This window comes from Gossypium hirsutum, chromosome D12 (assembly GCF_007990345.1).
Source record: "Gossypium hirsutum isolate 1008001.06 chromosome D12, Gossypium_hirsutum_v2.1, whole genome shotgun sequence".
NCBI classification, from domain to species: domain Eukaryota; kingdom Viridiplantae; phylum Streptophyta; class Magnoliopsida; order Malvales; family Malvaceae; genus Gossypium; species Gossypium hirsutum.
In genome coordinates this window covers 53340823-53587023 of record NC_053448.1, presented here as the reverse complement: position 1 = coordinate 53587023, position 246201 = coordinate 53340823, and the positions used below count along the sequence as shown (strand labels likewise).

The following is a 246201-nucleotide window of genomic DNA, read 5'->3' as shown; positions in this document are numbered from 1 at the left end:
CATTCGATTCCTTCTTGGGGTGGGGTGGATTCGCCATGCATTTTTGGAATTATCTCTTGGCACATTTGGAAGAATCGCAAGTTGTTCACTTTTCAAGGTATTTCTTGGAGTTCTTATGAAGTCCTTAAAGTCTCTTATAGCTGGGTGAGACAATACACTCCAGCTTTGACATCATCAACTCATAAGATGCAAAGCTCTTTCGCTAGCTCGTCTATAGCTAGCAGTTGGGTGTGTTTGAGCATGGATGGTTCGGTTAGGATTGAAGAGGGCTTCACTGCTGCTGAAGGATTAGTGCGGGATCATAATGGTGGGTGGATCATTGGGTTCTGCAGATACTTAGGAAATTGCACGGTGACGAAAGTTGAGCTTTGGGGCATCTTGGATGGGTTGAAGCTTATTTTGGATAGGCGATTCAAAGAGGTTTAATTCAATCGAACAGTCTTGATGTTGAAGGATTAGTGCGAGATCATAATGGTGGGTGGATCATTGGGTTCTGCAAATACTTAGTAAATTGCACGGTGATGAAAGTTGAGCTTTGGGGCATATAGGTTGAAGCTTATTTTGGATAGGCGATTCAAAGAGGTTTAATTCAATCGAACAGTCTTGAGGTTGTTAATGTCATTCAAGATGGTTCTTTTGGAAACTCTAATTCTACTCTCGCAAGAAGGATTCATCAAATCCTGAAAATAGTAAAGCAATGAAAGATTCTACATATCTCCCAAGAAGATAACACAATCACATATAGTCTTGTCAAGATGGTTCGTAGCAGAAGATTAGGTTTAAGATTATTTGAGTATCCCCTTTTGAGGATCTAGTTTAATTTATTTGTATTCTTTATCTTTTCACCAAAAAGAATGAATTTCTAATTTTTTTAATAAAAAATCTATAATCATCCATTTAAAAATAAAATAAACAATCAAGTTAAGAGAAATATATATATATATATAAACCTTGCTTAAGTGGCATAGTTGGATATTTGCCATTTGTTTTACATTACGTTACTATTTAACTAAAAATTATCGACTTCACTCATGCGTTACATTGTCAATTGTTTATCTGTGTTAAAATTTAGGGTCAAAATGTCATTAAATGTATAGAGAAAAAATGGGTATAAATTTGGAAAGTAGTTGAAAAAAGGGTGGGACCTATAAATTTAATTCTTCAATGGAAACGTGTAGTAAATTAGGGTAAATTATTAAAATAACCACTTTTGTTTACTTTCGGTTATATTTTAGTTATTTATATTTGAAATGTTACATTTTAGTCACTTATGTTATCATGTTGTAACATTTTAGTCATTGAGTCGTTAATTGACATTAACGGTGTAAAGGTAAGCTGACGTGGCACATTAAATCATTATTTCAAATAAAAATTTTAGGTTAAATTCTACAATTAATCCCTATATTTTTTTCATTTTGAGCAATTTATTTTTTTCTTTTATGTTCTTTTAACTTTTTTTCTCTTTTGCTTCTCCTTCTGTTTTCCTCCCTTCTTCATTTCTTTTAACATAATTTTTCTATACTTTCCATTTGTTAAAACTAATCCACAAGTTTGCCTCACTCGAAAAAATTAAATTGTTCAAAAAAATAAAAGTATAGAGACTAGTTTTAATAAATGTAAAACATAGAAAAACTATGTTAAAAGGAATGGAAAAAGGAGGAAGACAGAGGGAGAAGCAAAAGAGAATGAAAAATAAAGAAAAAAATTCAATTGTCCCAAACGAAAAAATGTGGGGACCGATTGTATAAATTAACCTAAAATTATTCTTTGAAATGATGATTTAACGTGCCACGTCAACTTACCATTATACCGTTAATGACAATTAACGGCTTAATGACTAAAATGTTATAACGCGATAACATAAGTGACTAAAATGTAACCAGAGGTAACCAAAGGTGACTATTTTAGTAGTTTACCCATTAAATTAATTTGTATTGAAAACATTTAATTTTTTTCTGGTTAAAATAATGCAATTTTATAAAAATAAATAATAATGCAAACTTTTTTGGCAAATTATTTATCAATTAATTCCTTATTTTACGCTTTCTTAGGTCCAAAAATTTGTACATATCTATGATTTTTTAATTACAACATTATGGTACCATCAATCAATTAATTGTATAGAAATGTAATATTATATGATTATAATTTTTTAAATATAAATCATACAAATATTTTTTGAGAGAAGAAAAATTAATTTATTGACAAGATTAATCTTTGTTAATTGAGAAGCATAATATTATTATTAAAGGATCAATGTAAGTACTTTTTAATTTAATTATGGTGAAAAATGTTTTATTGAGTCGGTATCATGGGTAAACACAACATCAACTGAGTTATAAAATTATTAAAACATTTTCTCATATACAAAATAAATCAATTTTATTTGAACCCAATTTAAAAACCATACATGGTAAACAATTAATTTTACCATTTTACGCAGAGTATCTAAGTATATTATAATCTATGTATAAAAACCGGGATTTTATTTGTTAGACTGACATGAACGAATTCCAAGGACTTATATATGGTTGTCATAAACGTAAGGTTTTTCGAAAGAAAAATATGGAAACAATATTTTATGTTGAAATAATTGAAAATGTGTCTTGCGATCAAGTTCAATTGACAGTTCGATAGTCCGAATGTGACAACCTGATTTGGAAACCCCAACAGCTTGCCATCTCTTGTCTGCCTGATGGTTACGACTCGTTTCGCAGCTCACCACTCTTTCACAACTTGTCAGTTCGTCATTTCCATATTCGTCGATTAATTAATAGATAGAATCTTGGGGATGAGAATGCAAATAAAAAAAAATCCAACATTCTCAAATTATATAAAATTTATCAGACAACAAATTATTCCTTAAATATTAAACATACACGCATTAACTAATTTGTATTTTTTATAAACATACTTATTACAACTTCACACATTAAAAGTTATTATAATAATAAAATATTTTATTAAATAGACACGTAGGGGTAAAAACACTAATTTAAAAATATATAATCACCCATTTACAATAATGATTAAAATTTCTATATTTTTAATTCCAAGAACCTATGAATCCCCTAATCCTTGCCTTCCCTTTGGAAAGGGCTAAGTCTAGCCCACTTCTAAAGCCCATAAAATCGACTCTCGTCTTTTTTCCTTTACTTTAGATTCATTTTTAATTCACAAAATATTAGACAATTTCCTCCGTAATAATTTATTTAATTTAATCTCCATCCCAAACTACAAATCATATAACTATAAATTAGATTATTGGGAAAAGAACATTTTATGTGTTGTTTGTCAAAAGCACTAGGTCATGGCATATTCAATTTATCAAGATTTGACATCAAAAAAAATTCCTCATGAAGAGTATATATTTGGTGTATTGTGTACAAACCCCATCGTAAACACTATGGATTTTATATAAAAAGATATTCATTGCCTTTTAAAATAAGAGGCTTTTTAGTAATTTAATAATTAAGTTGGGACTCGATTATGAGTGACACCAACTCAATTAAAATATTTATATACGGTATAGATAATATTACCCCGTTTGATCTTTATATATGATATAGATAATATTAATTATCATTTAAAACAAAAGGTATATTAATCTTTTTCCTAATTGAGTTAATTAAGGTAAATTAATAAATAATTTTACAATTTATTAATATAGTAAATCCTAGTTTATTTTCTTTAGCTTTATATAATGAATTTTTTATTAAGATAGTATTCTTAAATAAAAAATTATTTGATATATTGCTGGTAGAGTATTTTAGAGGTTAATGGTTTGACAAATGTACTATACAGTGTAATAAAAAATAAAAAATTAAATATATAAATAAATGTGACATTTGTATCAAATAACTACCCTTCTTAAATAATACATCTTAAATTTTTTTCACTTTTATTTATTAAATTATTTAAAAGAAACATTTTAAATCTTTTAATTTTAAAGTTATAGAAAAAATCTCCAAATTTTATTTAAAATTATAATTTTTATTCATTAAGATTGTATTTAAAAGGGATGGTTTTAAAAATTTTAATTATTTATAGATTTAAAAAAACAAATTTAAGTAATTTTAAAAATTTTAAATTATAAAATATTTTTGTAGTAATTAAAAATTTAAAAGTTATCTTTAAAAGAAACATTTTGAATCTTTTAATTTTAAAGTTATAGAAAAATCTCCAAAATTTATTTAAAATTATAATTATTTATTGAGATTGTATTTAAAAGGGATGGTTTTAAAAATTGTAGTTATTTATATTTTTTTTTGAAAAAGTAATTTTAAAATTTTAAAACTATAAATGATTTTTTGTTAGTAATTAAAAAATAAAAAAGTATAAATACAGTGTTAAAATTTTATTTTACAACATTGTTAATAGATAAACTTTTATTAATTGTTTTAAACATGTAATTAATGAAAATTTTATTTTTATATTTAATTTTAAATTGGCCAGTGTACTAAAAAAAATCATAAACTGCTACACATTAGAGTTGTCTATGAGCCCGTCTAAAAAATGAGAGAATTTGGACAAAAAAAGGCCCGTTTAAATAATAGATCGGGCATCATATAAGAATTTTTTTGGCTCGGGCCTGACCTAACCCAATTTTGCAATAAACCCCCTTCATGTTTTGATGTTGTTTTCCATGTTTTGTTGTTGTTTTCCCACTTTTTGTCATTATGTTGCTACCATTCTATTATTATGTTACTACTATTTTGTTGTTAATATTTGGATATTGTATAATACTTATTTTATTGTTAATTTTACTACTATTTTAGAGGCATTTGATTGCTAAGTTGCACTTATCTTATTTTAATATTTTTAGTGTATGGTGTATTGTATTTTTTTTAATTTTTTATATAAAAATAAAATTAAAAAATTAATACAGGCGAGTCAGGTCGGGCCGAAATATTAGCATTTAAGGGTTTTAAACCCTGTTTGTTGGCTTGATGATTAAGGTGTGCACCGCCCCTTATGTGGAATAAGCTTGAGTTGCGTAAATTGTGTTACTGTTAAGGTTTTGCCCTCCTCTTATAATTTATCAAAATTTTTTTAAGGTTTTTTCTTAATAGTCTTTTTAATATTTATCACATGCGATTTTAATATTTTAACATTTAAAATCTAAATTAATAGTTTTATGTATTTAGACATTTAAATAAATAACATTTTTCTGTACATTGCACAAAATACAAAACTAATTTAAATAATATAAAATTAAATTACTTCATTTAATTTAAGATTAAATTATCTTGTTAATGTAAATAGTTAATACTTAATGCAACATTTAAATTATTTAATTTATTTGAAGAGAAATTAGATTTTAAACAGAAATTAAATTACGTAAAAGTCTCACAGGATTGCATTTTAGTTTTTATTATTATTGAAAATATGGGTAAATTGACCCTTAGATGAGTGAGTAAAAGAATCTGCTCTGCTAAAAGTACACTGTTAAATTATTATTTTAATGTTTATATAAGATATAATAATAAATTTAACCCTCAAACTTTATTCATTTATTCAATTTAACATTTATTTTTTTATTAGAAATACATTAAAATATTTTGAAACTAATAAAGTTAGGGTAAAAAAACCCTTAATAACAATTTAAAAAAATAAATTAAACCCTTTTTAAATTTAAAAATTATAAATAAAATTTATAAAAATATTATTAAATTATTAAATTTTACTAAAAAGATAATAATGCTGATCCCATGTTTTATTCATAAAAATTAATTTAGAAAGACTAAAATGCAATCGGAGTTGAGAGATAATTTTACCTAAAGATATATAATACTTGGAGCCCTTGAGTATATACTATATAGTGCCAATACTAATAATATATTCTGTATTTTTTCTTCGGCTTTGCAATTGTTCTTCACATTGATTTCCTACTTCGTAGGCTTACTCTCCTTCGCTTTCGGTTTCTCTCTCTGCTTTCTTTCAAAGCTCACGGATTTTCTCTCTTTCTCTCTCAAGCTCAAATCACCTCACGAATCAGGTACTTGTGATCATACTTTTCCCCTTCCTTTTATTCCGTTTGATCTCTGTGTTATCTTTATATTCCCTCTGTATTTGATTGATCTGCTAATCAACCGCTAGATCCTGACTTTCTCTTCAATTTGGTTCTTAAATCTGCTTCACCCTCTTTCGTTTCATCAAGGGTTTTCTGGGATTTCCTTTTTTTAATTAGTCGTTTATTATTATTGTAATTATTATTATTTTTTAATCTATGTGTTAATTGGTTTTCAGATATATACTCTGACTTTTATGTTTAAAAGCATCTATTTTCTTGATGGGTTTGGTTGATTACTTGTTTTAGCTTTGGGTTTTTTAAATTGCTTGAAACTTGTTAGTATAGTATTTCATGGTTTAGCGCTTATATGAAGAACTTTAATTTCTAATTTATGGTGAAGAAGGTGGTTGTTGTTATTGTTGTTGCTGTTATTATTATTATTACTATTATTTTCATCTCTATGCTTTATGTTGGTTAAAGATGTCTAGGAGGTTAAAAATCTGGCATTTTTTTAGTGAGCTTTAGATGATTTTATGTATTGCAAACATCTTGTTGATGGTTTCTCTTATGTTTAGTGTCAGCTATAAATGTTAGTTATAGAAAGTATTTTTCTTTCTTAGGAAAGGTTGGGGCAATAATTTTTTTTTTTCATTGTAATTGTGTGGTTGGTTGTCAGTATTTGAAGTTTTAGTGATTGGTTTCGTTGAAACTATGTGCAGATGGCCATGCAGGAAGGAAATCCTGCGGGTACTCCCAGTGCTCAAGTTGTTGGAAATGCTTTTGTGGAGCAGTATTACCATATTCTTCACCAATCACCGAACCTCGTGCATAGATTTTATCAAGATTCGAGTTGTTTAAGTCGGCCAGATATGTATGGCAACATGACAACTGTGACAACCATGCAGGTAAGTCCACATTGGGAGTTGAGATAACTTCCAATATGAATAGCCACGGGTGTACTGTCATTGAGAATTTGAAATACATGCCTCTTTTCCTTTTTTTTTACCTTGGTAATTCCTGGGCTTAAGGTGAATGGCGAGTTCAATAATAATTAAGGAAAAATATTTGTAATAATTGTTGAAGAATTCTGTTTTAGAAAGCATGGAGACCTTGGGAGGAGCTTTGTGCATCTATTAGATGCATGTCTTTAACTGTGGCAATGGATATTTTTGGAACTGTTTGTTTCTGGAGACTCGTATATTTAATGAACTTGTATGAACATTTTCTTTTTCTTGTAATATATCTTGAATGTGGTTTGGTTTATGAGCGCTGCTATATTTGCTTTTGGGCAGGCAATCAATGAGAAGGTACTATCGCTGAATTATGAGGACTATACAGCAGAGATAAAAACTGCAGATGCTCAAGACTCTTTTGAGAAAGGGGTCATTGTACTGGTAACTGGATGCTTAACCGGAAAAGACAATGTGAGAAGGAAATTCACACAAACCTTCTTTCTAGCTCCACAAGATAAAGGTTACTTCGTCTTAAATGATATTTTCAGATATGTTGAGGAGAAAGAGTTGCAAAACACCGTTCCAGATAATGGCATCTATGAACAGGCTTCAACATCTGCCTTGACACCAGAACCAGGTCTGACCTTATTCTCTCATTTTATGTATTATGTTCGTACTTGCTTTATGCTCAAATCATGGAATCGCTTTTTCTTCCAGAGCCAACTCATGAAAATCTTGTGGAAGACCCATTAACTTACCCAGAAGATGAAGATGTTAATAACGGTGCTGAAGTTTTTGACCCTTCGGATAAGGAGGAAGGATCAGTGATTGAAGATGAAGTCGTTGAACCCCAAAACATTACAAGTCCTAATGAAACTGTTGTGGTTGTTGATTCACCTCCTGTGGTTTTAGAGGATGCTCCTAAGAAATCATATGCTTCAATTGTGAGTTAATATTGATGAATTTTTCTTTTTCATTCATGTTTTGCTGGTTCTTTGTATCTTTATTAAGCTTACTGAAATTCATATTAGGTCAAAGTAATGAAAACTAATACCGCATCTGCTCCGGTCTATGTTCCTATCAATAACGTGAGGGTGGCACCTAAAGAACCTCACTCCATTGTTTCTGCAAAACCTGCTCCAGCAACCGAGGTAGCATTGCCTAACAGTGACAATACACCTGAAAGTAGCAATGACAATGAGGAAGGTAATTGCCAACTTCATTTATGCACGCTTGCATAGTAAGAGAAGCACATTTTTCTTGTTGTTAATGGAATTAGATCAGTAACTTTTTTCAATTTCAATGAATCAAGATATCAATTAAGGATTTACAGTACTTGATTGGCATGGTTTATGTTATATGATATGTGTTTTTCTCTTTGATGTCTTGGTTAATGTTCTTTTTTTTTTTTTTTAAATATAAATCTCATTTACTTTGTTCTTACGAAAGCTGAAGGACACTCCATATACGTACGGAATTTGCCTTACACTGCAACACCTGCGCAACTCGAGCTGGCATTCAAAAACTTTGGGCCCATTAAGCGCAACGGCATCCAAGTCAGAAGCAATAAGGTTGACTAAGATATTAATTTGGGCTTCTCAAGTTAACCTTACTAGTTGACATTTCAATTTCAAGTTCAAGTTCTCGGTTCTTACTCTTTTTGTGTATTTCTTTCCTTCTGCAGCAGGGATTCACGTTCGGGTTTGTTGAATTCGAAAATGCAAGTTCAGTGCAGAGTGCACTTGAGGTAAGATACTGTCATAAGTTACTCTATTCAATTTTTTTACGTGAAAACTTCAATAATTATTGTCTACCGAATACATGCCATCTGTCAGGCAAGTTTGGGTCATTTTTCTGGTAAAATTGTTGCAACTTACGCTAATGCTGGACAGAAATAGAAATGAATGTCTTGATGTTTACAATCATGCCAATGACCCCCTTCCCTGACCTAAAACAAAGCACTATTTCAAAGCAAAAAATAAGAAACAAGAAATAAAATCCAAAACCAGATCAAAGTCTACTGAGTGACAGTATTGTTAGAATACGGGAACTTGGGTTTTTGGGCACTCGAAATGTATCTGATTTCATGACTTTGCGTAGAACTTTCTTCGAAAAAACCCTACTGGTTGTGAAAGTAATTGAATCAACTGGTCTGAAAGAATAAATCCACCTTGATATGGTATCTTTCTATTCTTCTGCAACTTAAAGACGGTATATGGAATAATAGAAATAAAAGTGGGACCTTGTAATATTTTTCTGTATGTTTAGAGCTTATATTTTCCTTTTCAGTTTGTATCCAATTCACAGCATTGCTGAATTAAGTTGGGAAATCCAAAAGCCTGAGCCAACGAATTATTAACTGGTGTATTGTGGATGTTGAAAAAGTCTCACATCATTGCACTTTCCCGGCCTACAATTCTATGGTCCTAACTAACCTAAATCAAAGGTTTAAATTACAGTGTCATCCCATATTTTTGCTTCTTTCTCAACTACATCAGAGTTTTTTGTTGCAGAACTTAAATGTGATATTATCGAGTGACGTCAAATTTTTACGATAAGCTAATAAGGATTTGTAGAGTTGCTGGTGACTCTCAGTCAGCCTTCCTTCTGTGTTTCTGGTTATATCTTTGAATTTATGGATGTGTTTATGAACTCCAGGCTTCACCAATCACTATTGGGGATCGTCAAGCTGCTGTGGAAGAAAAGAGGACTAATACTCGAGGTAATTCAAAATTTAGAATTTTGATGCTGAAATTTTATCGGAAGTTCCATAATTTCTCTCATATTCGTTTACTCAAATCAAACTTTTAGTTCTTCCAATAATAGTACTGAGCTTAGGAATGGTATGGTCTCAAATAGTTAACAATTCTGCAATTTTATCAATTTAGCTGGGCCATACATGGGGAGAAAGGGCTTGGTCTGTTGTAGTACGTTTAACCCTCGGACATATTTGTTTGGTGGGGGTTCAGGGGTATTGTTCCTTAGATTGATCCTATCAAAATTTATTGCAAATACTTAATGCAGTCGTGGATATATGATATCCGCCTATTAGCTTTGGCTAGTAATATAGGCTAATAAGAACTTTGAGAACCTGCTCCTTTTTGCAGTTGGTAGCAGTGGGAGTGGGACTGGGAGGGCAAGATATCCTTCAGGTAAAGCTGGGTTTCGAAGTGACAATTTCAGGGGTCGAGGGAACTTTGGCAGTGGCCGAGGAGGAGGCTATGGCAGGAATGAATTCAGAAACCAGGGGGAGTTTTCAGGACGACCAAAGGGTTTAGGTGGTTGGAATGGAGATAACTATCAGCGAGTTAATCAGAATGGAAGAGGTGGCCGTCAAGGTGGTGCAGGTGCCGCGGCGAAACCATGATTTGGTTCTTCATAATTGACTGAGAAAGTGACCAGATGATTTTTTTTTTTGACAACATAAAACAAAGGTAATGGAAGGCACTAGAAGAATTGAAGTTCTTGATTTTCATAAATTCAACTATTTATGAGTAGACTACTGAGTTCCCGCGCCCCCCCCACCCGGCCCTAAACTCTCTTTTTCTTGTGTTATTTGTTCAAGTAATGTGTTTGAGGATTATATGATCAAATTTTGATTTAATCGTCATGTCATTGTTATATAGTTTTAATCTGTTACTGACTGATTCCTTGAAAATTGGAGCTAATGACATTTATTGGATCGGACTGTTTATTTTTTGGTTCAATCGATTTAAAGCCGTCTACTTGAGCTTCCCTGCAAATGAAAACCAAAATAATGCTTTGCCTTAATATTACATTATTACATTTGGTGGTACGGTTTTTTCTTGATTTGATTTTTCTTTGAACTGGTATCCGAATTTGATATATATATTTATTTATTTTTGGCATGTAAATATATATTTTTTAATTTGGTATCTTTTTATTAATTTGATGTCTAAGATTTTGTTTTTTCGATTTGATACTTAAATTTGTCAAATGTTATACAAATTACTTTCAAAATACTAATGATTTTTGTTTTTCACGAGGATATAAAAATAGCTAATGTATGAATGACATGTTGCACATGACATGAAATTTAATGGCGTGAATGATTACATTTATTTGGAGTTTCTTGTGTTTCGTTAAATGATATGTTCAAAATTTACTTTTCATTAAAGTTGAGATTACTTTTAACTTTTAATGGCAAGATTGATTCAATAGGGGTTGCAAGCATGACTTAGCCTTCACAAAGCCTTCAATTTCATATAAATATCGTCAATATCATAGGAAATTTAAGTTCAAAAATTGTGCCTTGAGCTATCTTAACGAATAGATATTGAAGAAGAAAATAAGAGTTTTAAAAACTCAAAATAAAGTAAAATCATTATGTTAGATTAAAAATAATTAATTAAACTAAAAGTAATAGAAGATTTAAAATAAAAAAATCCATGTCATTTGCCACATGTAAGTTGTATATTGGTTATTTTTACTACCTCATAAGAAAATAACATTATTAGTATATTGAAGTAATTTACTATAACTTAAAAAAATAAACTTCAAATATCAAAGTGAATAAAAAAGAGCTTAAGTACTAAATTAAAAATATATATATATTGGACCAAAAATTTTAGATATGAAATTAAAGAAAGGTGTACCAAATTTTATATTAAGAATAATAATTTACTATAACTTCGGTTTTTATGTACCACCTTGATTTTGCTATCATATATATATAATTATCAAACTGCAAAAACTTAAATAAAATGGTAAAATCATTAAGATGACTATTAAACAATGATATATACATATTTATCTATCTTAATATTGAATTTTTAATCGAGTTGAACCCATGTGTTGGTATCAATACTTTTCATAAAAAGAACGGTTAGAAACAAGAAAGTATAGATACCTTTAAGGCAAGTATAAATACTTTTAGAGTAAGTATTGATACTTCAAGATCAAGTATTGACACTTTACCCTCCTAGAAATGCTTGTAGCTACCAACCTCCTAAAATATCAATACTTTTGGCCAAATATTTGACTGCGCCTTAATGTGCGTGCGTCAGGGCTGAGAATTAATACTATTATACTCAAATATCTAGCTGCTTTGTTGCAAGTGTGATAAGTTAGTTGTAATATTTATAGTGACACAATGGAACACTCAAGTATTCCAAGGATCGAACCCAAGAGAGTTCGAGGATAAAGTGATTCCTAGGCAATAAGTATACAACAAAGAAGTCTAGCTAACTACACACTAAGTCTTATATTACAACAAATTATGATCGAGGTTAATTACCCTAATCGACTATTTAACACTAAAAAGGACTAAATTGCAAATAAACAAACTTACACAATTGACAATTCAATAAACACAAGTGGTCAGTTGACATCCATGTTGTTGATTAGTCTTTGGATTAGGGATCTAAAAGGCTTAAACTTCTAATTGGCTTAATTTTACCTCTCAGTCACTATCTTACCAAATTAGATGATTGAGTTCGGTTTATCTCTCGACCTCACCAAACTAACTCAGGCTAAATGAATTTGTGCTCAATAAGACCTCATCTCAGTCTCACCTATCTAAATGTTCCCTTAGAGGCATCAATTCAAAGTTTTGAAGTTTTTTAAATTTAGTCTAATTTTTACGATTTAGTCCATGTACCAAAAACTAACCAAACAACATTTCCATCAACAAACCACTATAAATTTAGCTACTCATCCTCATTTTCATATAAGTAAGAACCTAACATACAAGCAAAGCATACTTTAAAATAAGCACAAGAAGAGGGTTAAGAAAAGCTTAATGCTTTCTTGTAAGAAGCTTGAGGAAGATGAAGATGGCAGCAATGGTGATGAAAAATAACACTAGAGGTCAGATTTTTATCAGAGAAATTAAAATGGAGCTGGACTATATTAAAAACTATGGATTAAAATGAAAATACAAGAGAGTTTTGAGTACTAAATAGCAAATAGGACCAAGCTACAGTGAAAATTAACTAACTAAAAACTAGGAAAGTAACTAAACCCTAGAAAAATGGAGAAGAAGACAATTTAAAACTAAGATAAAAAGATGATAAAAAACTAGAAGTAAAACAACCTTTCTACACAGCCAAAAAGTGGTTTTTCTTCTGATTACAACCTAAGAAATTGGACCAAAATGCCTTTAAACGTTTAATTTTGATTGGGGTTGGTATTAGACAAGAACTACCCTTGCAGTCATTTTTTATCTCCATCGATAGTGGTATCGCGATACCCAAACTCTGGTGTCGCGATACCCACGGTGTAAGTGGGAGTTTTTTGGGGGGGTATTGGTATTACGATACCCACTTCTTGGTATTGCGATATCGTTGAAGTTGGTCTCAATCTTACTCATTTCAGCACTGGCAGGTGTATCATGACCTCCATGGCTCAGTGTTGTGATACCCCCGTCTAAAAATAATTTCTTCATGTTTGGGCCATTATCGACTTCCTACACCAACTCAATTATATCGTTAGGTCTCTCATGGCACGTTTGGCCAATGTGGGTCTCAAAAGGGCATAATATGTACAAAAACAATTTATTAACAACAAAAACTAAAAATCAACAAAAGTAAAGAAAAAACACATAATTTGTTTGAGAATAAGCTCATTAAGTGTAATAGAGAGCCTAATTTGATATATCAAATTACGACAGATCAATATAGACATTTAGAGTGTTGGTATCAATACATTAGAGACAAAATATTGATACTTTACCCCTCTAGACAGGTATGTGGATATTTTTTGGTGGAATTGTGGTACCTAAGGGTTATGTATCGATGCTTAACCACCAAAATGTTTGAAAAGCATTCTTAAACTCTTTAAAATAATTTAGAATAAACTCAAATACATTTGATATAAATCAAATCATTTTAAAAACATGTTTTTGAGTATTTGTAATACTTTCAAAATATTGTCTGAGATATTTATTTTTTGTTTTTCAACATGCATGATTTAAAGAATAATATGAAAAAACTATCTTAAATATTATTATATCAAAAGTTTTATAAATGAGAGCTAATACTATAAAATTTAGTGGTTTTGGAATCGTTTCCAAAAATTTAAAACTGTCCCTAATAAATTTAAAGAAAACTTAAGTCATCCTCAACGGTAATCTACTTAAATTCCTTAAAAGGTTCTAGGAATGAATATGCAAAATTGTCCTCATATTTAAAGGCCAAATTTCGTCATGTCATCCCAAATTTATGAAAATATGTCAAATTCATCCATTTAAACATCTTATGCTCAAAATAACTTAATTTTATCATTTTTCAAAAAAATTTTATAATTTTATATTACACAAAGTACACACTATTTCAAATATTTATTGCTATTTAATTTATCCGGTGAGCTAGATAGATAATAAATAAGGCGGCTCACAATTAAGTTAGGGTGACATTATCATCTGTAGTTCGTTTTTCGTTTGATCATACCTTAAATTGTTTTTCAAGCATTTTGACTATTGATGCTACTATGACTTTCATTGAATAAGAGGGTCATAGAATCGGATGTATGTATGTAACACCCACTATTCTCTATAAATACTATTTCAAGTCTCAACAAAGACCTTCTAAGCTTGTAACTAAACGTGATTATGTACATGCCATCTACTATGATAGTTAAAGACATTACAAAAATGTGGATGAGACACGAGAGACCGGCCACCTCGTGTCTCCTTACTACAATTCATGCGCTGAACTTTCCATTAAGACATGCATGATTTCTGATAATACTATAATTTTAAATAATAAATAATAAATTACAAAAATTCTATTACTGGCTATAAACAACAATATTAATTACTATTCTCTCCTTACTTAAAAATATCATTTTGAACTATTATGAATGAATCCGATAGTCTTTAAAATTTCATGACAAAATTAAGGAATCAATAATAATTATTACTTAAACTTAAATAACTGCTATGAAATTCATTATTATATTTCAATGAAGCTCTTATAATTATTTTATAAAATTTAACTCATAAACCGGTTTGCCCTCAGTAAACACAAATATTGGTATCGATAAATGATAACAGTAACGATGAGGTGCGCAAAACGCTAATAATAATCATCCTGACTCTTAATGCGTAAAGTACATATAATAATTTCCAAATACCAAATACTACTCACATAATATAATTATTAAAAAAAAACACCAACTAATTTCAAATAATTATTGTAGTGATTCGTTCCTTTCTTGATTCAATATTAAGCTTGTTTTCATGAAACGTTCAATTAATTAGCCTTTGTATAAAACTAAAGTTTCCTCTCTCCTTTCTTTCACGCTTTCCCCCTTTCCACTTTTTTTTTAATCCTTAACTTACTAACAAATCAAATTTGGCCACTTGTACACTACCGTTTCACCATTTTTCTTTATTTTATGTCCAATATAATAATTAGCACATAGAAAATATCTTGTAATGGTTTAATTGCACTTATAACTTCCTTTTTATTAAATATTATAATTACACTTTAGTCCCTTAATTTTTTCATTCTTTGCAATTTAATCCTTCATTCTTAATATTCCATGCTAAACTTTGCACCCTTGTACGCGAGGAAGAACATTAGTTTAGTCATTCAATAATCATCAAGTTGGTTCATATATAAACATATTCCACACTTGATATCTAACCAATATGAGACTAAGTTTTCCATTTTCCTCAACATAATTCACAAGTGGCTTACTTTGAGCATCAATTTCTCATTCACCACTCAACCATTTTGAGCATATGATATATCGTTGTAAAAGTCTCACGGGGTAGAATATAAAACAATAATTTTATGATTCAAACCTCCACCTTTACTATTCGAGAATATGTCTCAAAGCTTCCAAAAATTCATTTTTCTAACAATTGACAAGTGTCCTATAAGGGCATAGTAAAATATTTTTAAAAAAAGACATATGTCAATTTTTCAAGATTGCTTGTGGAATAAAAAAAGTGTACTGTGTATCAAATAGTAACTCTTAATAAAATTTGATTTACCTTAGAAAAGGGTAAACTACACCATTAGTCCTAAACTATGGGTAAGTTTTCATTTTAGTTACTTAACTAAAAAACGTTACAATTTAGTCATTAAACTATTCGAAAGTTTTCATTTAAGTCACTGAACTATTCAAATATTTTTTTATTTAAGTCACTATATTGTTATATATATATTTTTTTCAAATAAAAGGTTCCATCAGTGAGCTCCAAGTAATGATTCAACGATCGGTACGGTGGATCAGTACTAACAGCCGATTTTTAGTGGTGTCGAAAACAGTGGTTCGGGACCACCAAATCCAGCGAGTAAGCTCGTAAATTTTATTATTTAATATTTACGAGTCAAATATGGTTTTAAAAAGATTTTTGAATTGGTAATTTATGTCTTATAATGAATTATTAGGTTCGAGTGATAAAACCCTAGGTCAATTAGTTTTAGAAAAATAAGGTACCGAGACATCGTTTCTATAAACCGAGCCGTAAATATTTTTATAAATATTTTCGGAGTGTCATTAAAGTAGTATTAAAGTTTCGTTGAAAAATTTTAACCTTTCAATAGTTAATTAATTAAGGACTAAATTGAAAAAGGTGCAAAACTTGTTAATTATAAGAAATAAGTGATTAAATGGCCTAATTAATAAACAAGGGAGGACTTAAGAAGTAAATATGCCTAAAATAAAAGGTGAGGCGGCATAAGTAAGAAAAATAATAATAAAATAAGCCATTTAATGGCAAATTTGTAAATTTTGTGAAATTAAAATTAAACAAATTGGATTTTAAGGTTTTCTTAGGCTTTTCTTCTTCAAAATTTGTTACAATTAGGTCCAACTAAATCTTCCCTTAGTTTTTGATTTTATTAAAAATTTTGGAAGTTACTATTGATGAATATTAGATGTTTTTGATGAATAACATGGATTTAGAGCTTTAATTTCGTTGTATGATGATTTTATAAAGTGATTTTTGTTAAATATTGATTTTAGGATCAAATTGTGAAAATGTTAAAATATTAGGGTTTGATAGTAAATTTCTGGTTTATTAAGAGCTGTATGATGGCCTAGAATATTTAAATAAATTATTAATTGAGAAAAATTAGTTAATTTGATAGATTAACTAGTTAAGAGATTAAATTGCAAAAGTTGTAAAAGTTTAGGGTAATTGCGTAAATTTGAAAATTGAAGGGTATTAATTGTGAAATGAATTGGAAATGAAATATATGCTAATGAATGAGTAATTTTATATTTTAGATCAAGATCCCGTAGATACTTGTGAAAAAGGAAAAAATAGCGGAATAGTCCTTGAACTTCTGCAATTATTACAATTCAATATAGGTAAGTTTGTACGATTATAATTTAATATTTATATAAATCTGATGAATGGTATTATGTATTTATTCTATTGTTGAAAATGAATCTTTGTTGGAATTATAATATTGAATTGAATATTCGGGTTGAATGTAATGCGAGATTTGAGTACATTCGTTATTTGGCGTATGACGCTATTGAAGGAAGATATCGACAAATTACCCAAGTAAACCGAGGTTTAGAATTTTTTTCAAACTCTCATGTTTTACTTTTTCTTTAGCTCTTTCAAGCTTCTGTTAAGCTCTTACGAGCTTTTGTTCAACTCTTATGAGTTTCTGTTCAGCTTTTATAATCTTCTGCTCAGCTTTCGAGCTTCTGTTTGCGTAATTGGAAGGCCCAGCTCTTATGAGCTTTTGATAATGATGTACTATTATCCGTAAGTCGTTCTTCGATTTGATAAAGTCTTGGTAAGGTGATTTATTTATCGAATTTTGAAAGATATGTTATTTATTGTTGTATCAATTTGTTTACGGATATATTTATCGATTAAAGATGTGATTGTCAGGTAATTATCAAAAACAATTTTATTATTTGATTTATTATAGTTAGTTCGGTAAGATTTTTATTTACCCCGTCGAACTTACTAAGCTTTAACCTTATTTGAGTTGTTTAATGTCCTTACAGATTTTTGGAAGGTTGGACGATTGGATCAACACTCAAGCCACACTATCCAGCTTATTCCGGTAGTTTTTGAAACATTCAATACGGTTTATATGACATGTATAGGCTTTTGTGTGGATTGGATCAAAGTTTGGCTTGTGTAAATGTTATGAATTATATTTTGTTTATATAACCAACTTATATATATTGGTTTGAGAATGAGGCATGTTAGTGACGTTGGTATGAGTGATATATGTTTGTATGTAATTATTTTGTGGTGAATCTTAGTAGAATTGTTAGATGGATTAAATAAGTAAGTTTGGATATTTGGTTGACATGTTTATAAGTAGTCATTTGAGGTGTCTAAGAGCATGTTGGTTGATTGTGGTGATGATGAACGTTTAAGACATGATTTTAGTTTGTGTTGAATGTCTTGATATGGCTTGTTGATGTGTGATTTGTTGAGGCTAAGTTGGTACCAATTTGGGTGAGAAATGTGGTTTAGAAAATATCCTATTTTCGTCCACACGGGCAGAGACACAGGCGTGTGTCTCAGCCGTGTGTGACACATGGCCAGGTGACACGGTCGTGTGTCCCCTGTATCTTTTAAGAGTGCAAGTCAGTATGCTCACACGGCCTAGCACACGAGTGTGTGACTTGACCGTGTGACCCAAGTCAGAGAGTTACACGGGTATGGACACAGGCTGAGACATGGTCGTGTGCCCCTATTTCGAATGCCCACATGGCCTGGCCACACGGCCGAGTGACCCTTGCAGTGTTGAAAGTATTAAATGTTTTCAAAAAATTCTCTGAGTTTTCGATTTAGTCTCGATTTGTTTCTAATGTGTATTTTGGGCCTCGAAGGCTCGTATAAGGGACAATATGTTTTTTGATTGGTTTTTGACACGTATATTATGTGATGTGAAATATTTGAAATTTCTGTCTATTTGTTCTGTAATATTTGGTAATGCCCCGTGACCCTATTCTAGCTACGAACTCTGGTTAAGGTGTTACACCATCGATGAGTAGAAGAACATACCTTAGATCCAATTCAATTTGACGGTCAATATCGAAGATTGAAGAAACAAGCTATTTGATTTTTGGTTTTCAAATTTGTGACATCCAAAGCTGTTTTATGAAAAAAACTGAATCATATAAGAGAAAAAAAATAGAGCTTTCGATCGGTGTAGATAGTGCGATAAAGAAAGTTATATAGCATTAATTTTAATATTCCAGTGACTTCAATGAAAACTTTTAAATAAATCAATAACCAAATTATAACCTTTTTAATTAAGTGGTCAAAATAAAAATTTACCTATAATTTATTCATATAAAACAACTTCTAAATTAAGTTAATATAAGAGTCAAAAATTTGATTTTCCTATTAAAATAAAGGAAGGAGACTTGGTTAATACATGACATAATTCGCGCGTGGGCATAGCGATAAAATAATAAATTTCCCCACGCTTCTAACAGTTAAAGCACAACTGGATGATATCATCAATACGAGGCCGTTTGCATGCAACTTGACAAACTTGCCTGTTTTGACCCCTTGTTTTTTGCCACGTGTAGTCTCAGTCTTTTCATTAAACGTGTCATCTATCCTTTGTCCGTACTTTCTGTATCTGTAGGCTCTATCTGCAACTTGGAGCAAGATTGTGTGTTTTGTTTTGATACTAATAATATATAAGATTAAATATTTACAAAACTGGACAATATTCTATTGGTCGTTAGTGTCACGTCAATACATTTTAACGTTGTTAGTTAAGTATAAAAAAAGGTACGAAGTTTACTTATAGTCTCCAAGTTTAAGTGCTAATTAGGTGCAAAAAAAAGTTTAGGTACCAAATAAGTATAATATTCTAAAATAAGGTGTCTCTGCATTTATTAACCCTAATGTATATTTGTATGCAGATGGAGTTTTAGTTTAGTTATTGTTGTTGATATTGTAATAATTAGGAGGATGTAAGTTCGAGTATATCTAAATTTTTTTTTATTTTTCTATTTAAGAGTTAATGAAGAGGTAAGGGTAGAAGCAATATAAAAATAATAATACAATATTAGTGTGTTTTGATATATGTATATTTATTATTCATTGTATTATTAGTTTTAATTGTTTTTTTATTATTTATAAGATTTTTCAAGTAAGAATTTTAACTTTGTAAAAGAAAATTGTTAAATAAATTTATATAATGAATAAGAATGTTAAAATTTACATTGAATTATTGAATTATTAAAATATTAATTTACATTAATTTTTTAAAAATTCTGTAAAAGTTTATTTTAATATTAATTTTTCATTATTTTTTATATGATAAGTAGCTTTATATTATATATATAATTTTTTAAATAATGTGTTATTATATTATATTATATTAAAAAAGAAAAAAAATGTGAGTATGGAAGGGTGTGGAGTATCAATTTAAAATACTTTACTTTTTGTATTTTACAAATGTTTTAATAATTGATATATTTTAATTATATTAATTATATTAATTTAAATAACATTAGCTTTTTAATTAGATGAAATAAAATGATATTATTTAAAAAAATTCAAAATTTAAGTGTATGAAAACACATGCAACACATATGATATTAAAATTAGACATTAGTTGTTCTAAATTTATTAATATTTTAAAATATATGATATACATTTGTAGTTTATTTTTTAATAATATATATTATATATACACATAAATATATTTCAATTATATATTATAAATATATTTATATGCATCTATAAATTTTAAAATTATTAATTAAGTTCAATAACTTAATTTAATAATTATATTTTATTTTTAAACGTATAAAAAGAGATAAGATAAGTCGACTAAATTTTAACTCGGTTGGCATTGTTTTGCTGCAACAATTTGGAGGATATGGATTTACTCAAATACATAATATCATCTACTTTAGGAATTGAGAGTTATAAATAGTTTAGGCATTATATAAAAAATATAAGAGTTAAGACAAAAAAATATTTTAAAATAACATAATATTTTTTAAAATACTAATCTCATTATAGATTCTTATTATATCTGTTCTTTTTTATGCAATGCTTAAATTTACTCATAGCCCTTTCCCAAACCTTAAATAGGAAGATAATGCATTTAGCGCACTCGAACCCACGTCCTTATACACTGGCAACAATGTCAATGCCAATCGAGCTAAGACTCAATCAGCAAAATAGCACAAAATTTCATTAATCTATTTTATGAATAGTTTAGGAACGTGGATACAAGTGGTGCATGGCTATCGTCAGCTCGTGCTGGAAGGTGTTCGGTTAAGTCCCGCAATGAGTGCAACCTTCGTGTTTAGTTGCCACCGTTGAGTTTGGAACCCTGAGTATATTGCCGATGATAAATTGGAGGAAGGTGAGGATCAAGTCAAGTCATCATACACCTTATGCCCTGGGTGATACATTTGCTACAATGGACAAGTCAAAGGGCCACGACCCTGCAAGAGTGGGCTAACTCCAGAAACTTACCCTCAATTCGGATTGCAAGCTACAACTCGCCTACATGAAGCCGAAATTGTTAATAATCGCCGATCAACCATACGACGGTGAATTTGTTCCTGGGCCTTGTACACATCGCCTGTCACACTATGGGAGCTGGCCATGCCCGAAGTCATTACCTTAACCTCAAGGAGGGGGATGCCGAAGGCAAGGCTAGTGACTGGAGTGAAGTCGTAACAAGGTAGCCAACTGATAGGTGCGGTAGTGGTATGCAATATTAGTCGAATGGATCAAAAAAGACTAAATTGAAGACCCCGTTGAATTTTTTTAATGAAATTAAACTTAGATTACTTACCCACCAATATTGATACATATTGACAATTGGGTCTTTGAGCCTAACACAACTATTTTTCTTTAAAAAATAAACTATTTTTGAAAATTCCCAATATTTTATTTTATATAATTTTTTTATGTTTTATATTTTAAATAAAATAATACTTATGTTACTTTTTCAAATATAAAATAATTTTAACACTTTTATTATTAAAGTAAAAGTTGATCAGAGCAAAATAAATCAACCTAAAGTGTCATTCAACATCAGCTGATGAATAACAATGTCCTGATTGTCTAAATTAAAAGAGCAATGATCAACATTCTCATCCCTAGATCAATAGGCAAGTCTATGTGCAACCCTATTGGTCGATTGATGAGCATACTGGAAAATAATAAAATCAAATCAATTTCATAGTCCATGGGCACCTCAATGATTCATCCATACACAAACAGGTCCAAAGAATGACTATTAAGTTTATTTGCAATAGCAAAACAATCCGTCTCTACCATGATGTGGTGATAATCAAGTACCCTAACCAACTGGAGAACTCTAACAATAGCAAGGGCCTCGACCGAGAGAGCATCAAAAGCTCCATTAAGGTGTCAAGCGCAACCTGCATGAACCATGCCCTCTAAATCGCGAACTACTGCACCAAAGGTCATCATGCGCTCCCTAGCAATCTAGGCCACATCAATATTAATCTTGAGTTGCTCTCCACGTAGGGTTTCCCATCTCATGATCCTCAACCTCCTAGGAAAATGAGCGCATGGATACGATTGTGAACCTTGAAATCTTAGTGAATGGTCTTAGCACGAATCAAAGCATCTTGTGAAAGCTTAATGTTCCTAGCATTCCAAAGCAACCAAATGATGCCCAAGAGGCTAGTAAAGGCCTCTTTGTCGATTTCTCATAGCGGACTCCAATCAATCAACAACCCTATAATTAAAAAGAGACACTTAATATTTTTTTATAAATATTTTATCTAAAAAATTATAAATTTTATCGGACAGATAATCATGTATTTAGAATACATAGATGTGTTTAAAAATAACATATAATAAATAATAAAAAGTATAATTTGAAACTAATTAATAATAACACATGGATATGAAAAGTATTAAAATAGAAAAGATATTAAAATGAAAAAGAAAAAAAACATGGAATGAAAAAAATAAATGGCAAGTAAAATGAAATTTAAAAGCTAAAACACATTAGATTAAGAATATCAAATGATGCAAACACTAACTCAATCAACAATATTATTAGTACTAGAAATTTTATTACACGGTAGAAATCACGAATTTAAAACATAGAGGTATGTTTAAAAACAACCTACAATAAATAATAAAAAAAGCAAATGAAATAGTTGTTGGTAATTCTTTAATTGAGTTGGGACCCGGTTGATGGGTGACATTAACTTAAGATTAACAATATTATTAACGCTAAAAGTTTTATAACACACGTATGCATGTGGAAACCACAAATTAAAAAAATTAATGTGTTTAAAAATAATATATAATAAATAATGAAATGTGGAAATCACGTATTAGGACACAAATGTGTGCATAATAAAACTAAAATGTATAAAAGTATTAAAATAAAGTTTTAGTTGAGTGGTAAAATTAAAAGTTTAACTAATACAACAATTGATGTAGGTTTAAATCAAATTACATGCATATTTTTATTATTTTAAATTAAATATAATAGTACTAAACTTAATTCAATCTTAATAACTCTATGCAGAAAACCCTAATTTTTTTTCTTTCCTCCAAGCTATTTGTTTCTTCTCTTTTGTTTTGCTCAACAGAGATGTTAATCTCAGGATTGGCTACCGCCTGCCTTTTTCTCCATCTCACAAACCCTCTCTTTCTTTCTTCTTTTCATCCACTTCATACGCCTACTCCCTTTTCAATTTGTAGATCTATTTTGTGGGTATTTTTGTTGTCTTCACAAGTTGTGATGGACAAATGGCGGTGTTTGTCGTCGTTGGAACTCTACCGATCACCAGCCATTTCTCTTGGAAAGTGGGTGGCTCTTCACTAACTTCTTAATATGTTTCTGTTTTGAGAATATTTCAGAATAATAAATGATTTCATAAGTCGGTTTGGATCTGTATTGTCTTAAGTTTTATATGTTTTTTGTTTGTTTTCCATTGTTTAATAAGTCATCACTTTTAGAAGTTTTTATCTGCTCTTGTAACATGTTTTTTAGTCTTGCTTATGCATGTAGTCTTGCTTTTGCAAATGATTTTGGGGATGGTTTTGTTGTCGTCCTCTCCAGTTTGGTGGATGCTTAATTCTTATGCTGATTTTCCCGCCGCTTTGGACCATTCATGATTGATTTCCTTATCGTATTAAGTGTTTGCATTCACTCCAGATATATCGTGCTTGAGTTGTGTAGCCACTTTCAACGCATAGTAATGTTCTATTGATGTTGAGGTTGAAGTCCTTGTTGTTTTGATGGAACTTGTAATACACCACCTATGACGGTCGTTTACTTTTTTTTTTCCGAATTGTATGGTCCCTCCCATTTATGAAATGAATTAATGAATTTCCTTCTAAAAAAAACTATCCAATCTTAATTATGGGTAAACTATTTAGTTGGTCATCCAACTTTAAAAGTTTTTCATTTTGGGCACCAAAAATTAAAAAAATTTCAAAAAGGGCACCACCGTTACAAATCATTTTCATTTTAGTCACCCACCGTTAATTTGAGGTTAAGCAGTGTTATTGTACACTCATTTTAGTCACTCAACTTACGTTTTCATTTTGGTCACTCATTTCTTTTTTTATATAAGTTAATTTTATTTTTTCACAAAATACTCTAAGTTTTTACGAGAAATTGGGTTATTTTGCTCCTTAGATGAAACGAACATTTTTTTCTTAGAACTCAATTCTTTGTAAAAAAAAAAAACCTCAAATTTTTCATGCAAAAAACTCATATGTTCCTTTTTTTTACTGAAAAATTAAAATTAATTAAAAAAGGAAATTAAAAAAATAAAAAGGTTTTTCTATAAAAAATTTAAATGTTTCCTATAAAAACCTAATTAATTCTTTATAAAACCTCGTATTTTTTCCTTTTACCTGGAAAAAATAAAAGAAACTAAAAAATATAGTTTTTCTATGTAAACACTCTGGCATTTCCCTATAAAAATCCAAATTTTTTTCTATAAAATAAAAAAACTAAAATTAATTTAAAAAAATGAAAATTAAATAAAATTAAAAAGATTAAATGAGACCCAAGTGAAAACTAAAATTGAGTGATTAAAATAAATATACGATAATATTGCCTAACACTAAATTAATAATGGGGGACCAAAATGAAAATGATTTGTAATAACAGTGCCCTTTTTCAAATTCTTTTATTTTCCGTTTCCAAAATTCAAAAAAAAAAAACTTACAAAAGTTAAATAAAAACCTTTGTAGTTTACCAATTAAGAAATACTATAGTTAAATGGTAGTTAATTTTTTAACTTACGTGGCAAGCACACTTTGGTAGGAGCTGTATAGCTTCTAAGAATGACAAAGTAGAGAAACAGCCAAACCTAATGAATTATCTTACAAAAGTGTGATTTTAACACGTGTCCCTTAGCTTTGTCATAAGATGATTTGAATAGTATTTTCAATCCGAATATGAGTCTAATTATATAATAAAAGAAAATAATATAATGATGTATAAAAATTTTATCTTTTATTTTTATAAATCATATAAATATAACATAAATATTAACTTCGAAATTTACATTATATATTTATTTCATTTCCAAAATTAATGGACCTATCTAAACTAAGAGGGACATAAATAAATTTGACTTCTTATGAAATTTTAATTTTTACATAGAATTAACAATTAATCAAATTCATAAATGTAAAGTTTTTTATAGTTAGATATAAATAAGAACAAATAAAATTAAATTAAGAGAATATGCATATCCATGTGTAAAATAATATTTAATAATTCTTGTACCAAATAAGAAAACAAAGCACAACATAACCAAGTTGCGAAATCGGTCACGCTCAAGGTCTTACCAACAACCTCTACTTGTTATGTCCTAAATAGTATTTTTGTGGTGTCCCTATATCTTAATATCAATTCAATTTAATCACTACAAATTTTATTCTGATTTATTTTACCTTAAAATTCGGTCACATGTGAATCTTGTCCTATTTATATTTCATAACGATGTGTTATTTTTATATATAAATATACAATAATTATTAAATTTAAAAAAAAAATTAAAGAAAGAAAATCAAATCAATACGAGATGTTGTTGCTAACAGTGGAAACAGATATGTTATTGCTGTAAAAGTGCACAAGTGAGAGAGTTGCAGGTGCAAGTTGCAACAATGGCAGAAAAGAAAACCGTACGTTTTTATCTTCTTTTTCTTTCTCTCTCTCCACTGATTACCACGTCTGTGCTGCATCTATATAATCTCATCACATATGTTGCACCATTTCCTCATCTTTCTCTCAAAATTTTAACGCAAAACAAACTACTTCCTCTATCTCTTAAATCAGCTCTTCCGGTGATCTTAGTTTCTGTATCTTCATCCATCATGTAAGCTTTTTGTCTTATTACAATTTCTGGGTTTTGTAACCTTTTTCATGCTCTTCTATGCTCATGTTCTACTGTTTTTTTCTTTTTTTTTTTTGGGGGGGGGTGAGCAGAAAGGGGGAAGTTCTTTAACCTTGTCTAATGGCGGAAGCAAAAGGAATACAAGGCAAGGTTGATCAAATCAACTTTTTATTTGAAGACAATAAGCCAATTCGGAGTTTTCAAAGATTTTCATCAGAAAAACTTACTTCGGAACAAACCCAATTTCCCGATCCAGAACCAGAGATGAATCTCAGGCTATCGCTGGGTGGGATTTACGGTAGTGGAAATTACAGCAAACAAAACCCTTTAACTAGATCATCTTCCATAGCGGGAGAAGTGGTAAACCATAAGAGGAATTTTACGGAACAGTTGGAAAACACGTTGCCGAAGAGTTATCTTTCATTGGCAAGGTCTTGTTCATTGCCTGCACAAGTGGAAAGCAGTAAAAGGGTAGTGAATATAAAGGAATTAAGGATGATGAAGAGAGTTGAAGCGAAGAAAAGAGCTGTGGAGAAGCAGTGGAATGGCATGAAAGGGAGTGAGAAAGACAAGTTGTTAGTGGCGGGGGCGGCGCCTACTGAGTTTCCTGCTTGGCTAGCGGCTTCTACTGCTAAATCTCCTGAACTAAATAGAGCCATCGATAAGATAAAGGAAGGTTTTAGAAAATTAGAAGGTATGTTGTTCCCCTATACAAGTTGTTACCTTGATTCGGGTTTGGTTAAAAAGAAAATGAATTGGATCATTTGTTGATCTAAGGTGGAGCTGGAGCTCAATTTACGACACTAGCCATGAATTGAATGCATAATTATGTTTTTTTAATTAGTAAGAAAATCAAAGTTCAATTATAGATAATTCAACATCATTTAAGCTTTTTGATCATCATCTTTAGACATTAATAAATTCAGTGCAGGAGTAGAAGGGTGGAGTGCACCGTCATCCTCCTCTAACCCAATAAAGTCCGTACCGGAGATGCCTTCCCAAGTAACGGAATCTGAGAATCCGGCCAAGAAGCCTAAACTTTCCCGTGGTTGGATTCAAGATAAAGAGATGAAAGAAATGCCAAGCGTAACCACCACCGGAGATGGCCCCAATGGGAGGAAAATACAAGGGTTTCTTTACAAATACACCAAAGGACAGGTGTGTATAGTATGTGTTTGCCACGGAAACTTCCTTTCGCCGGAAGAATTCGTGAGGCACGCCGGTGCTAAGGATGTTACCAACCCCATGAAGCATATCAATGTTTGCTCGACCTCCTTTTCCTATTAAGATCCACACCGGATTTAGAATTGTAGAAACTGGAAAATGTTGTGAGCTCAAAAGAGTTGAAACCTCCGTAAATCGATGGTTATTTAAATCCTTTTTTGTCACCCCACTTTTAACATTGGTACAGAAAAATGTAGGAACTTTATATTTTCCAGTAAGTAGCATACCTTTCTTTCACAACTATGAAGCAAGAAATATGTGTACTGTGTAATTTAAGGGATTTTTAATAATCAACAGAAAAATAATTACCTAATCTACTCAAGCATATGGGAATCAAACAAAGCATATGTTCTCAATAGAAGATCTTTTTGTGCTTTAGGTATATTTACAAGCTTGTAATGTACCATCAGTTTTACTTGACCCATATCAACGGAACAAGGATTAAATTTCTCGATTTTATAAAATTAAAAAAAAACTCAATTACACTTTAAACTATAGCACAAAGACTGTCTAACAAGATACTTTAATGGATAGTATCGAAATTAGCTTCCATTAACATGTTTTCTTAAAATGGAGCATTGCAATAAGTTATAGAGTAACCAGCAGAGGCCAGAAAAACTTCAAATATAGACAAAGCAAGTGAAGAGTAGCCCCAAACTTCAACAGGATCCTTGTGGGTGTTTTCAAAACCGCACATATATACACAAACATATATAATATACATGTGTGTGTGTGCCTGTACCTTTTGAAGCATGTTGCACTGCTGTAAAATCCCAACAACAGGATGGGAAGCAAGTGAAAAGTAGCCCGAGACTTCAACAGGATCCTTGTGGTTGCTTTCAAAACCACACACGCATATTACAGTGGAGTAAAATCTCAAGAACAAGATGGGCAGCAAGAGAAGCAAGTGCACCATCTCTTAAAACCTGTATTTCGGTTTGGTTTTTGGGTCTGTGATTTAAGGATGTCCTGAGAGGGCTCTAGTTTAGGGGTTTCCGGGGGGTTGTCAGACGTTTCCTTATGGTTTGTGGAATGTTGTGATTGTTGGTTTTTGGTCTTTGTGCCTTTTGTCAATGAACCACTTTTGTCTGCATCTCCTGTCAATCTACATAAAAAAAAGAAAAATATAATAAATATATCAGTTACTGTTTATGATACTATTTAAGGACTTTAAACATAGTGATTTACATTGAGGTTGCTGTTGGTTTGAATGTTCGGTTAGTTTATTATTGTTGATATGCGAGGTATTATTCACTTTGACCCATCGTATCTTCTTTAAGGATGGTGTAAACACTTTGGCATGGGATGTTGATGAGTTGCTTGATTACTAAAGTTGAGAAATGAGATTAATTAAAACTTACATAGGGAAGGCAAAAGATTTGACACTAGCATCGGAATGCGTAGATAAACTACGGGAATGAGGTGATAATCCCGTAGCAACATGATCCTTTTGCTGACATTCTTTATCCTTCAGAACCTCCCTCATGGCTTCAGCCGCCGATGCAGAGGCACCAAACTCGCCTTCGCCCTTGTTGAAACTCCCATTTCTCGTGGTGATTTCAGGGGATAGTATGTTTCTTGGAAGCTCCATCAATGGACTCGAAATGTTTAAGGAATCACAGTTGAAACCAAAATCACCAGATTTAGACATCCAATTGAACTGGTCCTTGGTGAAACTTGCGTTCGTTGGGTGAATGCTGAACAATGATTCGTTTGAAGCCGTACTCCATTCAGCTGGGCTGGATGTGCTTGTCGCAGCAAACACATGGGATGGAATCCTGTCTGAATCTACCAATAGGCAGTTTTCATCTTGTGGTTGTTCATTCGCCAGTGCGGGCGAAACAGGCGTGATTGAACCATCGGTGGATTGTCTGGTTGAACTCAGTTCTTCAACAACTACTTGACCAGACATAGCGGATGGGGAAGATGAATGAGGAGGGGATCTTTTACTTTCACTAGAATGAACTGCTTGATGATGCTTATTTGGTGTATCAGTTTCAGAGAAATCAAGTGATGTCTAGTCCCATACCATCGTAAAACCCAGGAGTTGATCCTGTATATGAAATAAGAAACGAAGTAAGGCTTCAAATCTATCAAATATCTCTCATTGCGGTAAAACAACAAATGCCTTGTGCGCAAATAAGAACCCAGCAAAGATTTCCAGATAACAGGAAGTCCTACCAATGCGAAGCTATAGCTATATTGCCCGGATTCATATGTATCTAACACATATATCTATGTTAATTGCATTAATCATATCTCACACTCATTCCAATCATAAAATAGATTTGCAATATAAACAAGCGCAGGTGCTTGATTTATCAAAAAAACAAAAAAGAAAAATAAAAGTTGCTAAATTATTTGCAGATAATGAAATTCAAATACCATGATTGATTAAGCTTTGTATATCCAAAACCAGAATAGGAATCAAACAGGATACTAAATTAAATTAAATCAAATAAACAAATAGAAATTGGAAACTTACATAAAATCAACAACCTTCAAAATAATCTCAAAGAAACCTTCCAATCCATCAACGTCTTGGATTTCGTATTTGGATCAACAGATTGAGAAACAGAGAAACCGAAAACAAAGAAACAAGACAACTTTGAGACCCCCCCAAAAAAGATGAAAAACCGGACAGAAAACGAACAGACAGAGATGACCGATAATGTGGGAAGAGAATTTGGAGAGGGGGATTTGAGAGGGAAATTTTAAGGCCTGAAATTGGTATAAGGCTTAACCAACTTTCTTAACGAACTTACCCGCCATGTCTTAAAACTAACCAATTGGTCTATCTCGACTGGAACTTAGACAATGCCTTCTGATGTTCCAACCTATCTAATCTACCCTTTACTTTATTTAGTATTTAATTTAATTAAAATTATATCCATATTAATATAAAATAAATTTATTTTTAATATTTAATTAATAATAACTTCTTGAGTTTTTACCTATGTATTTTAGATGGGTGGAGTTTATGTATTTATATGATATGATTATTGTCCATATATGTGATATCATAGATAGATTCCATGCATGTCGACATGTATCTTACTCTAGGTTTAAGACGTGTTTATACTATGTGGGTTTGTCTATGTCATGGTGCGCGAACCCACATCATGCTGTCTCATAGAAGGGTGCGAGTACCTTGCACGCAAACTCATAGTGCCACCCGACCTTGAAGTGCGAACCGTGTAGAAATCGACCCGGACTCAATCAGATTATGGGTCGATAATAGTAAGTATCATTATAATTTCTTTCCCACGTAGTTCGAAGAAGAGATATAAAGTGACTCTTCTTGGAACCTAGTTTTTTATGAGACGAGAGGTAACATAAGGAGAAGCTTATTAAATACGCTTTATACCTTAACTTGCAACGTACACTTCGCCACGTGTCAAGAAGGGGTACAATTGTACGCAGCTGATTGTGCTCTTATTCTCGAATATATGAATCGTTAAAGTGCAAAAAACCCTTTTAAAAGGAAGTTACTTGAACCTTAAAAATAACATTGTTCGAGTCAGAGATTTTGGAGAAGAAACCATTGTTAAGAAGAACAGTTTTAAAGGTAATTTCCCTAAAATTTCCATCGTTCTTTCAATTTTTCCTAGTTTTATTAGAACACCATGGCTAGTACTAGTGGAAGTGGCCGTAATATTCAGAACATCTCTTCACGACGCCTTGAAGTGAGTACTTCGGTGGAGGTTAAGGCCTATGTTTGCACTACGAAGGTGGAAGAAGTGATCGTGTTTTGACTGCTCGGGGAATTCAAATATCAAACTTTGCTTAAGACTTCTTAATCCCCGAAGGATTATATCGGTTGAGCGACACCAACGACAATAGCTTTTTACTTCCATTGCACGAGATAGAGGTAGGTTTCCATTTACCCCTCCACCCCTTCTTTTGCCACATTCTTGATGAATACATGATAGATTTGGGGCAGTTATCTGGTTTTTCATGGTGGGTCGTAATGGCATACTTCATTGAATGCAGTCGACGGAAGGAAGTGCTATTGATTGTCGTTTTTTAGAATTTGTATAAAATAAATGCCTATAATCGAGGGGGTTTGGTGGGTTTATTTTATTTCTCTCCTCGCAAAGATGTTGAATCAATTATTACGAACTGGTCTTTGCCTTTTGTCTAAACCGCTGCAAGTACATACTGGTTAAATACAAGCTTAATAGAGGCTTAAACTTTCCAACTGAGTGGTCAATACCTGGTAAAGGTATATGTCTAAAGAAGTGAGAAATTATAACAGAAGTAGGTTGGGGACAGTATTATAGACTTCGCAAGGGTCGTGTACTGGATTTGGAGGAAGTGCTAACTATCAGGAGCGTGTTTCAGCACTGCCTCTTAAATTTAAGTCTTAATGGGTGGAGGCAAGTTGATGCTGATGATGGTACGGGCATCGTTAGATTACTACCTGCACAATTCGCTTGACCACGTGGAGCTACTGATAAATTGAGGCTTATACTGTTGCGGAAAAAAGCGGAACCTAAAAATTAATTTTTATAGCTTTTGTAAATTAAAGCATTGTTCATGGTTTTCAAAATCTTAAGGGAATGTAAAAAGTGGTGTGAACCCCCTTATGTTAACTGCTAGTGCTGATATTACATTATTGGTGATGCAAACATAGTTCGCAGTGTTGAAGAAAGTTAAAAAGAATCCACCAGCTTATTCAAAAAGATCGACGAATACATGGATGTGAGATCTTTTATGCAGAATGTGGGAGGCCCTCTGGTACTACTGTTGGGGAAGGGAGTGCAAACAGAAGAAAGAAGCAAAAGACTATTGCGAGAATTGCCAGCATCATACTAAGTAATGAAGATAAGGGTAGTCTAATAGGGTATTTGCTACGAACTCTGTCCTTGCGGCCCTATTCGCGGGTTTGTCTGATTGATAACACGTGACACTACCTAACTGTTTGCTAATCAGACTTCATAAAACCTATATTGTCTTTGTAGAAAGCTGAATATTCATATAAAAAATTGCGATCATCATCTTAGTTATTCTTATGATGGGACGTTCAAAAATGACATTATAGGCCATTGGATGATCTACCACAAAGAATTGTACATATTCCGTTGTGGTGTGCTCGTCATCCCTCAAGGTAACGGGTAAAGTAATGCATCCCTTCACCTCGACTGGATGGTTCTCAAAACCATACAAAAGGCTTGCCCTCTTCAAAGCTTACTCTTTCAACCTCATTTTTTGGTATGCATCCCAAGTTGACACCTCTACAGCAGTGTCACTATCAACCAAAATTCTCTTTACCTTAAACCCTACTATAGTTGCTGACACAATCATTGGATCATTTCCTTCTTCATCACACACTAAATCCTCATCCTCATCATTAAATCTCACATTACACTTCTAAGATGAGCTTTTCTATTTGTGTTAGAGGTCGTCCACTCGTCATCTGTACCAATTATCACTTGTATTGTACCTCTAACTTTTTGCTTACCCTTGTCAGCACCTCGCAGAGTCTGACCTAACTATGTAGCATATTGAGCCATAAAATCTTTAAGCTTATCATTCCTAACTACTTCCTCAATAGCATCTTTCAAAGAAGAACAATCTTCAGTCTTATGTCCTCCATCATCGTGAAAATTACACTTATCCCTCGAGTTTGACCATGACTGATTACATTGTATGGGTAGAGGACATGGCAAGATGCCTAAACTTTTAACCTAACTCAAAATATAGGCACACATAGCATTCAAGGGAGTATAGGTTTCAAATTTGCAATGAGGAACATACCTTCTTATGTGTTCAACCTAAGGTTTTTGAAATGCTTTCGACGATTCATTCTGTGAATAACCCCTCAATTGCCCCCCTCTTTGTATGCATAGACTCTGAGATTAAGGGTCTTGATGGTCGCGAACTCCCTGTCGGTTTCTCAATTGTTTATCATCCCTTTAAAAGGTACTGTGAGACACTCTCTTAATTTTTTCTGCTTTAGCGAACTTCTGAGCTCTCTCATACAAATCGGCTAAACTCTATAGCCTATTATCAGAGAATGAATATTGCACATCTTCATTCTGAACACCCATGATAAAGGCATCAATAACCCACTGATCCTCCAAATTTTGTGTGTTTAACGTTACTACATGAAAACGTTTAACACAATCTTGCAAGGATCCTCCATCATTTTGCTTTACTAACATCAAACTCATAGGAGTGCTCATTATTTTTCTATGAGCTCGAAATCTTCCCAAGAATATTTTACCAAGCTGCAAGAAGCTCTAGATGTAACACCCCTAACCCATATCCATTGCCGGAGTAGGGTTTCAGAGTATTACCGAAATTTATCGATCAAACAGGCAGAATTTTCAAACATTTCATATCATCAAAACATCATTTTAATCCAAATTATAAACATACCAAATCCAAATCAATTTTCCTAGTTCATGAGCACTTAAATATAGAATTAAATTCACATGCACATATCTAGATTTAGTTCAATTTACCATGCCATAATATGACTTCAAAAACAAACACAAGATTATATATATCAAACCAATATTAAACTTATAACCTCATTTACAATGCATCCACAAAAAAAACTATTATTTAGACACCCTAGATACATGCCGACACATTTCAAAAGGATAAACATCACCATGTTTGAGTTTTGGATTGTTGTTAGATGTCGAATTAGCGATCACAATTGAAGCACCTAATCTGCGCATAGAAAACAAAAACGTACGTTGAGTAAAACTCAGTGGTATTTCTATAATCCCAATATTTAAAGACAAAACAATATAATAGACACAATTGAATATTTAAAACCACATTTATTTATACAATAACATTAACAATTCACTATTCAAAACATAAATACATCATTTTATAACATATTCTTATTCAATTCTCATCACTTGCTATATAATAGCTTTTCACAATTTGATCCACATATCATTTGAAACAATAACAATATCCAATTCATGAATACATAATTCATGCATCTCATTCTCATGTTTCTATTCACTATCCCAGTTTCAATTCATGTACAATATCGTCCAATATCAATCATAGTACCGTTTTATTTAATTACCCCTATTAACACGAATCGGACTCGGACGGATACACGGATCCAACCAACACACCAGTTTGACACCCAGTGCCTCATTGGATAATTCGAAGTACTAAAATAACACCGAGTGTCTCATCGAATAAATCCGAAGTAGTAAATTGATACCTAGTGTCTCATCGGTTAAACCGAAGTAAATTGACACCTAGTGCCTAATCAACTCGAAGTCGAAGAAATCCCTGAACTCTTCCAATCCTATGGCATTTCATCTATATCCGACTCAGCCCGATACATTTAATAAGGTTTCAATTCACTTTCCAAATGCAACAAATATCTAATACTCAAATTTCACATTAATATTCATTTCAATTCAAATAATCAACATATTCATAATATATATATCAATCCATTCAATCAACTTTTAATTCAATTCAATGCCAGAGTGTCAAATACTCACCTCAACACTTACCATATGCATTAAATAAAAAATACAACAATTAATAACTAGTTTTGGATTATAGAAATACAAACCAGAAATTTTGAGCTATTCGATGTCGACTTTATCTTTCCTCTTTTTAGTCGAGGATTTCGATACGACGTTAGGTACGAAATTAAAACAATTAAAATTCATCAATACAACACAATTAATTTCATATTAAATATTTTAAATTTTACTCAATATTTTCCTAATTTTCAATTTAGTCCCTAAACTGAGACTAACTTTATTTCTTTACAATTAATCTTATATTTTCATACAAATTTCACTTTAAACTAAATTTAACTTCCTATTTTCACTTAAATCCATAAATTTCAAAAATTTCACAATTTAATCCCTATTACTCAAAATTTACAATTTATTCTACAATCTAATCCTTTTTCATCTCTAACTTTTAAATCTATCAATTTAATCCCTAATACTAAAATTATTCAACATTAACAACATTTAAAAACTCAATAGTTGCTAAAATTTTGACATAGGTCGGGTAGTACTTAACACCAGGATTCTAAAAATATAAAAATTACAAGAAAAAACACTAAATTGACTAACAAATTAAACTTTAAACCTTAGAAGTTCCTATGCCCTTGCGTTTCTTCTTTCTTTCTTTCTCTTTCTCTTTTCTTTCTTTCCTTTTTATTTCGTTTTGGCTTGACTTTCTTTTTTTTTATTCATTCATTTACTTATTTTGTTTTATTATGCATTAGTTTATTATTATAATATAATATATGTACTTTTTAATTAAGTAAACATACTTTATTATGATATATATTAAATTTATAAATATCTTACCTTATTCACTCTTAGTAAAGAAGAATGGCATAATTTCTTCTTTAGTCCCTTTAATTTTTTAATTTATAATTCATCTTTTACCCTTTATGCAATTTAGTCCTTATACCTAATTACTCTTAATTCATGCAAATTCACTTAACCAAAACCTAATTAACTACAGAACTAGCTTCGTAACTATTTTTAATAAATATTTACGAGTCAAATTTACATGAACAGAGTCTCGGGAATGCACTTTCCGACTCCCTTGACTATCGGGTCGTTACAATTCTCCCCCAATTAAATTTCGCCCCAAAATTTACCTGAAAATTGGTGGGGTATTGAGATCTAATTACCTCTTCTGGTTCCCAAGTTGCTTTCTCAACACTATGACTACGCCACAACACTTTTACTAACAGAACTCGTTTATTACGCAATTCTTTTACTTCTCGTGCTAAAATCTCAACTGGTTCTTCTTTATATGACAAATTAGGTTGAATCTCAATATCTTCTGTCGAAGTAAATGAGATGGATCCGTTCGATATCTTCTAAGCATTGAAACATGAAAAACATAATGTATTTTCTGTAATTTCGTAGGCAAAGCTAAACGATACACAACTGGTCTAACTATTTTTGTGATCTCATACGGTCCAATAAAACGAGGACTCAGTTTCCCTTTTCGGCCAAATCTTAAAATTTTCTTCCAAGGCAAAACTTTAAGAAATACTTTATTGCCAACAAAATATTCAATATCTCGACGTTTCAAATCTGCATATGATTTCTGTCTATCGAAAGCTGTATTCAATCTATCTTGAATTTTCTTAACAATGTCTTCCGTTTCTTGAATTAATTCCAGCCCGATCATTCTTCTTTCACTCAATTCCATCTAACAAATAGGTGATCAACATCTATGTCCGTATAAGGCTTCATACAGAGCCATTTGAATACTTGATTGAAAATTATTATTGTATACAAATTCGGCCAAAGGTAAGTAACGCTCCCAAACTTATTCAAAATCAATAACACAAGTACAAAGCATGTCTTCCAAAATCTGAATAACACGCTCAGATTGCCCATCAGTCTGTGGGTGAAAAGCTATGCTAAAATTAAGTCGCGTACGAAGAGATTCGTGCAACTGTTTCCAAAATCTCGAAGTGAACCATGGATCTCGATCAGAGATTATTGACATAGGGACACCGTGCAATCTCACTATTTCTTGAATATAAACTTTAGCAAGGTTTTAAAGTGTCCAATTAGTCCTGACCGCTATAAAATAAGCTGATTTCGTAAGTCGATCAACAATCATCCAAATAGCTTTTTTCTTACTTGCCGATAAAGGTATCCCCGTTACAAAATCTATCGTGATACAATCCCATTTCCATTCAGGAATATAAATAAGTTGAAGTAATCCGGTGGGAACCTGATGTTCTGCCTCGCTGACAAGTTAAACATTTAGCCACATACTCGACTATATCTTTTTTCATTCCTGACCACCAGTAAGATTCTCGCAGATCGCGATACATTTTCGTTCTTCCAGGATGCAAAGAAAAATGACTATTATGAGCTTTGCAAAGTATCAACTCTTTTAATTCAGAAACATCCAGAACGCAGATTCAGTTATGAAATCTCAAGCAACCACAATTATCAATGCTGAAATTTTCTAATATACCATTCTGAACCATTTCTCTTTTCTTCGCCAACTTGTCATCTTCTAATTGCGCTGACTTGATCCAATTAAACATCACCGGTTTGATTTTTAGTTCAGCCAATAGACTTTCATCGTCATTGATATTGAGCTAAGCAAACATTGCTCGTAATTCAATTGTTGTCTTTCTACTCAACGCATCAGCTACAACATTAGCTTTACCAGGGTGGTAATCAATAACACAATCAAAATCTTTCAGAAGCTCTACCCAACGACACTATCTCAAATTCAACTCCTTTTGAGATAGAAGGTATTTGAGACTCTTATGATCGGTATATATATAACATTTTTCGTCGCACAGATAGTGTCTCCAAAGCTTTAAAGCAAAAACTACACCAGCTAACTCTAAATCATGTGTCTGATAATTACGTTCATGCATTTTTAGCTGACGAGATGCGTAAGAAATCATTTTCCCATCTTGTATCAAAACACAACCAAGACTGCTCAAGGAAACATCATTATAAACGAAAAAATCTTTTCTCCATTCTGGTAAAGTCAAAACCGGTGCTTCAATCAACATCTGCTTCAATTTTTCAAAACTTTCTTGACACTGGTCGTCCTAGACGAATTGAACATTCTTATATAACAACTTTGTCATCGGCAAAGTTATCTTCGAAAATCCATTTACAAATATTGGGTAATAACCTACTCATCCAAGAAAACTATGAACCTTTAACACATTCCTCAGTGCTTTCCACTAAACAATTGCCTTGATCTTTTTCGGATCAACTCTAATTCTATTTCCTGAGATAACATGACCCAAAAATACAACATCTGGTAACTAGAATTCACACTTACTAAGCTTTCTGTATTACTGTTTCTCCCGTAACACTTGTAAAACAATTTTGAGGTGTTGTTCATGCTCGGATTCGGATTTCAAATAGACCAAAATATCATCAATAAAAACTACTACAAATTGATCCAAAAACAGTTAGAAAATATGATTCATGAGATCTATAAGTGCTGCCAGAGCATTTTTCAATTCAAAAGGCATCACTAAAAATTCGTAATGACCATACCGTAATCGAAATGTCGTCTTCGGTACATCACTTTCTTTCACTTTCAACTGATAGTTATTCAATCTTAAATTAATCTTTGAAAAGATAGAAGCTTATTTTAGTTGATCGAATAAGTCATCAATACGAGGTAGAGGGTATCGATTCTTAATCGTCAACTTATTCAATTACCGATAGTCTATACAAAGACGCATTGAATTGTCTTTCTTTTTGACAAAAAGTACTGGAGCTCCCCAAGGCGATATGCTAGAACGTATAAAACCACGATTCAATAAGTCTTGCAATTGTACTTTTAATTCTTTCAACTCTGTAGGTAACATAAGATAGGGGGCATTGACACCGGAGTCGTGTCAGGAAATACTTCAATTGCAAACTCAACCTCTTGATTTGGTGGTAATCTCGATAATTCCGTAAGAAACACATCAGAGAATTCACAAATAGTTCAAATTTTACTACATTGACTATCAACAGAATTCGAATTGATAACATAGGCTAGAAAAGCTTCACAACCTTGATGAAGAAGTTTATTACCTCGATTTGCTAAAATAATACGAGTTGAACCACTTGTTCGAGTACCATTCACCTCAATCTTATCACCGCATTCACTCTGAACAACAAACTTCTTTTTACAGCAATCCAGAATCACCCCGTGCTCTGTAAGCCAATTTATTCTCAAAATCATATCAAAATCATCAAACAACATTATTAATAAATCAATAGGGATGGTCATATTCTGTATCATTAACGGACATCTCCTACACACCTGATCCATTAACACAGATTGTCCCAATGGACTAGACACCACTATCGATACTCTAGACGTCTCAGATTTCAAACTTCCCAACCCAACCAATTTAGTATTAACATATGAATACGAAGATCCCGAATCTATCAAAGTATAAACATGTTCTGAATGTAATAAAGATATACCTGTCACAACATTATTAGTATCACCATCTTTATGATTCCGCACAACATAAGCTCGAGCTGGAGCCCTGGCCTCTAATTTTTAAGTAACAGCATCATTTCCCTTTTTAGCACCACCTCTCAAAAATGAACCACTTTGACTTGACCCGCGACCTTTAGAAGCAAGCATAAATCTCTGAGAAGTAACAGGTGTAGCATTTTCATTCTTCGAACAATCTCTAATAAAATGTTATGTAAATCCACAGCGAAAACAGCCTCGAGTTTATTTCCAGCATTCATCACGGTGCTTTTCCCGCAATGGTCACAATTCAGAATTTCAGTATCTCGAGATGGACCTCGTACATTACCCGTAGACATTGTCGGTTGTCTATCACGATTTCTATCAGTTCTATCTGATTTTAAATTTGATCTCCAGCTACCACAAAATTCTTTTGATCTTTTCGGTGGTGAATTTGAACTAGCAGCTCCAGGACGCTTTCCAACAGTATGAATATTCTCAGTCTTTTTATCAAAACCCAGAACTTATTCTACCATTCTTGCCTGTTTTACTAAATCTGCAAACTCATCCCGTAACCCACGCAGAAATCGCTTGCAACTATCAATTTCACCTTGTTTCAACATTAAAAACTCTTGTCTTCAATCTTCGATATATAGCTCTCCCCCATATTTCTTTTGAAATTCCTTTTGAAAGAATTCCCAATTAGCCTGATCTGCCTATACATAGCGTGTCACTGATTGCCATCAGGTATATATTTCTCCTTCCAGTAGAGAAATAACACATATTACACTTTCACGGGGGTTGCATTCAAGTTATTGCAAGATTCTCTTAATAGATTCAATCCAAACTTCAGCTGCGGAAGGATCAACTCCTTTCAAACCCAAAAATTCAGTTGCACCATACTGACGCAGTTCTTTAATCAGAGCACGACGAACAGTAGGGGTAGATGAAAAGCATCGATAATAGCTCTAAGTAACTATGAATCATCTCTTTCTTCAAGATTACCTCGCTCAACGTTAGGTTGTTGAGTACTAACTGGATTAACACTTGGTGTTGCCGATTCAGTTTCATCTAACTCATTAGAGACATCATCTCCGGTATACATCTCCTGACCAATATCATTATTATAATCATCTGGAAATTTCAACTATAAAACAAAAACAAATATATATCAGTATCTGATACGACCATGCCCCGGGCACACTTTTGGATCAGCTCCCTAAGCATTGTTTGCAAATCCATGCGAGCTGAATTAGTTCAATTTCATTTCGTTAAGCTCCGTTTAGCTCGTTTCCAGCTCACTCGAGCTCAAGTCAACTCACTCAAGCTCAATTCAGCTCAATCTTAACCCAATGAGCTTATTTTTAGCTTTCTTTAGCTTGCATTTATTTTGCTGAAATAAACCATTTAATTTGTCATTAGTTAAATTAGTTGTTTATCTTAAGTTAGTTAATTTGTTAAAATCTGGACAAATAATTAATTAAGTGTTTTAATTATATCTAAATTAAATACTTAATAAATTATGATGTTTTAAATATGTCTAAAATTGTTAATATGTATGGCCAAATTTAATGTGCAAATTATTGAGTTCATATGCTGCTAATTTAATGTGTTTGAAATGCATTTAACTTGCTGATTTAATTTGCTGCAGGTTCATGAACGGATTGGTGCAATGTATGGGAGTGTGCATGCACAATTGAGGTTCAATGGATGGCATTTAAAGGAGCACATGCATTTGGGACGTTCATGCAAGAGGGAGTTGCTGAAAGTTCATGTATTTGAAGATTCATGGATCATATTTATGGGGGAAAATACATGGGACGTTTCATGCATGATTCATGCATTTTCAAGATGACCATTCAAGTATTTTAGGCACATTAATGCCTCATTCAGCCAAGGGAGATGTAGGATCATTAAAGAGCTGCACATTCATGGAATTATGGAGATTCTTCAAGGCTAAGGATGCATGAATGCATCAAGTGAAGCATCATGATGGTTCGGCCAATTCATGTACCATCTTCAAGCATGAACTGGATTTTAATGCTATTTGTGTGAACATGTTAAATACCTGTGTGAACAGAATTTAAGTTAGTGTGAACAGCATAGATGCCGAATATCAATAGGCATTTTAGGCTTATAAATAGCTTACTTGTTTATTGTAAAAGGTTACAGAATTTGATTATTGAAAACTTGATTGTGAGGTTTCCTCCTATCCTATTTCGTACGAGTCTCGTTCTGACTTATCTAGCTCGCTAGTGGCGTCAACCCGACTTCTTAAACTTATCACCATCCTGGTGTGGCGTTCATCCACCTTTTTATACCTTTGGTTCCTACCTCTCTATAGGTAACGGGTCAAGGTCCATCTTCGACAATCTATTAAACCCACCTTAAGCAATATAAGTCCCGGGGCAATACTTCATATAGTATTGAATCGTTCTTCGCTTGAGTTCTATTTTTCCATTCCATTTTAACTATTAAATTATAAACAATATTTCTTTATTTCACCGAGCCTATCAAACATCTATCCAAACCATCTTTTGGACCCATTTTCTCAACTTTCGCTATAAAAAATCATCTAACTCCATCTATCTACAAAATCGAACAAACTTCTCGTCGACGATCGGGCAATCAAGTGAATCGACTCAATCAACCGAGCCGGATCACATCAGTATCCAAATCCTAACTCAATTCGACTCAATTATGGCATGTACCTTTAAACTCAACTCCGAACTCGATTTAGTCTGAGAATTGGCTAAACCTGCAAAGCTCTTGTAACACCCCTTACCCGAGACCATTTTCGGAGTCGAGCATAAGTCGTTACTTGACTTAACTTAAAATTTTGGGGCATAAAAATTTACTTTTAGAAGTTATTTAACAGTTCATAATAAGGCTGTCCACCTGTGCAGTAGTCACTAAATTAATTATAAATCAAGCTAAAAAACTCAAAATTTAGATCTATAAATTTTCCCTAAAACTAGACTCATATATATTTTTACCATAAATTTTTCAAAATTTTTGGTTGAGCCAATTAGTTCAGTTTATTAGTTAAAGTCTCCCTTGTTTCACTGATTGACTATCCTGACCTCTCGTCACTAAAATTCAATTATCTCATTGTACAAACTTCATATGGTGCTTCAAATTATTTCTACTTAAAATAGACCCATTAAGGAATCTATAAATATAAATTATAACTTATAATTCCTTCTATACAATTTTTAATGAATTTCTAAAGTCAGAATAGGGACTTCAAAAACTATTCTTACTCTGTCTCACTAAAATTAAAAGATCTAAAAATATATAACTTTTTTGCTTACTCTATTTCTTTCATGTGAAAGTAGACTCATTCAGATTTAATTTCATATCTCACTCAGCTTCTAATTCAATTTATACTATTTTTGGTGATTTTTCAAAATTACATCAATGCTGCTGTCCAAAAACTTTTCCATTGCAATTTTATTTTATTTTATTTTTAAAAAAATTCAATATAACCCCTTTATAACTATCTAACATTCCCTGCAAATTTCAATTCACAACCAATTTTAGTATTTTAACTACTTCATTTAAATACTAATAAAGTTTAACCAATCAATCATTTCAAGCTAAAAACATGTATATTTCAAGGTCTAACACAACCATCACATTCAGATTTACCTTGCCTACTTAATCATTCATTCTATTACTTTTTACTTCAATTCCCTATACATGCCATATAAATCAAAAAGTTGTTTAACAAAATCTACCGGAGTAAATCTGGATAGTGTGATCGTTGATGTAGATCCGATCCTCCGAACATATATATATCAATCTACAAGAAATAATAAACACACACAAGTAAGCTTGCAGAAAGCTTAGTAAGTTCATAGGCTCATAATAAAATATTACCAAAATTTCACTAACAACATTAATAAACAAATAAAAATTCAACATTTCCTGCCAACCACAATCTCAAACAATGAATCTATCCAATCGAGCTCAATATCAGATATCAACTTCAATTTCGACATTTAGCTTCAATTGCACTTACAAATACCCGTCAAATTAAGGATCGTCTTACAGATTTGAGTACATCGTTTGCCCGATGCCACGATTTGCTTGAATATTTCACATTGCTATAACTCAGTATGGTTTTCTTCACGGAAATACCATACCTACTTTTCACAACTCAGTATAGTTTTCTTCACTGAAACACCATACCTACTTTTCACAATTCAGTATGGTTTTCTTCACTGAAACACCATACTTACTTTTCACAACTCAGTATGGTTTTCTTCACTGAAACACCATACCTACTTTTCACAATTCAGTATGGTTTTCTTCACTGAAACACCATACTTACTTTTCACAACTCAGTATGGTTTTCTTCACTGAAACACCATACATACTTTCACAACTCAGTATGGTTTTCTTCACTGAAATATCATACCTACATTTCACACTTTGCCATGGATCCACCATGGACTTATCCGTCAATTCATCATTGGTTATCGAACGTATGTACTCAATCCTGCGTATCCCTTAATTTGAACTAACAATCTCATCTTATTCTTATTTTTACCATAATCATAATTTAACAACAATATACGAATTGATACATTATATCATTCCCATATTAACAATTAGTCATAAAAGTTCAGTCATATGAACTTACCTGGGCCAATTCGTAGCAGTTGTAAAAGTTCAGAAACTAGTTCGATACTTTCTCTTTTCCGCGTTTATCTTTGAATTCCCGATATAGTATAGAAATATGAGAAACTAGCTTGTTTCAGACCTCCTATGGCGTTTTTGTTGATAAATTATGAAGAGATCTCTAGATTTTTCACTTTTATCTTTGTTTTATATATTTAATTTGTAAAATTTCCAATTTTGCCCTTGTTTCTCCTTACTTTCTTGCTGATTTTTCTTGCCCAACCGTCTAGCCCATATAATTTGGGCCTAATTGCCTTTTAAATCCCTCCTTATTAGTCACTTAAGCTATTTAATTACAATTTAACAAATTTTGCCCTATTTTCAATTTAGTCCTTTTTAATTAATTGACTATCCAAACGTTAAAATTTTCTAACGGAACTTTTATACTAACTCAATGACACTCCATAAATATTTATAAAAATATTTATGGCTTGGTTTATGAACTCGAGGTCTCGATACCTCATTTTAGACCCAATTTATCTATTAAATTCTTTTTAAATCACAAAATTCAATAATTCACAAAATTCACTAATTCAAAAATTCTTCCAAATTCACACTTGACCCATAATTATTAGTTTATTAAATTTTAACTCATTGGTCGAATTTAGTAATCTCGAATCACTGTTTCGGACACCACTGAAAATTAGACTGTTACAGCTCTGATACCACTAAATTAACAATCCTAACAAATATTCGCCGTCGGAATAGGTTTTCGGAATATTACCAAAATTTATCGATCAAACAGGCAGAATTCTCAAACATTTTATATCATCAAAACAAGTCATCAAAGTATCATTTTAATCCAAATTATAAATACATCAAATCCAAATCAACTTGCCTAGTTCATGAGCACTTAAACATAGAATTAAATTCACATGCACATATCTAGATTTAGTTCAATTTACTATGCCATAATATGGCTTCAAAAACAAACACAAGATTAGATATATACCAAACCAATATTAAACTTATAACCTCATTTACAATCCATTCACAAAATAATTATTATTTAGGCACCCTAGATATATGCCAACACATTTCAAAAGGATAAACATCACTACGTTTGAGTTTGGGATCGTTGTTAGATGTCGAATCGACGATCAAAATTAAAGTACCTAATCTGCGCACTGAAAATAAAATCGTACACTAAGTAAAACTTAGTGATATTTCCATAATCTGAATATTTAAAGACAAAACAATATAATAGCCACAATTGAATATTTAAAACCACATTTATTTATACAATAACATTAACCATTCAATACTCAAAACATAAATACATCATTTTATAACATATTCTTATTCAATTCTCATCACTTGCTATATGATAGCTTTTCACAAATTGATCCACATATCATTTGAAACAATAACAATATCCAATTCATGAATACATAATTCGTGCATCTCATTTTCATGGTTCAATCCACTATCCCACTTTCAATTCATGTACAATATCATCCAATATCAATCATAGTACCGTTTTATTTAATTACCCCTATTAGCACGACTTGGACTCAGACGGATACACAGATCCAACCAACACACCAGTTTGGCACCCAGTGCCTTATTGGATAATTCGAAGTAGTAAATTGACACCCAGTATCTCATCGAATAAATCCGAAGTAGTAAATTGATACCCAGTGTCTCATCGGTTAAACCGAAGTAAATTGGCACCTAGTGCCTAATCGACTCGAAGTCGAAGAAATTCCTAAACTCTTCCAATCCTATGGCATGCCATCTATATCCGACTCAGCCCGATATAGTTAATAGGGTTTCAATTCACTTTCCAAATGCAACAAATATCTAATATTCAAATTTCACATTAATAGTCATTTCAATTCAAATAATCAATATATTCATAATATATATATCAATTCAATCCATTCAATCAACTTTTAATTCAATTCAATGTCAAAGTGTCAAATACTCACCTCAACACTTACCATATGCATTAAATAAAAAATACAACAATTAATAACTAGTTTTGGATTATAGAAATACAAACCAGAAATTTCGAGCTATTCGATGTCGACTTTATCTTTTCCCTTTTTAGTCGAGGATTTCGATACGACGTTAGGTACGGAATTAAAACAATTAAAATTCATCAATACAACACAATTAATTTCAAATTGAATATTTCAATTTTTACTCAATATTTACCTAATTTTCAATTTAGTCCCTAAACTGAGACTATCTTTATTTCTTTACAATTAATCCTATATTTTCATACAAATTTCACTTTAAACTAAATTTAACTTCCTATTTTCACTGAAATCCCTAAATTTCAAAAATTTCACAATTTAATCCCTATTACTCAAAATTTATAATTTATTCTACAATTCAATCCTTTTTCATTTCTTACTTTTAAATCTACCAATTTAATCCCTAATACTAAAATTATTCAACATTAACAACATTTAAAAACTCAATAATTGGTAAAATTTCGACATAGGTCGGGTAGCACTTAACACCAAAATTCTAAAAACATAAAAATTACAAGAAAAAAAAGACTAAATTAACTAACCAATTAAACTTTAAACCTTAGAAGTTCCTATGCCCTTGCGTTTCTTCTTTTCTTTCTTTCCTTTCTGTTTCGTTTTGGCTTGACTTTCTTTCTTTCTTTTTTTTATTCATTCATTTACTTATTTTGTTTTATTATACATTAGTTTATTATTATAATATAATATATATACTTATTAATAAAGTAAACATATTTTATTATAATATAAATTAAATTTATAAATATCTTATCTTATGGCGCCTCATTAAAGAACAATGGCATAATTGCTTCTTTAGTCCCTTTAATTTTTCTTTAATATATAATTCAACTATTACCCTTTATGCAATTTAGTCTTTATACCTAATTATTTTTAATTCATGCAAATTCACTTAACCAAAACCTAATTAACTACAGAACTAGCTTCGTAAATATTTTTAATAAATATTTACGAGTCAAATTTACAAAAACGGAGTCTCGGGAATGTACTTTCCGACATCCCTAACTATTGGGTCGTTACACTAGATGGAGCATTGTGATAAAGAGATATCAATCTTTCGCACTTCCTTTAAGGTTCGTCGAAAAGGCTTTACATTTTGCAACATTAGAGGCCCTTAGCACCTTCATATAATTGTTGTACTGCATGAGATGTGTTAGAGGATGCTTCTTCCTTCGAACATTTTCTTTGGAACCTTAAACTCAGCTGGTAGACTCACAGTTGCTATCTCAGGAGCTAATGGATTGTGTAAACAGAACAACCAATCCATATCTTGGGCATTAGGATGTACTGTTCACACATCTCTGCGCAGAACATCCATTTCATTCTGCCACGGTTTTGCACGTGCCCCTACATCTTCCTCCTGGGTTATTATCTTGAAGATCAGAGTTGTCAAAGTGCATCTTCCTCCTCAACTCTTCATTTTTCATACTAATTGTATATTTAAAAATCAATATAAATTAGAATAAGTAAATCCAATTCATTAAAGCTCAAATTAAACTTGATGGCCATAAAATTTTGTAACCCAATGCATTTAATAAACAAATTATTTTATTTTTGAAACAAATAAACAAATCGTTTTTAAGTCCTCAATCAAACAACCTCTTGCCTCTACCCTTATAAATTTAATTACAACTTTTCAATATTTGAAGTAGTAAAATTGATGAAAAAATAATAATAATAGTTAAAGCTAATCCATGGGCATTTCTAATACAAGTATAAATGTTCATATTTTTAAATATATATATATTCTTGAAAATGAATAAATAGAAAAACAGTTGGAAACAACATAATCTAAATAAAAGAGATGTGGTCTACAGGAAGTCATGGATGTAGCTAACTCCTAATCAATATCTTACATTTAGCACATGCACATTAATACTTTCAATTTCAGTGTAACCGACTTTTTTCTCATTGATGGACACTGCATGCCTCTTTGTCCGTTGTATTAATCTGGATCAAATGCTCATCAGCTATGTGGGGGCACCGATGGATTCAAGCCTGACCTATGAGAAATTGATTTTTTTTCTTAAATATGGAATATTTTGAAATATCATATTCCCCTATCCTATTTGTTTGTGTACGTGCTGAATACAAGTATTTCAACAACAAAAAATGAGCAACATTCGTCACTCTAATTAACCAGAGATAAATCAGACATCCTCTAGGTTACAAGTTACTAGTGCCTGCATTCATGTACCTATGATACCCCGACTTAAGGATGAGTGTATATTTGGAGGATTATAACTCCATACCAATGTCCGACATATATTCAGACAAAAGGTGAACTTTAGGGAATATAGAAGGTCTGGATAACATAGGCGTATTAAGCAGAAAAATATTATCAACCCTCACTGATAAACAAATACTAAGCCGAATAAAAAAAGGAATACTATCAACCCTCAAAATTATACCTAGAGTATGAACTGGATCATATGCCTAGAATTGATGCATGTTTATAACAATGTTATTTCAAGCCAAGAGAAACATAGGCAAAGTCAATCATAAGCAATCAGAAACAGAAAACTTTGGAAATGAAACATGTTAATTACAATCACATTTTATATCTACGAAAATACAGACTTGATTCAGAAGAAAATACCCAAAAATGGCTAAAACTTGACAGCTTATGTCTTCATCATTCTTCGTGAATTGCGCAACGATCTTGGCGATCCTTCGAAAAGGCCAAAGAGCAATTTTTCGACATCTTCAACAGTATGCTTAATGCATTTATCATCAACATGAGCAGGATTTCTTCCAAGAAAAGTCCGGTATGCATGGACTACTTTAAGTGAAGTCGAAATCCGCAAATCTTCGCGAAGCTGTGGATCTGGGATGCACCAACTTGTTTGGTTTTTGTATACCTCCTCAAAGGCAATGCTAAAGCCCTTGCACATTTCTTTGAAAGTAGATTTTGACAGGGAACTCGAGCCAGGGTTATCATCCTTGAGCAACAAAACTACTGAACTCCAAGTGACTCTCTCATAGTTCATTTCGTGTTGCTGGAACTTTGCATTATGCTTACGGATCCATTCGTCTCCGAAGAAAGGCCTGAGTTCCGAGCCCTTAACCTTTTGAACCATGTAATGGAGGTTGTTCATCAAGAAAATATGTTGTAAAGCTTCATCCTTGTATAGTTTAGATTTCTTATGAAGATTGGACTCCAAAGAGCTTGTGATTGATCGAAGGTGACAAGCCATCGGACAAGATGTGGAAAGAGACGCAGTTGGTCCACACTGTGGCTCACTAACTAGACTTGCAACATCTGAATGTTGATCCTCGAGAAGCAAATTGAGGGTGCTGCAATATTCAGGGAACATACTGATGTAATTCATGACATATTTACTGAGAGGATGAACTCCACCTCCAGGGAAGGGGTATAATGATCCATTTGAAGAAACAGCAACTCCGAACGCGTTGAATGCTGCTTTTACGGAATCAGCCAATCCCTCAAGAAGCTTGTGGAACTCGAGTCGAACAAAAGAACCACCATCTTCTGAGAACAATGCATCTATGTCTATAACAAGATCTGCCAAAGTCTCATACATGTCAAGCAGACGAAGCAGCTTTTCGGGTTCTTGAGGCCCCATTGCTATGGCTTCACCAAAATTCAAGAGGCAAAGAATTGTAGTCTTCGCTATCTCAAGAAAGCAAAATGAATTAACTGATCCAAACTCCCCTAAGACCTGATCACATAACCGTTTTTCACTCATGAGATAGACACCGAAGATGATCTTCATCGACCAGGTCCATTTATTCATCTCGGTACTCAAGCTACACCACTCCATTTTCAACAGATCCTCAATACTCAGTTTTCCATTTTCGAGAATGTCAAAATGCTGCTCCAATGCTTCCTTCCTTACACCAATGAAAGCTTCACAAAATTCCTGACCGTAATCTGAAGCAAACATAACCTTTGCAATGGACTTGATATCAGGAATTACATGTTCAGGGACCAAATCAACAATATATTCACCACATTCGTCGCTACAAGAGTTTTTGCTCGATGCTTCCTTCGCTGACTCATTATCTAATGAAACAACAGACTCATTGTAAACAACATTCCTTTGAGAAGAAGGGGAAGGAATGTATGTCGGCTCAGACTGTTGCTTATGCTTAACAAGCATATGAATAAGCTCTTCCTCAAGCCTTGACATTGCCATCTGCAATAAACTTGATGCACGGTGAAGAAGTTCCTTCTGCTTCTGATTTTCATTCATGGATAAGCCGCGTAAACTGTCTATCAGTGTCTGAACTTCATCTACGGCTTCTAGATAATCGGAAGCTTCCTTGGGTCCAGAATCCCATATCATTATTCGATCCGACTCCCAAATCACAATCTTCCTCTCTACTCGTTTCAGTCGCTCCTCAACTTCAACGAATCCCTTTCCTCCCTTGCTATCGATATTTGAAGTTATCAATGACAAGTGCGCATCGAGATCGATAAGGATTTTCCTCAAATCATCACTAAGATTTTTTGTAGTTCCTAATGCCTTGACAATATGGTGAGCAGCAGCAACCACATGAAGATCTCCATCATGTGCTGGGATGGCAGATTGACATTCATCCATATCCCAATTTTTTTTTTTTAAATATCGCAACAAACCGAACAAAACCAATCAAGTAATTGACTTAACACCGACTAACTTCTCATGCAATCAAGCCTAACCCTAAACCAAAAACAAGCCAAAACCATGATTTGGAATAAATAAACCCCAGACAGGATCAGGACCAATGAACATCTTTCCAAGGCAATCAAGCCAAGTTTTCCACTATACAGAATCTAGAACACCAACAGGCCCAAAAACCATGATTTGGAAGATTGGACTTAACATCAACGAACTTCCAAGGTAATCAAAGCCAAGCCTTTCACTGGATCTAAATCACCAAATAGCCAAAAGCAGATTAGGATTCAATAAACCCCACATAGGATCAAAGAACAGATCAAAACAATTGTTTGAATGCTTTAGAATTCAAAGATATCTACCAAACAGTTTAAAGCTTGATAACTCCCCACCGCAGCAAAATCAAAAGTGATTTTAGATGATCATCTTAGCACAGAAGTTTTACAAAGGTAAGCTCTGTTACCTCACCTATCCTAAGCAAAGCCAGAAATATAAAGAAAAATGTTTGAAGGACAAAAATAGAAGAAAAAAGCTCATGATAATTGATGAACCTAGAGTAGATGAAATCAATCAATCAAAGTGAAAATGATTTGATCATCAAATTAGAGAAAAACCCCAAAACCTTTTTTTTTTTGGGGCGGGGGGAGGGTATTTACTACCTCCTTTAAACACATTTAAAACATAAAACAAACTTTAATTAAAACCCCGTACTCGAAAATTAGCAAAAGAAGAGAAAAAATAACTAAAATATTCAAAAAAAGAAAAGTTAGGGGAAACAAATCAAACCTTAAAACTTGTTTTCCTTGATATCTTCGAAATCAAGCATCAACCCAGAAAAAAAAACAAAAAGAAAGTCAAAAGGGACATCAAAATTCTCAAAAAAGAAGCAGAACAACAACTATTGTATAGGAAATTTTGTCCAAAAAGCAAAACTTGAATGAGACAGTGAATAAGTAGAGGTGGAGGAGGAGAGTGGAGAGATTAAAGAGGGAAGTTTCGTGGGAAAATGCAGAAAGAATAAGGGATTTGGATTTTACTTTATTTTGAATATGATTTTATTATTTTTTTTAGAAAAGACACTCCTAAAAATCAATTTAAAAAGAAATGGAGGAGTTGAATGCTTGCTGGGTAGGGAATTTAAAGTCGCGACTTTGACTGTTGGTAACATTACGCGGGAGTTCTCTTGTAAGCTCGAAAGTCGAAACAAGAAAACATTATTTTCTTACCATTTTTAATAACTTTTTCGTATTTTTTTCATAATTTTTTATGTTCCTTCAGAATTTTTGTTACATTCTCATAATTTTTAGTAATTTTTTTATAATATTTGGTACTCTCAAAATTTTTGTTATGCTTTTAAAAATAGGTTTTGGAATAAAAAAAATTAATTTTTGAAATAAAAAATTAATATTTTTGGGTACCAAGAAATTGTTGGTACTTCTTTAATTGTTATCTCTCATAATTTCTTTTCTTACTCGTAGTCCTTCGTAATTTTTTGTATACCCTTAAAATTTTTACTACGCTTTCAAAAATTATTTTGGAATGAAAAAATGATTTTTGAAAATAAAAAATTATATATATTTTTTTTGTACTAAAAAATTTTTCTGGGACAAACCAAAATTTGACATTTTAAAAATAATATTTTTGCATTACATATAAGGATAAATTTAAAAAATATTAAAAATTAATTAAAGAAAATAATTTAAGACGAACCAATATTTGATATTCCCTTATAATTTTTGCTGCTCCTATATATTTTCGAAATTTTTGGTACATTTTCAAAATTTAGTTTTGGAATGAGAAAGTAAATTTTAGCATAAAAAGTATTATTTTTTTGTACTAAGAAATTTTGTTGGGATGAACCAAAATTTGATATTCTAAAAATAATAATTTTGCATATTATTATGTATATGGATAAAATTAAATTATTAGATGGGTACTCCTTCGTAATTTTGGTAGTAGCGTCATATTTTTTGGTATTCCATTCTTGGTAATCAGGTAATTTTTTATACTATTTCATAATGTTTGGTATTGTCTCATAATTTTTGTTATGGTTGGAGAAATTTTGGACCAATAAAAATTAAATTAAATTAAATTAATAAAAAGATAAATTAAGAAATTAAAACAAACTCTTTTACAAAGAAATTATATTCTTTAAGGATTATTTTATCTTTAATTAATTAAATTAATATGAGATAAATAATAAATAAAAGAATTTAATTGTTGCAGAATACTTGAATAAAGAAGTTAAATTTTTGTAAGAACTCTCTTTTACTTGATTCGAATTTGTTGATTCTTGAATTATAATTCGATTTTTGTAGATTATGATGAGTTAGGGTAATTTAATAAAAAAACCAACTCAACCTGTGGAATGCTCTCTGTGGGAAAATTAGTTATTAATGTATTTCCAACACAATCACTTTGTTCATTACAGGTATATTCCAACTGTATTTAAATTTTTATCCTTTTCTATACTATAATCCCAATATGCATCACCGTGTACGGAGATTGATACAACCAAGGAAACTTAGATTCCATCCATGGAAAACAATATCCTCTCTGCATTGACTAGTGCATCAGACCCTTTCCTAGTTTTCTCCACAATCTTCTCTATCAGTTGCTTCTCCATTTCATCATCACCGTCACTACATTCATCTTCACTCACACCCACTAATTCATGCACTCTTAAGTGTTGATCTTCCAATGTTCGTCCTCCACCATATACGGCCTCCTCCGATGTGTTCTTCGGATACATGCTGTCTTGACTGCCCCAAGACATGTTTTGAATTCAATCATACTTATGCAGCTCGCCTTGATGCTTATTTCGATAAATATCAGGTAGTCCATCATCATCATCATCATCTTCTTCTGATTCGTCCGTCTTCAACAGCTCTTCACGAGCTTCAATGTATGCATCTAAAGCTTCCCCTGATAGTTGCATAACTAGAGGACCAGACTGGCAATCGATTTCTTCATTTGCTAATGGACTCTCAGGATTGGATGAATATTTCAGTTTACTGCTAGAGATCTTTCGTGAAATCTTATACTGCCATTCCATTAGTTTCACCTTCTTCTGGCTGTTCCTGAGGGCCATCTCAAGTTCTTCTATACGTTCTTCGAGCTTCGATTGAATAACTTCATGTAGACGCATGCTCAACTCTCGCGGTGAGAATGCATAATTTCTGGAATGAGTAGTAGAAGTGTCACGGCTATCTTCGTTTGAAACAGATTTGACAAGAGCCTGCGCATTGATCATATCGGATCTCAATTCACCTTCGGCAAAATCCGGGTCAAGCTGCATCAGTTTTTAGCTGTATCGTCAGAACATCCAAGCAAGTTTTCAGGCAAGGAAAAAGATTTCCATCATGTTATGCTTATTATTGTTTATTCCTAACTCCAATAAAATGTTTGAAACATTCAATATACAGCACTGCCATTGTGGAAAAATGAAGCAATCACGACACCAATATTGATTGGCAAGAGAGTAAAAAGTAGAACGAAGTCGCTAGAAATGTGCAAATGAAGCAATGAGTCATTAGACGATGCATTACCTCATCAAGATCAGACAATCTTCCCTCCAGGTTAGATACGTTCATGTTTAGACCCAACCTCTCGAGTTCAGCTTCGAGCTCAGCTTCGATTTGACTCATTGACTCTGAACTTTCCCCTACCTTATCATAATATGATTCTCCACCATAACATCGTTTGGAATTATTGAAATTCTGTTCCACGGAAGATGATACCCTGTCATGAAAGGAATCATCATACGTCTCCCCTGATTCGTACTTCTCATTAGCTATCTCCTTCACTGTCACCGGATCTTTCATCTCGAGCTCATCATGAAGATCTTGAACTACATTCTCTGTATGCTTTAACAACCCTCTCAATTTCAACACTTCCCTTCGATTTCTGATGCAAGAAGATACTATGCCCATAAAAATACCAAGAGAAAACAGAAACGCTCCTTCATCCGGACCTGGTATGTTAATGAATGAATAAGTATTAAGATGAATACATTGAATTTAACAAGCGACCGTGAAACATAGAGAAAAATAACTAAACTAAACTAAACTAAATGCCAAATCATGTTCTTCTACATCAAGCTTAAGCTTGTACAAAGTAGCAATAAAATGCAACGGTGTCAAACACATACCGATTCAGCACCGACTCTAGAGCCCGAGTAACATAGAACTACCGAAAACAAACTGCATATTAAAATAAAGGGTAAAAACAAAATTGAACAATGATGCGAAAGTAGTACCCTGTTGTGAATGAAACCGGTTTGCAGTATCCATTTTGCAAGGAATGCTTTGTCTTCCACTATACCGGTTTCCTCTCTTAAATTTCAACTTCTTGCGGAGATCTGAAGACTTGACTTTTGGCAACGGAGGAATCCCGAAAACATTTCCACTCGTTTCAAAAGTGGCTAGATTATGCAACTTACTCTCCGCGGTTCGATTTGATCCATTGGGAAAACTGCCACTTGCTCTGCTGATTATTTGGCTTCCATCAGTTACAATCAATGGTCTCGATATTGCAGTCGGTGATGATGGAGGGAAAGTAAGTATGTATTCTTCCATATTAACATGTTCCATATATAGGTGAGCCATTATGCAACTATCTAAGGAACTAAAAGGTTTAAGTAAATGTCCATATGAATATCTAGTTTCAAGGGTGCTTCTTTTCCTCATAGTGTCACTTCTAGGCCCCTTTCTACATTGATCTTCTCTTGATTGAGAAACTAAAAATTGATCCATGTGATGTCCTGAACTTCCCACCATTTCACTATCGAATCCGCTATCGGAATCCACTTGTGCAGCTGAAACCACATAATGTCTATAAGAATCTGATACTTTCCTAGTTGAAAACTCTCTTCCATCTGAAGAAACATCTTGCTGGAGTCCCTTTGTCGAAGACAAGGGACCGTTCCCGGTTTCAGTCTCTTGAGTTCTTAGCTCAGGAAAGCGAGTCCTATCACTCAAAAGATTTTGCCAATATTCAGCAAAATAACCAGCAGCTGTTGCAACAAGCCATGAATCCATTTCTGTAACTACCGAGTTCTACAACACAAAAACTAAGTCCTTATTTCGATTATCGACATCTACAACTTCCATCAATCCAAGTTTGAAAAAGAGAACATACATTGGCCTTACAACTCAAACATCAGCATAATAATTAATTATAGGATGGAATCTTCTTGAATCATACAATATTATACCAATTCCTCATAAAACTGAAAAACAATATGCAAGCTAAGATGGAAGCAGCTTAAACGAATCCATTTCAGAAACTACCAAGTTCAATAGCACAAAACTTGACTTTCCATTTTCGACATTGAAAACCTCGAAAGAACAATTCCCATGAATCCAATTCTGAAAGCGAAAATATCATTGGCCACACAACTTGAGCAATTCAGCACAATCAATAATCAATTAAAGAACTGAATCTTCTTGAATTATTATTAATACAATAGTTTGCCAATCCCTCATAAAGCTGGAAACAATATGCAAGCTAAGATTGAAACTCTCAATTCCAGAAATTTAATAAACTAACCAATAGAAAACCCAAAGGGAACGAACAAAACACTAGTGTTCCCAAGACAAACACATGATTGTGAAAATGATGTAAGAATCCAAGCTTTACCCGTTTGGAATACAAGATGAAAACTGCAGAAATCAATCAACAGAAGGAACCCATATTTTACCCCAAAATGATGCTGATAAAGTGGTTTGCCTGCTTCAACTGAATAATAAGATCAACAGAACTGAAAGGATGGTAAAGTTTTTCCTTCTTGTTTGAGAATTTAGGTAAGTTGTGAAGTGAAACCTAAGAGACCGAGTTTGAAAGAAGAGCCTTGTTTTGAATTGTGAGCTTTGAATACATAGAGATGGGGATTCCATGGAAGAAAAAGACCCGTTGCTGTGTTATCTACACGCTACATTTCAACTCCATCCATATCCTTTCTTTTTACTCAATTATGTTTTCTACCCTTTTCACTATAAAATTTACTGTTCCTAAAGATCGAGTTCAATCTAATTCCACTATAAATGAGATTTTCACTCTTGGAATCTATGCTAACCCAAACAAATAAAAAATCAACACTTAACTATGTGAATATCCAGCTGATACAAAGTGAAACATTATAGCTAACCCAAATTAAAATGCAGGACCAACAACACTTGACTCAACCACATCCAACAGGCCGTTCAACTACTTTATCTTTTATTCATGACCCTATTAAACCCAAACCCTCACCATTTGATTCGTTGGGAAATCCACATTCTTTAGAGGAAATATTAAGCGAAGAAAATGATCTCACGACCACTGGACAATACTTTAAACGTAATCGTAATCCTATCATTTTTGTATGAACAAGTTCAAACTTGTATAATGATAAACGCGCTTCAATAAAGGGATAAAACCATATTTTCCTCTACAGGCAATAATGATAATGATAATTAAGTTAAGATTCAAGGAAAGCTTTATATTTGATATTATTGATAGTAAATAAGTTTATATCGAGAGAGAATAAATCATACGTTGACACCTAGTTAAACTTTTTTTTAATAATTAACTACATTTTTAACAAATGATTTGTAAGTTTTATCGGTATAAATAGGTAATATTTGGTATGATACTTTTCTTAAATTTTAATCTCTTGAAAAGTGATTCGGTTTGGTGTACTAAGTTTTATTTATTTTTGGTGTACACGCGGTGGAAGCTACTAAGCTGGAGTACGGTAGGGGTAGAGAGAAATTCCAGTGGAGCGGTGAAATGCGTAGAGATCAAAAAAATATCAACGGCGAAAGCACTCTTTGAGAGTTATTTTCTCGTCAACATGGTAACATAATTCATATGATAAAAGACGGGTAAATTCGTTTCTCATGTAGATGTAGATGGAAAAGTTAAAAAAATATTAAGTCAAAATTAACCCTATCTTATTACCTCTTTCTAGAGGTGCTCATGGGCCGGCCCGGCCCGTTTTTTAAATAAATACCAAAAATTTATTTTAAAAATTAAAACAAAAATTAAAAAATATTTTAAAAATATTTTAAAATTAAAAAAATTAAAAAAGTATTTTAAAAAAATTTTAAAATTTAAAAAAAAGTATTTTAAAATTAAAAAAATAAAAATATTTATTATATTCGGCCCGGGCCAAAAAAGTAGTGCCCGAGGCCCAGCCCATTTTTTAATCGGGCCTTATTTTTTTGCCCAATCCCATATTTCGGGCCTATATTTTTACCCAAACCCTCCTATATTTTGGACGGGCCGCATGAGCACCTCTACCTCTTTCCTCTTACTTACTACTTTATTTTCTCTATTATTTCAAACATATTTTTTGTAAATAAGTTTTATTCATTGATTTTAATTTTTCCTAGCTATAAATTTGATTTAGCATTTGCATTTGTATAAAATACTTATAGTTTATAGAATACGAGTAGAATTGTTTCATTTAAGTTGTATCGGAATTGTGTGCTAGACCAGCCATGATTTTATAATTTTATGATTTAATTATATGTAGTTGTGCTCAGAGCAATACCTAGAATCAACTATTCCTTTTATATTCTTATGGGTTAGTTTTAGCCAAAACAATTGTGATTTCAAATATTTTTTAATTTATTTGAAAGTAAGTACTATATATATGTGATTTTATATATGCATTATTATATTTTAAAAATATATATGAAAGATAAATTTGAAATAATTTTACTTTCAATTAAATTTTATTATTAAATATTTGTGAAGCAAGACGGAGTTAATCCAGTTGACGCAAATTCTTAAATTAGAAAAAGAAATTGGATCACTAAATCTCTTGTTTTAGGGTGCGTTTGTTTGCTGTAAAATGGTTTCCGGAAAACATTTTACACCCTTTCCAGTGTTTGTTTGGTGAAAAATGAAATCCTTTAGTAAAACATTTTCCAAAACACGGTAAAATCAAACCCATTCCTCCGGAAAATGTCTTACGGCTTCAAAATTGGTAAGACATTTTCCATTCTTCTCTAAGCAGACATTTTCCATTCTCTTCTAAGCAGCAGACATTTTTCATTCCTCAAAGCTTCCGCCTCTCCTCCTCATCTCTGCCTCGCCATCTCTCTCTCAGCTTCATCTTCCTTCTCCATCTCTCTGCTTCATAGATCTGTCAGTGAGTCACCCAAAAGCTTCAAGTTTTTTATGAAATTGGTGGTTTTTGCTGGATTTTCCAGAAATCGGAAAAAGAATGAAAACTCATCCTCTTCTTTCCTACACCACTCGACCTCCACTTCTTCACTAAAGGGAAGCTTTCCCTTTTAATTTTCTTGCTATTTTCACTATAAAAATATCAACATTTCTACCTTTAAAGCTTCAGTTAGTAGATGTGATTTACCCGATTCATTTATTAAGTACATGATTATAAATCTTGCTTATTTTTGCTGAATTACAATGATATCGGTATTTCTGCAACAGGCTTCTTTTGTTTCTTCCTTTTGATTTCTGAGTTTTTGATCCACTGCCTTGAGAGAGTGAATCTTTTTTCTGAAGGGATGCTTTGGGTTCATTTAAAAATGCATGAAAAAGGCACTGATGAAATACCAGTAAATTCTTGGTGACAGTTTATATTACTAGGATTTGGATTTTGTGTTTCTAGTGTTTGCCCTTTTTTGATTGGAATTGTTATAGCTTTGATTCCAATTTTAGAGACCAGATAAGAAGAGAAAATGGAGAGAAAAAGAAGAATATTTGGTATTTTTTCTTTCATGAGAAGTTGTGAATACACTTGATAAACAGTGCATGTTTTAGCTCTTCTCTCAATTATAATAGCTTTTACCTTCAACTGCTTCCTTATACCATCTTACTTCGTTGTTTCCTTCTTGCCTACTAGTTTCACGACACTCTTCTTGATTTCCACTAAAGCAAAAAGATGGTCAAGCAACCAATATGTTTACATACAAAGAAAAAGAAAATCAGGAATTTCTCCATTTCAATTACCCTCCCCTTCTACAAACTCTGAATCACAACTGATTAGGGACCCTGCCTCGGACAGAGTATTCGACTCCTGGGTGGTTCTGGACCGCCTGGAGCTTCCTTCACCACCCATGTCTTTCACCTTCTTTCGCCTACTTTTCTTTGAGTCTTTTGTGGTTGTTTCGGTTGTTTGGCTTGCATATAGGATAGTAATCGTGTACTTAATAAGCATGTAGCATATTAGTAACGTCCCATGTGGAGATTTTAGCTTCACCAGTGGTGCACTAAATAATCCTTTTTTTTTTCATGGAGACAGTAGATTCTTTTATGTTAAGCATACTAGCAAATAGTGTATTCCATTGCAATTCCTCCTAGGCTTCTGCTAATGAATGATATGGATGTTTGAGTTATGCTAACTGAATTTCAAATGCAGTTTATCTTGAGGTGCTTAATGTTTGAGAATGGATGTTAAGCAATATTATTTGTTTAGTTATTTCAAGGATATCATACTTTTTTGCAGGACTATTGAGCACCCAACTTTTTCAGCACTTACAAGACCATTGTGTGATCTGTATTCACTTATTCCTCCTCTTCTAGTTGTAACGCATAAGAAACTCAAGGTATGTAGATGTTTTTGTAGTTTATGATATTCTGAATGCTGTGGATCTTATTTACTGGAATAAATTGTTAATGCTTTTAGTCCTTTGCATTATAATTGATTCTATGGTTTAGTTTTAGCATTGAGTTAATGGATTAAAAGGAAGTATTGAGGTGATTCTCCTTTGCAGTTTAACATGGGGAATGATGTGTTGTCTTTTGGTGATTTGAATGTTTATGGAAGTTGAGTTCTTCTAGTAATGAGTTTGAGAGCTTTGATGGAGGTAATAAAGGGAAAGCTGCTGGTTTTTATGGTGTTGAAGATTGGGGTGAAACTGGTGGCATTGATCCCTTGCCTTCTGATTATGGATTAGGCTCAGGAGTTGCTATGGGCAAGCACTAGGTTTAAAGGCAATTAGGATTTTATTGATGTGCATGTATAAGTTTTTTAGCTAATGCCTGGTTCATCATTTTTTGCTGCAGTGAAATTTATGCTAATGTATAAGAGACTTTATGCTTGAGATTTTGGACTCGTTTTCATATGCCAATTGTTTGTGAAATGAGTTGGTAACATGCTGAACATGTTTAAGAGCATGTAGGAGACCATTAGCATATCTTGAAATTCTATTTGTTTGAGTTACTCCATCAACAAATTTTGCGTCTTTCATCCAAATCCTCAAATTTGCACCTAATAATACATTGATTTTTAAATGAATTTCATTCAAATTTCCCATTCAAATTCTTGATTAAATATATAATGAGGGATTAATTAATTAATTAATTATACGGGAAAGATAACCTAATAATATATAACAAAATCTTGCACCAATCAAACTCATGATTCAACACATTAGTTACAATTCTTTCACAATTTCCTACAAGAAAACTCATTTTTCATGCTTTCATTTTAAGTGGTACTTTCAAAAAATTTATATATGTAAAAACAACTTTTTCGGAAAATATTTTCAGGAAATCTGCCAAACAGCAAAAAATATTTTATACAGATTTACCAAACACCAGAAAATATTTTCTAGTAAATCATTTTACAGAAAAATAAAACATTTTCCAGAAATCATTTTACCGAAAACTTTTTACTGCCAAACTTTTTACTGAATTTTAATGGTCAGGGGATTTTGTTCAAAGGTAACAAAGAAAATGAAACCACCTATATGCGTCGATGGTTGGATTATGGGCAGAGTCTTTAATTTCATAAAAATTTTGTAATTCGGGTGGACTGGATTTGATAATACCAATAAATTATTTAAATTTAAATTTTGTAATTTAGAGTCAAAAAATTTTTGGTCAAAATTAAATTGTATATTTTTACGATGGTAAAAATATAACTTTATTATTTTAATAGTTTATATCTTTATAAATTTTAAAAAATTAAATTAAATTATTATTTTTGAGAAGATTAAAATATAATTTTAATATTACTAATTTAAAATTTTATAAATTATAAAAGATTTAAATTGAAAAATTTTTATTTACCTACAAGCCCCTTGATATAATTGCTATTTGTTATATATTTTAGTAATAAATCAATCATTGAAATCCATCTATCCCAATTCCCAACCACACCAAATTTTAATAAAAGAAAATAAAAATTATACCATAGAGAAAGCACAGCTCATGACTTCCACCGTGTAGGAAAATAATATTAGGAAGGATTTGGTTATAAGAAACGTTGGGTCGAAATTTATATTTCTCTTTTTTTAATAGATATTTACATTTATATTAATATTTATCATTAAATTTAATTATTACGATACAATTAATTATTAAATTCAAACTAACTAAATAAAATAAATTTATCAAATCCACACATTTTAACTTAGAAACTTGAAATTCTAACACCCAGTACATTTATATGAATATTTTATTAAAATATAATATGATAAAAAAAGAATATTTGGATGTGTTACTTTCACGAAAAATGATTTATGAGAAAGTATATTTTTTAATATATTCATGTGTTTGCTTCGGGAAATACTTGATTGACAAAAAATAACTCAAACTTTATTTAGCTTTTGGAATAAAAAAAAAACATTTTTATTTCCTTAAGTTATGAAAAAAAAAACTAAAAAAATAGAATTTTAAGCTCTTAACTTTCGGATATAAAATTATCAAAATATTCTCATTTATATCATTCAAACTAAAAAAAATTTAATTGATTGTCACATTTATTTTACAACTAAATAAATACATAGCAATCAAATGTATACTTAGTATTTAGCAATCAGCATGTAATTAATAAGAAAAATCTTAATTTTCTTTAATATGATTTATATGTTTAAATTTAACTTTACAAATAATTTATATTAATGGTTTAAAAAATATTTAAATTTTATATTTTATGTATTAGGATATCAAATGATTTAAATACCATTTAAGTTAACTTATTTTTTACTTCTCGGTATCATCTCTAAATTTAACATTTTAACAACAATAGATAATACATTAAACTAACAAACCATTTTTTTCACAACAATTCTCAAAAACACTTTTGAACAACAACAACAATAGAGAACTAGCCCTTATTAATAAAAAGACAATAAACTCATTTTCCTAGAAAATGGCTTCCTCTTTTGAAAAGTTTAAATCATTTTTTAGAAAATAACTTTTTACGAGTAACTTAAGAAAGTCAAATATTATTTATTAATAATATATTTTAAATTTTAAAATTTTAAAATATTAATCTAAAAGATTATAAATTTCAATGTTTAATCATATAATGAGTTATTAATTAAATCAATATTATTTTTTATTTTAATAAAATTATTTAATGTTTACTTAAAAAAGTAAAAAGTAAAATATTTAAATTAAAATTTTATTTTGATGGTAATTTTTAACATTAATAATAATCTTAAATTTTAAGTAATATTTAATATTTAAAATTTAACATTAATATTTCATAACAATTTCAATAATAAATGTATATTAAAATTTATAAATATTTTATAATATAAAAGATGAAGATTTTAATAATATAAATATGAATATTTGTTTTAATTTTTCTTAATTTTAATGTTTCTTTTTCCAGTTTCAATGTGTCATATCCACTTTTATATATAATATATATAACTTCAAGTTAAATTTTAATTAAATATTAATTATTATTAAATCTATATAAAATATTTTTTATTATAAACTAATTTTTTATTTTCAAATGAACTGAAAATTATTTCAAAAAGTTAATCAAACAAAAATATATATTACGAAAATTTATTCAAACATAAAAAAATATTTATTTAAAAAAATTAATTTTTCAAAATCCATTTTCCGAACCCCTAATTTGATGACTTGAGCTCTACACTCTTACCTGCTCTCCTACTCTCGCATCCATCTTCCAACAAACCCTCTTTGGCTTCCGTTAAATCTTTTCTTCCCACCAACCTTGGTTTGTTTGACGGGTAATTTAATATATTAATTATATTTGGTAGGTCATTTAATTTAATATATTTTTTATGACATCATTTTAATTAGTGTCATTCCAAATTTGTTTTGCTTTCTTTTTCATATTAATCTGAAATTTTCATCCTACAATATTTTGGTTTAAATTTCGATTGCTATCAATTGTATCGGTTTTTATTAGTCCATTTTGCTCCTATCATTCGTTACAGAATTTTTTTAATTTTCTTATTTATTTTAAATTTATTGAATTGGCTTATTAACATATAAAATAGTCTGTTGAGTATGACTTATATTTCAATCAAATTTAAGAGATAATCTCCCAATTAAATTCTGTTTTAGTCTAATTTATTTTTTTTATTATTTGACTTACGAATTTAGTTTATAAATAGGCTCTTTTATAACCTTAGAAAAAACATTCATTAAATATTAGAATCCATAACACTTTTAAGGAATTTTGTGTTTATGTTTTGAGAGTTCTTTGTTTTCGGGTTAGTTTTTATCTCAATATTTTATATTATTCGTTCTTTTTCCATTATAGTAAAATTATATTTACCCGTAATTTTTTATCTTCTTTAAAGGGGTTTTTCCACGTTAAATTTGTGTGTTCAATTTCTCAATTTCTTTCGCTATATTTACTTATTCGTTACTTAATCGGGTCGATTCCCAGCAAGTGATATCAGAGGTAGTTTAGTTTTTGTAGATTAGCCCGTTCAGAGATGGCAACAACAAGGTTTGACATTGAGAAGTTCGATGTTTTCATAAATTTCAATCTGTGGCAAGTTCAGATGATAACAATTCTAGTTCAAACCGGCCTGAAAAAGATCTTACAGTTGTGCCTGAGAATCTAGATCATATAGAATAGGGAGAGCTTGATGAAAAGGCAATGTCCGCAATCCAAATGTGCCTCACGAATAGGGTAGCAGGAAGTATTGATGGAGAAAACTTCATCCGCCTTGTGGAAAAGGTTAGAAACTCTTTATGGGACTAAGTCTTTGGCTAACCGTTTAGTGTTGAAATAACGTCTATTTACATTTCACATGAACGAATGTGAGCTTCTTAGAGATCACATTAATTAATTTATTACTCTTTTGAATGATTCAAAGAATGTTAAGGTTAAAATTAACAATGAAAATCAAGTATGCTATTATTGTGCTCTTTACCATCTCCATACAAGTCTTTTAAGGAGACCCTGATTTATGGCAGAGACAAAATCTCATTTGAGGATGTGAATGGTCATTTATTGAGTAAAGACAAACTCAACAATGAGTTTGGTTTGGATAGCAAGGCAAATAGGCAAGTTTTCGTTTTGGTAGCATCAAAGAAGCGAGACAAAAAGTGTCATTATTGTAAGTTAGGTCATGTCAAAGCAAATTATTATAAACTACGAAATAAAAGGTTTCTGAGAGTAACGAAAAAAATGTAGATGGTGCTAATTTGGCCAACGAAAGCGGTGATAATTTCTTATTAGTGTCAACGAGCGATAGCTCTGAGCTTACGTCCGAGTAGATCCTAGATTTGAGATGTTCTTTCCACATGTCCCAATAGATAATAGTTCTCCACATACAATTCGGTTGAAGGTGGAGTTGTGCGCATGGAAAACAATTCATCTAGTAAGGTAATTGATATCGGTACTGTTAAAATTAGGATGCACGATGGGACAATTAGTACACTCTCAAATGTTAGGTATGTACCTGATTTACAAAAGAATCTCATTTCCTTGAGTATTTTAGACTCGAAAGGTTGCAGAATCAACATCGAGTCGAAGGACATTAAGGTGTCTCGTGGGCTCTCATTTTGTTAAAAGGTAAAAAGGCCAACAGTCTTTATATTCTAGAAGGTTCTACAGTGACCGGTGAAACTGGACGTCCCTCGTCCGTTATAGAGTCGAAGTCAACTCGTTTGGAGCGGAGGCAACTTGGTCATAGAAGAAAAAAATGTATGATCGTTTCGTTGAAAAGATGTTCTCTTTTGGATGCAGGTTTTGAAAAGTTAGGGCATTGTGTTCGTGAAAATCAGACCCGAGTTAGTTTTGATTTGGCAGTGCACAAGTTAAAGGCTAGAAGTCTTCCAGCTTCTAAGTACAAATTCGACTCAGTTAATTCCTTACATAGTTCAAGATAGGCTCATGGCGGGTTTTGACAAAGATGGCGTTATGGAAATACGAGTCAAAGTGGAGATTTGTTAAGTATGACTCATATTTTAGTTAATTTGAGAGATAATCTCTCAGTTAAACTTTGTTTATTTGTTTCAGTCGAACTCTGATTAGTCTAGATTATTTTATTATTTGACCTACGAATTTAGCCTATAAATGAGCTCTTTTACAACTTTAGAAAAACACACATTAAAGATTAGAACCCATAACACTTTTGAAGAATTTTGTGTTTATGTTTTGAGGGTTCTTTGTTTTCGGGTTTCAGGGTTTAGTTTTTATCTCCATCTTTTGTACTCTTCATTCTTTTGCCATTATAGTAAAATTAATTTTGCTTGTGGTTTTTTATCCTCTTTGGAGGGTTTCTCAATTTCTCAATTTCTTCCGCTATTTTTACTTTTTCGTTACTTAATCGAGTCGATCCCCAATATAGCTTTTTTTTGTTTATTTTGAATTCGTTTAGAGTTTAAGATTTTAGACAAAGAATTCTACTTTTACCTTCTACACAGAGGAAAATTGAGTTTCGGTCAAAAAAATCGACTAAATCACATTAATATACATTTTCCTAAGAAATAAAAAACATGTAAATTACTACATAACAGTTAGTCCAACACAATATAATACAACACAAATTCTATAGACAATTATGTTTTGGTAATGGGTAAAATTGGAGTGAAGAATTTACTTCGGTTTAGTATTTTGATTTCATTTTAGTAATTGGATTTATTTTTTTGATAATATATACATTATTAATTTAATTTAATTTTTGGATTTTAAGGATAAGTTATAACTAGGTTAAAGTTTGGATATGAAACGGGTTTCGATTTATATATTTTAAAAAATAAAAAATAAATAAATTTAAAGTTAATTAATTCAATTTTGATTTTCCAAAATCAAAATTAAATTGATTTATCGTTTTACTCGGCTTTTCAAACCAACTTACAACCGAATCAACCCAAAAAAAATGAAATCAATTGAAACGATCGATTAGTTGGTTTGACTTGACTTTTACATACTTCTACACTCTCTACATGCATTGCATAACACCCTAATATACACATGTCAAAACGACAAACCCCTAACTATAAGTATCATCCGTTTAAAAATTTGATAACAATGAGAGGTATATGGTTTGAAATAGGTTATCAAACTTTTTGGCATTAACACACATTTGACCAAGTGAAGAATCTATGCTCTAGCTTTACAATCAATATCATCAAGTGTTGGATTCTTTGGGAGATGCTTGAAACTAGTCTTTAACCATTTCATTTTAATTTGATGCCTTTGGAAATCAAACTTAAGGTTGGTACTAATTTTGAACACTCGATAAAGGACCTCACCTAGATTGTGGTTAGAACTTCTTATTATAAGACGCGCAGCTAACAACACTACATCTTCCATGGCTATTATTGCGTCGCTGCATGAGAGATGAAACATATTGATCTCGAGTCTCCATCATTCAATTAGAACAAATATGAGTGACAACACAAAAGTAAGTTTTCCAATTCAACTAGCGTGATAAAAATCAACATTCGTTAACTAAGTAACGATTCTATTGTCAAGCAAATCTAAACACATATTACTGTGAGCTTGAGCTACAAGAGAATACTCCAATATTGTTGCATTCTCGGCAACATGTCATAAGGATTTCAATAAGTGAACAACCATTATGGTATGCTTGGAAATTAGAATTTGGAGATAATAAAGTATGTAGGCTACAATAGAATGTAGAAGAGGATACTAACAAGTTTGGTTGTTTATTTATAGGTTTTAAAATTAGAGTTCTTCTACGATAGAATGTAGAATAGGACTAAGTTTGGTTGTGTATTTATAAGTTTTAGAATTAGGATTCTGCTAGGGTTTTTAAACTAAACTCGACACCCACGAGTGTCGAGGTCTATTTAAATTTTCGTTAAATTATTTTCATATTGCATTATACTTATTCTTTAAAATATTATTCAAAACTCAATATAGTGAACGTCAAGTTTAAAATTAAATTATATTGTTATCGTTTAAATTTTAAATATTTCACAAGAAACTCGACACCTACATGTGTTTGAAGTACTATAATCATTTTATAATAATTACTTTGATCTCAACGGAATACAAAAAAAAATTGACAGTGTTAATATCTTCACTCAATTCATATCCTAAAAAGAAACATGTTCTTAAAAAATATTTATTTGAAAAAATGATATTAAAAAAGTGAGAAAACTAATAAGTAGTATGTATCATGTTAATCGTCTACTCAAAAACTTAATTGCTAGATAATTCTCCACACTCAACCATATACATACATATGAGAAAATGCAGATCCCAACGCCAATAAAACCAAAACACTTTCCACAAATAATACAAATTCTTAGACCAACTCCAATTGGTTCTTAATTTAACAACTATATTTTATTCCCATTTCTTCCCACTTACCTCCTCAATTCCACTCCAACTTCACCTCCCATTTTCTGAAAATTACTTCTCTTCTCTTTCCATCACTCTAATTCATTTTCGTTTCCTCCAAGGAACCATGGAAATTTAACACCATTTTAAACCTCTCAGCTCAAGAAACCAAACCCATTGCTAGCAATGGAGATTGATGATGAAGCTCCTCTCTCTGACTCAGTCACCATTGCCATCTCTCTCTCACCTTCTTCTTCTTCCTATTCCTCTTCCTCTTCTTCTTGTAGTGCTAGCGTTGTTCCTCTTTCCTTCTCTCCGCTTCAACAAACCGCCGAATCACCGCCGTTCCGCCCCCTCCGTATGTCGGAGAGTGGAGGGATGTTATCGTTAGCCGGCTGGTCTCACGACGGCGAACGGCTGAGGTTCCTCGACGCAGAAGGGAACGAGTGGGGGAATGTAGTCAACCGATTCAACCAGCTGGCCACCGTTAAAGGCGGCCGAAATGGGCATCAAGAGGTTGTGAAATGGTCGGATTTTGGTTCTTGCATAGGTGAGGGAAAAAAAAACATGAAAAGGTTAACGCTCAGAGCAACTTGCTAGCTCTCATAGCGACACGTAAAAAAAGTGCATGTGAAAGGCCGGCGGCAGATAAGCATGCTTTGGCCTTTTACTTATATTCTTTTTTGTTTTTATGCATTTCACCGAATTTTAAGACTACACATTTTCATCTTATAATATAAAAAAGAAAAATGAAATTGATTTGGACTAGTATTCAGTTTAATTTAAAAAGGGTTTTAATTAAAGAATAAATTTCAGTGCACATTAAGGATGGGTTGAAAATGTGCTGCAGGAATGGGGGAAACGGCGGAATTTGGAAAAGAGGTATTAAGAGCAATGAGAGGAGGAAGAAGAGATTGGAAAAGGGATATCACCAAAAGTGAACTTCACAGTTATTGGTGTCGCATGACCGATCCTTGGTTGGATTCTAGGATTCTTTTATTCTTTGACCTGTAATTACCCCCGCCTTTATCATTATATATTTAAATTATTCCTTCTGAATAACAGTGATATAATTGGTTTTTGGTAATTTTCCTCAGCTGTGATAGAAATATGGATGGAAGAATTGATGAGAGGGAGATGAAGCAGGTGAATGTACTAATTTATTTATTTATTTCTTTTCTTGTATTTTCATAAATTTACAGAAAAAGACTAAAATCTTCTAACACAAATTGTATAGGTTATCTCGTTAATTTCACCTATAAATAAATTGGCACTAAAAAATAAGGAAGCCGAAGAATACGCTGCTTTAATCATGGAAGCCCTTGACCTTCAACATCGAGGCTATATCCAGGTATTTCATTTTCATCTCACCATTCAATAATATGGAAATATAAAGTAACACAATGTGATAGCCCCATAATTTTAATTTGTATTGTAATTTTGATTTAATTTATATTATCTTTTATTAAATTTTATCATCCCTGTCCATAACTGTTCCATTAGCTATTATTAAGCTTTATTTTATAACTACTCCTACGGCTTTAATCATTATTTTTTTTTATTTTCTTGAATTTGACAATTGTTCACATATTGAAATATGGACTTTAGGCAACTACTATCACATTAGGACTTGAACTTGACAATTATTCTCACATTAAGCTTAAAATTTCAAGTTTAGAACCTAGTTAGGATAAATAAAAGTTCATACACTATTGTAAAATAACAATTGCAAGTTCAACGCACGACTTGAACCAAACAAATGGTTAAATCTGAATGTGAAAAAAATTATCGAATTAAGACCCCAAAAGTGATTTAACCTTATGATTTTTTTAGAAACTTGAGTAGTTTAAAGTTTAAAGTTTGATTAGTAAATTTTAATTCTTATTTGCAAAATTCTAAGTTACCTGTATTTATATACTATTAATCTCCAATATATAATATACATATCTTGGTTAGTTCTTAAATTATTTGGATTTTTGTACTAAAATTTTGGTAAATTCATAAATTATTTAAAATTTCTAAACATTGGATGCGAAATGACTTTATTAGAAACTAAATAGAAATTATATGAGATTTTTTTTATCAAAATTAATTAGTAACAATTACTTAAAATTTATTTATTAATATAGATTCTAAAGTTTTAATTTACCCTATTTATTCTAATACGTAACACTTGAAGTTAAAAAATATATAGTATATATTTTAGATTATTATATTTTTGTACTAAAATTTTTGTTATTTCTTAAATTATTTTAAAAATAATATTATATATTAATTTAATTATGAATATTTAATTTTCTCGAAATGACTTTATCAGTAACTAAATAGTAATAATTTGATAATTTATTAAAAATTAGTTAGTAATAATTATGTACAATGCAATCCTTATATATGCTTATTAAGTTATTATATAGATGGTAAAATGCGAATCTATGTTATTTATTGAGGAGTTGAAAACACATTATGTATTTAAATACGGAGTAGAAATGTTAATGAGACTGGCCGGATTGAGTTTATATGTAATATTAACATTTTTATATTTGTCCTAGTTTTGTTCGGCCTGAAATATGAATTACAAAATTTATCAATGTCCACTTATATTTGTAAATGGTAAACTCAAGTCTATTTTAAGTTACTTATATTGTTTTTTAATTTAACACACACATATATATACACTACATTTTAGTTAGATATTTAATAATTTTAGTTTTTTTCATTTATTAAAAATTTAATTATAGACAACTTAACATATTTTTTAATGTTTACATTAAGGTATAATGTATTACTATAATTTTAATTTTTATGTATTATAAATTATATAATATATTACAAATTTAAAAAATGAGTCAAGTCAAATTAGACTAAAGCCTTGATGTTTTAGCTTAAGTCGGCCCATTTTTTAATGGTTTAATTTTTCATCCTAAGCCTAATTTTTAAACTGTTTAAATCCTCTCAAATTTCAAAAAAAACTTCGGATTTCAGTGGGTAATTCGACCCACAGGTCAACTTGAGTGAAACTTGCATGTTATATTATTTAGAATATATATAGTTGCAAATATTTGATTCATTATTGCATATTAAGATACTATAAGTAATTCTGAAGTGTGAATATTAAAATTAATCTCTACAATAAATTTAGAGTAGATGTATATATATTAAATGTCATATATCTATTACTCGATTTCATTTTACTTTAATGAATAAATATGGATATATAAATTTGAATTCAAATTCATTATTTGTTATACTTTTTAATTTTTTTAAAAATAATTATTAGTCATATTTAATTTAAATTTAAATAATAATACTTAAACTTAATACAAATAATAAATAAAGTCAAATTTAAATAAATTATACAAATTTGAATTTAGATGTTATAAGAAAATACAGATATCATACAAAAAAATTCACAATATCAACTTTAGGCATTACAAAGTTAACCATATCGCACAAGAACTTTATGATTTAAGTATTGATTTTCGCAGGCATCGGAATTTGAAGCACTTTGCAAAGCAAGCTTACCAAAAGGCTCATCAACAATTTCATATCAAAAGAATCATGGTCAACAGCAAGAGCCAATATCAAAGGCGGAGATATTGTTTCGTTCATATTGGAGACGAACATGGATTATTGGGTTGTGGTTGACGATTTGCTTTGCACTTTTCACGTGGAAATTCATCCAATACAGTCATCGAGCAGCCTTTCAAGTGATGGGTTATTGTTTATCCACTGCAAAGGGAGCTGCTGAGACCTTGAAATTCAACATGGCTTTGATCCTTCTACCTGTTTGTCGAAATACAATAACATGGCTGCGGAACAACCCTGGCCTTAACTCCGTTATTCCATTTAATGACAACATCAACTTTCATAAAGTAAGTCATTGTTTCTGCCTATTCAAAGCTTGTTAGATTTTGCAAAAGTTGATGTTAACAATTATTTTGCAGGTAATTGCAGGAGGGATAGTGATTGGTATTATCCTCCATGGAGGCACACATCTGGCCTGTGATTTCCCAAGAATTAGTGGATCAGATCGGTCTGTTTTTCGACAAACTATAGCAGCTAACTTTGGGTATCAGCAACCATCATATTTCCAGATATTGTCCACAACTGAGGTTGCATCAGGGATTGCTATGGTGGTGTTAATGATGATAGCATTTCCATTAGCCACCAAGTGGCCTCGTCGCCAGTCTCCGTCCCTTCCGAAATCCGTCAGAAAGGTCACCGGATACAATACGTTTTGGTACTCCCACCATCTGTTTGTTCCGGTTTATGCTTTGCTCATTGTTCACTCAATGTTCCTCTTCCTCACAGATAATTTAGTTGAAAAAACGGTAAGCAATAGTATGTCCTGATTTTATAACATTATTATAATATATAGCAAATGTTATGCTCATATAGCAACTTCTTGTCAACTTTGAAGCATCCATGTCCCATATCTGTATCCGGTATATATGATATTGACATGGATATGCAGACATAATCCTCCAAAGATTCTAAAAGTACATGAAAACCTTGAAAAAATTATTAAATATACTGTGCCAAACATATAATCATCATATCACTGGCATCCGTGTTCGAGTAATACAGTTAGAAGCCTAGGAAAATTTATTGCAAGAGAGAGGGTAGCTAATGCAGTCAGTTAGTGAAGTATGCTATCTTGTTTCGACTCTTCATTATTCTTAAGAGTACTCGTGTTTGACACCTATGACATGTATGATCTTCCAAAGACCTCCAAATATACACCCGAGTCTGAGTACATAGGAAGTATAATCTCATAGCATTGAATCCCTGTAATCTCCGAAATTGTATTTGATTAACTATGACATGAGTTGTGATGCTAAGAACGTTGTTTTGTAGACATGGATGTACATCGCCATACCGGTTTTATTATATGCTGGAGAGAGGATAACTCGAGCTATAAGATCAGGGTTTTCTGAAGTAGAAATCTTGAAGGTATATAGTTTCTATAGAACTTTTTTCTTTTTGCTCATTTTTCTTTAACAATTATTAGATGCAAAGAGAAGAATTATTACTTTCATAAAATCCATTTTGGTGTTTCTGAATTGCAATGGCAGGTAAGCTTATATCCAGGAAAGGTGTTGTCTCTCAAACTGCAAAAACCAAAAGGTTTTAGGCACAAAAGTGGCATGTATATTTTCATCCAATGTCCTCAAATTTCACCCTTTGAATGGTAAAGTACTTGATGATGCATGCTGTCATAATATTTTACAACCTACGCTAGATGTTTCAAATGTAGAGATTAATATTCGGTTGGTTCAGTTTCAATTTTAAAAATTTGAAAACTAATTAAACCGAATTTAATTGCTTCAATCAACTGGCAATAGCTAACTTGTTGAATAACATTTCAATTTTTTTTTTATTGTGCACCCCTCTCAATGATATTATACTACTACTTTTGGTCCTCAGGCATCCATTCTCCCTAACTTGTGGACCTGAAGATGATTACTTGAGTGTGCATATCAAAACTCTTGGGGACTGGAGCTGTCAGCTATATAGTCTCTTCGAGGAGGTAAATGTGTATATATATTCAGATTTGGGTATAAATGTCAGATATAATTATATGTCTGGTTTAGGTATATTCAATCCTTTCTAAGTTTTTCTTCTCGTATATTTGATGAGTCCCTTGAAAAATTTATCTTCTACCATTATTTAGTTAATTATTTTAAGAAAAATGAAGAGCCGAATCTGAACCAATCTATTATTTGGACTCAAGGGCAAACATCGACTACAGATGTATGTTCAATATGGATATATTCAATTTTTTTCATGTATTTGAAGAACTTTTGAAGGAATATATCTTTAAATCATATCCAAATATGTGTCAAATAAATATTCAAACATAAATACTTCGGACAAAATGAAGAGCAATAATGAAATGAACTTTACTTCTTTTTTTTTCAGGCAATACTAACAGGACTAAAGCAGTATCCAAAAATATATATCGATGGACCTTATGGTGCTTCTTCTCAAGACCACATCAAGTATGATATTGTGATAATGGTTGGTCTTGGCATAGGAATCACTCCTTTCGTTAGCATCCTCAAAGATATTGCTACCCGCCTCAAAAAGTCCTCCATTAATCATGTAATAACTTCATCTTCCTGTGTTCTTCAATACGTTCTTATGAAATTTAATTCAAGTAGACTATGTTATTCAGACTTGAATTGAGTGTTGAATACTGATATGTGTTTGACACTGATCTAAATTTTTTCATATATTTCCGAACATGACTACAAGTGTCAAACACACAGTTTTGAAAATACAAAGGGTCTAACTTCTAAGCAACATAGCAAATAAATTCTCATTCTTAGATTGACTGCAAGTGTTTTGAACATAATGTAGGCAGCTTGTGGAGAAGGCAGCCTTGAGAAAATTCCATTAAAAGCTTATCTTTATTGGGTTACAAGAGAACAAAGCTCTTTTAATTGGTTCACGGATGTCATGAAGGAAATAGCAGACACAAACCAAAAGGAGGTTAATCTCTAGTCTCAACAGTATCCTTGTTAATTCTATATATATCATTGAAAAAACCAGATTGAACAGATCAATTGAACTTATTCAGTAGATGACTAGTGGTCTATACGATCTCATACATCTTTAAAAAGGGGAAATCCGATAAAATAGTAGAAAACCGATTCAATCTGTAAAAATTTTAACCTTGAATCTCTGGGTCAGCTATTAAAGATCATATCTTTAATCCAAATACTTTTTGTTAATTAAATAATTTGTTAGACCGATTGAACCGATGATTAAGAAGTCATACCAGTTTAACTTCCGATCCAATTTTTTTTATTTATTGTCTTTACCCTGTCCCAAATGTTAATGATAACAAATTCAGAAACAAAAGGAAATATTTTACTTAGAAGCAATCCTAGTTATTATGCTTAAACTGCGTTTGATAGAAAATCTATTTATTTAGGCTGTTGTAGAGGTATTCAATTTCCTAACCAGTGTATATCAAGAGGGTGATGCTCGGTCGGCTTTAATCACAATTATTCAATCTCTGTATCAAGCCAAGTATGGAATTGACATTGTCTCTCGAACCCCGGTGAGTATGAACTCAATTAAACTAGGTTCATATCGTGTTTCTATGCCATATTTATGTAGACTTTGACATGTTTATAATTTATGTTATATAGATTTTGACATGTTCATGCATTAGTTACTTTTTATTGTATTCATGTCATGTAATTGTGTCATATTAGTCAATTTATTATTTTGTGTTATTTATAATAAGAATCTTGAATTATTATATGATAGATAAATTTATTAGGTTGATGTAATTAAAACATGAGATGTTTTATGATGTGAATACGGAAACAAAATATTGTAATTTAAAAGTGATAAGGTATTGCAGTTACACACACAATTTGGACGACCAAATTGGTTCAACATCTTCTCAAAATTAGCTAGAAGACATAGAGGGGCAAGGATTGGTAAGAAAACCTCAACTTTCACTATCTTAGGTTTGAATACAAGCCATGTAACCATCTATGTTACTTGTAATTTTTTACGTGAGTATCGAATATTTGTACATTTCCGAGACATCTTAGTGTATGTGTCGGTAACAACGTGGATTACTGTTTTTTATATATATCAATCAACTGCTGAGAAAGTAGGGGTGTTTGGTGTTTGGTGTTTGGACAGGGGTTTTCTACTGTGGACCAATGACGTTGGCCAGAGAGTTGGAGAAGTTGTGCACCAAATTCTCCACCAAAACCAGCACAATATTTGTGTTTCACAAGGAGAATTATTAGCTGATTTCCATCTTTATGGGGTTTGTTTTCTTGACTATCTATTTCTACCTTCAATATGAATATATTCTTTTTGCAACATAACCTAGAAAATTATTACGTTAAGGAAAAGGAATGAAAATGAAAATTTTCAAATATGTAAAATAGTTTACATTTTTTATATACCCAATAATCTTTTTAATTTATAATACACATCAACCTGAATATCTATATCCTAGAATTGACAATTCATGTATTTATATATTTTTTATTTATCATAATAATATTTTCAAGACATTTATTTATATAAGTTTAAACACAAATAATTCATATACTCTTATTGCATTCATATTATTTTTCATGTAAGTTATTGTACATATTTGAATTATATATTTTTTCCTGTTCGATGATGAAATATGCACCAGATATATACGTTCAATTTTTTTGAGTCATGCTATTTTCATAGGTACTTGAAAAAATGAGGATTATTGTCATTTACTATTGAGTTTGGAAAAATACCAAAATAAAACAAGAGAAAGCTAAGTGAATATTTTATAGAGGGGAAAAATAAAAGCAGGATATATCCTTCCAATATCATTGAATTTTCAGTGTTGCATGAACCAAAAGGCTAGTTGAAACAATCTAAAAAAGTAATTTTAATTCCCAGAAATGAAGATTTAATACTGGGGGAGATTATTGAAGAGCCTCAGCAAAACACTCAAAAAAGCACAAGTATAGAGAAAAAAACAGTGCACAGACATTTTATTTCATTACCGTCCGGAAAAATCTAGCAGTGAAAAATTTTGAAATTAACCTTCCAGTGCCGATGCTCCAGATATAATCTCAATCAACTCCGTGGTGATTGAAGCTTGACGGGTTCTGAAACACAAATATGGCCAAAAAAACAATCTACTTCAGCTATGAAAAAGGAATAAAAGGTAAAACAAATGCGGTTCCATGCAACATAAGTGACAACAGAATACTAATGAAGTGTATAAACCAATTCATATGAAAGTTAATGCATATGAAAACGAGGGAGGCAGGAGACCTGTTATATGTAAGAGTCAGGCGATCAAGCATGTCGCCGGCGTTTCTGCTTGAGCTATCCATAGCAGACATCCTTGCTCCTTGCTCACTACAAGCATTCTCCAAAACCGCATTGAACATGACCTGGGGGAAATACAAGAATGCTTAGATGGCAAATTACAGAGACTATAGCACATTCCAGTAGAAGATAAGGTGGTTTATGCATACTCAAGATGACGGATTAAATTGCAACTGTTAGTACTTGCTCATCCAGATTCCTTAGACAAAGAGATGATAAAGGTTTTGCCGCGGCAACACTGGCCAGAAGAATTAACAACAAGGAAACATAGAGCTCTATAAAAACCATAGGAACATGACCAATTATGCTTTTATTTTTATCTCTGAAATCATAGGAATCATTTGTATTAATCTTGTCACCATAAAACAACTCTCAATGACCTAGGGTATCAATTAAATTCAAAATTCTGAAACATTTTATTTAGTCCTATAGTTCATGCCTTCATGGTATGACTTTCATGCAGAATAACAAGAAATAAGGACATTTCTTTCAAACAGCAGGGACTTACACAAGAGAACTGGAACTCAGCCAGATTTTGAAGTATTTCACCCTTTGTCTCACCACCCTCGACTTCATAGGAGTCTAGTTCACCAAGCTTTCCCCCAGATTCAGATTCCCTTTCAACAATCTATACAAATAAACACCAAATTAAAAAGAAAACAGAGAATAACCAGAGCAGCAACTAACCAGGGTTAAAATAACTATCAATCTGAAAGATTTACTCACTTCAGGTGATAATACAGTTGAGACTGTCGGCACAAATGAAACTACTGAGTGAAACTTGTTGAAGACAATCCTCAAGGCATCATACTCCACATTCTTTAAGATCTCATCAGCAAGAACAGAGACCTGAAGGTGCAAATATTTGTAAGTATGGCGAAAAGAAATAGAAAAGGTCCATAAAATGGAAATCCATCTCCATCAGAAAATTCCAGTCCATCCAAGAGATGTTAGGACAATCAATTGAAATCTACAGCATTGAAAAGAAGACAGATATTTATCAAAGACAAGGTGATTCCACAAAAGTAGATTGAAGAAAGTCAAGATTAAACTTCAAGAAAATTTGGAATTGCCGTCTTTATTACGTTAGATGATTGGAGTACTATTTAAGCTTGAATTGATATCAGTTTGTGTTAATGTTATGTTTCCCTTGGTCTAGAATTTGATACAAAAGGTCTATTTAAGGTGTCCTTCCATTATTATGTTTTCCTTTAATTTACAACTCCATTCAATCAATTTTAATAGCTCCTACTTCGGAGATCAACTCAGAGTGAGAGGACAATAGCTGAAAAGCTAATATAAACATTAGCTCATTTAACTGATAAAGAACAATTATATAAGAATTTGCTTTGGCTTGGGTGAAGAAATAGCTAACCCTATATGAGAGGGCTATTAAGGCGTTCATTGTGAAAAATGAGATCTAGGATCAGCATCTGTCCTCCAAACTTCAATGCTACCTTATATTACTATTGTGTATATTATTCACATCCCAGGCCAGCAGGTAGATTGAACCTTTATGTGTATTTTTTCCATAAAAAGAGAAGCCTTGTTTTTTTATACCAAAAAACCTTAATTACCTTCAATTATCACATTAAACTCTATAATTACAGGTTCTTGCCAATCATATGACCAGATTATCTCAATTTGGCACCTTCTGGACTAAATCACAAGGAAACAGTCGACAACCAGTGCATTTACTGAAACATAAGATATTAGGTCTAAATATCCTGTTCCTGCATGACCAACAGAAGGCCTTAATGAATGAATCGAGCATTCATTATAGCAATCAAATTTTCAACTTGTACTAAAAGGTTCTTCCATTTGGGAACTGCCGAATGCAAACGAAAGCACAGTAACAGACCTGAGTGTAGCTCAAAGGATTCTTCTGCAGCTCAGTTATGATCAACTCAATGTCCTTCTTTGAGTCACGAACCAATTGAGCCTTTGCCTTCTCTCCCAGAATTACATATTTTGTTTCTTTTTCAGGGCCTACAGAAATAAAGATATTTAACTTATAAGAAGAACCCAAAACGCACCAAATAAGGGGGAAAAAGATTAAAAAAATAGAAATTATGAGTTCCTTTGGAGATATACCAGAGTTCAACTTATAGATCCCTTTGCTTATCTTGACTGATGTAGAGTTAATTCCACCACAGAGACCTTTGTCAGAAGAGATGGTTACAACAACGTTCTTCTTGACATCAACACCTAACAATGTCACAAGATATATTAATAAAATGAGGCTGACAAGAAAAAAAAAGATACATTTGATACAAGTAAAACTGTAAAAGATCATTAAACAATATAGCAGAACTGCACAAGGATAAAACAAGATAGTAGACAGGCAAAGACCCTATAACCTTATATTTCAAAAGCATGTTATTAATGGTTAATAAACAGGTTAAAACTAAAACACTTCCCCATTCTATGTTGCTCTGACTTTTCATTTTTCTTGAAGAAACCATGTCCGACACCTATGTCCAACACATTTTCAGACATGGGTATAGAGGGATATGACCCTTCAAGAACACTACATATACATGGAAAATCTTTTTAACAAATTGAATATACCCACATTGGACACACCCATATCCGAAACTCACTCAAATCCAACTAACGTAGCACCTTTTAGATGGGGAGTATATATTTAGCATCCAGTTTTCTAAAACTTCAGTTATATTCACTACTATGCATAGGTATCATTGATCGAGCTAATACTAGCCATTAACTGATCAAGCTAGAAATTATTGATAGGGAGTCAATGTTATAACTAATCAGAGCCTCTTTAAACAAACAAGTGCATACAAACATATTCATGATTTTATGAGAGTATATTCACCTAATTTTCAAACATACACTACGAACCAAAGAGGAATTTTTAAAAGGCAGCTAGTCTGCCAAAATTGTTCTGTTATCAATCAAATATAAAAGTTACATTTGTGTAAACCTTCTAGATAGAGAGGGTAGGATGAAAAACTAAGCCACTGCCCCATACAATTCAGAACATGAGCATCAGCTCAACATAAATGGAGCAGAGAACAAACTAGCAGTAAACAACTTGATAACAAACATTAGGCAAAATGCAATGAGAACACAGCCAACTTCAATCGAGTTTGTTCAGCAAAGGGTACATATCAGAGGCTTGTTAGTGGACATACTGGGAAGATCACCAAGAAGTGCAGTAAATGGCTGCCAGAGGCCTCGGGAATTCTCAGCTTTAGTTTGAACTGCTCTCAACTTTGAGGCAGCAACCATCTTCATAGCCTTTGTAATTTTCTGAATATTCTTAACACTCTTCATCCGGTTTCTAACTGCATAAACAATTTATCAGAATAATAGATCACCACCCAAGTTACAAGTACAACCTTCAAAAAGAACCCGGACTGTAAAAGAAAAGGCAACAAGCAAGTATGTATAGCATCATATAAAAAAACAAAAAAACAAAGAGAAAATAAAACATATCTTACCGACTTGGGTTGAAATATAACGAACACCAATCGGACCCTCATCTCTGTCATCCAAATTTATTTATTTAGTACTTCACATCACATAAAAAAAACCCGAACATATGAATTTCATTATAAATCTTATAAGGTTCAATCAAAATTTTGATATTTTCATCTTTGTCCATTCTTCAGGAAAATCGAATAATTGAAAACGCCACTACCAACTGTTTAAGCTTTATTTCAGATACGTATTTCATCGCAAAAGAAAAAGAAACCATCACCAGAAAATGTAAACCATTAATTTCATTACAGATAAATGAAACCATACTTACTTTAAAAAAACGTTCATTTTTTAAAAAATGGGGGAAAATATACACAAAATTAGAAGGGCAAAAAACTCGAAAAGTACATTACGCAAAATTTTATTCGCTCGGAACAGTGAAAACTGAATCACTCCCAGACGCGAAATAGAATATCTTCCGTTTGGTTACCAGGAAAGAAATTAGGGAAACGGGATAAAAAAATCAAAGAAGTTTGTTTTTTCCTGATTTTCTAATCATAGAACCAGAAATCAAGATAAAGGATAAATGATATGAAAATGTATGAGAGATGATGTGGCGAGAGATCGAGAAAATGAGATCGGTACTCGTGAGTGGGAACGATAGGAGAGGATCGGACAGCAGTAATTGGACGGGGAGAGATCAGAGGGGCGAAACGCCTCCCTTCGCGTCTGAGAGCAGCCATTGCCATCGCTTGCTGATACCGAAAAAAAACCCTAGAAATCCTTCGTTGATCAGTGTTTTTTCTTTTGGGTGCTCTTTCTGAGGTCAGTGTGTTTTACTGTTATCGTAAAAATGAAAATGAAAAAAAACAGAATAATGAAATGGAAGGATTCAAGCAAACCCTCATACGACATCGTTTTCTCAATTCAAGTTGTCCGATAAACTGGGGAAAGAAAAGCTAAATAAACAATTGGATAAACTATAAACAAGAATTCGACAATTGGTATGGTGTATCAATACTTATCAACAAGTGGAAGAACATTACTTAGATTCAAGCTGATTTGAAGATTAATGTTAGAGATTAGAGAAAAAAACTATTTAATTTTAGTTCACAGGTGACATTCAAAATTATTTCATTAAAAAGTTGAACTGTAAAAGAAAAAGTTTTAAATAGTATAATTACCATTTTATAATGTTTTAAAGCTGAACGACTTATATGTAAACTTACTATTCCTTAGGTGTAGTTTACCCTTAAATATTCAAATCCTAATCCGACTCATAATCCGACTCGAATACACCGGACCATGCGGTGCAATAGAGAAAGACCCTAAACCCAACTGAACAAAGTGATAATTTTTTATTACAGCAAACCGGGTTGTCCTAAAAAATTTCTTCAATTGAATTTTTTCTTTTGAAGTTTAAACCCTAAACCCTACTGAAAAAAAAAGTGAAATTTGTTTGTAATAGATTCAAAGAGCAAAGAGGAAGAAAATAGAACTCTGAAACTTCGATCTTCAAATGGCGAATAAAAGCTCAACTTCAACCAAATTTGATGCCCCATTGTCTCATTCAACCAACAAAGCCACTCACAATCGAGATCAGTTCTTTGGTAATTAGCTGCTTTCTCCTTCCTTTTACTGCTGCTTTGCTCTGTTTGGGAAATAGAAGAAAAAGAAAGGAGTTTTACTCGTTTTACCTCGGTGCAATGCTCTGTTCAAACAGAACAAATACATGCAATTGGCCCAATTAAGTTGTTTGTGATTCATTTGATTTCGTCATAGAAAATAGAAATATAGCATTGGTTTTATAACTTGAAACAGAACATTTGTTCTCCCCCCTTCCTCGGTTTTCCTTGTTGAAGAAATGGGATTGAAGTTTTGTTTCCAATTAGTATTTTTGCAACAAGTTCTTATCTGGTCTTAAGAATGAAATGAAATACCCTTTTTTATTTTTAGTTTTCCCGACTTAGTTTCATTGATGTCTTATAATGGACTTAAAAAAAGAAAATGCTTAAATAATCTGTGGTCTATGGATTTCTTTTTTTTTTTAAATGCACTTTTATGATTTTGATATAGTATGGAGAGAGTTTGTATGGGGAGCCATTGCGGGAGCCTTTGGAGAGGGGATGATGCATCCCATTGATACCATAAAGACAAGAATTCAAAGTCAAGTTCTTCTTAGTGGAAGTCAGGTATGACATTCAATAATGGAACAGGGATTTACAGTTTTGGAGGGAATATCTTATATTCAATCTTTGTTTGGGGTCGTGGTAGGGGATGAAAACAGAATTTTTACCAGATTTCTGTTTGTCTCGAGTGCTTGTTTGTTGATACATTTTTGTTTCTATTGCTAGCAGAGTCAAAAGAGCATAGTGCAGATGGTTCAAACTGTCTGGGTTGCAGATGGCTTAAGAGGTATATTCAGTCACTTAGCTTATTTTGTCTGTGGTCATCCGGTTACATTTTGCAATGATTCTAACATTTCCAATTAACTTATGCGCTCCATGTAGCATATTTGAATTGGATTTTGTGTATTGGTTCCCTTCTTTAATCATGTACTATACATCTACCATGTTACCCAGTTTGTCTGGACTGATCATATTTGTAGGCTTCTATAGGGGTATAGCTCCTGGAATTACTGGATCTCTAGCTACTGGAGCAACATACTTTGGTTTCATAGAGTCCACTAAAAAATGGATTGAAGAGTCACATCCTAACCTTGGGGGCCACTGGGCACATTTCATTGCTGGAGCTGTTGGTAAGCTGTTCCGGAACGTTATTTTCATTTAGTAATATTCTTCCACCTAATTTTCTTGCATAATAGTTACAACTATGGTATGATTAACATTCTAGTCATTGCTCACTTTCGGATCGCCCTTCTTGTTTCTTATTTTCTTTGCTCCAACTTCGACAATGAAGTGCACTTTCTGATACTAGCTGTTTCAATTTTAGTTGCTTTTGATTTGAATGAATAAAGCTTTGGAGGGCAGAACACTTTCATGTTTTATGATTTCAACTAATCAGCAATTGAAATGCATGAGTGAGCTCTGATTTCTATCTTGTAATTCTCCTTGATTTTCAGGTGATACACTTGGTTCTTTTGTATATGTTCCATGTGAAGTGATGAAGCAACGCATGCAGGTTCAAGGCTCGAGTAACTCTTGGAATTCTGCTATTATGAAAGACAAAATGCAAATGAAATCCGGTGCAGAAATGTATGGTTATTACACAGGAATGTTCCAAGCTGGGCATTCAATATGGAAAGAGCAAGGACTTAAGGGATTATATGCTGGGTAATTATTTCTTCCCTTTTATATTATATTTACTGTTAGATAAATACTTGGATTTCCACATGCAAACAAGTATGCCGTCCAACTCCAACCAAATATGCTTATAGATGCTTGATATCATATGTTCATCATTTCTGATTTGAACGTTCCTATCCTTTTGAGGATTTTATACGACCTTACATTTTAGATGGCCTGAGTTTGCTCTAGTTATATCTCCCCTCTCTTCCCTATTCCTTTTCATCTTGTGTTGTTTGGCATGTAGGGGCATATAACAGTATGTCTCCTTAAATGCTATAGTTCTCCTGGATTGGATCCGTGCAGAACTTGATTTTAACCTTACTGTTAAAGATAGTTTTCCGAAATTGGGAGTATTCTAAATTTTTTGACTATTGATGAAATTCATTCTTCTTATTGTTCCTTTTCAGGTACTGGTCCACACTTGCAAGGGATGTGCCATTCGCTGGTCTTATGGTACGAAAAGTTATTTCAGATTTAGCTGCAGACAGTATGTATTTATTCTAAGTTTGCCGGTTTTGTTCTTATCTTTCAATGTTTGATAATATCATAGGTGACTAAAGTGATTATCAAGGTGTTGCCTATACAACATACCTAAAATTGCTTTGTCTGCAATTTTCTCTATCCAACCCCTCCCCCCCCCCCACACACACATTCTTTCTCCATGAATGGATAATGAGCTCATCATTAATATTGCTTTAAGTTTGTCAGCATTTATAAGTATGATTTTCTAAATGCATAAACTAAATCACCGGGTTGATTACTTCTGTGTCTCAATTGAGGGATAACTGACTATTGATATCATTTTCTCTTTTTCATGGCCCTTACTGTAATCATTTTAGTAACAGAATTCCTATGAAAGTGTCCAGCTTATGTTCACGCTATCTGCATCTTTTAATTCAATATTAAACAGAATAAATGACCCACCATCCAGGTTATGTTCTACGAAGCCCTGAAAGATTTGACCGAGAAAGGGAGACAAAAATGGGCTCCTAATTTCCATGTTGATGGTTCTATGGAGGGACTCATACTAGGAGGATTGGCTGGTGGTATTTGTCTTGCTTTTGCTTCACCTTCTACCATGCAGTTTCCATTTAGTCCTTTTTAATGATTAAACACACAATTTATCGTGCCTCGAATACTGTGAATACTCTTATATTATCTGCAGGGTTTAGTGCATACCTTACCACTCCCTTGGATGTAATAAAAACAAGATTGCAAGTACAGGGATCATCCACAAGGTATCAAAATTGTCACATTTTTATTAATGATCTGTAGTTACAGACTTATAATTGTCTCAAACATCCGAAACTTTGTTGGGATTCATAGATTTCTAACAAGGGCAAATCTTTAGCCATCGATAACCTAAATTACCACATGTATAAAGATGTTTACCATTTGTTCGGCATCTCAGTCCCTTACTCTTTCCAAGTCTCCTCATGCTTTTTTGGGGGGTTATGTTTAACACGCCCACTATGGTGCTGTATTTGGATGTTTAACAGCTATAATGGCTGGCTGGATGCGATGAATAAAATCTGGGAAACTGAAGGCGCAAAGGGAATGTTCCGAGGAAGCATCCCCCGGATCACATGGTATATTCCGGCCTCGGCTCTTACCTTCATGGCTGTCGAATTCCTAAGAGAACAATTTAACAAGAAACTGGACGAGGACAACATGCAAGAAGTCACGAGCTTGTCAATCGAGAAACCGAAATCTTCTTTTAAAGAGGTAGCTTGAATTTTCATTCAACAGTTTTTCACATACAAAGAAAATCAAGGTTTTTGACTTTGCTTTGTTTAATGGTAATATTTTTGAAGCCATTACAGAACTAACACTAGAATTGTATACGGATCGGGCCAACCCGAATTATAATTAAATAATAAAATATTTAAATATTTTTAGATAGTAATTGGTCGGGGTTTAGCCTGCCTGATTTGAGCCTAAGAATGAAATTATTTTTGGCTCGTGGAATTCATGAACAAGTCTACTCAACACAATCTTTAAACAGAAAATTGAGAAAAGGATCTTTGGTTTGCAGGTAACGAAATTAGAGCAATGACAATTTCGAGATGCTTAATGTTTTGCAGACATTAACTAATTAGCTCCATTACTTTGCCATTTAAGTATATTGTCTTCTTGTAGTTTTCAGCCACTTATTTCTTAATTTTATTTAAGGAAAATAAATTTATTTCTTATACTTAAATTTTAAATTTGATTTTTTTTTTGCTGGTAAATTTAGTTAATGTTTTCTTTTTTTTGCGGATGGTATGGATCGAAATTTGCATTGGAACAGAACTTAGAATTTATTGTTTCAATTTACTACAGCAAATCAACTTTATAATTCTTTTTCATAATATATTAATTATTATTTTACACAATTTAAGTAAATATAAAATTTAAAATATTTATAAAAAATTAATAAAGTGTTGAATAGATTTTATAACACTTAAAAATTTTATATAGCATTTTATAAATGTAATTTTCTATTAACTCTAAATAAATAAATAAAACTCAAAAATTGCGTTAAATGGACTTATGTGTTCGATAGCAAATATTTTTTATCCAATAATAAATATATAATTATATTTTAAAAATAAAATATGTTTTAAAATTAAAATATTATTGTATTTTAGAAATTTAAATAAAAATATTTTTAATTCTTTTAATGAAATAATTTTTAAATTTAAATAATGTATACGTGTTTCCAAAGTCATAGGGGAATTGATAAATGTTTGTAATTTTCTATATATTTATCTTTAAGGCTTTATTTTTAATTTGGACTTTAAGCTTTGAACTATAGTTATTTTCTCATTTTGGCAGCTAAACATTTTTTATTTCATTTTGATATTTGAACTCTCTCGTGTTATTCGTTTTATATATAAAACTTAGCAGCGTAAAAAAAATTGATCGATCAAAACGTACCACATCATTGATTACATTGTAGTTGACTGGTGATGTGGTAGGTTGACTGTTGACCGACATTAATTGACTATTGATGAACCATTGATCATTCAAAAATCATTAAAAAAATTTTAAAATTGTAAAAATATATTTTAAAATGTAAAAAGAAACTTGTAAAAATTATAAAAATTAGTAAAAAAAAGACCATTTAAAAATTTAAAATTTATTTAAAAAATGTATAAATATATATTATTTAAAAATATAAAAAAATTTATAAAAATTGTAAAAAAATTATAAAACTTGTAAAACATTATAAAAATGAGTAAAAAATCATTTAAAATTTAGAATTTATTTAAAAAATGTATAAATATATACTATTTAAAAATATTAAAAAGTTCTAAAAATTTTAAAAAATATATGAAAAAATCTTAAGATTTGTAATTTTTTAAAATATAAAAAATAATGAAATCATTAAAAATTTTAAAAATGAATAATACTATAAAAATTACAATCTAAAAATTATATATTTTTTAAAAATTATAATAATTTTTATAATTTTTGTAAATTTTAAGAAGATAGTTTTAAGAAAAAAATTGAAAACAATATTTTTAGATTGTAAAAAATTATAATAATTTTTACAAATTTTATTAGTTTTAACTTTTTTATGATTTTCAAATTTTTCATATTTAAAAAGTTACAGTCTTTATATATTTTGAATTTTCATGAGTTTTTAAAATATTTTCAAATTTTCAAATAAATTTTAATATTTTTATAAATTTTTAAAAAAATTAGAACTTTTTGATATTTTTGAATAATTTTTATTGTTTAGATAAAATTTTAAATGAATTTTTACTAATTTTTTACATTAGAAAACATTTTTTATAATTTTTAATAATTTTTGACTAGTTAACAATTGATCAGTGACCAACTTGCCATGTCATCAGTTAATGTGCCACATTATCGATCAACTGCCATACTATTAATAACATGGCACGTCCAGATTGGCCGACTTTTTTCTAAAAGATGGTTAAGCTTTTTATATCAAAATGAGTAAAGGAGTAGATTTTAAGTATCAAAGTTTATTACCAAAATGATAATAAGGAATATAATTCGGAAATTAAACTAAGAAAGGTATTATCGTCCTTCTCAGTGAAGTAGAATTGCTGTGGTTGAATTACAGTAAAATATACCAAACACTAAATACAAATTGCTTGAAAAGTGAAGGGACCTGACCTGGAAAACCAAATGGAATAGGGATCTTCTATAAAAATATTAATTATTTAAGCGAGGCTTCCGTTATGTTGTTGGGGTTATATTTAGTTTCTGTTTACGGAGAGAACCAGGTTGGCCACTGCCAAAATTTTCTTGGCCGCCAAGCTCCCACGAGCTAACCGACTCAATAACTTCATTTCTAACACACATAATCTACAGAAGAAGGAAAAGAAAGGTCTTGGGTTTCGTGGGATTCAATCGCTGATCATCCAATGGCGTCTGAGAAACGGTGTCTATATGAGGTTTTAGGTTTATCCCGTGACTGTTCTCAAGATGAAATTCGCTCCGCCTACAAAAAGCTCGCTCTCCAACGCCACCCCGACAAGCTCGTTCAATCCGGCCTTTCTCAGGCTGAAGCCACCGCCCAATTCCAAGAGCTGGTCCACGCTTATGAAGTCCTTTCTGATCCCAAAGAACGCTCTTGGTACGACTCTCACCGCTCCCAAATCCTCTTCGCCGATCGCAACACCTCCGCCAATTCCCCCGTCCCCGACCTGTTCTCTTTCTTCTCCAATACCGTTTATTCGGGTTACTCCGACTCCGGTCGGGGCTTCTACAAGGTTTATTCTGACCTTTTCTCTAAAATTTATGCCAATGAAATCAACTTCGCTAGGAAGTTAGGGCTAGGTTTAGATATCGTAAAAGAAGCTCCTTTGATGGGGAATTTAGAGAGTCCGTACGGTCAAGTTACGGCTTTTTATAACTATTGGTTAGGGTTTTCTACGGTTATGGATTTTGTTTGGGTTGATGAGTATGATGCTATGGCCGGACCAAACCGGAAATCGCGGCGCGTTATGGAGGAAGAGAATAAGAAGTTGAGGAAGAAGGCAAAAAGGGAGTATAATGAGACGGTTAGAGGACTGGCGGAGTTTGTTAAGAAGAGGGATAAGAGGGTTATCGATATGAGTGTGAAAAGGAAGGAGGAGATGGAAAGGAAGAAAGAGGAGGAGAGGGAGAGAAAGAGGAAGCTTGAGAAGGAGAGGTTGGCAAGAGTTAAGGCTTACGAGGAGCCTGAATGGGCGAAAGTCGAAGAGGAAGAAGTGGACAATTGGGATGAAATGGACGAGAAAGAAAGAGAGAAGGAAGAGTTCTATTGTGTGGCCTGCGGGAAGAAGTTCAAGAGTGAGAAGCAATGGAAGAATCATGAACAATCAAAGAAGCATAAGGAGAAAGTGGCGGAATTGAGGGAATTGTTTATTGAGGAGGAAGAAGAGGAAGGGGATTTAGAGGTGGAAGCGGATGTGGAGGACAAGTTTAGGGAGGGTTTAAGGATTGAAGAGGAAAGGGAGGATGAAGGAGAGAATAGTGTAGGTGAGCTAAGTGAGGGGGATGATGGATTTTTTGATGCTGATGCAGGGGATGAAGATGAAGAGGAGGTTGAGGTTGATAGTGCTAATGATCATGATGAAGAAAATAGTATTCTTGAAGCAATGGTGTCCGGGCAGAAAGATAAGAAAAATGTTTCTTTCAAGAGCGAGGATATGGTTTCGCCTACAGGATTTCATGTCAAAGATGAAAGTGATGAGGGAGAATTTATCAATTACGGTAACCGGAAAAACAGAAGGAGAAACAGAACAGGGAAGAAAGAGAAGGGTAAAAAGAATAGCGATGATGCCATGAAAACTGATGTTAACGAAACTAAAAGCAAGAACGAAGAAGCTAGCGTAAGTGATAGAACACTGCATGGGGAAGAGAAGCAACTTGTAGAAGATGAGGGCAGTAGTGGTGAAAAGGATGATAAATTGGGAAATGGTGATAAGGTTTCAAAGCAACCTACTGATAGAAAAGGGAATACAAAGAAAGAAACAAATACCAAATCAAATAAATCATCTAAAGGAAAGAAAGCAAAGGTATGCTTTATTCTCCATTTTTATTGATATTACCTTCTGATGAAACCATTGCTAGTTACCTCCGTTTATAATATGTATATATGCATTGATATATGTAGTACATGGAGAGAATACAAGGAACTAAATAATTGCTTGCTTCTTTACATGCATCTGCACGCACAAAAAAGGTTTTAGTTGAACCATTAGTTCATTGCAGTATTTATAGTTATTATCATGTACATATTATTGCCACAAATAACTTCGGCTTGGAGACTTTCTTGATTATAGTAATTGTTGTAATCGTTGTCATGTGGTACAAAATTAGTTGTTAGCAGGGGAAGAATATGACATTGGAATAAAGATGGAAAGCTCGAAACAACGGATTATCTAACTAGTTCTACTAGAAACCTTTGAGCACATTTCCATAAGATAATTTCATGTACTTAATGCATTTTGTTTGAAATGTACTAGTACTAATGACTTATGCTTGTATCTCTAATTTCTTGGCTTATTTTCAAAATATGCATTCACATCCAGGCAACGGCAAAGCATTCCAGCAATGTATGTGAGACATGTGGAGAGGAATTCCAATCGAAGTATGTGAACGTTATATTTTGATTGCCATTTATTAAAAAATAAATATAGAAGCATTTGGCATCACACTTTTCATGATCGTATTGTGTTTGTGGCAGGAATAAATTACATAAGCATCTGGGAGACAGTGGTCATGCTACGTTGAAATTCCGATGATAACAATGAGGTATCCTATATCACTATTTGGTTTGTTATCAAATGCAGCTAATTCAATAGTAGCAATTCTGATTTTGGATTTTATTTTTTATTTTTTCATTAAAAACATGAACATTGACCAGGTCTTGAATCGAAAGATCTATTCGTGTAAAATGTTACCCTTATTTTGAGTTCAATAGATTGAATGTGGCTTTAAACAGCCACAAAATTCTTTATTACCCTGCTTGAAACGATATGTTCCGATGGTGTTTTCTTTTAAGTCAAAATATGTGATGATAAGTCCTTGTGCTCTTCATAAATTTGGAATTTAGTCTTTATACTTTCATTTTTAAGAATTTAGTCCCTTTATTTTTCAGATTTTAAAATTTTGATTTAACTATCAACTCTGTTAAAATTAGTTTGTTAAATTTAGATTCATTACAACATTTTTTTTATTACATTGCTATCAAATGAGGTTTTTGTTTTATTTCAGAATGTCAACACCAACCAATTGGAAAAAATAAAAATTGAGAAGTGGAGGAATTAAATTCCTGAAAATAAAAAGTATAGGAACTAAATTTTTAATTTGTGAAGAGTACAGGGACTTATGGCATAATTTAACTTTTTTATGTTCAGTCAGCAACTGTAAAGGAACGACGCTCCTGCAATGTATGTGTATTAAAGAATCAAAGATACTCGAAAAATATGCATTAAGAGGTATAACTGCAGTTTTTAGAATATTCAGAATTCGAATTCACTTGATTTATTTGATAATTAAATCGTATATATTTTTTAATTTTTGAATAATATTATCCGAATTTGCGTATCCATCAAATTTCAGAATTTATGAAATTAGTTTTGAAGGCAACCCTTTAAGTCATTATGGGCACATCTTGCTTCCCTCAGCTCATTCGGCGCACGCGCTCTAAATCCTTTAGGTGCATCAAATTTTATAGTGCCGTTCATGTGTGTGTATATATATATATATGCTTGTTTGGCACATACAATATGCAACAGTTACAGATGGGGAGAAAGGTTCTGGAAAGTGTTCTTCAACCATTTCATTTTCAAAGTGCCGCCCTTCATCTAAATATTCGATGGTACCATGCCAAGCATTTCGAGGCAAACTGTGATAGGATTATGTTCCGAATTTTCACAAATTGGTTCACCATCGATATGGAGTGCAACGTCAGCACGGTAAATAATCAAGTCAAACGGTGTACTTTTAGCTCTATGATCAAATGAATCTAAAATGTCGGGTGGTGCAAATTAGGGCTCGAGAGACCTCAATCTTAAAACAAGTTCTTTATTTCATTAAAATAAACTTTATTATATAAGATTATTTTCAACAAAAAATTTATTTTCTTAAACATCTAGTAGAGATGTGCAACGCGTACGAGGATCATGACAACTATTCCATTTTTTCAAAATTAAAAATTTGTAGCATACAAGTTATTACAATAATTGAAAATGCATAATTCCAAATCAAATTTTAATCTCACGTGTACTCATTTTAAGAGTTGAATTAATTTTATCAAAATTTGATATCACAAAGAACTAATTTAATAAAGAGTGTACTTCATGATTTATCGTTATTACTGTTATAGAAGATTAATGTAACACAAAAAATTAGCTCTACATCAAATTTGGTAATTATAATAAAACGCTGCTATAGAGTGTGACTGATATAAAAATAATTGGCTATATGTTGCTCATTTAATCTTTTATAAGAATGTTCATTTGACCATTAAGTGTCATGAATATGTGAATGCATTTTTGCAATCGTGCATAAGAAATAACCCAATTAAACACAAGTATGCATAAAGATCCAAGCATCTAAGCAAATCCCTTTAACACCAATATACATGCATATATATGTGATTGAGGAGAGGCAAATTCTATCTAGTGAAGTTGGCAAAGCTTTCTTTGTTAAAAGCCAACAAATCACTAATGAGTTGGTATTGTCTCTAATGATGGTTTTGTCTCCTAGTTTTATTAGTGTTTGAAGAGCCAACAATTTATAGAAGAGAACACATTGTCAACTGTCTAATAATGAAAAGCATATACCTCAAATCCACGCATAGTTATAGAATTATTTTTTTTGTAAAAATACTAACAAAAGCATGAGAATAAAATATTTTTATTAGAAGTCGATAATTTTTGAAGTGAAATAGGACGATATAATACCTTAGGTGTCAAAATGAGACAAAAGATATAAATATCAAAATGGGAAAAAAATTAATAATATAAGAGAATAGACTCTTGTTGACACCTTAATAATCAGAGTTCAAATTCTGTTGATGTAATTTATTCTCTTAATTTATACTTTTACTTTATAAAAAAATAAAAAAAGAATAATTCAAAGGTTAATATATATATATAATTCAAGAGTCAAAGCCTAAGCCTTTTCAATATTATTACTACTAGAATTTGTGTATCCTCGAATTTCACCATTTATTAAATTATTATTATTAAAGGATCAAAATTAAATATGTAAAAAGACGTTGAATCATGCGTCATGACCTTTTTACATTTTTCTTGCATGTTTATGTAATGGTGTGACAGCCGAAAATCAATATAAAATTTCTGGTTAAAAATATAAATTTGCCATCATACCGAAATATTGAAGTTTGCCACTGCATTATTTTGGTTAAATTTACCCCACAATTTTTAAGTGATTGAATTTTACAATTATACCTTAAATTTTATTGAATTTTGTCATGAATTATGATTTTAATTAAAGATAATTTATTTAACAAAAATATTTTATAAATATTAATAATTAATAAATTAACATAGAATTTTTATTTAACAAAAAGACTTGAAAAATAAAAAAGTTAACTTTACCCTTTTATAAATAACTGCTTTTATTAATTGTTGAGATTATATTACATTATTATTTTTAAATATTTTTTTATAAATCTTCCTTCAATTTATTTTACATTAAAATTGAATCACAAATCAAATTTTAATGACAAAATTTGATCGAACAAAAATAAAGTGACAAAATTCAAAATAAAATTAAAATATGGTTAGAATTTATTTTTAACTCAAAAGTACAATAACAAATATTAATGAATCAAAACAAAGATAAATTTTCACATTAAGCATAAAATTTTTGTAATTCTAAAAGCAAAACAAAAAACTAAGAATATAAAAGGAATAATAAACTAAGTAATACGGATTAATGCTAAGCGGTACAAAAAAGGAAGCGTTATGATAGTGATATGGTTTTTGTTTTATCCCAAAATGATGGGTGTTAGTACTATCACTGACTATGTGGGTGAAAATATGTGTACAGGCTTTACAAATGTATTACACTAACTTGTTCTTTACTTCAACAACACACAAATCTATCCGCCTTGTCTTCATTTCGAAAGAGCCATGTTCGAAATCCCTACCATTTTTCCACTTACCATGTCATCAGCTTCACCTGCATCTTGTGTATGAGAAACCAATGAAGGAAGCTTCTGATGTTCCTTCACTCGGCGGAAGACTCCACCAAAAAACTCCTTATTTGACCCGGTAAACACACCTATGAATGTAATTAAAATAGTACAATGAATGTTCCCTGGACAACTAAAAATGAAGAAAATATGAAGGAGAGTAGTATTCAAAGAAGAAATAATCTGTATTACTCGGACTCGTGTGAGGGTTGGACACGGATATATCCATGTTCGAATAAAATAAATTTTGAATATATAATGCCTTTTTAGTGCTGACTCTTCGTTTTTCTTCAAGTAGCAGTGTCTGACACCTTGTCAGGCAAGGGTATGGGAATATGACCCTCAAAAGACTCTTCAAATACATGATAAGACTTAAAGGAAATCAAAGATATCTGTGCTAGACGCATTCCAATATCCAACACTCACACTCGGAGTCCGAGTAACATATCACCAAACAAACTGTTCTGAAGGGAAGCCCTCAGAAAGCTAGAGACTTACCCCACGAATCTGCATGTAACTGTTCAGATGTAAATATCAACAACTCCAAATCATCAATGTAACTTATCATCACTGAATTTTCCTTCCCCATGAGCTGAAATAGTTTGTTGTAATTCCTTTGAGATCTACATTTCCAAGATGACATGGAAGTAAGATAAGTTGAAAATCGAAACTTTAAATTAATTTAATCCATAATTTACACGTTGAAGCAGACCTTTCCATGTCTACTGGACAAAAGTATAAAGCAATGTCAAGAAGATCTAAACAACCATTCTGGAGTATATGAGAGTGAAGGTGCCACTGTTGAAGCAGATTAACGTGAAGAACTGCAGGCATTTTCTTCGAAAACTCATATGCTTTACGATGGACTCTGCATGGTGGTAGAGCCAGGAAATCACCATACAAATCACCCGTGGTATTGAAGAATTTGAAACCTCCCCTGAAAGAGGAGGGGAAAGGTCAATACTGTGAAATAAAACATACTGAAAGTAGCAATGAATGCAAACTCTACATGCAAATTGCATGGTAGAATACATATGTAGAATAGAAACTTATGAAGTTTTCTGGCTTCTGTTGTTCAGACTTCATTTTTCTCTAAAGTACCAGAGTTTTGGACATGAGCTATGAGGATACGACTCTCCAAATACATAGAAAATCGCAAACCCGTATCTGACACATCTGAGTCCGAGTAAACATAGTTTCAAGCAATATAGGTAAACTGAGACAGACCGCTTTAGAGTTTTGATGTCATAAGCATAGAAGAGACACTAATATGCTAAGAATAACAGCATTATTGAGAATGATGAATGCTTGTTTAAAAGCCTTTTAAACAACTATAGATCAAAGTAATTAATCCTCAAGAAATCCATGCCATTGTTCTATTATATGAATTATCTTGATAGAATTCTCAACAGGTTGAAATTTTGGGAATATAATAAGAAAGAATACTGTGCGTGCAATATCGGTAAACGGCATGCTAACTTACATCCAGGTAGGATGTAGAGAAGGAGCATGTGGTCGATATAAGGAAACCTTAAGTCGACTCCAGGTTTCTGTTTTCGGGACATCGGAGTTCTCAGGTTCAGCAGCACCATGAATGTTTTGACCTGAGAAGGAGTTTGTTTAAAGAGCATGTCAAACATTGATCAACTAGAAAAAGTTTCAATATAAACAGTATCACCACCATAACCTGAAGATGATAAAACCTGGATGATAGATGCCATACAAAATTAGAAAATCAAGTTTAGAATTAATTATGCCTGAACTCATAATAGTTGTATGATGCCTTGATGGTGAAGGTCGGCTGGATCTCATAGCATCCTCGGTCTTAGTATGAAGAACTGTGAGCTCTTTATTAGGTAGGATGGTATCTGATATCTTCCCTTTGCAAACATTCTCTTTGTTGGGAACAAGATGGGCTCTTTCTACTGAAAAAATAACATGCAATACGAGCAGATAATTTGCCACAAGAAGCTAAGACTATAATGTTAATCAAGTAGCTGACAACTGCAATATAAGTGAAGGATAAACTCAAATAACAAACTACAGCAACAGTAGCTTAATAAAAACCAATTTGGACCACTTTATTTACTTGAAAAATCAATGCTTCTTATCATGTAGCACCATGCAGATTGAAAACTAAGCTCAAACATTGATTTGCTAAGACCAGAATATCATCACATAAAAAGGTCTGGCATACAAGTAAATTCCAGTAAAAATTAAGCTCAAAATACAGTTACATGGAAGTCATATTGATGAGTGTTAGAAACTGAATCCTAATTACAAGGTAATAGGTATAATACATAAGATCATAACTTTACAGCTACTATCATAGAAGTTTGGAACAAAAGATTTTCACCTTTCTAACAATAAAACTTTTCCAAAGCAAATCTTGGATTTATTGTTTTAATTTAACGAAAAACACATAAACTAAAAACATGTCAAAATGATATCAATTGAGAAATTTCTTGCCTGCATTGGCAATAGACAACGTCTCTTTCATTGTGTTCGTTGCTTTAGAATCAACATCACCCGTGACTTCATTAGCAGCCATAACAGAAGATACTGGCTCTTCATTACTACCATATTGCTTTGCAGGTGTCCGAGAAGCCTTTTCTTCATCTTCTGCATTGGGGCATAGAAGTCAACATTACTAAGAGAGCCCCATATAAGGTGCTGTAACACACAAGAAAACGATATGATATCAAGAAAGGTCAGCTAGCTGCAATCCTTCTAATGTGCTAATGCCTATAGTAAGCTGCCCTTCTTTTGCTCATTAACATTTTATTTTGAGGCATTAGTTACTAACAACATAGGGCTTTGTTCAGCTTGATCGGATTCAATTCTATTAGAAGTACTACTTAGTAGTAGAAACTTGGAGAGATAGAGGAGACTGTATCATACCTGCTAATTCCTAGGATGAGAATTAGGCCTATTATTCATGCAAAATAAAATGCAAGGACACCATTTTTTTCATTCCTATACCAAACCTGCCAACCATGCCTATACAAGTTTTTGTTTCTTGAAAATAAAATTAATATGAAGTTCAAGTGCTTTATTTTCTCATTTTCCCAACAGGAAAAGAAACCTACATTTTTGTCAAAGCTGAAACTTTAGGAAAATAAACAAACTTGATTTAAGACATAAGGTATCATAAAGAATAACAAAAAATTGAAATCGTGTGGTATTGACTCCAGCAAAAACTCAAAATATATCATGATTTCGTTCAAAATATATTTATCATGATTTATACCAACCAACTCAAAAATACGCCTAGTCAATCACAATGTTTATCTTGCTGTATCCTGAAGAACCTACTCCAGCAGCTTGATAGAAAAGTTAAATTAAAGGCTTTTACATGATTACATCTAATGTACATAAACACACCATGTGGAACTTCTTTCATCTTTACATATTTCAACATTCTCAAGACAAAGTTTATGCAAAAACAAAAGAGTTAGCAAAAAGTCAGCGAATTTATCACCTTTTGACTTGTTTGGCCTTTCAACTGAATGTTGATGCCTAATAGATGCACTGATCTGCCCACCTCGGCCTCTAGGAACGTTATCAGATCCTAACTGTAGAAAAGTAGGATTTCTTCTTACCTTTATTGGGTTATAACAAGGGCCAGCGTATTTGGATCCCATAAACACCCTCTTCGATGGAGATAGAGTGAAGTTTGCAGGCACAGGTTTTAACCCTGAGTTACTATTTGAAGGAAATGCCCTTTTTGGTAACGGTAAGAGGGATGATAGCTTAATGACTTCCTCAGTAGGAAGGAACTTCACTTTTCCAGTTTCAACAGCTTTTTGCCTTTTACGTGGAACCTGTCCCCATAAGTCAAAATAAACTTTTGTAGAGGAATCCATAACATTTTCTGCCTGGCCAGAATTCAGAGAATTTATATCATTCTTCGAAAGGCATCCTTCACATATCCAATCTTCCAAGTCATCCCTCACTACAACCCTCATGCAATAGCTTCCAAAGAAAAAGAAAGAAAAGAAAACATATCAGATTCAGAACTGAGAGTTGAATAAATATAATATATAACTACACAAGAAGCAATCAGTTTAAGATGTTATTATTCTAACCCAGGCAAGTAATTTAGGGGGATACTTGATAGTAGTTTCAGAATCAGATGCAGCTGATTCTGAAATGTAATTGATAAAAGTTAGGAAAAGGAAACCAAACAATCATGACAATAACATAAAAACACAAAAGGAAATAAAAGCATATCAAACATGAAAGACTCTGCTTGTTTGCAAGAATGGAAAATATTTTACTGTAATCGTTAGGTTCCAATGCCATTTTCCTACTTTATCACATAACTATTAGATTAAACATTCTTTCTTCCTTATCTGTTCTCCTCCAGAGCAGGCAAAAGCTTTAAGATCAACCGATGGTTATCATACAAATGACATCCAACGGTGCATTGAGAACATATAAGGCTTAGCATGTTTGGAAGAATGGAACATATTTTACTCTTATTGGTAGGTTTCATAGCAATTTTCCTACTTTATCATTTAACTATTAGATTAAAACATTCTTTCTTCCTTATTCGTTTATATCCCCCAAACAAGCAATGCCTTAAGAGAGTAATCGATTGATATCTTACAGATGGCGTCCCATGGTGCATTGAGAACAGCTTCTAATTAGTTCCTCAAAACCAACATCACCACATATATCACATATCTTGTCCTGTAGAAACATGGCAACCCCCTATAAGAATTTCGAAATATCATTGGCCACTTAATAACAAGCAAATAATCAATACAAATAAAATGAAGTTGAAAAAAGCTTTGATTACAATCAAAAAATTCAATTAAACAACACGGAACCTTTGCACAATCATTAGGTATTCAACATCATGTATATTACTTCAATAACAGAAGTGCATTTGAGCATTTGATATAAACCAAACATTTATAATCCCACAGTTTAACTAGGACAGCGTGAACAATGTATTTCTTTTTTTTTTTTTTTGAAAGAATAAAATCCCATCTTTACAACATCAAATATATTTCATTGTTTAACAAGATCAAAAGGTTGACTTGAAAATGGCCACCGCCACCCAAAGAACTTTTCCTATTATTGTTTCTAACAGTACACTATAATAACAATGAACACCATGCCTGAAACCAACCATGCTAAAAAAAGTACATTGGCAACTTTTAAAAAAAAAAAGTCCAGAAATAGAGACGATGAATGGAAAGTTTCGAGGTTGTTGAGCATTGTACCAAGTGGGTATCTCTTGATTGTCCCATGCAAGTTTCGTGGTGAGTCACACTGTATATAATTTGTTTTTTTTTTCTTTTTGTGCTGACTTGTTTTGAGCTTTCGGGTTTTGGGTTTTTTTATGCGTTTTCTCTGGTGGAAGAAAGAGAAAGAAAACACCCAAAGGAAGAAAGATTAGTGCAATCCTCCCCCCCCCCCTTCCTTACAAAGGAAGAAGATGAGAAATTGGAAGAAATTGAGAAGAAACTCGGTGGAAAAACAGTGGAATCCAAACAGTGGAATCCTTTCTTTTTCTACTAGTACCAGTCACGATATTAAAAGTAATATTAAAAATATTTTTATTAAATAAATGAGGTTTGTGAATTGTGATGATATTTGTTTTTAATAGATTTGTGATAATTTTAAAAGTTTATGATTATTTCATTTCTAATATTAGTATATAAATATAATAAAGTTTATGAGAATATCTTTTTTAACTTTTTTTTAAATAAAACAGTATTATGCATTAAATACCAAGAAATGAAACTAAACAGCTGATAGAAACGATAAAAAAATCTGAATAATATAAAAATAAAAACAAAACAAACTTCTTAAGAAAATGAAACGGCTTCCCTCTGCAATTTCATGCTCCAGTGCTGGTCACCAACGTAAATCGAAACAAATCTTTTTCCCACTCTCTTTGATGACGGTGTGACTTCGTTGACCACAACCCGCTAGTGTCACGGGCCAAAGTGCTAAGCCCGTGACCATGGCACAAGAAACGCCCTAGAGGTCTATCAATTAGATGAAGAACATTTAACTCACAAGAATTGACCCGATTCAGAGAACTATTGAAGAAGCCTATCAGATTGAAGCCTGGTTGGCCCGATGATAAAGACATGGCAACTTAGGCTAATTTTGGTAACTAATCTTAGAAGATAGAGAGAATCATATCTTGTAAAGATTAGATTTGATTTGATATGGCAAATCTTGTAAATCCCTAAAATCAAGGGATATAGTGAATCTCGTCCGTCGATGTAAATGTATCTTGACTGTCGGTTTTGGGGAGCTCAACTATAAATAGAGAGCCTCCCCTCATTTGTACTCATCCATTGTAAGGTGAATTCTTAAGAGTAATAGAATTCCTTGAGCATTTACTCAAACACTTTGTGTGCATTCTTTCTTTGGCTTTCTGTTGTTCTTTTGTAACTTTTTTGGCACAATCGCTTCCGCTATACAAATTGGTGCCTTGGAGGAGTTCTAAGGAATCCTCACTTTTGGGCGTAAAGGCTGACTTAGGCGAGTTTAGAGCAAACGGATCGTCTAAGGCCGCACGGATTGCGAGACGAAAGGTCTAGCCCCGTGACACTAGTTTTAAGATAAAAGTTTAATAAATATATATTTTTACATAAGTTGTATTTTTACCTGTAATAATCTAATACTTACTAATGTGATGTGGAGTTGAATTAGTGTCGTAAATGATCTCAATACCGACTTAATAAATGAAAATATTAAAAAATATGTAAAGAATATTTTTATATTTTCATACTTTTATATAAAATTTATAAAAATAAAATTTGAACTTAGGAAAAATATACAAATAATGATATTTAAATCTAAACCACCAAACATCTTAAATATTTAATTTTACCATTTCAACCTTAATTGTTGTTTCAAATGATATTTTACATATTTTTTCATCCAGATCATATTTCTATGTATCAACACTATTGTTTAGGTAAATTTTCCTACGAAGTCCTTCTATTATATGGACAGGATTAATTTAGTCATTTTATTATTAAATGAATCAATTTAATCATTTCACTAATAAAAAATATCAAATAAGGCCAAAGTATACCAAAGTTAACATATAATGTTAAAAAAAATGACATGAAAACTATTTTTTCATCTCCGGTTTAACTCCAAACAAAAAATTCCATTTGCAATACCATAAAAACATTCAAAATATTAACCATGTTAATCGTAAATGTCAATTGTTGAACAATAAATGATAATTTTATTGAAATTTAGATTTATTTGATTCTTTTTAGTAGTAGGACTAAACTGATCCATTTGATAACAGAGAGATAAATTTGATCCAATTTCGATAGTAAGGGACTTTTCAAGTACATTCGCCCTATTGACGGCTTGGTGTCACCAACTTAATAAATAAAAGTACCAAAATATCATATTTTAAATAATTAATAAATATTATAAGGTATTTTCATATTTTTATACCTTAATATAAAAATTAATAAAAACAACTTAAAATTTGGAAAATAAAAATGGGTAAAGTATAGAAATAGTCAATTATGTATGGTTTAAATTATGTTTTTGTTATCAAACTTTAGTTTGTTACAAAATGGTCACTAATGTTAACAATTTGCAATATTTTGGTCACTAAGCTATTAACTACCACCTTAAATCATCATTCTGAATGAAAATTTTAAGTCAAATTGCATATCTAATCCCTATACTATTTCATTTCTTTATTTTCCTCATTCTTTTTTCTCTTTTTTACAAGATATTTGAGAAGTAAAAGGAGATAAACTTAGTTTGTTGATTAATATCATTGTATGTTAAGACTCTATAATTATAATAAAATTACTCAAAATCAAACAATAAAATTAAATTCAAATCCAATTTTTAAAAATTAAAACCAAAACAAAATTTAATTCATCTAAAAAAATTAATTTTTTAACAAATTTAAAATAAAACCTAAATCTGTCGTAAAATTTTATCTATTATATTCCATCGTTCTTACTCTTTCACCTGCCTAACTTAAACAAGTTAGAATTGTGTTGGGAAATGTACTCATATTATAGTAAATATGTAACTGTTTTTTATGTATTTGAATGATAAATAAATAAATAAAATTAATTTCACATTTCACTATTATATATTTTGTGTTTTTGTCTTTCATGTTTTGCGTGCATAGCATAATTGTGACAAATAAATATTAGCTCATTGGTTATCTAAGTTAAAACTGATGATAAGTGGCACCGTAAGAACGTTTACATTGCGAGAAAGACAACTTACTTCAGTAAATAATTTAAACATGTCTGTAATCTCGTAAAAGAATAAAAGTAACCATTTAATTCAAATACTTAAAAGGATTATTATGTTTTTGGGGAGATGGCTAGTATTGGCTATCGTAACAGTTGACTCCATAGGTAGAGACATAGATGTATTCATGGGAAGAATGATACATTGGATTGAACCAAGTTGAATTAATCTTGAATCTGTTTGTGAATTAATTCACTTGTCACATTCATGGTGTGATTTATCTAAATCCTGAGTTAGTCACCGATCATGCGTATATAACTCATGTGCTTTGATATAAGTGGTGGCTTATGCTCTAAAGATGAACAAGTGCATAGCAAGTATGTTGGGTACATGATTTGTGTATGACATGACTTTACTAGTAACAATGGAATTCATAGCTCATTAGTTAACGATATCCTCTCATTGACATTGTGTTGATTGATAAATATGGAACGTGGTCACGGGTTGCTTGTTCTCAAACGAACAATTTATCATAATCATTTGTTGACAGCGATCATATTAATAATTAAAAAGATACGATAGTGACAATGGGAAAAAATAGGATTGTATTAAATGAACGAATTTAACTCAAATGAATTAAGAATATAATATAAGGGTAACACACACATGATGAGGTCATTAGACAAAACAATTGGATGAATTGCTTTCGTAAAAAGTATACAATAAGGAGTTTTCAATTATGATGCTTATTGTGGACTGACTCTATGATTAAGTAAATTGCGAATTATCGGAACGATACTGCTGAACATAATTACAATTACTAGAGTCTAATTATATATGTTTGATTGGTCTCTCCATTAGCTCAACAAAAACTCGATCAGACTAAATTTAAATCAGAAGAAAATTATATGAATTTGGAACTAATTTAATTGAGTCGATTTAATTTATATGAAATTAAATTGGTCGGTCGTGAGAATTATTCAACTAGAAATTTTGATTAAAGAATTTTATTGAAAATTTAATTTTAAAAATTTTTAGTGATTTTTGGGAAAATTAATTTTGATCAAGCAAAATTAAATTAATCAAATTAATTAAAATAAATATGATATTTTAGAAATTAATTTTCTAAGTCAAACAATTGGCCTAATGGGTAATTGAACTTTAAAATTGGATTTAAGATTGAAAATTGGAATCGAGAATAAAAAATTGAGATCGAGACCCAAAATTGGTTGAACCAGGCTCAATGTATGTGAAACTGGACCGACAGTTCAACCGGTGGCTAAACTGAACCGATCAAACCGTCATTGGCTCGAATCAAACCAACAGCATCAAAATCGACTCGGGGTGTCATGAGGGTGTTGCACCTGCGGTGACATCATCAGGCATGATGGTGCCAACGGCTGCAACGACGATATTCCAGTGGTTGGCGATAGTGGTTCTTCGACGGTTGAGTAGCAGAAGAATTACACTTCTGCTGGGGCTCTACCGGATAATTTGATTTCAGATTAACTATTACAAAATAATAATACTTTAATAAATTTAATATTAAAATAATTAAGTTTGATCGTAGCTGAACTTTCTAAACTCTCCCTATATAAAGAGAGCTTTGACTCATTATTTTTCATAGACTTAAATTCAAGAGAAAGTTATAGAGAGAAAATTCTCTGAAAAAAATATTTTAGAAGATTTTTAGAGATATTTTTTATTTACAATTTGGCCTAGAAGTTTAGAAAAATTGTGAAATTACCTCACTAGTAATTTTGTGGAAAATTTCTAATTCGAAGCGAGCCCACACTCGGCAGACGTAAGGATAACATAAAAGACTACTCAGTTGAAGCGTTTATCTTAAATGAATAGAAAAAGTATAATTTTGATTAAGTGTTTATTATTTTAAATATCACAACCAAATTCTTATTTTTAGAAAAAAAGTTTAAAGCTCTAATTTTCCCCTTAAACTTATTTTCTGCTACGTTTTTCAAACTTGTTTTCTAACCAATTGAACCAATAAACCTAACACGGTCGGTTTTGCTCATCACTAATGAGCAAAAACTCACATCCAATGGGTGAGTTAATTTGTACGAGATGAGGCTTAAGAGAAAGTGAAACCCCAACATAAAAACCAAATAATGGGAATTGATAAAAGGTAAGAGAACAAGATATTTTTTGCGTATAATATGAGTATATTCTAAATTTTTTTAAAATTTTATTTCTTTGTACTTTTTCATGTTTATTTTATAGTTTATGTTCGGGTTTGTAGCAACCCTCCTAACTATATATTTTCAAGGTTTGAACTTAAATATTTATATTTTAAATGAATTAAATTTTATTACGGATTCCAATTTTTAGAAATTGTATTCGGGTTTAATTTTATTGTTTGGGTTTGAGTAGTTTACTATAATTCATGCATAGTTTAAAATATAATAATATCAATCAACAAGTTAAGTTTATCTCCTTTATTTCATAAATATTTTGTAATGAAAAAGAAGAGAGAAAGTTTAAGAAATAAAAAGGAAAAAAAAGAGAGAAAGAAACGGAAGTGAGTGTTAAAAAAAATAAAAGAAAAGAAAAATAATTAAATTGCTTTAAAAGAGAAAAAATAGGGATTAAATGTGCAATTCAACCCAAATTTCCATCTAATGTAACACCCCTTATCCGACTTGTTAACAAATACGAATAAGGAGGTCACATCAAAATTTTCAGTTACAATCTCTAACTCTTGCTTTCTTTTCTGATTTTATCGAGATTCCATATGTTATCAAATCTCTTTCTAAAAAAATTATATTCTTTTATTAAAATTTCAATTAAAGAATCTTAAATTATTTTTTCAGAATATTTTAAAGTAATTTTATGATTTTAAAAAATGTATCAATACCTCATTCATAGTATCGGAATTTGAACATGATTACTAATCATTTTTAGCTTCGAAGTCTTCATGTATTGGAACCACATGCTTTTTTGCATCGTAAATTTATTTATCATATATTTAGTTTAATTTTTTTTCAATTTAATCCTTTCTTAAAGTATACAGATATTAACTATACTTTTCCTTTGTTAACTTAATCAACTCTAAATCATATTTCTTTTTTAACATATACTTCGTAATATAATTATGTATTGATATTGTATATAATTAGATATTATATATATTAACTATTAAATAGAAATATGTATTTGTGTTTGGTACAACTTTTATGGTAAGATTTTAATGAAATGTGTTTATTGGGAATGTGATTATATTTATGGTACAATTCCGACTAACTATCAAAGGAATCATTTTTTATTGCTTGCGGGAAAATAAAGAAAATAAAATATTTTTTATATACCAAATATTGGAATCACATATCATATTTCAACTTTTCTTCGTATCGAACATAAAGAGTTACATTCCTAATACATACCAAACATTCCACCAATTAAATTCTTAGGGGTGATCACTTTCCATGGTACGTACCATGCTATTTTATCATAAATTTTAGAGGCTAAATTTAAATATTAATAAAATGAATTTTAATAATCAATTTAATTTGTTTTATGACTTTGCTAATTATTCAATTTTGTATATTTATTGGATAATCAAACTATTAGTATTGGATAGAATCAGCAACAACAGTTTAATTCAATTTCTTAATCATTGAACATGAATTGCATCGTCAACTAGGTGTACAGTTGTGTTAGAAAATAAATGCAAAGTTAAGGGAACAACCTATGATATTCCAACACATATCTGGACTTAACTATAGAAATATGAAAAATAATAATGATAATAATAAATACTCATTTCGAGCCGACACATCCAACTTCAAGGGACATAGAACTCGTGAGTTGCATGGACCTAAGAGTGCTTTCGACTTGAATTTTAAGTTTCATAACATGCTGTAGAAACTCTGAAAGCACTGAAATATTGAACACAGTAAGATAAGAACATGTAACTTGGATTTGTGGTAACAGTAGCTTTGGTTCAGTTATTATGGGTCAGTTCAAAATTAAATAGTAAAACATGTGAATGTTAAAAATGTTGAATAAATTATTTCAAGATTATTCTGAAAAGTTGTTGAACGGCCATTCAGTAAAACCATGAATAGATTAATTTACAAGTTGAGTCACTTTTCTTTCACTATTTTTGGAGAAGTTTTAGTTTCATTCTTCATCTTTTTGCTTCAACTCATTTCGTTGAACCAAATTGGGGAGAATTTTTTTTTGCAGAAATCAAGATTGCTTTTTGGTGGTAGAAAGTTGAGTTTCAAATCCCAATAAAGAAAAAGCAAAACACATAAAGATTGGAAAAAATGTTTAAATCTTTGATAACTTTGATTTGGGTTTCTCAAAATTTATGATACTGTTACGTGAGAGGGGAGAGAGATTAAGGGAGAGAGTAAATTGAAGAAGAGAAGAAATGGGGATGAATTTACCCATTAAATGATTATTTTATACTTTATATAAATATTTTATATATTGTATTATTTTTAATATAGATTAAACAAAGAATAATAGTAAATTAATTATAAAGTGATTAAATCAAGTCATTTGTTTTTATCTTTTTGCTTTTGTCCAACAATGGCGTTAGTCTTCGGGCTATCTACCTCCCGCCTTTTTCTCTTGCCCATCAACCATCTCTTTCTTTTTTCTTCTCATTTACTCAATGCGCCTTCTCTCTTTTCGGTTTACAGATCTATTAGATGAGTATATTTGTTATCTTTGTGATGGATCAACCACCAGCAATTTTTTTCACAAAGTGAGTAGCTCTTTGTTGACTTCTTAATCTATTTCTGTTTTGAGAGTATTTCAGAATAATAAATGATTTCATGAGTCGATTTGTACTCGTGTTGTCTAATTTATATATATTTTTTCATTATTTAATAAGTGTACTCTTGTAGTACGCTTTTTAGTCTTGCTTTTGTGAGTGATTTTTGGGTTAGTTTTGTCGCCATCCTCTTTAGTTTGGTGAAGGCTCGGTTCTTTTGCCGATTTATGCCCTCCGCTTTAGGCCATTTGGGGCTGATTTATTTATTGTATTAAGTGCTTACAATCGCTCCTGATATTCTATTGATGCTGAGACAGCCTTTATTATGTTGATAGAGCTTGTAGTGCATACAACAAGTGTTTGTTATTCCCCCCTAAAAGAATATTATAAATTGATTAAATGAGAGAGGGTGAAGATAAAATAAGCATAAGAATAATTTATATATAATAATGTTTTAATTTTTATATAAATGTTGTATATCATATCTTATTAATTAAATTTAATCTAAGGATAAAATTATCATTTTAATATTGAAAGCTTTTGATTTTTTAATATTTTTATAAAAATAAAATTTTAATTTATTTTATTAAAGGGCATTTTTGTCTTTCTGAGTTAGTTTTTATTTGCTATTACATATCTATTCACTTCAATCAAACTCGTAAATATTATTATAAGACTCATTCAATTTCATCCAACTTGTTATGTCTATTTAATCCTATTATAACCCTACCCCATTATTACATAAGGACTATTCCATTATTGCCTTATTTCATTACAGTGAACTAAAGGTGCCATAAAGTTCTTCATTGCTAGAGGTTTCCTTAGTTACAATTTAAGGAGATATCCAATAAATGGCCCCAAACAGATCAAGACTAGGGGGTAAGTTTACGATGATTAACCTGGAAAATCTGTCACAGCTCAATAGGCTCCTCATTAATCCTCGGAATAAAAATTGATAATCGATAGATCTAGATTTGGAAATTGCCTCTTGATCTTCTCGATGGCGACATTTAACCCCATGCCGTAGGCTTCAGCATGATAATCCTCAACTTCATGCCGGAATTCTTCGGAAGCCTTGAAATTCTTAAGTGTCTCCTCAGCAACCCTCGACTTTGCCATTTCAGACTGCCGCCATTTTTCTTCGGCCACAACAACTTTTCTTTCAGCTGATGCTGCCCGGTCATCAGCCTGTTTCAACCTCCTCTCTAGCTTAATGAACTGATCCTCCCATGTCCAGGCTTTTTCCTCAGTCTCCTTTAACCTGATCTCGAGCCGTTCAACCTCCTCCTCCAACCTTTGAAGCTCCAGTGTCGTTTTCCTTGTCGACTCACACTCAGCAACCGCCATCTTCTGCGATTCAAGCTCTGCTCTTAGTGCGTTCCTTTCTTCCTTCAACATGTTGATCTCATGTTGCATCTTGATCAACTTTTCAGACACTGCCATTTTCCAGGTCGCGTCCTGCCCATCAGCAACCAAGTATCCAAAATTAAACCCCACCAATTCAAGTATTTTGTTGTGTCATAATCGCACTGTTATATAAATATAAATTTTGATATGCTAATAATTCATATTACCTAGATTTTGAAGCAATTGTGTATTCATGTCATGTTCATATTAGTTTTTTCATACCATTTCGTGTTTTAGTTATCACTTCCTTGCCGTGTTTAATATTGCTTCGTCTACTAAAAATGGAAAGAACAAGACTTACCTCCATTGCTAGGCACATAAGCTCCTGAGCCATGACCAAAGTATCCTTCTGAGCCACGGAATCACAGTCGTGCGGAAGAACCATTTGACTGATCAGCTTCCTTGCAAGAGCAGGATGAGTGAAAACTGATTGTTCCATAGTGTACTCCACGGATCCTGTCTGCCTCACTCCGGCATTTGAAGGGGGGAGGTTGTCTGTTGCAGTATTGAAGTAAACTGAGCTAACTGCGTGAACTGACGCTCCTGCAATGTGCCGGATATTAGACTCTGGGGAAGCTTGTAGAGGAAGGCCTTCATGTGGAGTATCTTGAGCAGGGGAGGTCACAGGAGGGTAAATCTCTTGTGACTGATTCGTTAGCTCTTTAGGTTGCAATAAATCGGTTTGTTCCATAGGTTGCAGAGATTCCTTTGACCTCTTGCTTTCAGGCAGATCCTCCTGATCGACATATATTAAGATTGGCTCTTGACAAGGAAGACCAGACAAAGCGCTTTTCCCAGAATCTGTGGCAGCTCTTTTTCTCTGTAAGGCCCTCACTAGACCGGATGGAGACAAGCTATGACGCTGCTTTATCTCTAAATCAAATGAAAACAAGAGCATGAACTCAAATAAAAACATTGAGGAAAATAATGGAGTTGAGTATATCGACCATACCACCATTGGACACCTTCGGTTTTAGTATTGTTGAACTGATTCCAGCTTGAATCAAGGCCTCTTCCGACAACAAAACTCTAATGTCAGGTGGGTTGTTTGTCGCTGCAGCTACAAGGTCATCCAGTGATTTGACCTCCATAGCTGAAAGAGTTGGCAACTGATTTGCCGCACTATTGGGAGGGCCCCACTTCGTGTTAACGCCTAATGTGTCTCTCTCAGATGTTCGAATTATAAAAAACCTATGCCTCCAACCCTTGATGGAGCTCGGAAAACCCTCAAACAGCTTGAATCCAATCCGAGCACTAAAGAACCACCACCCCTTGTTGCTCTCCCCTGAGTGATCTTTGAGAGAGCAGATTGCACGAAAGAGGTTCACCGTAGGAGTTACTTTTTGAGAATAACAAAATGAAATAAAACAAATCAGTACCCTCCACGAGTTTGGAGGAATCTGAGTAGGAGCAACACTGAACTCACTGAGGATCTCCGAAATTAGAGGATGAAGAGGAAGACGAAGCCCGGCCTTAAAGGCATCAGCATAGATGCAAAATGTATGTTTACATGGGAAATACGAATTTGCTCTCTCGGATGATTTAGGAAGAGAAAGATGGTACCTATTAGTGTCTATGTGATACTCCATAGCTATCTTTTCTAGATCTGACTTGGTTAAAGTGCTCGCTATCGTATTTACAGGTAAGCTAGCTGATCCCTCAGGAGAGACATCCTCACCATCCCTTTGTTGTGACCGTGAGATTTCGATCTTTTCACCGAGCACATTAGTATCATGCGTCTCTTTTTCATATGTAGCAGAAGTTTCTTCATCCAAAACAGAAATCATAAGAGTAGCCACATTAGACTATTAGGTATATAAGATATCTATTTACGGCACACGGAACTAAAGGAAGCACTGTTCATGAATTGATTCAATTTAGAACAAACTGCATCTTTTGATTGACTAAGAACCATAAGTGATGTAATGTATTATAGGCAATATGATTAAACGAAAGTCAAGGTTTGAATATAAATAACGCATAGGAACTAAATATGAATATGCATTCAATTGTCAGTTTCAATAAATGCTTCAATCATCAACAAATGCATGCAAAGCGCTTTCTCACCTTTTAAAGTTTTTGATGTTTGGATTGCTTTCTGTGGGGTCGTAGACCAGACCTTTGAACTGCTATGTCGTACTTTTCTATGATCATGACTTGCTTTAAATTTCTTTATGGATGCCTTTGCAGAAGCAACTTTCAACCTTGTTGGACTGCTCTTCGATGCAGTTTCCATGGTACTCAACTGATCAAGACCTGAGACCAAATTTCTCACTAAATGTTCAGATTTTGTTGAAACTGATGACTTCTTCAAATTCCCAACTGTGGCAGCCCCTTGCTTACAAGCAGAACCTAATATCTTTTGATTCTCAATTAACGCTTCTGGATTCAAAGTCTCAGAGGTGTTTGATTTTGAAGCCTTTTCATTTTCTTGATCAACTGGTTTGTGCGAAGGCAGGCTGGTACAGACACTTTCAGAAGTAATTGAAGTGGAAGACATAGGAACATCTTCCTCTGTAACAGACTCGGGAACTATGGCCTTGCTTAACCTACACTCTTCACAGAACCAAATTTCGGGGATAGTCAAGAGAACTTCGCGCATGCAATAGCTGAAAGCGGGGGGGGGGGGGGGACGAGAAAACAGGGTATACTTCAATGTTAGTGATCAATCTCGGGGACCTAAACTGAGGTTTCCAAAATAACCGTGTTCGTAAAATACAACGATAAACATGGTAATCAAAAAGCAGAATTTAAAACAAAAAATAGAGCAGTTCAAGTGAAACCAAACATAAGGCAAAAGGTAAGAATAACCGAACCCGTGTTCCTTTGCAATTTTGCACTCAAAGCAAGTTACGATATCCTCTACAAAGCCTATATCACCGCATATATCGCAAGGCTCGATCATCCTGCAAAACGGAAAAGACTGGAAAATGAGCAAAGTTTATAATATGCGTATCAAATGATTTGCTTAGCTTTGCATAGACAGTGATCCTTGTTGGCACCACAAATCGTGCAATATAAACATAACAAAAAAAGAAAAAGGGTTCCAAAACCTAAGCCATGAAATGTAATTCAAACTGAAGCACCGAACTACCCTATCAATGTCACCACTCTTTTCTGTCTAACACAACATAATTTAGAAAAAAACTAAAAACGTAACACGATACATGAACACGACATGAACAAAAATCTATATGGTTCGAATTGTTAACATACCACAATTTATAAAAAAAAATATTAAATATACGAACAGAACACAGATGAATTATGAGGTTTATATCTAGTTAAGCTAAAGGAAGACATTTGAGTCAGAAAAAAAGGAATCTAGTAACTGAACTTCTTAAAATCAGCCAACAAATTATGGTGAAAAGTTGATCTAGCAGGAAAATGGTGAGCATTGCCAAAGAGAGCAACACAAATTTGAGGTAACTATTAAATGGCAATACGAGAAAAAAGAAACAAAAATTAGAAAAATGCAAAGAAAGATAAGATTCAGCACTAGGGAAATAGTAACAAAATTTTTTTTTTTAAAAGGAAGAAATTTTGCAAGGAAAAAAGACAACAGAGAGTTCCGATGAAAAGAAGGAAATAAAGGAAGGGTTTAACTTTTTCTCGTTGTTTTACCAGTTGGATCATCAAGAAAGGATACTTCTTTTTTGAGTCGTCAATGGCGGAGTCTGATCATAAAACGACAGCTTCGACTGTGGGGTATATAATCAAACGATAGAAGTGCTACAGAATTGCTTACAACAAAGTCAGAGAGAGAAGAAGAGTGCGAGGGACGCTTGTTTTTACAGTGTAAATCCTCTCCAAAGTCCAAAATTTTGTCCTTAATTTACGTTCAATTTAAATTCATGATATTTTTTATTTTAAAAAAATAAAATACTAAAGTCTTTGATAAAATTCATTCAACTGGGCAACTTTTCTTTTACGATCTTTTATTTGAATATAACAAAATCTAAAATTAAGTACCTATACGGGTTTTATTAACCAGAAAAAAAAAAGTTACCATATGATTCATGGGTTTGAGGAGAAGTTATTCCTAGGAATAGATTTTCTTTTAAGCTATATTTCGACATTAATGGGGTTAAATTCTCTTATGGATGTAGAATGTTGGGTAATCATTTATTTATGATAAAATGTTACCATATCATTTTTGTTAAGAAATTGAGTGGGTAAAAGAAAACTAATTTTTATTTATTAATTCTGTAAAAAATTAGGAAAAGGAAGAAAAGTTAAATGTGTATTTACTTCGTTCATGACAATGTCATAAGATATCTCAAATTTTACCTAGCTTTTCAAATAATCACTTAAACGGTTTTGCAAAATATTTATATCATTATTATTCTGAATGTCATGAGCGGAAAAGAATTCTGAAAAAAAATATATTTTGGTCTCTTCGTAAGTTTCGACAATAGTCATAACAAAACTTTTATCATAATTATCTATATTAATATATATGTTCAAATCAATTCATATAAGTATTTACACAACTGTATTGAACAATTTCTCAAGAATTTATATATGCTTCCAGCATTCTAAATCCTTAAAGGATTTTAATATAAACTTCCTCTATATAGTGATTCATATACAAATTGTAACAACAATTATAAGACACACATCAAAATTTTCATAAACTGTCAAACTAATGATATATTTAAAAGTTACTATATCCACAACAAAAGAATATATTTTCATAATCATTGCTAGGGCTTTAAACAAAAACTTCATTTTCTTATTTTATTTTCACAAAACTACTCATTTGTACTCCACTAACTTTATACTTTCAGACATTTGGACTATTGGTTCAGAAACTTCACGAATTTAATTTTACTTGAATTGTGTTTTTTTTTTATTTTGACCAATCTATTCCATATCTTGTATTTCTTGACAAATTTATTCAAGATCCTCATTATCTCTCATTATTTTAACATTGTAAAAAAAGTTATCGACAACTTTTCATATTTCATGGTTCCATATTTTACCGTATTGACATAACTTATTAAGATCTCTTTATTTTCATTATTTTCATCTTCAATTTCAGGTACCTAAATCTATTCTAGAGTTCTAATAATTAGTTATGTCTTAAGTCTCTTCAGCAGCATCGTCTCCACTATATGACCATCTAGATTTATTTTTTTCTTTTATAAGAATTTTCATATTTGAAACCAATTGAACTACCATGTTTTGAGCATGCATTACCTTCAATTACTCTAACAAGTTGTCCTACTGGACTTCAACTCAAATCAAAACATTAGCTGATATATAACACTTGATTATTTTCATCAAGTCAGTAAATGCATTTGACAATTAAGTTGTAATAAAATGAATTATCTTCTTGAATTTCTGGTTCAAATTACTTTCTACGATGATCAAAATAACAATGATTCATTTCAAGTAATTATTTGATCCAATTATTACTCCTCTAATGTTGAAAAAACTGTTAAATGAAAATAATAATCACCAAATCATATTACGAAATGAAGTAATGTATATTACGAAAAAAAATTCTTAAATTAGAAAAAGTGCACGTATAAACAGTATTAGAAATGCATTTAAAAGTATATTTTCTTCAATTTTAAACTTTTAAGAGTTATAAATGATTTAGACATTGTTATAAAATATTTTAGAATTCAAAATCTAACCGTTATTAGTACCTGAAACTCAATCCATCTCAAGAGGCCATACACCACGCCTCGCCACTTCGCGTGGTCACCAATGTCATGCACCTTGTCACTTCATGAGGTCCTTGCAAAATGTTGCCCGTCTCATCACCTCATCAAATAAGTACGAGGGAGATCACGTGTAAGTATCACACACACCATCGACACCTCGCGAGGTGGTTCTCAAGGGAGTTGGTCCCATCAGTCCACACCACCTCACGAGGTGTCGAGATTGGAGCACGTTTTACCTAAGGGATATGTTTAAGGGTATGTGTCGAGCCTAAAGGGGAACGTGTCAAATGCATGAAGTAATTGAAAAAATGTAATCCTAACACGTCACATCAGACGTGCTTTATAAATATGAGAGAAAGGAGGAGACCAAAGGGAACCTCAACAGGAATGATATTTTTTTTAAAAAAACTTCTATTTACATTGCGGTGAGCTAAATTAAATGATGATTTGAATTTTTTTTATTCGAAGTTTAAATAAAAAATTATTTTATTTTATATTAATATTTGTATATAATTAAATTTAGATCAATTTTATTGTTAAATAATAATTTATAAATCCTTGTAAAAGACATGACTGACCAATACTAGGCACATCGTATCTGCATGTCCTACCATAACTTCATAAAAATGAGGTGCAAGTTTCAACCGTTCCCACCAAAAAACGCAAACAAAATTACATTTGAAGCAGATAGGACCAATTAAAATTGTACCAAAGATTAAGGTATTTTGATTTTTTTTTTTTAAAAACAAATCGACAATAAATACAAGATTGTCCGAATGTAAATTTTTTTAAATAGCATGCTATTTTGACTTGATGTAAAGTTTTTATTATAAATTTTGTAATTTTTTTAAACATGCTTAAAGAATGATGTTAAAGCAATTTTATGTGCAGTTAGTAGGTAAATCAGACTTATACATGCAAAATGAACAGACATCCTCTGAATAATTGGAAAAAAATTGGAAGTTACTTTAACCAAACATCCTCTAAATATAACTTAAGCTGTAGACAAATCTGGCAATAATGCAAAGAACAAAGATATAAATCCAAATCCAACTAAATAGTAATATAAAACATAGGCAAGTACTGACTGAAGTAGTAATACAACCAAATTACTCAGTAAAGGATGATACTGTGGTGAGAAAATCTGTTTAAATTAATAAATTACTTGAATTCTACTATTCTAGACTAGATTTACATCAAAACATTAAATAAGAAAGATAACACTGCATATCCATCATTCACCACAAACCATGCTTTAGAAAGGAATAAAGTCCCCGTTTCCATGGAAGAAAATAACCCCCCCCCAAAAAAAACCCTTAGCTTTAACATGTCCTTAGATAAAACATCTGAATATTACATATAGGCTCATTGTTGGTTTGTAGTATTCAACCCCAAATCAGCATGAAGCCTGAAAACAGGAGGGTTGTGAAGGAAGAAATGGGTTGGAGCCGGAATCCTCCGTGGCTGTAATCAGTGTTGGTGGAGGTGGTTCCGGATGGGCCTAAGCCGGTGCCGACTCCTCCTAACACTCCGGTGGGTGTTGTTGAACTGTAGGGGGTAGTGCTTGTTGGGGTGTTGGTGCCTGGGGTCATGATGGAGGGCGTGGTGGTTGTTGATGATGATGGAGTTGTTGTCGTGCCCGGTGTTGTTGGTGTTAAGGTCGTGCCTCCGCCACTGATCCAAGTAAAAGACAAAATATGCCCGTGTCATCAAATTTTTTCATAATAACGTAATGATTTTTATCGGTTTAAATAAAATTTGTATAATATAAATAGATGATACAGAGCAGAGAATCTTACAAGTATAAATAAAGTGGGCTTAGACAAGTTCATTTGAGCTTTGCCGACACAATTAGGACAAACATATAAGATAGTATATCGATTATATCGATTCTCACCCACAAAAGGAAGGTTATTATTTCCGTTCTGAGCATCTTCTATCATCTTTAACTTACCTGTAATTTATACTTGCAGACTCACCAGACATTGTCACTTTAAATGACTTCAATTTCCACACATTTAATTGTTTCATTTAAAGATTTTATATAAAAAAAAGTATGAAAAGAAAAATACATTATTATAATAAATTAATAATATTTATTACATTTTAAGAAGTAATTTTTAAATTATTTTCTAACTAACTTTATGTCCAATTAATAATATTTTAATAATGTTGGTGTATCATCATGTAGGAAATTGTTTTGAGGGAAAAACAAAAAAAGATGGTAATTTTTAGAAGAAAAAAAGAGTATAATATTTTAATAATGATTAGTAGTTTTTAATAACTTTATGAATTTCTATCTTTATTATAAATTTCTAAAATTTGTATAATTATTTTAATAACTTATTAATGTTTTCTATATTTTTAATCTTTTTTTATTATTATATTTCAAGAATTTAATTGAATTCTATTTATGGATCCAATCAAAAGCTATTTCTTATTAAAAACTTAATTAATTTTAATTATATTACAAAAACTCTTTTTCATGTCTAAACCACAAAATTCAGAATAAGGATTTCTGCTTGCTATTTACCATGGTTAAAAACTTTAAAGCAAGAAAAACCAAAGAGATAAAAGGAAAAGAAAAGGAAAAAAGGTAACAACAGTAGGGTGTCCCATAAAATGGGCGGAAGCAAAGTGTATAGTGTAGTGTAGGACAACATGTGCACAACTCTCAAGGCTTTCCATATCTCAAAGAGAAAAGAAAAGAAAACAAACCGGCTCTAATCTCTATAAAAACATTTGTCCATTTCAAAGTCTAACAATAGGACCCCACCACCATGAAATAGGTGCTAATCACTTTTCTTTTTATCCAAATTATACATCGTCACCAAAATTCTTCATAATTAAAATAAGCATATATACTTTGTAACATATCAAAATTTAAATATGTATAAAACTTATAAATAAAAAAATATCGAATCTATTTTTTATTATTTTTGGTGGTGGCACATGGCAACATGATCCCATGTTACTAAAACAAGAACTCAACAAACAGATAAAAACAAAAGTTAGGGCAATAAAGAAGAAAAAAAGGTCATTCAACATTTTGGAGTAAGTTATTCTAGTGAAAACATGAGGTATATTTGGTGTGGGATTAATTATTATACAATTAAGGTTTTTTTAAATATATAATTGAATAAAAATAATATTAGTCTTGTAGGCATAAGAATTTAAATTATTCTATTTAGATTATAGCATCATACATCAAATTAAAGGGCAAAGGGGTAAAGATAGGTAGGAACCCTTTACACCGTTCAATCAAATAGAAAAAGGGACATTAATCCCAATAATAATAGTGAGAATTTCTTTTTCTTTTAGTAAAAGGGAAAAGCTACAATGCAATGCTACATCACTCTTTTTAACTTTACCACTTAGATGTGGAGCCATTTTTTTGAAGTTGGCGATTAGAGATAAAATGGCCCAATGAAGATGATCAAAGGTGAAAGCATAAAAAAGAAAAGTTGACAAAGTGTTGGGTTTTTGTGTTTGAATAAGGGTGGGTTTGGATGGGCGATTGGGTGCGGTGCGGTGCGTTTAGCTTACTTTTTGTCTAACGCTACAGTATCTAATCTCACCGCCACCGCTGTTTTTACACTAACCGCAGCTAAACGCACCGCCCATCCAAACCCACCCTAAGCCTCATTCAAAACAGTGGACGAGTACTTGATTTTCTTTTAGGTTAAAAAGAAGAAGAAGAAGAAGCAGCTCCAATGTTAGACAGTTGGATGGCCATTGCACCCAAGAGAAGTAGAGTATGTGACTGTAATAGACAGGAATTTAAATTTAAACAGGAATCTCAAGAATGTGTATATAAATATATAAGCAGTTGGAATAGTGTTTGATAGGACTATATTCAAAATTTAAGTTTTATATTTGAAAAATATACTTAATAGACACGAATAGTCTAATAAAAGCAAAAACACCCCCTTTTTTGTTCAAACCTTACTTTTCTGCTTAACTAAGTGGTCCACTTTGATAAAAACTTTAGACTAAATATCTGGTTGTGGACCAACAAAATATAAATAAATATATCATAGCCCATGGTACTACAATCTTCACTATTTTGTTAAATCTGCTTAAATGCATTTGAACACTAATTTTTTAAGTAGTAGTAGAATCAATGTTAACATTATCATTTTATTATATCACACATTATAAACCCTAAAGCTTGTCACCTAAAGAAGCATTTTTTGTTTGGCTCAACCACTAAAATAAGGCATTTAGTGACCTTAAACGTTAGAGAATTAATAGTCCAAATGCACCATAAGTGAATAGTCCTAATAAGTGGAGGTACCCAATCTTTTATGTGTTGATAGTGTTAAATGCCTACTCCTTCAGTACCACACAGTAATGCATAAAACATGAGCAGTTTAAAAGGGAAAGTTTACAGCATACCTGGCACTGGAGGGGTAAGAACAGCCAGCAGAGCCTGTGAATCACCAAAGAAACATAAAGTTTTAGTTTTTATTTTTTTTTTCTCTTCATTTTTTAACTTTTTAACTGCCTTGGTAAAAAAATAATAAGTAGAAAATAGAGATGGATGGGAAGGGAAGGGAAATTACTAGGGTCAGTTGTAGTGATGGCTGCCGTGCCAGCAAATTCACAGGAGCCTTGACCTTGGCCTTTTTTTTGGAAATAGCTGTTAACAGCATAATTGCAATGTGCTTTAACAGTGTTGGGGTTGTAACAAGGTCCATTTGAACGGATAGGGTTACAGTCAGCACCGTTTCCACAAGCATAGTCCAATGTCTTCTGCAAGTTTCCATCACCCACACCATCTTTGCAAGCACACCATTTGCCCGTCGCACCACCTGCTAAAAAATACAATTTTAGTCTCGTTTGTCCAGGGAAAAAAAGGAACAAATGTAGTCATTTTCAAAGAGAAAAAAAGGGGGGGGGACTGTTTTTGAGGTATTACATGGGGAACATAAAGGGGTTTTGCTTAGGTGGAGGAGGGGGTCTCAAGCAGGAAAAATAAGCAAGAAAAAATAATGAATGAGGCTGTTTAAAGTAGTAGTTTTGGGTTGCATTAAAAGGATTAGTAGCTTAAAGAGGAAAAATGGAAGAAAATATTACTACATATTTCAGACCAAAAAAGAAAACAGGTAAACAAGATGCACCCAACATGGGATAATATCAAATCTCTTTTATACTTCATCTTTTAAGGGATAAAAACAGAGGAATATTTAGTTGAAAAAAAAAAAAGAAGTCAAGTAGAAGAAGAAAATGAAAATATAGAATGGCTTTTGCAAAAAAAAAAAAGAGCTATAATATCAAGAGCTTACTTGAGTGGCCTGCAGTGATGGCAAGAATGAGCAGTGCAAACACTAAAGTAGCAGCCATGGTTGATAAGAACAAATTAGGGTAACTAAGGCAGAAACTAAAGCTAGAAGCTGAGGTTGAGGTAACAATGGAGGTGTCTGAGTTAGACAAGTTTATGCGTAAGGGGAAAAGTGTGAGATAGCACAAAGATGTTTAGTGTTTAAGACAAGACAAATAAACATGTAAGAGAGAGTGATAGTGGGATGAAGGTGTCCTTGTTTAGTGTCGGTTTGCGGACTGCTTTTTTCGGTTCTTTTAACTTCATTTCATACGGTTAATTTTTTTAACAACTTTGAACCACATATAATAACATAATTAATAAATATATTAAAAGTGTATAAAAATATTTTAAATTTTAAATTTTAAAAATAGATTGATTGGGTACATGGTTCCGATATCGGAAATAATTTAACTTAATTCTTATACAATTATCATAAAATAACCCTTCTACTAAAACTTTTTCCAATGGAAATTTAGCTTAATTTGACAGATTGATTATAAATAAATGGGTAAATTATAAAAAATAATCACTTTTATTTGTTTTAATTTATATTTTAGTTATTTATGTTTGAAATGTTACGTTTTAGTCACTTACATTGTCGTTTTATTACGAAGTGGTCACTCTTCTGTTAAACTCTATTGCCTACCTAACGACAGTCCTACGTGACAGTCTAAATAGGTTTTAAATACTAACTTGGATGTCCAATTGTTGAAATGAATAAGTTTTTAATTAAATAAATTTAATTTGGACTTTCATGTAAGGCATTCAAGTTAATATTTAAAATCTATTTGGACTGTTATGACGGAGCTTAACGGTAGAATGACCATTTCGTAACAAAATTATAACGTAAGTGTCTAATACATAATATTTCAAACATAAATAACTAAAATATAATTTTAGACAAATAAAAATAACTATTTTTATAGTTTACCCTAAATAAATTGCACTCATATATATTATTGACAATCACCCGTGTTTGTTTTCTCATTTCTTAATAACAATAAAAACAGATGAGTATAATTTTATTTTTATTAATATCTATGTCTACTATTTATACAGATGAGTATAATTTTATTTATATCTATGTCACCTTAAAATAATAAATATTGAGTATTATCGTTTCCATATAAAATATAAAGCTATATTTAATATTAATGTCAATTTTTTAATAAAATTATTTTTAATTATATTTAAAGGAAAACATATTCTATTATTTAATTTTAAATCACGTAAAGTACGGGAAAAATACCTAAAAAAGCCGTTTTTTTCAAAATTTACCGAAATAGGCCGATTTTTTTATTTTCCGGAATAGGCCATTTTCCGGGAAATCGCGTCCACGTCAACACGATGTCAGGGTACGTGTCAGGACATCGCGTCCACGTCAGCGCGACCTACTGACGTGGACACAAATCGCACCTACGAGGACGCGATTTGCTAACGTGGCATGAACAGTTTATGTTTTTAGCTTGGAAAACTTTGAAATGCCATAACTTTTGGCTCAGTTGTCCGATTGAGATGAATTTTTTTTATTTCCAATAACTTTTCGAGATCTACGCGCTAACAAACTGCTTAGAGATGAATAGGGACTAATTTGTAAAGTATAATTTGTTAGTTATGAGTATAGGGACTAAAGTGTAATTATTTCAAATTTAGCATGAAATTTTTGTATTTAAGAATATTTGAATGTTATGGAAGGATGAATTTGAATTTGAATTGAAAAACGAAGCTTATATTTGAAAATATGACTATTTAGGTTTTAGGGACTAAATTGAATAAAATGGAAAATTTTAGGGAACTTCTCAAAAGTGGAATGAGCTGACTTATACCTATAACAGAATGATATAAGACAATTCTGTAAAAAAATATCCGGTGTTTACTTCAAATAAATAAGGAAAATAATGATTTGAATGTTTCAAAATTCAATTTTAAACCGAAAAATTGAAATTTAGGGGCAAAAAAGGATTTTTTTCAACGAAAACTGCGGCAAATCGCCTTTGACTGTTTGTTAGCGCATAGATCTCGAAAAGTTATTCGAAATAAAAAAAATTCGTCTCAATCGGACAACCGAGCTAAAAGTATGGCCTTTCAAAGTTTTCCAAGCTAAAAACATAAACTGTTCATGTCACGTCAGCAAATCGCGTCCTCGTAGGCGCGATTTGTGTCCACGTCAGCAGGTCGCGCTGACGTAGACGCGATGTCCTGACACGTACCCTAACATCGCGCTGACATGAACACGATTTCTCGAAAAATGGCCTATTCCGATAAATAATTAAAAAACGGCTTTTTCTAGTATTTTGCCCGTAAAGTACGTCAAATCTAAAAACCTCTCGTCTCTGCGGGCCGAATTTATCGGGGTGAGGTCTTCAAATTTCAACTTAAAGTTGGATCATTTTGTTTTTTCAATTTTCAATTTAATTTGAGAAAAAATTGAATTTCACTCGTACATCTAGATTTATTTAGGTGCTATTTAATAAAATAAGTGTTATATTTTATACATACTGAATTTAATTTAAATAATTTAATAAATTAATAAAAAAATAAGTAATGAATATAATTATATTGTTTAATAAAAATAAATATTGATTTATTTTTTTGAAAATTTGTTTATTTTTAGTTTTAATCCTATTAATATAAATTTTTATATTATTTTTATAGTTTTGGATAAATTTTAATTAAATATGATTTTGGATATTTTAATTTAAAAAAGTATAATTTATTTTAAATATATTTTTAATATCATAAATTAGATTTAATATTTACAACATTAAGTACTGAGTATTATTCAATATCTTTTTGTAAGAAATTTTTATAATAAGTTAAAATTCAACTATTTTCCTTTGAAATAAAATTAACAACCATATTTAAATTTTAAAAATATCTTATTTTCAATTTTTTATCAAATACATATTAAATAAAAAAGTGTTTATATAATTAATTCTATATTAGATTATTTGAGCTTTATTTAAATTTTGATTGAAGATTTTTAATATTAATTAAAAACAATAAAATCTCAATTAATCTTGTGAGTTACACAAATAGACTCATTGAGCTCAAAATCAATTTGATAATTATCTAAAAAAGTTGAATTCTTTTTTGAAATAAATTTAAATAATTTATAAATACAGATATTTCATTGATATCTATAATCCAACCAAAAAGCCCAATAAAAAAATTATATAAAATTCGTTTATGGTATAATTATGTGCATTAACTTTGAATTGTGGTTCATATGCATATATGAAAATTTGATTTTGATTTAATTATGTACATTTAAATAAATCAATACATTTATTTATTTTCATATTAGATTAATATAATTATTTGTGTATGTAATATATTAACATAATATTATGTTAACTAGATATTGTTGTTAGTGATTTGTGACAATCGAATCAAAGCAAAATTTCATTTATGAAATCACACAAAATCAAAGTTCATGTATGACATTACACATTAAATCAAAGTTTATATATAACTTTAATATTTATCCCATATTAAAATTGCACAATTACATAATACAAGTAATCTGTCTCTATATATAATTATATAAAATATAATTAGGTTATAACCCACATGATGTGGGTGAAAATAATTGTGTAACAATTTTATAAGAATTAATATAAAAACTAGACGTGACTTTGGTTGAAATGCTAATGTTATGAAAATGAAGATTTTAAGATTTTGGGTTCAAATTTTATCAAGTACATGTACTTTTTAAAATTGTAAGAGACAAAAATACCCCTCAAAATTAGGGGCAAATTTAGAGGGGTAGGTAGGGCCTTTGCTCCCCAAATGGAAAAATTACTAATAAGGCTCCTTGAGAAATGTTTAAATTATAAATTAGTATATGATCAAATTATACTTTGGCCCTATGAAAATGAAAAAAAAATTCTATTAAGTTATTTCAGGAAATAATGAAATCATAAATTAATACATGGTAAAATTATATTTTAACCTCTTAAAAATTTATAATTCAATTCTGCTCCCCTAAGAATTTCTCAATTTGCCTTTACTCAAAATTATATTTATTGCTTTATAAAATTATCGATCTTTTGATAAATTCTCCATTAAGTTGGACCCGATTAAGGGTAAAACTAATCCAATAAGAATCTTAAACAATGATATAGATATAAGTATGAAATACATTTCAAATTTTATATAACTAAAATAACAATTTAATATCACAATAAATACAAATACAATATGAATATAGATTATTATAAAGTATATTAACAGTAATTTGTTAACTCCACAAGCATATTAAAAAATTATTGTATATTTTTAGGTTATATTTAAATTTAAAAAATTAAAAAATAATAAACAAAAGATTAGAATGTGACATATCTACTTAGACAAAATTTGGAATTTAATTCACATACTTAAAAAGTTAAAAATAAGTTCTCTTATTTTTCTTATTTAAAAATCTCTATCCAATTGTTAACATGGTTAGTATTTTTCTTCTAAATTTGTCAACTTGACACGTTGATTAGGCTATCCTCATATGGAAAAAAATAGACATGTTAAATTGACAAATTTTGATAGAAATTACAAACAAAGATAATTATTGGACTACAATTTTTAAATTGAAAATATAGGAAGATTGAATTTTTATCAAACTTTGGATAAGTATGGAGAGTATAACATATTTTAACGCAAACAAAAATGACATACAAGTATATAACAATTTTTTAACTCCCTCATGAAATTAAAAAAAAAAAGATTCCGCAACTAATATAATAAGTTAATGCATTTTTTTGGGATTGAACTTGAAAATTGATCTCACATTGAGGCTTAAATTATTTTTGTTCAAGTTAGCCCCTAAACTCAATAATTATTTTCATATTGGGGCCTATTTTTTATCCAAGTTTGACATGGATATTTCCTTAAAAAAAATTTGACCGAACAAATGTTGAAGCCCCAATGTAAGAACAATCCAGGGTGAAGCCAAAAAAAATTTATTGGAGGAGCCAAAAGTAATTTACAAATATTCCATGGCCAAAATGAAATTTTTATCATTGTACTAAATTGTATTCTTACAATTTCTAAAGAGACCCTTAAGTAATTCTACCAATTGAAGGGGACAAGTAACTTCCAGCACTCGAAATAATTGTCAAATTAATTCCCATTAACCCTAAAATACGTAGAAAGGAGCTTATATCTATAGTAGTCCCATTTATTTCAACCAGGTTGGCAATGGTGCCCACATGATTCCTTCTTCTTGGCTTGCCATTATGATGTTCTTTGATCTATCATCTTTCACAATGGTACAATAGTATCAAGTACGATATAATATGATACGTATATGAATATTTTAAAATTAATACAATATAATTTATTAATATTAAATTTTATCATAAGTGAACATTTAATATATAATTATTTTTATAAGTATTTGATATATAAATTTTGCATACACAGAAATAACAATTTTCGAAATAAAAATAATAAAATTTGAGTAATTTAATTGAGAATAATGGATAGTTATAGAGAAGTTTTAAAAAGATTCTAAAAATTTTAGATGATATAATTATGATTTTATTTTTTATTTTTGAAAATTTTAATAAGTAGTATTTTTTATTTCCAATAAAATTTTTTTTGAACATTCTGTTATTTTTATATCCATAGTCTTTTTCTAATCCATAAATAAAAAGATAAAAATATTCATGCAATCGAGTTAAGATTCAATAGGCTTATTTTCAATAATTGAATTGGACATGTATAGATAGAAATATAAAAATATGATAAAATTTATTATTATTTTCCTTTTCTCTTCCTTATTTAATTATCCTTTTTACTTTTTTCAATAAATACTACTATGGCCTATAAGGTTCCTTTTTTGACCACAGATCTAATAACCCTTTGCATTTTCCTGTTTGATTTTGATCTCAAAACTTTTCCCTCCTCCCAAAGAAATTAAAAATAAATTTGAATAGCAGTATTCCAATGAGATCCGGTGATTTTTTTAACAGAGTTGGTTTTTTTTTAAATGGTAATTATTTAAACCAAATTGATTGAAAATTTTGAAATTTTAACTAATTCATTTCAATTTTGATATTAATTGGTTTTTAGGAAATATATATAATTTTTGTTTTCGTAAAAAATGAAAAACATAAAAAAACTGTTGGATTGAAATTTTTAAAATGAATTTCAAAATATAAAAATATGTTAAAATATAGAACTCTTTTAATAGTTTATAAATTACAAGTACTACGAGTAGAGGCAATGATGAATAATATAATTTTGGGCAACTATAAGCCTAAAAATTAGAATTTCATTATTTAAAATAATAAGATAAAAAAGCAGCAAAGATGCTATAATAATCAAGTTAAAACAACCGCCATGTTAAATGCTTCCAAAGCAGACGATGAAGGCAATAATAAAGAGTAGACCTTTTTACAGATAAGGAAAACAAGAACACCTTCCAAACTATTCAACTTTTCTTCATGAGTTTACAAGATATTTAGAAAAAAAAGGAATTGCAGAAAATACTCTACAAAATTGGATTTAGTTGATTATCTTAATAAGGAAAAAAGAAACCACTCGAAAAGGGCAGAGATATTTTAATATTTTGAAACGTAAGCATTATTCAACGCAACACTCTTCTTTTACATTATTTTGGTTGTTCTCTCTCAACATAGAAAATAATTAAATTTAAGTTTGGCACAATAAACTTTTTGCCCTCCAATCTTAGAAAAAAATCATTTTAGCTCTCTATTTATTCTTTTTCATCTTTTTAGCTCTTAAACTTGTATTTTTTATCAAATCAGCCCAAAATGGATGGATAAGTTAATTTTTTTTTAACTTTGCTAATGTGGCATATACGTAAATTTCTACATGGATGACACTTTAGCATTTAATTATTTTTTAATTTAAAATATTAAAAAAATATATAAAAAATATTTTAAAATTAAAAATTATAAAAAGTAATTTAAAAAAAATTAAAATAATTAATTAGATAATGGCATGTCATCCACGTGGTAATCCATATGTATGTCATGTCAGCAACGTTTGTTGTTAACTTTTCCATCTATTTTGGGTTGATTCGACAAAAAAATGCAAGTTCAAGAGCTAAAAAAGATCAAAAATAAATGGAGGACTAAAATGATTTTTTTATAAAGTTGGAGAGTAAAAAAAGTCATTATACCTTTATATTGTATCCATTTATTATGCTTAAATATGAAATTTAATTTTATACTTTTAACTTCTAATATCTATACAACCATATGGCCTTCCTTTCATGACAATGGTCCTTTTCTTTCTTTTTGACATGAAAAGATTATGGTCAAATTTCATCTTTAAGTCCTTTATTCTTTTAAGATTATATAAAGATTGGTTAAATTTCAATTTCAATTTTTATATTTACTCAATTTTAAAACTAAATCTCTATACTTTAATTTTCACATAATTTGGTACCTTAATTCTTATAATGTCATTGGTTAGTATAAATGCTTTATTCTGATTAAAATATTGATGTGATTTTTTAAGAAATGTTAACACCATTAAAATTCTCTATTAAATCTAAGTCCATTATGATGCCATTTTTTGTTACATGGATGCCAAATATTTTTTTAATTTCAAAATGTCACGCTAGTAAATTTAACAAAATATTTATAACAGTGTTAACAAATGGACTTAATTTTTAAATTTCAAAAAGTAAAGGGTTTGAATTCCTAAAAATTAAAATATAAATATTAAATTCTAAATATACAAATAGTACAAGAACTTTCAGCTTGTTATAACCTTCAAATTTTTACTCTATAATTTAATTAAAAAATAAATAATTAATCCAATGTGAAACCTAAGTGAAACCATACTAGTAACTATATTAAAAGGGTGTTCATTTGTTGAAACGTGTACCACCGTCCTTCCCCTTTTTTTTTCCTCCTAGAAAAATGGTTAAATTTCAATTTTAGTTCTTTTATTATACTTAAAATTATAATTTAATATTTATAAATTATTTTTAATCTAAAAAGTTAATATTATTAACTTTTTAATTTAAATGTTACTAGTTACACATAGTTTTCAATTTCTTTTGGGTTTGCCATACTTTTTTCTTTTACATTATAAGACATTGATCAAATTCTAGTTTTGACTCTTATACTACGCTAAGGCATTAGATTTAATCTATATGCTTTTTTTTACATAATTTAGCCCCTCTAGTTTTGTAATTCATTAGTTATTTTAAATAGTTAATATTGTTAATTATTTCAATCAAAATGTTGGTGTTAATTTTTCTTAAGAATATTATTCTAATAAAAAATAATTTATCATTACGAGTTCGAATGAGTATTTAAAAAAAAAATCCACATAAATATTTTTAACGTTATTTTTATTGTTACATGACTACTAAGTATATTCTTTTTTAATTTCAACAGTGGTAAAAATTGGACTTGGATTTTTAAATTTGAAAGTAGATGAGTTAAATTCATGAAAATAAAAGTCGAGACTAAATTTTAAATTTACGAAGTGTATAATAGCTTCGAGACTGTTTTAACCTTCAAATTCTTGGCCTATCCAATCTGATTTTGATCACATTGATTTTGATCAATGAAAGAAAATTTTTAGTTTCATTAGGTTGAGCAATCACGTGATGAAATTTGAAAATAAAATTAATCACCAATATCTTGACCTTGGAAGGATAAATTTCGAGCATCGCTAGATATTATAATAGAAAAAAATAGAAAAAAAAGTAAAGAGAGAGAACCAAAATAAAATAAGAAAAGTAGTATCCATTTAAGAAATTTGCATCCCATTTTATATTTATTGATTAGGTAGAGAGATGAAAAGAAAAATTAGGCAACTGTGAAGTATAGAAGCAGGCTATAAATAGGTCCATTTAAGCTTTTGCTCTTAGGTTTATAAAGTTCGAAGGAAAATGGGGATTTTATTGGGTCTGATCTCAATTGGACTGTTTCCTTAGCGGATTTCAATTTCCAAATTCACCAAAATTAGACCCATAAGTCCCAACCCGAAACCCGTTCATTCATTTGTATGTTTTTATATCACCAGGAGGCCAATGGCGACTGCTTCGAAAGGTTCTTATATAAAACGAGACGCCTAGTCTTCCTTGGATGAAGTTTCTACTGCACAGTTAATCCGAAAAAAAAGGAGGAAAAAAGCAAGGGTTTGAGAAACGCACAAATTGTTGCTGCTGTGATCGTGGAAAAGAGGAATAATAAAATGTTGGTTCAGCTTCCTCGGTTGACATTCTTTAAGGGAACCGTTCGATATCGACCAAGCTTATCTCCAGCGCAAGATCATCCTTGAAACCCAGAAAAAAGCTATCAAGTAATACAGATGAAGTTCTTTTTGAATGCTTTCTTTATTTGCTCAGAAGTGAAATATGGAATGTTTAGGATTTGTTGTTTGTTAAAGTGATTTGGATTGAAAAATGCTATCGAATTGGGAAGTGCTGTTGGATTGAAATTATCCTGAATAACTAAAAGTAACATTTGGTTGTTGCTCTTCTTACCTTTTTTTTTACATCCAAAGCTATTATATGTACGGAGAGAGACTTGCTTACACTCTTTCCTAAACTTTCATGCTGTATATTTCTTCAATCCGGCGGATGTATTTCATGCTTTATTCATGAACATCATATAAAATGTTTAATATAAAAAATTCCGTCTCTTAACTACATTACATTTTTTTTTGGATATGATAGAAATATCATATTGATTTGAATCTTTGCGTGCACAACATGTATGATTACGCCGTTAAATCTTACCCTGGTTTGTTAACAAATTAAAAGGTGTTAAGCTAATTAATCTCACATTTGTGTAACTTGATCCCTCATCTCTTTAGATATAATTGTTTATGATTGCAAAAGTAAATAATATTTTTTCGAATAATTAGAACAAGGGGCATAGATTACTTTTATACAGTACAATCGTGTTAGGGTTTGTTTTATTTTTTTATTTTAATGAATTCCTCTGCTTCTACTTTTTGCTCTAACTAAGATACAAATAGCAAAAGCAACATTTAGAGGAAGCAGAAGAGTTTTTTCTTGTCTATTTGAAAATTTCATTAAATTTGCCTATCAACTTTTCTTGCAGATGTTTTCATGGGCTCTCTATGGAACTTTAGTTTTTAGCTTCAGAAAACTCATTTTATGTTCTAACATAAGTTAAAAGCTACCTAATATTTCAGTCTAAAATTTTATGAATTTTTTCTTTTAATTGTGTAATTTAGTTCGGGAAACCCACTTGATGAGTCAGAGCTTGCAAGGAAGATAGTTCATCGATGGGAAGAAGGTAGATACCTATTTTTTTGTTTGATCGCAGTATCCTAACTACACATTTAGTGTTTTCTACATCATATAGGGTTTAACATTATGCTCATTTTGTTGATGGGACTTATAAAAGCAGCTTCTGTAGAAGTGAGACAAGTATACAAACAGTTCATTGGGGCAGTGGTGGAGCTGATTGATGGAGATGTACCTTCTGAAGAGTTCCGCGAGGTTGTGTTGACTGCTTATCGTTTTTTTAGTGGGTCAGTGGAAGAGGGTGAAGTTGATAAAAACATAAACAAGAAGACGTAAGACTTTAATTTCTCATTGCCTTTTCCCGGTTTTATTTATGGGAGTCAAATTAGCATGAGTAGGGGTCTCTACCAGCATTCTAATTTTGTATGCTTCATTTGCTCGGAAAAGGATCCTGTTGTCCATTATCTAATTTGTAAGTTTAAATATGTGATGATAGAAGAACTGGTGGTTAAATCCTGACCAAAACCATGAAGTAGTAAAGACCTAAGTTTTGAGATAGATTTCACTTAGTTCACTTCAAAGGTTATAATTGCAATGGTTTTTGTGGCCCCTTGCTTTGGCTTAAGTTTCTTAAGCATCAGGGTTCATGGTGGTTGAATTGGTTCTTGCAAGAAGATGAGTGAACATTGTGTTTGAACATGCCCAAAGACTGACAAATTCATAAGATATTTGGTAGGATTCTAATGTAAATTCAGACTTTCTGATTTCACTAAATTTCATTTATTTGCAGGGTAGAATTGCAGAAAGTTATTGGTCATGGAGTTTCACATGCTAATGTGCGGAAGGTGTCCTCTTTGGCACAGAAGCTATCTCAGTCTCAACCAAGAGACAGTGGGGCCATACTTGGTTCTGAAAAGCATGTAGATGGAAGTGGAGATGATTCAGAATTTGGTGCTGACCTTGCCTTTAAAGCACCAGCCCGGTTTTTGGTGGATGTTTCTTTGGAGGATGTGGAATTACTGGGTGAGGAAAGTATTGCACCTTCTTCTTCATTTATTGAAGGATGGCATGATAAAAATGGCCCTAGAAATTATCATGGCAATACTGATAGTAGAAACTTCAATTTAAGTTGGTTAAGAGATTCATGTGAACTAATTGTTAGAGGGAGTACTTCACAGCTTTCGCGAGATGACCTGGCTATGGCAATCTGTCGGGTACTTGATTCAGACAAACCTGGTGAAGAGGTATGGATTGATAATCATTCTGATCTATGCCTATCCATGTTTTTTTTGTATCTCTTGCATAACATTTATAGTATTCTGTAGATAGCTGGCGATTTATTGGACCTTGTCGGGGATAGCGCATTTGAAACTGTTCAAGACCTTTTATCGGTAAGAGGATTAATTTTTTATTTTCTGTGTTATATGTTTAATGTTCTCGTGGAGTATACTTTCTCTCTTATCTCTCTCACAAGCCCGAAAAAAGGATGCTGCTTTGGCGGAAGTCCAATCTTTTTATGCTTTTATATTTGATTAACAAATTGGCAGTTTTAAGTTTCACTGAGATTTTTAAGGTTAATACATAATTTTGATTCTCAAATTAGTGGAAGCTGACCTTGAAGGATAAGATTTGTGCTTGACTACATTGATATTAACTTGTCAATTTAAAAACTTCTCTTTATTTGTTGAATGCCATTTTTGTAATTTTATTTCTTTCAGAATTTTCCTATCTTTTTCTTAGTATGAAGCCATTACTTTCATTTATTTATTTTCCCCTAAGCTTAACTATTTGGATAATTCTGATTCAGTCTTTGGAGAAGTCACTTGCTGATTTTTTCCCCTTTTCCAGCATTGAAAGGAGCTTGTTGAAGCTATTCATCATGGATTATCTGTATTGAAATCTGAAAAAATGACTTCAAGTTCTCAGTCACGCATGCCCAGCTACGGGACCCAGGTATTGCTGGATTTCTGTTAGAAGAAAGTTGTTCATAAAAACACTGAATTACTGTTAAAAGTCCCTTTTTTTTTCTCTCTATTGTAGGTTACTGTCCAAACAGAGTCTGAGAAGCAGATTGATAAACTGCGGCGCAAGGAGGAAAAGCGTAACAGACGTGCAACTGAATATGGGGCTGAGAGTGACATGTCAGCTGCAAGCTTTTCTTCTTTACTTCAAGCGAGTGAGAAGAGAAGTCCGTTTGAAGATTTGATTGGATCTGGTCAAGGGTCTAATTCTGTGGCAGTAACTGCCCTTCCACAAGGGACTGTAGGGAAGCATTTTAAGGGGTATGAGGAGGTGATTATACCCCAAACACCAACTGCTCAAATGAAACCTGGGGAAAAGCTGGTACTTCTTCTATGTCAATGTTTATTCTTCACCATCATGTTATATTCACAATACTTTTTGTTGGTTGGTTCAGTATTTTTCTTACAATTGCTAAAGTGGTAGAGATTTTGGTCAGTGAAGTTTATGTAAGAAGTACAAGGAATGGGCTGACAGGCATTATGGGAAAATGTTGTTATCTAGGATTAATGTTTGTTCATATTTGTTTTTATGACTGTTAAAAATAAGTAGGTACTTTCAAATATAAAATTTGACTCTAATTCTTTACTATGTTCAAGAATGGTCTCTTAAAAAATGACTTGTACATGGTTGAGTAAGTTAAGTCACCTGTGTCCTGTTTTACTCTTTGTATATTTAACACCTTGGTTGTGATGTTTCCATGTGTTTCATCTCCTCACTCCCCTTTGTTTGTGGGCATCTATTTGTGGGCTTTCATCTACTTTGATTGCATCTTTGAGCTTACTCTTTCTACGACATTCGACATCCTAGCCCTTATCCTAATTTTTATCCATTAAACATGATTTATCATGCTGGAGAAGTTATCTCAATCTGTGACCTTGATTAGAAGAACTGATAAAGAAATAAAAGAAGAGGAAAAGGATTGTGAAGCATCCAACCTAAAACCAATTGGTACTAGGTGGAGGGGCCCAAATTTACTATTAGACTACAAGAAACCTAATACTTAAAGATGTGGCTAATACCTATTGACACTCCCCTTAGATGTAACTTATAGGGCCTACAAGTGGACAACCTCACTTATAGGGCCCACTTGTACGTTTGATAGTGGCTTAATGTACTTACTTTCTTTTCTTGGTTGTGGTCAGATTGAGATAAAGGAGTTGGATGACTTCGCTCTAGCTGCTTTTCGGGGTTACAAATCTCTGAATCGTATTCAGAGTCGGATATTCCAAACCGTATATCACACTAATGAGAATATATTAGTGAGTCTTTCATTCTACAAGTAGAATTTAATATTAATTTTTTGTGTCTCTCTTTCTTTTCTTTTTCTTTTTTGTAAAAGTTGAATTCAAGTAATTTTGATGTCTGTCAAGGTTTGTGCACCAACTGGAGCAGGCAAGACAAACATAGCCGTGATATCTATCCTACATGAGGTATACTCTTTAGCCAGGTCCCTATGATCTTCACTTTTGAGTTTTCTATTTCACAATTTGGCAGGGAATACAAATTAATCATTGTTTTTGTATGGTTCTTGATACACTGGATGCTGCCCATTGGTAGATGGATAGATAATATGATGTGTCTGAACTGTAACAATTACATTTTGTTTTCTTCATACACTGTGTTAACAGTGCACAGATATATCCTGTGGGACATAACTTTAGAACTAGACTGAAAGGAAGATAAATTGTAATCAGTGGGTTTTCTTTTGCAGATTGGGGAGCATTTCAAGGATGGCTACTTGCATAAAGATGAATTTAAGATTGTTTATGTTGCTCCTATGAAGGTTGAACCCTCCATATGTTTTGTCTTTTGTTGGGAGTATTTGCGACTGACTACTTGTTTCTGGTTATATTTTTAGGCATTAGCTGCTGAGGTCACATCAACATTTAGTCAACGCTTATCTCCATTGAATATGTGTGTGAGAGAACTTACTGGAGACATGCAACTTTCTAAGAATGAACTTGAAGAAACTCAGGTTGGTTGTTGATAAATTTGATGAGCTTAACTTTTTTATTGTGACAACAAACATATTGAACCTAAAGGCTTTGCTTTTCCTTTTCGCAAAAGTAGTGATATGTCACTCTCAATGCTGGTGAAGCTCTTGATTATTGATGAAGTGCATCTTCTAAATGATGATAGAGGTCCAGTAATAGAAGCTCTAGTGGCTAGAACTCTTCGTCAGGTAATAAAGTTTTCATTGTCTCTGCTGTTGAATTGGTAACATTATGATTAACGTAGTCTGAGAGCATGTGTATGATTGCAAACTTCATCCATAAAGTAATAGTGCTTTGCCCGTTTTCTCACCTAATAGATAATGGGCTTACTGGACTAGGTCACGGGTGCACAATACTGCTGCAAGGAGGAACATTCTTTAGTGAGTTTATAAGCGAAAAAGAATAAATGCTTGTATGGAATTAATACATTGGAATCTCAGTTAAAGACTTGTGCTGGCTCAAGGAAAGTTAACCAAGTCCATGTTAGTAGTTCAAATGTTTAAATGACAACCAGAATTATCACTAGCTTTAGTTGGAGAATAAGACTGTCTGTTCTCCTTTTTTGAATTTGATGTGTGTGTGTTTATTGAACACAAATTTTATTCATCTTCCTCTGGGGGTACTTTAAACAAATTTATATGTTGGTTTTAACTTGTGTATTCTTGGTTTTTAGTAGTGTCATCATCACTTTCAGTTAATATTGCTTTTAAATCTAAATGTTTCAATTATCCTTATTTCTTTTTCTCTTTCTGTGGCAGGTGGAGTCGACACAGTCAATGATACGAATTGTTGGCCTTTCAGCTACTCTACCTAATTACTTAGAGGTTCTTTGACCATATGTTGATAGTTGGAACATAATATTCACTCTAAAATGCCCAAATTCTGATCCTTCTTTTACTTTTGAATGCTTAGCATGCCTAATGTCTTTAATATTAATGTCCAGGTTGCACAGTTCCTTAGAGTGAATGCAGAGACTGGCCTTTTTTTCTTTGATTCTAGTTATCGTCCAGTTCCGCTTGCTCAACAATATATTGGAATTAGTGAGCAGAACTTTGTTGCCCGTAATGAATTGTTGAATGAGATATGCTATAAGAAGGTCTCTTTAATTTCTAGTAGGCTCTTTTTATAATTTATATGACTCAGGTTTAGAGTGATAATTTATTAAGTTGGCTATACCTTTTTGCCAGGTGGTTGATTCCTTAAGGCAAGGTCACCAGGCGATGGTGTTTGTTCATTCAAGGAAGGATACTGTCAAAACAGCTGAGAAGCTGGTATACCCTTAATAAGTGTTTATTGTGGTTGAGTTGTTTGGCATTTGTAGTCGTCCCCTCTTTTTGTTTGTCTATTCTCTGCATACATGTGCATTCATGTTTTTGTGTTGTAGAATGACTTTCAAAGTTGTTAAAAGTAAAGGATATTTATGTTAAGGAAAAGGTATAGTCCTTGGAATCAGAAATAATTGGTTTTGAACCAGGAACTTCTAGAAACACTTTTATTAGGATATGATGACTAGCTGTGAGAAAAATTGAGGCTGCACCTAAATATTTTTCCAACCAAAACATGGTTTTCCTTTTTTTTCCAAGACTATTTATCTAAAGACATGTTCTTTTTTAAAACTTGAAGTTTAGATGAAGCCTGGTCTTCTTGTATAAATTGATACTTTTAAGAAATGCTCTAATCTGTGACAGATATTTTACACTGCAACATAAAGATATGCTATTAATAGGCACAATCATATCTCACAAATTTTTGAACTATGCAAATATCTGATAGCATATACGTCTTATAAACACATGAAATACTGCATTGGTTGGGAGATGCGTGCAAAATATATGATATGAACCTTTTACTCATATTTTTCCTTCATGATTTATCCATGCTTTTTTGCGTTAACTTTGAGAACACCTCATGAGCAGGTTGAGCTTGCTCGAAAGTATGAGGGTCTTGAGCTTTTCAAGAATGATGCCCATCCCCAGTTCTCCTTAATCAAGGTGAGGAATGGAAAGGTACCTTTGTTTTCTTCACCATGTCACTCTGTTGCTTATTAAATGCACTTCTATTTCATGCATTTCAGAAGGAAGTTGTTAAGTCAAGAAACAAAGATCTAGTTCAGCTTTTTGATTTCGGAGTTGGTGTGCATCATGCTGGTATGTTACGTTCTGATAGGGGGCTTACTGAGAGGCTTTTCTCTGATGGAATCTTGAGGGTAAAGCTGATTCAACTTTCGCTTCAAGGTTAGTCCTTTTGACTTTTATATCACCCAGTTCTCATTGAATTTTTTCATTTTCCATTTTAGGTACTTGTTTGCACAGCTACCTTGGCCTGGGGTGTTAATTTGCCTGCTCACACGGTTGTCATCAAGGTCTGTGAATAGCTGCATTAACACATCATTCATTTTACTCTGCATGGCAGAACTTTAGTTGTTGCTTCATTTGCTGAAAATTGAAAGCTAGCCTGATTATCCTATGAGTCAGCTCACTGGATTAACTTGACCTTGACAATCGGTCATCTAGAACCTGAGGATAAGTGCCTTCCATTCCAGGATGTCAAAGATCGTTCTCTGCTAAGCAGATGCGGATAATAAATCATGTTAATGGCAATGGACTTCAGTGGTATTGATTTAAGAGTGACTTATGTATGCTTACCTTTTTGCCCCTTGGTTCAAAGATGAGGAGATCTCATTCTTCCAAAACTGCACTCGTTCTTTACTAGAGGACAGGTGGATATGTTTGATGCAACGTACCACCAAAAATATATTGAAAATTTGATCTTGACTTTTGATAAAGAAATTCATTTAAGAACATTAAAAAAAGGAGTAGAGACACTTAAATTTGGATGGCTAGATAGATACAATATAATGAGTTTTATCGCAAGATACATTTCTTCTACTCTATTTTCTTCATTTTCTAATTTTATCCGTCTGTTATCACCCAGGGGACTCAATTATATGATCCAAAGGCTGGTGGGTGGCGAGACCTGGGCATGCTAGATATTATGCAGGCAAATCTCGTTTCCTCTTAAGACATGATTTTACAACAGGTTAATTGTATTTTTTGACTTCTGATAGTCTGTTGAAGTTTCTTTTTAGATATTTGGAAGGGCAGGTCGACCTCAGTTTGACAAAAGTGGTGAGGGCATCATAATTACATCTCATGATAAACTAGCCTACTATCTGCGATTGTTGACAAGCCAACTTCCTATAGAAAGTCAGTTACTACATGTACTATGACGAGCTTGTGGATTTTAAAACATTATATTTGATGCATATGTACTCCTTCCCTTCTTACTGTCAAAAGATCATCTATGCATCTGAATTTCCTTCAAAGAATATCATAGAATTCGTCTGAGGTCATTGATAAGCATGTTTAGTGACTATAACATTTTATAGTGTGTAAATTGATCTACAAGATTTGAGGTTGAGGATTTATGTCTAACACTCAGTCTTTTGTTTGTTTTTAAAATTTTCTTTTGATTGCAGTTTATCAGCTCGTTGAAAGATAATTTAAATGCAGAGGTAGCATTGGGTACTGTAACTAATGTCAAGGAGGCTTGCGCATGGCTTGGGTACACCTATCTATTTATCAGGATGAGGTTGAACCCACTGGCATATGGCATTGGATGGGATGAGGTACCTAATATTGTTGCTAACTGTATTTTGTTATTGAAATATAGCATCAGCTCTGGATACCTCCTTACAAATTTAGATCTTTATATGTTGTTGCTCTGCCACCTCAATTTCATTGGATCTCTGGTTCTTAATTAGTTGATGATAACTTGATGAATTTGTCTTTCTTTGGGTTCTGGGAATTTAAGGTTTGTGAGGAGGTGACTAGATACTTTCTTGGGATTTTAGATTGTGAGGCTGGAGATGAATGCCTTTCTTTCAGGGGGAAGAAGGTTTTGGGGGGGGGGGGGTGAAGGAGAAGGGGTTTTTGTGTGATCTGGAGGAGGATGCCTTTTTGCTTGACAGTATACCTTAATTCCTTCAACTGATCTGAACATGTTTTAGATTTTTTCATGGCCTGATTCTAAAACTGCATTTTCAAGAGGGTTTCTACATAAAATTTGTTATGCTTTTATGTTTGCCAGGTTGTGGCAGATCCTTCTTTGAGTTTAAAGCAAAGAGCTCTAGTAACAGATGCTGCACGTGCACTAGACAAAGCTAAAATGATGCGTTTTGATGAGAAAAGTGGGAATTTCTATTGTACAGAGCTTGGTCGTATTGCAAGTCACTTCTATATCCAATATTCTAGTGTTGAAACTTACAATGAAATGCTGAGGCGCCATATGAGTGACAGTGAGGTAATTTTTTAGACAACTAAGATTTTACATGTTTCCTTTAGTTGATGCAATTTTCATCTCTTTTGTCTTTTGTTTCATTTTCTCTACATTGTAACTCTTGGAATTCTTATAACTATAGATGCTAATACAAGTACTGTAGATTATGGATTCTTTAGTTTCCTGCAATAGTCCATAGGGTATTGATCTTTTAATTAGGCTTATTGTCCTGTGATGTGGTTTCAACAGTTTCTTAAGACTAAGAGGCTCAATACATGACTTATTCTTTTCATATTCCTGTCATTCTGCTATTGCTATAGGTAATTGAAATGGTTGCCCATTCTTCTGAATTTGAAAACATTGTTGTTCGAGAAGAGGAGCAGAATGAGCTAGAGATGCTGGCGCGCACATCATGCCCATTAGAAGTTAGGGGGGGGCCTTCAAACAAGCATGGGAAAATTTCAATTCTCATTCAGGTATTTGCTTTTTGTTCTGCAATAATGCTGTTTATTAGTTGCTAAATGAAACAAATTGTCATGACTAATGTGGTGGTTATATAATTTGCAGCTGTACATATCACGTGGCTCCATTGATTCCTTTTCATTGGTATCTGATGCTGCATATATAAGTGCTAGTTTGGCTCGCATCATGCGTGCTTTGTTTGAAATATGCTTGCACAGAGGCTGGTGTGAGATGACATTATTCATGTTGGAATACTGCAAGGCTGTGGATCGCCAAATTTGGCCTCATCAACATCCACTCAGACAATTTGATAAAGATCTTTCACTAGAAGTATGCCCTACATGCTATTGTGAATTGATTGTTTAAAGGATTCATTCTATACCTTTTCAGTTTTTCTGATAATGCTATCTTTACTGGTTCAGATATTAAGGAAGCTTGAAGAACGAGGGGCTGACTTAGATCGTCTTCAGGAGATGGAAGAAAAAGACATTGGTGCACTGATTCGTTATGCACCTGGAGGAAGGGTATATCTTTCAACTGCATTGATTGTCTAATTCTTTTGATTGGAAAGATATCATGACTTTTCCTGATCTTTTTCTTTCTCGTGATAATGGAAGTTGGTTAAGCAATATTTAGGATATTTCCCTTGGGTCCAGTTATCAGCGACTGTGAGTCCAATAACTAGGACTGTTTTAAAGGTAATTATCCTTTGAACTATTCTTTTTCTTTTGCATAAATTTTGAAAAGAAAAGCTTTTGGATTGTAGTTTTGGGTTTGAAATTAGGGTTAATGAAAACAATTTCAATTTTCAGGTGGATTTGCTTATGTCTTCTGATTTTATTTGGAAAGACCGATTTCACGGTGATGCACAACGTTGGTGGATACTTGTTGAGGTGCTAACTTGATAGTCCTTTACTAGGTTGTTTAAGTTCTAGAGAAAGCAGGCATATTTGTTTGATTTGATTTCTCTAAGCTAGTGACTGTTTATTATCTATTTTAATACTTATGTAGTTTTTATTTGACATGGGTCAATGACCTTGCTTTATAACATCTGAGTACATCTGTTTTGGAATTACAAACTAGGTTCTGTCATGCCATATTCTGGTGTTTTAGACTTTGATATCTGTCATAACTTCATTTTCACTGAATTGATCTTAGCTAACTGTTCTGAACAATGTGTAGAGTTTTGTTGCTTGTTTACATGTGTTTATGGGCACTAAAGTTTTAGAATATCTGATTTGATGGAATACTTTGGATAGGACACTGAGAATGATCACATCTACCACTCGGAGCTTTTTACACTGACAAAGAAGATGGCTAGAACAGAATCTCAGAAGCTTTCCTTTACTGTACCAATATTTGAACCACATCCTCCTCAGTACTACATTCGTGCTGTTTCTGATTCTTGGTTGTATGCTGAGGCTTTCTACACTATATCATTCCAAAATCTAAGACTGCCAGAGGTTTTTATTCACTCCTGTTAATCATAACTAAATCATTTGATCGAGCTGTGTTTGTCTTGTTTATTTCTTGACAAAAGCCTGTCTAATATAAAGTTTATGCTTCATACAGGCTCGTACCACTCATACAGAGCTTCTTGATTTGAAGCCTCTGCCTGTAACTTCACTCGGCAACAGCACTTATGAATCATTGTATAGCTTTTCACATTTTAATCCGATACAAACGCAGGTTTGCTTTAATAAATTTACTTTATGTTTTTGTATAGCGATGCCTTCTTGTTCTAGATTTTAATTATTTTAATCTTACTTTGTTTCTCCTATTGTGTCAGATCTTTCAAGTCCTGTATCACACAGATAACAATGTTCTATTAGGAGCTCCTACGGGTAGCGGGAAAACTATATCGGCTGAACTTGCTATGCTGCACCTCTTCAATACCCAACCTGATATGAAGGTATGAGCGTTGATGTTTTTATTGGCATCCCAAAGAGATTGGTATAAACAGTGATAGGAAGGAAAGATATAGGTTAAAACTAAATGATAGAATCAAAATGAGGGTTTCTTGCTAATATACCTGTTGCCGGCCAGCAGGGTCGACCAACTAAAATAAAAGGTATCTTTACAGCAAACTGCTTATGTTCTCTCTACTATGCTCATATAGTAGTTGGCATAGCCCTTCTAATTTTATAAAAGAAAGTTTTCTGCATTCAGTCTCTGGTTGAACTTTTGGTGTCGACTTGTATTCAGCTTCTGTGACATTTTTTAGTGCTCCATATCCTGAAAACTCGATGTCTGACTGCAGGTTATCTACATAGCACCTTTGAAGGCCATTGTACGGGAAAGGATGCATGATTGGAGGAAGCGTCTTGTCTCTCAGCTTGGGAAAGAAATGGTGATGATATTATTTTGAGTTTAGATGCATACATGCTGCCTAGTTGTACATATTTTTTAATTTTCACTTGCACTGATGAAACTATGTATACACTTCTTAATCCATTGGTAATGGTTTTTCTTTTGAAAGTTACTGATGTTATCTTCATGTTTTTATAAGGTTGAAATGACTGGAGATTATACTCCAGATTTGATGGCCCTTTTGTCTGCTGATATTATCATATCTACTCCTGAAAAGTGGGATGGTATTAGTCGGAATTGGCATAGTCGAAGCTATGTCACAAAGGTTACTAATAATATTTTATTCTTGTTATTTGCCCTTCTAAAGATAATGCAAATCACAGCTGTATACTATATGATAAGTTCTGGTGCCTGAGGAATAATGTGTTAAAATGATCAACAGGTTGGACTTATGATATTGGATGAGATTCACTTACTGGGAGCTGATCGTGGACCCATCCTTGAGGTACTTGTAACTGCATCCTACTTTATTGTTCTTCTTAGTGGATGTCTGGCCAGCTTATGGAAGAATTTTTTTGCATCAAAAGCATAAATAAGATGTTTGACTCAAATTTTAATGACATGGGAAACCCATAGGCTTTTAGACAAATCTATTTAAAGCTTCTTCAAAAAGTGCTAATTTATAGTAACAACTAACAAGTACTAAGTGAAATTATTCTACATTCTCATTGTATCCTTCAATAATTTACAAAATATTGGGAGAGCCATATTATTTCTTATTCATTTTTTGCATTTGATCCAATTCTTTGTTACTTCTTTTATTTTTAGTTAACAAAATTATATATTGTTTTATTATTTTCTCAGCTATACCTTTATTATGATTTAGCTTAATAAAATTGAGTCTTTTTGTTATTAAAAATAAACAAAATATTATCAAATAGTTATCTTTATTCTAAAACACTATCTGCAATAAGTTTGTCAAACATTGTTGTAGCTTCTCTTTACAACACTATTAGAACAACACTTCTTACTAAAGCTCCAATCAAGCCTAACGGGCCTTTATTGTAGTTCAGAATGTAACTAAATCAATATTCTCAAAAAACACAGAGGGAGTGCTGATATAATAGACAACAGAAAACGTGACAAAAGTAGTTAGGAAAACAAAATGTTCTGTTTGGGCATTTGACCTATGTGCTTGGGAGGGATCATATAGGTATAGACTGTAAAAAGACTAGGAGAATACTGTTGAGAAAGATAAATTTTGGGAGAAAAGGATTTTGTTGAGAAAGAGGATGAAAGAGAATTTTTGGGAGAAAAAAGAACTTTATTCTTTTCCATGCTTTTGGCTAGTTACAGTAGCCTCTATTTATAGTTACTAAAATCCTAAAAATAGGAGACTATCACAAAGCATGATATTAGGCCCTAACAATAGCATTAGTACAAAAGGCAATAAGTACTCATAAATTATCTCTACCAACCACGACAAAAAACAATTACTAAAATATCTCTACAAAACCTCAATCGACATAATTACTCCTAAAATGTTTTCACCAAATACGAAACATCCCTTGATTTCCACGCTCCCCCTCAAGTTGGACTATGAATATCTGTCATGTCCAGCTTGGACTCGAAAAATTTTTGAGGTAATGCCTTTGTAAGAATGTCCGCTGTCTTCTAACGTGTAGGTGCGTTGACTCGTCTAAGAACTCCTTCCTCTATCTTCTCCTTGATGTGGTGGCGGTCAATCTCCATGTGTTTAGTTTGATCACAGTGAATGGGATTTCTCACAATGCTTATAGCCTGCATATCACAAAAATTTCATTGAATTTTTAGTATATATCTGTAATTCTTTCAACATCCTTTCTAACCAGTTTCTCTCACAAATTCCATATGACATTGCTCTAAATCCAGCTTCTGCGCTGCTTCTGGCTACAACTGATTGCTACTTCGCCATGTAGTCAGATTCTCCCATGAGAAAGTGCATTAACCCATAGTTGATCTTCTTCGGTCTGTCGTGGAACTAGCCCAATCAGCTTCTTGTATACCTTTGTTTGATGTTTTCTTGAATTATAGTCCTTCACCAGGACTTCCTTTTAGATATTGAAGGATACAATACACAGTTTTGTAAATGGTTCTCCGTTGGATTGTTCATGAAGCAACTTACCATACCTACAATAAATCCAATATCTAGTCTAGTATGAGCTGAGTAAATTAGCTTCCTTGCAAGTCTTTGATACCTCTTAGTCTACTAAAAGTACTTCCATCCTCCTTTTCCATCTTGTTAGTAGGATCCATTGAGGTGTTTGCTGGTTTGCACCAAAGGCTCCCTGTTTCTTTCAATAGATCAAGAACATTCGTTGAGTGGCTGAGATACCATTGATTGTGCTACTTCCATACCAAGGAAGTATTTGAGTTTTCTCGAGTCTTTGATCTCTGATTGTGTTGCTAGGAGTTCCTTTAGATTCTCTTTTTTTTTGGCGTGGTCTCTTGTCAGTATGATATCATCTACATAGACGACAATTACTTCCTTTTTTGCTCATGAGAATAGTTGATGAACATAAAATGGTCTTATTGGCATTGTAAGAAACCATGGTACTTTACTACCTTTGTTAATCTCTCAAGCCAGGCTCACGGAGACCGCTTAAGACCATTCAGTTGCTTTCGGAGCTTGCACACCTTGCCAATGTTCCCTTTGGTTTCAATTTTTTTTTTGGGGGGGGGGGTGGATTTCCATGTAGACTTCCTCCTATTAGTCTCCATTTAGGAAGGCATTTTTAACATCTGGTTGGTGAAGAGGCCAGTCTAAATTTGTCGCCAACGATAACAGTACTTCGACAAAATTTAGCTTGGCTAGTGTGCGAAGGTCTCATCATAGTCACTCCCATAGGATTGAATAAGCCCCTTTTCAACGAGACGAGCTTCGAGCCTATTAATGCTACCATCTGCATTGTGTTTGATTGAGAATATCCATTCTCAACCAACCGGAATTTCTCCTTCCGGCAGGTCAATAATCTCCCCTGTGCAAGTATCTAGATTCTCTGGACTTGGTTCAGATCCTTGGACCTACTGTGATGTTATATGTCTCTCTAAGTTCTCCTGGGTTTTCTCCTTTCGAGAATAGACCATCAGTTCTTTTTCCTTCACTTGTGTGGACTTCAGGCTCGAGGGGTTAGGCTTTCACTCTAATTTCACCAAGGCATATTGGATAAGCAAAAGCAGGTTAGTTCTTTTGTGTGTCCTGGAGAGTGCCTGCTAAACTTTTCCTTGCTTATCACTAGGATTCAGAGAATAATTTAATTATATACTGATGGAGTATGGAGATATCCTAGCTAGGAGATTAAGTTATCTAGGACCCTATTTAATAGTTTATGTTTGATTGTGATCTTTATGGTTGTCTAGGCCATTTTAGGTTATTTGGTTATTTATTTGTATTTTACTTCATCAAGTTAAGCTTAGGTTATAATTGGTATTTTACATTGTATTAGGGTTTTGGGTTTAATTATAAACACCTATGTTATGCTACTTTCAATTAGCGTTCGATAATTGAATTATTGACATTTTCTGGCATTTGAGTTGTGGGTTACTTCGTTCTACATTCTGTATTCTTGAAGGTTACACCTTACAAGTGATCAAGCATAACCATTATTGGTATTTTTAATGAAGTTTATGAATTTTATGTGCTAGATTTCAGAATGGCCTATGGAAATAAGCAGATCATAATCAATGTAGGAAATCCTTGTATTCTTTATGCAGTGGTCAAAAGGAAGAATTTATGAAGAAAACATCATAAATTTTATTGGTTTATCAGAATTGACCACTTTTGTTTATTGTAAATAGAGGAAGAGGCCCAAGGATTGTAGGTTGTCATTACTTGATGGCTGTAGTAAGTCATGACAAATTAATATTGCTCTAAATCTTTTATTCTGTCCATAATTTGCATAAATGGCTTTATATGTGGGTTTCTAAACTACTGGCTACTTTGATTCTGAAATTATCTGAGCTGGGCCTGATTATGGATATGAATCATACTGAAAACGTGCTAATGTCATAATAGGGCACAGTAGAACAATATTCATTTAGTTGATTACACATGATAGGGAAGACTAGGCATCAGGCTCTTTAATCTGCCGCTATCAATTTGAGATGTCTTTGTTGATTGCAAATATTTCCTTTTCTAATTGATTGTGTCGAGTTCTGCTTTGAACTTCATGTGAACTTGTAGAGCATTATGTCAGTAGAAAATTATGTTTCCAGGTTATTGTTTCAAGGATGAGATACATATCATCACAAACAGAGCGTGCAGTGCGGTTTGTTGGGCTGTCCACGGCTTTGGCAAATGCAGGGTATGCACATTTTATGCTTCCCTCAACTTTTATCATCCCTTGCTGCATGTATTGCACCTCATGTTCTTATTATCCTTTTAAACTTAGAATATTGGGATTGTTTAAAGCTTAGCTACTTAAACTACGATGCCAAATTTAGCTACACTTTATCTTCAAAGGTTCCATTTCAGGGCTGTTGTTGCATTATTTTTCATCTAGAAGTCTGTTCTGTGAAATTATTAGTTTCTTATTGTCAACTATCATTTAAACATATTTGTCAAAGCTTTCAAATTGTTTATGTTGCTTTGCCCTCCTTTCAATGCATTTAGACCTTTACATGGAAGTATTGTTTTCTTGAAACAACGTAAATGGTGCGTACTTATCAATAGCTGTATAAGAATTTTTTTTGTTGTCTGATTCCGAAGATTTGCAACTTCCTGAATCAATTTTGACTTAGTTATCATGTACGTCTATTTTTTGCACAGTAATTCATTGGTATATCATGTGAACCTAAAGCTATTTTAGTTTATCTGGAAACCTAGGGGTAATCAATTTGTGTCATGGAAAATTCGATTTGGCTTGAATATTGACTGCCTGATTATCTCCCTTACGGTAATAGGCCATAGAGCTCTAATTTTTCAATTAGAGCACCCATACCAGTGACATATGGAGAATATTTGTATAACTTCTTACATGATAGATCCTTAATGATTCAATGAATATTCAGGGAGAATATTTGTTTCATCCACAAAGACCTCTAGATTGAGGTGGTATAATGTGATAGTTTTGAGATAAGTCTTCCCAGCCAGGTTTATTGCAGCCTATGACTTTGATAAGGGTTAGGACTGAGGTTTACAGTTCAACTAGTTCGGTTCAATTATTACTTGATCACATAAATCCTAAAATTGAAGGATAAATTTTGGAGTTCTAGGCTGCCGTAAAACCCGAATAATGCAGGGGTTTGACTCATTCAAACACTTATAGCACAGAACTTAGGTGTGTTCACACTTTTACATTTATGATACCCAGGCATTTGCCCTATGTTTTTCAACTACAGGTCGAACCTAAAAGTTTTAAGTTTTGGTGTTCCTTTTTCTTTTCTTTTGGCACATTTGAGATGCATCATATTTTTTTAACCTATATATTCTTTTCTTTTCTTTCAGTGATTTGGCTGATTGGTTGGGTGTTGGTGAAATTGGGCTCTTCAACTTTAAACCAAGTGTGAGACCTGTACCTCTTGAAGTTCATATCCAGGCAAGTTTCATGCATTCTTTCTTAAAGTTTAAGTTTTTGCAAAATCTGCTTGCATGCCTTGAAGTGCCATGCATGAATGATTTTTTATGAATTAGAATTGGAAAGGAAGTTTCCTATAAATTTCTTGCCAAAAAGAAACAGAAATGCAAATTTTGATTTTATTTTTTCCCAATGTCCCAGATCATCTGGTTATGATTTTAGGTCTTATAAGTACCAAAATGAGATGATTTCCTGTTATAAGTACTTGTGATAGGCATTAATTTGCTGGTGGCAGCATAAAGATGCTGTTCCATTGATGTTTGTATCTTTGATACTATAGGTGTTAAGGTTTATAGCAAATTTGAAGCTCCAATTCAATTAGAAAACTGGTCCTGCCATCTTACTCAAATTTTAGCCTGTTAGAAGGGTGTAGATACAATACAGGACTAGAATGGGCTTCAGTCATGGCTGAAAATTGAGTACAACTTTCTTCTAGCAGTTCGTGTTGGGCTCCTCAAAAAGTTTGCCTGTGCAACTTTTCGTTACATTGGAGCTTCTTAAGCTAAACTTCCTGACTTTATCTAATAATACTTGATTTAAATGCCTGGTGTTAATGATTCGTTTGCAGGTTATATATGGACGCACACAAACATAGTTTTCTGTCTTTATGATTGTTACTTGATTATTAATCTAAGTTTGACTATTGGCTTACACTTAAATCAGCACCTATTGGATAAGAAATTGATCTTGAGCCAATCTCAAGCTTTTATGAATATTTTTCAATGGATCATGGACATACATGAAATACGAGCTTTAGCATGAGTTTCAATTTTTTTTATATTGATCTAATTCTACATTGCTTAGGTAGACATATATTTCTGAGAATGTGTATAGCTTGATGCAGGTGTATTAGGTAGACATTATTTTGACTGCTGAGAATGTGTATCACCTAAAATGGACACTTTCTCCTTGACCTTTTCAGAATGTGTTTGACCTGAATTTTGTGCAAATATTAGATAGGGTAGTTCTTTCATTACCTTTTCTGGTTGATATGAAAGTGAATCGGAGCTTGCATATAATTATTTTTCTATTCTGAGATATTCCTTATGGAACAGGGATATCCTGGAAAGTACTACTGTCCAAGAATGAATAGTATGAATAAACCAGCATATGCTGCAATATGCACCCATTCACCGACGAAACCAGTTCTTATTTTTGTTTCGTCTCGGCGTCAGACAAGGCTGACTGCTTTGGACCTTATTCAGGTGAGATCTGTATTTCATGTGTAATTTCTATAGCATTATAGCTTATGGCTGTCATGGTGTTAAATTTCTATGTTTGGTTGAACTGAAGTATGCAGCATCAGACGAAAATCCAAGGCAATTTTTGAGTATGCCAGAAGAAGCTTTGCAGATGGTACTTTCCCAGGTTACTGATCAGAACCTGAGGCATACCTTACAGTTTGGCGTTGGATTGCATCATGCTGGACTAAATGACAAAGATAGATCTCTTGTTGAGGAGCTTTTTGCCAACAACATGATCCAGGCACTTCTTCATCACAAAGTGGTTTCTTTTTACTTAGAAAAGATAATACTTCGAATACGAATGAGTCGTCCTTTACCAAATGCAGGTTTTGGTTTGTACAAGCACATTAGCTTGGGGTGTAAATCTTCCAGCCCATTTGGTTATTATCAAGGTGAAGGAAACATAAACCATGCCATTTTCATATGCATGCTCTCTTTTTCTTTCATTATGGTTTTACTTGTATAGGAAGTCATGGAACTGTTGTCTGGTTTTTCAGATTAAAAATTTCAAGAACATAAAAGATAATTGTCTTTTGATTTTGCCATATGCCTGAGTTGAGTTCTGTCTTGAGTTTCCTATTATATTTCTAAAACCTTTCTTCATGAAAACAATTATTTGAAAATTGAGTTAGGAATGCTCTTGGACTGAGTTGAGAATGCATGTGTGACCAACTATTACTCAGATTGTAGATCTCATATCAGCTGGAAAGAAATTATTCTTTCATTTTTAGTTCATTGAACTAGGTACAATATCCCCTAATAGTCTAGTTTCTTGGGTTGAGATCAAGGGACAATTGTCATATAGGGGCTCCACTTGCTGGCTGCTGATGCAAGTGGATCTCAGCATGAGGTATAGTAGTCCTGTTGTCGCTTTAGAGATTTGACTTTACATGATGTGAGCTGAAGAAATGCATTTTAAATTCTTTTTCTTGAGATAGTTCCTTTTGCTCTGGGATGATACTGTTTTAACAAATGTGATTTTAATGACACAGGGAACAGAGTATTATGATGGGAAAACAAAGAGGTATGTTGATTTCCCCATTACAGATATTTTGCAAATGATGGGTCGAGCCGGTCGTCCTCAATATGATCAGCATGGGAAGGCAGTTATTCTTGTTCATGAACCCAAAAAGAGCTTCTACAAAAAGGTCAGGACAAAACTGACCATTTTCCTGCTGATTTGACCAAGTTCTTTATGGCTTAAATGTTTCTTGTTTTTACTATGCAGTTCCTATATGAACCATTTCCAGTTGAGAGTAGCCTGAGGGAGCAGTTGCATGATCACATGAATGCAGAGATTGTTTCTGGAACAATATGTCATAAAGAAGATGCTGTTCATTATCTTACTTGGACCTACTTGTTCCGGAGACTGGTATGCTTTTTGTTATCATCACCAAGAACAAAAAGAATTGTGGTGTGATATTGTCATGGTTTTTAGCCCACTCATTAACATGATTGAAGTTGTTGAATTTGGTGCAATACTATGGTCTTTATGTCTGTAGCTTTTGTCTAGTCCTTGCTTAGATTGAAATAAGGTATTTCTAGCTAAGAAATTCTTTGTTTATTTTTCACATGTTTTGAGCTCTCAATCCCCCATGCCCCTGTATAGCTGTCATATATGATACATCATACACATCTAGAAATGCAGCCTTTTAAAACTTCTTTCATGCCACTTTCCCTAGACCTGAACAACTTGAACCTGAATAACCTGAGCTAGAATGATTCAAATACAAATGAGCTGAAAGACAATCCAAAATGAAATTGGTTTTACTTCAAAACTGTTGAACTCAAGATTACTGGAACCTGAATTACACGAGTTTCAAACCTGAAAGACTCGAACCTGATATGCTACCCAAACAGAAACGAACTGAAGTGACCCAACCTCTAGATGGGAAGCCTCTTAAATGGAAGAAAATGAAGAGTCTTGTTTGTTTGTTTAAAAAGAAGAAGAAAAATTAAAATTTTCTTTAGTTGACATTACTTTTTTTATTTATTTACCTTTTAAGAGTTCTTAAGTTTAAATGCATGTCTCAGATGGTTAATCCTGCATACTATGGCTTGGAGAGTGGAGAAGATGAAACATTGAGTTCGTATTTGTCCAGGTGCTGAGATGTTTAGCAGCTCACCCAGCACCTTTCCTGCTGGGATAAATCCTTGTCCTTTTTATTGCTGTTCTAAGTGTAAATATCTTTTTGACAGATTGGTGCAAAGCACCTTTGAGGATCTAGAAGATAGTGGGTGCATCAAAATGACTGAAGACAGTGTAGAGCCTATGATGTTGGGAACAATAGCATCTCAGTATTACCTTAGTTACATGACTGTATCAATGTTTGGGTCAAACATTGGACCAGACACGTCTCCTGAAGTAAGTAAAAAAATGAATTGTTGACATAATTTGGCATCTCTGTTGCTACTCTAATCACTGGCTTTTGTTTTTTTTGGTTGAAATATTCATATAATAGGTGTTCTTGCATATTTTGTCGGGTGCTTCTGAGTATGATGAACTTCCTGTGCGACATAATGAGGTAATTCAATGCCTCATATTAATAGTTTTGTGAGTGAGCAGTTAAGACTTAATAGGTCAAATGACGCATAGTGGAATGCAAAATTACTGTGTGGTCCTGCGCCCCCCTCCCCCCCAAGTTACACACACAAAATAACATGTTACTAGTAACCTTTAATAAAAAATTTCTTTTGCATTTCAGGAGAACTATAATGAAGCATTGTCTAAGAGAGTCCGGTATATGGTGGATCAAAATCGGCTTGATGATCCCCATGTCAAAGCAAACCTTCTATTCCAGGTCTGAGTTACTTGTGACTGGTTTTAGCATGATTAGAACCCCAAACTTTATTTGCTTTCCACGTTAGCATACTTGGACACGCATGCTAGTGCATCTTATTGATATGCGTATAATATATATTCCTCCATCCATTATGTATCTGTACCCTCTCTTATCTGTGGTATCCAAATGTGCTTTAATTTTCCTTATTCTTTCTAATTAAGGCCATATCTTTGGAGTTCAGGCGCATTTTTCCCAGTTAGATTTACCAATCAGCGACTATGTGACTGACTTAAAGTCAGTGTTGGACCAAAGCATACGCATCATTCAAGCTATGATAGATATATGTGCCAATAGTGGATGGCTTACAAGTTCGATTGCTTGCATGCATCTATTGCAGATGGTCATGCAGGTATTACTCTTTATATTACATATCTGATTTTGTCTCCCATCCCATAGAGAATATATGTTTGATTTTGAGTTGTTAGTGATCAACTGTAAATATTTTAGATGTTATATTACCAATGTTAGTGAAGTTTCTAGTGCCAGCGTCCAGATAAGTTTTTCATCTGATTTAAAGGGGAAAAAAGGTTAGAACAGAATATTGTTTTTCTCTGTCTTTGTTCTGACATCTATCATTTCAGGGTTTGTGGTTTGATCAGGATTCAGCCCTCTGGATGTTGCCGTGTATGAATAATGAACTTGCTGGCTCATTGTGCAAGAGAGGAATTTCCACCATACAGCAACTATTAGATCTTCCTAAGGCAACATTGCAAACTGTGATTGGAAATTTCCCTGCTTCAAAATTATATCAGGTGCACTTTTTTGAGAATATAATGCTAGATATATATGTCGTATTATCTTTGAGTTACATTTTTTTCTGCTAAATCTTGTTATGATGGCATTACTTCCAAGGTTCTTGGATCCATTCCTCTCTTCTCAATTTTCTCTGTTCCTAGGGTGATATCAATAAAAATCCTTTAAATATTCCTGTGGTATATAGAGTTAGCCAGGTTATCGCCTTATATTCTAATAAATTTATTTCTTGTTCTAGGTCATATATCTGATGTGATCGTAATAATTGATAAGACAAATATTAAAAGATAAAAAGTTCTGAAGTCTTGGAAGTACGCTCATATTAACTAATAATGAACCAACTTTCCTGACCTTTACTCTCTTTTGCTAAATATGTAGAAAGTCCATGATTGAATATTGACCTCTTAACTGAAAAAATATTGTTGTTGCTGCTTGGATTTTATTCACGATGTGTAGTCGTACCCACTGATTTCCTTGCTTGGTCCTTTGTTCTTTCTTTTGTCAGGATCTGCAGCATTTCCCCTGTATACGAGTCAAATTAAAACTCCTGAAGAAGGGCACTGAGAGCAAAAAGTCTCTTCAACTGAACGTCAGATTGGAGAAGACAAATTTGAGGCGGAATATGTCAAGGGCATTTGCCCCTCGTTTCCCTAAGGTAAACTGTTTTTGACATTGCTGAAAAAGCCGAATTGGATGGACCAGGAACTGGTGGTCACAGCATTTGACTTCCAGTCTGGTTTTTTTAAACCATGGTTCTTGTTTCTTAGTTCATGTTTAGGAATGCAAACTTAACTAGATGTTCCATTGCACAGATTAAAGATGAAGCATGGTGGCTGATTCTTGGTAACACCAGTACTGCTGAACTATATGCTCTGAAGAGAGTTTCTTTCTCCGATCGCTTAGTTACCCACATGGAGTTACCATCAGACGTGACCTTGATTCAGGTATTAGGTTTTAGGACCTTTGAAATCCCCCTTAAATGATGTGCTTTTTTGCAGGCTAAAAATTTTCACATGATAACAATTGTTACATGAATTAGTTCATGATTTTGTAGAGATGAATAGATGCATGACCTAACAAGCATCCCTGGTTTGATTTTGGAGATTGAGGTGCATATGTGCTAATTAGTAAATGTTTTTTAATACACACACTACTTTGACTCTTCATTTGCTTTAAGTTTTTGGTTTTAGCATTTATGCCTTACAAGTTTTCTTATATGGGTGTGGAGATACGACTTTGTAAGGGCCCTCAAAGTGCATAAAGAACTTGGAAAAAATTGAACCTTTGTGGAATACAAGTCCACACACAAGCATGAGTGTTGTATCCCGTGAATGTTTAAGCAGATAATAGGAAGTTACTGTTTTGTTTTCTATTGAAGAGCATGTGAACCTTTTATATTGTTTTTGGAATGATGAAGTTTGATCTTTGAATACATAATCCATGGAATTAAATCTTGTTTGTTAACAACTGGAGATTGTTCTTCCTTTCCAGGGGATGAAGCTAATTATAGTTTCAGATTGCTATCTTGGTTATGAGCAAGAACACTCCATTGAAAATCTTGCTGCATAATGCTTGGAAGTTGACCCAAGATTCTTCAAATTCACCATCTTGAATCAACCAACATTACTAGTTTGCTATCATGGAATTAAAGTGTAGAATGGGAAAAGCACTTGGAAGGTTGAAGGATCAAAGCTAAAAGGTGCAAAATTGAAGCTGGAAGCTAAAAATGGGAAGCTGAACATGAGCAATGTAGCCGTTCGAAGCCACAAGCCATGTGTGAGCTGATGATTCAGCAAGAAAATAATTCTAGAATTTTAGAATATAGTCAGGGCTAAGTTCTGTTATCAAATGTACTAGCAGTATATATATATATATAAGAGAGAGAGTACCCTAATGTACTGACGAAATTATGATGAATTATCAGAAAACTTGCCTTTTTATCTAAATTCTTCTCCGCTTCTCATTTCCTCCGTTAATTTGTGGAACACTTCACGTGCACAGACATTTCAGTGACGGTTATATCGGATGGTTTCGGGCCAGGTAACCACAGAAACATATCCCTTCTTCTCAAGGCATGCATACTATAGAAGTCAGGTAATCATCCTGATGATAAATGTTTTTATGAATTTATCGATAAACAACACTTCTGGTGCAGTTTGTATAGTTTTTTTCGAGACAAAATGGTATCATGCAAACTTTAACTATGATTTATGATGCTCTAATCCTCCATGTTCATGGCCATTTTAGATATGCAAAACTACACCGACAATATTCTTTTATATTGAGGTTTTTGATGATGTTTTCCAATGGTGAAATTCTTTTCACTTAGTTTATTATTACCCTAGTTAAAAATAATTTCAGTTTCATTAAATATTATATTTTGGAGGTGACAGTGCACAGATATCTTCGATAACTTTCTACCATTATTGAAAATTTGAAAGATTAAAGTCCATGTCACCAAAATGTGGAATGCTATTAATTTTAGAAGGATAATGAATTCATTGGATTAGATTTTGATAATGTTGGATCAACATGTAAGTCACGTTTAGTAAAAAAAAATTAGTGTCACCTAAATTTTTTTTAATTTATTTTAGGTAACAAAAATAAAAAAAAATATAATTTAAATATCCATCATAAATAGTTCGGTTATTCTGGTTACTCCGATTAAAATTAAAATGGTAAGTTTATATGGCAGTTAAAATCACAAATAAGTATAATAACAAATTTGATATTCAACTTTTACATATTATATCGATTTAGTCATAATTTTAAAAAATTAATCCTCAATTTACGAATGATTTTAATTTGATTCTAATCTTAAAAAATCAAATAAATATATAAATATATATAAATATTTTCAAAAACATAATAATAGATTTAAAAATAGATAAAAATAGATAGATATTTTCAAACACTGATAATAAATTTAAATTGTATATTAATATTAATATTAAGTAAAAATGATTATATTAATATTAAATATTAAAAAAAAAAAACCTCTCCCTCTCCTCATTGGCTGAGCAACGAGACGCATGGTGAATTCTCTGTGGAACATAATAATAGCACACCTAAAAGCAGGCTGATGAAATCGTAACTTGAATGTAAGAGAAGATATTTTACATGGAATATTCATATATCAAAATAGGGCAAATTTCTCTTCAACACATCTTGAGTAACATGAAAAAAAATCAGCATTTTAGACAACATTGTCAAATCCCCAATTCTGGAACATTCAAATTTATCAGGTAATTGACTATTAAAGCTCCTAAAAGTTTAAATTTTGGTCAATTTAAAAAACAAAGAAGGCATACATTTAAGTATAACTAATCATAGATTGGGTCAAGCCAGGTTTGAGTCAGATCGATATAAAATTTTAGAATCATTTTCTGGGCTTGACTTGGCCTAAAAATGAGACTAAAATTTTGTCTAAGCTCGGCCCAGATTAAAAATACTAAACCCGAGCCTGACCCGGTCGCCCGTATTTTTTATATAAAAATAAATTTAAAAAATATAATACATCAAATATACTAAAAATATTAAAATAAATGTTTCTCAACAAATTAAAAATATATTAAAAAAAGTCTTTATGCTTAAATAACACTAAATAGTTGCAACTTAATAAGAAAAAACCCTCTACAATAGTAGCAAAATTAATAATAAAACAACAATTATACAATACCCAAATAATAACAACAAAATAGTAACAATATAATAGCAAAAGGACAACAAATAGTACCAGAAAAAAGTTTAGGCTAATTCGGGCAGGGCCCAGGCCAAAAAACATTGCCTGAGGCTTGGCCCGTTTAGAAAAAGGACCTTATTTTTAGTCCAAGCCTATTTTTTCGGCTTATATTTTTGTCCGAACCCTCACACTTTTTGAGTAGACCTTCGAGTCTGAGTGAGTGGCCGACCCATAATCAAGTCTACCTTTAAATGACAAGAGAAAGGGTTGCCTTGAATATGACATTGAAGTTCAAGGACCACACAAGGATTGAGTTCGACGATGATGATTAGGGACGGGAGAGGTCTAGAAGGGAGAGGAGGGGAGGGTTTTTATTTTATTTAATATAAATATTAATATTAATATAAATTTTAAATTTATTATTATATTCTTTAAAAATATTTATGCATTTTTATATTTTTTAAATTTTTTAGAATTAGGATTAAATTGAGGTTATTTGTAAATTTTGAGAGTTAAATTTTTTTAATTTATGACTAAATCGATATAATATGTAAAAGTTAAGGGCTAAATATGTTATTATACCATTTTTAACTGCCACATCAACTTGTCGTTTGTGATTTTAACAGGAGTGACCAAAATGACCGAACCATATAACATGGGTGCTTAAATTGCAAACCTTTTATTTTAAGTACTTAAAATAAATTTTTTTTATAATTAAGTGGCTATTTATGTAGTTTACCTTAATTTATTTTTTTACTAAACTTGACTTGCTCTCAACAAATAACTTAATCTGATAATATTACATATTGTATTAAGGGTAATTATTGTATAACTAAGTGATATTAAAATAGTCACATGTTCTTATAAAAATAAAAGATAGCAAAAAAGATATATAATATCTTAAATTTGCTTGTAGATTTTTTTTATTTAAATGATAGTGTATAAAGTAATTATTTTTGTATTGATATTATTAGTAATCTGTAATTTCCATCTAACCAAATAAAAACTTTAATATTTAAATTTCATTATTAATGTTGCATTTAAAAATTTTCAATATTATTTAAAAACTTATAATATGATTAAAATAATTAAAAACTTAATTCATATTAAAAACATAATATTATATACACTTAAAGAAGGTATTTAATAATTAATGTAAAAGTGATAGAAATAATTAACCTCACAAAAATTAAGAAGAAAAAACAAAAGAAAATTAAATTTTTACAGGAGGCCAAAAGTCAATTTTCATCATAAATTTAAGTAATAATAGATTATGTTACACCCGGTAAAAGAATATATTTATAAAAATTTTGTATGAGAAAAAAATAAAGTTTTTTTTAAATGATAAGGTTGAGAAAAGTGTCTTGTGATCAAATATTACTAATTAAATTTTAACACAGTTGGTATCGATATTGTAGCGACCTAAAAATTGGGCACGGTCGCTAGTCGAAGTAATTATTGAAAATTTGGAAACAGAGTTTCGATTTTATTTGAAAAGGGAGTCGCCACCGATCTCTTTTTCTAGGTGTGATCGGACACCTTTAAAATTCTCTTTTAGAAGAAAAATTTATTTTTACACTTTTCTAAAAAGAGGTAATTTTAGGTCTACGTTAAAATCCAGAGAAAATTAGAGTTCAGGAGTCAGTTACGCTCGAGGAAGGTATTAACACCCTCGCGAAGCCCAAAATTGGTATCTCGTTAAACGCACGTTGTCTTAATTTTCAAAAATACGAGTTCAATTTAATATTTAATTGTGATCCGATTGAAACTTGAGAAAACTTTTTTTTTGTTTTTAAACACGAGATTTTGAAACACAATAATAATTTTTGAAAACACGAAGATTTTTTTGAAACACGAAATTTTTTTGAAAACACAGAATTTTTTTGAAAACACGAAAATTTTCAATACATGAGAATTTTAATAACACGAAAAAAATTTTAAAACACGAAAATTTTGAAAACATGAAAATTTTTGGAAACACGAATTTTTTTTTTGAAAACACGAAAATTCGTCAAACAAGGGGATTTTTTTGAAAACACGATAACACCAAAAAAATATTCACGAGAATTTTTTGTGAAAACACGAAAATTTTTTAAACACGGGAATTTTTGAAAACACGAAATTTTTTTATTCACGAGAATTTTTGAAACACAATAATATTCTTTTTTTTAAAAGAAACACGAATATATTTTTTGAAACACGGGAAATTTTATTATTATTATTGTTTTGAAACACGAGAATTTTTGAAGACATGAAAATTTTTGAAACACGATTTTTTTTTTAAATATCATATTTAAAACGAATCGATGATATCCATCCCGATATGACGATGAAATCGTCGAATTAGTGTCAAAACGAATCAAATTAATATTTAATCGGGATTCTAATAAAACACGAAGATTTTTATTAAAACACGAGGATTTTGGAATATTTTTTATTTTTAAAAGGGCGTCCCGAATTTAACACGAGCTATCGATATCCACCCAACATAGCGATGAATTAGATGACTTGATATTAAACCGATTCATTGCCTTATGCATTAAAATATTTTATTTATTTATTTATTTATTTTAAACACGCAAATAAAATCATAATAATTTTTTAATTTTTTTTAAATGCTAATTTAAATTAAATGACCATTAAATACATGAACAAAATTAAAATGAGTTAAAAAATTTACCAAAAGCCCAAAGCTATGGGCTTGAATTTTGGGCCCTTTCCCTTTTTTCTTTTTTTGGGCCTACTGCGAATTGGGCCCGGTTCACTGCTGCTGGGCCAGATCCGGGTCGGGTCAGGCGGGTCGGTTCTGCTGACTGCTGCACTGCTGGGCTGCTGGGCGGACTGGGCCTGCTGGGCTGCTGCCGAATCTGGGCCTGCTGGCTGGCCTGCTGAGTGCAGGCCTGGACTGCTTGTGTTGGGCTGCTGGATAAGTGGGCCTGCTGCAGGCCTGCTGCTGGTGGCCTGCTATTTTTTCTGCTGCTTTTTCGGCTGTTATTGGACTGTTGCGGGAATGGGCTGCTGGGGGCTGCTGTTCGGCTGCTGCTGGGTGCTTGGGGGGCCTTTTCGGGTCGGATTCGGATCACAGGTCGGGTCGGGTCGGTCGACCCGACTGTTCTAATTTTTTTATTTTTTTTCTTTCTTCTTCTCCTTCTTCCCCTTTCTCCTTCCTTCCTCCTTCTTTTCTTCTTCTTCAAAAACCCTAGCCGCCGCCGCCGCTTGCGCCGATCTCCTCCGCCCTCGGTGGCTATGGACGGGCTCTCCTCTTCCCCTCTCCTTTTCCTTCTCTTCTCTTTTCTTTATTTGGTTGCTGTTTTTTTCTTTTTACTTGCTTGCCTTTTTTTAGTGTTTGTGACTTTGCTTGATGGTGTTGTAGGTGTTGGCTATGGAGGGAAAGCAAAGGCACGGCGGTGGTCACGCTGGTCGTGGTGGCGCGACGGCGATGAGGGCCCTTTCGCTGCTGCTTTCTTGACCTTTTTTTTGCTTCTTTTTTTTGCGAAAAAAAAAACTGAACCCCCCCTCCTTTCCTCTCACTTTCTTCTCTTAAATATTTTTACTTTGTCTCTTTCTTCTTTGTTTTCAGGTGGCAGCGGAGGAGGAGGAGGTACGCCAGACGACCGATTGGGGGTGTCAGGCGTGGAGAACTGGGCACGCCCGAATGCTGATTGGGAGCAGTCTTGTCATTCCCAGAAGGACTAAATTGTAACGGGTGCAAAGTTTTCGGGGTAAAAATGTAATTTTAGAAAATATAGGGCTAAAATGTAATTTTTATAAATTTTAGGGGTCCGAATGTAATTTATTTTTTTTATATTTTTTTCTTATTTATTATTGTTTTATTAATATTTTTAAAACATAAAAAAAACAAAAGAAAACAATGGGCCAAACCCCAAACAAGTCCAAAATTAAATTATTTAAAACCCAATTATCCAACCCTACATGCCAACCATTGGGCCCAATCATTAGGCCCACATTAGGTAAGCTCAAAAAAATCATAATTTAATTTTTTTTAATATATATAAAATAAAATAAGATAAAATAAATAAAATAAAATAAAAACACGAAGAACGTACCGGACAAAATTCAGTGATTACAGATATTATTGTCGGTGAAAAAGGATATGAATTTGAACACACTAAAACGAGTTTAGGATTGAAAATAATGATGAATAATTTTAAACATTTTATTAAGAAAAAACATGAAGTGTGAATATTTTCTAAATTTATTTCAGTGTAAAATTATGTAAAAAAGTAAAAACCACATTATAAAGTTTAAAAAAAAAAGAGTAAGTTTTTTATATTAGTGTTCAATTTGACCAAAATTGACAAGCGGCACAATAATTTATTGCCACGTGTACTTCAGATCTGAACCAAAATTGGGATGGTAAGCTTCATTTTTTAATCTCCCGGTCAACGATTCATTTTTGGTTGACAATAATGATGGAATTTAACGGTAATTTAGTTAATGATTAATTGTAGAATTTCAGGTTGCAACAAAATTCTAAAGCATTAACTCCAATAATTACAACAACCAATTAATTAATTACTCTTCCATGAATGCTTCTCAAATAAAGAGTCTTACCTTTCAGCAATTAAAGCATCATGATTCAATGGAAGGTGATATGAAAAGTTCCTTATTTATTTTGGTACATTTTCATCGAATTTGTTATGCTAGGAGAACCCAGTAGGGAGGGTCAAAGTTTTTCTTACCATGCCAAATAAGAGCATTATTATCATCAAATCAGTTACTCAATTTATTATAATTTTACATTATATATATAATTACAAATAAATGGTCTTTATCATAATAATAATAATAACGAAATAAAAGAGCCCTGTAAGGTCTAAATTAATATGAATTGAAAATAGTTGAGGGGATCGCTGTTTTACCTTTGATATTTGGAATAGGCCCTTCGCCTCTTAGTAATACTCTTTTTGGAGAATTTTATAAAATTTAAATAAATAAATAAAAACAATTTTCCTCTCAAATGATTGGTTTTCTAAAATAAAATCATTTTTACTTTTAGAAACTTAGTCATTTACTTTTTTTTTTAATTTCAAATTTTAATTTTAATTTTTCTTGTTAAATTTATTGGTGTAATATTCTGAAATTAAAAAAAAAAAAAGAACTCATTTGGCAAACATGCAACTAAAAATGACCCTCGGATGATGATCTTGAATTTAAAAAATAATTTTAACAACTTTAATAATCGAACTTAAATTTTAAAATATAAAAAGTAAAAGAGCTAAATTCCAAATCAAAGAAGAGTATAGAGACTTATTGTAACACCCCTTACTCGACCCAATATCGGGTCAAGATATCGAGATGTTACATTCGTTATCAAAACAACTACAATCACTCTAAATTGATTGAATATTTTTATTCATGTTATTAGGCTCATAATACATTTAAAATATGATTTATACACTTATCCTAGCTTAACACGAGTTTACAATCTCAAGGTGATCAAAGATAGTTTAAGGGTCAAAATTTAAAGATCCAAACCATCGAAAACTTGTCACAAGTACATTGAAACGACCCGACTTTTAATGACATTGAAAAAATTACTTTTATTTCTTTTTCTACATCTTTCCATACAAAAATTATTTATCATATTTTCTTTATTATAGATTTCCTAATGCTATTTAATTAAGCAAAAATCACATCATCATGCAGGCTTCTATTCACTCTCAATCTCATCCATTCTTTTTTTTTATGGTCAAATTACTCTCCAAATCCTTCCTCTTTTTCCAATGCATCAAATTCAATTTTTTCTTATTGCTAATTTTTGCATTATACTTTAATTTTATTTATATTCTAAAAGAATTAGAATAAAATAATTTAGGGTCGTTTGTTTGGCAGGAAATATTTTCCTGATTTTACGGTGTTCGGAAGCTTGAAAATATTTTACATTTAGGGTGGGTTTGGATGCGCGATTGGGTGCGGTGCGGTGCGTTTAGCTTACTTTTTGTCTCACGCTACAGTATCTAATCTTACCGCCACCGCTGTTTTTACACTAACCGCAGGTAAACTCACCCTTAGAAAATGTTTTGCAAGACGCGGTTAAAATGAATGGGTTTTAGGAAAAATGTCTTACAATTTTATTTCTACAAGACATTTTTCGGAAAATCTTCCTCCCCTCTCACCATATTCCTTCTTCTTCCAGGTAACTTTCCTCCTGCTACTTCTTCCGTTCTTCATCTTTTATTTTACCAAATTTCTGTAAGACATTTACCAAATTCGTCAACGAAGACAAAGTCTGATTCATCGAAAGAAACAATGGCAGAGCCTTACATTGAACAAGTAGAGTATCTCGACGTTCTCACTAAAACCGGTAAAAAAACCAGCGTTTCCAAGCCCAGGCACGTCCCTTCATTCTTGTCCATTTCTGGATTATCTGTTTTTGATCTTTCAACATAAAGGATTACTTTACAACCGGCTCTTTTATTTATTTTCTATACTGTCTGTTGCTTACTCTTTGCAGAAATCATGTTTTTGCAGTTATCAAATTGGAAAATTATAGGACAACTTAATTTAAGCTATACTTGTTATTTGCAGCTTCTGTAAATTGGGTTTGTTAGAACCTTTGAGATTAGTTAAGTTGGTTCCTTGCAATTGGTAGTAATAGCTTAATTTGTTGATTTGGTTTGTAATTTCTTTCAATGAACCCCTAATTTTTTTGGCACTCAATCTGGATTATAGAACTGAAAGTTTTCAAGTGTGTGTGTGTGGGGGGGGGGGAGGTTGCTTATGCTCCTTGAAATTGGAACTGGGAATTGAAAACTTGCAAGCTAGAGCTAGGGAGGCATACATTTGATATAAAATATTTCATTTTGAGTATTATTGTGTGTTAGAGGTTGCTTATGATTTCTGTACTGGCGTTTCTCTATAATGGTAGTTTCTTGATATGTAACTCATTGTGATCTCTTTGCAGGGGAGATGTCCATCGAGATGGGGATTACCATAAAGCAGTCCATGTTTGGATTTTTGCTGAGAGTACACAAGAATTACTTCTCCAAAAACGTGCAGACTACAAGGACTCGTGGCCAGGGTTGTGGGATATCTCCAGTGCTGGCCATATATCTGCTGGTGACTCATCGCTAATAACAGCACAATAAGTGAATCCAATTTCACAAGTCTTCAGTGCTGCTTCTTTCATAGGGCATTTGAAAAACTGTTCGGTCTTTATGTGCCGTGCACAGATATTCTCCCCATGTTCTTGTTTATCATTGCTACTTTCTGTTGTTCTATATACTTGCTAGATTTGGTTAATACATTTCTTTTAAATATCTAATTGATAGTTTCCTAACTGATGGTAAATCTAGTGGTTTCTAGATGGCCAAGAAACCTTTTTGTTCGGAAGGAGTGAAGACATCTGAGTCTTTTTCTTTTTTCTTTTCTTTTCTTTCTTTATTTAAATATCTTATTGTCCATTCCTTTGTAGTAACTTTCAACACAAGAAATTCTTTGGAGATCAGCATCCATTGATTTTCTTTTTACCTTGTTGGCCCATTTTTTCCATCGTCTATTACTTGGTGAACATATTATTGTTAGAAACTTATCCCTTTTTGGTTGATCTAGTGTTAAAACACAATGCTTGCTAAATATCTTATTTGTTCAGGAGGGAGCTTCAAGAAGAACTAGGGGTGATCCTCCCAAAGGATGCATTTGAGTTGATATTCATTTTTCTTGAAGAGTGGTTAGTTGATAAGATCTTCTTTTGTTTTGGTGTAATTTACTCCCTTCTTGGAATGTAATTGGTGCAGCTGATCAGATGACTATGATGCTTTTTTGGTGATTTTGGCAACATTTTCTCTGGTTTTGTTGCTTTGCTAGAACCATTGGTGCATTAATTTCTGATGCTAGTGCTGTCTTACTAAATTCAAGTCTGTTTTGTGTTCATCAGGGTTCAATATTTTCAATAAACAATTAGCATTTGGCATAAATTTACTCTGAAAAATGGTATTATATTTTTCATTTGTAAGTTCATAGTTGTATTGACTTCCTTTTTCTTAGAGAAGAATGTTTTGATTTATTATTTTTCTGAGGTATGCTGCATCAATCTTATGCAATGATAAGGCCATCTAGACATTAAGATTTCACCTAGGTCCTGCATCACTTTCAATTTATCATTATTACTATTATTATTCCATGTTTAGTTTCTTGGAATTTTTGTTTAATTGATGAATCTAAATATTGTTGAGATGCTTAAGTGGTTTTGTGATGCTTTTAGTTCCATTTTGACTTAACATATGCTGTTTACATTTGATTGCAGTGTCACAAACAATGGAAAGTTCATCAATAATGAATACAGCGATGTATACCGAGTAACAACTCTAGAGCCAATTTCTCGGGAAGCCTTTACACTTCAGGTAAGGAAGTTAATAATTATTCTCAGTTGAAAATTTCAACCCATTCAATGTTATTTGATTATATATAATAAGCAAAACTCTGTATTTGTTCTCCATATCAAAGTACTTTCATTGTCCAAAAATTTTTGAGATGAACAACAGTCAATAACAGTCGGAATTATGATTCAAAATTTCATGGATTTTGTTTTCTACTGGATTTTGTTTTCTGGTGGAGTATGGATTAATTTTCTTGATATTCCAAACCTGTCTACAGTAGTGACAAAGTTGACTACAGTGAAACATCTGGTGTAGGTATGCTTTATCATCTCAAGTTTAAACATTGCTTGTACTGAATGAACAAGTGGAATTCAACTCTAGATCTTAAGCCCTGTTGAAAAAACTTCTCTGCATGTATTATTCTGATGTTTCCATGGTTTATAAAATGTTTTCATGGTTTCTGAACTTATAAGTACAAGTTACGATGCATGTATCTGGTTTCGTTTTAAATACCTTCTTTGGGTATTAGTTGCATCTTGTGGTGAATGAATTATTTTATTAACAGATCCCATTTACTGTAGTAAGTTCTGAGCAGGGAGAAACATGAGTGCACTCTTTTAGAATGGCTTGCAATTTGCAAATGATCAATAGATGCTATATTTGGTTTAGATGCTATATTTGGTTTTGCATAAACCGAGGACTAAATAGTTGTAGGTGGGGATAAAATAAATGAATTCTACAAAACAAAAACGTTTTGTAACTTGATGACTCCATTTGTGCAGTAAGGGAGAAAAAGACTGGACAAGAAGAATTGGCAATGATCGTCATTTAATCTGCATAGAGGATCCGTTTGTGGTATCTCATGACCTTGGTCGAGTGATGGACAAGTTCAGCATTAAAGTTCTAAGAGAAGAGTTTGAACGAGTGGCTGATGTAATGCAGTGTGATCCAAATCTTTAGAAAACACTCTTTGAACCTTAAGTCCCTGGGTAACAAAACCTTGTCCAAGTGTGTTAGAAAATCAATGGTTAAAGCTATTTGGTTGGTTTTAGTAGTTTGTGTGCTTTGCACCCCTATAATCTTCAATTTTGATCTTTTGAGTTCACATCCATTTTAAAGAAGTTTAAGCTTATTATATGTAATCAAGAAAAGAAATTTCCTAACATTTTATGGATGGATGTTAAACAAGTTGTAATTAATTGATTGATAGTGTATACAAAATTCCCGTATGATCTAAACATATTCATATCAAATGAGTGTATTATATCATATTTGTGTCTTTAAGTGAAACAAACAAAAGTCTTATTATATATATCTAATAAATCATTGCAATATATGTAAAAATAATTTAAAATATAAATTTATTAATATATATAATAAAATCAATTAAACAATAAAAAAATAATACATTTTTAAATATAATTTGTTTAATTTAAAATAACTTTTATGAAATATTTTAAAAAATCTATCAAATAATAAAAAATATTTTACAGATTCATTCAAACACTAAAATAATAAATCATTTCTAAAAAAAATAAATTATTTTTCAAAAATTATTTTCTGAAAAATATTTTAATGGCAAATAAACAGAGCAGTAGTATAAAGTACAACAAACCATTGAACTCTATCTTTAATGAATAATAAAATAAAAATTATTGAAGGAAAAAGGCAGAAAAGCTGATCCGCCATTTTGGTAGTTGGCAGGCCGCGCTTATCAGTCAAAACACATTTATAGCGAGATGGTTACTCGATATCGACGCTGTCCTCCATACGATATAACAATATATAGAAAAATAAAAACAAAAAGTTAATTGGCGGACAGCGTATGGAGGATAGCGTGGATAGAAAAACAAGTTGATTCTTTATAGAAAAACAAAAACAAATTCAAAAGCACAATCGATTTGCATAACTCAAACTAAAAAACAATTCTAAAAATGTCCATAGAGAAAGCTAGGATTAAATTTGACAAATTAAAAACATAACTCAATAAATAAAATTTAAAATAAATACTCATATTTTAAATAAAGCTAAGAATTATTTAAATAAATATTCATATTATATAATTAAAATGTTTATATTTTTATACTAGGTTAAAATATGTCACAAATTCTTGTACTATTCGTAAATTTGAAATTTAGTCCACATACTTTTATTTTTGAGCTAGTCTTACTTTTTAGATATTAAAATTAAGGTTCAGTTGTTTGCATTATTAAAAATATTTTGTTAAATTCATGTTCATTATAACATTATTTTTTAGTTATACGAATATCAAGTATTTTTTATTTAAAAATGTGACATCAATAAAATTAACAAAAAAATTTAACAATGTTAAAATTGGACTTGATTTTTAAATCTAAAAAGTAGAGAGATTAAATTCTTAAAAATAAAAGTATATGAACTAAATTTCAAATTTCTGAGGTGTACATAGACTTATGGCATATTTTAAAATTTATACTACAAAATATTTATTGTTAATATATTTATAATTATAATAAATATTTATTATTGAAATATTTATATTGAATATTTTTCAATAATATATGAATAATATTATCTAAAATTATTTTTAAAAATTTATTACTAAAATGAAAATGAAATTTTAATTAATATATTAAAATAATAAATTATATGAATAATTTATTATATGATTCGATATATTTACAAAAAAAATGGCTTATTTTTATTGACTTGTAAGTCATTTTCTGCTAACCAAATTATTTTATACGAAACAAACACAAGAGAATGCAAAAAACATTTTCAGGAAATCATTTCCAGTGAAACAAATGGATGTTTATTATAAAACCTTCATAAACGAAACTTAAAGTTTTGGGGTGAGGTGATTCATTTAAAGTTTCTTTAAATAAAAAAGAACGAGTCGTAGGGGTGTTCAAACGATCGGTTCGATTATTAATCGAATCGAACTAGCATTAATCGAATTAATCGAACTGTATAATCCATTAATAGTTAATCGAATCAATTCTTTTTTAAAATAAATTAAATGAACCAAAATATTTCGGTTGATTCAGTCGATTAACTGAATAAATCGAAATGTATATGTTTTTGTCTTTTGGTTAAAACAAGTATAAAACATATCAAATATATATATTGAAATAAACTGAAATATATTTATTTATCTTAAAAGTTAACCGAATTAACCAAAATTTTATGACTTGAAAAACTACATAATAAAAACACTACATAAGTCTTAAATTAATACATAATATTAATTATTAAGTTCGATTAATTCGGTTAATTATTCGATTTGGAATCGAATTAACCAATAAGCTAAATTTCAAAAAGCCATTAACCGACCTTCGACACAACTAAGTTCAACCACCGATTGATTAACAAAATAAGATCGATTTAATCGGTTAATTCGGTTTTAACCGAAGTTTGAACACCCTTAAGTCCTCCTCACCCTGAAACGACAACGTTTTCAATAAGCATGCTTTGATAACCTTGGCCTTGGATGCACCATCAATGGTGCCGCACGTTGTAAAGTCAACCCATAAGCTTCCTCCATGTCCAGCTTCTCAGGCATTAATCCATCAGCCAACTCCCACTCGAAAGCATGCGCTAACGTCGCTGTCAACAGTTGAACCATGCGCAATCCCAAGCTCATTCCGGCACAGATTCTACGCCCGGCGCCGAACGGTATGACCTCAAAATCATTGCCCCTAACATCAGCGTTCGGCCTTTCGCCGCCGGGCAAGAACCTCTCGGGCCGAAACTCAAGCGGGTTGTTCCACTCGTTAGGGTCTCGAGAAATGGCCCATACGTTGACCAAGAGGGTGGCGCCCTTGGGGATGTGGTAGCCGTTGATGTCGCAGCTGTCGGAGGCCATACGAGGGAGGGAGAGCGGGGTGGACGGGTGGAGGCGGAAGGTTTCTTTGATGACGGCTTGGAAGTAGGTTAGATTGGGCAAGTCCAAGTCGGAGACGAGGCGGTCTCGACCAACGACTGAGTCCAATTCTTTACGAACTTGAGCCATGATGTTGGGATGCCGAATTAGCTCAGCCATTGCCCACTCAACTGTGCTTGAAGATGTATCAGTTCCTGCTGTGAACATGTTCTGCAATAATCATGTCCAAACAAGTTAGTAATATCAAAGTTAATTAATATACTTCAACCCATTTGTTATAAGGTATTCGTCGTCGACGTCCTGGGTTTCGAGTAGTAGAAATTGTTTGGTTGTGGTATTTGCGTGGAACTAATTTGTTTGTACTGAAAAAATGTTATTTTACTTAAAAGTTTTTTCTAAAAATAACCAATAATCATTTTTAAATAATAAATTTTTGAATATTAAAAAATCAAAACAATACTAAATTATTATTATTTTATTATTATAATTCAAATTGTATCACTGTTGGAGTTGATTATAAAAAATTCATATTATTCAAACCCAACCCAACAGTAAGCTCATTTTACTTTTTAAATAAAATATTTATATATTTTATAAAAATTAAATAAATTTTTATTTAATCTATATTATATTTAAATTACTAATTAAGATAGTATCATGAGTCAATTAGATACTATTCACAAAAAATTATTCTATTTAAAACATAAAAAAATTATTATTAGGAATTTTTTATCTTCTTATATAAAAATAATTTTAATCCACAATAAATTCATAAATAATTAAATTTAGAGAAAATATTTAATATATTATCAGTTGAGTTTTTAGACTCCACAAATAAAACAAAAAAATTAAAAATATCCTATAAAGATATAATAAAATATTAAAAAATAAAATATATAACAACTTTTTAAGACACTTATAAAATAAAATAATAAACTACCTAAATACAAAATATTAAGTCTTAAATTTAAATTTAAAACATCAAAATTCACAAAATTTCAATTATACAACAACCTCGTTTACACTTTATATAAACTTTTAGCTCAAATAGTAGCTATGACGAAATCTAATTTGAATTATGTGAGGACCCCCAACTTGCGGGTAGCCTAAAGCTAAGATACATGTTATATTATATATAATATTTTAATAATAAATTTGTATATTGGTTTTTATATTATAATATTGCAATTAGGTTTTATCCAATAATAAATTTATTATGAGGCAACACCAACTCAACTAAGAAATAATTTTAAAAAAAATATATTTTTATGAAATAAATTACGTTAATTATAGAATTTTTTTATTTTTTATATTTGTATATAAAATTAATAGAATTTAAACTTAAAATTTCATATTTTTAAACTTTTAATTCTAAAACTTCAATATATATAAATTTATAAAAAAAATTATTTTTTACATAATATTTAGTCACTATGTAGACAAAGGGGATCGCCTACTTAGAAGGTAGGTAGGAGTTCACACCTGGCAATCTCTTTCTTAATGAATTGAAAACAGATGCCATTGAAAGAGAGTTCCCAACATAATTTAATGTTCGTAGTGCCGGCAAATTATAGAAATGACGCATGAATCATTTAATAAGCAAGCAAAAAATCACATTAATTATTTCAGAGTCTAGTAGTAATTAAACAAGTATTGCTTCTACCATCCACTTTGCTAGTGACAGATAACTTTAAAATTTTAGTGAGAATTTTTAAAAATTTTGATAATTTTAATTAACATTTTTTAAAAATATTTAGAGGTTTTATGAGATTAAAAAAATTGAAGAGTAATTGCAATTTTAAAAGTTTTCAAGATTTTAATAATATTTTTTAAAATATTAGAGGGCCTAATTATTTTTTAAAATTAAGGGTATAATTACAATTTTAAAAACTTTAGTTGGCCTCTGCACGTTGTGGTGTTATATTGCATAATAAAAACATTTAAAATACTATTAGATTTTGTTACACTTATATGTTCATATGAGTGAAAATAATTATATAATATTTATTAAGAATTAACATAAAAATCAAATATTACTTTAGTTTAAATGATAAAGTTAGGAAGGGTAAGTTTTATATATAGGATTTAAATCTCATGTATTTTTTTATTTTTATATAAAAATATATATTTAAATTAATATTTAATAGTGCCTTAAAATAAGGGTCTTTTGGTACTACAGAGAAAAGTAAAGTATAACATATGATATATTTTTGGATCAACAAAAATAAAGATATAATTTAAATAATGAGTATTATAAGATATAAATTATAGTAAAAATAAACAGTTATAAAATTTATATAATATATATTTATTAATATAAAGTATTGGGGATAGTATAATATTAGATTTATTATATGATATAAAAAAAGTAATTAAAATTAATATTTTGAAATTTATATAAATGTAGAATATCTGAAACTAACTAAATAAATAAATCATTATGAAAGAAAAGGATTGGAAAGTGGAAAGTGGAAAGTGGAAAGTGGAAAGAGTACCAAAAGTAATGCTTTGATCTCAGTGTCGGAGAGCTTTCCACCTTCAGCGCCATCAACATTCTCCAATGAAATCAACGTACTTAAAAAATCCTTGTGTTTCACTTGCCCATTACTTTGTCGAGCTTTGGTTTTGTGTTCTTCAAGAATGGCACTCAAGAACCTATCGAATTTGTTATGGAGTTTCTTCATTTTAGCTTGCACCCCTTGCAGATCCAGCCATTCAAGCGCCGGAATGAAGTCGCCGATGTTGAAAACCCCGGCTAACTGCATCAGCTCCACCACCATCGACTTGAACTCATCCGCTTCTGGATCGGAGCCTCCACTGCCGTCTCCGAACACCCTTTTCCCCATCATCACTTGCCCCAGGGCATTCACTGTGCATACGTTCAAAAGTTGCCCTAAATTCACCTTTGTTTTAGCGCTTGCCAAAGCTCGTACCAACACTCTTATCTCCTCCTGTTTGCAAATCATATCCATGGTTTAATTAAACCCTATTCACATCCTTAAAGTATAGTGAAGCTTTATAGTATTCCCTAAATTCGGATCTTAAATAACCGGAGGGGGGGGGGCGCCTTAAGATCTATGATAATGATAAAATTGAAGTATAGTTTAGAGACAATAATAATGATAAAATACTATAGAGTAATGAAATAAACCTCGCGAATCTGTCTAAAGTCGTCCAAAGCCTTGCCGGAGAAGAGATGAAGGGAGCTCATTTTACGTAGCAGCCGCCACCTCGGTCCGTACGGCGCAAACACAAGGTCCTGATAGTTGTAAGCCACATACTTGGCGCCGGCATTCGGTGGGCGGCTGGAGAAGTTAGAGTCATGGACTTTCAAGAATTGAGCCGCCATGGAGGCGGACGCTGCCACCACAACATCCACGAACCCCAACCTGAGGTGCATGAGAGGGCCGTAGACTTTGGCCATGGCGGCTAAACCTTGGTGAGGCACAGGGCTCATATGTGGCAAGTTGCCAATGATGGGCCATGGTTTAGGACCAGGAGGGAGAGGCAGACGGCGGCGCTTCCTCGAGGTAATGAAAACGAAATAGAGGAAAACGGCGGAGAGAATAGAATATAGAACAAAGGAGGCCATGGATGTTTGTTGAAGTTGGAAGTGATGAAGAAGAAGAAGAGCGGAGAGTATTTATATAAATTAACAGGAAAATAATAATTCTATAATAATAATAATAATGTAAAGTTAAATGTGAGGAGAGAATTATCGAAGGGAGCTTTATTGATTGGATAACAATAAGTTAGCTATGGTTTGAAAACGTGGGTTGGGGGATGCGATCGGTGAGCACGTGAGGCTGGTAGGTAACACTAAATATGGAGAACCATTGTTTCACAGGCGAGAACGGAAGCTAGAACTAAGCAGAAAACACACGATTCATCATTCAAGGCCACTCTTATGCATTAGAGAGGTATTTACTAATTTTATCGCTATAATATGATTTTAGCTCCGTACTTGCATTTAATTCGAGTAATTGAATCTTAACTAAAAAAAGATTTTTCTTACTTGTAAGATCCAAAAGCCCTAAAGTAGGTGAATTGAATGGACTGAAAATTTTCCAAGACTGTTTGGTATTATTATTTTTAGGTTTAACCCACATTTTTAGTCTGTCAAGTATATATTTTTTAGTTTAGTCCTTAAAATTCTCTTTGCACGTCAAAAAACTAATGGTTGAGATATCCAACTAATCATATACTGCCACATTACACAGTTGAAAATTCTTAAGTTTTCTATAAAAAATTACAAAAAAAATTATAAAAATATATTTAAAAATACAAAAAATTATAAAATTACAAAAACAATATAAAAATGCAAAAAAATTACTAAAATTTGTATCCCCTATTCACAACTAAATTGACTACCTCCAAAAAGTATACTGAAGCTTTAGTATTCCCTAAATTTGGATCCTAAATGAGGGGGGACCATTAAAATCTCTCTGGACATACTTTCTTTTCCTATAATAATTGTGGTATAATTTAGAGATATTAACTAAAGCTTGAACATGAGATCATTATCTTGCGAAAGTATATTATCTACAATATAATTTAATAAATCAAATTTATAACTGATAAATTTTTAGGTGATAAATTTAAATATTTTTTTAAATTATCAACTAAAATAAACTTACAATTATAAATTCTAAATGCGAAGAATACAAAAGCTAAAATATATTTTAACCCTTAGAAAAATTCTGACAAACCCAACACTGACGGGCAAGCTCTTCATTTTTATTGGCTTTCTTTCGTCAACCATTACCATGTCAAACCAAGTTGAATCTTTGTAATTATGCATTTACAATCTTTGTTAGGTTTATAAAAATTTTAAATAGCATTTTTAATCATTTTTCACGTTGACATTGTTTCCGGCATTTTCAAATCTAAAGGATGATGCTAATCTGTTAAGGCCGGTGAGCTTTCTGTCTTTTGTTATAGATGCCGAAAGAAGAAACTTCTAGTGATATACTTCCAGAAAGGGCCTTTAGATTATGTCAACCTTCAAGTTTAGTTTAAGGCAAACCTCAAACATGTTAGTAGTAAGAATCTATAACACCAAGTTTTCACATTATGGGACAGAAAAATAATAACTTGCCTGCAATTCTTTTCCTCAAATTCTAGAGCAATTACTTTTCTGAGCTCAACTTAATTTGGAAGTCATATATAACAATTAACATTTAAACCTTAAGTTGTCTCCAGCAGTGTTATATAACTCAGTGAAGTTAGCAGCAAGCTCAGCTCCAACATCCTTTCCAGCCACCAAAGTTGTGTGTCAATAGTTCATTGTTTGAGGATACGATTATTCCCCCTGTGAAATCATAATTGGAATCAAGATTAAGAATTATAGTAATTGATGTTAGAAACAATTTAATTATCATAGTAAATAAGCATAGCCCGTAGTTGTTTGAAATGAAAATTTTTTTAGCCCCGGCAAGGCATTAGTAAGTTCAGAGCCAGTAGGTTGTTTCACCGAAAATAATTTATGAAAAATACCTCCAGCATTTCTCTGCATTTGTTTAGCTCAACAGAAAATAAACTCTTTTTTCTTGTAAATTGATTCTCCTTTTTTAAAAGCGAAAATCATTTTTCAAGAAAGAGCTCATTTATAAGAAAATTAATTTTGATGTAAAAATTAACTTGAATCATGTCTAATATGATTATATTAATAATAGGTTTTTATTTTAATTTTCAAAAAGTAATTAAAATATTAATATTAAATATTGTAATGTTCGATATACATATTTAACTATTTATATTTAATAATATCATAAATAAATAATAGATTTTAATAAATTATTTAACATTATGTTTTTGTTTTAATAATAAAATTTAACAGATAATAATTTTAAATTTTAAATACTATTATTGATATATTCTTGAAAAATATATATTAATATATTAATAATAAATGTTTTGTAGTATAAAATATGAATATTTCAATAATATAAATATTATGTTTAAATCATGCTTAACTTTATTTATTCCTTTCAATTTTAATGTATAACTATCTACTTTCATGTATGTAATATATATAATTTAAATTAAGTTTTAAATATTGTCTTATTATAAAATAAATTTCAATTGTCAAAAAGAAATGTTACTATAATATTTTGTAACAAAAATATTTATGTTATCTTTTTTCAGTAAAAACAACTTTTACAAAATGATTTTAGTGAAATTTGTCAAACAACAATTTTTTTTTATGTAGAATCATCCAGAATAAAAAATTATATGTATCAGTTTTTTTTCAAAAAGTTAATTCACTTTCCAAAATCATTTTTCAAGGTTGCGCGACAACCACACAGTGCAATGCAAATAATAACCACAAATCTTTCCTACCAAAGCAGGAATGGGTCGATCGGTTATCTGATATTTTTACACAAGGGAAAATAGTTTTAACATAAAAAAAAATTTTGCTCCCCTCTGCTCAAAGAAATCATGTGAACCGTTAAAATTATCAAATGAATTTAATTTACTACCAACTTATGTAAGTGTTCATCATTGCGGTCAAAAAAATACTTTGAGAAATAAAATTTTCATTTTAAGCATGATCTTATAAAGTAAAAATATGCATTTAAATAATGTTTAAATTCGTTAATTTTATGATATTTTAGTAAGAATATAAAAAATAATTTTTTTATAACTTTTTATTAATATTTTGATATATAAAATATAAATTTTAAATTCTTTTAAGCAATTTATATTAATTATTTCTAAATTTTAATTTGAATAATAAGCAATATTTTAAACATTAAAATATAACTATTACAAATTTAAATATATAATATTATATATTTGAAATAAATTTCAATAGGGAAATTATTGTATACTCAATATAAATATTACATAAAATACATTGGATTATAAATAAGGGTTGAAAATGTCATTTTACTCCAAAAATGTTTTCCCCAAACACAATAATGTTTGGGTTCAAAAACACACTTTTCAGAAGCAATTTTGACTTCAAAAGTTGTATGTTCAGCATTAATTTTCAAAAACACTTTTGAAAAACAATGAAAAAAAAAAGAGCCTAATACATGCTGAAAAATCAATATTCCTACCAATAGTCGCATAAAGATCTATGTGCGCATTTGCGTCAGTGCATATGTCCAGAAAGAGGGGTGAGAGAAACTTACTGTAATCTTGTTTCATTCCTCATCACTATCATAAACAACTGCCAGGCGACGATGTGTGGGAGCTTTTCTAGGAGGTGAGTCCTCATCCGACTCAATTCCCTTGCGCTTACTGCTGCCAACAGACTCCTTCACTTTTTGCCTAGGCTCCTGCAAAATAATCAAGATAATAAAATTCATAAAACTCACAACACCATATAATCGATGGGGAAAATTATTTCCAGATTTACTTGTCATTAGTAGCCATGCTTCTGCATAAAAAGAAGGTATTATTTCCTCTAAAGAGATAAAAATATCGAGGGAAGGTGTGGTCCAACCAAAGCAACACATACAAAGAATCATCTAATACTGATAAAAGACGAGTTCTATTGATCATATTCTGCTGCATATATGCTCCACGTTGGGGATATTGATGATATCTAAATGTTCACATTTCAATCTTCACCATTTTTCAATCCAATCACAGACGTTTAAACATCACCAAACAAACTTAGACACCCATAGTAACCATTTCAGATGTCCCAGCACAGTCCAAACTTGCAGCCATGTTAAATGAACATGCTAATAAAAACTTCACTCTTCCACTCGATGGTAACTGTAATGCTTATAGTGGTAGCAAAGGGCAATAGAGACCTCAAATTTTAATATCTAGGAAGAAGCCTTTCCATGCAAGCACATATGTTTTCTAATAAATCCAAAGACTTCCCCAATAGCATCATGTCTTACAACTTGAATAAAAACCTTGTTTTTGAAGGATACTATGTCATTCAGTAAGAAAACATAATCCAACTGTTTAGATTCATAGCATGCAAAAGCATATATTCTTTCAATTTTCTGATTATCCAACCCATGTCCTCTTTTTGGCGGGTTGGGATCCCATCCATTACTTTCCAATACATTTAGCAGCACCATTAAAATGTGTACAACCCATCTATGAATTGTCAAAGTCATACCTTTAAATGGTGATTAAAGTTGTATTGGACAAAAATGGACATAAAAGTAATGGATGGGAGCCAAACCCCTTTTTGTCCATATCGAATTCAATGCATGGCATATGCGAGTAGAAGAATGTATAGCTATCAGACCAATTAGGGACATCTTAATATCACAAAATCAGCAAAATGAATTGTGGACCCAACAGTTCACGCAAGTATACGCTACTTGAACTTTACCGGCCATTCATTTAGAGAAGCTGTCTAATCGGTAACATTTAATCATAGAATACAGATGTCAAAGGCATACAGAAATCACTTGTGTTGCATATGCAGCACTGAAGATAAGCATCTGAAATGCTTTTCAGATATGGTACATGAATTTTATGCTCAAATATAAAGCATGGAGAACTTGTTGAAGAGAAGAAAATAATAAATACTTACCTCAGCTTCCTCTTCCTCCTCTGAAGCTCTGTTAGCGTTAGCATCTGCCTCTTCATAGCGCTCTTCCTCTTCCTCTTCCTCCGATTCTTCATATTCTGGCTCCTCGTCCTCAATCCTATTGTGTGCAGACCTCTCATCTTCTTCCCCTTCAGTTTCATACTCAGACTCCTCTCTGTCACTTTCAGAGAAACTAATAGGCCGCCGAGATGATTTTACATCTGATACGGATGACTTGCGAGGGACATCCCTGTAACCCTGTGACTGGTAATCACAAATAAAAATAAAAACATACAGTTAACAAATTGCAACAAAAACAATTTCCTAGGAATAAGAGTGAAAGTACCTTCTTGGCATTCATAATGCGTTTTTCTGCCCGAGCTTCTACTTCCAAGTCTTCCTCAAAGAGGCGGCGAGAGCGACGAGAATCATTATAATCCATTTCATCATCCTGATAAAATAAATTTGAAAAACATGTATTATTCAGTTTAGAAAGTATGATTTAAGGATATCTAAAAGGAACAGTTACACATGCTCAAGAAATGAAGATTGCTGCAGGTTTAGTCAAAATTAAAAAACAGCTGATAATTATCAATATAAGACATTCCAATATGTATAACATGAAAGGTAATTTCTAGACCTCATCAAGAGCACCCTCCAGATACCCAGTTGAAAGTTGACGCTTTCTTTCTACAGTTTGTGTATACTTTCGGTTCACCTTTTCCCTCTTACGATTCAGAAGAACATTAGCTCTGATTGTTTGATTCTCAGCCTGCAAAATCACACACAAAAGGGAAAAAAACATTTAAAATTCCTGTCACTGAGAAACAACTTGCACCGAATTGTAAGATAAGCAACTAATTACCTTCTCCTTTTCCTCCTTTTCCCTTTCTGGATCAACATCAGTAATGCAATTCTTAACCTTATAGACTTTTTTATGATGTGAATCAACAAGAGCAGTCAACAGCCGATGAGAATTCGATGACAATGATGAGGGCATAAATCTCATCTTACTTAAAATCCTTCCTTGAGATTGAAGAATTCCCTGCAATTACCACAATTAAAGCAGTTACCAAGTCCAGTTTGAATTTAAGCATTGTTACAAGATCAATAATAATAACAGAAACAGCAACAGCCACAAAAATGAGAATGTTACATTGATTTCATGGTAGAGCCAGCCTTAGGAGTAATACTTAAAACCAAATAATAACCCCATAGACTGCATGGAATGAGCAGATAATAGCCCAAAATCAAGGTTCCGAGGCCAAATTCTGTTCCTACTGGACCTATCCTACCAAACCGATTCCAAAATTGAGGCAAGCTTCCTACACAAAGATGGCTGGAACTGCAATAGCATATAGTGGAAGTTGACTATAAAACTTCCATACTCCCCTTTTTCCCCGCAAAATACTTACACACAAAATATACTCGCATATATCATATTCACAGAATGTAACTAAAAATATGCATTTCAACCTCAATACAGAAGCTCATGTTGAGCTATTAGCAATATATATAAAATAGTTCACATACCAATTAACACAACAGAGATATTGTCAAAAAGGATACCAGGAGCCATAGATTTCATGTCCAAGACAATGTACAGATAGAAATAGCTGGGGCATTTCAATATGCCACATTCTTTTACTTCATTTTTAAACCATTCCTTATGATCAGTGGACCTTTAACTCTAGAGTCTAGGAGGCTTTCAAACAGTTTAGCATATTAGGTCAGCAGCTGTAATAAGATGCCAGTTCAATTTGACAATTATGATATTATGGATTACTAGACGCATAGACTTGACATTCAGATCACTCTCGAGTAGCCATGAGGAACTTCCATTTTTTTTTCTGTTAAGTTCTATCCTAGTTTATGACAGAAAAAAACAGAGATAAACAACAGAAAATGAAGTAAATAATATATATGTGACCTTGAAGCTTTTGTTGATCCATTTCACATCTCAGAAGCATTGGTCAGAAAAAAAAAAGAGCAAAAGAATTGAAGATATTACACTTCACAAAACCACATCAAATAGGAGGAAATAGTCACCTTCCCATGTCGGAGAAAAAGGTGTGATTGATCATGTTGTGCCTCTTGTACAGATATGTCAAGAACTTCATTGCCAATTAACAACTGTAAACTACCATCTGACCATCTCACAAAGCGAGCATTGCTTTCATACTACATACAACAAGAGGAAATATAAGAAACCCTGCTTGGTTAAGAAATTAAGAGATTGATAACAGACCAGAAAATTAATTCTGACAACGAAATAAAAACAACAAATATAGTTAAGGAAAAAAAAAGAATCTAACTATAGTGGTGGCTAACGATCACCCTACTCACAGTTTTTGATTAACTTTGTAACCATCCCAAACTTACAGCACATACATGCAATAAATAGATCTACATTCTTTTCCAGCATGCTCAAATCAAATCACCAAAAAGAAGGGGGTGGTGGCAGAAATTTACTCACTGAAGTTGTGCCATCTTTCTTTCTGACGGTCCTCCAACGAACAATATTGTTCTCCAACCTAATACGTTTTTTTGAGCCAGACTCATCTGTTACAAATGTATCCTCCTCAACATATGTCTTGGGATCAAATGGTTTTGGGTCAATGCCCATTATATTTGAAACTTTGATCATGTTCATCTGCAAAAAGAATGACAGAAGTATGAAGTCTAGCCTCAAGCGCTTAGAATGTGCTTGGTTGAAAAGAAAAGTGTAAGGAAAGAAAATAAAAGTGATGACTATTTTACATCCTAATGCATAATAAAAAATTTGGAATGATAAGAGGACAGAAAATGAGAGATGGATGTATGTTAGTTCAAAATTATGCATTTTTGAAAGGCTTCATTTTCTTTCCTCTAATTTTTCAACTCTACCGAACAATGAATGGAAAGGAAATTAATTTTTCTTTCAATTTTTTCATCCTTCCTACCAAGCACACCAATAGAAAGAAAAATTTTATTTTCCATCTTTATATGTTTCTATTCTTTCAATTGTCTATCCTTCCAATTTTCTTTCCACTCTACCAAGCAAAGCCTTAAAGTAGTAATGACCCTCAAAACCTCCAACGCACTTCAGCTGATGCTTCCATTTGAAATAAAAATGGCGTAATGTACCAAAAATCCAATTGAATAACGAAACAATTTCTAAAATGTCACTAACTATAAGAAGATATCCTTAAGATGATGCTAAGTTAGATTTTTTTCAAGAGAGAGCATAGGAAGAAGATAAACCTTGGTTGGATGAGCTGGAGCAGGGCGAAATGGAACCTCCAGCTCCAACGGGGGACCAACTGGCTTCTCTTTTTGTTTCACCTCAACATGCTCATCATCTGACTCATAACGAGCATCTTCATCATGCACCATATCTTCAAGTCTTGGACTCTTCCCATAGCTCCCTTCCTCTTCCATAGGAGATCTCTAAGGGACAAAAGAATTTACATCATCCTTCTAACATGACCACAGGCATACTGGAACTTATATAAAGGCAAAAAAGAAGAACCATATTGCGTTTGACACATGATACTCACAATTTCCTCTTGCTCCATATCATGTCGAACTGCATATTCTGCTTCTTCTTCTTCTTCATCAGAAGCACCAAATACATCACGAATTTCAGCAGCTGAATGTGAAAGGTGAGCTGGATCCTTCTCCTCCTCTGGTGACTTACTGCCATTAAGCCAATTTGGTAGAACAGTAAGTGCAGATCATTAGAGACAATAGTACATCCAAGGAATCATTATTATATAAGGTTTTGCATCAATTTTTTCTGTTTCAGTTTTAGCAAAAAAAGAAACATACTATTTACATTTTAGAGAACATGTAATACAATGTCAAAGTACCAAGTACTGCACACCTAATAGGCAAACAACATATAGGAGAGTAATAATAAAAATTGAACAAATAAAGACAAAAGGAGACACAGGCAAGAACGCACAGCATGAGACTGAGTAAGGGAGAGAGTAAATTACCTCAAGCTTCTAGTTTGATCAACCTCTTCATCTTCGTTATCATGATAATGGTTTTCCTCAGACCTTTCTGACCCACTCTCAATTACTTCCCTTCTCCGGCTAGTCACTACCCTCTGACCATAGTCTTCTTTTTCATCACTATCTGTCTCTTTTGCCTCACTTTCTTCCCTTTGATCCCCAATATCCACTTCTTGGGAGCTTTGTACTCTTTCACCCTCACTTTCTCCAGGATCAGGTTCTAAATCTCGTAGGTCACCATCACTCTCCACTTCTGCCTCACCATGTCCCTCCACTTCAGCTTCACCTTCGCCTTCACCCTCAGGCTCCATTGCACCCTCAGCTTCATCCTATATGCAAAATCATTAAACAAGTTAACTTCAAGCAATTCTACTTCTAATCACGCACAAAAAACATAGAGAACTCCATAATAGCAGAAATTATCTAAGCAAACTAGGATCAAATACCCTAAGGCTATTTTAGGTCTTTCCAGACCCCAAGAAAAGGAGAAACTCACAACCGGTGAGAACACCAATTATTCCTTTCTAGACTTGAATTTTTTTGTATATAATTTAAACTCAGAGAGTAACTCTAAATAACAGCAAACATCTTGGCAACAGATCAACCATTCTGAAACTTGCATTTCTTTTTCATCCAAGAAAAGGGGAGGAATAAAAATGGTGCAAGATATCAAATTATGACATTCTAAACTATAATTTACTTAGAACAAAATCCCCCTCCAAGGTTCTTGTACTGAGCGTACTTGGCCCTTAATAAGATGATTTCAGAATCGCATTTGTATTCGGAATACAAATTCCATAATCAAGAGGCACAAATTGGAAGAAGAAAAAAATCAAATGAGCAGCTATACACAATTTCCGAAACATTAATTGGCAAATTAAATGAACCTCAATCAACAATACAACAATGATAAACTTATTCAAGCCTAAGCTCGGCATTATCCAGAAAAAATCAATCTAAAAAAGATTGCATTAACAATAGGGTAAACCCATCCTCTAAGTTAAAAATAGTCATCGAACCAAATCAATCACTTAGTAGCGAAACCTAAATAAAAAAACAATTACTGTCCAATTAACATTCGAAAAAAGAAAATAATTAAAAAAAAGCACGATAGAAAAAATAAAACCTAACGATTAAAGAAAGTAAAAATAATTACAGAAGCGTAATTAGGATGGGGATTTGATTCATGTTCGGAATCGATCTCTTCATCTTCCTCCGACTGATCGCCGAAGAGGTTTTGCATCATCTCGTGTCGCTTCTCCTCTCCCATCGCTCTTCTTTTCTCCTTCTCTCTCGCCCTTCGATTGAATGAATTCCTTGGCTCTTTCACGCTCGAAAGCAGGAACTAAGAGTACTATTTTTGTTCAATTTTTGCGTTTTTTATTTTTGGTTTTATTTTTGTAGTACATAACTAAATACGTAAGCGGGCCTGCGGCATTTTATAGCCCCTGGGTTTCGGCTTATGTTAACTCCCGGTCACAGCATCTTTGCCACGTCATCGATTTCCTCTTTAGAGTGCCATCCGATCGATCATGAATCGGACTGGATAAGGCCCAGTTCGTAATCTAATATTTTGGTCGCCTGACCCGTTGGGCCTCTAAACTTTTTTATCTTCTTAATAATAAAAACTTGGTGAAAATAGCCTCGCACTCCTTGTATTATCAATAAGGGAGCAAACAAGTCCCTCTATGAAAAAAGAGAGCAATCAAGTCCCTTTACTTTTAAATTGGAAGAAATTTAGTAAAATTGATAATGGTGTTAAAAAAACCATCCAAACTAATGACGTGTTATGTGACTTTTTTATCAATAACGATGTGTCATTAACGATGTTGACATGGACCTAATAAAAATTAATGTTTTAATATGAGGTGGAATTTAAATTAAAATACAAGTTAAAATAATTTTTTCTACTTTTTATTGCTCCTTAAGTTTAAAAATAATCAACTAAAATAAAATTAATAAAAAAATGAAATAGTTGAAAACACAACCCTTAAAATTGAAACCAATAAAATAATTAAGTATTGAAAAAGAATCGCATGTCCTTGAAACAAAAAGAAAACCAGAAAAGTTTTCCAAACATAATCATTCAATAGGATAACATCGAAATAATATTCCAAAAACACAATTTCATGGGGAAAAATATCTCAAAAAGGATTAGGGTTTGAAATGAGTATTAAAACAGATTAAAGAAAATCAAATGAAGTTACTAGTTCTTTGCATTTGATTTCTATAATTCAATCTCCTTTTTTTTTTTCAAACTAGTGAATTATGCGATTCTTTATTGGAATCGTATTTCTTTTTAATTCTTTTAATTACATTTTGATTAATTATTTTCTAAAGTTACGAGTATTATAAAAAAAGCTATTTTACACTCTCTTTTTTTCGAATTTTATGTTATATTAAAAAATTATAATTTAGTACTTTTTTTTTCTTTAACACCGTTAATTATTTTACCATTTTGCTTCTATTTTAGAAATATAAGGACTTAATTGCTTCATGTTTTAGCAGGACTTGTTTGCTTTCTTATTGATAATATAAGGACTAGAAGGGCACTTTCACCCTGAAAAATTATATTTTGCTTTATATTTTAATTAAAAATAGTAAATTTGAGAAGGTCTTTTTTAATATATGTGTATGTTAGAGTTGTGTAACCCAAATTCTAAGAGATTGGTTGTGAGTCAAGTTAAACAAAATATATATTCTTTCTAGAAGATTTAGTATTTATGAGTATAATATATTTAGCATTCATTAGCATAATACATTTGACTTTGATTAGAATTAGGTTTTTTCAACTTATAAATAGATGTAGTCAAAATTCTTCTTGTAATTATTCGAATTTGACATAGTGAATTTTCTTCTCATTTTTTTCTCGAAAGTGTTTCCATATAAAAATATGTTTGTTCTTTATTTTTATTTCTCTTTTCTTTACGATATATTGTTATTACCGACGTTCTATTTTCACAATTTATATATTCTAAGATGAAATTGGATTGGATATATGAAATTTTAGTAATTTGAATAAGTTGGATTAACCATTCAAATATGATTTAAATAAAATTATTTTATCGATATAAAAAAATAAAATTATTTAACAAATATTTTTAATCCTTTAAATATTAAAAAAAAATTAGTCAAAAAATGTTGTTGCTTAATCATGACTTTATCAGTAACGTGCAGATTTTGAGTACTTGTATTTCTCACAAATTTAGATTTTAATTACTGTAATTTTATTTTTATGAATTTTGTTTCTCTATTTTTAAAATTTTAAAATTCAGGTTTAATTATTCTTTTTTACTAAAATTGTTGGTGTAGTATTTTGAAAAAAAAATACTTACTTAGTAGTTATGTAAATAAGAAATTCATGTATAGTTTTGAGATTTATCTCAAATCGTTATCATCCTATTTCCTCTTGAAACTATTTAAAACCTTTCTACTCTAAAAACAAAGGTAAACTACACCATTAGTCACTAAATTATGAACAAGTTTTCGTTTTAGTCACTTAACTAAAAAAGTTACAATTTAGTCATTAAACTATTCGAAAGTTTTCATTTAAGTGATTGAACAATTTAGAAGTTTTTATTTAAGTCATTGGGCTATTAAGTTTTTTCAGTAACCTCCAAGCGACGATTCGATGATTGGTACGGTGGAACAATACCTAATATCAATGAGTAAACTAACATACCTTAAATCCAAGTTGATCAAACGGTCAATATCGAAAATTAGAAAAAAAAAGTTGTTTGAATTTTGGTTATTAGATTTGTGACGTCCGAAGCTATTTCATGAAAAAAACTGCACTGTAAAAGAGGAGGGAAAGAGAGTTTTTAATTGGTGTAGTCAATGCGAACAAAAAAAAAGCAATAAAGCATTGGTTTTAATAGCTAGTGACTTGAATGAAAACTCCTGAATAGTTCAATGAGCAAATTATAATTGTTTTTACTTAAATGACCAAAACAAAAACTTATCTATAGTTTAGTAACTAGCAGTATAATTTACCCCCTACAAAAAAACCCTTTTTAGAAGTTGTTTTATATAGGTTAAAATATGTCATAAGTCCCTATACTGTTCACAATTTCAGAATTTAGTCATTGTACTTTTATTTCTAGAAATTTAGTTACTCTACTTTTTCAAATTTCAAAATTCAGGTTTAACGATTAACTTATTAAAATTACTTTGTTTAATTCGAGTTCATTACAATACCACTTTTTAGTTACATGGCTACCAAGTAAGGGTTTTTTTTTTAATTTTCAAAATGATATATCAGCAAATTAAACAAAAAATAACAATGTTAATAATTAGACCTGAATTTTAAAATTTTAAAAATAAAGAGGCTAAATTATAAAAGTCAAGTGTTCCTACCTTAATCAGGATTTCATCCTCTCGATATGGAGCAATTATGGGAGCCCCTTACAGAACGCGACTCCTTCGGAAAGAAAAAACACAATGCAAAGAAGATGAAAGATGTACAAAATCTTTTATGTAGATCGGACGGCCAAAAGTCTAGACATCCTCCAGCGTGGGCGCCACTACCAATGATTCTCCACGTGTCCGAATCTCCTTGCAGGAACACCAAATTCCATCTCTACCCGCACTTACCCATCTACTTCCCATTCTCCCAAACCAAACATGCCTCGTCCCTTTCTGGTTTCCTCCTTCCTACAACCTCCTTTCTTTCAGCTTCGACTCCAAACCTCACCTTCGGTTCCGAACCTCAATTTTGACCCTCCGGTAGTTGAAAATTTTACACTATATTGATCACTTTATCACTCTCTCTCGAAAAAAAAAACCAAAATAGTTCTCTCCATTTAAAAGTTTCATTCGGATTCAAACCCTAAAAAATTTTGATGTTCTTCAAGGATCGATTATTCGAACTCCATTTTAAAGGCTTGTTCGCTTAACTGTAAGTTCACTTGTCATGTTGCTCTCCCTAGGACCCCTAATACGTTTTTAACACTGAGAGGCTGAATATATGCTAGGGCAATTACTTATATTGCCTTTTTATTTTTGGATAGCAATTACATGTTTCTTTTTCGTTCTTTTGTGGCCTTGGTTAGAAATGTGAGTTTTTGGACATGGTTTTTGAGTTTTAGCGCCTGTTTGGTTGCCAAGAAAATGGAGGATGCGGGGCATTTTTTACCGAGGAATTACAAATTTTAATTTCAGGAGAAGTTGTAGCAGTTCTTTTATTTTTGCTCTTTAAAAGGTTATAAGCTTTCTTATGTAAATCTTTTCTGTTTTTTTCTTTAATTTGGTTCCCTACATTTCTAATTAGCAGTGGATTTGTGTTTGTACTTCGCTTGTAGTATTTGGTTTGGCTGCTTCTTAAGCTTATCTTTTAGCATTTGGAGTCCATTGAGCTTTACATGGTAGCTTTTGATGCTTGTTTTTCTTAATGGAGGTAGCCTTTTCTTTTTCTGTTGATGGCTGCTATCCATTATTCCATATTTCTATTTTTTGGTCTACCAGCTTCTTATATATACTTTTAATTTAGTGATTAAGGAATCTAACTTTAATTTAGCTTCACAAATTTGAAGATTGTACTGTTTCATATTGAGTATCGAGGATGCAACCTAAATTGATAAGGAATCAAGGAAAAATGGTGCCATTAACAAAAAAAAATAAAAATAAATGTTAGGTTGTGATACAGCATCTTCTCTTTTATGAAAAGTTCATATTTAACTTGTATGTCAGTAGACTTACTGTCAGCATGCTATGCACTCCTGTACAGGGGAATAGATTTTGAGAATGATCCATGGAGTAGATATTGAAAAGATGTTTGGGATCTTGAGAATGATCCATGGAATAGATTTTGAAAAATTGCTTCAAGAAAGAATCCTTCTTAAACCACACTACTGTGATGCACCATTCAGGGTGTATGGTATGATGCAAGAATGTTGGGGGTTTTTAAGTTTCTATGGGGACAATCCTCTTAAACAACATTAGTTTGGTGCACTATTGATTATATTGAAGTTTCATACAAGAGAATAATTTATTGCATATCTTTGTAGCATCTCATGGTTATTTTATTTCTATGGAAAGGAAAGAGATATGCACCTGGAGTTTCTCTTTTATAAGGAAATGAAAAATATGTAAATAAACTATTCCTTTTTTTCTCCAATTTAAAAGTAATTCTAACATTACTCTTTTTATCCATGCCGAACTAATATAATATTTAATATAACAATGACTTTGATGCATGCCGCCTTTAAAATGCCAAGCATAAATGCGTTGCTCGAGAACCGATTAGTTATAAATTAAGTCCCGATGCTTTTCATATTGTCAACAAAAAATGGTTGTGTATGGTGTTGAAGGTGTTCATAGTCATTTTTAATAATCCAAGATTAAAACATACCTACATTTATTAATGCTTAGTTTATATGATCTTAGTAGAAGTGCCAAGATTTGTTCCATCTAATATTTGCCGTCTGCAATTTGATATGTTTGTTGGATGCTCCCTTTTTGGGGGATATTTTTATACTTGTTGGTGCACCGTCTCTTCAAAATGAAGAAAAAGGTGGAATAGTTTTCACCATGGGGTTGCCGGTTTAACTTTTGATTCCATGAAGAGATGATATGTTGGTTTTATGCATGCAGGATATGGTTGAGTTTCAAAACGTGGCAACTGGGGTGAATTTTAAATGTGTGGAAGAGGTTTGTTTCTCTATTACACTTGGATTTAAAGAAGGATTCATATTTTTGTGTGCCCTGTAATGGAACTGTGAAAAGCTTAAATTAGTTCTTGCTTCTGTAGGTAGTAATTTTGTTCTCACAAAATTTTAGCTGCTGAGTATTTTCGGCTTGTATTATCTATGCCTGGCAACGAAGTTGGTGACAGTATCCATAATTTCCTTGGCCAAGAGAGCTTGTCCCTGGGCCAGCATCACTCACAGCTCATTGACAGTACCTGGCCTGGCTTAAGTAACAATCTGTGGGTTGAAAGCCAGAGACAAGTTGGACCCCTTGTTTCTAGTGTGAAGAATTTGAGTGTACATCAGTTAGGTAAGGCGTCTTATTTGTTTAGTTTCTACTAATGTTACAACAATTTAGTAATACAACTTTACTTGTCTAAAACACAGTTTGGTTGGCATAATTATATTTTCTTTTGGGATTAGCTGAGTTTGACAGGGGGCATACTGGTCAGACTTCAAGCCTGCAGCATGGGCTGAACTTCACACAATCTGGTATGAGGTCTGAAATTGCCAGAAATCACTCGCAAAATCAATCATCAATTGCAACTGGCTATATGCAAGTGCATCAGGGTTTCCAGGCTAGGCAGAATAATACAAACTTTTTGGGAGTGGATACAGCATCTAGATGCTTGCCAGTTCTTGATTCACATATAGAAAGTGGCCCTGATCTTCATGAGAAAAATTCATTGAGGTTGGAATCTACTGCATCTCCCGTTAATTACGACTTTCTTGGTGGGCAACCGCACGTAAATGGACAGCATCCTGGCATGATCCAGCCTTTACCGAGGCAGCAATCAGGGATGACTGGCACACAACTGCTACAGCAACATTCTATTCTTAAGCAAATGCAGGAATTTCAGAGGCAACAATTTCCAAATCCTCAGCAGCTACAAGAAGCAAGGCAGTTGAGCTCTATGAATCAGGTTTCATCTTTTGTAAAACAAGGATCAGGCAGCCTTTCTCCAGCTACAATCAATGGTGTTCCTGTCCATGATGCTTCAAATTATTCTTTACAACCTGAGCTTATGACATCAAATGCAAATTGGCTGCAGCATGATGCCTTTTCAGCTCTGCAGGGATCATCTGGTGGATTTATGTTTTCCCCTGTGCAAAGCCAGGTGCGTTTGATGGGTTTGGATCCTCAGCAGGATAATCAATCATTTAATGGGGTCTTTAATGGCAGTGCAAGAGGAAATCAATATCAATATTTGTCTGTCCAAATGGATAAGCCTTTATTACAGCAGGTGCCAGCTAGCAGTAATTCCTTTCCAGGTAATCAGCATGCTATGTTTTCAGACGAAGTTGTGTTGCAAGATGGAACTTTGCTTTCTAGACAGGTTGATCTGGGTAAAAATTTATTTGGTGCTGCAGCTGTTCAAGATTTAAATAGTGTATTTCATTCAGAAAACTTGCAGCAAATGACTATCCAGCCAAAAAGTGCATTGATGGAATCTCACGGGAGGCAAGAAGAACATCTTGGTCCATCAGAAACATCCCTGGAAAAGTCAGCAATTCAGGCTGTGCACTCTCAGAATGTCGCTTCACTAGATCCAACTGAAGAAAAGATTTTGTTTGGTTCAGATGACAGTGTGTGGGATATCTTTGGAAAGAGCACCAACACGAGCGCAGTGTTGGATGTTACAGATTCTTTTGGGGCATTTCCTTCTCTGCAAAGTGGAAGTTGGAGTGCTCTTATGCAGGCTGCTGTAGCAGAAACATCCAGCAATGATATAGGGGTACAGGAAGAGTGGAGTGGTTTAGCTTTGCAGACTAGCGAACCTCCTAGCGGAAACATGCCATCATTAATTTCCAATGATGGCAGCCAACAGCAATTGCCTGGAGTTGATAACAACTTGCAGAATGCCTCAACAGTGAACTTTAAACCTTTTCCCATGTCTATGGATGCCAATATCAATCGTGATTTTGGTAGTACTCTTGGGGTTCAGCAATCAGGCGTCCAGACTGCAAATGAACAGACTGGGAGAATGCATAATGATTCTTGTCAAAGGTTTGTTCAACAGTTAACAGAAGAAAGAAGCAAATGGTTAGATCGCAGTCCTCTTGAAAAGCCTGCAGCTGAAAGTGCCTCACTCTTTGGAAATGTTGCACACTCTCCTGATGTGCAAGCAAGTGCAAAGAGCATTTCAGGCCATCAAGGCATGGCCTTATTTAATCCTCATGGTCAGCCTCACAATAAGCCAAATGATTGGAACTTCATTGAGTCTGCATCACGTAGTGGTGGGGCTGTATCAAATAGTCAGGATATTGAAAGCTCATCTCAACCTTCTCAGAGTAGTGATCACAAGGGTGGCTTGTATGAGGAGAGAGGCCTTGGTTCTGATCTTGATCATCCTCTTTCTGATGTTAATATTGGACCAGGGAATGTGGATTCTGGCTTGGGAAGCCCACAAGTGAATGAAGGTTCTGGTCTGGGTAATGTTGCTGCAGTAACAGATTCAAGAACAAGAAGGATCACCAAGGAAAGCAGTCAGCAACTTCCAAATGGGCATAATCTTAATCTCTGGAAAAATATTGATTCTAAAGTAAACTCTGGACCAAGCAGGACACCGGCAAATTATCAGCAAAATCTTGATAAGAGCCCTCTATCTTTTGATTCATCACGAAATAATTGCTTGGAGAAAGGATTGTCTGAAGCAAATATGTTGGAGAACTCTAATGTCAAAGAAACTTCAAATGACAGTTTTCACTCGAACTTATCCCAACATACCTCCACTGGTGGCATTATAGGCAATGGCTGGTTGGATGCAAATGATCCACTGGCAGGAGAACAGAAGTCATCTGTTCATGTTAGTTGTAAACCTTCTGGAGCCTACAAATTTCAGTATCATCCTATGGGGGATCTGGATGCGGAGGTTGAAACTTCTTATGGAACTAAAAATCTCACACATATGCAAGCAATAGCCCAACATGTTTCTCAAGGATTCAAAGGTCATGACCAAGGATATTTTGTGCAGTCAAATTATACTGTACATGCTGCTGGCAAATCTACAGAAACTGAGAAGGTTATTTTATTTTTGCTGTATATGCGAATAGCGTGAAATCCCCTAGTCTTTCTCTCTGTCCTTCCCTGCAGAAATTTACTTTATCTTTAGAATAATAAGTCTCTAGAAGACTAAACATTCTCTGTCCTCTGTGTGTTAGGGTTGTATTCCTTGCATTCAAGTAGAAGAGATGCCTTCAACTCCTGGTTCTGCACCTGGCAGATCTTTTAATTTCATCCCAAACAAGACAGCTTCAATTAGGTAGTTGAATAATTGTTGTTCCCAATTTATAGCTTGACTTGAATTTTTTGGTTTTCTCAATTTTAATTGTTGATGTAACTTATCTGCAAGAAACATTCATTTCAGTTTTTTAAAACAATTATATTAACAACTTACTCATAATATTGATATTTGAAATATGATTTTTTATTTGGTAATGCTGGCTCTTCTGTTTTCCTTATTTTTAATGTTGTGCTGATTTCCTTAATTTACCTTTTGTTGTTCTTTGAATATTCTAAAATTTGGCAGTCAAAATATGCTGGAGCTTCTTCAAAAGGTTGATCAACCTAGGGAACCTGGTACTGCAACGCACTTAAGCTCTTCTGAACGCAATCAATCATCTGAAATGCCAGATGCAGAAACTTCTGATGGGTCAGTAGGCCAGTTTCAGCACAATAGGCCCTCTGCTTCTCAAGGTTTTGGGTTACAGCTAGGTCCTCCATCTCAAAGGTTCACCATTCCAGACCGGTCATTTTCATCTCAAAGTTCTCCACAAAGAGTTAATTCTCTAAATTCAGTTCACATCTCTTCTGAGGCAAGAATGAAGGGTCATACCTTAGTTGGTCCAACAGCTTCTGTTCAGTCACCTCATGGAGAATCCAATGGAGATAGCAGGAATAGTATTTCACGAGTCTCTGGTCATACCAACTACAAAGCCTCAGAACATAATATTGTGGGCAATGTTTCTGCAGGTTTTACGTCTGATTATCCTTATTTAGAAAGTCATCTTCAATGCCAGCATGTTATTGATGTGGGTAATCAGGTAATACCAAATAAATTTGTTAATGCAGATTTTAGTGGGTTGACATGTCAGTCAAAGCGGATTGATGACTCTTATGAGAGAGCTCAAATTAGTCAATTGGGAAGGATATCAGCACCTCGCATGCCAAAAAGTGCTACGGATGACCTTTCTTCTTCAGAGACTTCCTGGCCAAGTTATGGCACTCAAAACAATGCAAGGGTTACAGACCAGCAGTTTCCAGTGTTGGAGGCTATGCCAGCTTCCCAACCTTCAGGAGGTGCTTTTACCAAAATGCCTAATGTATGGACCAGTGTTTCAGCTGCTCAACATCTATTAGGAGCTCAGTCTTCTTGGGCCTCACAGAATTTGTTGAAGCACCAGCAACAGTCAAATGATAACTCAGAAACAACTCTTCCTGGGGAAAAGAAGCTAGATGATCAAATTGCCTGGGTAGGAGGGAATGGTGCAACTGAGTTCCCTGCAGGATCTGCTAAACCACAGAACTCTGGTAGAGAAGAGCAACCAGCAAAAGGCCAGCAGTTATTGCCAGAGGCTGATGCCAGCCAAAATCCTGCAAGTATGCAGAGAGACATTGAAGCTTTTGGCCGTTCTTTAAGACCAAATAATACTGTACATCAGAACTATTTGTTGTTGCATCAGGTGCAGGCCATGAAAAATATACAGATTGATCCAAGTAATAGGAGTGTCAAAAGATTTAAAGGTCCAACTCCAGATTCTGCTTTGGATGCTCAACAGAAATCTCAAGGTGCAGATCTGTTACCTTATGGATCCAATAATATGATGAGAGATGCGTTAATGAGTTCTTCTATAGTTCCTTCTGGAGATTCTAAGATGCTAAACATGTCGTCGGGTGCTGGAGAATACACTGAGAGACAGTCATCTGCTAATGATACACTGGCATTTGTTCAGAATGATTCTCTGAATTTCAACAATGCTAATAATTCAGCTGGTTCTGATAGGAGTGAACACCCTCAGATCAGACCCCAGATGGCTCCATCCTGGTTTGATGAGTACGGGGCATTTAAAAAGGGGCAAATGTTGCCTATTTATGATGCTCAGAAAATTGCCACAATGAAGGCTGCAGACAAAGGATTTATCGTTGGTAGGCCTTCTGATAATTTGCATGCTCTTGATTCTAGTGAGCAGGTTAATGCTGCTGATGCTAGTCAGCTGGATGGTACCCGGCAAAACTCAAACCTCATGCCAATAGCAATTGGACATATCTCCCGTCAGTTGCTTCCTCCCGGTATTCCAAATCAGAACTTGATTGTTATGAGAGCAAAAAAGCGTAAAAGTATGACATTTGAGCTTGTTTCATGGCATAGAGAAGTGACACAAGGTCGTTCAAGACCTCAGGACATCAGGTATTTGGAATAATTTTCCAATTTGCTGCAATTTTAACAGCACATGTAATATATGTGTCTCTATATGTGTGTATATACTATATCAATAACCAAAAACACATATTTCCCAGTAGCAATTTGCTGAAATACAGAAATTAGTTGCTTTCTTCTCTCACTTTCTTTATGCTTTTTCTCTTCATTGGAATTATGTTGAGGTTTTCTTTTGATCGCAGTGCGGCTGAAGCGGGATGGGCACATGCAGCAAATCGATTGATTGAGGTGTGTTTGGTGTCAAAATACCATACTTGATCTTAGTTTATTCCTTATTTGAACTACGACAGTTCTCACTTAAGGACATTGATCTTGATATCACAGGCTGAAAACGAACCTGAAATGATTGAAGATTGGCCGCCTGTGCTTAGATCAAAAAGAAGGCTTATCTTGACAACACAGCTTATGCAGCAACTACATTGTGCTCCTCCAAGAGCAGTTCTTTCTGCAGATGCTATCAAAAACTATGAGACCGTGGTCTATTTTGTTGCCAGATTAGGCTTAGGAGAAGCATGCAGCTCAGCATATATATGTGAAAGTGATACAGCTGTTCCTTCTGAGAGTGGTAGCACGTAAGAACATGTTAATTATGTTTGGAACCCGTGAATCCTGTTTTTTACTGTCAACTGGGGATTGTTTTTCTACTATCATACTGATGGGTTTTTTTTTTCCCTTCTGCTTTTAGCCTCCCTGAAAAGCTTAAGAAGAGAAAGCAGTCCATCTTAAAGGCTGCAGAACAGTTTGTCATCGCTGCAGAACAGTTTGTCATCACTGCCAAGAAGCTGGAAAATGATTTACAGAGGTAACCCAGGTCAAGTTTTTACCAGTATGTTTTATGCATAATATCTCGTCTTCAAATTTTTTGATATACTTGCAAGTTATGTATAAGTTGGAAGCAAGGTTTTGCTCTATGTCACTATTTATTAATTACATTATATATATATTTAAAATCCTTTGTTTGCCCCATGCTGCTCCCGCTATTGGTTTAACCCTAAGCAGCTATTGTCATGTTGGTTGTCTTCTAATGTTCCTCATTTTGTTATGTAGTCTGGACAAGAGATCCTCAATCTTGGACTTAAGATTGGAATGCCAGGATCTAGAGAAGATCTCACTCATCAATCGTTTTGCCAAGTTCTATGGACGGGGACAAGCTGACAGGGCTGAGACCTCATCGACCTCTGAAGCAATTGCTAGCCCTCCCAAATTTTTCATCCAGAGATATGTTTCTGCAGTACCGATGCCTAGGAATGTTCCTGATAAGGTACAATGTCTTCCACTTTGATGATTAGCTAATTGGTTTTTTCCGGTTCAAGAGTTGACTGGATACTGGCTGACTTATAGGTGAAATCTTCTGAAGATTTCTTAGCTGTAAATACTATATAATTGTTGTAAATATAGATTGGCAGCTGTAGATTATTTTTCCTTATTTATGTTCTTTATAGTCTACAAATAGGATATATATGATACTAATAGACTTTGTGTGGCAATACAAGTCAAAAACCTTTTTGCATTCCCTCTTTATTTTGGCCCAATTGTCATCAAATCCCTCATGCTTTTGGTGGTCCATTTTCTTATAATTGAACCACACAAATGGAGATGTAGAAGAATGTGCATCTCTTCGTTCATTTCTGTGTTGGCCATTGATGTCATATAGACCTAGCAATTCATGTTCATGTTTTGTTTGTATATTTTTCCATGATATAATCGTTTGAAGCCATTTCATATTTATATAAATTTTGATACATTAATAATTCTTATTATACATTTTGACATTTTTGTATTTGTGCTGTGTTTGTGTTCATGTTTTGTGTTTTAGTTATATATTTTTTCATGCCGTGTACATTATTACCAAGTCCTTGTGCCTCTGTTGAGCTATATACATAAATCTTGAGAGAAAGATGAGCTGCTCCTTGGTTTTTGGGTAAGAAAAATGGGGAGAAACAGAAGCTTGTTTTGATTTTTCAAGAAATAGCTGAATATTCAGGTAATGAAGTGTATTTATTATAATAAGGCCTTTGGATTCCATCATAAGTGGATGGTTTTTTACTTTTTTTTAACGTCTTCTCTTATCACAATTTGTTTGATGACCACAAGTCCAATCTTTTGATCTATTATTATCACTTTTGATTCTGCTATGATAATTGAATAATTAGACAAAGGCAAAGGTGAACTCGGGATTTAGTTAGTTCATTTAATAATTATTTCTAAAAAAGTTGACTGTTCAAATTTTAGCATTTACAATTGTTATTTCATTTTCATGGCCTGAGATATTTGTATATATGTAACATGTTTGTATATTTTGTAATATCATAATCAAGTTTAGGGTATTTGTTATTTATAAAATGCTGGATCATATATATACATATATATTAATGATTTTGGGATATTCATGAGATCGTGTTTTCTAATGGCATCATGTTTTCTTATCTATATTTTCGGTCATATCATGTTTTCTTATCTTGCTGCGTCTAATATTTTCTAAAACTACTATTTCTTGTACTACGAGAGCCAAACATTTTTTCGCTTTAAGAACACGTTTGGTTCGCTGTAATGGAATAGAGGCGTAATGGAATAGAGGCGTAATAGGTAATTCTTTTGTTTGGTTGAATGTAATGGAATAGATGCGTAATAGTATTCTTGTGTTTGGTTGAATTGAATAGAGGTATAATAGCACGAGGAAAAAAGCTAAAATGATTAGAATATCCTTAGCAGAATTTTTTTAAGTTAGATGATTACTGTTATTGTTATTAAGTTTTAATAAGATTATTAATATAAATAATAAATAATTTAATTATATTTTAACATAATTGTTATAAAATATAATTTAATAAAATATATAATTTAATAAAATTGTTAATAAATATTCTTATATGAATTTACTAATAAAATCATAATATAATACTAAAATATAATTTAAAATAATAATTATTAAATATAATTTAATAAAATTCTTATTCTTATATGAATTTACTAAAATCATAATATATAATACTATAAAATATAATTTAAATAATTATTATTAAATATAATTTATAATTTACTTTATTATTATTAAACTGCAATACATATTTAATGTGCTAAAATATCATTTGTGAAACAAATAATTTAAATATTCTACAATAAAAAATTATTAGCAGTAATAAATAATTTTAGAATTATATTTTGCATAAACATAATAACAATGAATATTAACAAAAGGTTAAATGAGATTCATGAAATTCTATGTCACAATCTATATGTTATACAGTTTTGCCACATCAAAAAGTTAGAACATTGTATATGACATACCATCCCAAATATTACAAATAGAAAAAGTTACGAAAATGTCATCAACAAAATCATAAATTTTAATGGTCAGCAAGAAATCTTCTGACCCATTCTAACCGTACATCAGAAGGTAAACTAAAGAAAACTACCATTTGAGTTAGATGATTCGGAATTTTACTCAATGCTTGAAACCGTTCATCCACAGTTAAACCTTCTATTTCACAGAAGGTTGGATATAAATTTGCTGCTTTTTGTTGGACGCCCTGGTGAACTACCACATCGGAGGCAATACTCCTACTGATTTGTTCGCCAATTGCCCGCATGTTTTCAGCCAATAAAGTGGCAGCATCATTAACTGAAGAAGAAAAATGACCAGTTGTATCAGAATTCTTTTTTTTCCTCTTTGAAGATGAGGAACTCCTTTGGTTTTTGTCTGTTTGCGGCTCCGTGGCAGAAACATCCATGTCATCGAAAGAGACATTAGCATCGCAATCATAGTATTCGTTTCTGTCTTCATTAATTTCTGCAGAAGGTACATCCTCAGCATTTATTTCTTCAAGAACGTCAGCGGCTGTTTGAGCGTCTTTCCCAGTCGCTCGATCTTTTGTGTATATGGCAGTAAGTTGGTCATAGTAAGGGAAACTACGATGTTTGAACTGACCGGCTTCTTTATGACTATAAAAACGAGGAAATCATATTAGTTATAAATTTGGCAAGAATAGGATAATAAAGAGTTGAACCATTCTTACCTTTAAATAAGAGTCCCAAATCGCATCTTCAGCAACAATGACTTGCCTATGGTCGTCCCAACCAAAACCGCTATTGTTTTGGCCATTAAGCATGTCATACACTATTGACCAATCTCTTTTCAGTAACCTAATCCTTGATTCGATATTAGGTCTTGCCTTCAACATCGCATTAGGTAAAGCCTTCTCTAACATTTTTTCTAACTCGTTTAAGTAACCGGCTTTGAATCCCGTATCAGCGTTAAATGTCCCCATATTGTGCAAGTCTATCATGCAGGAAACCAGTGCTGCATCTTCTTCTGAAACCCATTTCCTTTTGGTTCCTCGAGATGATTGCGAAGGAACAATTGATTCTGGAACACCTGACATAATTATCTTAAGAAAAAAAAACAAATTAAAATTAACTTTAATATCATGAATCATAATGTGAACACTTTATAAAATTAAAATTGAGTTCAATATCATGAATAAAAAACTCATAAAGAATAAAATTATAACACATGATGAATGAAAAGAAATCAAATTATAATTCAACAAGTTTAGTACAATACAATAAACACAAAAACACCACCAAAGTTTCACAAACTATATACATAAAATAACATAAACAAATGAACTCAAACTAATTTTCTCCTTAAACCTTAATAATGTCTAGATGTTTGCCATTCATCGAACATTTGATTGGCTAGTTTCATCCTCCAAGTAGCCCAAGCATCCGATGGACAAATATTGACGACATTCGGTTCATCGTCATCTAAAACATTACTAGGTAATCCTTCTCCCACCTCCGCTTCAATAGGATCAATACTCATATGGGTTCGAATAAAATTGTAGAGCAAACAACATGCAATAATGATCCTATTGTGCACCCTTACAGGATAGAATGATGAACTCCTAAGTATTCCCTATCTCATTTTTAATAACCCAAAGCATCTTTCAATAACATTACGTGCTGAGGCATGTTTCATATTAAAAAATTCTTACGGAGTACTTGGCTAATAACCCTGACGCCAATCATTCAAATGATATCGTTGTCCTCTAAAGGATGTAAGAAATCCCTCACAATTTGTGTATCCAGCATCAACTAGATAATAACAACCTATAAAAAAATTTCTTAATTATTAATTCCCCAAAAAAGTTTGATCTTAATGAATAATTCAAAGTCCTCTAACTATCCACTTTACCGTGAGGAACTTTTAGTCCATGCCTCCTACTAATGGCATCTCGAAGAACTCGTCCATCAGCAACAGAACCTTCCCAACCAGGAAGAACATAAACAAATTGCATTTCAGGTGTACAAAAACCTAGCATAATTGTTGTTATGTCACCTTTTCGCGTTCGATATCTAGGTTTATCAACTGCTAGAACCCTAATCTTGATGTGGGTTCCATCAAGAGCACCTAAGCAATTCTATATCACATGTTATAAAACCTTAAGTTAGGATACTAAATTTAAATCTAAATAAACTAAATTATGTACAAGCTATATATAAAATTTATTCCAATATCTTAAACCATTTCCACCTTGTGTCTAAAGAATCTGCTTTAATTGGCTCTGGCTTTTAAAATAACACATCTTGTAAGCGTATGACAGCATTTAAAACACTATGAAATGATCTGCTGACAGTTTTCCCGGACCTATTGAAGTGATGCTTGATAACTCGATTTTTAAGGTGATGGGAAATGATATGTAAAAACATTGCAACTTGCTCATCAACAAGCATGTGCCTTGACGACTTCAATCCCCTTAACGTTTGTAACATCTCACATAGTTTGAAAAAGGCAAATCTATTCATCCTAACTTGTTCAATACAGGTCTCGTCACTAGCATGTACAAGCCTTTTCACATAATTCCGTTGTGCATAAAAATCTAAAATATAGGACCTAATCCTTAGTCTATAAGTATGAAGGCTATCGATGGCACCTAATATAAGTATAAACCAACTGACAATGTTACAAATTTCCAACCATATTGTCACTGCAATTCCAATTCTTTTACGCCTCACAGTTTGTGCAATTAAAGGCAGACGAGCCATTACTGCAAGATATTAATGTGTTCCATATTGTCAAATTTATTTAAAAGGGTCACATTTCTCCAATCATAATTTTAATAACAGTAAACTAAAATTAAATAATTTTATTGCCAAAGAACTTACAGTGATTGCGTGAAAAGAAGACGCTCAACTGTGGGTGGAGGAAGCAATCAAACAAGCCGCTTCAATAGGAAGCAATATCACACTATCAAAGAAAAATGAACAATACTAGTTTAGAATCTTAACCGTATTTTTTGACAACAATGTTACAAATTTAACATTAACAAATCACATTTTTCTTTAAAGAATTTTTAGAAGCACTATCAATCATAATAACAATGAATATTTGTTTTTCTTTCGATCATAATTTTTAGAAGCACTTTCAAGCATTCAACCCCTTCATTTAATTACGATTTTAACGGATTCACCTTTAAGTTGGTAATAGTTTAAAATTATGGATTAATTAACGCAATTAGATTTTCAGAAAAAAGTTATAATTTAAGTTATAAATTTTGTTTAGTATATTAATTAAAACTACATACTGAATATAATTAGATTATTTGATAATATAATATAATCTTAAATGAAATATAATAAAGAAATGGAATTTACTCTCTATTAAATGATAAATTTTCCACATTTTTTAAAAGAAAATTTTATCTAACAGTTTTCATTGTAGGTTATCAAACATATTTAAAACATTAAATTATTAAAATATTTATGTTATAAAAAATTTCCAAACACTCTATCATCAAGAAAGTAAGCAGTGGGAGGGGAAATTGTAATGTAAATCCCTTTCCCTTTTAAATTATTTCAATAGCATTCAGCAAGTTATATTTTCCCAATTTTCTTATATTCAACAATTCAACAATTCAACTTCCAATTTTACTTAATAAAGTAGTATAAATTATAAAGCCGTTTAAAAAAGGTGTTCTTAAATTTATCACTGCTTTTAAAAGTTAAATACATTATTTAAATTGAAATAGAAATTAAAACGTATAAATATTGATAAGTTAATTAATGGTCATATTATTTAAATTTAATTAAAAATTCGTAAATTAGTGACTATATATAAAAATACCAATAAAAATTATCCTATACCAATAAATTATCCTATAAAGTCCATTATTGAAATGTAATTTGATCCCAAATTCAAAATTTTCAATACCAATAAAAGTCAACTTTTTACATCACCACTTGCACAATATAACTATAAAAACATTACTATGGAGTAAACCATAAAAAACAGTCCAATTTACTGGAATTGCAACTATAAAATACCTCTTGAAATGCAATTAGAGCTTTAGCTTGCCAACGATTTATGTCTCGAGCAAATCGGTAGGTAACAGTCCAATACCTACAAAGGAATCACAGTCAATCACAGTCAATCAGCCTAGTGACAGACAGCCGCATTTTAAGCAAAAGAACGAGCAAAAGAAAAGAAAGAACAAATAATAAGGGCATAAGCATGCAATTCATTCAACAATATGAGGTCTATATCTATAGGTTCCGTAAAATACTACAGCTAATACCAATAACAAAAACCTGCAACTAATATCAATGACAAAAATAAATGCCAAGAGATGTATTTCTAGCATTAGAAACGAAGTTAAATAATTATAAATAATTATCAACTAGGTGAAGTTAATGGTTTTTGCCTACCAACAGTAAGAAGTGACCGACAATGATGATGTAAAAAAAATAAGTATAAATAATTTTGAAAATAATAGTGTTGACAGAAATGAATGAAAAACATCAAGTAGAGCCATACGTGGAGGAGTGTGGGTCTCAAATAGATTTAAGGCCTTTGATGGCGGCTTAAGGAACAAGATGATGAAATAATTTATTCCTAACCAATGTTGCAGAAAGAATCACAAAAGGCCAGTTTGAATACAAAGCACAGGCCACATGATGGAGTATACTTTATAAAATATTTCAATATTCCTTTCATACACACCAAATGATTATAAGAAACAAAGGGTTTTCAGATCTCTAAATTGGCACATAGTTCATAATTAGAGAGCAGAAAACAGCCTAATCAAAGTTAATAATTTAAGCAGTGGTCATTTGCAGCACTAAAGGACAAGTTCTTTTTGTCTCACTTCAAATTAAAATGCAAATAGACCATGAAAGGAAGAAGATTCCTATAACATTTCAAACCACCGAAGACCTATAACCAAAATATATTATACCCTCTAAGTGTAGAAATCAGTATGCCAGAAAATATTTATCATCAACTACATGCACATATACATAGACATAAGGAAGCAACAGAATCCAATTGTTGCATCTAAAAACTAAAAAAGAACAATCTAAGCATCTTCTTATGAAAGAATTAAGTTCACCTATAGAAACCACACAAACTAAACAGTCTATTAAAAACTTGATAGAGAAACCACACAAACTAGACTTTGATAGAGAAAAAAACTTGGCTCATTAACTTTCTCAGAAACCAAATGGAAAATAACTAAATTTTAAGGATAAAAAATCTATTTAAAAAAAAGGTCAAATTTTATTTAAAATAAAGGAAATATTTCCACTTTGACAAGCATGGAGTTGGAAATTAGTAAACATACATTTCTCATCGTTTTTTCCTCCGTTTTCTTTGAAAACAAACAGAAAACACTGAAAAGAAAGCTAGAATTCAAGCATAACACAAGAAAATAAACTTTAACGAATCTGCTAAAAGCTCAAGCAGCTCAAAGTCAAAGTAAGCTTAGTTTGAAAATTTTTCTTATCATTTCCTTCACTTTTGAGGAGACGAAACCTAACAATTAAGACAAAATATGGAAAATTGAACATGCTTCCATCTCAAAAAAGCTACTTTCTCAACATTTTTCCCTCTTTCTCATCAATCAAACACGAAAACTAGCTAAAAGAAAAATTGAAACAAGAAACTAAACCAACGAAAAAAAAAGAAGAGATTCTTCTCATCATGTAATCACTTAAAGAGAAAGAAAACAAAGAGAAGACTCTAATAACGAGAAACGCTTACCCTATCTTAAAATGTTACAACGTTTCTTTTTTCTTAAGTCCAAAACCATAAACTGCTAATGGTCGGCTGACATGGCTGTTAACTTTACACAAATAAACCATTGCTAATTTAGTTTGATAAAACTGAGGAGGCAGAAAGCGGTGCCGATTGAAGGGGGAAACGAAAGTTTGATAAAGCTGAAGGGAAAACGAAAACCAAAGAGGAATCCATGAAAGGGGGAAAGACGGTGTGGAGCTCAATTGAAAGGGGAAATCAATTGTGATGAAGAAAAGAAGTGTGATAATTGGGTGGTGTTCGTGTGTGAAAAGGGCAATAATGTTTTTCTTTTTAAAGGCCGCAACTCGACTCACCAACTCCAGCAGAGAAGGGCAGAACGCTACAAAGGGAGTGACTTTGGTCGAATTTTTTAGTTTTCAGAAACCTTAGATGCCAATTTTAAACGATTGTAAATAGAGATTCAACTAATTTGATGAATCTCTCATCATAGACATAAAAGGGAAAACACGTTCACAGAAAAATTTTAGGGCAGACAATATTTACCTATTGAATTGGAAAGGTTTTCTTCTGGGTTTCTTTGGAGATACTTGTTGAAATTTGAAGAACAGAAGTCTGTTTTTGGACTTCCCTACTCACTGCATTTCAAGAACAGAATGTGAGAGTTTGGTTCGACAAAACAATCACAAATGAAAGTGAAAGGGGAGCGGTGGAGGTCACTCACCTGGCAGCTTCTTTGATGTTGGGAGGGAGAGATCTGGATGTGGATTTCGGCTTGGAAGATGAGGGCAAAACAGGGCATAGAAATTTCAAGAATGCTAAACGGAAGCTATTCTGAACTTTGGGCAGGGAATACAAATCGGGGAGGACTGAGGAATACGCACGTAATGGATTAGGCACGTAATGGACAAACCAGCGAACCAAATGCTGTAATAGGTAGGGCCCACCAATTCGGCGCGTAATGCTATATGCATTACATCGAACCAAACAGGCAGTAAGGGTGTAGGTTTTTTTTATTTACAAATATGCTACCCGGTCGCATTCTCACATAAATGATGGTGGCATTGGGGGAAGAATTCGAGTTGCAGTACGAAATAATAAAAAAATAGAATGGATTTAAATTAATACCAACATGTGATATTGTATTTTCAGGTACAGAAATTAGATTTATAATTTTGGTGATAATATTATTGAAAAAAACAATTATGAATTTGAAAGAAATAATTTTTATGAATCATTAAATGAATATGAAAAATATTCTTATTATACTAAAAATAGATTTAAAATAATATAAATAAAAATGCAATATGAACACATAGTAAGTAATATTATTGCGTTGAAATATAAAATAATATGAATAAATAATAAAAATATAATGCAAATATATGAATATTTTGATATTTTATATAAATATAAATTGTTATTTAAGCTTCTAATTGAGTTGTATTACTTTCAATCGGGTCCTCAACTTGGTTAGGAAAATTAATATAAGTTATATTGTTTGAGGGTATTTTAGTTTTTTTAAAATTAAAAAATCAATAAAAATATACATATGTAAAGATTTGAATTTGAACTTGAACTTGTTGTATTAGTAAAACTTTTAATTTCTCACTTATACTTCCATTGATAGTATATGTTTATAGTATTAATAAAATTTCTAACTAAGTTGATGCTATGAATACGATGATATTTGAACTCAGATCAATTGCATTAGTAAAACTTTAAATTTACCACTCAATTATAACTTTACTTTATTATGTTTTTTATGCATTTTTATTTCAATATGTACAATTTATTATTTCCATCACTTGTATATATATTAATAATGTTGTTAATTGAGTTGGTGTCAGAAATTAATTCAACACCAACTTACAACTGAAGACAACACCTTGATAAACAAATATAGTGCATTTAATTAGTATTGTTAATCTAATGTATTTATGTGTTTAAATTTTGTTTTACTCACAATTTAATTTAATTTAATTTAATTTTTTATTTTAATACCGTGTATATTTCATATGTTATTAATTAATTAATTCCAAACCATATTGTATTTTATTTTTAAACATACATCTGTTTCTAAATTTGTAGTTTCCACATGCATAAGCATGTGATAGAATTTCTAATATTAATAATGTATTTGATTGAGTTGGTGTCAGAAGATAACTCAATATTGATGACAACACAATGTTAAACAATTTAATCTAATTTTTTAAATTTTAATATCATACATATTTAATGTGTAATTCTTATTACTTAGTTTCAAGCCATATAAGTAATTATTCATTTTATGTCACTTTCCAACACATATTTGTGTTTTATATTTGTGGTTTCCACACACATACACGTATGATAGGATTTCTAATAAAATATTGAATGTGAGTAATGTGATTTAGGCTTTGGCGTTTCTATCCTGCACCTAACATGTCCCTGTTTTAATGTTTGGATAAATTACACTAGTAGTTATCTAATTGTTAATATTTTTTTTTGTCACTCAACTACAAAAAGTTATTACAGGGTCACCTAACTATTTAATTTATCTTTTTTGGTTATCAATTGGCTAATTGTGGTAGCTTTTAAAATTGAAATAATAATTTTAACCCTCAATATCTATAAATTATGTCAATTTAGTATTGTTTCAAAAAAAACTTAGCCTTCAACATTTACGCATTGTGTAATGCAATTTTTTTACAGTTTTACCCTCAATATTTTTAATTTATTTCTTTTAATAGTATATTATTATTTAAAATACATTAATTTTAAAATTTGGTAATGCTTATTAATGGGTTTTTAATGAACTTGTAATTTGCTAAATAGATAAAACTTTGGGTTTTTCACCGAAATAAATTAAAAAAAAATTAACTATCGAAATAGGTTATCAGATAGATTAATTACTGAAATTGTATGTTTTTTTTAACGGCGCCTATCTGACAGGCGCCAATGAATTTTTTATATTATTATTTTTGGTTTAAATAAAATATTATTATTTTTTTTATTAAAAATTTTTAAATATAAATATGGGTAAAAATACGATCAACGGGTCAAAATAAATGAGTTTTCAGGTGGCGTCTGTCAGATAGGCGCCACTAATTGCGCCTGAGAGGTAGGCGCCAATGACCCTCCCTCTTGCTGGCAGCTGCACTGCTGCTGCAACACCACCATGGTGTTGTCCCTTCAATGGGAAAAAATTACAAATTTGTGGCCTATAAGTATGGTCCCCAAACCCCTTGTATCAACGGGAGAGAGAAAGAAAAGAGAGAAAGGAGAAGAAGAGAAGAAGAAGAAGAGAAGAAGAAGAAAAAGGTAATGTATTATTTTAGTAAATAATTTTGTTTATAATTTAAAGAGTTTAATTAAGATATTGTGATTTTTTTTGTTATTAATTATTAATTATAAATTATTTATGTTTCGTGTTTATAGTTTTGGATTAGTATTTTGTATAAATATTGTAATTTTTTTTGCTTTTTATAATTATTTTAAAATTAATTTGTTAGTAATTTAGGATTATGTTATAAATTTATGTTTGTAATTATTTTAAAATTAATTTATTAGTAATTTAGGATTAAGTTATAAATTATTGTGTTTAGTTTAGTATTTGGTGAGTTTAACATATAAGTTTATAAAAAAATTAAAAATCATTTTATTAAAAGTATACATCACAATACCACGAATCTGGTTTCCGACTGAAGACGCGTTAATGTTTCCATCCTCATTCACGCCTTCGTCGTCAATATCATCCGAGACCTCGTCCACATCGGGATCACTCTCACTATCAACTTTGTGATCAACAGGATCACTACTATAGTATACATCATCACCAACCACATCAGTCTCGGGTGCAGCATTAAAATCAATATCGATCCCGTGTATAGTTGATTAACTATCAACATACGATACCGGAACCACCATACACGGCTCTTGAACTCCATCTTCTTCACCTAATGGAGTGGGATCTTTAGTTGCCTCCACACTAGCTAACTCAACAAATAACTGAATCGGTGCATTTTAGTTGCTTCGAGTCCCACAATAAAGAGCGACCATTGTCTCCACGTCTTCATCGTCTACAAGTTCCATTTCGGTAAATTTTATTGGATCCGTCGAAACTGGAAACTTGTAGAAAAGTTTTGATATCCTTCTCCCACAACGTCTATAAATTTTTTCACTAATTTTTTCCTTCATATAATCAAACGAGGTATTTCTATTAAATCTCATTGCTACTTGTTTGCAACATTCAAATATACATTCCATGGTTGTTGTCAAAATTTCTCCATCGAAATAAACGCATACAAAAAACTGATTCTCCATATTCAATACTAGATCTGTTAAAAATATTTCAAAATTCTTAAAACAGTTTTGAAATGCAAAAAAATTACATAAAATTTTTAATGCAAAATTTTTCATTCAAAAGCTAACAAAATTAATAACCTAACAAAATAACTTTCAAATAATAAAATTACTAACAAGACTAGGGGTGTGCATAATTCGGGTAAAACCGAAAAAATTCGGTTAACCGACCAAATTCGGTTAATCGGTCGGTTAACCGAATTTTTTCGGTCGGGGGTCGGTTAATTTTTTTATGATTTTTCGGTTAACGGTTAATTCGGTTCGAAACCGGTCGGTTAACCGAAAAAATTAATAAATAAAATTATCCAACCCAGCCCAAACTCAATTACCCAACCCAATAAAACTAAAACTAAAGTTTACCCAATTACCCAATCCAATAAAACTAAAACTAAAAGACAACCCAATTTACTAAAGTCTAAAACTCAATTTACTTTAATAATTTATAAATTTTTTAAATTTTAAAAATAAAAAATAAAAAAAATCGGGTAATTCGGGTATTTTTTGGTAATTCGGTTAATTCGGTTAATTCAGGTAATTTTTAACCAAAAATAAAAAATACATAATTTTCGGTTAATTCGGTTAACCGACCTTATTAACCGAAAAAATTTCGGTTCGGTTAACGGTTAAAATTTTTGGAAGGTCGGTTAATTCGGTTATAGTAATTTCGGGTCGGTTAACCGGTCGGTTAACCGAATGAACACCCCTAAACAAGACTTTACATTCTATTTAAAAAGAAATAAACCAAAATACCTTATCCTTCTTCTTATTTTCCTTTCTTTTTTTTTTTCTCCCTATCTTCTTATTTTCGTTCCTCTGCTAAATTTTGTACTCTGTGCTCATTTGATTTTCGGGGGTATATATAGGGAAAAAAATAAGCAGCAGTGGCACCTGTCAGATAGGCTCCACCATTGGCGCCTGTCAAATAGGCTCCACCATTGGCGCCTTCGAGATAGGCGCAACTAGTCGCGCCTCGTATCTATACTCAGGTCATATACTGATCCAGGAAAAAAAAATTATTAAAAGAAAAAAATTAATATAAAAAATTCATTGGCGCCTGTCAGATAGGTGCCATTAAAAAAAATACCATTTCGGTAATTAATCTATCTGACAACCTATTTCGGTATTTAATTTTTTTTAATTTATTTCGATAAAAAACCCTAAAACTTTACCGAAGTTTATTTTAGTTATACTAACAAATTTAGCCGTTAACATTTACATTTATTGTCAATAACTTTTATGCTTTTTTTAGCTAAATTTAGTATTCAATATTTTAAAAAGAGTTGAATTTAACTATTAATGTTTTAGAAAGAGTTAAATTAATATTTTTTAACGAAAACATTGGTTAAAATGTTAAATTTTAAACATAGTAGCCCGCATGACAATTTATGTCTATATTTCCTATTTTCTTTTGAATTTTTATAAGTTTTTTATATTTATTTATTTATTTTGAATAATTATATAAATTTTAAATTATTTATTAACTTACCATATAATATAAATAGTACAATGTCTAATATAAAATACTCTAGACTGCTACATGAAATGCCATGCCACCATAATTACTATATCATCTTTAAAAATTTAGCTTAAAAAAATATAAATGTTGTTGAGGGGTAACGGGTAAATTCATGATTGTATCTTTTATTTTAATAGCATAGAAGGTTATTTCATTGGCGGAAGTCGCACCAGTCATTCGAATAAATCTAGAAATCAAAATAGAAGACAGAGAAGAGAGAGCTGAGAGAGATCGGATCAGAGATGTCATCACACAATAACAATTCAACTTCGGCCAACGATCCCAGACAACCGTCGGCGGCAAAGCCATACGTGGCGCAGCCTGTTTCGCCGCAAGATCTCCCTGTCGATTATTCCGGTTTTATCGCCGTGATTTTCGGGATTGCAGGCGTCATGTTCAGGGTTCTTCCTCTACCTCTCGATTTGTCTTCTGTTCTTGAATTTGATTTCTCTCGTTTAATTTCTTTAAATTTTCAGATCTGAATTTTATCTTATTTATTTTTGCAGTACAAGCTGAGCTCGTGGCTAGCGATCATATTCTGCGCCCAATCACTTGCGAACATGAAGAACGTTGAGAACGATCTCAAGCAGATCTCTATGGCTATGATGTTAGTTCTTTTCCTCTTTCGTTCATTTATTTGTTAATTTCTTATTAAAATTGCCGTTTCGTCCGTATTCGAAATATTAACAATGGCAATTATGGTAGTATTGGTTTTTTTGGTTAGATTTAGGGTTTCTACTTAGGAGTTCTAATGGATCCGACAATAATTGGATTATAAGATATATATTTTTAAAATTGCTTTATTTCAACTGAATTTATATTCGTTAAATTGGCAAATCTTAGTTATTTCTACATTTTGATCTGCTAAACGCACGTATTGTCGAATTAGACTATCCTTGAATTGCTACTGTTTGTTGACTTCAACAAACATCGTTTGAAGCATAAAATATCCATTGATGAAGTCTGAGGTGATAGGGCAAGACTTTCCATTAAGAAAAGCATGCCGGGTAACTAAGTGAGATAGATTTTGAGCAAAAAGAACTAAGTGACTAAGTGAGATAGATTTTGAGCAAAAAGAACTAAGTGAGATAGTTCAAGGATTTTGCATGCTGCCATTCAAGGTTGTTTCAACCAGACTGGACCGGCTGAGGTACCGGTCTGGAGAAGGGCATTGGACTGGTTGACTCGGGAACCGGTTGGACTGGGCAAAAACCGGTTAAACCGGATTTTTAATATATTTTTAGTTTTATGAATTTTTTAATGATTTATTTAATTGAATTAGATGGACCGGTCAGACCATCTAACTGGTGGCTTGACTGATTCGGCCACCGATCTAGTTCTAAAAACCTTTTGCCATTCCAACTAAGAAAATGGGTTATGTCTAGAAAATGAAAGAGAGCAGTAACCGTTCTAATCTATGCCAATAAGAGGACGGTAGCTGTTCTGATCTATGCCAATTTCCTCCAAACGCTGATATTCCTTTAACTTAGTTGTTGTTGTTGGATGGATTGCTGTTTATCTGGACATTCTTCTAGTAATCCCACAGTAATTTATTTTGGGGTCTGGTTTAGTTTGTTGAGCAGATCATTAGTAATCTATGCCGATTTCCTTCAAATACTGACATTCTTCTAACTCAGTTCTGGTTGATTGATTGGTTGCTTTTTATCTGGACTTCATTCAAGTAATGTTACATTATTCTAGTTAGGATCAGATCCTTTTGATCCATGCAATTTCCTTGAAACATTTACGTCTCTTGAACTCAGTTCTTGTTCTTGGATTGGTTGCTTCTTTTAATTAAGATTGACTTCAAGAAATGCTACATTATTTTATCTAGGGTCCTGTTTACTTAGTTGAGACGACCATTTTTGTTCCATGCCAAATTCCTCGAAACAATTGACATTTTCTTCAACTCAGTTTTTGTCCTTGGATTGGTTGCTTTTAATATGATATACATTATTCTATTTAGGGTTAGGTTTACTTTGTTCTGCAGATCACTTGAACTCTACTGGCTTTTCTGTTGGTTCCTCTCAAAATCTCGTGTGACCTCTAATTGAATTGGATAATCCTTCTTTGAACTTTCACGAGTATCATAGTTTCTTAGAGAGCTTCTCAACTTAATTTATGCACAGTTTTCTGCTCCCTTGTTCCGTGTTTAGGCAGATTTTTCTATGGATAACACCAATTTTCCTTAATAATTTCCTTCTCTTGCTGCAGTACTTTTATAACTAGCTCAGAGATCTTAGAGAAATTTTCGACTTGATGTTATCTGTACCATTTGTTAAAAGTTTGTGGAGATGGATTTTGCTAATCAAATATGTTTCTCATTCTAGGCAGCGTTTTCACTTATTTCCCTGTTATGTATGGAATATTTTTGCTATCTCACTTTAATATATATGATGGTTCAACCGTGTTGTGTATATGTTACTCACTCGATTCTGTCTTGAAATCAGGTTTGCTATCATGGGATTAGTTACAAACTATTTCGGACCAGCTCGACCAGGAAAACAGAGTTAAAGATAACTCCAATGATGCGGTTAAGTTTCTAATTTCATTTTGCACGATGATATCAGATCATGAAGTTTAGATAAATTGTGACCTTATTCAAGAACAATTTTGTCGGATAATTATTTTCTATATGACTAATTGGTTTATATTTATAAAAATGAAAATCCCTACTTTTAGAGCCGCTCACAATCTGCTATGAGAATTACTTTGTAATATATTATTCTGACTATTTTTTCTTGAAGTATGCATGTCTGATACTTGTATCCTATCAGGATATGACCTCCAAGAAGCTTCCAAACTTGGAAAAATTTAATCATTCTTGTATTCAACACATTCAATTCGAATAACATTGCTAAGGGTGCTCTTTCTAGGCAGAAAATAACTTCCAAAACTTATTTATAGTGTTTGTTTTGCGAAGATTAACTAACGAAAGGAAAATAAGGGTGTTTTTCTAAAATTGCATTTCTTTGATTTTGGAAGGGAAAGAACATTTGGAAAAAAGAAGCAGCTCTTTTTAAGTAGCATGATTTTGTCAACAACTTAAAAAAGAAAGAGTAAATGGTTAAAATTCTATGTTGGCAAGTCAAGATTCAGTTTTCGAGTCTTCGATGTTGACATCTCTTTTTTTTTTTATTGTAATGTAATTTTTGATTGTATAAAAAAATAGCATGATATTTAGGTAAAACTTAAATAGAGCTAAATGTACTGTAATAATAATATTTAATTTTTAGTTTTAAAAATGATCTTAGTTATTAAAATAAAATTATTTTAGTATAATTTTCAATGTTGCTAATCATATATCGGAGAAAGGGATGGGATTGCCAAAACCTTAGTATTTGACAATTATTTCAGTTGTGAAATGCTATTATTAATAGATTTCAAAAAATGAGAGTTACAAAATTAAATAATTAATATAAATAATGAAATTAATTTTCAGTTACAATGACATAAATAATTTTTCTTTAGTAATGATTTTTGTTGGTGATAGTAATGGTGATTGATGAAGAAGAGTTTATTATGTTTTCAAAAGAAAGGGAAAATACTCAATGTTATAAGAAAAAAAAGTTTAAAAGGAAATCTTTTAACTACCTTCGTACTTCTTCCACAAAATCAAGTTTTTCAAACATCTTAAGAATGAAGATAACCCAAGAACTATGTTATATTTCAAGTTTATTTTCCCTTCTTCTATTTTGGTTAAGTAGTATTATGTGAAACATCTTCCGCGAAATTTCTCTTAAAGTATAAGATGAGGAATGTTCTTGAATAACTGTTGTTTCAGCTTTTTCCAAACGTAAGTTGTTCTAAACAAGATGTTATGTGGCAATGCTTTTCTTGGAAGAGCTTGTTCTAAATAATACCTCTTCTTAAAAACACAACTGTTTTAAATAGAAATTGTTCCAAATAACAATTGTTTTGAACATAACTATTCTAAAAAGAGATGTTTTGAATTTTAGCTATTCCCATATGATAGCTACACTAAATGATAATTGTTCTAAAATAAAACTCTGTTTTGAATATGGTTGTTCTGAACATAATTATTCTCAGACAATAGTTATTTTGAGTAACAACTATTCTAAATAACCATTGTTCTTCATAATAAATATTAACTAAAATAACGCTGCCCTTTATTTCGAGCTAACTTAATTATTAATATTGGAAGCATAATTTCTTAAAATTAAAATAATTTAATTTCAAAGTTATATTATTTGAAAAACTTTATAAAAAAAATTATATTGCCTAATTTAATGAAAATTAATTATTAAATACTATAATCCTATCGCATGATCTATCCCCATTTCCAGTCTATATAGCATTATTATCAGTTACTATTAATTAAAACATCTTTCCAAGAAACCCATTTCTTATTTATTATTAATTAAAGAGTTAAATATAAAATTGGTACTCGAACTTGCTTATTTCTTTTAGATTGATATTTATAATTTTTTTATCTCAGATTGATACTCAAATCTTTTTTTTCATCAACTATATTAGTACTCGAGCTTAACACCATTACTTTTTTGCTGATGTGGCAAAATTGGCCACTTATGTAACGCCATGTGTCGTCTTTTTTGTACCTCTTTTTCTTTTTCATTTTCCCTCCTTTTCTTCCCTTTTTCCTTTGTTCTTTTTCTTTTTCCTACCCTGGTTGCCACACTGTCTTCTTCATCTTCATCTCTCATTTCTGATTTTTTAAGGGTAAAATTGATCAGCAAGCATTTTGGGGAGCACGCAACAGTTAATAAATAAACACAAAAACAAAATAAAAATGTTAAAGAAAGTTAAATTTTTACTTGCATTTGGTGCATGCCTATGAGCTTCAACAGATTTTAACCTCCCATTTTCAGAAACCCTAATTTCTCCCACAATCCCATTATTGTTCTTGAAATCATCTTCATCTTATAAATTATTAAAATCAATCTCTAAACACGAAACTCTCTTATCTAACTCCTCAAATCTTTTCCTCAATATTTCCAACTCAGATTCAACTTTGGCTTTCTCATTTTCAAGCTTGCAATTCTTGCTTCTCCAAAAGTAACGGTTCGGGTATCAATATAATTGACGGAAAAAAAATTTAAATATTAATCTAGAAAAAAAAACATAAGTACCAATATAAAAAAAATGGACAAATTCATATACTAATTTTATATTTAACCTTTAATTAAAAGATGTTTCCAAGAAGCAACTTGCAATTATTTAAAAAAAGAAAAAACTGTAGGCTTGAAAGGGATGGTTTGCACCAATTTCGAGTGTTTTGAAAATTCTAAATTTCCTGATATGTAAACGTGTTTCTTTAATTTTCAACATTTGAAAATTCTAAATTTCCTAATGTAAACTTCATATTCTCATTGTTGAAGCTGTTGGATGTAGCTAACCATAAAGACTCACTAAACAGAAAAATCCATTTAAATCCAAACCAATATTTTTAAGTCAGAAATGCCGGCAGATATATGAAGTTAGAAACGACGTTCCAAGCAACAAACTTCGGACATAGATACGAAATGTCATTTTACTAAACCTTGCTTTATTCTTTCCGAAAACAAACATTTAGGTTAAAAGAACCACAAATTTATCAACCTTTAACCTCCAACTTTAAATTTGAACTCTGAAATTAAAATCTAAACTTAGAATTCTAAATTCTAAATTCCGAACAGTTTAAGATTAGAGGTTTAGACTAGAAGAAATATCAAAATTATGTATTAATGACATGAAAAAAATTATTTAAATAATTGAAAAGGGACTATGAAGTGATGAAAAAAACTCATAAAATAATTTCTCTAAATGAACAATTAGCTTAATACAGTGAGTATAACATTTAATTATATTTTTATAATTTAGTATACTATTAATATTTAGTAATATAACTCTACCAATCACCTAAAATTTCGAATTAAACAAATAATAAAACATTAATAATATATTAGGATTATTCTTTTTTCTATTAAATAAACTAATTTATTCAAAACTTAATATATTGATTTGATAATCAAGTTATTAAAAATTAATCATACCAAAAGTTTTAGAAACATTGATTAATTTGAGAAGTACTGATTGTATGAAACTGTAATTCTACATCATTCTTATTTTTTTTAATAGGAGAATGAGAAATCAACTTTTAATTTCCTCTTGATTTTTAAGATTTTTAGATGAATTTACATTTTTCCAGTAGAAGGAAAAATATAATTTATCATTATCCTATCGGTAAGAGATAGGAAGCTTGAATTCCTCTCTCTCTATATATAGATGAATCAAAACGTTGCAACCCAAGAGAAAAAAAAAGTTAGCAATTGTTGTTAAACATTCCTTTATTTCTTCAAAATTTCCCCTCCATCTTCTCTTTCTTTCTTTCTTATTTGTTTCTCTTACCATCCAAACAAAAAAATATTATGAAAAGGCAACCGCATGCGCTAGTTATACCATACCCAGCACAAGGGCATGTGGCTCCTCTTATGAAATTGGCCCTTCAAATCGCATCTCATGGTGTGCAAGTGACCTTCGCTAACACAGAGTCCACACATGCAAAAATCAAGGCTTCTTTACCAGAAAATGTTGAGGAGGCACACCTGATAAGCTTCGTTTCGCTTCCCGATGGAATGGAACCGGACGATGATCGAACCGATTGGGTGAAGTTGAACGACTCCATTCATAGAACTATGCCAGGTTATTTGGAGGATTTCATATTGAAAGTTAATGGATCGAATGCGAATCAGAAGTTCACTTGTGTTGTGGCGGACACATCAGTTGGTTGGGCACTTGAACTGGCCAAGAAAGCTGGACTCCAAGCTGTCGCAGTTTGGCCTGCCGGTGGACCTTGCTTGGCTCTCGCACTTCACCTTCCACAACTTCTTGAGGCTGGAATTATAGATACTGATGGTTAGCATAAAGTATATTGCACTAATAAAAAGAGAATTCAAAGCCGAACTCTAAAGATGATAAACACAAAACCCAGATGAATTGGTTTTTATGAACAGTAAAACCAAACTAAAAGGTGTTTTAGTTAAATAAGAAAACCAGTTTTTTGGAAGAAGAAAAATCCCGATTTTTAAAGAGAAAGTTAGAAATTGTTTTCTACGAGATTGAAATTAAATTACATATTTTTATAAGAATTAATATATAATTTCAATAATTTATTAAGTTATAGTTTTATAATTTTTAAAAAATTAAATTAAAAATTTATTATTTTAAAAAGGTTATATATAATCTGTATGTAAGGCGTAATAGATGTACTATTTTTTTTTGGACAAATCTTCATGATTAATAAAATAGCTGAAAGTAATGGCTTGATTTATGTAATTGAGCTTGATCTTCTGATGTATAGGAACCGTGTTGAAAGATGAAGCAATCTCGGTTTCAAAGGATGTGCCCGCCTGGACCAGCACTGAGATTGGATGGGGCTTCCCGGATCCAGTGTTTCAGAAACTTTTTTTCGGCTTTTACACCATTTTTCCTCAGTATTACAAATTTCATGACTGGTTCCTTTGCAACTCAATTTACGAGCTCGACTCTGCAGCTCTGCAACTGGTTCCCAACGTTTTGCCCATTGGGCCATTGCTTGCGAGCAACCATTTGGCTACTTTCGCTGGAAACTTATGGCCCCAAGACTCAACATGTTTACAGTGGCTCGATAACCAAGCTTCAGGTTCAGTCATTTATGTTGCATTTGGTAGCTCAACCACGGTGGACTCGCAGCAACTGCATGAGCTAGCATTTGGTCTTGAACTTACAGGCCAACCATTTCTATGGGTAATTCGATCTGATTTAATGAATGATGGTTCATTGGCTAAATTACCAGAAGGGTTCATAAATAGGGTATCAAACCGTGCAAAGTTTGTTGAGTGGGCACCTCAAGAGGAGGTGTTGGCTCACCCTTCAGTGGCTTGTTTCATGAGCCATTGTGGTTGGAATTCAACAATGGAAGGCCTAACGATGGGGGTTCCTTTTCTTTGTTGGCCTTACCTTGCTGATCAGTTCTGCAATAGAAACTACATTTGCGATGTTTGGAGGATCGGTTTGGGGTTAAGGAAAGACGAACATGGCGTCATAACGAGGAATGAAATAAGTTCAAAGATTAAAACATTGTTGTCCTCTCAAGATATAAAGGCGAATGCAGTGCATGTAAAGGAAGTTGCTCGAAAGAGTTTGCATGAAAGTGGTGGGTCTTCTTGCAGGAACTTCAACAACTTCATTCAACATATTAAGAGCATTTAGAGCTTGGGACTTTGAATATCAAATTGAGAAAAATTGGCTCTCATAGTCGTTTCAAGAAAATATGTTTGGAAACTTTTGCTGGCCTCTTGATTAGTGGCAGTTTTTGCTTCTTTAGCTGTGCTGCAATATCAAGTGATTAATGTATTTTGTAATTTTAAAAAGAAAAAAAAATTACGATAACATTTTTATTTGAACTAACTAATTTATGTTAAATTAAAATATGTGAAATCTTAAACATAATAGAAATTCTTTGTTGGAATTTTCTTATGGGTCCTCAGCTTGGAATTGAACTGTAAAAATACCTTTAATTGTTGAATGAGGTCTATAATTCATGATTATTCCATTCTTGTAGATTGTATTGAAATAATGAACAACTCATACATATCAACACTTCATCTAGAAACCATAATTCTTACTTTATTCTTCTCTTAAATGAGAGAGATTTTGAGCAAATCTTAACCTATTGCTTTAACTAAATTAGCTACTTTTGTACTTTGCCCTCACTCAAACTACTTTACATATACAATGTATTTGTAAATATATATATATATATATAGGTATGTAAATGTATGAGAGCCAAAATAAACCAAACAAAAGTTATAAGTCAGGGGAAACGGTGTGAATGGAATGGATATGGAAGAAAAGTAGAATTGAAGCATAAAAGGGGCAGTACCACTGCTCTTATAGTGGTCTTTTTCATTGTTTATTAATCTTATCATGGAGTGTGCTTTGTATTTTCGGACATTTTGCAGGTACTTGACGCAATTAGAATCGAAGTAGAGGTGACGTTCTGACGAGAAAGCATGGAACGCCCCGACAATGTGACTATGCAGCTTATTTATTCATGTAAATTTGTGTGTTCAATTTTCTCTGATTTTTTTCCTCATTGTTTATATGAATCGATCCTAAACTTATTGTAATGAATCAAAGCATATATACTACCCTCAAAGTTCGCAAAAGAGCTTGATTTTAGGTGCCACTCTAATCTTAGCTAATGCGAGTTGTTGGGTTGTCATGGGTTAATCATACCAATTCTAGCATAGTCAATTGTGAAAAACATAAATAGGTTAAAGTCGATTTAATTTGGCTCTTTTACCTAAATAATACAAAAAATAAAATTAATAACTAAAATGGCATGCCCATAAGATTATTAATTATCAAAATGGTATGGTTTTACTAGTGTCGCCTATCAAATTGGTGGCACCGGACAAAAATGTAATGATCTAAAGTATTAAGGGATCTGATATGCAAATTTTTCATTTTGAGTGGCTGCTGGAAACAAAAGTGAAAGGTTCCGCCTCACAATGTGGTGGCACCAAACCTTAAATGTGACTAATTGTCTTGTAAACCCTCATTATTTATTATTATCTTTTTATTCCCCTTCAACTCACTATATTATGTTTAAATAAGCCCTTAACCTATTTTTGTAGTTAAATAATCCCTTAACTTGTTTTTACTCATAAAATCCCTTTATTTTAATATTAAAGTAAATTTATAATCAATAGTTGACTTATATATATTAATTATTTTAAATATATTGATTGAGTTTGTGTCATTAATCAATCGGGTCTAATTCCCAAAGCTTATTGTCTTAATAAAATAACAAACATGATTGTGAGGATATTTTTATCAATTTATATTTTATGTAAAATCTAAAAAAATACAGATAATGGGATTTAATCTAAGATATTATAGTATTTAACATTTTAACTTTACCATTTCAATTAAAGCCTCATGTTTTTTATATCACGAGTCAATCAGTCAACTAGAACCATTCTAGCATTATGGATACGGAAGAGCATAAGTAGGTTAAAACTAATTTAATTGACTTAATCGTCTTAAGTAAGACCTTAAAAATTGAGGCTAGTTCACAAATGAAACATCATTAAGGTAATCTATAAAATCGTTAAGGAAAGTCACAGATCAATTGGAAGCTCTTCTTCACTAGGTTAAGCGACGAGAAGTTGGGAGGGAGGTGAATAAACAGTGATGAAGGAAAAGTTTGGATCTCTAATGGTTTTTCTTGTTTCGGCATCTCCAGTTCTTATTTTTTGCCTCCTCCTCCTCTTCTCTTCATCTTCATCTTCATCTTCTTCTTTTACTGTCTTGTTTGGTTCTTAATTTGGGTTTCCACCACGGTAAGTTAACTGGCCACATCACCTGTCTTGTTAGGCCTGTAACGAAAAATGTTAGTGGGTGACTGATTTGTCTCTTTTCGATAATGTTCGTGACTGATTTGTTATTTTTTGAAAGTTAAGTGACTGAGTTGAAAGTTGAGTGGCTGTTTTGTTATTGAGATCAAAGTTGAGTGATTGTTGGTGTATTTTACCCTATTTTTAATTATTTTAAATATGTGAGCAAATTACTTATCATCAATTGAAAAGTGAGCAAGAACCATTTACTTCATTTGAATACCCAAGAGATGAAAAACTAAACCAACAATTATTGATTAGATCTACAGAAAATCAATGAAGATTTAACAATGACTCGAGAATCAAAGATATTACTACCAACAACTTTATTAGAACACCAAAAGATCGTGAGCTAGATTAGCTAAAATTAATCAAAGATCTAGAAAAATCAAGAAAACAAGAACCAAAAAATCAAAATATTCAATAAGAACGCAACTACTAAGCACCAGCAATGTAATAGATCAAGTCAGCAAGAACATGAAAAGATCTCACAAATGTGAAAACATAAAGAAATTGCAGATCAAGAAGCAAATTGAACCTTCAATGGAAACACTAAACCGGCAACCACTAGACTCAACGAAGCAAAACATAGCCAACCTTCAGCTTATCTTACCATGAGGTTCAAAGCTCGGACTGTAACACCCCTTACCCGTATCCGTCACCGAAATTGGGTGCGAGGCATTACCAGAATACATACACTTGTAAACGTATTTAACCGTTTTATAAAATTTCATCTAAATTAAAACTTTCAAATTTTTAACATGCTTTTATAATTCTTCACAATATATCCTCTAAATATTATATTCATAATAAATAGGGCTACGAGACCCGATTTATATTCATGCAATTCACAAGTCTTAACAATTCAATGCTTCATTTCCATTTCATTCAATTCATAATTTATCATGTTCACAATTCAAATCAATTTCTCAATCCAATATACATTTCAATATCACAATAATTCTTTTAATTCAAATCATATCACTAGCAATAGAAATTTCCATTTACTTCTCATACAATTCAATATCATTAAGTTCAATACTAATACGTATTTACCATTTAACTCAACGTTTATCAATTATGCCATTCATTAACACATTTATGAAATTCTTAATTTTGCAATGAAAACATCGCTTTAGCTTTTAATTTAGCTAAAATCAGATCAACATCAATCTCATAGTAACTATTTGAAATAAAACATTACATCATTTTTAATTCAACATTTATCGATTATGATCGAATATATGACTGATTTATACACAAGTCATTCATATATTTTCCAATTTTCCTCCTCCTCCTCTTCATTCCACATCCTTAATGTATATAACACGCTTAAATAACATTAACTATATTTTCACTATTTACTTATAAGTAAATTCAAATTTGTCTATCCGAGTTAGAGTCACTAAATTATTTATATCTTGCGTTACAAAACTCCAAATTAAGATCCGTTAATTTTATATGAAACTAAACTCACGTATCTTCTTACCATAAAATTTTCAGAATTTTTGGCTTAGCCAATAAGTACAGTTTATTCTTTAAAGTCTCCCCTATTTCACTGCTAGACAGTTCCGACCCTTCTTCACTAAAAATTAATTATCTCCTCGTACGGGATTCGGATGATGTTTCCGTTTGTTTCTCTTGAAAATAGACTCATTCAGGATTTTAAATATATAAATTTAAGCCCATAATTATTTTTATTCAATTTTTTATTATTTTCCAAATTCAAAACAGGGGAACCCAAAATCATTCTGACCTTGTCTCACAAAATTTATTATATCTCATAATTTACAATTCCATTACTTACATCGTTTTTTTATGAGAAACTAGACCCAATAAGCTTTAATTTAATATTTTATTCATTCTCTAATTCGATTCCCACAATTTTTGGTGATTTTTTAAAGTTAAACTATTGCTGTTGTCCAAAACTGTTTTAGTGCAAAATATTGATTTCCATTTTGCCCCAAATTTCACAGTTCATACAATTTAGTCCTTGCTCAATTAACCCCTCAATTAAGCTAATTTTTCTCAATTATTACTTTACCTAGACATTATAAGTTATTCATAATTATTGAAATTCAGAATTTCCTCATAAAACCCTAACTTGTTTTACTATTAGGTCCCAAACATTTACTTTCTATTCAATTTTTTCAATAAAATCAGCATATAAACAATTTAAAGCTCTAATTCCATTCTAAATCATCATATACTTGCAGCACATATTCATAGCAACTTTCAACTTCTTTCATAGAATAAAAAACTAATGAATTCAACAAGTGGACCCAGTTGTAAAAGTCACAAAAAACACAAAAATTTCAAGAAATAATCAAGAATTGAACTTATTTGCAGTAAAAATATGAAAAAACAGTTTAAGAAAACCATTCTATGGTGTTTTTGCTGATGAGAATGCAAAAAAATAAAGAGAAATCTAGATAATTCCACTTGGATCCTAGCTTTATTAAGTAATTTTGCAATATTCCAACTTTGCCCTTAATTCTCCTTACTTTCTTGCTGATTTCATGCCTTTGCCGTCCAGCCCAAATAGACATTGGGTCTATTTGCCTTTTAAGCCCTCTTCCTTTTATCATTTAAGCTATTTAATCATTTCCCATAGTTTTTCATTTGTTACAATTTAGTCCTTTTTATTCAATTAATTATCGGAACTTTAAAATTTCTAAACGAAACTTGACTAATAAGTTTTTAACACTCCATAAATATTTATAAAAATATTTATGGCTCGGTTTAAAATCTCTGAGGTCTCGATACCTCGTTTTTTTCTAATTATTTTAATATTTATTTCTAGTGCACTATTCACTATTTCAAAAATTTTCTTAACTTCACATTTAACTTATACTCACTAAATTAATAATGTTTTCTACTCATTTATCAGATTTAGTGATCTCGAATCACCGTTTCGACACCCCTGAAAATTCAGGCAATTTCATTTTTCTTCGTCGGATTTGTGGTCCCGAAATCACTATTCCGAGTAGACCCAAAATCGGGCTGTTACATGGACACCTTCAAGGACTCATCGAGAAGAGTAGAGAAGAAGATTGAAAGAATGTAACAACTTGCCCGATGAAGTCTTTGTATTTGAGTATTGTTTGGCATATAGTTGATAATATAAGGGTAGAAAAGAGTAACTAGGTGTTTGTTTTGGATAAGTATAGAGTTGTGAGTGTTATGCCAATTGGTGAACTCTTAGCTTTGGCAAGATCTGTAGTTGGCAGACTCTTCTATTAAGCATACGCCACCCCAGATGCTTTGGCAAACTAGTCAAGTTCGCAATTAATTAGATTTGTTTATTATTTTAGTAAGGTAATTTAGTTAGTTAATTTTGGATTTAGTTATAATGGAACTAAGCTACTGTAGATAAAAAGACTTAAATTATGATAAGCTCACTTAATCATGAGAACCAAGAGTGTTAGTGGAATTATCTGATTCTTCCACTAAACCTTGTCTCTGTGCTTAAGTGTATAAGGATAGCGATGATTTCTCTGAAAACTTTAGTTCAGAAAACCTCTTCGAAGTTGGATTCGCTATATTTAGCTAACTTATACGTGTGTACCAACTCACTAGTAATTACTAATGAACCCTAGGTTATCTTCAAAGTTATTTATGTGTTTTTAGCTTTGCATGCATAAATGTTAGAATGGTGTGTAAGGAAGGAAACTTCCTGATTCTGGATTAAGTGTTGATGATTCTTGCATGCATGTTTAGATTTGATAGATCAATGATATGATATGTTTAATTATCCTTATTTTTAGCTTAAGAAGCTACTGAAGGTCCGAGTGATAAAGGCAAAGGACCTGCTTTATAGACTTTACTATAATTTCAGGTGAGCTCCTTCTTACTTCCATGTGTTGTGGTCTTTTTTATTTTATATTTGTATAAGGTAAGTATTCTTTCTTTGTAAAGGATGAAAAGTGTATGTGTGTGAATAACGGTTGTTCAGAGTTGTTAGTTTGAATTCAGTATGTCTGTGATATGAAGTATGAGCCATTTTTCATGTTTAAGCCACTACCAATTGCTTCTGATATGAATGAATAATATGATGTGAGCTGATATGTGGAGTTGGAGATGAGGAGATATGTTTGTATAGCCTCCGGTGGGGCAAGTATATTGCAAACCGGATTGGCAAAACACGATAGTACATGTTATACTAAGTGTAAATGATACGAGAAGTTATGGTGAAAAATGTATATGAATGAGACTGTATGTTATCTATCTGGCTCTGAAATCTTGATACGTGGCTGGCTTGAAAATGGATTGTTTGAGTTATGTTGAGTTGGCATATAGTATTCACGTATGTGATACGCCATTGGCATATTAAGTTTGTCTGAGTTCTGTATACGCCATTGGGCGTACTTAGTGATAATGTGTGAATTTCTTTTTAAAGGTTCAATTGTGCAGTTAGTATTCTTACTTAAGATCTTTTTGGAACTCACTAAGTTCATTCGAACTTACTCTGTTACTTTTTCCTTCTCAGGTTTACTGACTGAAGGGAGACCTATTTGAAGGACTATGCCAGACCGCTACTGCTATTGTGAGATAGATGTTTTGTTTGTATTACACATGAAGCATGAGAGTGACATCTAAGTGTAATTTTTAGAAGAATTTGTACAAAGAAATTCTATTTGTTAAGACTTTGTTTTTATGAAATCTTAGTGAAATTTCATGCCGTGGGTATTAAGTATTATATGTTGTTTAATAAAGTTACTATACTTGAGTTTATACGCCATAAGATTTAAACATTATATTTAGTCCAATAATGGTTTATTTTAAACATTGAAGTTTTACAAAGCTTTTGCCAGAACTGGTTTTAAAATTAAGATGATTTCTAAGTAATGACATGTCATACTTGGATTCTTTTAAAGGATCGGGTTTGGCATGTTACAAAGAAAATCAAAAGAGAGAATGGTGTTAGTGACGGTTTTACGTTTCAATTGCACCACTAAATGCATCTCATTTGTAGTTGGACGGTTGCGAAAGGTGAATCTGAGGGGAGGTATGGGCTTAGGCCCTCCCAAAAATGAATTTTTTTCATTTTAATCCTCTTATAAATAGAAAAATTATAAATTAATATATAGTGAAATTGAACTTTGACCCTTTCAAAATGAAAAATTTTCAATTCAATCCTCTCATAAATAAATATATTATAAATTAATATGCAAGAAAATTGCACTTTATCCCCCTAAAAAAATTGTTTAGTCCTTTTAGAAATAATGAAATTATAAATTAATATGTAATAAACTTATATTTTGATCTATGAAAAAATTATAATTAAATATTGACCCTTGCTAAAAAAATTTCTAGATTCGCCCCTAACGGTTGTGCACTAAATGTAACACCCCTTACCCGTAGTCAACACCGAAATAGGGTACGAGGCATTACCAGAACCCATACGCTTGTAAACGTATTTAACCGAGTTATAAATTTCATCTAAATTAAAATTTTTAAAATTATTAACTTGCTTTTATAATTTTCATAATATATCTTCAAAATATTATGATCATAATAATTAGGGCCTACGAAACCCGATACATACTCATGCAATTTAATGCTTCATTTCCATTTTATTATTTCGATATTTCATGTACCATCATTTTCATGAATTTTGTACATACCAGTAATAGTTCATTTCAAACTCATGTTATCTCACTTCAAAACTTTACCCGTTATATCATTTAAATATCAATGGTTACATTTATTTCAGATCAATACCAATAATAATTCAATTCCATATTTTCTAATACCCTTATTATTTTCCATATTTATCCAGTTGAATTTCTCAGAAATTCGATAGATTTTCAGATGTACACTTTTAGTGTACAATTCCGGGTCCGTCAATTCATATTCATGTGCGCACATTTCCATTTCAGAGAGCACACTCCCGCGAACCTCATCCTTACAGCGGGATTACCAGTCCAGGCTAAATCCCCTGCAAGATAGCACACTCCCGCGAACCTCATCCTTACAGCGGGATTACCAGTCCAAGCTAAATCCCCTGTAATATAAACTCATAGAGTATTGTCGGGATTACCAGTCCAGGCTAAATCCCCTGCAACGACAATTACTCTAATGAGCTTGGATCTGAATTACCAGTCCAGGCTAAATTCAGACCCTAATTCGGATTACCCGTCCAGGCTAAATTCATTTTCCACATATTCTTCGGGAGGGCTATATCAAGATCACCCGTCCAGGCTAGATCTTTTTCACACATATTCTTCGGGAGGGCTATATCAGGATAGGATCACCCGTCCGGGCTAGATCCTTTTTACCGTCAATTCCTTTTTAGAGATCCATCGAATTTTCCTTTCATTCAATCGAGATTTATTTTCTCTTTTCATTAAGAATATCAATACTTCATCAATTATCATACAATAAACATCCAAATCATATTCACATCAATAAAAATATATTTCAAACATATAAGCATATAATTCAAGTTACACGAACTTACCGGGCTAAATTGTAAAAATACTAAAATATAAGAGCATTTTGGTAATTTTCCATTTTCTCGATTTTCTACCCGATCTTGATCTAAATTAATTTTTAATTTTAATAAAACAACTCATTTCATGCAATTTGGTCATTTTTGACATTTTTCCAAAATTGCCCCTAAAGTTTTACTTTTATTCAATTTAGTCCTCAAACCCAAATCATGTAAATTAACCATTTGTAATGCAAATCCATAATATTCATACATTTATTTTACTCCTCCTCCTCTCCATTCCACATCCTTAATTTATATAACATGCTTATAAGTAATATTGTCTATAATTTTCACTATTTTCTTGAAAATTTAATCAAAGCTGTCCATTTGAGTCATAGTCACTAATTTATTTTTATCTTGAGCTAAAAAAATCCAAATTAAGATCCGTTAATTTTACCTGAAACTAGACTCACATATCTTCTTGCCATAAAATTTTAAGAATTTTTGTTTCAGCCAAATGGTATAGTTTATTCTTTAAAGTTTCCCCTGTTTCACTGTCTGACAGTTCCGACCACTCTTCACTAAAAATGAATTATCTAATTGTACAGAATTCGTATGATGTTTCCATTTATTTTATTTGAAAATAGACTCATCAAAGATTCTAATAATATAAATTTTATCCCATAATTATTTTTTTACAATTTTTAATGATTTTCCAAAGTCAGAACAGGGGAACTCGAAATCATTCTGACTTTATCTCACATAACCTATTATATCTCATAATTTATAATTTCATTGCTTACACTATTTATTCTATGTGAAACTAGACTCAATAAGCTTTAATTTCATATTTTATTCATCCTATAATTCGATTTACACAATTTATGGTGATTTTTTCAAAGTTAACCTACTGCTGTTGTCCAAAACTGCTTTAGTGCAGAATATTGACTACTAAGTCTATAACACTCTTATTTTCTTTTTTTACACTATTTCTCAACACTTTCTCTTATTTTCTCTTCACTAACATATCAAGAACACATAAATTTATATAATAAAACCCTACATTAACATCAATCTCACACTTTTTCAATAATATCAAACTCAAAAATATATTGAAATCATGATGTTCTTACCTTGCTCAATTGACTTCAATCTTTAACTTCATTTTCTCTCTCCTCCAGCCTCTATTTCTTGAATCTAACTTGATATTCTAGCTCCCCATATTCTCTTTGTCAATTTTCTCTCTTGGTGGCAATGGAAATTTCTTTGATTTCTAAGTAAAAATGGTGGATTTTTGGTGAAAGGACCAAATTGTAAAGAAAGCAAAGCTTTCTTTCTTCCCCTCTTCTTCTCACGTTAATGCATGCAAAAATGGTGGGGATGGCTACTTTTCATCCTTCTTTCCACATATATATATACTAAATAAATTAATAATAAAATAATATCATTTTAAAAAAAATCAAATTAAAATATTAATAAACTAATATTTATTTATTTATTAATCTAAAATATCTCCAACATCATCATCATTATCTTCTAGGTTTCTCTCTCTTCTAATTGACCATTTTGCCCTTTATGATCTTTTAAAATTCCATCTTTGAGTCATCACTTAATTTGGTAAAATTGTGATTTAGTCCCTCAAACTTCTTCATCTTTTTCAATTTGGTCCTAATCCATCCATTTTTCTTAGTTTCTAGATTATTCCACCCTTAAAATATTTACACCATTGGTCCTTCAACTTTTTCATATTTACACTTTAACCCCTCAACTTTTAAATATTTACTCTTGGGTAACAAAACTTTTCTCAGTTTGCGATTTAATCCTTTCTTGAATTAATATGTTATAATTTACTTCTCAATATTGCCATAACTCAAAATTACCCATTTTTTAGCACTTTATTTCCTTATTTTACTATATCAGAGATATTATCTTACTTTCCTTACTGTAGAAATTTTCGGGGTATTACACAACTTGCCATATATTTTAACATGCTTTTGATTGAAAATTCTTATTTATTTTTTAATCACTTTGACGATTTTGAGTAGCAATTTTATGAATTGGATCACGTTGAATATTAGTCAAGTAATGACTTTATTTGAAGACTTTATGTGTGATCATGTTACCTTAATGTGATGAGATCCATATTCTATAGAAGTACAATCCATGAAGATCTTTGCTTATTTGATGCCATGACAAGTCTTATTGATGCAAAATTCAAGGGATGTCATGTTCATACGACTAGAATTGGCAAGCCTACAAGGCCTATCTAAAGAAAGCTTGTTTACTTGATTTAGCACTATTTTGTTCATTGTTAGGAACTTTTTCTTGGAACATTTATTTGGTAAACAATCTATTTTATGCTTAGTTTGTAACTAAGTTTTCAATGAGAAAGTTTGTCGGTGTCCTAGCATGTAATTGCATGACACTTTGTCGACGCCCCTACACCAATTTCAACGTCCCTGCACTAATTCTAGTGCCCCTCCACCCTAAACTTTGAAGCTAAGCCTCTCGCTCGACGCACCTACGCTAACTCCAGCACCTCTGCGCCAACCTCAACACTAGTGTGCATATTTTGTCCACGTTTTGTCCGAGCTTTAAGGGTATTTTGGTCCTTTATGAGTTTTGTAACTTTAAGCAAGCTCTTGTAAATTAATCTAGGTTAACCAGACAATATAAATAGGATATTTTGAAAGGGAGTTAGGGACCTTTTGACTACTTTCTAACATTCTAGGTTAGCAAGCTCTTGTAAATTAATCTAGCTCATTGTTTGACTCTATGGCTTTCTAAAGTCTTTTTTCTCTAGTCAAAGGATTAGAAGTTTGATTCTATAAATTTTTTAGACTTAATTTGTTGTTAACCATTTTTTGTTCTTTAGTATTTGCACATCTTTTGCTTGGATTACAATTGTTCAAGTTTGTTAAATATGTGACCAGCATTTGATAATTTAGAATGATTGTCTTGTTAATCAAAATAAGTTTTTAATTGTGTAATTCATTCTAATACTTGTGAAAACCTTCATAATTGTGTATGTCATAATATATGATTTATGTGGTGTGAATGTGTGATCTAGCTTAAATAGACCCTGTTGAGGTGAGTTTGTTGGTTAGAATTAGGCCTCTCTCATTCTTAATGCTCCCGGTAAGTTAAATCTTAGGTGTTGAGTTACAAGGTTATTTATTAGTAAGAGAAGTAATTTCAAAGGAGTTGCTTCTTGGTTATCGAACATGTAATAAGAGATTAGTTGTCCGGAATTGAGTGAACAACTAGAATAAATTTATTAAAAGCATTTAGAATATCCTTGCGTCGATGATCAAATTTATGAATCAAACAAAGATTTTACCTTTGGCTATAGAGCTTTTTCTTGTTGACTTTCCTAAACTTTTAATTGTTGCTTTCTTCCCTAAGTTTTTAATTTAAATTTAGTTTTCATTTTCCAAAACCCCCCATCATATTTACTTTATTTGTTTTATTCAAGAAATAAAGTTATTATCTATCTTTATAGATATGATCCTACTTGCTATTATCTATTAATTTTATATTTTCAAGTGATTTTATTTTTGCACGTCTCGACAACCTAACAATAATCCATGACACAAAGAAAGCAATATTATAAAACAATGCTTCTTTTCTACTCTTTGCCACAATGAGTTTATATGCTCTCAACTTTTTTTTATCATGCCTTCGAGTTCATCTAATTTCAATATCTTCTTCAACTCAATCTTTTGAATTTAGATTTCTCAATTTTTATTCAATATCATTTGAAGTTGAGCTCACAATTCAACAACTAGACAACTACAACATTCCCATCTTTCTAGCCGTTGAAAGAATTCACAACCATTCCCTTAAATAATGCATACTTCAAACACATGAAACCGATATTAGGATAAGCATCCCATCAACTCAAATAACATTTTCCTCGCATTCAAGTCCAATTCACGAGATAAGAGAGAGCAACCATTATAATGTTTCTAAAATTATAACTTATTTGATCTCGTTTATAAACCCATGTGGCGTAGTTAAATGAAACTTCAAATCAACATCACCTACCTCTTTATATTTGGAACAACCAAAAACGACAGTAACAATACACATTGCTTGAACCGATTTGAGATTTTGAGCTTGCAGAAGTCGACATTCTAAAGATCTTGATTTTCAACCTTAGGTTGTAGAGGAATTGTCAAACAGAAGTTGAAGTAGAAAGGTAAATAGGTTATTATGTTAAGAGGTTTCTTTGTTAAATTTTTTTATTGTGTTTTGTTCAATTAATTTTTAATTTTGTCTTTTTGAACAAAATTAAGGTAAATTAAATTTTTTAATGGCATGTCACTTCCTAATTGGCTGCACGGGTTTTTAAAAAAAAAAGATATAATAGTAGGGGCCAACATTGTTATGGAAACAGAATTTAAATACTAAATTCGACCAAAAAATAGTTTAGTACTCAACTTAAATAAAGAGCATAAATATATAATTTATGTTTTTTTTTAGAATGAAAAGTACTGTGATAGTATAAAAATATAGTAAATTACTAAAATTAAAATATTTATAATTTTAAAATTTTAAAATTATATAAATCCGTCAAATTCGGTACAATTCAATCTCAACCAAGCTAATATGAATAAAGACAAGCCCAATTTGAACTCGTTTGCCACCTCTAACCTTTCCTCTTTCTATTTTTCCAATTTTCATTCCAGCAAAACCAAGCAAAGCAAGTGGTTACAACAAGAAAAAGTAAAGCTTTAAGGAAACAAGAATCCATATAGAACAAGAAATGGGGACACTTGACATCTTCCCTTGAGAAGAGGTAGTGTTTGATGATTTGACAGACAGAAAAGTATAATCAATAGAAAACAAAAAGAGAGTTATCAGGAACCCAAAGTGATTGAATTGCAGAGGGTTAAAGGCCAAAAGCAAGTAAATCTGCAGCAAATTCAATGGCTACAAGAACTCATGTTTTTGTTAGTCGGTTAGTCGGCTTTGCCTCGACCCATGAATATTTGTATCACTAATCACTGACAGCGCAAGGGCATGTACGCCTCTCATGAACTTGGCCCCCCAAAATGCTGCAAATGGAGTGAAAGTCACTGTTGTTATTCAGGTCTGACCTGATTCGCTACTATATAAACAAAATTATTGTCAAAAAAAAAAATCGGATTTGATCGGACTAACGTGTATAAGTTTCATGTAAATGAGGAATATTTAGCAGGTACATGTATTGGAATCTCAGTCCACCGTAAACGACAAAAGTATACTACAATTGGAATTTCTTTCTTTTTTTAAATTATTTATATATGATGATGATGATGATCTCGCAACAATGCGAGTTTTGTTAGTTTCTCTTGAGCAACTGAAAGTGAAAGAATAGCCATCATATTAAGGGCAGGCTTTTGCAAGCAATAAGCAAATAGCATATAGGATGGAAAAACAACAGCGTGTGCTTGTTGTGTCATTCCCTGCACAAGGCCATGTATCACCCTTATTGAAACTGTCCATCCAAATCGCTGCTCATGGAATTAAGGTAACATTTGTCACCACAGAGGTTGAAGATGGAGCATTTATGGAGCCACTGCCAGAAGAGCAGAGCTCCATAACCCTTATTTCAACCCCCCACTGTGTGGACGAAGATGTTCGAAATGATGCTCTTAAGACGGTAGAGACGATCGAGTCGATTCGAAGGGTCATTCCGGTGTATTTGGAGGACTTGATCGCAAAAATTAATCAGTCCGATGACGAAGAGAAGATCAGTTGTGTTATTGCTGATAGATACATCAGTTGGGGGGGCATTGGAAGTGGCTAAGAAGATGGGACTTGAAGCAGTGGCAATTTGATGCACCATGCTTGGCTTTGGCAGCTCACATTCCTCAACTTCTTCAACATGAAATTATAAACAATGATGGTAAGATAAATTGATTATTCAACACACTTTAAAAAATCCTTACCTGCTTGACCTAATTGAAAAACTTGAATTTCTAGGAATTGTAATGAAATATAAGCCAATCATGCTGTCAGAGGAAGTCCCTGCCTGTACCTGGGGCAGCTCGGATATTGGATAGACAAGCAGTCATCCAATTTTACGCAAAGCTTTACTTGGATTTTATTCTATTGTACCTCAGTATGCTATAAATTTTATGATTTGATCCTTTGCAACTCAGTTTATGAACTAGATTCATCAGTCTCCAAACTGATTCCCAATGCCTTGCCCATTGGTCCATTACTTGCTGGAAAAACTTGGCCTCAAGACTCAACATGCTTGGCTTGGCTCAACAGACAACCTGCTGCTTCAGTCATTTATGTTGCATTTGGAAGCTCAACAATGGCATCTGCCAAACAAGTAGAAGAACTAGCCCTTGGTCTTGAACTTTCAGGGCATCCATTTTTATGGGTTGTTAGACCAAACTTCATGGATGGATCAACTGTGAAATTCCCGGACCGATTCAAGGATCGAGTGTCTGGAAAGGGGAAAATAATCGAATGGACGCCGCAGGAAGCGGTGTTGGCTCACCCTTCGGTTTTGTGTTTCGTGAGCCATTGCAGATGGAATTCGACCGTGGAAGGTCTAACCATGGGGGTACCTTTTCTATGTTGGCCATACATAGCAGACCAGTTCAGTAACAAGAACTACATATGTAATGTTCTGAAGACTGGTTTGGAGTTGATGAAAGGTGAAAATGGAATTACCACCAGACGTGAAATAAGTTCAAAGATAAACACATTGATCTCATCTGATGTCATAAATTCAAAAGCATTGCATGTAAAAGAAATTGTTTGAAAGAGTTCCAATGAAGGTGGTTCTTCTTTCAAGAACTTTAAGAGCTTTATTGAACATATTAAGAGCCTTTAGGCCCTCAATAATCATTTGAGGATCACAATGAGAGAAGACAGGTTCCAATGAAGTTTGATTGTAACCCTCGGGGAAAATAATGGTCAAGTGATTTGATAAACTTTTTTATGGGTTGCTTAACATCATAAGGGTATGCATATTCATTGTTTTTTCATGTATTTTGAGGAGTGAGATGAGTATAAAAGTATGATTATTCAATACATATTTATATCATCACTTGGATAGAATCTGAATATATAGATGAGTATAAAAGTATGATTATTCAATACATATTTATATCATCACTTGGATAGAATCTGAATATATAGATCTCAATTACAAATCATTAACTTTGAGATTTTAACTTTTTTTCTTTATTAAAGAAAAGAAGGTTAAAGTTGCCGGATTTGCTTTAGTCATTACAACAAGAAAAATACAGGTTTAAAGAAACAAGAATTCATATAGAACAAGAAATGGGAACACTTACGGCATCCTCCTATGTGTCTGATGATTTGACAAACAGAAAATTTTAACCAGTTTTAAAACAAAAATAGAGCTATCAGGCTGAAAAACAATTGATTTACATAGGCTTAAGGCCGAAAGCAAGTAAATCTGAATTTGTGAGCAATTTGCATGGCTAAAAGCCCCATGTGTTAGCCCCCACTTTAATTCGGTCTACCTCCACCCATGAAGGCAGCGCAAGGGCATGTACGCCTCATGAAGTTAGCCCTCCATGTTGCTGCAATGGGTGTGAAAGTCACTGTTGTAATCTTTGCTTAAATCTGGCCCAACTAATAATATATGTTCCAAAATTTTCTCACACATGATTATAATCAAAAATATTTTTTCCCTTTGATACCAAGTTATATATTTTTATAAGAATTGATGTACATGAATTTAATATTTTAATAATTTATATTTTTACAATTTTTAAAGGATTTAATTCAATTTTTTTTATGGGTTAAAGTAAAATTTTACCATTTAACTAACTTAAAATTATATAAAATTTAGAGGATTAAAAATTAAATTTGACATTCTAGCCTTTATGTTATGTTTGATTTGTACAAAAAAAATTAAAAATAATTAACTCATGCCTATTTAAATACCTTCTTACTTTTTTTTTCATTTAAAAAATATTTTTATTTAATTTGTAGTCATTTTACACAAAAGTTCTTTATTAAAAGTTTTAAGCAAGACAACTTTAACATATTTTTTAAAAAAATTATATTATAGTTCTATATATTCAATTTTCATACTATATAAATTATATAATATAAAAATAATCTTAACAATCATACATATCATCCATCGTACTACCAGAACTTAATAACCATGCATATTTAAGTTTAAATTCAATTAATCAATTAACCACGAGCCCAATTTAATTATCTGGTTAGTCATTTTATCTAACCCCTTATACTTTGAGGCGTCTACAATTCTCCCCTCCTTAAAGAAATTTCGTGCTCGAAAGTTTCATGCTGACACTTTAATTACTTAATCACAAATTTCGTTATTCCGCTTTTCAAAACAACCACCGCACTTTCGTTGTGCAATTCTGAAACCTATTCAGTTCTATACTATAAGTCCCTTTTAAACCTCCAACAGACTTCTCTTGAAGATCCTATTCACTATCACGGATTGTCCTAAAAGACTAACTACAGTGACTTCACTAATAATTTTCTCTACCCCAAATTCCTAGTTTAACAAAAACACTACTGTTTCTTTGAGTCTTAGTGTTTATCTACAGTTTTCAAATAACAAGTTCAAACATTAGTCTTTATTCATAATCTAAAGTTTACTGTATATCTAAAGGTTTAATAGTAGCTAAAGCAGGACTGACACCGGAGTCTTTGATTTAATTTTCCTACAGAAAATCAATCAATTTTTTTTTCAAAAACTTACGGCATGCTTTTTCCCAAAATACCCCTTTCTATGCATGCAGACTGACTCAAAAATTCACAATTCGAGTTTTCAAAACCAAAACTCTGATACCACCAAAATGTAACCTCCCCAACCCGGCCTAGACATTAAATCTAAATTTGAAAGATTACATCAACTACCGAGATAGCCTAGCAGGGTTATTTGAGTTTTGAAAAGAGTTGAGTTAAAATATTTGTTTAATTCAGTAGAAAATTTTGTTACAAACCATTTTATTATCCTCAAAATCTTAATTTTAATTAGGCAGTGAAAAAACAAGTCTATTGGTTTTAAGGAAAACCGAGGGTTCATGCATACTAATTAATAATTGTAGCATAATATCTTAAAAATGCAAATAAAATGTCATGCAAAATAAAGCAAACCTAAATCCTAAGTCTCATGCCACAGTTTAAAAATAAATAATACGATCTTTTTAGGGAAATACCGACTATTAATGAGACTTAAAATATTTTAAAAAAATGAAACTAAGCCAAGTCCTTCCGAATCTCACGTTCGTGTCCTTACCTGGTGGATTATCTAAAAGGATGAAAATTTAAAGATGAGTGAGCTTTGACGCTCAATGTGAGTCCATTTACAATAAAATCAATGAAACAATTATTAAGACACATTAATTATCATCACATGGAATAATCATAGATAACAGTTCAATTCATAGTATCGGTTTTACAATGCAACCATCATTAATATTTTAGAACTCACAATCACAATTTTCAGAATAACCAAATTCTCAGATTTGCCCACAATGATCATATTCGTAAGCACATGTATATTTTCACACACTTATATAAATATATATGTCACATAACAAGATTCTCAAATTTGTATTGACATAGCCTATAAGATGCTATACAATTTTAGGTTTAACAAAGTATATATCCTACCCCACCGCTACACTCCATAATGGGAGTTTCTTAGAACTCCCACCTCCAGTATACCAGTTTATGCTTAAACCACTACTGGTTCGCAGATAACAACTCCCATTTGGCTGTGAACACACAAGTCCCAGCGATTGGAATCCACCTTTACCTGTGGGTTCACAGCAAAAGTCCTACAGATTAAACCTACTTTTTGGTTATAGATTCTACAACATAAACCCCACAGTTGGAATTGGCCTTTAGCTGTGAATCTCATAGATGGAGTCTACCTTTGGCTGTGGATACACAAAAATTTGCAGATAAGAACTGCCGCATGACTGTGACTTTGCACCGCCATTTTACTTGTAGATAAACTGCTTGATCTTCCTCCATATGTATCATCCCAACCCATGCAATGCATTATGACATATTGAATATAATCACATACAGTGGCATTTAATATACTAACACATGACAAATCGGTAGTAAAATCAAACTTCTCATGTATTCAATTTGACAATAATATAGGGCATGTCATTCATACGATCGTAAGTATATAGATACAAAGGTAACATATACTATTCATAATTCATGCAAACATTCATAAATATAAATAATTACTACATTAATTTGATCAACCATGGATTATAGCATATCTCGTATATTAGGACCTAATTGCATAATTTGATTCACTAAAAATAGTTCAAAACCTATTCAAGGACTAAATTGATCAACACATAAAATTCTGGGTCAAAACTAAAAATTCTTGGTTCCAGGGGACACATGGTCGTGTGACCGGACCGTGTGGCTAGGCCGTGTGAAAGACTGTGGTCTTGTGACATTCGAAAATTCAACCTACAAGGAAGACACGACTGTGTCGGAGGCCATGTGAAAGTCAAACCTCCTAGGGTTTCAGGGGTGGCATGGCCGTGTGTGAGGGTTGTGTAGTCTACATGGGTAGCCCACAAGCTCGTGTGGTTGGCCATGTGGTTTGGGCTAGGCTCGGTTTGCCTCAATTTTCTTGTAAAAAAACACACACTTGACTCCAGGATCTTGAACGTCGTTCCTTACGATCGAATCTGGTCTGAGGCACCTAAATCTAATTCTTCAAATGACATTTACGCAATAATTAATGATGGATTTCGAGATAAATCAAGATTTTTGAGAGATGTGACAAGAATCGGTAAAGATTAATTAGATCGAATGAAGGATTAGTTTCAATTAGAAATATTACGAAAATTCGGGATCTAAACTTTGAATCGAGATGCACTTACCGAACTTGATAGAATTACAGAGGTTATTAACAAATAGTTAAAAAATCGATAGAGAATCAATTTATCAAGAATTGGTTCGATATGGAAAGCGAAAATAATTTCAGTAATAGAGAGAAAATATTTTGCAAAGGAGATGGTGGGAAAAAAAGGTGAATAAATAGAAAGATAAAAAAACAATTCTATTAGGATTTGAAAGGGGCAAATTGAAATTCTAATTAGGAAAAGGTGATAGAATTCTAATTCTAATAGAATTTTATGAAATGGTAAGATATGAATTCTAATTAGGAAAGAATTGGGTCAATTCCTAGGGTTTGTAAACCCTAAGGGCGTCACTTGCAATTTCTCCAAAATTTTTTTATAACCTGAGATTAAAATGAAAAGGGTTAAAGAGGCAACAACTCAAACCTTGATTTCAAGTAGTACCAATCCCTTACCACTAAGCATATTGCGCATTCTTGCTTAATTTTTACACTTAATTTTAAGTATGTTAATGTTCGGGAAACTTGTCGAAATTGCAAAATTAAAAGGGAAAGAAGGATTCAAACCTGGGTAAATTAGGAAGGAAACTAGCGTGCTAACAGGCCTAAGCCTATTTCTTGTTCAATTTCTATCTCAAATAATATTTATTTTAGTGTGCTTTTATCCTAAATTGCTGAAAATAAATGGGAAGAGTGGGGTTTAAACCTAGACTCCCTAAAGAGGAAAGCTAACACTTAACCACTCAGTCTATGACTTATTTCTTACTTATTTTAGTTACTTAATTGTATATATTTATTTCGAACTCAACTTCATATTCTTTATTAGCCTACACATTTACTTAATTTTTTTATTAATTTATTTCATTTTATAGTTCTTACCACATTTCACTTTAGTTTATATATAATAATTAATACTCATAGTCAAGTCTTATTATTAATATTTTAATTCATTTTACCCCTTTTTCCAATTAGGTCTTAACTCAATTAAAACACACTATTTTCAAATTAAACCTCATAATCAAGTTTCGTTTTAGATTAATTAAAATAATACTTGATTATACTATTTTAATACTTTAATTAATTATTTAAACCAAAGTTTAAGGACTAAATCATAATTTTAGTAAAAATTTTAGTAAAGCCTTTATGATAAAATTGAGAGTAAAATTATGGAATTATCCAAATAAGACTTAACCATGTAAATTTTTAGGTCATTTCATAGCATTTAGGGACTCCAATTGCATGGCATAAAAATTCAAGACTCAATTGCAAAGATAACAAAACATGTCCAACCTACACATGACAAATTGACACTTTTACATACTTATTTCGTGTTTTCATGCCAACTTTCCTATTCTAACATATCGTATATCATGCATAGATCATACAAATCATGATAACACTAAAACATACATTAACACACTTTAACACTCTAATTAGTTAGTTATACTAGCATGTAAACCTATCGTCATGGTTTCATATTACTCAACATGTCAAATTTGTATTTATACATTTTTACGTACATTGTAGGTTCATACCTTACCATTTGGTCATTTTAAGCTTAACTTAATATTCAGCAAGTCATTCATGTACCTATAACAATAATTTACTGAGCACATGCATATCATCCATCATGCTATCAGAACTTAACAATCATGTGTATTTAGGTTATTCATTTCATCTAACCCCATATACTTTGGGGCGTTACAATTATAATATTTTTTTTGAAAATTTAAAAAATAGGAAATTTTTTATTTTATTTTACATGCATAATGAACTTGGACAAATAGTTGTCTAGATTTATTTAAACTTGGACATCCATTTGTCCAAGTTCATTCTAAATGTTTTTAGTAATTTTATATTTTTTATAATTTCAAATATATTTTTTAAAACATAAACTCTTGAATTTTATAAAATTTCCTGATTTTTAAAATATGTATCTAGATTTTTTTCCTTGAATTTTAGGATTTTTTATTTTAAGTACACAATGCATCTAGACAAATTGTTGTCTTGATACAAATGAATCGAGACAATCATTGTCCAGATTCATTCTCAGTTCATTTTGAATGTGTATTTCTCTAGTAATTTTATAATTTTTTTAATTCCAAAAAATAATAATATAAAAATATTTTTAAAATAAATTCCATATTTATTACATAAATTATTTATAACTATTTTAAAATCTGGAAATCATCTTAAATTCCTTACTTAAGTAATAAAAAATATTTTTAAATGATTTATAGTCACGCAAAACACCATTAAAAGCCTATTTTTTAAAATTTACCGAAATGGGCCCGATATTTTATTATTTACCGGAATGGGCAATTTTCCCTGAAAATGCGTCCACGTCAGCTCGATGTCAGGGGACATGGCAGAAAAACGCGTCCCTGAAGGCGTGCTTTGCCTAGATGGACATAAATCGCGCCCTCAATGGCGCGTTTTGCTGCCACATAAGCGCTCCCCTGGGGACGCATTTTGCTCGTTTCTCTCACGTTAGGTTTTGGGTTTTTAGGGTTAGGGTTAAGGTTTAGGGTTTTAGAGAAAAATTAAACGAATAAGGGATTAGGGATTAGGGTTTCTTAATTAAATTAATTATAATTTTTTCAAAATTGGATTAGGTTTCGTGTTTATGGTTTTTTAAGAAAAAATTAATTAAATTAGGGTTTAGGGTTACATGAGTAATTTAATTAAAAATTTATTAAGGAAATCGCTCCCACGTGGACGCGTTTTTGATACAGTAGGTCCTGAAAAAGTAATTTTGAGTTGACGTTTCTGAGCAAATAGTATAAAAAAGCTTCAAGCAGGATGCTTTATCAGAAGAATTTTTGAAATCGCTCCCACGTGGACGCGCTTTTGCTACAGTAGGTCTTGAAAAAATAATTTCGAGTTGACGTTTCTGAGCAAATAGTATAAAAACGCTTCAAGTAGGATGCTTTATCAGAAGAATTTTTTAAATCGCTCCCACGTGGACGGGCTTTTGCTACAGTAGTATGTTTGGGCTGAGGCTATAAATGAGGCAAAAAATGTTCTCAGATTTCATAAGTTACAGCAAAAACAATTTAGAAAGGCTAAGAAGGTTAAAAATTAAAGATGAGTGAAGGTATTAGTGCTGCTATTTACTATGATGGTGAGGTTTGCCACACCGAGAACGGTGTTATTTTTTTATCGGAGAATACAGTACGACTAGTTTTTAACCAGAACATAGATTTGACAGAACTTCATAAAAGAATTAGGCGTAAAATTTTCGGAACGACGCCAATGAAAGTTCTATCTATTACGTATCGATTTTGTTCTTCTGTTGATCCGGTGACATATGACTCGTTCGACATAAAAGGTGCTCGTAGCTTGGAGGCAATGGTGCAGACCCATCTTGCTAGTGGAACACCTTATATTGAGTTATATGTACAATTTACATCGCCAAATGATGTTCTTATAACTGGTGTTCGAGAGGTATACATGACCCTTGGCCGACACTCAGTTGGCGGGTTACAAAACACGGAACAGCCCATGTTTGGTAGCGATGTGGAATGCACATCCCCTGCAAGACACTCTGTTGGTGGATGGGACATGTACGTCGGTGGCTCGATGTATGATACTGGAAATACGTACTGGGAACGGCATCAAGTTCTAGTGGTGGCAATCTACATCCAATTGGGGACGTTATGAAATGCCCAGAAAAAGGGATGATGTACTCCTTACGACGTCCACCGGTGAGGGGACCTCGTACGTTGCAGATGATGCTAGGTTAGAAGATAACTCTGATGTGGATCCACCTCGCGATCCTGGGCCTGATGGTGCAGAAGTTGGCCTATTTTCTGAACTGAAGCATATTCCAACAGAACCTGAAGATGCTGAAAGGAGTTCAGATGAAAAAGAAAATCCACGATTCAGAGAATACTCACCTCCAACCCACATGCATAATGTCGATCTATTTGCAGATGATGCATTGGAGTTTCCAGAGCTACCACACCGGTTGCGTGATCGTACAAGTTTGGGGCTAGATTCGGGTGAATTTGAAGTTGGTAATCAGTTTTCCAACAAGGATAGTTTTATTGGTGCTTTGAACCAACATAGCATCATCAACGACGTTAACTACCACATGGTTAAATCTAAATCTGATAAGTTTGAGGCAAAGTATGCCGTACAAGACGGCACATGTTCATGGAAAATCTACGCCTCGTTGAGGAAAATGACAGGGTTGTGGGAGATAAAAAAGTACAAAGGTCCACATACATGTACTGCAGGTACAGTATTGACGGTTTCTGAATAATAATGTTATTATGTAATGTTGTGTTATTTAATGTACTCCATTTATAAGTGTTTCACAAGATCATCCCAAGATGGATTCAGCTATGCTAGCTAGCTTGATACTACCCACAGTGAAGGCAGATCCCAAGACTTCAGTGCCGGTCTTAATTTCTAATATTCGTAACCAAATGGGGTACACACCCTCTTACCGCAAGGCTTGGATAGCTAAACAAAAGGCGTTGGAGAAGATGCATAGTGGGTGGGACGCTTCATATAATGAAATATGTCAGTGGTGTCAAGTGCTAGAGAGATACATCTCAGGTTGCATCACAAACCTTGAAACAGAAAATGCGTACTACAGCGATCGATTGCTACGTGGATGCCAAGTGTTCAAACGCCTGTTTTGGACCTTTAAGCAATACCGAGACGCATTTCCATACTGTAAGCCATTGGTATAAATTAACGGTACCTTTACGTTTGGTAGGTATACTCATCGGCTATTGCTTACAGTGGCACGGGATGGCGGTGATAGAATTTTTCTAATTGCATTTGCAATAACACCGGGGGAGTCTTCTGATGACTGGAATTTCTTTCTATCTAGGTTAAAGAGGCATGTGTGCCCCCAACCTGATATCTGTGTTATTTTAGATTGGTGTACAGGTATACTAGCTGCATTTGATCGACAGGGAAGCTTATGACAGCGCACACACCATCGATATTGCCTAAGGCACGTTGCTTCCAACTACTACAGGCAATTCCATCTAAGAACGAACGACGACAAGTGACCAACTTGAGTATTTAGTTTCTATTAATATTATTTCGTTTGTCATTTTGAATTTATTGTAAATGAAAAAGTGGTATGTAATATTCGCTATGAACTTATATTGGCAGGGTATAAAATAAATAAAGATCGTTTCACGAGATGTTGGCAGTTTTGCGTTCAATTAACAGCGAAGGCGCGGACTATCTTTGCAACATACGTTTCGAACAGTGGGCACAAGCATACGACGGCGGCCTATGATATAGTCATATGACCTTAAACTTGGCTGAATGCATAAATTCTATTTTAAAAGGAACGCGTCATCTATCGATAACATCGGTTGTGCGAGAGACATATTTTCGTTTGGCGGCGCTATTTCCAAAGCGAGCAGCGAGTTATGCAAAAAATTAACAAGGCTAAGGCGCGGGTGAACACCATGCATACAGTGTGTCACGATCGAGACAACTTATGGTTTCGCGTGACAGAGTTTGACAGACCGCACCAAGGTGTTATTGGCAAGCAACATCGTGTACACTTGCGAAATAGGACTTGCGACTGTGGGATGTTTGATGCATTTCGTTATCCATGCGCTCATCTAATTGCAGCTTGTCAGAATCTCCGTCTGGATCCGATCAGCTATGTCGACGAAGTGTACAAATTAGAAAATATGTATAACGTCTGGAGACACGTTTTCCCACCAGTCTTAGATGAACGTAAGTGGTCGCTCGTATTGCGCGCTCATTTTAAGCTGTTACCGGATAGAGAATTGCACCGTAAACCGAAGGGTCGACCTTGCTCGACTAGAATACATAACAATATAGATATCCGAGAAACAGCCAGTCAAGACAAGTTGTGCGAATGGTGTAGCAATCCAGGCCGTACAAGCCGATCATGCCCAAATCGCAATAGTTGAACGTTATTGTAAACAACTTTGTATTATTAAGAATATTTACCTATTTTGTGAAATGAAATAATATGCCAAGTGTTCAACATATTAAATTATTTAAAATAATTTTTATTATTAAGAATATTAATTATTTTGTATTTTATTACATCAAATAATATCAAAATATTCAAATTAAACTATTGTGTATTTTATTACATTAATATAAACTATTTTGTACAAATATTTTAAAATAAAAATCAATTTCCGTGCCCGCCGGATTCAGTGCCACATGGCAGTCGACGGTTACGCGCTAGATTCTTTCTTTGTCCAGCTTCTGGCGGGGGTTGTGGTTGTTCCGGCGGGGATTCTGGTTCATCCGGTAGGAGATCTGGTTGTCGGTGTTGGGACGATAAGCCACCTTGATAGAATAGTGAATATGGAGGTGTTTGCATCAGCAACGGCGAAGGTGTTTGAAACCCATACGATGGTAGCGTTTGGTAAAAAGAAGAGCTCCCAGACGGCCCCTTTTGTGATCCCTCCAATGACGATGGCCTATATATCGGTAGTCCAATCGGCATAGTCGAAAATAGAGATGAACCAGGTCATTGACTCCAACCTGCCATGGGACTAGAAAAAGGAAACATATAAGGGTTAGGATACATAAAAGGGCTAGGATACGCACCTGACATTATTTGAAAAGGCTGTGCTGTGGGTATCATCGCTTGAACTACTGGGTCGGGTGATTGTGTCGGTACATTTGCTGGGCCTGATGAAGTTATGGGCGCTGATGATGGGCCGGGTGAATTTTTGGGCCTCGTTGATGGGCCTGCGTCGTTTTCTTTTCTTCTTGGATTTAAAGGGCCACATCATTCCCTTTGGACACGCAATTGCCATTGTCTCTCTTCTGGCAAGAGTAAATACGATTTCCTATTGATTCTAAACCATGGCATGTATTCCGGCACGCACGCTAATTTTGGAACGATTATCGGTGTCCGAGTAGGTATATAGTCATACCGATCTTCTCACATTTGGATGTAGTGTGACTAGAATCTCGGCCAATCCGTATGCAATTACCGTAGGTCAATTTTGTGATGAATCCAACACCACAGGTGCCACGGGAATCGGTTGTTGGAATCCAAATTGCTGTCATACTCTGTCTGACTGGTGCATCTCCACAGTCGCAAAGTTGACCAATGGGCCTTTCACATGCCAACCGTTTGGATTTTGCAAGTACTCATCCGGAATTACTGCCCGAATTGTCGAATCCTCGTATGGTGTCCATTCAAACTATATGACCATGATGGAAATATTAGTTATGTACTAAATACTAAATACCAATCGACTATCTCATTATAGAAATATCTATTTTATTTAATACTTACTTGTGCTTCCGACTGTTGGTCCAATAGAAGCCGTATATCTTCAAGAGAGGTAAGTAATCGAGCATAACTTGCTGGATGGTTCCACCTAATTAAATAAACTTTTTAGCATACTATTATTTTTAAAAATCTACGTAATAATTGTAAAATTTAATATAAAATTTACCCGTTATGAGTTGGAATGTATATGGGTGGTTTACTCGAGGACGTAAAAATGGAAGGCGAAACTGTGCCCATGACTGCAGTAGTGACAGGCAACCTCCGATTTTTGCTTTACTCGGTCGCGTCGCCCCGCACATCTCCCGATATACTATTGCCAACACGGCAGACCCCCAACTCAATTCACCAGTTGCTCTAAAATCAACGAGTTTCAGCAGCCATCTTAGATGTACGAGGTTCCGTGACAAGTCTGACATCAAATAACCTCCAATTATTTGAAGAATATATGCCCGAGCATATCGGATTCTTTCTACTTCGATTGAATCATTATCCGGATCCGGGAATGTGTCTTGTACCCAGCCCATCTCGATCTGACCTCCCGTTAATTTTCCCCGGAATAACGCCCAAAAGCTCGTAGCACACTGCTCCCGAATCGCCAGATTGAATAGACCCGGTGACTGGGTACCCGTCCACCAGCAATCCCAATTGCAGATTAACATCTTCCAAAGTGATAGTGCACTCTCCACATGGAAGATGGAATGTGTGCATCTCGAGTCTCCAACTTGCATCCCCGGCCTACCGTCGCCACGTGCGATGGAGAACCATGCATATTCCGGAAATAGCATTCCAATATCAGATCTACAGACTTTTATAACAAATAATAAATTAATAATTATTTAAAATTGCATAAATAAAAAAATCTTAAATAATATTTAAAAAATAAATTCAACACTTACCATTCTCTTTTGTTCGACGGATATGTGCTTGTTATCAAGACGAATCAATTCTCCGGCCATTACTAAATTCGTATAAATTTTTACGATTTAAAAAAAATTAAAAAAAATTTAAATTTTTTAAAAAATAATTAAAAATAGGGATTTAAGAGAAATTTAAGAGGAAACTGAGAGCAAATTGAGATTAAATATGGGTTTGAGAGAGATTTGGAAGGAAATTGAGAGGAAATTGAAAAAATAATTGAGAAAATGATTAATTTGTGAAAAAAATGAAGGGGTGGGGGGTTTTTATAGTTTTTTTTTACTGTTGAGGGGGGCAACAGTAAAAAAAAGACCGTTGGCATTATTCACGCGCGGGGAAACGCGTCCCCTGGGACTCGCTGACGTGGCAACAAAACGCATCCACGTGCGCGCTTTTTGTCCACGTGGACAAAGCGCGCCCTTGAGGACGCGTTTTTCTGCCACATCCCCTGACATCGCGCTGACGTGGACGCGTTTTCGAGGAAAATGACCCATTTCGGTAAATAATAAAATATCGGTTCCATTTCGATAAATTTAAAAAAAAGGGGGCTTTTATTGGTGTTTTGCCCTTTATAGTCATTATTATCTTTTAAAATTTGGAATAAAAATTAAATTTATTTTAAAATGATTTATTACTTAAGTAATAAAAATCAAATTTATTTTAAATCTAAAATTTATTTTAAAAATATTTTTATATCATTATTTTTTGAAATTATTAAAAATATATATAATTACTAAAGAAATACACATTCACAATAAACTTAAATAAATAATTATCAAAATTCATTTGTAGTTAGACGACAAATTGCTTAAAATTAAAAAAAAAAAGTCTAAAAAAGAAAATACTTTATTTAAATCCATGCGTAATCTCGAAGGCGGCTACTGTGAGAAAGTTTGCTACTTCAGCGACACTTAAACTGTTGGTATAAATTTTTATACCTATTTCGATAATCACGCTTTTCGTAAAAAAAAATCTATATTGATATCGAGTCTATCAACGGTTATCTTTTCCTTGGAATAGCCTTTTTCACCGTCGATATAGAATTACCAGGCCTATATTTTTGGTTTTTTAGCAACAATTTGGCAATTTGTTAGTAATACAATTTATTTTTTAATTTAAACTCATTTTTTAAATGAAGCAAAATATAATTCAACTGTTAGTACAAAAGTTTTAATGATATTTTTATTATGGATTAGATAATATTCATTCAATTTAAATCAAAATATACAGGATGATTACAAAAACAATTTGAAAAAACGACAACAGGACCACAATATAAGCACGAGGATACCAGGTGTATAAAACATCAGAACCACAATATTCTGGGTGGGTTAGGTTAACCCAACACTACTCACTTAATAATTATAAAACAAATATACTGACACCACTTGCAGCAAATCGCTGCTTAGTGCCCAGAACTTTTAAACGCCCACTATACTTACTTTTCTTTAGGAGGCTCCCTATTTGACAGAATACGAAGAACAATGTTTTAAGAATTAGATTAGATTAATGGGTTGAATATAGAATTGGTAGGTTGTTGGATTCGGTATACTATATAATTAATTACGGAATAACATGTAAAAATCAGGTTATAAATTGGTAAGAAAATTATTTGTATTTTAATTAGTTAAATATATATTTTTACGAAATAATATTTGATGCATCGTTTGTGGGTGTATAACTTTCATGCACCGTCAATGAATAATAATATGACAAAAATTTAATTAAATTAAAAAATTATAGAAAATTTGTAAATAAATACTAATAATTTTATGTAAACATAATTAAACATTAAACATAGATATTATAAATAAATATCAATAACTCTTAGATTTAGAATCATGGCATTAAGGGTTTAGAGTCTAATGCTTTAGTATTTATTTATGTTTAAATAAAATTACTAATATTTATTTATAAGTCTTTCACTGTTATATGATTTACTTAATGATGAACTGTCATGTTATTATTCACCAATGGTACATGAAACCGACAATTTATCAAATATTCTCCCATAGTTTTACTAACTTTCAAATATATATATATACTTTTACTAATTGCAAATTTATTAATATTTATTTGATGCTAAAATAATATTTTTAATATTAAAAAAAGTTAAAAATAGAAAATTTGACAGTTCTTGTAGCTATGGTAAGTTTACTACTTTTGTATTTTATATTGAAATATATAACTAAAAAGTTAAATTTTACATCATATAAAATTTAACATATCGATGTCATGTTGGTGTATCATATTGATATCTATATTGAGTTCGTACACAGCTTATGGGCAAATTGGTAATAAACTGGCCGATCCGGCATTATCAGCACCATGAGTTCGTACATAATACTTTATGAACAAATTGATAATAAACTTGCCGAGAATAAAGTTGATAGTTTGAAAAAGATCGACGCAAAGCATAGCAGTGAAAGCAGTGAGGTCTGGTATTACTTTCAATGGCGGTCAGGCGAGGACATGTAATAGTGATACCCCACGCAGCACAAGGCCATTTAGCTCCTCTCATGAAGTTATCACTCCAAATCGCCGCTCATGGAGTGAAAGTGACGTTAGTTAACACCGAATTCATTCACGAAAAAGTGATGGCTTCCTTACCGGCGAAAGCTTTGGAAGAAGACCAGAGGCCGCCGATAAGCTTAGTTTCGATCCCTGATGGATTGGAAGCTGACGATGATCGACGGGATTACGTTAAGATGACGGAAAGTATGCGGAGAGTTATGCCTGGTCATTTCATGAAGTTGATCGAGAATATTAATAGTAGGAGTAACGGTGATGAGAAAATCAGTTGTGTTTTGGCTGATACGGCGGCCGGATGGGCGCTTGAAGTGGCGGAGAAAATGGGAATCAAACGAGCGGCGGTGCTTCTCTCTGGACCGGCATCTATGGTACTGGCACTGCATGTTCCAAAGCTTGTTGAAGCTGGAATTTTAGATAGTGATGGTAAGAGTTTGACTATCTGTGACAGTTCATATATTTAGACATTGATTGATAGACTGAACCTGTCCTTTATTGTAGGAACACTGAAAACAGATGAACCGATCACACTTTCAGAAGATATCCCATCATGGAGTCGCAGTGAGCTGTCATGGAGTTGCAGTGACGACCCAGTGATGCAGAAACTTCTATTTGCATATGTTTCAACCGCTGCCAAAACTTTCAAATTTGCAGAACAGATTCTTTGCAACTCATTTTATGAGCTCGATCCATCTGCCATGAAATTGATCCCCAAAGCCTTACCCATTGGCCCTTTTTCAACAACCAATCATTTCGAAACCTTTGCTGGAAATTTATGGCCTGAAGACTCTACTTGCTTAACCTGGCTCGATAAACAAACCCCAGGCTCAGTCATTTACGTAGCATTGGGAAGCACAACCATGTTGAGTCCAAACCAAGTGGGTGAACTCGCACTCGGCCTTGAACTCACTACTCTCCCATTTTTATGGGTGGTGAGGTCCAACATGACTGACGGTTCAACAGCGGAATTCCCTAAAGGTTTCATGGAGAGAGTGGCGGATCGTGCCAAATTGGTGCAGTGGGCGCCTCAGGAAAAGGTGTTGGCTCACCCTAGTGTGTCTTGTTTCCTGAGCCACTGCGGTTGGAATTCCACCATGGAGGGTCTAACAATTGGGGTTCCTTTTCTTTGCTGGCCATACTTTGCGGATCAGTTCCATAACCGAACCTATATCTGTGATGTTTGGAAGATTGGTCTTGGATTGGAAAAAGATGAAAATGGGATTATTACAAGGAATGAACTGAGTTCCAAGATCAATACACTGCTCTCTTCTGATG

General features: G+C 32.2%; 19 protein-coding genes, 1 long non-coding RNA gene and 2 pseudogenes across 38 annotated transcripts in view; 13 read left to right on the top strand and 9 right to left on the bottom strand.

Annotated features, from left to right (window-relative positions):
- Positions 1-5757: 5757 nt before the first annotated feature.
- On the top strand, positions 5758-10648 carry LOC107946550 (nuclear transport factor 2). 5 transcript variants are annotated; one of them, XM_041107151.1, is made up of 9 exons: positions 5758-5998; positions 6733-6918; positions 7306-7603; positions 7684-7910; positions 7998-8172; positions 8422-8537; positions 8654-8713; positions 9625-9688; positions 10074-10648. In XM_041107151.1, exons 2-9 carry the CDS (start codon positions 6733-6735, stop codon positions 10331-10333), a joined length of 1386 nt encoding a protein of 461 aa, XP_040963085.1. In that variant the 5' UTR covers positions 5758-5998; the 3' UTR covers positions 10334-10648. The 5 variants fall into 5 exon arrangements, with proteins under 5 accessions (XP_040963085.1, XP_016736428.1, XP_040963084.1 ...); XM_016880939.2 differs by having other exon boundaries at positions 8651-8713; XM_041107150.1 differs by having other exon boundaries at positions 8416-8537.
- Positions 10649-25877: 15229 nt separating this feature from the next.
- LOC107946548 (ninja-family protein AFP3) lies at positions 25878-27641 on the top strand. The gene is made up of 4 exons (XM_016880936.2): positions 25878-26041; positions 26196-26235; positions 26346-26947; positions 27185-27641. Exons 3-4 carry the CDS (start codon positions 26374-26376, stop codon positions 27538-27540), a joined length of 930 nt encoding a protein of 309 aa, XP_016736425.1. The 5' UTR covers positions 25878-26041; positions 26196-26235; positions 26346-26373; the 3' UTR covers positions 27541-27641.
- A 343-nt stretch (positions 27642-27984) lies between these two features.
- On the bottom strand, positions 27985-30295 carry LOC107946549 (uncharacterized). 2 transcript variants are annotated; one of them, XM_041107148.1, is made up of 4 exons: positions 30054-30295; positions 29963-29999; positions 28839-29530; positions 27985-28582 (listed from the first exon to the last, which is right to left on the bottom strand). In XM_041107148.1, exons 3-4 carry the CDS (start codon positions 29387-29389, stop codon positions 28354-28356), a joined length of 780 nt encoding a protein of 259 aa, XP_040963082.1. In that variant the 5' UTR covers positions 29390-29530; positions 29963-29999; positions 30054-30295; the 3' UTR covers positions 27985-28353. The 2 variants fall into 2 exon arrangements, with proteins under 2 accessions (XP_040963082.1, XP_040963081.1); XM_041107147.1 differs by having other exon boundaries at positions 29977-30295.
- Positions 30296-48545: 18250 nt separating this feature from the next.
- On the bottom strand, positions 48546-51831 carry LOC107946547 (exocyst complex component EXO70E2). Of its 2 annotated transcripts, none has more exons than XM_016880934.2 (2): positions 51512-51831; positions 48546-50978 (listed from the first exon to the last, which is right to left on the bottom strand). In XM_016880934.2, the coding sequence occupies exon 2, from the start codon at positions 50669-50671 to the stop codon at positions 48728-48730; it is 1944 nt and encodes a 647-aa protein (XP_016736423.1). In that variant the 5' UTR covers positions 50672-50978; positions 51512-51831; the 3' UTR covers positions 48546-48727. The 2 variants fall into 2 exon arrangements, with proteins under 2 accessions (XP_016736423.1, XP_016736424.1); XM_016880935.2 differs by having other exon boundaries at positions 51088-51830.
- A 1272-nt stretch (positions 51832-53103) lies between these two features.
- Positions 53104-56965, bottom strand: LOC107946546 (uncharacterized). Its single transcript, XM_016880931.2, has 3 exons — positions 54984-56965; positions 54274-54698; positions 53104-54017 (listed from the first exon to the last, which is right to left on the bottom strand). The coding sequence occupies exons 1-3, from the start codon at positions 55762-55764 to the stop codon at positions 53511-53513; spliced, it is 1713 nt and encodes a 570-aa protein (XP_016736420.1). The 5' UTR covers positions 55765-56965; the 3' UTR covers positions 53104-53510.
- A 1597-nt stretch (positions 56966-58562) lies between these two features.
- Positions 58563-60822, top strand: LOC107946545 (uncharacterized). The gene is made up of 3 exons (XR_005921859.1): positions 58563-58865; positions 60186-60285; positions 60454-60822. It is a non-coding gene; the product is annotated as an uncharacterized lncRNA (long non-coding RNA).
- A 7257-nt stretch (positions 60823-68079) lies between these two features.
- LOC107943951 (respiratory burst oxidase homolog protein A) lies at positions 68080-76619 on the top strand. 2 transcript variants are annotated; one of them, XM_041107144.1, is made up of 14 exons: positions 68083-68772; positions 69073-69232; positions 69320-69368; positions 69460-69573; positions 71708-72094; positions 72167-72553; positions 73080-73175; positions 73298-73413; positions 73650-73752; positions 74145-74327; positions 74586-74717; positions 75163-75291; positions 75601-75679; positions 75891-76619. In XM_041107144.1, exons 1-14 carry the CDS (start codon positions 68409-68411, stop codon positions 75998-76000), a joined length of 2409 nt encoding a protein of 802 aa, XP_040963078.1. In that variant the 5' UTR covers positions 68083-68408; the 3' UTR covers positions 76001-76619. The 2 variants fall into 2 exon arrangements, with proteins under 2 accessions (XP_040963077.1, XP_040963078.1); XM_041107143.1 differs by having other exon boundaries at positions 68080-68772; positions 75601-76619.
- On the bottom strand, positions 76545-81663 carry LOC107946543 (ATP synthase subunit gamma, mitochondrial). 2 transcript variants are annotated; one of them, XM_016880930.2, is made up of 9 exons: positions 81174-81663; positions 80549-80592; positions 80240-80392; positions 79176-79289; positions 78943-79070; positions 77808-77930; positions 77590-77709; positions 77025-77146; positions 76545-76855 (listed from the first exon to the last, which is right to left on the bottom strand). In XM_016880930.2, exons 1-9 carry the CDS (start codon positions 81275-81277, stop codon positions 76786-76788), a joined length of 978 nt encoding a protein of 325 aa, XP_016736419.1. In that variant the 5' UTR covers positions 81278-81663; the 3' UTR covers positions 76545-76785. The 2 variants fall into 2 exon arrangements, with proteins under 2 accessions (XP_016736419.1, XP_040963079.1); XM_041107145.1 differs by lacking the exons at positions 76545-76855; positions 77025-77146 and adding an exon at positions 77223-77319 and having other exon boundaries at positions 81174-81470.
- A 147-nt stretch (positions 81664-81810) lies between these two features.
- LOC107946542 (mitochondrial substrate carrier family protein E) lies at positions 81811-86036 on the top strand. Of its 2 annotated transcripts, none has more exons than XM_016880928.2 (10): positions 81811-82138; positions 82605-82720; positions 82883-82943; positions 83137-83286; positions 83611-83821; positions 84244-84289; positions 84768-84882; positions 85002-85074; positions 85336-85561; positions 85872-86031. In XM_016880928.2, the coding sequence occupies exons 1-10, from the start codon at positions 82048-82050 to the stop codon at positions 85890-85892; spliced, it is 1110 nt and encodes a 369-aa protein (XP_016736417.1). In that variant the 5' UTR covers positions 81811-82047; the 3' UTR covers positions 85893-86031. The 2 variants fall into 2 exon arrangements, with proteins under 2 accessions (XP_016736417.1, XP_016736418.1); XM_016880929.2 differs by having other exon boundaries at positions 81812-82138; positions 82886-82943; positions 85872-86036.
- Positions 86037-87948: 1912 nt separating this feature from the next.
- On the top strand, positions 87949-91360 carry LOC107946541 (DNAJ protein JJJ1 homolog). 3 transcript variants are annotated; one of them, XM_041107142.1, is made up of 4 exons: positions 87949-89856; positions 90373-90431; positions 90528-90595; positions 91201-91360. In XM_041107142.1, exons 1-3 carry the CDS (start codon positions 88219-88221, stop codon positions 90583-90585), a joined length of 1755 nt encoding a protein of 584 aa, XP_040963076.1. In that variant the 5' UTR covers positions 87949-88218; the 3' UTR covers positions 90586-90595; positions 91201-91360. The 3 variants fall into 3 exon arrangements, with proteins under 3 accessions (XP_040963076.1, XP_016736416.1, XP_016736415.1); XM_016880927.2 differs by lacking the exon at positions 91201-91360 and adding an exon at positions 90708-90800; XM_016880926.2 differs by lacking the exon at positions 91201-91360 and having other exon boundaries at positions 90528-90800.
- A 2358-nt stretch (positions 91361-93718) lies between these two features.
- On the bottom strand, positions 93719-99557 carry LOC107946540 (uncharacterized). Of its 3 annotated transcripts, none has more exons than XM_041107141.1 (9): positions 99245-99557; positions 98623-98726; positions 97492-97985; positions 96480-96629; positions 95768-95935; positions 95494-95614; positions 94723-94947; positions 94509-94633; positions 93719-94099 (listed from the first exon to the last, which is right to left on the bottom strand). In XM_041107141.1, exons 1-9 carry the CDS (start codon positions 99269-99271, stop codon positions 93933-93935), a joined length of 1581 nt encoding a protein of 526 aa, XP_040963075.1. In that variant the 5' UTR covers positions 99272-99557; the 3' UTR covers positions 93719-93932. The 3 variants fall into 3 exon arrangements, with proteins under 3 accessions (XP_040963075.1, XP_016736413.2, XP_016736414.2); XM_016880924.2 differs by having other exon boundaries at positions 96480-96632; positions 99245-99554; XM_016880925.2 differs by having other exon boundaries at positions 96480-96632; positions 98623-98705; positions 99245-99554.
- An 8056-nt stretch (positions 99558-107613) lies between these two features.
- LOC107946539 (uncharacterized) lies at positions 107614-114054 on the bottom strand. Of its 2 annotated transcripts, none has more exons than XM_041107140.1 (6): positions 114033-114054; positions 111192-111281; positions 110443-110984; positions 109328-110140; positions 108677-109248; positions 107614-108426 (listed from the first exon to the last, which is right to left on the bottom strand). In XM_041107140.1, the coding sequence occupies exons 2-6, from the start codon at positions 111278-111280 to the stop codon at positions 107902-107904; spliced, it is 2541 nt and encodes an 846-aa protein (XP_040963074.1). In that variant the 5' UTR covers position 111281; positions 114033-114054; the 3' UTR covers positions 107614-107901. The 2 variants fall into 2 exon arrangements, with proteins under 2 accessions (XP_040963074.1, XP_016736411.1); XM_016880922.2 differs by lacking the exon at positions 114033-114054 and adding an exon at positions 112000-112203.
- Positions 114055-115088: 1034 nt separating this feature from the next.
- On the bottom strand, positions 115089-119647 carry LOC107946538 (PLASMODESMATA CALLOSE-BINDING PROTEIN 3). 2 transcript variants are annotated; one of them, XM_041107139.1, is made up of 4 exons: positions 119339-119647; positions 118616-118864; positions 118449-118482; positions 115089-115724 (listed from the first exon to the last, which is right to left on the bottom strand). In XM_041107139.1, exons 1-4 carry the CDS (start codon positions 119394-119396, stop codon positions 115436-115438), a joined length of 630 nt encoding a protein of 209 aa, XP_040963073.1. In that variant the 5' UTR covers positions 119397-119647; the 3' UTR covers positions 115089-115435. The 2 variants fall into 2 exon arrangements, with proteins under 2 accessions (XP_040963073.1, XP_040963072.1); XM_041107138.1 differs by having other exon boundaries at positions 118616-118867; positions 119339-119628.
- Positions 119648-128260: 8613 nt separating this feature from the next.
- On the top strand, positions 128261-153047 carry LOC107946537 (DExH-box ATP-dependent RNA helicase DExH14-like; annotated as a pseudogene).
- Positions 153048-160849: 7802 nt separating this feature from the next.
- LOC107943940 (nudix hydrolase 3) lies at positions 160850-164378 on the top strand. Its single transcript, XM_016877760.2, has 6 exons — positions 160850-160943; positions 161064-161139; positions 161712-161891; positions 162399-162476; positions 163053-163149; positions 163908-164378. The coding sequence occupies exons 1-6, from the start codon at positions 160850-160852 to the stop codon at positions 163908-163910; spliced, it is 528 nt and encodes a 175-aa protein (XP_016733249.1). The 3' UTR covers positions 163911-164378.
- A 1854-nt stretch (positions 164379-166232) lies between these two features.
- On the bottom strand, positions 166233-170886 carry LOC107946535 (flavonoid 3'-monooxygenase-like). Its single transcript, NM_001327514.2, has 3 exons — positions 170139-170886; positions 169483-169938; positions 166233-167197 (listed from the first exon to the last, which is right to left on the bottom strand). The coding sequence occupies exons 1-3, from the start codon at positions 170577-170579 to the stop codon at positions 166562-166564; spliced, it is 1533 nt and encodes a 510-aa protein (NP_001314443.1). The 5' UTR covers positions 170580-170886; the 3' UTR covers positions 166233-166561.
- A 1070-nt stretch (positions 170887-171956) lies between these two features.
- On the bottom strand, positions 171957-180902 carry LOC107946534 (protein LEO1 homolog). Its single transcript, XM_016880918.2, has 12 exons — positions 180651-180902; positions 179477-179823; positions 179036-179174; positions 178740-178925; positions 177973-178149; positions 177546-177677; positions 176362-176541; positions 176137-176268; positions 175843-175947; positions 175500-175760; positions 174127-174273; positions 171957-172298 (listed from the first exon to the last, which is right to left on the bottom strand). Exons 1-11 carry the CDS (start codon positions 180762-180764, stop codon positions 174139-174141), a joined length of 1908 nt encoding a protein of 635 aa, XP_016736407.1. The 5' UTR covers positions 180765-180902; the 3' UTR covers positions 171957-172298; positions 174127-174138.
- A 3211-nt stretch (positions 180903-184113) lies between these two features.
- On the top strand, positions 184114-193128 carry LOC107946533 (uncharacterized). Of its 4 annotated transcripts, XM_041107136.1 has the most exons (12): positions 184114-184391; positions 184546-184694; positions 186086-186142; positions 186243-186490; positions 186604-189203; positions 189343-189443; positions 189711-190153; positions 190253-191588; positions 191801-191846; positions 191943-192190; positions 192304-192420; positions 192666-193128. In XM_041107136.1, exons 4-12 carry the CDS (start codon positions 186301-186303, stop codon positions 192898-192900), a joined length of 5316 nt encoding a protein of 1771 aa, XP_040963070.1. In that variant the 5' UTR covers positions 184114-184391; positions 184546-184694; positions 186086-186142; positions 186243-186300; the 3' UTR covers positions 192901-193128. The 4 variants fall into 4 exon arrangements, with proteins under 4 accessions (XP_040963070.1, XP_016736406.1, XP_016736405.1 ...); XM_016880917.2 differs by lacking the exon at positions 184546-184694; XM_016880916.2 differs by having other exon boundaries at positions 189711-191588.
- A 13390-nt stretch (positions 193129-206518) lies between these two features.
- Positions 206519-209198, top strand: LOC107946532 (protein Asterix). The gene is made up of 3 exons (XM_016880914.2): positions 206519-206913; positions 207019-207119; positions 208963-209198. Exons 1-3 carry the CDS (start codon positions 206755-206757, stop codon positions 209024-209026), a joined length of 324 nt encoding a protein of 107 aa, XP_016736403.1. The 5' UTR covers positions 206519-206754; the 3' UTR covers positions 209027-209198.
- Positions 209199-212803: 3605 nt separating this feature from the next.
- On the top strand, positions 212804-214982 carry LOC107946531 (UDP-glycosyltransferase 83A1). The gene is made up of 2 exons (XM_016880913.2): positions 212804-213388; positions 213834-214982. The coding sequence occupies exons 1-2, from the start codon at positions 212902-212904 to the stop codon at positions 214721-214723; spliced, it is 1377 nt and encodes a 458-aa protein (XP_016736402.1). The 5' UTR covers positions 212804-212901; the 3' UTR covers positions 214724-214982.
- Positions 214983-228736: 13754 nt separating this feature from the next.
- Positions 228737-230220, top strand: LOC107943932 (UDP-glycosyltransferase 83A1-like; annotated as a pseudogene).
- Positions 230221-244669: 14449 nt separating this feature from the next.
- Positions 244670-246201, top strand: part of LOC107946530 (UDP-glycosyltransferase 83A1) — a 1707-nt gene continuing 175 nt past the window's right edge. Inside the window, exons 1-2 of the mRNA XM_016880911.2 lie at positions 244670-245352; positions 245428-246201. The exon at positions 245428-246201 is cut by the window's right edge and continues 175 nt beyond it. Of these exons, the coding sequence (XP_016736400.1) occupies positions 244851-245352; positions 245428-246201 (1276 nt within the window). The 5' untranslated portion in view covers positions 244670-244850. The remainder of the gene's footprint in view (positions 245353-245427) is intronic.

Coding starts and splice junctions, on each gene's coding strand:
- LOC107946550 (XM_016880938.2), top strand. CDS start 6,733: ATGGCCATGCAGGAAGGAAATCCTGCGGGTACTCCCAGTGCTCAAGTT. Junction 8,538..8,650: donor TCCAAGTCAGAAGCAATAAG/GTTGACTAAGAT, acceptor TTCCTTCTGCAG/CAGGGATTCACGTTCGGGTT. Junction 9,689..10,073: donor AAAGAGGACTAATACTCGAG/GTAATTCAAAAT, acceptor TCCTTTTTGCAG/TTGGTAGCAGTGGGAGTGGG.
- LOC107946548 (XM_016880936.2), top strand. CDS start 26,374: ATGGCGGAAGCAAAAGGAATACAAGGCAAGGTTGATCAAATCAACTTT. Junction 26,948..27,184: donor AGGTTTTAGAAAATTAGAAG/GTATGTTGTTCC, acceptor AATTCAGTGCAG/GAGTAGAAGGGTGGAGTGCA.
- LOC107946549 (XM_041107147.1), bottom strand. CDS start 29,389: ATGTCTGGTCAAGTAGTTGTTGAAGAACTGAGTTCAACCAGACAATCC. Junction 28,583..28,838: donor AAATCTTTTGCCTTCCCTAT/GTAAGTTTTAAT, acceptor TTTTTTATGTAG/ATTGACAGGAGATGCAGACA.
- LOC107946547 (XM_016880934.2), bottom strand. CDS start 50,671: ATGGATGAATGTCAATCTGCCATCCCAGCACATGATGGAGATCTTCAT.
- LOC107946546 (XM_016880931.2), bottom strand. CDS start 55,764: ATGGATTCATGGCTTGTTGCAACAGCTGCTGGTTATTTTGCTGAATAT. Junction 54,699..54,983: donor CCGGTTTCATTCACAACAGG/GTACTACTTTCG, acceptor TTAACATACCAG/GTCCGGATGAAGGAGCGTTT. Junction 54,018..54,273: donor GATTGTCTGATCTTGATGAG/GTAATGCATCGT, acceptor AAACTGATGCAG/CTTGACCCGGATTTTGCCGA.
- LOC107943951 (XM_041107143.1), top strand. CDS start 68,409: ATGGAGATTGATGATGAAGCTCCTCTCTCTGACTCAGTCACCATTGCC. Junction 68,773..69,072: donor GGATTTTGGTTCTTGCATAG/GTGAGGGAAAAA, acceptor AATGTGCTGCAG/GAATGGGGGAAACGGCGGAA. Junction 69,369..69,459: donor ATGAGAGGGAGATGAAGCAG/GTGAATGTACTA, acceptor CAAATTGTATAG/GTTATCTCGTTAATTTCACC.
- LOC107946543 (XM_016880930.2), bottom strand. CDS start 81,277: ATGGCAATGGCTGCTCTCAGACGCGAAGGGAGGCGTTTCGCCCCTCTG. Junction 79,071..79,175: donor GATCTATAAGTTGAACTCTG/GTATATCTCCAA, acceptor TTATTTCTGTAG/GCCCTGAAAAAGAAACAAAA. Junction 76,856..77,024: donor CTGACTCTTACATATAACAG/GTCTCCTGCCTC, acceptor TTTGTGTTTCAG/AACCCGTCAAGCTTCAATCA.
- LOC107946542 (XM_016880928.2), top strand. CDS start 82,048: ATGGCGAATAAAAGCTCAACTTCAACCAAATTTGATGCCCCATTGTCT. Junction 82,721..82,882: donor TTCTTCTTAGTGGAAGTCAG/GTATGACATTCA, acceptor TTCTATTGCTAG/CAGAGTCAAAAGAGCATAGT. Junction 84,290..84,767: donor TGCCATTCGCTGGTCTTATG/GTACGAAAAGTT, acceptor CCCACCATCCAG/GTTATGTTCTACGAAGCCCT.
- LOC107946541 (XM_041107142.1), top strand. CDS start 88,219: ATGGCGTCTGAGAAACGGTGTCTATATGAGGTTTTAGGTTTATCCCGT. Junction 89,857..90,372: donor CTAAAGGAAAGAAAGCAAAG/GTATGCTTTATT, acceptor ATTCACATCCAG/GCAACGGCAAAGCATTCCAG. Junction 90,432..90,527: donor GGAGAGGAATTCCAATCGAA/GTATGTGAACGT, acceptor TGTTTGTGGCAG/GAATAAATTACATAAGCATC.
- LOC107946540 (XM_016880924.2), bottom strand. CDS start 99,271: ATGGGACAATCAAGAGATACCCACTTG. Junction 98,727..99,244: donor AATCAAGAGATACCCACTTG/GTACAATGCTCA, acceptor AAATTCTTATAG/GGGGTTGCCATGTTTCTACA. Junction 94,100..94,508: donor GTTACATGCAGATTCGTGGG/GTAAGTCTCTAG, acceptor TTACATTCATAG/GTGTGTTTACCGGGTCAAAT.
- LOC107946539 (XM_041107140.1), bottom strand. CDS start 111,280: ATGATCGAGCCTTGCGATATATGCGGTGATATAGGCTTTGTAGAGGAT. Junction 110,985..111,191: donor AAAATTGCAAAGGAACACGG/GTTCGGTTATTC, acceptor CCCCGCTTTCAG/CTATTGCATGCGCGAAGTTC. Junction 110,141..110,442: donor AACATCAAAAACTTTAAAAG/GTGAGAAAGCGC, acceptor TTTTGGATGAAG/AAACTTCTGCTACATATGAA.
- LOC107946538 (XM_041107138.1), bottom strand. CDS start 119,396: ATGGCTGCTACTTTAGTGTTTGCACTGCTCATTCTTGCCATCACTGCA. Junction 118,483..118,615: donor CATCACTACAACTGACCCTA/GTAATTTCCCTT, acceptor GGTGATTCACAG/GCTCTGCTGGCTGTTCTTAC. Junction 115,725..118,448: donor TCTTACCCCTCCAGTGCCAG/GTATGCTGTAAA, acceptor TACTTGGATCAG/TGGCGGAGGCACGACCTTAA.
- LOC107943940 (XM_016877760.2), top strand. CDS start 160,850: ATGGGTTTTAGGAAAAATGTCTTACAATTTTATTTCTACAAGACATTT. Junction 160,944..161,063: donor CATATTCCTTCTTCTTCCAG/GTAACTTTCCTC, acceptor AAACAATGGCAG/AGCCTTACATTGAACAAGTA. Junction 162,477..163,052: donor TTCATTTTTCTTGAAGAGTG/GTTAGTTGATAA, acceptor ATTTGATTGCAG/TGTCACAAACAATGGAAAGT.
- LOC107946535 (NM_001327514.2), bottom strand. CDS start 170,579: ATGGCCTCCTTTGTTCTATATTCTATTCTCTCCGCCGTTTTCCTCTAT. Junction 169,939..170,138: donor ACTTTAGACAGATTCGCGAG/GTTTATTTCATT, acceptor ATTTGCAAACAG/GAGGAGATAAGAGTGTTGGT. Junction 167,198..169,482: donor AGATCAAAGCATTACTTTTG/GTACTCTTTCCA, acceptor TGATTATTGCAG/AACATGTTCACAGCAGGAAC.
- LOC107946534 (XM_016880918.2), bottom strand. CDS start 180,764: ATGGGAGAGGAGAAGCGACACGAGATGATGCAAAACCTCTTCGGCGAT. Junction 179,175..179,476: donor GATCAAACTAGAAGCTTGAG/GTAATTTACTCT, acceptor GCTTAATGGCAG/TAAGTCACCAGAGGAGGAGA. Junction 177,678..177,972: donor AGAAAGATGGCACAACTTCA/GTGAGTAAATTT, acceptor TGTTGTATGTAG/TATGAAAGCAATGCTCGCTT.
- LOC107946533 (XM_016880915.2), top strand. CDS start 186,301: ATGCCTGGCAACGAAGTTGGTGACAGTATCCATAATTTCCTTGGCCAA. Junction 192,191..192,303: donor CCTTCTGAGAGTGGTAGCAC/GTAAGAACATGT, acceptor TTCTGCTTTTAG/CCTCCCTGAAAAGCTTAAGA. Junction 192,421..192,665: donor CTGGAAAATGATTTACAGAG/GTAACCCAGGTC, acceptor TTTGTTATGTAG/TCTGGACAAGAGATCCTCAA.
- LOC107946532 (XM_016880914.2), top strand. CDS start 206,755: ATGTCATCACACAATAACAATTCAACTTCGGCCAACGATCCCAGACAA. Junction 206,914..207,018: donor TTGCAGGCGTCATGTTCAGG/GTTCTTCCTCTA, acceptor TTATTTTTGCAG/TACAAGCTGAGCTCGTGGCT. Junction 207,120..208,962: donor CAGATCTCTATGGCTATGAT/GTTAGTTCTTTT, acceptor TCTTGAAATCAG/GTTTGCTATCATGGGATTAG.
- LOC107946531 (XM_016880913.2), top strand. CDS start 212,902: ATGAAAAGGCAACCGCATGCGCTAGTTATACCATACCCAGCACAAGGG. Junction 213,389..213,833: donor TGGAATTATAGATACTGATG/GTTAGCATAAAG, acceptor TCTGATGTATAG/GAACCGTGTTGAAAGATGAA.